This window comes from Cinclus cinclus, chromosome 4, assembly GCF_963662255.1.
Source record: "Cinclus cinclus chromosome 4, bCinCin1.1, whole genome shotgun sequence".
Lineage (NCBI taxonomy): Eukaryota > Metazoa > Chordata > Aves > Passeriformes > Cinclidae > Cinclus > Cinclus cinclus.
In genome coordinates this window covers 60,395,072-60,683,429 of record NC_085049.1, presented here as the reverse complement: position 1 = coordinate 60,683,429, position 288,358 = coordinate 60,395,072, and the positions used below count along the sequence as shown (strand labels likewise).

The following is a 288,358-nucleotide window of genomic DNA, read 5'->3' as shown; positions in this document are numbered from 1 at the left end:
AACCTCACCCAGGGAGACAGAAGGACCAAATACAACCAAACCTGCTCCTGGCAGGCACATCAGCCAGGCTGACCTGCTGTGTCTGCCATGCAAGGAGGCAGAGACTCACAGTGCCTACTGCTTTAAGTGGATGGTACCACTCTCTTCTTGCAGTGACAGATCCTGCTGTTCTGCTGCTCTGGGCAGCCTGACTCCCAAGGGAATGTCCTGCTCATCCCCTGCCTGCAGCCAGCCCACCTGGGTGCATGTCAGACCACACACATTCTTCAGATTTGTCAGCAAACCACACGGCTCTGTGTCTTGTCCACAGCACTTACTTCTCCTGTATCTATTTTTCAAAAAAACAATGTAGTTGTCTGATTGGCAGCTGTCAGACGGGTAGAAGGAGGAAGAGGCAAATGAGATAAAATACCTTTTACATCATAGGAAATTCATACCCAGACATTTTAAAACTATTCGTGCATCCTTACGCTTCATTTAATTCTTTATCTCCCCCATACCATCTCAGTTTCTTAAGTTAGAGCTGTTTCTGCAAATGATAGGCTAATTCAAAATTATTGTGTATTAATGAGGTTGATGGTGACTCTACAGGACCACTGACTCTGATAAGGTACTTGTCTGTTATTTTAGGTTTATCTTGACTTTTCAGCACTACATTTCCTTCCTCCAGATGCACTAATTTTGCATTGTTCTAACTAATGCTTACTCTAAGATGACACACCTTCATATCTGTTGTCGGTGCTTTAAGTACTCCTTCATGCTCCCTTAACTTCTGGTGCCTTCTTGTGATGCAGAGATAATCCCCTGTGACAAACAGCAATGAAAGACACAAAGGAATCCACAACCAAATGCTTACTCCAGATTTTTTTTTTTATGCAAGCACTTGTAAGTATCTGAGGACCTCAGAAATAGTCTCTGCACCTTGCATTAATTTTCCTGCCCAACTCCACACCCACTTAATTTCTCCATGTTTAAATATACCTTGTATGATTATTTTCCTCTCACAATAATTCTAATTGTATAATTCACCTCTCAACCCCTAACCAGTGCTCAAACACAGCTTTAAGAGTTTTCATAAATCACAGTCTAGAGTATCCTGCAGTGCAATGACAGAGCTAAGTATGAAAAAAAGCTTTTCAGAGAACTCATGTCTGAGAATGAGTCCATCCTGCCACAACACAACCCCCAGAAGCATTTTTAAGGTCAAATGTCAACACCACAAACCTCACTGGACTGAAGAGCCTACTCTGAGGATTCCCAGCTGGAAGTAATGAAAACTAAAGGTTCCCAAGGGTCTCAGAGCTGAGGGCTGAATGGGGAAAAGCCTACCAGGAGAGAAAAGGGCAGGAAAACAGTAGATGTTCAGCCACTTACTCTGCAAAAGAAAACTGTTGTCTGCGAAATTCCTTTCAACTGGAGCACAACGACAGCTGGAGGAGACCTCAATGAGCAAACAACATATCACACACCCCTGAGGTCCCAGCTCTGCTCAGGAGCACCAGAGGCAGCGCACAGCCAGTGACATGAGACAGGTTGGCCAAAAAGATAGGAGCAGAATGTTAGGGTCTTGGACAAGTGAAGTGAGAAATACAGAGAGATATGTCACAGCAGCAAAGTCAGGAATAAGACGGGGGACCAGAGATGAGGAATGACAAGAGTCGTGGAGTGCTTTACGGATGGGGTTAATTCCAACATTCATTTATTTTAAAAGCTTTTTTTATTTCCTTTTGATGACGGGATGCAATTACATGCCAAAATTAATATCCTAAGACAAGACGCAACAGATGGATACCAACCAGGAGGGCAATAAGAAGAGACAATGAAGAAATTCTGGTCAGTCTGACAGATTGTGAACTCAGCAGCCTCCGACCCACCCATATCCATTCATAGGCACATCAAACTTTGTCCTTCAGACTTTTTTACTATTTCATAGAGAATTTAATTTCTTGTCTTTTTCCTCATCAGCATTTTTACTATGTATTTACTCCAAATCTGTAAAGGACCAATTGTCCAAAGTCTCGTGACTGCCAGGAAAGAGGAAGGAAGTTTTGTAGATGAACTGAGGGATAGGTCAGAAAACTAGCTCAGAATTCCGAAATAGCTGTGCTCCTGTATCCACAGCAGCCTACACATGGCACGCCAGCAGTGTGGTCTGACCTGCAAATGAATGGGGAATCCACGTGGCATCTAACACATCCACAGCGGGTTTGAAGCTATAAATTTTCAGGTTCCAGCCTGACACCATGCTGGGACTTACCAGAGGAAAAAAAGCACAAGCAATTCTTCCATCCTGGTGATTCATTCTTCTGTGTCTCAGACATCACAGAGATGAAGCCAAGCGTACCTTTTCAAGCATTGTTTCCCTCAATTAAATAGAAACCTAGGCACCCACAGCAATGTCTGCTATCCTTTACAAAAGAGCTAACCACAGAGAATGCAAGTTTTCATCCTGGTAACATCTCTGAGGCCAATGCCAAGTATGTGATGGGTTTAACTGGAGAGCATGAGGGACTTCATGTCTAAAAAATAGAAATCACTTAACTGAGTTGAAGTCATTATCTTTATGGAAAGTAATGCAAGCTGATAATTTTGGTAAGGATGACAAATTCACTTCTTCCAGCATAATTCATCCTAGAGAGCCTGAGTGCACTTTCTGGATGCCAAATAGCAGCTACTATTAATTTTTCGCAAATGTCTTGACAAGCAGTTAAAGTTATCACAGCTCTTAGGCTGTGGTAACTAAGAGTATGAAATAACCCAAATATGTGGTAGCATCAGTAACTTGCAAAGAGGGCAATACCCTCAGAAGATAAAAGAGTGATGCACCTCCACTTGAAACAGCACTCTGCCTTCAAGCTTTTAATGTGAAACTCAGGCACTAATAAAGCCATCCACCCATTTTGCTTCAAATTTTGGTCGGACCAGGATATCAAGAATGACATAACAGAAACTGAACTAGAAACAGAGGGGCAAAAAAACCTAGAGGAATAAAGAGACTGTGGCATAAAGAGAAATTATAACAATTGTATTTGCTTAGTTTCAAGAGGCAATAAATAAGTGAAGGCAGCAATAGATAAATACCAAAGGAAGTTGAAGGCAAAACTATTGCCTTGTACAGGAAATGGAAGGGGATTCTATTACGATAGAGGCAGGTGCACTGAAATGTTTTCCACATGGCATCTAAATAATTCGTGGAACTTCTTGTTCAAAGATGTCATTCAGGTTAAGCATTTAGCAAAATATAGAACAAGATTCATGCATCTTGTAATGGATGGGATTTTTTAGGAGCTTTGTGTGTATTGCAGGGTATAAAAGCCAGATTCTAAGTGGCAGGGATTAAGCAGAAATATCCCTCCAGGAAGGTTATCCTTGAACAATGTCTTTTGGGATGCTCCTATTTCCCCTGAATTGCTACACACAAACCAGAGGTAGCCTACTTCACCCTGATCTCATCTACAGGATAATTCCAGAGAAAATATTATCATAACCGAATGGAGGAATTGCATGCTATTTAATCCAAGCCTATTGGAAATGCCTGGCAGCATCTCAGGCTGCACTGTTAGGAGATCAATTATTACACCAATAAAAGGAATTAAAAGCTTTGTCAGAAAACCATCAGAAGTGTGACTGCCCTAAAACACACACAGGTCAAATTCTCTGTTGCTGCTCAGTTGGAAGAGGGCCCTCCCCCCATCCCTGCCCCAGTTCCATGCTGCAGAAGGAGGGAAGCAGATTACAAAGAACAATTCCTTGCAGTACCCCAGGTGAAAGTAGCACTTTCCCCCAGTTCCAGATACTGTTAGTCAAAAAGTTCCTCCCGGGCTGATTTGCATTGACCTGCAGAGACGCATATGTGAATGCAGTTAAGTGTTGACCTCAATGTCACACAATAAGAGTAGCAGTCACAGCACAATGGCTTAAGGCTGTTGCACAGTTTATTGAGCACAGAGAGGCTCTGCTTGCCTGGTGGGAGCCAGGCTGGCAGCACTACAGTTGTTCAGGAGCCCTTGGCCCTGCAGCAGCTGGGAGAGCAGAGCTAAGAGTGACAGAGATCACTTTGAAGATAGGCACCAGGCTTTTCTCATCAGTGTGAGAAAATGAGATCGCGCCTGGCTATGGGGGAAGAGAGGGAGGGAATGGAGTTTTTTTCATGAGTTGGATCCTGAAGTTTTAATTAGTGGAAAAGGAACATACATTCTCCGGATGAGGCTACTACCTCCAAATATAAGGTAGTTTGCCTTTAGGATGCAATTTACAGTACTTCTGCAGTCTCCAGTAGAAAAACTCAGTGGCACACTAGCCCCTAATTCCAGATAACTGTGCTAGAGGACTTGCACAAGCCTCTTCTGCACCTCATAAGTCAGCACAGATCATCTCAGTGGCTGCAAATTGCCTAACTCAACTCCTGATATAAGTCTGCAGTGTTTCACTGGACTTGTTCCTCCCCCTCCTTGCCTGCCTCTCTCACACATGCATGCTCACACTGAGGAGAACAAGTTTCCACCTCTGAGTGAAAGGTGACATCTCTTCAGGAGGGTTGTTCAGCAAGCAGGCAATTTAATCTAGGCTTTTCAGAGTTCTCCTGATGTCCAGTGGCTTGACTTGGCTACCCACGGCTCTGTAGCGCTTCTAAATCCTTTGTCCTGTAGGGATTTGATGTTTGTTCTCTCTGAGACTGGGAAAGAGAAAACCTTTTTTTAGTGTGTATCAGGGGCTGCCTTAGGAGACTAAAAAAATGCAAGGTCATCAGTTCACACCAAGCTGTATCATTGTGAAAATGCTAACAAGCCTGTGATAAGAAGGGAACTCTCACTTTATACAAATTATTGGATCACATAAGGGCCATCAAGTCCATCAACTTTGCACTATGTCACAGACAGGATCCCAAAGTCATCTACTGAATCACCCATACCTCTCCACTAAAGCTAGATCAGGCCCAGATCTGCTTGCCTTGCAATATCATGCCATCATCAAATTGATTAACTATTCAATTGTCTCAGCAGCCTGGCAGGGCAAGTAATGACTATTATTGCTATTCAATGCAGGAGAGAAATTGTGGCTGAGAAATCACTTAGCTTACAATCAAGACAGTGATCTGAGAACAGCCTGGCTCCAGGTGTCCTCCTAACCCCTACAGCTTTCACTTAGCAACAAGAGGAAGACTCAATCCATGTCATAATGAAATTTATACAAACTATCCGCCAGAGTGAAATTTCATAAAGGACCACGATAATTCTTTTACCCATTTATGTACAAACTGACAGCGTTTCAGTAATCAGATGGGGGTGGTGTCTGTCCAGAAAGCAAGCAATCCAAATCCTCTGCAGCTCTCAACGTGAGGCAGGAGCATCAGGTTGACCCCAAGTCTGCAGCAAGTTCTCCTCTCTAGCTGCTCCTTGGCTGGCCTTGGACACACAGCAACATTCATATTCTGTCCTGCAACCACCTAGAAAGGAGCTCACTGCCAGCTCCCCAAAGAGACTGCATGTCCATCTTGCTCCCAAAAAATAAGAAGGCATAAGTTTATCTGAACCTCCTGGGAACAGGTTTTTAAGATCCCCAGGTGCATATGCACATGAACACACACACACACTAAAGCTTACTGCTTTTAGTAATACCAATACCAAAAAGATCACAAATCCCCTCTCAAGCTGTATTTGCTCTTTTCCTTTTGTAAGCCTGATTTTCTTTCCTTCCAAGCTGACTCTTTCCTCTCCCTCACAAGGGAAGCTGCCTCCTTCCTCAGCTTGGGAAAAAGGAATTCATTGTTTCCTTCTGGATTTCCACTGCTTGCTGTCTTTCACCATCCAGTCCAGCACACAAATCACAGCCCCACTCATTCAGAAGAAGGTAGTTTCTTCCAGAGGTTTCTGCAATGAGCCAGGAACACAGAGACGAGAGATCCTGCATGAGGGGAGTGTTTACATCATAATTGTCTGTATTCTATGATTGCTTAAAGTAGAGCAGCTCCTGCTCCCCAGATGGATCGGCAGAGATGATATCCATTGTGTCTTTTAGACTGTGGTTGTGTCAAAGTCTGACAATAGCATGAAGATTCTTTTGTTTTTAGAGGCAAAAAGAGCTCTATAGTGCTCCATAGCTTGATATTACAGGGATCAGCACACCAGGAGAGCAAGATGTGAGTCTAACCTAGGGGAACTGACTTCTGATCGTGACATCTTTTGGAAGCATGACACCAGAAGAGATGTCCCTCTGGTCTAACCAAGCACAGACAATCTTTTTTTTTTAAGAGTCTGGGAAAACCAGCCAGACTGTGGTGCTGCTACAGCTAAAGTGCTTAAGAAGAGAAGGCTGAAGGAAAGGTGACATCTGGAAAATGCAGCAGAACTGCATAGCACTTCCTGTATCCTTCTTCTCCCCTTCTTTCACCACTTCCTCTGTTCTGCTCCAGAGACTCAGACACCCTCAGAGAGCTGTTGAAAATTTGGTTCCAAAATGGAGGTTTAAAAGGAAGGATTTTGGCAAAGTTGAAGTTTCAGTACTTGATAATTTGAAATTAATTCTAACTGAAAAACACTCCCTGGATTTTCTTTAACTGCACAGCAACAGCTTTCATCAGTTTCCACTGCCTGCAGAGTAAATATAGCACTTCTCAGGCCAAGCCAATTTTCCAAGTAAACATTATTGAGCAACTAAACAACACCACTCTTAATGGAAAGAACTGATGAAAATGTGTGGGAAAAGTATTCTTAAAATGTTACACCAACATTTTCAAAATTTCCCCTTAAAAACACACACACACACACACACACACACACACAAACAATAAGACTTACAAATGACCATATACATTTGGATAAAACTCAAAAAATGAAAATAAAATGTTCCATGACCACCAGAGGGCTTTGCATATATGTGAGAAATGACCAGCTGAAACTGACTCCTTAATTCATGCCAAAATGACTGTGTATGCTAAATACCAGGCAAGTCACCCCACTCATTGCATTTCCTCCCATGCAACTAAACAAGCAAACAAAAATATGAAAAAAACTGTTCTCAGTGGTGTTCCTTGGAGAAAATGCCTACGAATACATCCTGATACTATGGCTGCTGTCTCCATGCCTTCACAGTCAGGACAAGCCACCTCATCTTCAAAGACTGAATATAAGAAAGCAGGAGACATTTTAGAAAACATGAAGAGGTAGAGGGTAGAGCAGGGAGGAAATAAAGCAAAAAAAAAAAGAGAAAAGAGAATGCTTCCTTGGGAGAGCATCGTTCACACAACATGCACAGAGTTTGGCAACACTTGTCAAGGGTGCTGTATGCAGACACACCCATTCAGCAGCTGGCTGGGGGGAGATTGTTATGATGGACACTCTGAATCTGGGAGAAGACAGAAGTCATAGAGTCACGGAATCATCTGGGTCAGGAAAAAAAAAAAATCAAGATCTTTCCCCAGCACAGCAGCATTTAGATGCCATGTCGGATGCCAGCAGCAATAATCTCCATGCATAGCATACAGTTCTACTGGAAACAGTGGAATTGGTCTCGTTTCAACAGGACCATCAGGAATAGCTCTTTTCCAGATCCAGGGGACACCTGTGCTTTGCTGAAGAGTGATGTTGCTTGGTCTGGTTTGGAGTAGCTTTTACTTGACTCTTGCATCTTCCAAGGATACAAATTTACCCCCTGAAAAGCCCAAGGGAATGTGTAACTAAATCAACTAATCTGAAGAAAGAAAGAGTCATGCAGTAGTACACCTTGCTTGGGAACCATGAGGGGATCAATGTGATGCTCCTAAGGGATTATGTCTTTTACCTCTCAGTGATTTTTGTGGTGATTCTGACACTCACTTAGAGAAGTGGCATCTAATCTTTAAACTTCTGACAACTGAGGTCTCAGGGTGAAACTCAGCCACATGCCGAACAGCAAATATCCTTACTGATGCACATCCTACCAGCCACTATGACTGAGGATGGTGAAAAGGCCAGTAACCAGGAGCCTCTACATTATCTGCTTAGTGAATGCTTAATGCTGTGTTTCCTCCCAACTTTTCCAACCAGAGCCATGCCCCTGCATCCGCTGGTAAGTGCCAAAATGTGGAAAAGACACAGAGAAAGGGGAGTAGTTTGCATTATCATATTACCTTAGGCACACATATCTTTTCTGAATCTGATTTGTATCTAAACTACCATTGCTGACCCTTAGATGTCCAGCAGTCCAAAGAAGGTGAGATTGGTTTCCATTTCATAGCCACCATTCATGAGAGTTGACTCCATTCTGTCTCATTTACTGCCAGCTGTAGTACATTCATCTAGAGATCTTGCCAGAACCAGCACTGGGCAAGGTTAAGGTACACACACTGCTACAAGTCTATAACCTGTGGGGCTACATGAATCAGCTGCACTGAGGAGTCTCCCAGTTTGATCTGCTTCAAAACCAGTGTCTACCTACACTTCCAAGAAAGGAATCGAAGACCCCACAAGGCAATAAACCCAGGAGGCATCTTGCATAGATAGCCAGCAGACTTCTATTAGAATGATTCTAGCATAAAATGTTTCCCAGTTTGTCTTGCTGATAAAGGTAGTTCTTAAAATTGGACATGACGAAAGATGCCATCACAAAAAAAAGAGCTACCTAGGATGCCCAAGGGGAGCACAATCAGTGTGTGTGAACACAGCATGTGTCACAGTGTATAAGCAAACAACAGCATTACACTCATGAGCAACTTCTCACTGAGAAGCCAAGCAATATCTCCTGAAGAAGCCAAGCTCCAGTAATGCACACTCAAGGGACATGGAGACTCCAGGGTATGGAGCATACTGATGACTGCATTTGCCAGAGAGGACATTTTTGAAAATGTCCAAATGACATAAATATTTCATTTCCTTTTTCAAATTTGAACAAGACCTGTGAGGTAACATTCATCACATTAATATTAGAACTCTGGTAATTAGGCATCTGGGCAAAACTACGTATTTGGGTTCCCTCTATAGCAAAAAAGGGAAGAAACAGAAACATTCAGAGGGCAATTCAGTGGGCCTGATCACAAAACAAACAAGAAGAGGGCAATACTACTCACCCAGTGCTCACTGAGATGGAGGTATTTCTCATTACAGCATGACCTCACTAGATCATGCTGATGGTTTATGTTTCTCTCCCTGACTGCAAAAGGACCTCTGATGACAAACTGTGCTTAAATGTTTAACTTTTCCCTGAGTGAAGTTGAACAAGATGAATCCACCTTCCCTTTCTATCAGTGTGTTAAAATATCTAGCTATAAAAGAAACAGAAGCAGCTATTTTAGAAAAGAGATTTCAAGGGATTCTAAGAAAAATCCTCCCTTTAGTGGTTTTGAAAATGAAATGAGAATAATAGATATTTCAACTGTTCTGGCATGAAAAGGTGCTAACAGTATGGCACTTTTAAAGAACTGTGAGATGACAAGACTGATTTTCCAGAAGTAATTATTCAGGTTCATTTTGAAAATTCCCTGAAGAAGAAAAATCAGAAATACTGGTTTTCATTCCCACTTGCCAGGAAAGGTTAAGAAGAGCCCATCAACTTTAGTAAAGCTGGAGCTTCTAAGCCCCAGAAAACTAAAAACCTACAGCCATCACTATCACAGCACAAAGGAAACTCTTCAGGAGGAATTATTTTGAAAATCCACTGTTGAACTGGGCTGTTTGTTTGCATAGGAGACATGGCAGACACCTTGTAACAAGCAGGAAGAGCTAATGCTAACTAATTTACCCTAAGGAGGTGAAAGTAGTGGTCAGCAGGCTGAATTCAACCATGGAGGTCTCCAGGAAATCTCCAGGTGTTGGAGATGCCACAACAAACACTAGTGGAACAGAAGCAGGCATAGGATAACCATATGTGTGAGCAGAATTAGTTTGCAGCTCCTGAGTACTCCTGGGTGCACCTATCCATCTCCCATAAAATTTTTAGGAAATTCTTGCCTTGACTTCATTTTGTAAGAAAAAAAAAAAAAAAGTTGGGCTTGCTGGAAACAGCAGATCTATAATTATGGTAACTAGAAGCAGGAAGAGCTTAAAGAATGGCTGCTTGAAAGACTAAGTGAAAAATGCCTCTCAGCAACAAGCAAGATTTACCCTGTCAGGAAAGGAAGAAACCTGTCCCTCTGGATGCTTTCCCTGCAGCCAAGGTCACACAGAAAGGGGTTAAAGAGAAGCAGTCGTTCTGTATGTCAGGTACTGCCTCGGGGACATGGCTGGGAGCTGGAGAGCAGAGGACAGGTGAAGGGGACAGCAGCGCAGTGCTCCTCTATTGCCACGTGTCCTGACTCCCAAAAACCCGACCTGAGATCTGGGCTGGGCTGCCCTCATGCTCCTGACAGCGAGGCAGCCACAGAGGCACCTAAAGGCAGAGCTTCAGCTGGTGCTGAACTCCAGCCCCTGACAGCACCATCTCCTGTGTGCTAAGATTTGGCTCTCTCCTCAGAGGGATCTACCCAGACTGAGCATAACAAAATGCCAGGAAAAAAGTCTTCCAACATCTCATATTATTGTAAGGAGAAAGAGACTGGTTATAGCTTCCTTTAGTTAGTGCTGGATTTTCTTGTGGATGACGTAAGTTTTTAATGAGAAACGGCTTCTTGCATGACAGTTCGTATCTTACTGTTCTACAATGCATCCATGTGGATCCACTGTGCCACACATCTCCAGTCTATACCTGCATTCCCTTCTGCCCTTGCACAGGCATCAAGGCAAAGAAATGTGCCAGAAAGATGGGGTCTCCTCCTTATGCCTTTTCAAAGGAACATCTGACCTGAAGAGCCAAAGGCTGTTTCTCTTAAACATCCCTCTTCCTAGCAGCACCCAGCACCTCTCCCATGTCATTGCTCAGTCCACCCTAGAACACAGAACAGCTGAGTGTCCTTCAGAGGGGACACAAAGGATGTGTGAAAACATCTTCCTGGCTTCCACTGTTCAGCACCAGAGCTTTCTGCCTGTGCCAAAGAGCCAGTACTCCTCACTTCCATCTCTTCCACGTACTTCCTAGAGAGAAACTCCACATGCTACTGATATTGCATAGAAAGAAAAGTCAGAGGGACAGCACACTCAGGCAAACTCAGGCGCAGCTTCACTCTTCTAACAGACAATGAGTAAAGCCACTGCAGAGCAGCCAGTGTGGCCAAGATAGGTGTTTCACAGCACAGTCCCCATATCACAGGTCTTGCAGCAGCACCCAGCTGGCTGGGACAGTGTCTCCAGCCCCTGCCAGTGGAGGTGACAACAGGTAGGAAACCACAACAGACTGACGTGTCCCCGCTCTGTCCCCATTCTCTCAACCCTGAAATCCAACCTGGTGCATCCTGGGGAAAGCCCCATCTGTTTCTCATTCCAGACCATGTCATATCATAATTATTCCTAATTATGCCTCATTTAGCTTGATAGGTACCAGACTGAGAAGGATGGACTAGTGAGAGAGAGCATCTTGGCTGGCCGCAGAGGTGAAGAGCAGCCCGGGGCAGTGTTGAAGTAGGAATGGCCAAAGGGACAGGAGCAGCAGTGAAGGGACGAAGGGATGGGAGCTGAGGGAACCGTGTCCCATGTCCCAGGAGTAGACCCTGCTGAGCTCCTGCCATCCCTGAGTCACACCAGGGCACCACTGAGCCCCAGGGGCCAGCAGATCCGGCTGGATAAAACAGTTGGATCACAGAGTCACAGAGTATGCTGTGTTGGAAGGGACCCACAAGGGTCTTTGAGTTCAGCTCCTGACCTGTACAGTACCATCCCCAAGAGTCACACCCTGTGCCTGAGAGCATTGTCCAGGCACTCCCTGAGCTCTGTCAGGCTTGGTGCTGTGACCACTGCCCTGGGGAGCATCTTCCAGTGCCCAGCCACCCTCTGGGTGAAGAACCTTTTCCTAATATCCAACCTAAACTTCCACTTCACACAACTTCACACAACTTCACACAACTTCAGGCCATTCCCTTGTGTCCTGTCACTGTCACAGAGAAGAGATCAGTGCCTGCCCCTACTCCTGCCCTCACAAGAAGCTGTAACTGCAGTGAGGTCTTTCCTCAGTCTCCTCCATGCTGAACAGGACAAGTGACCTCAGCCACTCCTCGTACACCTTCCTCTCAAGGCCCATCACCATCTTCATTGTCCTTGTTTGGATGCTCTCTTAATATCTCTTTTATTGTAGTGCTCAAAGCTGCCCCCAGCACTGGAGGTGAGGCTGCCCCAGAGCAGAGCAGAGCAGAGCAGAGCAGGACAATCCCTCCCTTCCCTGGCTGTCAGTGCTGTTCCTGATGCACCCCAGGACAGGGCTGGCCCTCCTGGTCCTCCATTGCTGGCTTGTGTTCAACTTGCCATCAAGCAGGACCTCCAGGTCCCTTTCCATGGTACTGCTTTCCAGTGTCTCATTCCTCAGCCTGTATATACTCTACCAACAGGGTTCCCCCTTCCCTGGGACACCAGTCCTGCACTGCAGAGAGTATTTGCAACTGGTCACTACGGAATTGACACTACAAAAAAAAAAAGTTACTCAAACACTGGTGACAGTCACAACATGTTGAGGCTCACATGTTCCTCCAACTCCACTGAAGTTCTATAGAAGTGTTTTTTAACAGGTGCTCTTGTCATCCTGCAGGAAAGCTCTGCTTCCTTTTTTTCCACACAGCAAGATAACCTGCGAACACCTGGACATGGGCAGCACCCTCAGCGATGCACCAGAAGACATGCTGAGTGCCTGGCAGCTGATCCTCCATGACAGGAACTGGGAATGGCATGTCTCCACCACAGACCCTGGCCACTCTGTTCCCCTCTATGCATCAGCCATAGGTCAAGGCCAACATGTCACCTGCTGATATGTGGATCTAGCAACAAGTGAAGCTCAGGAAGGTACAAAAATGTCAGGTATGTTGACCAACAGAGGTTGGTTTTCAAAGGATGCTCACTGTTCCACACGTCTCTGTGGCCCACGCTTCAGCAGTCAGTGAAGAGGCAAAGGAAACAGTTTAACAATAGCATCACTGTGACCTAGGCAAAGAGACGTTTTCACAAAACATGTTAGGTCAGGAGGGAGTGAACCAGCACAGGGGCAAAACATGAAGAAATGGCATCCTCACATGCACTGCTCACTTTCTGAAAAAGAAAAACCCACAACTTTTTTGCTTGGGTCTGAGCTCCTGCAGCTAACACGGCTGTTGGGTGAGCCGGGGCTCCACCGTAGCCAGCTGCAAGCTGCATCTCTGGGGTGATGCAGGCATTGCATCTGCAAAGCTGCTGGTCTTCCCCTCTGCCTGTTTGCCTTCCTCAGGAACCACCTCTCAAAAAGCCCACCAGGGCAACAGGCTTTATTGTGCCTGTCCTTCCAGCTTACGGCTGTTGTGCTGCACAGGGATGGGGTCAAATTCCACAGGGAGAGGGAGGCAAAGCCACCTGCAGTGTAATCAAGTGAATGCTGTGGGAAGAAGCCAGGCAGCAAAGGAAGGATGATTTACTGACACGAGCTAAGCCAATATAAACACTTACGATACAGGTGCCTGTGCTCAGATATTGCCTGACTTAATTCAATTGTTTTGTAAACCGATTTAGTTAAATCTGTATAAAACTGGTGTTTAAACAAGCCAAAACAGTGGTTAAAATGCTGTTAATAAAACATATCACCATAAAACAAATATCTATTATGAAGGCTTCCTTTTTGCTAACAGGACACATCCCTTTCTCACTCTATTTCTTTTTCTCTCTGTCCTTTTCTTTAGAGGTTGTACATTCTGCTGTGCCACGACTGTCTCTTTCTCTCTGTACTGTACAAAAATAGGGTTTTCTCCATTCAAAAGTCTGCAAGTCCATCTCTAGCGTTTCTTACTATTGTGTAAAATAGAGCTGGGGAGACATTTATTTATTTTTATATAACCTTCAATGAGATTCAACCCAGAGCAATATTTTAAAGCAGATTTTAAGCAAAGTAGTTTATTCTGGATCCAGCCTGACTTTTCATTCTTTCCAAACTGAACTATGTTGCAGTTTGGAGTTATTTAATCACTCTGAAAAGAAGTTCCCATTTTTCTTGTTTTCAGCAAGGTCACTTTTTTAAGCAATGTTAGTAATTTGGGGGGTTTTTTGCATTTTTAGGTCCTATTCCAAAATCGCCCAAATCAAAATTTATCTGTGTCCAAAATTACTTTCAAAATACCAATATGTTCTCTCAAACTTGACCCAAATGCCCAATTAGTTTGGTCTCCTTCACCAAAACCCTTCATTTTAAAAACAAATGCATGACAGAGTTATGGAAAAATGGGAAGGCAAAATTACAGTATCCCTAGTAGAAAGTCAACAACAATAAGATTAGAATAACTCAACTTTTCCCTAGACACATCTCTTTTTGTGGTCTTTGATTCACTCCGAAGAGAAATTCTGGCAAGTGATTCTAGGACCCAGGTGTTTGCATACCTGCATGATGCACTGGAGCAATTGTTCCTTTGGGGAGGCAGGTGAGGGGTGGCTGGAGGAGCCACACTAAGCAGCAGGAATTGCCACTGATGAAAATGAAGAAAAAAGGGTCACACTTGAAAAAAAAGGCAGCGGGGGGACAAGGGACAGCAAATGTCTGTATCAGGTGGGCAGCTCTGAAGGAGTTAGGAGGGATATACAGAAGCAAGGTGAGCTGGGGCTAGTCTGTGGAAATGATGGGAGGCAGCCTCTGGACAGGTAGGGAAGCAGGAACCAGTTAATCTCTGACACAACAGTGTGAGAGCTATGGGCTCTGGAATGAAAGGAGCTAGAATGCTGAGTTGGGCTCAGTGGCTGGAAAATGCACCCCTAAGTGGAACTCTAGCTGGGTGGGCATCCACTGTCTGCTACTACTGCAGTCAAACTGCACCCAGAGGCAGCCACCCTCTTGCCCAGAGAGCAGCCTGGTTTCCTACCCCGTGCCACGCAGCTCTGCTGATTTATACCCTAGAAGCTGGGCAGCCATGGAGAACAGCCACACAGCATGTCAGTGCCTCAGAGGAGCACATGCAAACCCCCACGGTCTCACATTGCTGCTGTCTGAAGAGCCCAGACTCTCCCCTGAGGAAAATGGTGTGCATGGAAAATCTCAGGGGAGAGCTTGTCACCCACGCTCTCCCATCTGTCCCAAATTCTTGTTCTTCATCAGTCCCGTAGCCCCTTTCCATGCAAGACAAAGCTGCAGACTGGTTGGGATGCCAGCACAGGGGTTGGCTGCTAAAAGCTGTTTTAAGAAGGGAACTCTGCTCCAAAGGACACATTAAGAGTAAGCCCTGCGTGGATTTGGCAGGGATCATAATCCACAACCACCCAGCCTGGTGACGTCGCTGGAGGCCTCAAGAGTAGACAGTCCAAGCCAGAATTTGTGATTGTTTACCTTGACATCCATTTGGATACACTCCAAGTGTAAACAAGGGATTTAGATGCCCAGATTATTTGCCCTCATGGCAGCCGTGCACAAATACAACTACTAGGAAGCTTAGAGATATTCCATCTGCTTAAATTGCTCCCTTTCCCTGCCAGCTCTGATAACCATGATGATGGGGATTTAAGCCCCAGTGCTACAAACTGTGACTGGCACCAGTGTGATGATTATCTTTCCCATGGGACCACCCTCCCAGTTGTGTGCAGTCCATCTCTGCACATCTCATCACTGCAGTGGTCTCGTCTCTGCTTGTAGGGCCCCCCTCCTCACCCCCCATCAACAGGACCCAACAGCTCCTGTGCAAGCCACTAGGTAAGACTGTCACAGAAAGATGGCTCTTGGCTCCTTATTCGGCTGTTTAAGCAAATAGAGGTGGTAAAGATCATGAGAAAAAACAGCAGACACCAGAAAGAATTAGAGGAATTGTAGATCTTAGTTGTCTTCGCACAATTGCTAAGTTCTTATGCTAGTTTTATTCATACTTCAAAATGTCACCTCTTTGGGCTGTGGCCAAAAATATTAAGTCCCAGCCTGCAGTGGAAAAATAGAGGCTTCAACTAAAACTATCTTTACTAAGCTTGAACTAAGCCATTTGTTATCAGTAATTGCTACAAAATATCAGGCACTGTTCAGCCCCGCATCTTTGGAAGGCAATGCTAGAAGTAATTATGAGTTTAGAGTGCAGTTACATAATAGTTTAATCTCAAGCACTTTCCTTGGTGGTAGACAATTCTGTTGTTACACTGTGGACTCAACAATAGTGTATTTTAGCACACTGTATCATTTGGACCTGGAGTGTAAAGTCTTCCACTACTTGGAGTGCTCAATGTTGTGGCTCTGCTCCGCAGAAGGAATGACCTCCCAAAGTACCCCCTTGACTTGTGAACATTTTCCATGGATACTGGGGGAATTCCACCAATTCTGAATCCATTAGAACCTTTTTCTAGCACAAGTTAGGGGCCTCCTAAACAAATAAAGAGACAGCTCAACCTGACTCCTATTTGAGAGCACAGATAAGGAAGCAGAAGAGACTAAACTCCCTGGGAGGAAGTCACACTGTTTTTCAATCTTAAGCTTTTTTTTAAGTGCACATAATCTTCCCCTCTGACCCTTCTCCTGGAGCGGGGCAATTGCAGTAGATGATGGGAAGTTAGTGATGGTGGTTGATGACTGATTTTAGAGCATGTGCACCCAAACCACCAAAGAGGAGCAATGTGGTCCATAGGAAACCCCTCCTTTTACTTTTCTCTTTCTGCAGCAGGCCCAACACTCATTAAGATTGGTTGCTGATTATCTGCGCTCTCATCGTCCCACCTTAGTATCTCAGCTGTGAAATTGCAGCTCTCTTCTTATTCCTGGCAATCAAATGCAGTAAACCTGGGCATTCTCTCATGCTTTTGCATCTCCTAGCTTATCCTTTTGGAGGATCAGAGGATGCCTTCAGAGCTGTCCAAACCCCTGCTACATTCAAATAAATTGCCTTCTTCTTTTTCTTTTGTTTTTAATCATCTAGAAAACACTGTTCGTCTTCTAGAACTGTGTTAGGGGTTGGTTTTTTTTTTTCTTTTTTTTCCCTCTCTGTGTAGAATTTTTTTCCCATTGACATGCTAAGATAGCTACTGATAGGGGGAGGCTCCCTGTTCATTTTCGGAGTTTCTCTCACAGGTTGGAGGTGGGGAGGAGAGGGAACACCGTGAGATCAGGGGCAGGTAAAGGAGAGCTGGGGGCAGTTGCTCCATCTCTTGCTCGTTTTGGCTCTCAGAGAAGGACGGCCACTGGAAAACCTCGCCTGCCATCCCAACACCAGGAGCTGCCTCTTCAGCTGTTGGACCCTGCACCCCTGCTAGGACGCTCTCCTGCCTTATCCTGCCATCACCAAGCATCCTGGTTGGAGCACCAGGACCAGCACTGCCCCGAGGACCTGTGAGCAGAGGCTCTCCTCCACCCTTCCCATCGAGACAAAGCCTCCAGCACCCCCAGCGCTCCTGCAGCCCCGCGGGATCACCGCATCTCTGCTGCTGGCACTGACTGCCAATGGGATGGGAGCTGCACCACAGGGAAAGGTGTTCACAGCCAAAAGAACTGCTGCTGGGTTCCTGTTCTGTTTGCTGGTAATTTCATAGTTGATGTTGTTTTGTTTGCCTTGTTATATATATATATATACTAGTAAAGAACTGTTATTCCTATCCCCCTATCTTTGCCTGAGAGCCCCTTAATTCCAAAATTATACCAATTCAGAGGAAGGGGTTTATTAGCTCCATTTCAAGGGAAGGCCCTGCTCTTCCCTAGCACACACCTGTCTTTTCAAACCAGGACAAACTGACAGTTCTTCCCACACACTCAGAAGCAACAAAACACAAACAGACTACATGCTTTGTAGTCAGCTTTAGCACGTAAGGCAGAGCTACCCAAAGCTGTCCTTCTGGAGGGTAAGAATGGAGGGAAGCTGTGACTCAGGAGTGTGCTCATAATAATTTTATCTGAAATGCACCCCACAAATTCTGAGGGGATCTAACATTATGGCCACCAACATAAGACCTTTTGCTGGGCTTTTCAAAAGGTTTTCACAGGCTACGAGTCACCTGTGGACTGCAAGGGAGGAGTTGCAGTGGGACATACCTTGTTTAGAGTGAACTGTAGGACATGAAAGGAAACAGGCAGCTGCACAGCATAGTGAGGAGCATGTCCTCAGAACCTGACTGCTCCTAGATCTCTTCTTTCATCTGTTATGCAATTCAACAACCAAGACTCCAATACCCAAGTGCAACCCAGTGCTATGCAATGAAGCAAGCAGGCTATGGTTGTAGGTTTCACGGCAGAGACTGCAGGGCATTGAATCTACAAAGACAAAAATCATTGCTGTGAAAGCACATTTCATCACTTTCTTCCCATGAGTGGAAAAGCTTACACCTCCTTCCTTCTCACCCCCAATACCCCAAAAGACATTCAACTGCATTGTGTAACAGGCAAAAACTTAATCTGCAAGACAGGTCCACAGCAGCAGGACTTCTCCCTTGCCCTTGGGGAGAGCTTTTGGGCACAGACAAAGGAACTTCGTATCACACAAAGCAAATTGATGATTCGGAGTTAGATTGTCACAGAAAGCCATTCCATTACAGAGACAATGAATAAGAAGGTAGGATGGCAAAGAGTCAGTTTAAATGGAAGAACAATTTTGTGAGTTGTTTTTTGTTTGGGTTTTGAAGAATAAGAGCATTGCACCTCCAGCATATGATGCACAGTAAATGCCGAAGGGCCAAGCAGAGCAAAAAAAGGGAAAAGGCCCCGAAAACCTTCAACACATTATTAAAATACAAAAAGGAAAGGGTTTTGTTTCCATGGCAACATATCCTATGGTACTTCTGCTGGAGCAATCTACCAGAGAAAGAGAACTTTCCCTGTTAAGTATTCCAGTGAAGCGAAAGATAATTACAGAGACCCCTTTCCTCAGCTGGGTGCATTTCTAAATTTTTTACTTGATGTGTGTAAATACTCAGATGTTACAGAGTTCCTGGAAATGGATATCTCCATAGATGATGGAATGAGCTCCAAGGAAAGTGTAGGTACCTGTTGCAGGCCAAATGTGTGTGAAGGTTTGGGTGCATTGTGGTTTTTTTATTTGCTGTATGAATATGGCCTGAGGTGTCAACAGAAACTTAAGGGTTAAAATAGCTCTTGACTGCAGATTTTGGAATAAGAAGTTGCAGTTTTTTGTCCAAGACGAGAGGACTTTGTTTCCAGCTGCCACCTCCTATTTCTCACATACATGCATGTCCAAGCTGAGGTGCTCCATGGCAGCTGTTTTACCACAGCAGCATGGCATTAAAGAGTTTAAGAGGAAAAACAAGGAATATGAAACAGGAGAGGGAATTGAAGAGATGCAGAAAATACTGATATGAGAAGAACTGAAACAGGACTCCAAACACAGCTTTCATCCTTGTGCAAAGAGCATCATTGGATCATCACTTTCTAAAAATGATGAGCTGTAATACTAAAACTATCTGTCTGTGGTATGGTGATGCTCAGGGGCACAAAGAGAGGCAGTTATACATTTTTGTAATACAAGTGGGTAAGAGAAAGATTTAGGCTTCTGTATTTTGCAGAGGGGAGGCAAGAATGAATTACAAAAGGTTAAAATACCTTGTCTAAAGTTGAAATGAATGTTTGTGATAGAAGTGGTTGAACCTGCAGCTCCTGACCTCCATCCAGATGTCTGATGACACAACTATCTCCAGAGTAATATCTCCAGGTGTTCAGTTGAGTTCTGCAGATGCAGCTCAGCCACTGAGACCAAACATAATTGTACGGATGGAATAAATACAGTCAGCACAACAGCTCCATGGTCATGGGAACATGACAGATGCTCCTCTGCCCACCATGGTTTCAGCAAAGACATTTTCTTCCTCAGCTAGAAGCAGCACTAACTAAACAATTAAAAAAAAAAAAAAAGAAACCAAGCAAAAACAAACAAACAAAAAAACGCCCAAACCTCTAAAAACCAAAAAAAACCCCACATCCAACCCACAAATAAATAAACAAACCCCTTAACCCAGCATCTTCAGCCATAATAGCTTATTACACAGTGGAAGCAGGAGGGCATTTACTAGCTGGAAGGAAGATATTTAGGGCAGTTACATCTAACCTGTCCTGTATTTTAAGGACCAGACTATGAAAGGACATGCTGAGGAAAACTTCTATTGGTTGGGTCTGTCTGGTGTCTTTCCTCCTCACTTTGACTAACTTTTGGGAAGAGAAATATGGGGTGGAGACTGAAGTGTGCCAATAGCTAGAGAAAACAAGTACCCATGCTCTCAGATTCAATGCCAGGAGCAGCAACAGGGGAGCAGGTTACAAAACTGTGCCCCAGGTGAGCAATCTTAGCACCCCTGGATCCTGAAGGGAAAAAATGTACCTAATTGTTGGCCTGGACAGCAGTAGCCTTTCTTCACTCCAGGGAAAGAGCTGGCAACAAATGCCAATCACAGCCTGAAGGTGGCAAAGCCATCACAGAAAGCAGACCAATGGCCATAAACAACATCCTCCCATCACTCTCTTCAGTTTTACCTTGCAGTTTTTTCCCTCCTCAGTGCTTCAGACTGGCCTCCAGCCCTTCTTTCATCCCACCTAATCCAATGCCACTGACAGTGACAACCATAACTGCTGAACTCATGTTGCATTTTGTCCATCGTGCTTTCGTGCTCTGCTCCAATCTTCATGGTTTTCTCTTGTACACTCTTGGGACACACAGGATTTATAGATCTACATCTGTGCATCCATGAGGCTCCTCTAGACTCATGTCACTACAGTCATTAAGGATAACATCACAATAACGAAGAGGTAGATTTCTTTCCTTGATCAGGCTTCAGAAAATCAGGGTGGCCATTTCAGAAGAAGGGAGTTGGATTTTGAGCCAAGCACGTCTTTTTTACTCCTCTTCCTTTTAGTACTATTCGTACAGAGAAAAACCTTCAGAGTTTTTTCTACAGGACTTCTATGCGGGTCTGCAGAGCTGCCAGAAGGTGGTCCTGGAGAAGCATTTTCAGCTGCCCTTGGAAGGCTACAGGAGGGCTACAGTGTCAGAGGGACACTCACAACAAGTCAGAGTGCACATCTCTAGACATACAGACTTGACAAGTGTGACGGGATTGAATATCCTACAAGCTGCAGAAAGAGCCTGTAAGTGATCAGACCTCCATGCTTAGGTATGGTTATCACATCCTCCTGAGCTCAAATTAGGGAGTTCACAGGTTGGAGTTCAACATGTAGGACTCTGGAGGGGCAAAACAGCAGCTGGAAAGGTCTGAGGAGAGATGGAGCACAGCTCCCCTGTGAACAACATGGAGTCTCTCCCAGCCCAGCACTGAGGGCACCCCAGCTGGCTGGCTTCAAGACAACATGACACTGTAATTCTCATCTATCCAGTATTAAATTATCCCTTTCCACTGCTCCCTTTCCCTGCAAAACTTTGAGAAGCATAAAGACCATCTGAATATCTGGTGGCTTTATGTAGCTCATAGGCTTCTCTGAATACAGAACTGGTCCTCTAGGTCCATCTCATGCTAGACGTGCCCCTTGCACTGGAGAAGCATCAGGAGTGGGAGTCAGTGTGCAGCCTTGCACACAGCCTGCCCTAGGGGAAGCAGGTTTCATCAGCTCCTCTTTGCTAGAGGAGCTGCACCCAGCCCTTAATCATCTCTCCCAGTACAAGCTGGTAAGTGGGCAGTGAGCTCAGTGCCTTCTTCCTACTGTGAGGACACCCCATCCACAGCTGTGAACCTAGGTAAAGTGCCAGCAAATTATGGAGGCGAGGGAGAAAATCATTCCTACAGTTCCATTTGCAAGATAAATTATAGCATCTGCTGCTGAATTCAAACGAGAGAAATGCTGCAGACTTTCAAACCTGCTGCTCTTGCTGTACGGTTGTCACCATTTTGTGGTTGTTCTGGGAGCTTCTGTGAAAGGGAAACACATTAACAGACCTCAGACAGCGATTAGCAGATGTTTGTCTGGATTGCAATAGAGATCATGACTTGTGTTTTTGCCCACAGCCTCAGAAAAATGGTCAAGGTCTGAAATAAGATGACAGAGATGGTAGATCTGCTCTCACCTCGCAGTGCTGAATGATCTGCAGTCAGGTGGAAGAAGCAAAACAGCAAACCATAGTCTCTCCAGTCTCCCATTAGCCAGCATAGGAGAAATGGTACTAATGTGCCAAGGAAAAGTGACTCAAAAAGTGACTCAAATATGTTTTGCCTGTGTCATATCCTCAAGCTGGGAAATCCTCTTTGTGTACCTGCCATGCATTGCTGGAATGCACCAGGCATTTAAATCCCTTAAGTCACAAAATCTTTGTCAATATTTTGATGTGGGCTGAGATGAGGCTATGACTTGCCTACACGTGGCTGATGGAGGCACAGACTAGCATATCTCCTTTGCAGTCTATGTCTGTCTCTCGCTCTTTCTCCTTGTATCCTCCTTTCCAGTAGCACAGCTGCTAGCTCACTGTGAAACCTGAGTTTCTCACCTACAAATGGACACCCATTCCTACTGGAAAAAAAGTAGGTAACAAGATGCTAATCCCCTTCATAGGGATAATAACTCCCAGGGTATGTGCCTGATGGACTGGTCAGCTGGTGTCTCTCAGAAGATAGACAAGTGGAGAATCGATCCAGCCCTCCACCGTAAATACACTTTCAGGCACTTCTGCTCTGGCTTGGATATCTCTAAGAGTAGTATGAATTGTACTCTGAAGTTCCCCATGTCTGTGTCTTGGCTACTGGAGTTACAGAAGACTTGTCCCCCCCTTCCCTCAGCAAATGATTGGATTAACCTCTCTGATGCACAGGGATGATACAAGAACTGCCATGTGGGTTGAGGCAAGTTGTGATAAGTCGTGGTTCATCCCAGGCTTTCAGCTGTGCCTGAGCCATTCTGGCAGAGCTGCCCATTGCTGGCCCTCTCATGGTCAGTGTCTCCTGCCAGGAAGGAGCAGAGAGACAGCTGCCAGCGATACCATGCTGCAGGGCACTCCTCGTGGTGATCCTGCTGCCACTGGCCTTCCCTCCAAGAGCCCATCTGCTCATCTTCCTCCCTCCCTCTCATTTTACGCAAAGCAGCTCATTAGCCCGATTAGCAGCCAAGCACCATTTCTGATTGTTCATCAGTGATTCCTTTGTTGCCCTCCATCACTCCTGTTGAGCCTCATTAGTGCTGCTAGGAAGCAGAGAAGCTGTTGGGATATTTATAGGAAGGGTGGGGTGTTCTTTAGGCTTTACTGCTGTCTGATACCCCTTCTCCACTCTCTACCTCTTCCCTTACCCCAGCCCTCCGTTAAAAGCCTTCTTTTAATATGGAGCTTATCCAGGGGGTACACAGACTGGAAAGGACTAGTCTGATAGTTTGGAGTCAGAGAAATGAGAAAGACAAGCTGGAGGTATGCAGAGGCTCAGCTCTGGTTCAGGAGTGTACAAACCTACACAGAACAAGGTACCTGCACCAGAAGGTTCAGCCTGTGCCCCTGTGCACACACACATCAGGTGGGGTATCTGTAGCAGCCCACAGGTGAATCCAAAGGGATCATCATGTGCACACAGCATTCTTGGGGAGGTATATGCCCCAGCTACAAGCAGAGCTTGGGCATGCAGCACCAGTGTCAGGGGTTGGGTGTGAATGTTTTACAATGCAGGACACCCACTTCTCTGCCTGTAAGCTGATGGAGAGCTGTAACATGCTCCCAACAGCTCCAGAGGGAGCAACTGCCTTGGTTACTTATAAAAATATTCTTTCATGCAGCACTTAATTATGGAGGCAACTAGACAAAGGCTAATCATTCATTCTGATATGGGGAGAATAATCATTCTGACAGCAAGAGATACTTGGCTTCTTTGGGAGGAGAACAGAGTGTGAAGAGGAGGAGGAGGAGGCTGAAGGAAAACTACAGGACAAAAAAAGGAGGAACAAAATCCTAAATCAGTTACCCAGTACAGACATCTTTATGACTTCATAAATGGAATATGCTTAGTGTCGGCAATCTTTCCCAGCATCACGAGGCCACCTCTCCCTAGTCCAAGCCTGAGGCCCTGATCATGCCAGAAGTCAAACCGGGTGAGATTTTAATATTACTTCTCATCTCAAGATTGCATCTTCCTTCCAAAGGGTCCTGAAGTGTTTTTATATCCTTTCCAGGCACGTAATTCATGTCTTGTGGCACTGAAATAGAGTACGTTCTAGAGAAGGATGAGCCATCTCCATCACGGTGCAGGAATTTTGGACAGAAAGCAGTGACAGCTTCTGTGTCCCACTTAAACCATGGGGTGTGCATGTGTGTGAGGAGGGGGATTTCAAAGCAGCAGAATGCAATTGCAGAGAATGGAAGCTGGCCAGGAGCTCTAGCCAAATCCTCAGCTAATACGTAGGTTAGCACTGGGGAGCTGTAAGAAATAGCACTGGTGATCCAGTGTGACAATCCTCCCTCTGCCTTCCTGGTGGGTCATGTCTCCGCACGGGGTCTGACCACTGTGTGGCTGGGCATGGCTCTTGAAAGGTTGAAAGCTGTGGTCCTGACATGGGTAGTCAGTCCTGATCAATCACCAAAAAATATGGTATTAATCCAAGTGTCTTGGACAAAATCCAGGTTTGGGAAATGGCATCATAAACTTCTACATTCCCCCTTTTGGGTTTCAAGCAAGCCAAATGACTTTTCCCTTCAGAGCAGTGCCTTGCTGGGAACAGAGTGCCTTGCTCTGTTCCATCCTACTACTCCCACAGTCCCTTATCTGCTCCGTGCCCAGAGCTGGCATGGGTGAAATGGATCCCCTGTTCAAGACAGTGTACCTATCAGGCTGTGCTATCCCAGTGCTGTTCTGCACTGTGGCTGGTGAAACGCTGCCCTGCACTGCGAGGAGTCTTCCTTACTCCCCACCAGGGGTGCTGCTAGCTGACAGACATGAGACAGGGTTGACTTTCTCTCTCTGGGAAACGCTGCTCTGCTTTGTCCAGACCTCACAGGAAATCAGCATCCTCGACACATTACGAGCGAGAGCCACGTGAGGATTAAACAGAGCTCTCTATCCCATAAATCTGACAGGAACTGACCCTTTCCTTCCTTAGCCAGCAGACTGCTGCAGCAAAGCCCAAAGCTGCTGGGGAGCATCTGCACTCCTACACAAACAGAGCTGTTTCTCTGGCTCCCTTAGTAGCAGGAACAGAGCTCTCCCTGCCCTCTGCAGCTGCAGGCCATCATGCATACAGTATTAAGTTTGTATCTCCTCTGCCTTCCTCAGTGTTCTATCTCTCCACTTCCAGCTAATTTGACTGCTCTGGTTATGAAGAATCATGGTGTCTAGGCTCCAGGAGTAATACTTAGCATGATATTACCATTTCCACATCCCAGGGCTGTGCAAACATTAACTAACGCTAAGTCTAATTAGCTGCAACTCACTGGAAAGTAGGTAAGCTTCATATTAACCCCGTTTTTATAGCTGGTGACACTAAGACTCAAGAAGGCTCAAGTTACTTGTCTCTGCTGTAGAGGTGAGTTCAGCTAAAGTGCCAGGATAAAAATGGGCAAATATGTTTTCCAGGCTGTTTCAGTACTCTGAGGGCTATTCTGGCCTCCCAGACAGCATGCATCTGACCCAGACATACCTCAGGAACTGAGCACAGGTTGCCTCAGTGCTACCATGCCACAAGCTTGTGTGCTATGCTCAACCAGCTGGGAATGCCTCCCCTGTGTGGCTGGGAATCCCTGGGACCCTCACATACTGCCATCTCCCCTAGAGCACCCAAGTGGCAAATGCAATGCCACCCAGGCCAAAGGAGGGTCTCTGAAGCCATAGTCATGCAGCACAGTGCAGCAGAGACTTCCCCTTTCTCCCATTTTCCCACCTGAAAGCTGTTGAGTGAAATGGCAGAAGATTGCACTGACAGTGCTAAAAGCTGTATTATGAGTGGAAAATGATGCTCTGAAGTCCTCCCATGGTCCAGTTACCAAATGCTTCCAGTTTCTAAATGCTACATTTTTTCTAAACATAGTATGGCTCTTGTGAAGGGACATTTTATTTTTAGATATTGTGTTCTTCTCCACTAAAATCCAAAGTTATTTAGAATTAGCATTTCACACTCAGGAAAAGAGTCAGGGAAGTCCTTTCTTCTTCCTCCATTCTTGCTCCTCTGCCTCATAGCAGACCTTTCAGAGAGGTCATCAGGAATACTGCCTGACAGACACACTGCAAGATTGATTTAGGAGAGGTTCCCCATGAGACAGCTGCTAACTCCTGCAATTAGTTGGCCTCAAAATTCCCCCAAGCCACTTCCCTGGTTCACCACACCCTGCTGCTGTAGCTTCCTGCCCGGAGGGGGCTGCATATTCCTTGAGCATGCATCCACTCATGTTTCCTTCAGTGCATTGCTTGGAGGGGAGCCTGAGCTTTGAGCTGAGCTGTCCCCGTATTTGCAGCATAGGGAGTTAGGGTCTCTCTCTTACACACACCCTGTGAAAGTTTCCCTGATTAGTGTTGCATTTATAAAGACAGAAGGGTTGGGAAAATATCACAGTTAAAGTGATTGGTGAAAATACCTTTGTCCAATGCAAGGAATGGGTGGGAAAAGGGGTCAAGGATAGCGCTGGCTGATGGTGTTGATTCCTGAGTGGAACAGAATGCCACTGTACAGTCCTCTTCCTTTGTACCGTTTTTGGTACCATATAAAATCCAGACTCATGCAGCTCTGGGAAATGGTAGGCAGTTTTGGTCCCTGTTTCCCAGGAGAGCAGCATGGAGTCAGAGAAGGCATGGGAAAGAGCAACACAGCACAGTGGGAGGAGAGGGCAAAGTGGCTGTGTTGTTGCTTTGAGAGGGCAATATTAGGAATGATTACAGACTTCGCAGGTCTGGTAGGTAATGTGACAACAGTTCTGCTCACCAAATGCCATGGTGCTGGTGGGGTACACAGTGAAGGCACTGCTGAGAGCAGTGGAGCTCCCATGCTATTCCAAAACACCCACCATAGGGCACTGAGAGCTGAGTTATGGGGACCACTGTTCTGACTCGGTGGGTCATGACATTTTCTCATTTTCTGCCACACCTATATCATGCACACTGGGTGTGCTTTCACACCAAGCCCAGGTGTTATGGAGACATACCACACAAATGAACACCTGCAGGTGTCCAGTCCCAGTAAACCACCCTCCACCTCCAACCCAGACACCTAGCTGTACACAGTGGGCAGGCAGCAGAACAGGCAGCACTGTTCTAGCACTGGCTCCTTTACACAGCCACCAAACTGCTCCAGTGTTAGCTATAGTTGTAGCCTCACACAGCAGGACTTCTTTTTGAAGCCAAGAGGGCTGTGGCTGAGCAGGAGGAATAAAGAAGCCATCTTACATTCAAGTGGTGTCCCTCCACTCTCTCTGGGAAAATGGGGTGGGGGGAAGGTGCATAGGGACTTCAGATACTGTTGTTACCCAGGCACCTGGAGGTGTCTAAGGACAGAAGGAAGAATGAAATCGCAGTCACTTCCTATGTCCCTGGGAAGATGAGATTTTGGGTCCAGCCAGTAGCCACAAACCACCAGTCAACTGAGATGAAGGCTTTGCTTGTTGCTACTGCACCAGCCCAACCCTTCTTTCCTCACTAAATATATTCAATAAGCAGTGCTCAATCTGACAGATGTCTTGCTGCTCACACATGAGTTAGAACCAGAGTTTACAGGGAAATGAAGACAAAGAAGGATTTTTATAATCTACAGTTTCTCTCCATTCATCTTCTTAATATTCCCTGCACACCTTTGCCTCAGGACTACAGCCCTGCATCAGGACTTGTTCATTCAACATAGTATGTATAGTCTTTGATGGCAGAAGACATCATATGTAGAAACAGGTGGTAGAGAAAGAAAGAAGCAGAGGAGGAGAGAAAATTATCCCTCCTTCAGTTACATTCTTTATGGAGAGGAAAGCAGTGTCAAACTGAAGAGCTTTAAGAATTAATTCAACCACAGGCTTTGGAGCACATACACCTACCTTCACAAAGCTGCATATGAATATTCCATATTTCTTTTGCAGAGCATCTTTTAGGGTTTAGCTCACACTGACTCCTTTGCTAGGAACTGGAATACTCAAATCTCAACTAATGCAGCAGAGTTGAATAAGTGACCTTATCAGGGGAGATGATTTTACTCTAAACCCCTGATTTCATTCACACTTATTCTTTCATGTCCACATCTTTTCAGGCATCAACAGGTGGGTGCCAGTGCGCTCCAGCTGGGATTCCTTCCGAAGACAGGAGTGCAGGTAACGTGATGGAATGTGTCACCACATCTCTAGAGTTCGTCTCAGGTAGGTGGCCAGGCTGGGTTTGGATCTGTCTTTTGTTCACTTTAAGGATCCACAGGATTGTGATCTCTTGTCTCCTCACCCCGTTCCACCTTTCAGAATTATTAGGAAATATTCTCTTTAGTTGCCTTACCTGGGTATCTTGAATGGTTTGAGGCTTGTCCTTTATCTTACCTCTTAATGGCATCAGTCTGTCTTCTGTATCATCCCCAGTCTGGGTGTTTTGAGAAGCTGCAAGATGTAGTGTGATCTTGATGATCTTCTACCTTAGGTGTGATCAACAGCTGTCATCCCCATTCTTCTGCAATGTCCTCTGGTGCTGTTCATGCCAATCCATTCAACTCTCAATGTTTCTGTTAGATCTCTATGGTATCTCTGGTTGAGGCACAGTCACTGCCCACACACCTTCCATCACTGTGCCTGGAAGATTCTATCATAGAAGACAAACATTTTAAATGCATGGCATATTTAGCTGAAGTAAATCTACTTCACTCATTGGTGATTCTTGTGTCTGTAAGAAGTATGTTCTGACTGCACAGTAACCTGCTACAGAGTTCATCAACATGACTCTGGTGGATGTGTAGAAAACCTGTCCCTTGTATGGCCAGTGTCAAATCTGGATAACAGACCAGAGTAATTAGGAAGAGGTGGAGGGAGGAAGGGGGGGAAGCATAAATCCATGTTTGGTCAAGTGAAAAAAAAAATCTGACAGGTTGATTTTTTTTCCTGTTTGAACAGCTGGGCTGAGCCCTGGAAGAGTGAGACAACTTGCTTGTGAAGCTGGGAAAGGTTTCTGGTGAGTTCAGTTTCCCAGAACTGCATAATTTTCGTTATTTGCCACTCAGGTCCCCTGGGCTTAATCAGAGCTCCGTTCCCCAGAGTAGTATCCCAGCAGGCATCCAGTAGCTTCTCATTACAGATAAATTCAGGATTGTGTTGTGAGGGACTAAACGAGGTGCATATTTACTGATGTACTTGAGTGCCCAGGAGTTTCTGAAGATATCAGTATGACCCTGGCAGGCACCTACATACTGCTGTAAATCTTCTCCCAAGGTCTAACCCTGCACACAGTGGGAGCCGAGAGCAGGAATTAGATCACCACAGCTTCTTTCCATCCCTGGACCCTATCCAATAGCTGGACCTGTGCTGGCAGCCATGGCAGTGCAGAGGTGAGACCACTGACTTCAGGAAAGATGGATTTATTCCTCCACTCCTTAGGCCAGGTGCCTAGCAGACCAGGATATCTGAGACAAATTCACTTGCATTGGATTTGGGTCCTTAAGTAGAGTCTCACATTGATGTCTGCACCAGCTCCCCAGAGCTGCCATGTGCTGCACACAGCTCCTCTCCCTCAACACAGAGCTTCCTGTACTCATCACCCAGCACTTCCCAGCAGAATCAGGTCTGGACTGAAACTAGTGGTGGTTGTATGCAAGAGATTTTTAGAAAAATGTGCTATCAAGTGGGAACGTGATGGCTTACCACTTGCAAATGATATTGCTTGTATTTTAGCAGAGAAAAACTCAGTGTTTGTGGCAATGCTTCAAAATTGCATATAATGTTGGTGGATTTGTGTTTAGTCTATTATTATTATTATTATTGTTATTTTTTCTGGTTTTTTTTTTCAGATGGCATTACAGTTAAGGCTACAGTGTCTATAAGACTGTGAGGTGAAATAAGTCAGGTCACTGCCTGAGCAAGATCTAAATGATCCCCTGAGTTTCTTCCAACCTGAATCTACAGGTTTGCCCCCAAAACATAGTGGCTGTTTTCAGTTTTAGAAGAATTATTCTGAATACTGAATATTGAATATACTAAATATACTGAATACGGAATTTATCACATGTATGAGAGAGTGATTTCTTTCTTTCTTTCTTTCTTTCTTTGCAGAAGCAGGCTCTAAAAAAAAAATTAAAGCATCTTATCCAAAATAACATTTAACCTGGAAGACATGTAGGGGAACACGCATGATAAAGAGTTTAGATTCATTCACAAACAGAAATAAACCAAAATCAGCAGCACCCAGGAACTTAAAGCAGTTTTGAGGCTTTTTATAGATTTGAGAACAAGTTAACTCCCTTGTAATCACTAGAATGATAGGAGATGGCTGAAATGGATCAAATACAATGCAGCTCTTTTGTAGGCAGTGAGCTTTTATCACTCCACCTACTCTTTCTGTTCACCAGCACTTAGAGGAAATACATGGATTTTCTCTAGATAAGGAAAAGGGGTAACATTAGTAAACAGAGGATATGAATAAAAAGGCTGAAAGAATTAAATTTACAGCTAAGATCTTGTGGGAAGTATGGCAATGCAGAATGGATCTTATTCTGACCCTCCTAACCTCAGTGAGGAGCTTTGGGCAGGTGTTCTGTTCTGTATAGGAGTAAAACAGAGCAGCTGTGACATTGAGGTTACTGCCTGGTCATCACAGTCAGTCACAAAAGCATTGCTCAGTTTAGAGTCTTCAGGATGCTTCACCAAACTGTTACAAACTTATGACCCAGGTTATGCCACCATTGTCATGTGGCATTAGAAGAGGTTAGAGCATAAGTGCTGTCATTGTTGTGGATTTACGCATTTCATTGTAATTTTTAAACAAAATTCCCAGGTGATCCTGGAAGGCAGCATCTTTGCTTCCTCAGAAAAGGCCTGAAAGGGGTTCAGACAACTAGCAGGAAAATGAGTAAGCTCAGCAAATATCTTGATCATGTAAGCAGGACACATCAAAGGTACCTGAAGCTCTGCAACTTTGTGATCTGCATCCTATCTTGAGCTATGATTGTCTCCAGAGATGTAGAGAAAGATGGGAATGGAATAAAATTCAGAAGACAAGAGTAAAGCCTTTCTAAATCCTGACAACTCAGAAACATTGAATATAAGCCTGACACGAGATAAATATAACAGAAACAGACTGAATTCCCTCCCATTTGGTAAGACAATAGAATATATAGCTAAATATTCATATTTCAAAGCTATTTCCTCTCTTCAGAAATGCTCCTATTTATCTACAGATGTGCTTATCAAGCTTCTAACATAGTCTACTAAATAGGGTTCAAACATTTCAGTGGTGAAGGTAAGACTAGAGATAAAATGAGCCTTGGATCTTGACTGGATACCTTGCCAAAGATCCAGAAGGCTAGACATTATTTCAACACTTTAAAATCAGAATATTGCATGCAGACACAGCTGCTTTCAGTCACCCCACCTTGATTACAAGTCCCACCTTGGTTACAGAATATGTCACCCAGTTATGGAGAGATGGTACTTTTTTGGCATAGCTTTATATCCACACAGATTAATCCCAAATTTGTGTTGCAAATGGTGTCTCCAACCCTGAAATAATGATGGGTAGAATGACAGCAGCACTACACAGACTGTCAGGGTGTTGTGCATTCTAGGACAAGGAGATTCTGGACATTAGAAAGGGGCAAACTCTTCCTGGAATAACAGACACTGTGGGCTCTTCAATATCCACTCAGAGCAGAGCAGCTCTGCTTTTACACTTCACTTGGTAGGCAGAATACATAACCCGAAAATGGAAGCTGAAAGCAGCTGAGATTCCAGGAAGAATATTTTCCAAAACTATATGCAGCCTGCTATGCTAACCATGCACTTGCTCAGCCTGAACTTGCAATTTAAATATGTTGAAATGGGCTAAGAAGTGGGACAGGGAAAGAAACCAGGAAAGCTTTTCCAGCTAGTTTTTCCCATCTTTGGACAGCACTCAGCACTGAAGAACTCTAATCTGGACTGTTAGACTTGGTTCCCCAGGCCCTTGACCATTACTATTCTGGTAAAAATCCCAAACAGCATAGCAATAGCCAAGTGCTACTGCAAAGAAGAGGTTAGATAAGCAGCATGTAAAGTCACCTGGAACTTGTCAGAGGAACCAGAATTTACTTCTATAACACTGAAAAAAACCATGAGGGTCTCTGTTCACATCTTTTCCAGAACTGCAGTGGCCCACGCCCAGGTGATTCACTATGTGCCCACCTTAGGGTGGCTACCCACTTAATTTTCCTCAAAATGTCCACATCCACATTGATTAGGACAGATCTCCCTCTGTTACATACACAAAAACAAGTCAGAAATGCACGTCTCTGTGCCAGGGACACTGAAAGTTTCAAAAGATTAGGGGAACAGATGTGTACAGAGAGGAAGGCTGGGAAAGAGAATTTGAGCAAAATATTTGTAGAATGTATATGATTGGTTTTGGGTGGTGAAAAGGATGAAAAGGGACTCCCTTATGGGGATCTGTTGTCATCTCAAGGTGTGTAGTGTATGCCAAGGCTGGGATAGAGTGAGGCTTATTGCAGCTCACACGTGCTTAATGATCAGCTGTGGAGAAAAATTAATGGCACAACAAGGGGATTCTCCTCTGCCTGTGGATTTTGTGAGCTCCAAACCTATCTGAAAAATGAAAAGAATAAAACTAAAAGAGATTGGCTATCAAAGCTGAGCAGGGTGAGGTTTTTGACTCACATAAAGTATTAACTCCAGGTTTGCACAGCAGCCTGTTGAACTTTTTGGGAGTATCACTGGGCAAGGAGAGAAAATTCTGTTCTGGAAATGGTTTAATATTGGAGGTGGGATATCCAATTTGGAACAAGCCCTCAATTTTCAGAAGGAAGATAAGTCTCTTATCTTCAAGCAAGCCAGCCAGTAGGCTTCCAATAGACCAAGAAAGCTATCTCAGTACAAGTGAAAGGTGATTTGCTGCTCAGGTGGGCACAAGAAGAGAAAGGGATATCTCCCAAAGAGGCCAGGAACCAGACAAACTGTATGCCCAACCTGGCAGGCAGCCTCCATAAGAACACCCATTAAGATCAGAACTGCTCCGTGGTCCTCCAAACCGAAAGATTATGAGGGCAGAGAAAACAGCCTGACACAGCAGGACTTTTTTGAGTAGTAAGGACCTACTGAGTAAGGAAGCCTCATAACCCAGCCCACTGAAATTTTCTGAGGACTGGCTGGGGCACAAGAAGCCCAATCTGTGTCTAGGAAAAATCAAATGTTCTCTCTGACACAACAAGGTGGCTCAATCCCATTTCAAATGGCTCAAGCAACTGAGAATTCTTGGTTGTCCCTTTACATGACCCATTTTCAAAAGGTGGCCAAGGGGTTCTGCCAGTGCTATAAACTGCAGTAAAATTTAAAGTAAAATTTGAGGCTACCCTCAGCCTCTCCATGGCCATGAGCATTCTGTAAAATCCTAGATAGATTAAATTAGATAGACTGTATGAAGAACAAGTTAATTTTTGGTGTAACCCAGGCTGGTACCTCTCATTGCTTAATTAACCAGTAAGTCACCACAAGTGGCAGACCTTGCCCCTTACAATAATTGTTATACATGGGGAAAAGTTGCCTTGAGGGGCTACCAGAGAGCACACAGAAGTACTAGCACAGCCCCTCTCCCTCTTGATGTTGCACATGCCTGGGTAGTGGACAAGACAATGAGTTAAAGACCTCTTCTGTGAGCACAGCCCATGCAAGAAGAAGGCTTGCAGACACTGCCAAATGAGGCTGGAAGCATTTCTCCATCACAGCAGTAGGGACACTGGTGCTGCAAAGAGCATGCCAAGGGGAGCACAGCACTGGCCCAGCATTTCTCTCTCCCCACCTTTCTCATCTGGGCCAGCCATGGTGCTGGGCTCCTTTGGCACAGCTGAAGGCTGCAGTTCTGTTTTGGGTCACAGGTAGGGTTCTAACAGCTGTAAAGCCTGGAGCTCCAGGGATACTGCTGCAGCAAAAGACATGCCAAGGGGAGCACAGCACTGCAACTAGCACCGCTCCCTCCCCACCTTCCTCATCTGGGCTACTCAGTGTTGGTGACCACAGCCTCAGTCGTGGCTGCCAGTGACTTTCAGATAAGAAAACTGGGGATGTTTAGCCTGGAGAAAAGTAAGCTCACGGAAGACCTTATCACTCTACAACTATCTGAAAGGAGGTTGCAGCCAGGTGGGGGTCAGTCTTTCTTCCCAAGTAACAAGCAATAAGACAAGAGGAAACGTCCTGAACTTGTGACAAAGGACATTTAGATCGGATTTTTTTTTCATTGTTATATTAGGAGAAATTTCTTCACCAACAGAGTTGTCAAGCACTGTAATAGCTTGCCTAGAAAAGTAGTGGAGGCACAACCCTGGAGGCATTTATAAAACATGTGGATGAGGCACTTCAACTAGTTTAATGGTGGACTTGGTAGTACTGAGTTAACAGTTGGACTTTATCTAAATGGTCCTTTTCAATCTAAATTATTCTATGATTCCTAATAGCTTCTCCCCATGTGGCAAGGCAGACCAGCCCCCCTTTCTGCTTTTTCAGGGGCTTTTAACACCTAATTAATTAGTACTCAAGGCAGAGTTCTATGTAAATTTTTATTTAAATCCCAATCAGTGCTCTCATTTCCTTGCAGAATTATTTTTACCATAGCATCAGCACTCAGGTGGGCAAGGAACAAAACTACCTGGGGAGCAGAACCCTATGTGCCCAGCCTGACAAGGAGACTGGGAACACCAGGACCATGGCAGAAGCTGCCAGATGGAACAGAGACATTCCCAGCATGCAAGCCAGTGTGGAAGGGAAGGAGTAGGAACAGTTATGGTTTCAGGGCACTGATAAAACCTGGCAAGAAGCAAGCACTGACTGTGGAGCTGACCATAAAGTGCTGTCTCCTGAGGACTTAGCACCCCTCCAATGGGGAATGGCCTAACACACAGGGATGCTGATGTTACAGCCACCAGAGGGATGCTGAGAGCAAATCTAAAAATCCATCTCAGTCTAGGGATAGTGTTGTTAGACTATTTGCAAAAGCAGGGAATGTCACAGCAGACACTTCAGTGAAGCCTGAACATTATTGCTGGAGCTGCCAGGTATGGGACGGAGCCTTCTGGGATCAGTCCCTCTGCTACTAAGGTTTGATGGAGATCCAAGGATCAAGGATCTTGAGGATCAAAGTGTTGCCACTTCTCTCTAGTCTGCAGAGAAAGCAAAGATTCTTTAGCATCTCCTACTAGGCCATTAGAGACAAGATGCTTCGGATCACAAGGAGGAACCAGTCACTAACCTATGACATAACCACACAGAAGAGGTAGGAGAATCTAGCAAGGAAGTCCCAGGTTGCTTCAGATTGGGAAAGTGAGCTCATCCAGGTGATCCAGAAACAGAAAATGAGTTAATGCAGTAGGATACCTTGTTCTGTGGCACAGGACAGCTGCTTCTTCTTCATGACTGCTGTTTCAATTTCCCTGGGAGTTCTTCCTCTTCATGCTGCTTACATTCCCCTTTTCCCTGAGGCAGCCATGGTTCACTGAGGTCAGAAAATAGTAAAAACCTGGTCCACAGTGCAGTCTGTGGAGTTCAGATTTTCAGCTACCATGTATGACCCTCCACAGGGGAGACAGCTTTAGAATGTCTTTTTATCTCATCTTGTTCTGATTTTTAAGCAGCAACCAGGAGACTGAGTCAATGCAAGTGGCTGTGCCTCGTGCTGGATAGATTCATGTTGTTAATCCTCTCTGCCAATCCTTCAACAGCTCTCACTGTGCTACTCAACTCTTCAGAAATCTATCGATTTGCTGAAAGATACCTCATCTTTGGTTTCTATCTCACGAATCCCTCTCCTATCTTCAGCCTGGATAATTATAGTTTATTTCTTAGGGGAGATTGAAGGAAAGGATTTGCACTGGAGTCATGGTTAGCGTCTACTACCTAGAAAAACAAGGATCCTGCCACTCATGGAAAAAATGCTCAAAGGAAATATATACTCTCTTACTGGGAGAAACAAAAAGCATGCCCCCTACCAATTTCTAAATATCCACGGACTGGGGAAAGTCACTCATCTCCATCACCACTGGAATCATTAGAGGGAAGAGGCTACAATATCAGAGCATGAACTTCATGTTAATGCCATCAACCATCAGTATTTAAGACTTGGAAAATCCAGAGCAAGTCTCTCATAGACTCCCTTACAGTCTTGGTCCATGCACACAGAGTGTGTGTGCAACAGCTTTGGGGACACTGGAAGAATTCCAACATGATATTAGTCAACGTCTAATACTGCTTCATAACCAATTAGGTTTATTAATTTTCCCTGCCACCCAGAGTATTTTGTGTGATGGCAGACAGATGTTCACCAAGTGTTTGCAGACTGGCTTAGCTCATACTTTTGATAACCTGAACATGCAGAGCAGATGTGTTAACAGATTTTGACATGATGCCATTAGTTTTACCACTGATGGCAGGGAGGGATGGGGGGAAGAAAGAGAAGAATAAATAAATAAATGTTAAAATAGAGAGAAGAAGAAATCCTAATTTATAGGCTTCCTTCTTTCCCCCCAGAACATGCAGTCCAGGCTCTGGCAGACAGTGCTCCCATCTGTGCCATTCCTAGGGTAAGGGAGCAGATTCCTCATCTGGCTCCATCCTGCCAAAATCTCCTCTTTCCCTCTCCACCTTTACCCCTTCCTTTGAAGTGTGATTGCATAGATTTCCATCAGGCTTCATAAACACACACACATACCTTGAGACCAGAGCAAGGAGGGTACTCAAGCTACAGAGGCGGGGGAAGGCATCGCAAAAGGCAGATAGTGGGTAATACAGAGACAGCCCCTTCTCTCTTCCTTCCAATGAGTCAAAACGATGACTCTCTTGTGTAAAACATATGCTGCTTGTACATTTGCATAAAATGAGGCAGCAGGATCTAGGACCATTCATTAAGAGGCTGAATTCAAACCTTCTTCTTAATCTCAAGCTTACTCTCTACTCATAATTAGGCCTCTAGTCAGTCATTGAAGCTTTGTCTGTGTGCCTTTCCTTACCCTTAAGAGAAGATTAAACCTTCTGCCTAAGAAGTTGTAAAGAACTGATTCTACATCCATAAAACCCTGTGCTTTATACCAGTGAAGAAATAAACAAATAGTTACATCTGAGCAAGATGCAAAACAGACAGAGCGAGCCTTCGAAAATATGACAGAGAAAACCCACATCAAAAGATTCCTTCACCTTTCTCACTGGAAGATAACACCAGAGGCAAAACAGGGAAACAGAAGAGAGTGACAAGCCACCACCTTTGCCAACAGACACCATTGCCATGCTGGAGATGAGTCCAGGACACTGGTGACAGCTGCCCTTTTCCCAGAGAAGCTCAACAAATGCAGCACCCTGGCACAAATTTGCAGCCTTTTTATAACATCTGGTAATACATTTTACAAATTAAACTCATGAGACCTATGGAGACATTACTGGCTTAAACACAACTCCCTTGGGATAAAGTATGACCTCTTCTGCAGGAATATTGTGTATAAAACTGCAGCATCTCTGCGTATGTGTCATTTGACCACATGTTCATCACACCAATCAATGTTTCCCTAAGCCCATATGCCATCAGATTTCAAATCCATCCTTTTACAGTAACGAGCATTTTGATGGAAACCAGAAGATATCCACTGAAGAGGACAGAGATATTAACACCATGTCATGGCTCAGCAAGTACTGCTGTTCCCACTTGCCAGGCACACATATTTGCCTCCCCTCCAACACAGTGGGACAGAAATCATCCCCACCAAAATATCCTTTTCCTCCATGGAAAACTTCACCATAACCAAACCCAGTACTGGGGTATTGGGTGAGCCTTTGTGAAAGCTTTTTCTTTGCCTTTCATGAGAATGTTGTCTGGACCATTTTCCCCCTTTCTGGGGAGTTAAGTTCCCTCATTTATCAAGGGATCATTATTCCCAGCTTGTACAGTTTTGCACAGGCTTTCATGAAAACAGGACGGCAATTTAAGGTGCATCTGATTTATACATTATCAGAGAGGAAGCCACTTAGTCAGGAAAATTATGTAAGCCTGCGTGTGTCTAAATACTCCATCTCCATTATACAGAAGTGGCAGGCAGTGTCCTTCCCGGCGAGAGTTCCAGCCGCTCTGGGATTAGCACAGTTTGCCTTTGTAAAACGTTATCAGCGCAGCGAGGCGAAAGCAAAGACCTCATGGCTCCAGCCCCTCTGCCAGGCATCAGGCAGCTCAGTTTGTCTGTTTTAACTTATTCCAGTAGTAATCCTAAAATCAGGGCAACAATTACTTAAGGCAGAGTTCTTTCAGATGCAGGGGAGACTTGCATAGAAAGAGCCCGCATTCCTATAGGCCATGAATTCCAAACCTTCCCTTGTCTAGCATAAATTATATGAAATCACCAGTGTTAGAAGATATAGTGTAGGGGAGCAGAAGATTATTCAGAAGAGTATGGCTGATTGCTGATTTATTACCATCTAGCTTCATGGTGTCAGTCAAGTGAGAGTGTCAGGGGAAGGAAGCAGAAGGCCACAGCCTTGCTGTCTACCCTTCATTCAGCCAACTTTGAGGCTTAGTGTTCACAGAAAGAACTATGCTCCTCAAGAATTGTCCCTGTAGAGATTATAAAGACAGGGACTACAGAGGGCCTTGAGAGTTTTCTTTATTCATGGAAGCAGGCTGATCTGAAGAAGAGGAGTCTTTGTACAAGCCTTTGGAAACATGGTGCATCACAGCTACTGTGGATGAGAGCTCTTGGCTCTCATCCTCCCCTAATATATTGCACTGGATCAGTTTGTCTGGCACAGCACAGACAAACTCCTGCCTCTTGGCTCCATATACCCTGTTATTTCCCTTTCATTCTGCCCCTGGCAGAGACATCACTACAGAGAAAGAGAACAAATTATTTGTTCCTGTACTGGCAAGGATCTGGAGGGAAAAGTGGTGGCAAACAATTGCATCTTCCCAGATGACTAGTCAGAATTCCCTTTCCTAGTCAGGAGTACAAACCCCTCTGTCATCTCAAGGATGGCGTGGGATGTACTCTGCCACTGCATTGTTCCCTCCAGGATGTGCCACTCTAAGATCACCAAGGCACCCTTACAGGGCTGGAAGATTGCCCACAGGGCAATTAAGACTTCTTTGATGGCAACTTGAGAGTAATCCAACTTGAAGATTGCAGAATAGGTAGCTTCCCAGGAAGCACCCCAACATAGTCAACTACTTGTGCAACAGACTGTGAAAAAATTAGAACAAAACCTTCAGAGAGCAATGAAGCTCCAGTGGCCACCTTTTGTCTATACAACAACAGGAAGGCAAGTGGCCACCATTCTGCCAGGCAAAACCTATTTTGTCTACTCATGAAAGCACAAAAAAAAGCAGAGCATCTTGTTCTGCATACTGTGCTGAATAAACAACACTTTTTTTTTTTCCCCCCCACAGGTAAAGTTAGGTCTTAATTCATCTTGTTTATGTGACCTGGTGGTTCTGGGGTCAAACATTAGCCCCACTTGCAATTCACCTGCAATCTGGGTTTCAGTTCACCTGGAACTCAGTGCTCAAAGGGTGCAGTGGCAGCAGGCTGCCTGGGTGGCTCTGTAAGTGTCTGTAGCAATGCTGCTTTTACACAGAACATGCCAGAGACGGTAGCAGGCCAGAGGTACTGAAGTATTAATCTTCTGGCAGTGTTTCCCTTGCATGGTGCTTGGAAGGAGACAGAAGAGTCTCTGCTGTGATACTTCTCCCCAGGTGTAATATCTTACAATAAAAACCATCAGCAATTCACCCACACAGAAAGCTGTAACTCTGTTCAAACAACCCTTTATGTTACCCTCCTATACCATAGGAGAAGAAACACATCTCCTTCCAACCCTTTCATGATTACAGACACATCTGCACTGCAACATACAGGTCCAACATGCAGGAACATCCCTACAAATTAAAACTAACCTAGATTTAAAACTAGGTTATGTGGGTGACTGTCTAACCCCAACAGTGAGTCCTCCAGTCAAAGGCCACCAGGTCACCTCAGCTGGGATCTGTGGTAACATCTGTGCCAACTCTGATATGGGCACACAGAAAATTGTCTTACCAGTTGAGTGACACAGATTGTTACTGCATCTCAGCTAGGGTGCTCTCCCCAGCCCAGCTGCAGATGCTTTGTGTGAATGTGTTGTAGTTCACTGTAGGCCTACCTGGATGTGCTGCTTTCTGTTATGATATGATTGGCATTAACACATCATTCCTTGTTTAGCATCTTAATTATAAGCCCTGGTGCTAACTGCTGATTTACAAGGAGTCTTGGAGGGCTTGACCAGGAAAACCCACTTTTCTTGTGCTAGGCTATTGCAGAGGACATGTATTCATCCTTACCTGATTCTGGGCCATAATGGCATCTGCCCCAAGTCAGGAAACAGATGTCCAGAAGATACTCAACAAAGGCTACAATCAAGAGCTGCACAAGTAGACATCACCCTGTCAACCAGCTGGGCTCAAGTGGCATTTGGAATCTACAACCTCCAGTTTAGGGCTCGGTGTCAATATCATTAGCTCTAAGAAGCTTCTACAGATGTTTGCTTTATCAATTAGTTGTTCTCTGATAGGATTGTTCCATAGTTTTTTTTCCATCTTTTTACCAATGAGATCCTTACCTGTGCCGGGAAGGTAAAGACCTTCTGAGTTGACAGCTGGTAACCTCAGGAGTTAACTTTCTTCAGGGAAAACAAGAAATGTGTAACAGGAAGATTCCATAAACCTTAAAATAGCCAATATTTATAATTATGAAAATTGTAGGTTTCACAGTGATTACACACAACTTTGAAAAGTGATCAGGAGTCACCTAAAGAAGATTAAATCTACCCATTAGGACACAGTCAAACCATACTTATTTAAAAGCTTTTGCAGCCAAGAGATGTTCATCTCGTAACCTCCTCCAAACCATACTGCTCTTTCAGGCTCCAGTGCATTGGGAGATTTACTGCACTTTTGAATTTAACCTATACTAAATCAGCAAAGCACACCCCCCAGCCCTGGCATCTAGCAGTCTCTGGCTATCTGCTATGGTTCACATCTGATTTGGCAAGAGGAAGGAGTCACATGTCTGCTCTTCAGATAAGTCCAGGTTTTCCAAGGGGATCCAGCAGGTTTTTGAAATAAATATTGCCCAGAGCCTCATCAATTGCACTAAGCACAAAACTGATAAACCCCAGAATTCAAAGCTCACAAAAAACCTGCACCTGAGGACTATCAGTATTTTTTTTTTCTCTTGAGTTATTTGGGCTGCAGCAGGAACTTATTAGTTGATCTTTTAATAGGTGACATTTCTGGGAGCATTTGCTCCAATTTGAGAGGTAATTTGTATCAGCTGTTCTGGTTCCTGTTCGTGACTCTTTTCCCCTCCCCTGCAGTGGGCACCTGAGCTGGCAGCTTTTATATGTGTGCTCTGAGATAACATGAGAGTGAAAAGGGTCACTTTTATTCAGGATGAGAAAAGTGTTTAACACCACGGGATCCTGATAATGTCTGTACTTGTGTCTTTACCAATGTAAAGAGCCAGAGCTGAACACACCTGCAGAAAGGGGTGCTGAATTGCATCTCCCTTTTCGTTTGAAGACAGAGAGAATGTTTTAAACTTTCAAAAGTTAAATTGTGAATGCCCTACAACGATATTCATTCAGATGGCCTACATCATTTTCTCCTTGTACCATTTACCTAATGGATTGCATTTAACAATTTGGATAGCTGTAAGTCCTGCTTCTCCCAGTGCTTGCAGTAAACGCAATCTGAAATTTGAAAACCCAGGTTAACTTTGGGCATTCAGCAAGAAGACCTTGCGGGCTTGGTTATGCCAAGTGAACATCTTTTCCAGAAGTTTAAAAATTCACATATAGATACAAAATACGATTGAAGGAGTTGCTACATTCAGATGTTCCCTACATCCCCTCCCTTGTGCTGAGCTGCTGCCCAAGACCCAACCCCAACTGCTTTCCTGTGGGGTTCCCATTGGACCCCACATAGCCTCAAGGGTCAGAGTGACCTACTTCACCCTCTCAGCTGAGCATCTGTTGGTAATCTCTCTCAGGCCTGAAGAGACTTCTCATAGCATGAATCAGACTGGAGCCCATGGCTAAACTGCACCTATGGAAATCACAGATTTTCCATATGAGAGTTGTAGGACCCACTCAAATCAGGGAGCATAATGTTCTCAAAGAACTCAAGAGTGAGACTGGTGCAGCTCTGTCCTGAGCAAGTCTCACAGGTCTGACCTCAATATTCTCTGCTCAGGAGAGCAGCCCAGATCTTCCTGTAGATGTCAGAGTGACCTTATAGCACTGAGGCAGTTCCTGTATGCAGGAGCAGCTCCTTGTGATGTTTGGTCCCACATTCATCTGCTTGCCCTGGCTTCAGCTGTGAGGGAAACAGCACTGCATTGTCAGGCTCCATTTGGAAGGAAAAAACAGCAGTAATGGCCCATGACTTAGAGATTTGGGCAAAACAAGAGCTAGGCTCCTGCTTGCTCTGTCAAGCAGTCTGTCTTGCCCAAGATTATTTTCATGCCAAACATTTGTTTAAATCTATTTAAAGTAAATCTGGAAGTCAGGAAGATATTGTGCTAGTGAAATGCCCTTTTTTGAGGTAAGGATGTGGATTCAGTGTTTGCACTCAGATTTGTAGTGAAGCCATAGCAGGTTTTTGGCATCTAAGAGATATATGGATTTCCTGTGTATAGGATCACTGGATGAATCACTGCAGTCAGTAGAGATGACCCATACATCACCTGCATATCCCAGCAGTATTCACACTTAAGAAAATCCTAGCACTCCTTTGAATTTAACACTTTCTCCCTTTAGGTCTTTAAGCTGGGTCAGCTCAGCTTTTGTTACCAGTACAGCCAGGCCATAGCATGTCCACGTGCTAAATAGCCACACGCTCCCCTGATTTCCCACGTGCAAGTTTTGCCACTCACGATAAGGCCTGGGCACTCAGATACAGCAGGAGCAGGCTCACCCAAACAAATCTGTATGCCCCTGAAGTTAAACCACAGCTACTCCCATAGGCACTCAAAGGCTGCACCTGGGCACACTTTTATGGGTAGAGCTCAGTAAAGACTTAGAAATTACCATGTTGCAGAGCTCACATCAGAGCAGCATCATTGGCACTCACTAGCACAGCTCTGTTAATATAAACCACCTTAGATGAGTACTCCCCAACAACCCAAGATGTGTTTCCCCCACGCAGGAGCAGGCTAGGCAGCCAGCACACATACACTTACAGCAGCAGATCAGAGGGCTTGGGAAGAGCAGCCAGTAGTCACCAATAACAGTTTCTCTCTAGCCATCAAATACCCAGCAGCAGCCTCCCTCTCTTCTCTGCTTCCCAAACCCTGAGCAACAGAGCAGTCTCCTGGTGCCAAACACAGCTCCAGAGGCAGCAGTTACCCCCAGGGCATGGGGATGTAGGAGACTGCAGTAATTAAAAAGAAAAACAAAAACAAAACAGAACAAGACCATTTCAGAAGGGCGTTAGTTGAAGGGTCCCCTACTACTTCCCTTTACACCTGCCACCTCTCTGAGGTGGTTAATACCCCCACCCACCCTATTTCTGCAAAGAAACTCCCAGGGAGAACCGCATAAAGGGAGAAACAATGAGGCTTTGTCTGTGAATATAACTGTGAATCAGTTATATCTTTCATGGCCTGAAAAGGGCTGGAAGAACTTTAGATAATCATGTGATTCTAATGCCTTTCGCCAGCAGGACAAATGTCTTCTGTGGTTGTTGCTGTGATGATAAAGAATCCCAGAAGGGGTTTTGAATACTCTGTGGGCTGTACAGTTGGTATTGAAAAGTTAACAGCATTAAGTGTGATGGATTATTTGAGTATGAAATATTCTTAGTCATAGCCAGAAGAAGAGCTGAGCAAACATTTGCCATGAAAAAATATAAGGGTTTGGTGGTTTATTGTTTTTTCTTTCCCTTCCCCTATCTCAATGAAATTTGCCTGTTTGGCAGCCAGGAATAGTTTTTTTATCAGAGTTTAGATGTGAGGTGAGAGGCTGTGTGTGTGTGTGTGTGTGTGTGTGTGTGTGTGTGTGTGTGTGTGTCTGCATGAAGAAAAGAAACATGAGGAAGAGCTGCCTGCAGCATAGCTAAGCTCTACTATTAGCTGTCACCTTGGTTTGCTCCAGTGATGCAGAGCCCTGAAGTTGGGTCCATTCCCAGACACCTGGATCCAATTCTGAGGTCTGCCACAGACCTCCTGAGAGACCTTACCAGAGACAAGCATATCCACTAAGCATGCTAAGCCTGTGTTCAAGCACTTGTTCAAAGCAAGTGGTGGGGAAAGAGGCTGCAGCGCATGGGCTCAGTGAGAAAAACTTGCTCCTGAGTTATCTCAGTTGTGGATTTACTCGGGGGCAGGGGAGCTTTGCCCACCCCAGCCCAGCTGCTAAGTGTCCATGTGCACCCAGGAATGTTTGCAGGTTGTGTTGATGCTCTGTGGAGGGCAGAACTGCCTCTACCTGTGTCTGCTGCTGGGAATTGCTAAAGCAAATCTGTAGCCTAGAAGGTTAAATGTACAGCCCACAGTAAAATTTGCCAAATCAGGTGTCCGTAACTGGTAAGTTATGCAGGCAATGTACCAGAGATACTTTAAAACCTGCCTTTTGCATGGACACAAACATTTCAAAAAATAGACCTATGGGTAAAAGTGGAGATTGGAACACCTTTGCCAGGGGATGTTATAGTGTTCTGAAAATTGCTGTGTGCACCACACCAAGAATGGGACAGGCAGATAGTGTTGCATGCTTTGTTAGGTCATTTATCAATCAAGTGAAGTGCACCAAAATGTACATCATGAGTCCATTTTGTGGAGAAAATCCATGTTTTCTTCAAAGATCTGTTTTCCTTCCTCATTGTTGTTTCTGTAAAAGTTAGGATGCAGACTAGCTAATTTTGTCCTGTCAGTGGCTGTTCAGCTCTCCCACCTCCAGCTAATTTGTGGGGGTTTTTTGCACAATTCACTGTGTATAAGTGTCTCTTTGTTCTTGTGCAAGGTGATCTCATTCTTATGCAAATGGAACATCTTGAGGCAGAACGATATCTTTCTTCAATTAATTTAGAAATTAAATTTGTCACCATAAATCAATATTTTCTACTTGTGTCCAACTTCAAGACATATAGACTAAAGGCTTTTCATCTGTTTAACATCTCTGATGATGCAGAGCCAGCATGGTGCTCTGAGCCACACAGCTCTGTGCCTGGGAGAGAATTGCTATGCAGAACACCGCTATCTAATATCATCATAATACAGCCTCACATAAACTCCTGTATCACATAACACTCTTGTGTCACATAACACTCTTGTATCTTCACCACAGTCCACTGTGGGACAAAACACATGTATTTGCCTGCTCATTGCAGCCAGCAGCCTCTCCTGTCTTGTCTGGAGACCCTGTCTGCAGTGGGTAAGAGCTGCAGCAGGCTGGAATGCCCTCAAGTAGCTTAAACCTGGAATGCTTCTCCCAGAACTGCACAAAGGGAGTAATTAAAAGGCCTGGTTCAGACAAGTAATTTCTGGGCTGGCAGAATCTGGACATTAAGATAAAGGAAGATCTGCTGAGCTCGACAAATCTGTTCTTACTGACCATGTTTTTTCACTGTCATCCTGAAATGAGAAGAGAGATTCCTCTCTGGATCTGGCACGGGAAAGGAAAATCACTCATTTTCCCTGCTTATACTGGGAGAGTCCAACTGTGGCTATCATGAGCAAAAAATAATGTCTTCTCTTGGTTCTGTTTTAGAAAATCATGTTTAATTTTCTGAACTGGTTAATTTATTCAGTGAAGCTTAAAAAATAGAACCACACTTAAAAAACAACAAACAAACAAGCATCCCAGCAGCAAGACACGTGGGTGACAGAGCCTTCCCCTCCTGCAGACCACCAGGGTGGGAGAACAGCAATCTTCACTCCCTGTGACACACCCAGCCCCTTTCCAATACTTGGGCACCTTGCAAAGGGGCTGGGTTTGTCAGTCAGGGTTTCCACATGGAGCAGGAGTGCCTCTTAGGTGCTGGGCTCTGATGGGAACAGGAGAATAGACACTCTGCAGGCACAAGGGAGCTGTTAGGGGTGCACATTAGTTTCTAGTAGAGATCACAGCTATGCATGGCCCCTGACAGCCGTGTTCTTGTTATTGGGACTGTGCCCCCACCCTGTCCTTTTTGACTTCTTTAAGTATCAGGTCATGCAAATAGCAGTGAGTGAAGGAAGGCATCCTGGCCTGGGCATATCTATCTAATCCAGACTGAGACAGAGTGTCTCTTCACTGGAGACAGGCCCAGAGCAAGGCAGGATTACTAAAGATTTTAGTATGCTCTTTCACCCAAGGGATGTTATTGCTAGGAGCTGTGCATTTCCTATTGCAAGATCCTAAAGTTTTGTTTTTTTTTTTTAATCACATCTCATGAAGTTTCCATCACCCACCCCTCTGTGTGAAGATGAAAAGTGTTATTGTCCCCATTTCAGAGCTGGAGAAACTCAGGCATGAAGGGCTAAGCTTAAAACAACCTTTCTAAATGGATTCAGGAGGCTTTGGCACAGTCCTGCAAAGAACCTGGCTCTGGCTTTACAATTTTAGCCTTAAGACCACTTCTTCCTCTCCTCTACAGAGCCCTGACAGTCCTATGAGAAATCTTATGTAAATACAGGTTGTAGCTGTTGATATAAATCACTGTAAATCAGTAGTTGAGATCAAAAGCATAAAACTGTGGCTTCTTTCCTAATGAATGTGCATTTCATACACCTGACGTTGCTGAGAATCGCAGCTCCCTGCAAGCCTGCTTCCATCCCTTGTTCTCAGTGTAACCAGAGGCAGCGCTGGCCCTGCATCCTCTGCATCCAGCCATGCAAGCTGTGCTCTGCCTTGCAGCAGAGAAATATCCTTTAAATAGCTGCTCCTTCTCATTCAGCTATCTCAGATGCATAATGGAGAAAAGGGTTTTACTGTATTGCATCCACCCAACCACTCATCAAAAGCTGATCTCAGCCCTACTGCAGGATGAAATCCTTAGCTCACACCCCTCCACCCCTTCCACTGGTTCATCTCCCTTTGCATCAGTCCTATGTCCTGCAGGGTCACACCACAGGGCTGCTCAGGCCCTGTCAGCATGGGCAGGGAGGGACAGAGGCAAACCAGGGTTAGCCACCTTGGAGGCCAAAGCACACAGTCCAGTGTTGCCACAAAGGGAAGTCTCCCCAAACCTGGAGGCACTCTGGATCGGGGCCCACCATCAGATACATCAGTGACCAGCAACTGCAACAACAGAAGTCAAAGCGGTTGCTGGTAGTCACCATCAGATTTCTTAATGTTACCAATGGGTGAGTGGGTGATCCCAGGGAGCATTCAGCATTTCCCATCATGGCACAGTGGGGCTATGCAGGTCCTGCAGCTGCTGCTGCTCCTCTCACCTCTGTAGTGCTCCGGCATGGAGTACTGCTTGCTGGGGCAGCCAGCATCCTCATGAAGCAATACCTCATTCATATTGCACGGCCATCTCTTGGGCTCAGAAAGGGGATTGTCTCCAACCAGCTGTACTGATATTTCAGTCCAGAAACCTTGGCAGCACTTGACTGAAAGGGTGAGTAGCTGGTGCGAAACCTTCCTGAACCTGAGCCAAATTCAGAGCCTGCTCCTCAAGGAGGGGCAAGGAGGGGCAGAGCAGAAGGCACACGTCATACACAGCTTGTGAGAAAATACAGCACAGGTCCCAGGCAGCTGGGTTGCCATGGCTGAATAAGATAAATCTGGACGATGGTGTGTGGTGAGAATAAATGCATCGGTAGCCAGCAGAATAGGAAAGCTGTCCAGGTAGATCTCTTCTCCTGTTTCAGGCTGCGCTACATGGCTTTGCTCCATTGACTTGCAGATCAGAAATCTTTGATTTTTGAAGCTGATTATATGGCTAAGAGATGACAGGGAAGAGAAGAGCAGTAGCTCTCAGCCCCCAGTAACCTATCTAGGGAGTGAATGAAAGTGACAAAAACCTGCCAGCACACTGCCTACACATGAAGAAATTCTGTTTTCAGTCCCCCGGGGGAGACTTCTCCTGAAAATCCCTTGCCTGAGTGAAAAAAAAAAAAAAAATCACTCCATGTGTGTGTCTGTATGTGATTTTTCCGCTTGACTTAGACCTATACAAACAACGACACCATGACAGTCATCACATTTGTGTCAAAGGAATGGGACATCCTTGCAGCTCTGGGCTGTGACAGACTGGTACCTGGGATGACCCTGGTGCGGGGTGGTACAGCTTTAATTGCTAACTGCAGAAACAGGCAGCATGGAGGCAGAGGTGCAAAGGAAATGCAGGAGGGGGCCATGCGTGGGATCTCCCCATCCCGCACACCTCCTATCCCTGCCTCTTTTCCTAGACTGAGAGAGAGGAGTGGAAAATGCAACGGGAGGAGGACGGCATGAATTTCTCCTGGAGACACACTCCCCCTTGCAGCACCAGGTGCAATTTACATATGAATGCTGCGGTGTTCTTCAGAAGCAGGAATTAAGAGAACAAAAGAGTGCAGGAAGTAAGGGTAAGGGAAAAAAGACAAGACAGAAACTGGAGGTGGTGACAGGCACCCAGAGGTAAGGTTACGACTCAGTTATTCAGCGTTGTCCCTGCTGACACGCACTCCAGGGGTATAATTTAAGAAAGAGTTACCTTCCTACGCTTAGTCCCCATCCTGCCTGGCCCCTGATCTGTTCTGCCCTGATTTCTGATACACTCGTGCAGCATCCAGACCATCTTTATAGGGTGGACACAGTAGGCTGAGCTTTTCCAGCCCAAGGAGAACCTCTCTTAGTGCTGCAGCCCTCCCTCCTCTGTCTTGCATGTTTTTGGGTTTTTTTTTGCATGTGACTGACAGACACATGTACACTCTGTGATGAAAAAAATCAAAGGGATTTGGAGAAATAAATTTAAATGGTGCCTATACAGTGAGAATGTCCAAGGTCAAGGTTGGCAAGCACGCAGACTAAGGTCCAAAATCCCAGTGAGGCACACACAGATCACAATACATGAAGTCAGAATCCTATTTGATAGAAAATAAAAGAACATGATTGTGCAAGTGTACATATTTGGTTAAAGAGTTCCTTAAAAGTAGTTAGTGGTAAAACAGAATTTCTACTTTAATAGAAAATCCTATCTTTATTCAATCTCTTGTTAATTTAGTCAACATCCTCAAATTGCTCAACTCTCAATTTCAGTAAGTAGGAACTACATGTCCAGGAATTCTTCTGACAAAGGGGTCCCTCAAAATCCAGAATATTATCCAATCATAATTTTAAGACTGCTGCAGCCAGAATGATTTAATAAATATAGGAGTGGCAGGGAAAGAAAGTGCGAGAGCATGTATGAAAGACAGATAGCTTCACTTTCTCACACAGGGAGTGAGGACAACTATTCCTGTCCTTAAGTTTTGTGGCAAGTGGAGCTGAGTTTCCTGCTGCTGGGTTTGGACCAGCTTGCCTTCTTGTCATTCTCCTTTGCTTCTCCTCTCTTTCTGTTTTGCTATGTGCAGGCCTTGTATTTTTATGGAAAGCTTACATTGCTTCTTATGGAGTCTTTTTAGATTTGTATGCATCAACAAGGAGGTTAAGAGCTTTGCCCAGGGCATTACTGGCAGAAAATAAAAGGCTGCTGTTATTTCTGGGCTGAGTCAGATGCAGTGGTAAATAGATTTTTCTCCTGGGGACACAGAGGAGGTGTCAGGGAGTCATTACCTTGAAATCCCAGCCAGAGCAGGTTCACCAAGTGCTAACAGCTCTTCCAAACTCTCTCTGTGTACTGGGAATTGTCCAGAGAAGGTAATTGTATTATCAAGCCTGGAAGGAGAATTGCATGATGATGCATTTATATCCCATGCCCATAAGAGATACTGAAATACCTGGGTTTCAAAGAGAGAATGTCCAGTTGATTCAGAAGCATTTGAGGTTGACTACAGATCAAGCCCATGTGCTCTTTATTGCTCACATGTGCTCTTTATTGCCTTCCCTGCTCACCCTTGGCTGTGGCTGGGCAAACCCTGGTGTTAAATCCTTGCACCATCGGGTCAGACTTTCTGGTGTAGACAACACAGCTGTGAGCCAGTGATCCTAGACAAAAGATGGGAGCTCAGGGATGCACTTGGCCCTGGGCTCCTTCTGTGTTTGGGTGAGCTACGGCTCATGCAAGGTGTCTCTTCAGGGTGATGCAAAGTCTAAGGCTGTAGAACCAGGAGGCTTCAGAACCAAAGAAAGCATGGGGAGAGGGGAGGGGGAAGGCAAAAAATTATCAGCTGGAAACTTTATTTTCAGTTATGAAACCATTTTGCGTGTTAGTACTCCATCCGTGGTCATTTTCATAAGGTTGCTAGGACATGAGTTCAGTTGTGAGTGTGTCTGCAGAACCAGCAATGTTTAAATGAGTCCTAAAGGAGATATACAGACTCTCTGTAGTCAGGATTTACATGAGGAACTTGATTCCAGGAATCACACACATCCAACAAGAGAACAAAGACCTCTAATGTGACCTACCTATCCAGTCTATTCAATGCAAATGCAGAATGAAATTAATTACAACAATTAGAAATTGAAATTAATACGCCAGTGTTTCTCAAGAAATAGAACATGGTAATGTCTCAATTACTTAAACATTGCAAAACCATGTTTTCAGTTTTCAGTTTCTCTTACTTCTTTTTAATTTAATTTTCCAGTTTTGGTCTTTTTAATAGCTTTTAAATAAATTCTGATGATGTCAGCATGTATAATCTTCACGTGGTAAATAATGTGAATAAAGTAGCGAAGAAGAACCTCTAAAAAAAAATATTTTCAAATGCAAGTCCAGCAATTTCTGACTTTTTTCCCCCCATATTTAAGTTTTCTTATCTCACATTCTCCAAAAAGGAATTTTACAAGATTCATTTAAGTTTTATCCAAAACAACAAAGAAGCAATTCCCCACAACCGTTGGAATGAAGAAGTTTTCAGTGTGACATTTCTGCCTAGCCTTGCTCACTGCAGTGTCTTCTGAATGAGCGACGGGCCGCAAATTATCTCTGGAAATCACCCGCCAAGTCATTTCGGACGAAGTGTGCGAGGAAACCAGGGTGTGCTCTCGAGCAGCCCAGAGTCACCTCTGCCGTGCGCGGTCTGAGCATCGCTGCACGGGCACACAGCTGCGGGATGCAGCCTGCCTTGGGAGGGACGGGAAGGCTCTGACGGCCGGAGTGCAGCAATCACAGCCACACATCCCCCAGTCTTCCCACCAGTCGGAGCAATAGGTTTCCAAGAAAGTCACCGAGTCCATTGCAGTCAATTAATCAGAGCGAGTCGCGCAGCCCGGCTGCTGTCACAAGCCATTGGGAAGAGTTTCTGTAATCCTGCCTTTGAACTCCGCGGTTATTGCCGTTTACAATGGGTTTATTAGAGGCTTAATTGAATCGGTGCTGCTCGCACCGCTCATTGCTAACGCGATGGCCATTAGCGGCAGCTAATGAGGGAATCCAGAGGATTACTGCCTCAATTATCAGGCTGGGTTGGGACCGGAGGAGCAGCCCACAGCGAGCTGCCGTGAATTCAGCTGCCAAGTGTGACACAGCGAGCGTGCGGGAAGCCCATGTGCTCGGTGGCTCCGACATCCCGGAGAAGCAGCCGGTGCCTCATCCCCGTGTGCTGAGCCTCAGCCACCCTGCCTGTCATCCTCATCCTGCCTGTCATCCTCATCCTGCCTGTCATCCTCATCCTTCGGCGGATGTGCCGGACAGGGAAGGACCAGCGCACCCCGCTGCCACCAGAGGAAGAAACACCTGCATAGAGGGAAGCCACCAAGAAAAAGTATTCAAAGACGTGGGAAAAGAAGTCAAATGACCATATTCTTTCAAAAATAGACTTACTGTTTGCTAGAAATGGGTGGTGGGGCCTTGTTTTCAACAACCGGAGTCAGGAAAGAATATTGCATGTGACACAGCACCATGTGCACCGCAGTGTGCAGATCCTTGAGCATACTTCAGACAGGCGAGCATCTCCATCTTCGGAGAAAAGGAGGAACCCTCCCCTAGGAGAGACGGGCTGTGTTGGGAGGAGAGAGAGGGAGGGATGCAGTAATGATGTCCCACATTAGGAGAAGGATAAGACGTGCAGCCGGGACCTCACAGCAGGAAGGAGACATCAGTCACAAGCTGCCTCGCTGAGCATCAGCGCTCTCCAATCCCCCAAGGGGAGCAGGGGGCCTGACCCTGCCTGGCTGTGAACAAGTGCTGGGGATGCAGCACGGGTCGGCTGGTCTGTGCCTGCCAGGACCACGGGATGCTGGCTGCCCATCTGCTGCCTTGCTACACTGCCAAAAGAAAACAGGGAGAGATTTTTTTTTTCCGATTTTTTTTTTCTCCCTCTCCCATCTCCCTTCCCCACAGCTCATTTTTCTTCTGTGCTTCAGATTAGAGGGTGGTCATGAGCATAGTTAATTATGTTTCTGCGGAGGTGAATATGGGGCTTTTGGGTTACAGCAGGCGCTCTTGTGACTGAGGCAGCTCCCTTGCTGCTCCTCCACGCTGATGTGCAGCCCAAAGAAACCCTGCACATGGACCTGCTGTGGAGCTGGAGGCAGGCTACAGAGTGCCTGTGCTCCAGCCGATGATCTCTCATGCCATGGGAGGGCTGTGAGAGGAAAGGAAGGGAAGAAGGGATTATTGAGGGGAAAAGCAAGGAGGTGATCATGAGGTGGGAAGAAGATGACACTAGAGGGATAAAGCGTTCCTTTTGGGGAGCCCTACAAAAACTAAGAAACTGGTGGTCCTTTTTGCATTAGGCATTTTCAAATGCTGTGACAGTTAGATTTTTTTTTTTTAATTATGATGGGGGAAGTCAAGCTCTTCTTCTCCAGCACCACAGACTCATTCCTTTCTCCTTCCCTGGTTTGCAGTTGTAGCAGGAGACCTCTTTTTGAAAGGTTGCCTGAGTGGGAGAGATTTTAACACACAAACACATCCACTCCATGTTCCTGAGCTGGAGTAATACAGTAATTGGGACTGCCAAACAGCTTCTGGCTGGAAGACAAAAAGGCAGTGAAGAGGATGACCAACCAAGCAACCAACCAACCAACCACCAATAAAAGGACCACCTTCAAACAACTGTGCCAGTGAACGGAAGACCTGAGCAAAAAGATGGGGGAGTGAATTTCCAGACGATCTCTTGTTTCTTCATACAATCCTGAGGCATCGCAACTCAAAGGGAGGAAATTGTGATTTCTGCTCTGAGGGGTGCCAAAGCTAAGCAAACCCTGAGAGGCAGGAGGGCAAAAGCAGGGACTACGGAAAAGAGGAGCTTGCTGGCAGCGGAAAGAACAAGAAATTATCAGATCTGGATCAAAATGACACTGGGAGAAAGGGGAAAAAAACCTCTTTCTGAGGTGGAGTAGGCTAATCATTAGCTCTCCCGAGCGGTGGAGGGGGAGGGAGTCTGCCAAAGGAACCGGTGGGACGATTACTTGGGGACCTGAGGAGCTAACAAGAACAGTTATTTCCATTTCAAATGGAAAGGCGAGAGAAGATCAAACACATTTCACAGTAATGATCCGGAGCCTTTCCCTGAACACTGAGCCACACAAACGCTCAGGGTAATTGAAACCACATGTAGCTAAGATGGAGAAGCTGAAATCTGCTCAAGGGGACTTGGAGGGGGGGTGGTAAAACACCCACAAAGCAAACAAAGATAAAATCCCAACCTGCAACAAACAAACAGCTCTGCACTGGGCTCCCCACCCTCCAATTTGCTTACCACATGTGATCCATATGCATCGAGTATTCTGCCAAATGACACCACCCTCCTCTTCCTGCAGCTCCCCAGAATCCATAGACCCTTTGCCAGTCCCATGGGTGACTGAGCTAGTGAAAAAAATTAAAAACTGGTAGTAAATAAATATTTGTTTTGAACCAGAGTTTCAGATAATTATGGAATAGGAATGTCAGTAGAGCACAAGATGGGCTTGAGATTTTTTGCTTATTCATCCATTTTCTAAAAAGACAAAGATGACTTCTGTTTAGAAGTAGTGGGGAATACTGATCCACTTCTCACTGCTTCTCAGTCCCTGATCTCCTGCTGAGACTGCATTTTGCTATTAAGTGGTAGTTTGTTATGGTCCCATTCTTCCTACCTGGAAACCAGACTGAGGTCCACCAGCCTGTTTCAGAGGGAGACATCTGTTGTCACTGTCATCATTGTCCTGGGGTTAAAAAACCTGTCAGTTCCAAGGTCTTAAACACGGCTTACCCTCGCAGCCCCAGATTTATGAATGGCCATCTAAGAGCAAATATGAGTCCCCATCCCATCCTAGTAATCCAAACACCCTAAGACAAGGGAGAAGTGTTTCTATGTTGTAAAATGTATGAAAGTCACTAAGCTTAACGTAAAGCTTAGTGTGTTTATTTATTCAGTTAATCTTTATTTAGTAAAAAATGAGTGCCCCAGGTTAGAAACAATGGAAAAGAGCATCCACAATGGTATCCGGCACCCAGATATTCTAAGCCCATCCTCCTCTTCCTCCTCCTGCACAGTCACCTTTTCCCAAGCTACGGCAGAAAACCAGGATTTTTCACTCCAGCAGCAAAGCCAGGAGCCCCTTTATAGAGAGGGATAAAACCAGTCTGCAGAGTATTGGGTCTTTTCTCCTGTTGGAGGCAGAAGCCATCATTCTTCCTGCTGTACCCATCACTTAACTTATGCGCAGCAGTAAGAAGAAGAGGAAAAGCAGTTTCTAAGGTAACCGTGCACCCAGCGCTTTGGGCTGTGCAGAAGACAGCCAGCTGCTGCAAACAGCTGGGAGGCACTGGGTAGCCTACAGGTGAGTGCTGTCCCTGGCAAGAAGCCCCACACAACACTGGGAAAGCATGATGTCACACTGAACCGGCTGAAGGAAAGGCCCTGTGTAGGCCATGCTCAAGTAACCCCACCCTGTGGGGACAAGGAGATGGGTCACTGAGTTAGCCGGGCTCCCTGCATGCAGCTGCAAGGAAACCCTCTTGGAGCACACCAGTGTGGAGGCTCACTGAACATCTCACAGTGTTTCTGCCCTCCTCCAACCAGGTTCTGAAGGCTGTTCATCATCCCTGCTGCCTGTCTCCTTCCCCACAGTCCCACATAGAATATTTGCCTCCCAAGAGGTACTTTAAACCCTTGTAGCCTGTTCTTTGCAATGCCGATCAGCAGCATCGGCAGTCCTGGCTGGAAGAGTCTCCTTTAAAGCATCTGCAGCATACAGACATGTGAGTGTATGTGTGCAGGCTGGACCCAGGTATGAATCCTCTGTGTGTGTGTGTGTGTGTGTCTGCATTCAGGGTAGATAGAGGTACACAACACACACACAGGCTCTGTGGCAGTGACTGAAAGCCCAGACACTTATTTCTGAGCCCATTTTGTAAAATACAGGCAGCAGAGCCTCTGCCTGTGCAGCACATGGGAGCACCTCAGCGGGCTGGCAGCCCCACCTTGTGCTGCAGGCAGCACCAACGCAGTCTTGCCTGATATTGAAACCATTACTCTTCACCATTCCCTCACCCTGTGCTGCCTCTTCATCCCCCAAGAAACTTGGAGCTAAAATTATATATCCGAATAATTATTCTGTGGCTTGAAAACAATCTTTCTCCCTCACCACCCTTTTCTTTGACATGTGTGTTTAATATCAAATTATTTATAACCCAGCCTCACGGTCAAGCTTTTAATAAAAGAGCTGCCAGAGACTTTTAAAAGCATCGCGTTCACTCGACTAGCCACATTATGCTGAGTAAGGGCTGCAAGGCTTTAGCAGAAGGAGCCTTGCTGCTGAAAATCCCCCCAGTCCATGTGTGCACGTGTTTTACTCACTCACAGTTTCCTGTTTTCTCCATGTCATTTGTTCTGTCTCCCTTTCTCCCTTCACCTATCAAGATCTGCAGTCTCTGCCCAGCTATCATGAAATACTGTCCATACAGATGTCTACAAATAAAAGAATTATTAAGAAGGGATTCTTCAGTGCCACATGGATTTTTCCTTCCCTAGGATTGCACATAACCCAAGATAGGTCAAAAATGAAGGAATGGATCCTACAAACCTCCCTTCTTCCTTCCTCAGCTTTATCTGCTTCTTTTCATTTCACTAACCTTTTCCCTCTCTAAGAGTATATATGCACATACACATATTCCTTTCCCCCTTCAGCATGAAATATTGATGAATTCTGCTCCCCTAAATGAAGGTTTGTTACAGAGAAGCCTGCAGTTCATCTTCAGCAGGAGAAATGCAAATGTGTTGAAATCCTAGGAGGGATAGGACAGCAAAATACAAGGGCTGCTGCAGCAGCTGCCAGATCATGTTTGATTCTGTGCACGGGCACAGACAGTAGCAGGGCAGGAAAGCTGCCCTGAGCCGTGTCGACCCTCCTGGTTCCCCAAGCAAGAGGCAAAAACATGCTGCCCAAGTAGGGAGCTTATTTTCATGGAATTTATGCCTTGAATTATAGGGGAGGGCCAAGCTACTGTTAGCACAGATGTAAATCTGCGGCTAGTGAAGCTAAAAGGGAGTTATTCCAGATTTACACTCCCATCAGGGGGGTTTAGACGTGTAGTTTTCCCCAGTGCCTTCTGCTATCCCAGGCATCGCTGCACATGTCCAGCTTTCTTGGGTTCTGGCAGGAATAAAGCATGCATAACAATTTGGTAATCAGTCCCCTCCGGGTCTGATGTAAAAGACTTGCCCCAGGGGATCTGAGCTCTTGGAAGAAGAAAACCAACAACAACCCATAACATTTAGGGAGATGTGCTTTTCTTTGCATCCTCCGAGGAACAAAGCAATGATGCCTGTTACTCTGTGTATGTAATTGGACTCTGAGTGCTAAGTGAGGAACATCAAAGAGGTGAGGATTGCTAACAGACCTCCAAGTGAAGCTGTGGCTCTTCCTGAGCGTTCGGCATTCAGGTAGGAGGAGATGGAGATAGAAGGCCTGGAACATCATTGCACACAGGGGTTCCAAACTACAGCCCTTTCCCAAAAGGGCTACTGACCCCTTTTTAAATGCTCTATCAACTCCTGCATCTGAGAAGGCAATCTATATTCTCCAATAGGGGCAGAATGGTCAGGGTCAGGCAAGATGACAGTGAGGAAAGGCACAAGTGAGAAGGGGTCAGGTGCCAAAGAGTATTTTCTCAGTCTTCCAGGTCACTGAAACATCCTGTTTTCCCCCGGTCATAAAGTCATAGGATGGTTTGTGTTGGAAGGGTTGGCTTGAAGATCATCTAGTTGCAATCCCCTGCTATAAGTAAGGATGCATTTCACTGACCAGGTTGCTCAAAGTTCCATCCAGCTTGGCCCTGAACACCTCCAGGGATGTGAAACATGGAGGTATGAAAGCCTTTCCTGCTCCAGAGAGGAGCATAATAAGAATTTCCTAAGCTCTAATGCTTGAAATTAGTGCTGCACTGGCACCTCTAAACCTCACAGTCATCTACACTACCTTCATTTTGAAGTGATTAAAGACCTTGGAAAATCCCCTTTGAAAGTCTCAGCCAGAAGCCAAACCCAGTGAAGCCAAACACCAGCAACAGCAGCCAACCTGATGCTTGCCTGATGCTTGCTGCATGCCTCAAGCGACCCTACCAAACTCACTGCCACACTACCTGCCACAGCTTCTCTGCTGGCCTCACAGACCCTTGCTGAAGCCAGACATACTGGGAGATTTATGAGGGCTCTCATGAGCTCTTCTCAGCATCACACATGCCCTGGTCACAGTCAGCCCAGGGACAGAACCATAAATCCCATTTCACAGATGAGAGGAGTGATGCACAGAGAGGGGGACTATTTCACAGTCAAATCTGCCATCCAGATCCCTACTCTACCTTGGTTCCCCAGCCCTTCCCAAATCCTTTTGAGCAGCTCAGACCCTTTACAATGTGCTGCTCCCACACTATGAATTGTGGCGATGGTGATGGAGGGTGCCCATTGCTCCCCCTCCTCCTCTGTGTACTGGCAGCTGAATGTGTTATTTTTGTCCCCAGTTCAGAGGCAGTTTCGTGCATCTCACTGTGTGGCTTATCTTCTGCAATTAGCACTTTCCACCATATCTGATAGGAGAGAAGGGCTCAGCTGCCCCTGATTAATTGCCAAGTATTTGCTTTCTTTTCCACTTCTGTGGCCTGGAATTAATTAGTTTATCCCTCTTATTCTTTCATGGGCCAGAGTGTTCTCCATTTTTTGTGCAATTATATATAATAGCAACGCTTGAAGTCCCCTGGGGAACAGTTGAGAGAGGCTCTCAATGGGGAGGAAAGGAGCCTGAAAGCAAGGAGATTACTAAAGGTCATATGTCCTACAGCTTCCCTGCGGTCTTAAAATATATATTATCCTCTGACTCCAGCACAAATTCCTTCCCTGCACCACCTACCTCGCTGCCTTCTCCAGGTTTTTCAGTTAGTTAATGTCTGAACAGCAGGAAAAACTTGCAGACCTAAATCCCAAGTGTGAACAAGAGATGTAAAAGGATGTCCCCCCCTTGGCTGGACACCTTCAGGTGTTGCAGAAAACAGACCTCGTAGCCCAGCAGGGACAATCTCACAATGCTTGCCTGGCCACTGTGTGGTACATGGCAATAAGAACACTGGCTCTAGTTTGAAGGAGATGCTGCAGTTTAGACACAGCAGCTAAACAGTCTCACAGTCTCTGGCTGAGGAGGATAAATCCTGTGGCTCACTCAAAAGCCAACCAACAGCACACTGCTGACCTGGGGGAAAGGAGGGCAAAAAAATGTCCCTGAGCAAGAAGACCATGTCCATTTCCTCCCTTGCAATGGCACCCAGTCTTGTTTTCCTGAACAGTAAATTAGGAGTACATGAGTACGAAAGCTCTGTTACTGAAAGCAAACCTTGATCCTTTGGCCAAAAGGGGAAGACTGGTTTTTGATAATTTTCAATTGAGTATCCCCAAGACAGGTCTTGTCTCGACACTGCAGCCCTTGGGAAACAGTATGTGGGGCAGTGCTCTACCTGGCACAAGGAAAAACCAAGGCATCTGGGAAGGGGTGAAGCAGCAGAACTTCATCCAGAATGGTTAGCTCTAGATCCATCTAAGGTCTTATTTACTGAAGCTTTTAGACCCATAGTTGTTATATTCCTTCTTATCTTGTTCATATCCATTATTAGGCAATGTGGTGTTTACAGTCTGCTCCATTTGAATCACTTCACTTACAGCATTTCTTTTTAAGCTGGTGTCAGATGGCTGCGTTTGACCCAACACAGCCTGAGTTTCAGGGGGCTTTTTGGGTGTTAAGATTCTCGTGCATTAAAATTTCCGTGCTATCTCACTTGAAGATAAGGAGCCATGATGCAGCCAAGATGCTGCCCCCAGTTCTCAGGCTGTCAGGATGACTGTGGTCTCATCCAGCACAGGGAGGGACCGAGGGAGGCATTTTAAGATGGCCAAAAATTAGGCAAGCACTTGTTTTCCCACCACAATACCTGCAGAGCTAAAGTTGTTCAGCTTTGAGTCAGAGAACAGACAGCAGGTTGGCTCTCATAGGTGCAAAAGAGAAGGGCTGATCAGGCAAGACAGTGTGCCTAAGACCCGGGTACCCTGTTTTTTGTATTGACATTTCTTTCTGCCAACTCCCCTGCCTCTTGTCTCTACCTTCATTTGGCTGTCTTAATTATTAGCAGTGATGAGTTACAATCCTTTTGGGCAGACTGGAGGTAATAAACCTGTGGAAGGTGAAGCCTGTGCATTGCCTGAGCTGCAAATCAAGAAGTGGCTGAGGACTGCAGCCGGGTGACACGGCATCTCCCGCAGCTCTCCTCCCCTCCCTTTCTCTCCTTTTCCCTCTCCTGACTTACGGCTCTGCCAGTTCTGCACCATGGACCCCTCTGAACTTGCTGTGCAGGCACAGTGTGAACGGAGCACAGACACGCCTGGCAATCTGTAACTGCACGGAGGTACCTGCGTGTGTCAGGGAGGGGGAAAAGGGTCAGGGGCTGGCCTCACACAGGGTATGGAGCTGGGAAACGCAAGCATGCTAGGTATATTGCACACACGCTTACACCCCTATAATCTGAATCATGGTCTGCACCCTTCAGTATATACTGCATGCTCCAGAGAGCATCTGCTGAACAAAAGGCATTAACATACAAAAAGGGGGGAGCTTGCTTTAAAGCAGCAGTATATATCCATCCAGAGTGTGTGCTGCAGTCAGTGAGTTGTTTCAGGTGAAATGGTTGTGTTTTTCTCCTTGGGAAGGAGCCTCAGTGAGCACTGCTGGGCTCTCCCTCAATTCAGCATGGTGTTGGGGGCAGCAGCCATTTCCTTGCTCTCAGATTAAAAAGGACAAAACAAAATATCCACAGCTGTTTCTAATCCATTTGTTTCTGGAGAAGACAAAGTGGGATTTTTTTTTTTTGGTTGTTTGGTTGTTTAGTTGGTTTTTGTTTGTTTGTTTGTTTGTTTGTTTTTGTCTTACTCTAGAGGGAGTTTTTCTAATGCTGTGAGGCAGAGCTGGAGAAGATGAGTCTGTTTGGGGAGAGCAAGTTTTGCCAGTCATCTGTTGAGGGGTCCAATACAGCCTCTGTTCCACAGGGACCTAGGGGTTGCAGTCTCCAGCATCAGGCACAGAAGAGACCCTTTTGCTCCCTACATGAATTCCCATTTCTACATAAAGATCTTAGATTTGCATTCTGGTTCTGTTCCTTCAAAACCTGCATCCCCCAGCCATGCTCTGCTGGTGTAAAATGGTCAACCTGCTTTTACTTGGGCAGTGCAACAGCCATTTCACACCTCCCAAACCTCTAAAACTCTTTCCTTCATAATTAGGGGTGTAACTGACCTCATATGAAGATCTCTTAAATGGCAGGAATGCAAAACCGAGGAGGCTCTTCATCCTCCCCCAGCTCTCCCCCACCCACCACAGCACCTGCAATGTGATTCATGCACACGTACCAAGCAACATTCTTTGCTTTACCTTACAGTAATCCACAGCTTTACTAAGGTGGCACTCACAGAAGTGACTTAAAAGCAAACTCATAAACGTCTCTCTTAATTACTTGGTAAAACATTTAATTTTCCATCTTTGTTTCACAGTTGTGAGTAACAGCAGACAGGGAAGATATGCAACATGCTGGCTTTGAACGACATGGGGAGCCAAGAGCCTGCTCGTGACAGCTCATTCAGGTTCGCAGAAGCAGAGCACAGAGGCACATGCATTCCTGCCCGCCCTGCTCTGAAATGGCATTTGCAATTGTTGAGTGCCTGTACAAACCAAGTGTTTTACAGAAGCAAACATTTTTTCAGCCTCATTTAAATGCAAAGCTGCCATCATTACACACATAAAGTAAAGCATGCAATAGCCTCACAAGACCCTCAGTGGTGACAGAGATCATTCCCTGACTTCCTAACAGCAAAGTCCTGCAATTTCAGGGTCAAACACTGATCAAAAAAGAAGGCTAGAATCTCATTAGGACCTAGTTTGTTGCTACACACTGTCTACCTCAGGTTTGCCCTACTGGCTTCTGTACGAAGTGCTGCTTTTGCTTACTTCTATACATCTTCACTGGGTTTCCAGACATTATTAAGCATCTGACACAATCCATCCCAGAGGTAGCAGCATTTAGTTGTGGCTGAATGATTGCTGAATGTATGTAGTCTGCAAAACAGTGAGTGATTCTTCAAAATGTCAGTCATCTTCATTAACATAAATATGTTTCATTTAAGTCACTCTAAAATCATTGAGTCATTTATTGATGTCTCAGTAATTTATGAGCTCTGTATCTTTGGTGGAAAGCTACCAGTGTGACTGGTTGCAGGAAGAAATAGGCACAGTACAGAGATAGATCTCTGTCTAACTGAAGTTCAACTATTTCTTCCCTGGGTCAAAGAGTGAAACAGACTGGGGTGATAATGTTTGTGAGTCTTTCACCTGCAGTTCACACAGTTAGTGACAAAATGCCACTGTATAGCCCAGTGAGAAATGGTCATCTCATGTTCCTGTTGGTGCTATGACTTACCATGGGCATTCAAAAGCTGAAGTCAATTCCCCTTTTTGGCAACTTTAGCCCAGAAAGCAAAGGACTCACTAGAATAGAGAATGAGCTTCCTTCCTGTTCCAAGAAATGGTCAGCCAGGAGAGGGGAACATGACCTTTGCTGTGCTGCAGCTGGAGCTTTTATCTGGAGGGGTGATGAAAGGGAAATGTGAGTCTCCCAGGGTGTCAGTCAAGCACTCTCATCAGTCTAATTTCAGACAGAAATGTTATCAGGCAAGAGAACTGAGTGGGTTCAGATGAGCTCTGGAGAGGCATCCAGATAATCTGCTGATAAGAGAAATCAAAATTGCCAGCATATGCCAGCATATCACAGTTCAGAGAGAAGAGGAGCTCTACATCCTCAACACCACTTCAACAGCACTCAGTTCAGTGGAGGGATGGAGGATTTGCAAGAACATAGGTCCAGATTCAGCATCTCTCACACTGGCCTCCTTCTGCCACATGTTTCATATCCTCTCTATTCAGAAATGCCCAGCAAGTGTGACTGTGAAGCCAGAGAGAAGGGTGGAGAAGTCATGGCCTGTACCAGAGTCAGCCTAGTTAAGTGTGATGCTGTGCGTGCACACAGCCACTCCAGCTCTGGCCAGTCTCCACTCAGACAGGAGGAGAAGGAGAGCAGGACAGGTAGGATGCCAAGCGCCCACACTGACATTTCTCACTTCCCCATAATCTCACATCTGTCACTTCACTTCTGGGACAGAGGCAGCTTTAAAAAGAGGTTTTATCAAGCCCACCAAAGGGGGAAAGGACCCCAAAGTGTAAATAAACTTGTGTGCCTTAATTTCCTTATCCACCCCCTATTTGTTCCCTTCCCCTTCTGTTTCTATCACATTTTCTTCTCTCCTACCTTTCTTACTTTCCCTCTCATCCCTTTCTGCCTCTTCCAGTTTTCTTCCTCATGTTTTCTCCTTGGAATTCCTGTAGGGATCCTGCTGTGTTCACAGGCCCACAAAAACATCTGGTTCATTTAGACTCTACTTTTAAACAGGTGTCAGCAGTGTTTCAGTGACCAGTGTGGCATCACTGCTTTGCCACCAGACTTCTCTGTGCCACACGACATCTTCCACACAGCCCATAGGGGCTGGTAGCACCATCCAGGGCCCTGGAACAGAAGGAGGAGATGGCCCTGTCCTCACTGTAGAATTGCATCACAGCTGGGGATGATGCATTTTAGAAAGTATCCATTGACACAGGTGGTCCTTCCCTTCAGAACTGTGCCTGTGTGGATGACCCATGTGTAGGCTATAGATGCTCATGTGCTGCTCAGTCTTGTAACTGGAAGCCATCAGGAGCCCTGACTTAACATAGAGGGGTTTATATCCCAACATTAAAAGACCTTGCTCCTCCTTCCTCACACCTGAATGTCACCTCTTGGGATGCAAAACCAAGGCTTGAGCCTGGAATTTGTCAATTCTGTATTTGTTGACTTGTCGCCCAAGAATGTTAATGATCTTCCTGCATGGCCCACAGCCTTCAGAGGTAAAATAGTTCATGTGGAACATTAGGACTACCATTGATTTACTTTTACTGCTTCCAGGCAGTAACTTTCTCTTGGTTTTAAACACTTAATTGTATTTTCCAAAGGGTTTTTATCTACCTATGTTACATGCCAGTGGGATGCTGATGCTGTAGCTGGATGGGCTCACGCACAGGTGGAAAGACAGGTGGGCTGGTAAATATCAATGGGGCCTTTTAGACAGGCTGTGGAGTAGGCCATGTGACAGCAACAATCAGTACAGGTTTCAATGCAATTAAGGCATGCAGCAAAATGGGTCCAGGTGACTGCAGCAGATCGCTTTGCAGAAGTCCAGTTGCCAGTAGAGCCATCCATGGATTTTGAATGAATGCTTCTTTGCAAGATACCTGTCCTGCTTACCCTAGTGGAAACTCAGTTACATCTGGTGGCACTGGAGCAACAGCCCAGCAAGACTGGCTATATCAAGCTTCTCTGGCCAGTGGAAAAGCCGTGCAGATGCACTTCCATGATGATGATAACTGAGATGTTTTATCTCCCATCTGTCATGAGCTATTAGCATCCACACAATTAGTTATTACAGCCCAGTGATCAGCAGTAACAGAAGATGCTGCGGTATCTCTACTGCACATTAATATCTGCCCTTAGTCAAATAAAGCAACCCCTCTGTGTGAAAATAATATATGATGTATCACACTGCCAGATGAGTTTTCACAGGAATCCAAAAAGCAGAAATGCAGGCACAGCGCACACACACAGAGGCCAGCACAGGAGCACTAAATTGTTAAAGACACGTCTAAACTTGTCACATGGGACACTTCTCTGAATCCAGGCATTATTGCTTTCTGAATATCTTCCCTCCTCACAAGATGTACTGAAACTCTTCCTCACTGAGCACAATAAAGGAGTCAGAGCTGAAATTTGAAAGCTGGGGCAGTTGTGTCAAGGCAAAAGGCAGTAAGTCTACACCAGGTCAAAAGGCCAGAACCATCTTAGGATAGCTGGAAGAGGGTATCTCTAGGCCATTGTCCGGATGGGAATCCAGGCTAATCCCTGCTGACTGCTACCACAGCTGTTTGGTACTTGGAACATTTTGTTTAAATTTTTTATTTGCTCTTAGTGTAATTTTTAAATTACCCCTTCGAATCCCTTGTAACAGGTTCCACCAAGACTCCTCAGTTTTCTTGAAACATTTAGGATTCCACCCTCAGCTCATAGGGTGAAAACAATGTCTGTCAGAGCTGCCTTGGCTTCAGGAGGAGGTTGGAGTCTGCAGTCAAGTCTCATGCCATGCCCAGTACCCAGCAGCAGGGTCTTTAGCAAAGATGCCACTTGCAAAGATGAAGTGCCTGGCCACAGGTCTGTAACTTCTTCCCTTCTTCTGCCAATGTGTTTAGAGGTGGAGAGGAGAGAAACCCCTGCCACTCATGTTAACAGTGACTCAATGTGTTATTTCTGGCAGTTATTCCACAAGATTTCTTTTTCTGCATTAAAATTCAAGAGCCCAGGAAGGCAGCTCAGGGCTAGACTGCAGGATGCTAAATCCTGTGACTCAGAGAAATACACAAATGTATAACAAAACATAGATGAAAAAATAAAACAAGGCTACACTATTTTTATTGTGAAAAACTTTCAAGGGTCCAGAATATTATTCAAAAACAGAAACACAATAACCCAAATCTCCAAGGACTATGCAGTCTTATGCCACACTGATGTATCTTCCCAGGTCTGGCCTTTCAAGCTGCCTGCCTGTGACCATCTCTGCTACATTGCATGCGTGTCCTGACACAGAGGATGGGCACCCATGTCCCTCCCCTGGGGCTGGACTGTACCCCAGGGACTCAGCTGCCTGTGCCCCTGGAGAGGAGAGGGTGCTGAGGATGGGGAGCCCCTCTCTAAGTCACAGCCCTGCCCCAGGGTGGGTCAGATGAGGGGACACAGCCTTTTACTTTTCTGTTTGCTTTTTTCTCAGCTACTTTCCAGGTGAGCCAATCACTCCCTGAAAAGCCACAGAGGGTGCAAAGCTCACATCATTCCAAGCCTGGGGTGTGGTGGAAGGCACTAGGGCCAGCGTTGCACTTGGTTCAAGGTATGAGATGAGCCCCTGATGGCCAGCAAGGCCATTGTGGAGCACAGTGTATGTACTTCCTATGAGATTCCTGGGCATGCAAGGCACTATAGAAATGGAAGGCACCCTTGGTACTATTTCTGCACAGCCTGGTCACTCCATCCCTTCTTTGGAACTTGCAAAGGAAATATCCCTCTGTGACTTTTAATGACCCCTCTACACTGGCAGCCACCTCGAAGAGCTTAGGCTGTAAATTTGTTTGACCCTCTAACCCCCAGGCAGTCCATCACATTCCCCATTCCTCTCCCAGCTGCCCTTAGCACATGCCAACACATCCCTGGAGGTCCCCTTGGATGTCTCCTGCCTCTGACATGGAGATGTCTTCTGTTTTCCAGCTTTCCTGCCTCTGTCTGCTCCTCCTAGGCACCACAAACTGGCTTCCACAAGGCCTCCCCAGTGCCTGGGAGGGGTGGCTGGTTTTGGGAAAAGTACACAGATGGATGGCTGTGAGGACAAGTGTTCAAAGAGACAGAAAGAAAACAAAGTTCCTGGGAGAGGCATGTTACAAGAAGGGAACCCTTCCCACACATTTGTGGAAGGTCAGAGGTGCCAGTAAGTTGGAGAAAATCTTGAAGTAGTGGCAATGGTTTGCTGTTGTTGCCCAGGCACTTTACACAGACAAACCAGGTCCACTGCACAGGACGTCATGTGTAGGAGAAAGCATTGGTGTAGAGCAAGAGTATGCACATGAAGAGTGAGACTTCAGATCTGGATTTGGGGCTCAGCCTCAATGCTTTGATGCTTTGATGAAATGTGGCTCCTGGCTGCCAGCTCTTATGCTTGCTTGTTCTTGTGCCTGAGTTTTTCTCCCTCCCACTCTCTTCTGCTTTTCTGTTCAAGTAACAGCTTCACTGTGGCTTGGCCAGGGCTGGAGCTCCAGCTGAGACCACAGGGCCAAGGAGCAGAGAGCACAGAGGTGGAGACAGGTGGTGGCTCCACATGGTAGAGAAGGGACTTTGTGGTGGGGGGGCAAGAGTAGGGAAAAGGAAAAGCTGGAGGGAAGGAGAGGATGAAGAGTAGAAGTGGAACAAGTTGAATGAGAAATCAGAGGAGAAAGAGACCTGGCCATTCAGCTGGGCACCACACACTTGGCACACTGCAAGTGGCTCCTCTGTGTCTGAAATGTTTTGGTTAATGCTTAGGGAATAAAATATGTGGAAGCCTTTTTTTTTTTTTCTTTTTTTTTCTTTTTTTTTTTTTGTTAATAACAGTCATCTATTTATAGGCTGTAAATTATACACCATGAACATTACTCAGAGACAAGACATTATTTAGCTGCCAACAGGGAAAAGGGAAGGAAAGGGGGGAAAAAGCAGACAGAGAGAAGAGAGAGAGAGGGAGAAAGGCACACAGAGAGAAAGCAAGGAAGTTGTGACCTTCTGCCCCCCACCCCCCAAAACCCCATGAATCTGAAGCAAAGTGCTTGTCATGTGCAACAGGGATCACACTGAAAAGACCAGAATCATGAAGAGCCAACTGCAGAAACCCAATTATTCTTGTTCTTTCCTGTCATAGAGGAAACATGTGGGACCATTTCTGAATGAGTTGGATGATTTTCTAGTGCTTCTTTTGAGAGCCAGAATAAAGCACCATGAAAAATTTTGCACAGTAGCTGATGGCCTGTGGAATCTGACACCCTCCTTTCTGTTGCAGACACAAGTGTATGGGCCACTTTCCAGATTTTCCTGGACCCTTGACAGCAATTTGAGCGCTTCAGAAAAACACTTTACCATCCCCCCTCTCTTTTCAGCCCCTTTTGGTTTCCCCCCAAACCCTCTCCCTCCTCTTGCAATCACATGTGCACACATTCATCTGCCAGAGTTAGAAACCAGATCACGCTGTCTCCCTTTGCAGTCAATAGAAACAGGGAGAGAAGGTAATTTGCCTACTTGATCTCCTCATTAATTGAGATGGCCCTACAATATTTAATTCAGTATCGTATCTAAGTATCTATCACTAGATGAGACAAGTTTAGGCTTTATGAGAAACCCAACAAATTGTTTCCATCAAAGTTGCTGTGTACAGGATGAAAACATTCAGAAGTAATCCCAGACCATGGCAGAATAAGAATGATTTATTTTTAATGTAACAGCTGATGCAGTTTTAATGCAACTTTTGCATTAATACTTGGACTTCAGAAAGCATCACAGCAGATCTAACACAACTTCCTCCTTTTCTAAAGCTTACTGACCTTTTTCTTTGGCTCCCTATGCTACATCACTTAATTGTTCCTTTCTTTCCCCTTCCTCATTTCTTGTCTAGATTTCATACTATTTTTATAACTTCATTCTTTTTGATTTTATACACTGGAAAAAGAATAAGAATAATGATTTTGACCCAGTGTGCCTATAGGATTAAAAGAACTTTTTAATCTCTCAGGTTTCCCAATATTTATCCTATATGATCAAAAGCAAAATCTGTAATGCGAAACCCACTCATTTTACAGCCCCACCATAGAAAGAACCATATGTGCATCCTGCTGGTACTACAAACATACCCTTAGGCAGCAGCCCACTGCAAAGCATCTGTGACATCTACTTAGGGATGTCACAGTCCAGGTATGGGCCATAATCAGACACTACTCCCTACTCAGCCTTGAACACATGAGCACATGTGGAGGCATGCAACACTGAGATCCAAACTCAATTCACCTCTTTCCTATGGTACTTAGTAATTGAGGGCACCTGGCAAAACACATTATACAGCCAGGGCTCCCCTGTGTTTCAGTGAGGTCACCATGGAGAACTAGAAAAGGATAAAAATTTGTTTGACAGCCTGCTGAATTATGAAGAGTTGAGCAATGGGTGGCCGAGTAATTGGTGGGGTGCAGCTTGGCATTGTTTCAAACCACATGCTGCTCACAAGCAAGGAGAAATTTAGGTCAGTAATCTTCAGGGTAGAGCAAAAGTGAGACCGTGAATTTGGATCTGAGCTTGCAGAGCAAAAACTTCTGCTAAGCTGCTGGTTTGGGGGGATGGTACATGTGTGAGATGGTGCTATGTTCAGTGCTGTGAAATGAAACCTGTGAGCTCCCTGGAAGCTCCAGCAAATGGGAGCAACAACATTACAGTGCTTGGCACTGAGAGTTGCCATTGCAAGCCATTCCGCTTTAAGAGGCACAGGAAAAACATTCTAGATGAATCCAAGGGTAGCTCTCATGCAGTCTAGTGCAGAGATAGCTAAGCAGACACTTAGAAAAATCTTACATCATACAGAGTCCCTTAAATGCGTTCAGAGGTATTGCCTTTTGCCCTGGGGATATAATGTGATGTAGACCACTCACCTGAGACAGGTCACTGAATTGCCTTTTCATCCCAGCAGTGGGTCTTTCCCCAGCTAGAAGACTTCCATGATGGCAATGATGTGTGGGCAGGGAACCTGCAAAGCAAATGCTGCTGCCAAATAAACTGCAACTCAGATCTCCAGAGTTTCTAGTTTGGCCTGGAGGACAAGTCAACCAGCAGAATGTATCAGCATAGATACTCCTCATCTGAGCCCCAGGGAGCATCTTTACCTCAGCACAATGCACCCTTACCCCTCAAGCTCTGATCTTGCCAGAGCTCAAACACAAGCAATCTGAAAGAATATCCCACAGTTTCTGATGAATTAGTATGTGCTGCCTTCTCTCCAAATCAGCACTAAAGCTAAATCTGTCTGCACCACATTAAAGAGCTATGCTCCCCTCCTGAACCCTGACGTGTGAAACCTCACCTCATTTCTATCCCCTGAAGCTCAGAACTGATCCTGGACCAGGACTCCCAGCAAGCCAACTGGCATCCTGTACCCTTGTCAGGGTCTCACAGCCAACCTGTATTTTCACTGGTGCAGCAGATCAGAACCGAGCAGTCTCCTGATCTGAGCCTTGCAGGGCATAGCAGTCTAGTCTCCAGAGCTACCGACTGTAGCCTCTGCTCTCATGCCCTTTCCATGCCAGAAATACCTCTGTGTGTCTCTGTGCCACACAGACAAGCCATAGCTGCCATTCCAATGGCCCATACCTGCCAGGAAGACCCAGAAGGGCTCAAGTTCTGCCAAATCACATCTGCTTCTTTGTCCTGGTTTCCCTCAGCTCATCTATGACTTCAATTAACTGAAATCATGACAGCAATTCCAGTCCTACGTGGGCAGGGCAGATCCCTTCAATGTTTTTTCTTTTTTCTTTTTTTTTTAATGAGTATTATTTCAGGGTGTAGGTGGAGGGGATGGTGCTTAAGTGAAAAAGACTGAATCTGTAGCATAAAATCTCATCTCAGCCTAAAAGAAGAAGCTGGCAGATTGATGGAAAGCATCACCATAATGTGAAAGAACAAATAGGGTGAAGATGCTGCCAGATGGGAAAGTGAATCCTCCCTGGTGCTATGAGTATAGATATCGTCGGTGGTGCATGTACCACTGGCACATTCTGCAAGGAAACTTTAATCGTAGCTGCAGCTATCACGGAATTATGCCATGGTCTATAAGAAGCAGCAAAATATTGTACCCAAATGATCTGGGGGCTGGAAAATCCTTTGCTTGCCTCACTCAGCAGATCCCAGATTAACACCTCTGTCCTTACACCAGTGACTTTAGCAGCATGATGAGTAAAGGGAACTGGAGGGATATTTCTTCCTTGTGGACCCCATTTCCCCCTCTCTGGAGCTGGAACCTTCTTGCAGTGAGACAACTGGGAGCAGTGGCTCTTTGAAGAAGGCAAGGTGGTTTCTACGTGGGTGAGATTGTTGTTGTAAGGGCTCCAAAAAAGAAGAAAAATCTCCTGTAACTAAGCAGGGATCTGAAGGCCATTGTCAGGGGAAAAGCAGAAGAATTTCCATAAAAGGAAGAATTATTCTGCCTGCAGCCAAACCACCTGGACTCTAATCTTGTCAGATCTCACAAGAGTAGCAGGACTGGTCAGCAAGGGGAGACAGGGTGTTGCAATGATGCAGGGAAGAAGGGACGGAACTTCTTATCCTGTGCAGACAGTAAATACATTATCCCTGTAGATTTTAATTTTTCTATTTCATGACCAAAAGAAGAAGAGTCTTTTATGATCCAGAGGGTGAAGTGTGCATCACATGACGTCTAAACTAGATGATTTTCTCATCTAATTCCAATAGGAGCATTTAGATTACGCTGCATTACTTTTCATCTTTCTACTTTCTTTCATCATTCACCTAAGCTGCTCTAACTGGCTGTGAGCCCCAGAACTGTTTGAATAACTGTGCATGAAAAAATTTTCTTCTGTTGTAAGCAACATAAGGCCCCTTGGAAACAGTGATCCTTTGCCTGATCAGCAAGAGGGGTCCCAGGACATTAAAGCAGAAATGGACATGACAGAGGAGAAGGGACTTAGAGAACAGGGTCTCTGTCCATCAGTCCAATGCCAGAGCCAACATGGGTCACTGTGGGCTGCAAGGAAAAAGAGGCATCCCCAGATCTCAGCCCCTTTTTCTGCATTACCTAGGAGTTACCTCAGGCAGCTTGTCTCCTTGCTTTGTCTCTGAGCCATGCCCAGCATAGATGGCAAAGCTGCAGGGGCTGACACAGCAGAGGCACCCTCCAGTGTCCTTGAAGTCCCTGGGACAGAGCTAACCTCTGGGTTAAGTGCACCCACAGCAACTTCCCCTTGGCTACACTAAGCTGGTGTTGAAGTGTCTCCACATGATGGCTGTTTGAATTCACTGTAAGACAAGTAGGAGGAAAAGAATAGATCAGGGGAAGGAAATAACCAACTCTTGTCCTGCTGCTCTTTGGCCAGTAAAGTGATAAAGCAGAAAAGAGTGAGGAAGCTTTTCCCCTGCTGTATTAAGAAGTTGAAAATTGAAGAGCAAATCAAGAGTATATTTGAAGATAGCACAAGTCCTCGATAAAGCCTCTTTGAAACTTGATGAAAAATTTCAGCGTGCATTAGGAAAGTTGGGATTTGCTAAAGGATAAATCCATCAGACAGGACAAAATGAGGAGAAGAGACAGACACAGGTGGTTTGTTTGGGCTCCCTGGAGTGGGGTAGGGGTGCAGAATGAGTGTTAACCTCTGTGGACCTGTCGGTCAGGGATGGAGCACTAGCATGGAGGTCAAGTATGCAAGGTCTTCAGTCTCTGCCAAGCCCCCTGTGTCCTTTGAGGAGACAGCCCCAGCATGTTGGCACTGCAGATGCAGAATGTTCTGGGGCAATAATGAGCTCGGCATGGTCCCCTTCTTGCCTTGCTCTCTGCCCACTTCCCTGCCACAGGGACAAGCTGTGGACAGCACAGGCAAGCAGCACACTTGATGGCTCCCTGCCTCATCAGGAAAGCAGGATAGCATGAGCTGCTCTGGGCTACAAAAATCCAGAGTAGTAGTAGTTTCAGATGTGGTGATGAGGTCTTTGGAGGAAATATAAATGCAGTCGTTAATCTCACTCTTGGTTTTCTCCAGTGTCTCCTACAGGAGGGCAAGCAGAAGCACTCTGCCTAGCTTTCCAAATCTGCATGAATGCTATCTCCCCAAATAGGAAAAGGTATGGCCTAAATCTGCTACCTGCTCTTCAAAGATTTCTCTTACCCCCTTTGCATTTCCAACAAATTAATTCCCTTGGAACAGGCCTGTAATTAAGAAACTGTAGAGGGAACTTTGTCATCTAGTAAATACAGATGATGGTGTCTGGAGACAGAAATTCTTTCAATGAAGATTAATAAAGCAGAGTTGCTGTCCTAGTCTGTCTGGCAGTGGGGAGAACAAGGTTTGAACATGGGAGAGAAGGGTCAATGCTCCCCCCACTCTGCACATCTGGCACCATCCACCCAGAAAACATTGCTCATGGATGCTTCAGAGGATACAAATGGTTTCTCTGTTCTCAGGCTTTTAGGCAGAGCTGTCACTAAGACTGTTCCTGCAGCAGCAGGGAAAAAGGGCAAAGAAAACATGCTTATTCTTGATCAGAAAGAACCACATCTATTTGCCTCATGTGCATTTGCTTCCCAGAGGGGACATGGACAGGAACTGATGTTTGCAGTCCACACAGTGCTTAGTGGGAAGGCAGGTCCAAGAGAGGCAATAGGACACAGCTATGCCTCTTCCTGGCAGATCATCCTGGAAACAGATGTTTTGCCTTAGGAGTTTGTGCTCTTCAGTGCCCACCAGGCAGCAGCAACCTGACTGCAAAGGCCTGAGTCAGTGAAACGAGCAGGGAGGAATAAAGAGAAAAAGCAATGCTTTACATGTTGAATGGAAAACGAAAATATCCCACATGAGGACCAAAATGCCCACAGAGGTCACAGCACGTAAAGTAAAGGAATGAGAGAAGAGATTATCCAAAACACATCCCAGAAACTGTGTGAAAGCAGCAAGAAAAAAGGCTGAGGAAAGACATGCTAAGTATCCAGCACTAGAATCAATTAAATGTAGCTAAAGAAGGAAAAGGTCAAGAAAAGGCAGGCAAGACAACAACAGATCCTGGTGTCAGGTGAGATTTGGAGAGAGTGCTCATGCTTTCACCAGGAGACTTACATGCACGGCTCCTGCTAAAGGGCAGATTTGGACAGGAGTACATCACCACAAACAGGGGGCCTCTTCTGCCTCCATCTTTCACAGCCACATATGAACTGTTCCCATGGATTTAGTATGAACCATACCAGATTCTTTTTATCAATTCAGCCAGCAGGACTGGCAAAGATGAGTAAAAAACCAAGTGTTTTTCACAGTGATCCCTTACCCATCACCACTCACTGGAAAGTGGCATGGGCTTTGTGGCTCCCAGCAGCAGATTTTAAACAGAGAGGGGAAGGGTTAGGCACACAGGCCAGGTCTGATCATCCAGCTCTTCCTGCAGGCACTGAATAACAGGAGCACACAGCTCTTGGGAACAATCTTAGAAAGATTGTTGATTGAAAGACGTTCCTGCTTATGCATAGCTACTTGTTCTTTTAACATCAGGAACAATACCTGCACTTGTTGTAACAAGTTTGGCTTTTGGGTCATTTAATGACAGAATTCCAGAAAGCTGGATCACCTGGCTGGGAAGGCATGGGCACTTCAGGAAACACCAAGTCTCATCCGTGATACAAATGGCTTCAAGTAAGCTCTCAGCCCAAAGTGGTGACTGGAATGCTGCTGACATTCCCAGGAAGGAAAGAAATAAAGAAAGGTATTACGAGAAGGTAAAGAAATCCTTTGATGCTCAGTTTATTGGGAAGCGTAATGTGATATAGGAGAGATTTAGCCAGCATTATCAAGTTCTGGAGGAGACTGTCAAGTCCTTTAGAAAAGTGGTGCAGAGCTGTTCAGGACATTTTCTAACAGGAAGCATCATTACAGGTCTAAGAGACAGGGAATACTGGGCTACTCCTTCCAGCTTGAACACACACTGACCTTGGCAAAAACCAAAAAAAGCTGCAGGATGAGAAAAGAAACAGGAAGATTTGGAGGATAGGATGCGCAGAGGAGGAAGAAGCAGATAGGTTGACTGAGTCCCAGGAGAGTGAAAAGGACCAGACACAAGGGAAAAAAAAAAAAGAAAACCAATCCACCTCCAGGGACAAAGAACAGAAAACATTCCGACTATCTCCCTGAATTCATGCCCTGTATTTTCATGTACTAAACAAGATTTCAGGAGATCAAAAGAAAGCAGGGCCTCTGTTTGACTAGCAAGGAAATAATTAAGAGAAGCTGTATTTGGTACCAAAAGCCCCTGAGGTGTGCAGAAGCAGGGTCACCCCTCACACCACAGAAACATTAAGACATAGGACTTCAGATGTTATGATGAAACCTTAAAGGCAATTGCAATTTGAAGTGCCAGGAGGTCCCAGAGACAAGCAAAAACCCCTAGAGCCACAACCCCTGGCTGGCCTAGTCTGCCATAAAACTCTCAACAGGGAAAGGAAAAAGTGAATTTTTTCCCTGACAAATGTTCGTTTGTGGTGAGCATTTCCACGCTCCATACCACTTGCAGCTTGACAGGGGATATTTTGCCCACAAAGCTTTCCTTAGGAGGCTAAGGCTCTCATTTGAAAATGGGAGCAACAGAAGTGGCAGAAGATGCACTTCTGATGTGGGGAAGGAGCCAGATGCCCAGGTGTGATTAATGCCATATAATTTTTGGTGTCTAAGCACAGATGAAAGCATAACATAGAAAATGGAGCTAGAATTGCTTGCAGTCAGAGGAGAGACGGTTACTTTTACATTGTGATTCTTTGATCTTTTTGAGATAGGTACATAAAGATGAGATAAATCATGCCCTTCCTTTCCCACAGATATAAGGGGAGCCTGGCACTGTGCAAGGCAGTTTTTGTAAAAGGGAGAAACTTGCTCCCCACAGCTAGAGAGCTTCTAAAGGCTTCAGTTACCCACGTAAATGCACAAGTGACTTGGCAATAAAAAACAGTGAGGACACCAGTGACACAAACCCTGTGCTAAAACCTATATATCTGAGAAGATGCTGTGGTTGCTGCAGGTGCAGGACCACTGCCAGCCCAGGGGAAGACCATGGGGCTGCCTTGGGCTTCACTCAAGAGATCAAGACTTTGCTCAAAAGCCCAAGTGTCCTCCTCCCAAGGCCCAGCATGGCCCCAGCAAAAGGAGACAGCTATTAAAAGCAGAGGATCACCACCCAACCCCCTATAGACAAAGCCCCAGATTCTCAGAACCACCACAACCCTCAGTGGAAGAGGCAAGAAACAATCAGCTGTCATTTTGTTTACAAGACAAGTGTTTGTCTATCCCATCACTTAAGGCAGCCTCCATGCCAAGTGGAAGCTAACACTCTGCTCTGCCCAGCCCCATTTTCTCATTTCTCTGCTTTTCTGGGTCTACTAGCCTTGGTCCAGGAAGGTCATGGCTGCCTCTGTAGCTGGGAATGTGACAGCCATGTGCCCAACAGCACGGCCTGAAGGGCAATTACAGTGAATACTTGCCTTTTCTCTGGTTGGTTGGTTGGTTGGTAGCTAAGTGTGGAATAGGGCTGTTGTGCCACAAACCATGCTCAAGAAGTACTTCACAGAAAAACTAAGAACACACTCATAACACACTTGGTTGTGAAGGGACCCAAAGAGGTCTTTGGTTAACAAGCACCGCAAGTGAACAGTGACAGTGACAGCTCAGGAGCCCTTGCCCTCCTCTACATAATGAATGAATTTTGTTGGTTTCCAGGGAGGACTATTCGTGTCTTGACGTTCAGAATGTAATCCTGTTTGGGGAGAGGTACAGAGCAGCCTTCTGCCCCTGGTGCTTCAGCATTGATGTCTGAGGGAAGCCAGACTGCTCCACCTCTGGCATCTCCTCAGACATTGCCAACAGGAGCAGAGTTAGCTCCAATTTCAGAAGGCCATTAGTTTTGTATGTGCACAAGCACATGCGCTGACCATGTGAAAATGAGCTTACAGAACTGGAAAACAATAATTTCCCTGTTTGCATAACCTTCTTTTTCATCTTCTATGCAGACATAAGAGCCTGGACAGTGGCCACAAGCAAGAGAATTAAGTCATAATCTGGAAAGCTCCAGAGGTTTATTGGCGTTGAAGGAATATTTTACAGCTAGGCAAAGGGGGTATGTGCAATCTTGTCTCTCAGAAGGAGAGATACAAGCTGGGTTTCTTTGCATAAAGACATCCATGTGGATTCTCCACAGACGGCACACATTGGACAATTCTGGCCTTCACTAGTTCTATCAATAAACTTCAGTTTCAGTTTTGTTCCCCAGGGCCTTAGAGTGTAGGACATACACAGTGTGTGTACAGGAGAAGTTCAGGATGAATCAGAGGGAGCAGTGGAGGAGCAGAGCTGGAAGAGAGTTGAGCCTATCTGAGCTCACAATAGCAAGAGGATTTGGTTGGAACCGATTGTGGGATACCCAAGAGAGAGAAATGGAATTGCTGTGCTCCATGAAGAGCCTGTGCATGGAAAGACTGGACAAAGAGTTGCATAATGGACCTGAGAGTCAGAGCTCCTCACAGCTCCTCTCATGCCAAGTGTTCCAGCATTGGAGACATAGCAGCACGAGGCTGCAAAAGCACAGCACTGAGATCTGCAACCATCCAGAAAAGCAGAGAAACCAGACCGTCATAGGGACTGGCCATTTTGGGACCACTGAAAGTTCCTTTTCAAGAGGTTGCCCACTCAACACTAACAGGAACAGACGCACTCCAAAACAACAAAAACCCGGATGCACACAGTGAAATGAGGAGCCTTACAGGAGTGAAGAGCAAGGGGACTGAAGGACTGTGACAATGGCCAGGCACAGAGGGCAGTGCATGTGCCACAAGGGTCTGGCAACCCAGAATCTTCCACCTCTTCCCTTCTTCTTGCACAAACCTGACAACAACACATCTTCTTTCCTCTGCCCCAAAGGTTGTGATGTACTATTGTTCTGGCCTCAAAAACATATGGCAAGAACTCCATTTGTGTGGGTCCTGGTCAGACTTTGACATGCTCTGGTAAAAGTTTTACTCTGGAAATATGGTTTTGTTTTATTTTTCTGTTTTTTGGGATGGTATGAAACTGCAAAATGGGAGGAAAGAGTGGAAAAACATGTTCAGCAAGAACAGTACAAGAACCGCATGTGTGTCCCAGGAGCACTACAGGAGAAGAAAGCAAAACATGATGCATCATCTATTCCATCAAGATCCAACAGATTGTCCCTCCAGTGCCAGCACCGAACATAAAATCCACTTTTCCTCCAAAAAGCAACCTAATTGATGCACAGGAGTGTGAGCACATTACCACTGGGGAAGTGCAGTGGGTCTGTGTGTGTACAGGCAGGTAGGTGGTCCTCTGGAAGTGGGGGCAAGAGGTGGTGGGCAATGGGCAGGGATCAGTGTCCTCCAGCAGGGCACTGGAGGGCAGCAGGGGTCAGGGGGGTTGGCACAGGGGCTGTAAAGTGAGGCATCTGCAAGGCACTGCACAGCTCACTGAGCACTCAAGTTTCTGAGTGCTCAACAGCCAAAGCACTTGATGGGAGCTGTTATTTAAACAATCCAGTTGTTAATAAGTGGAACATTTTAGTCCTAATTGATGAGGTACCACAAGCCTGCAAGCCTCCCAGAGCTCTTCAATTATAGATACTGCCCCAGAACTGCTGGGAATGACTGAGCTGGTTCATGAGCTGCCACAGAGCTGCTCATGTCCATCACTTCTTACAGCTCTGACAGTGCCCTGGCTTGTCAGTGCTGCCATGTTTGGACCTTCTTTTATATGTTCTGCGGAGACAGGTTCACCTACAGCCAGTCAGAGGCTCTGAACAATGAAGAACAAGGGCTTTTTGTGCAGCTGTTCGCACCAATTCTGTACTCCATCCACTGCAGGCTTCCACCTGCAGTAGCCAAATTACTGTCAAGTGTTTCCAGTTTTTTTCCTATATCTCCCACAACTTCATTAATCTTTTCCCATGTGTGGAGTGCTGGACAAGCCCAGAGATGTTTTGTTTCCACACCCAAGCTGAGCCAGGTCAGCATGACCAGAGCCCAGGTACTTACTGCTTTAACCAGGCTAAGAAATTTTTTTCTCCCTTGATTTTTCTCTCTGCTGCAAGATATCATCACTGTAAATTACCTTCCTGTGCATAGCCATGAATAAAAAGCATGCAGACAGGGACCAGTGAGAGGTGTCCTTTCCACACTGATGAGTCAGCACACATTTAGGTATGGGAATTCATCTAAGAGGCACCAATATCTTCTGAAGGCGCTGAAATCCTCTGGTTCACTATTTGGTAAACCTCTGGCTCTGCCAAATTAAGCATTCAGAATGTTAAGGTCCCTTCCAACCCAAAACATTCTGTGATTCTGTGAAAACAGCTAAAGGATAACTCCCCTTTGGATACCAAAAGAAAAGAAAAAACAAAACAACAAAACAAGATTGTTAGCCTGGATACAGCTGCTGGACTCAAAGGCAGGAGGCTGGAAGCTAAGGCAAGGGGCAACACAGCAGCCAATTGCTTTTCCATACAAATATTTAACATGCCCAAGTCCCATCCATGGATTTATCCAATTGGGATAAATCAACAAGATGACAAACTTGATTTATCAAGTTTATCAAGTTTATCAAGTTGATAAATCAACTTGATGATAAACAACAAGCTCCTCATGAATCTGTTTGCTAGCAGAAACACAGTGTCAAAAAATTCTCCCTGAAGCCCCAAATCCCTGCACATTCTCAGAGAGTCTACAGTGCAAGCAAAGTCTCAAGGGTGGAAATCATCTCATGGTTTTAAATCCATGACGTGGACCCTCCTTTTTCTTCATAAGGAATTAAGTTTCCATTCTTCTGGTACAGCTGTGTGCCTTTGCTTTCAGATCTTTCATTTCTAACACATGAAGCTAAAAGAAAGATTAGAGGGAAGAGGGAATTCTGAGGTGGTAAAACACTCTGCGCTGCTTCTCCACAGGGTCTATTCATTTCTCTTGCCAGTGTCTTGCAAGGGCTTCAGCTGTCTGCTCCTGAAGCCACCTGGAATTAATAAGCATTGTGGGGGAGAAAAGGCTACTTATTCATGCTTTGTTATGCATTTCTAGACTCAAAGGTAAGCCACACTCTGGGTAGGAGCCACAATGCCTCTTCCAGGGCAATCTCCATGTGTATGAGCTGCCCAAGTGGCCAGACCCCCCAAGGTAAAGGCAGTTAAAGGCATGCTGGCAAAGAGATGTCCTGCAAGCCACTGCCTGGAGAGGGCTGAGCTCTGCAGGTCACAGCTGCTGCATGTGTGTAAGGCAGAGGGATCCTGAATGCTGGTGGTCACCTCTGCTCCTGCTCCTCAGAGCTGATGAGACAAGCTCACCTCTGAGATATTCAAAGGGCACACGGGCACACACATGACCCTTTCTCTGCTAGTGTCAGACCTTTTTCTCCACAGCCACAACTGGTTTACCTCCTCCTGTCTGTTCAGAATTCTTGAGTAAAGCTTTTTTCTCTCCTGCAGACCCTTTCCTCCTGGATTTGAGCTCTCTTCCCTGATTTTCAAGCTTTTCTTTTTGTGAGAACTGTTCAGGATAACTATTCTGCAATGGGCAGTGGGGGTGTCAGTGGCTTCAACAGAGTTAATCAATCACTAACAGTATTCAGGGCAGACTGTAAAAATACTTTTGCACATTTTCATGCCAGGGCCTTCCTATTGCTTCCATATGCAAGGAATATGCCATAACATGCTCTTATTGGCATAGTGGGAGATCATACTGAATGAAATCCATACACCCCCTCCCATCCTCTGAGGTTTACATCTTGGATCTTGCTGTACTGTTAACCAATTTCCCTCATATCTGTACGCCAAGGGAATACCAGACTGGAAAACACAGTGATACATCTCCTCCTATAAACAGGTTTCCTTCTGCATAATGTCCATCAAGTTTGGCTTCTCCGCACCTGCTTCTTCTTAATTATGAACCAGCCTTCATTAAGCAAACTATTTTGAAAAATAAAAAAAGGAAAACAACCCACAACATGGAAGCCCTGTGTAACATGTTTTGTTTTTAAGGAGGAAGCCTTCGAGGCAGTTTTGAAGCAGTTGTGCCAGAAGAATGTGCTGCTGAAGCTCTTTGCCCTTGGGCTGTCCCCTTAACAAACGTCCAAAGAATGCAGGAAAATTTGCATTGGGGCTCAGAGAGGAGACTGTGCAGAAAGCCTTGGGTGCTGCAGCAGGAAGGAGGCTAGGGTCGAAGTTACAGATCTGCCTTACATGGCTCTTCCACAGCTTCGTCTCTTGAATGTTTGCCTCATACCTACTGCTGAGGTGTCATTGTACAGCAGCAGCAGAATAAAATGGATAAAGTTAAGTCCAGCTCTCCAGACTGGGTGGGTGAGGGGGGCCTACAAAAACCACTAGAGCATACCTGTAAAAGCATGACTGCTAGAGGCCAGGAGGATGTCCATCCTCAAACCCTTTTGTTCCAAGAACTCAGTTGATGAAGACAGACAGTGCAGGCACTGGTGGCAGCAGAAGGCTGGTGGCATACAGTAGGGTGGCTAGGGAAGCCCCGGCACTGTGGTGTTTGGGTAAAGACTCCAGAAGTGTCTGACCACTATATACACTTTGCTTTTCAGCCCCTACACAGATGGTACATCCTGCCCAGGATTTTCACTGTTCACCTTGCCAGCATTCCCCTTCCTGCCAAGAGACCACACATTTTTTCTCCTTCTTAACGCATAAGCTCTCTTTTTTTGTTGTGTATGGGATGGGGGTTTGCCCCGTTTTTGCTTTCTTCACCACCACAGCAAAAACTCCTTCCTGCAAGTAGCACTGATCTGCTCAGCAGGACCAGGCAACCATGGTATGAAGAGAACCTGAATTTTAAGTGGACTTCATGTTCCTGCAAACAGTCCAGCCGTAATAAGAGACTCTGCAGCCCCTCATCCACCTCCACCAACACTGAACCCATGCTGTCACATGCCAACATTATTTATAATAATACAAGGAGCCAGGTCACCTAAGGACTTGGTCTTTTTGAGGCTGCATTTGTTCTCCCACTGTTCAGAGGATCAGTGGTCCCAGTGGCCCAAGCCTCTGGCACTTGCTCACAGTGCTGCTGACACAGAGCACAGCAGCCGTGTCCCAAACTTGTTCACACCACAGCAGTGTGCAAAGCTGCAGACAGCAGAGCTGCCCTTCCTTGACGCTTTGCAGCTGTGTAATCATCTACCAGCAGAGATCTGTGTCATGTCGCAGCTATAGCAGCCTTTTTGGCAAGCAGATAATTAGATCCTGCATTCTCCATCTCTGGGTCCTGCAGCCAGCTGAAGATACAACCCACAAACTGCCCTGAGCACCTACAGGATGGGGGTCCAAGTGGGTACTGAAGGTCTCTGAAGTTGGCAAGGTCACTTGTGGCTGTGCTTTTGGATGGTTTGAGCTGTGTGAGGGTGGTGATTTGGCAGCAGTAATAAAAGTGTGTCAGCTGGATGCAGAGCCAGGTCAGAGCCTGTGAGGCACTGAAGAAAAAAGAGAAAGAATTGAAGTGTGCACGTGGGGAATTCCAGATTCTCATGAGGTATAAGGAGGAAAGAGAGAAGGTATAGAGGCTGTGTGTCCAGGGGTAAGTCCAGGTCTCAAATAGCCAGTCATTCACTGTGCTCCACAAGCCACACAGCAGAGCTTTATTTTGACCTAGAAAGAGTGTGGTGAGTGACTCCCCATGCACAGGCAACTTTTGGGAGAGGGAGAGGTAGGTCACTGTCTTCTGTCCCATCACAAACATTAATTTCCCTGAGAAAAGTTAGACACAGAGATTTATAATGATCCAGTGCCTTGAAAATTTGCAATTGTGTTTCGGGTGACTGAAGCTTGAGATATTCAGCAGGCATGTCAGTGATAGGAGACCTTGGACTGTAACATAAAATCAAAGAAATCAGAGTTCAGCAAGAGATATGTGAAGCTGCCAAAAGATGAAATTGATCTCTGTTCTTGCAAATGGAGTTTACACATTTGTATTCCCAATTCCCACCACACAACAGGAACTATTTCAGTATGTGCAGACTGTGACACAGAGGAGCTCTCATCATTGCAGTGCCACACGGAGGACAGGTCACATAAAGTTCTCTTCCTGAGAAAGTTAGGGATCACAGTGTCTTTGTGCTACTGAGCAGAGGACACCACATATTACAGCTTACTGCAGCCCTGTAGCTCATGGAAGCCATTCTGGAGGGCTTGCATTTGATCCTTGCAGGGTTCATCATGACGGCAAAGTTGTCCCATTTTGAGTTTCAGTTTGTGTCATGGAGACATCATGTACAACTGCATGGACAGAGGTGAGATCTGGCAGGTTGAGAGGCAGTGGAGTGCAATACAGGTCTTGCCTAAAAATGCACAGGTACTGAAGAACGCTGCAAGCTAGATATCAGGTGTGCATGTTGGCCGGATTGCCATTCAGCAGTGAGTGCAAACAGCAAGGCAAAAGCTGTTAGAGGATTTTCTGCTCTGGATGAGAATGCCACTTGGGAAAGGTGCCTTGTTTCTGCCACAAACCAGCTAGCAGACACTACATCATTGATGATCCCATTATAGAATGTAGTAGGCAAATAAAACAGTATTAGACAAACCTGAAGTATTTTTAAATTTTAAAAAGTGGACTATCTGAAATATAATTAATGCTCAAAAATAGCAGAAGGCCACTTGACCTCCTGACCTTGGAATCACCATGGGAGCTTGTAATGGCAGCAAGGACTGTGCTTCTGATGGGCAGAATCAGATGTCTGCCAGGCCTGAGCTTGCTTGCTTTTTAACATTAAATCCCACCCGAGATGTGTCTGTATCAGTGGCCACAACATCACAGCACTCGTGAAAAATAAATGTTTTAACACTCTAGCTGACAACTGCTTAAGGTTACTTATTGCCCAGACTGAAGCACAAGCTAACACTGCAGGAACAAATACACACCTAATTAAAAAAGCTGTGGTAAATAGGGCAGGGACACAGCAGTGGCTAGACTGCTTGCACTAAAGCAGAGACAGCCTCAGCACAGCAGAACAGTGTCCTGGCACAATGGCTCTGCATCATGCATGGTAGAAAACCACTGGAGAGAAATGTTGTTCTCAGCAGAAAGAAATGTAAAATGAGTTAACTAAATGTCTCTGAAGGACAAAGCCCTGATGATGATTTAAATAGCTGTTTTGAAACCAGCCTTTACCACAAACTGGTTTGTGATTGACAGAAAGAAAGGAACAAAAGAAGCAAAGGAAATATGACAGATCAAGCCAAGCATATCTACATCACAGCAAGCACTTCTTTTGATAAAAATAATTTTCTGAAATGGCCTCCCAGGGGGTCCATGGAGCAAAGCTAAGCCTAACATCTTTGCCTTTACAAAGACAAATTATAGAAGTAGAGTCTGTAGTAGGCAGCCTCACCTGGGTGTAGTTTACAGAATGAGTTGCCAGTGAAGACCTTACTGCTTGGCTTGGGATGTTACACAGAGAAAGAGAGCTCCCTTTGGCACTCACCAAAAGGATTTTGCCTGTATTTTCTTAAAATTCCTTCTTTCTTTTTTTTTTTCTCATCAACAGAACTTTATGCATTTTTCTCTGCTGCATGCCAAGATAAGACTGTTTAATTGAGCATAAACAAACAAATGAATAAAATTATTTTAAAATAACTGCTGTGAAAAAAAGCAGTTAAAAATCCTGGAAAGACGTTAGTAATGGGAAAAAGAAAACCCTGCTAAAATGCAGGATTTTAAATAATGTGTAAATAGTACTTACACAAGGTCTTTCTGCTTTGTTGCAGCTGAGTTGTTGCAACTGAACTCCTCATACAAGGACAGTCTAAGGATGCTGTGGCATGGAGAAGAGAAGGCTTAGGGCCATCTTGTCATTGTGCACAAATGGCTGAAAGGGGAGTGCAGAGAAGCTGGAGCCCAGCTCTTCTCGGTGGTAAGCATTGACCAGAGTCAATGGGCACAAACTGAAATTGGAACACAGGCAGTTTCCTCTGAACACCAGGAGACACTTCTTCACCGTGATGGCAACTGAGCATTGGCAAGGGTTTCTCAGACCGGCTGCAGCATCTTCATCCGTGAAGGTACTCAAAAGCCATCTGGGTATGGTCCAGAACAACTGGCTCGAGGTGGTCCTTGGCAATGCTTGATCAGTGTGGCCAGACAAAATGACCTCTGAGGCCCCTTCCTACCTCAGATGTTCTGTGCTTCTGTGGACCTAACTGCCAAGAGGAAAAGCCTTGGAGACGTAACAGAAAATGCCAAAGATTACTTTCTGAAGATTGACGGTCCAAGGTGTTAGCTAGTTAGAGAAGGGGCTGTTGGAAAGATTTTCAATCTATAGCATGAACAAAATTCCTAAAGACAAATTGGCAAAGGATCCGTGATGTTCCTAGAGGTTACAGATTGCCCATAGTCCAGGCATTGCTCGGACTGAATGAAACAGGAAAAAGTTATTCTCATTTCTACGAAGCAATCTTTGCACAGCAAGGAATGAGGGTTAAGAGAAAAAAAAGTTGTGGGGGTTTTGTACCAAATTTTGGGTGCATTCCTAATAAGCAGTGATTCACTTTTGTTTTCCTCTTCGATGTGTCATTCCAAGCACACCATCAATGCAGAGTCAAATAGGATAAATGAGAAATCCATACAAATGACAAGAGTGCTGCATAGATGAAGTCCTATTGGATTCAAGTGATTTGTCTTAGCACCGAACAAAATATCTGACAGCACATTATGAGATTCACCATTTCAGAGATTCTTGAACAGGAATTCTGCCATCGTCTAAAAAGTTTTTTGGATCCAAGGTTAATTAATACTGAAGTTGCTACAAAATAAACCTATGTGCCAGAAGACACAGAAGACCTCTGTAAAAAAGAGGGTCAAACTGTTACTCGCTGGAGAAATGAGAAAGAATTAGATGTGTCATAACCACTAAATGAGACCATGTGGTAAAAGTTACCATGACATGTTTGTATAAAGACAAATTACATCAACAGAATTTGAAATAGAAGGGTGTGCATGAGTCTAGTTTAAAACACAGCCTGCCACTGATGAAGTCACAGCATGATCGAAGGTCCAAGGGCAGGGCAAATAGATGTTGAAAGAAATTAAAAAGGCTGACTGGTAAAACAGCTCTGCCACCCACATCCAGGCTGCATGTCTGAGATGTCCTTCAGAGTATGTATCCCCTGAGAGAAACAGAAGATTCCACCTCATTTTCCAGGACTCATACAATGTCAGTAATGCTGCTCTGTGTCCGCAGAACTAAGTCAGTCCTTCATGGTATGAAATGAGGTTCTCCACCTACTGAAAACAAGCCAGTGGCCAAAGTGCCCAGAAAGCACAAGTTTGGTAAACCAGGAATGGTTTGCTGGTCAGAATAATGCCCTTTTCCCACTGTCTGACTTTTGTTGGCTAGACTGAAATTATCTCTAGTAGTATTTTTGATTACAGGCTTGATATGCTCTTAGGTGTTTTAATAAAATAACAGAATGTCACATTAACAAATAGGAACCAGAATGTGTATTACTGAGGAGTCACTTATACACCCATATTACAGTGTGAAAACAGAAAATCACTCTTTTCCTTGTGTTTGAAAGCAGCAAGGTTGAAAGGCTTGTATGTCTCAAGGTCCCTTTGCATCCCTTCTATAGGATTAAGAAAAGCCACAACTTCTCCCCCTGTCAGTTCTGCCTCCTGCACATCCATAGCCCCTTCACTTCTGCAGCTGAGTGACTGATCACCTGTGGACGTGGCAGATACAACTGGTCATCAGGCTGGGTCTGTTTGCACTGTCCCTGCTGCGGTTCTCCTTGAGCAGACAAACAAACCTGCTTCCCCATCCTTGCAGCCACAAGGACACAGGAGAGCATGGAACTGGCTCATGCTCCTTCTGTGTCTGTCACAAGAAAAACAGTGCCAGGGGGCTTCATGCCATGTGTCAGTTCCCTTTGGAATATTCTTCTCTTCCAGTGTTTCCATTCAGGACCCCTCAGCATTTAACAAAGCAAAGCAGCTGAAGTAAGAACAGTACAGGAACGCAAGCAAAATGCCTAAATCCATCCAAATAGGAAAAGCAGGTCTAACGCTTGCCAGCTGGCCACATATATACCCTGCCAGGAGGATAGATCCCATTTTACTCCCAAGAGCAAGGAATTCCCATGCAGAGCTGCCTCTAGCTGCTAACCCGCTCCGTGAGTTTGCTTTTGTTTTGGGATTAATTTCCAAGCGTGCCCATGTGGTTTTGTATGGCTGTTTGTTTCTAAAAACATTTAGCCTACCCTTTTGAGTTCTTCTTCTCTTCCACTGGAAGATAAAAGCCTCACAAGGGACTGAGTCCCCACTGAAGTACTTACAAATGTGATGTAGGTGGCTAAAACATATTAGTTCATTTCAAGAAGCTCATACTTTGTACTGTGGCACGCCTTTGGAGACGACCTCAGCACCTGCTAGCTGCTGCACAAACACAGATGAGAGCTCGTCCCTCTTGTACGAGTCCTGCACACCTGACAGGGTGAAAAGCTGCTGGCACAGCAGGACTGACAGAGGAGCCATAGCCCATCAGCTGGGGAAGAGGCAGGAGAACCAACATAGGGACCCAGAGTGGACATCCCTCCCTCAAGCCTTGCATCTTTGCCCTGACAGCTGCTCTGCTTTCCTGACCATTCAGCAGTAGGATAATCTGTGGTTATGGCATATCCACTGCCTAGCCCCTCTCAAGGACTTGTTTAACTCTCACAGAAAGAGAAGTCTGAGCCTAGAGGAAGGTGGAGGGGAGAAGGAGCAGATACACGCCTCTGCTCCAGCTACCTTTTCTTCCTCTTCATGACTGACACAACCATGGTGTTGGGTGGTCCAGCACCAAAGGGTACCTACAGCATCACCTTGTTAATGTCAGCAGTGACAGAATCACATCACAGACATCAGCTGCCTCCACTCAAGGATTTATGGTGAAGAAGCAATAACACAGGTGCCATTCGTGTTTCATGCAGCTACCAAGAGTCAGCATGCTTTAGGTGGCTGCTTTAGACTCATCCTCCTCATCTCAATGCCCTTGAATAATCCCTCAGAGAGGAAATTTTCCTTCTTCTGCAGTTTGTCTTTACTGTGGCCTAAGACACACCAACAGGAGAGGTAGTAGTTTTTCTTCCCTACCTGAGATTTACCCTATCTGTAATTGGATAATCCTCTAATGTCTTCCTCTCCCTACTAGAGATTAATTTATGGTTTTGATTTTGCTCTTGGGAAATTTCAACCAAGTTCTGGTAGAGGCACAACACTCCTACATTAATGTCCAATCTCTAAATTTACTATTCCTTGTGCTGTACTGCGACTGGCTTTGGTCTGGGCAGGTGGGAATTGATTAATTTGGTCCTCTCTGAGGGATATTTTGAGCCATGAGAACTCTAGCCAGCTGGACTGTGGAAAACAGCTGCCAGTCTCTCTAAGGGCATTGCCCAGGAGCCTTGCTGTTAATAAATACCTGCCTGGCTTTCCACAAAATCTGTTACATTATATATATTTGATGCATGCAAAAAGAACAAATCCGGGGGACTGATTAATTGCAGGGTGAGAAATGTGAGCGCCTTTAATCCATAAAAAGGAAAAACATGTAGACTTTATGACTTCCTCTCTTGCACCAGGCTGACTTGGAGTGTCTGTTGGCCCGTTCTTGATCATTCATCATGCACCTGCTTATTACCTACACTTCAGTCTCCACTACCCCTTGTCTCACCATGCATCAGCTCCTTGCTCATCCTCTGACAGCTCCCCAGCCCCTCTTGCTTTGGATCATTTGAATTGCCCTTCACTGGACCGCTATGATTTCTGCACTCCTCATTAATTACACTGCTCCTTTCTTCCCTCCTATGTTTATTCTTCTGTTGGTATCAGCACACCTCGGCTTGTTTTACAACCACCTGGCAACACATGGTGACAGGGTGTTGAAACAGCTTAGTTGGTGAGGGCTGAATAGCCGTCAAAATGCCATGTTAGTTACACAGGCACTGCTGACTGAGGAATTGGCTCAGACATTCAGTCCCCTAGTACAGCACACATTCACATTGCCTTCTGACTGAGCTGAGGGAGGGGAGAGTCCTGCCTAGCCACAAACACCCACAAACATCTGTGCAGGTGTGAGCAGAGCAGCAGAAACATTGGGCAGGTGAAGAGAAAAGCTACGGCCTCTTTCCCTATGTGATGTGCAGAGAGAAGGAGACAGGGCTTGGGAGAGGTGCTTGAAGTTGTTTGTTCCCAGCACCAGCAGTGCCATCACTATGAAACTTGTTCTCAACACTGTCCACAGGCTAAGGAAGCCAGCCATGGACACTATTTCTGCACTCTACAGCCACACTGAATAACCCTCCCTTGCACATCTGCCCAGTGGTGGGATCTGCTGTGCCATTGATAACACCCTCTGCAAACTGAATATCAAATCTAAGTACCTGCTGGGCTTCCAAAAGGGCCAGTGGCAATTCTCAGCTCAAACTCATATCCTATGCAGGGGGTCATACATGCAGAAACCATTTTCCTCAGCACTGACATACAACCACCTCCCACAGCCATTGCTATCCAGGTACTGAGGTTGTCACAACCTAGCATCAGAGGTGAAAAGGAGGATGTGCAGAAGGACACATCTAAGTGCTTTGGGAGAGCACCCTGACAGCTCAAGCAAGCACCGCTTTCTGGGCATGTCTCATTTGTAGTCAAACAAAGCATCTCCTCACTCGAAAATATTTAACACTATCATTCACACAGCAAATACGTTCATGTAAACAGTTCCAGTGTTGGCTGCATTAACTGCACAGCACATTGGTGAACAGAATGGAGCAGAGCACCTTTGCCATGTCCCAGCTGCTCTGTTCCTCCACTCTTAGGAGTGGGTTAAAGCAGGCAGTTCCCCATAGCAGGGTTCAGCCCTTCAGGCACTAAACCAAGAATTTTTGGTAATTTTGGGACAGTAATTTTCCTCCACATTGTTAACTAAAGAATATTTCTGCAAAGAATAGGTATCATCTCACAGAGTAATCTTTTTCTGATTGCATCTCCCGAGCTCAGACATATCCAAATGCATATGCAGTGCTGACTGTATGTCTGATTACTGAATAAAGAGCAGCATTCAGATAGCTGGTGCAAGGAACACTATGCAGTAATAAGCAGTCAGTCTTTGGGAGATTTGGATGGTTCAGGGTGTTTTCAATACATGGATGCTCAATCTTTTTTTTTTGTTTTCTTGGCAGGATATCATTGCATGTAGCCTCATATAGCACATCGCATGATCACGCAATAACTTAAGCAAAGTGAATTGCAGCTTTTGTTGGCAGAACAACACAAAAGATAAAAAGAGGGCTATAAATATGCATGCATACATATATATAAAGGAGACACAAAATATTTAAGAAGTCACAAGAGAAGAAAAATAAGTTGGTGGTTTGAAGCTGTAGCTGGGAAAAGATGAAAAAAAATCCATCCACAGTCATTCAAAATTACAGGTAGAATTTTTAGATAAGAAGAAATTAATTATGCAAGCTGGAACTTGGCCAGGATACTGTCTTTTTCTATACTACACAACATTATCATGTTTGAACATGCTTGTAGCAAACTGAGTCACAGGACACAAAGCTGAGCACAACTTTCCTCTGAGAGCAGGAACAAGCCAGCACAGCCCCCTCCGGGTCACTCTGGTCTTATTGTCATGGGACATTATGCTTTTGTATGCAATTTTTCTAGGGCCTTGCTAAATCAGTCAGGATCCAATCTCTGACTGAACACAGCGTTCAAGAAAAAGGCATCGGTGTCCTTCATGCTCTTGTAGCCATTTGTGCTAATGTTACACCAGCTGAGAATAGGGCTCACCAGGATTTAAATACAGAAAACACGCCTGTGCAGCTAACACCTCAGAGCAATTCACAGGGACCTGTAAGCTCTCTACCTGTACAGTGCTTCATTTACAGCTCATGTACCAGAAAATGGGGGGACAAGAGCAGAAACACAACGTTATAGCTGACTGACAACATCCTTCTTCTTATCCCTGACTCCTCACTGAAAGCAGTGAGTACTTCTTACACCAATCAATCTTTCTGCAGGATCCTAGTTTGCCTCTCCCAATGAGGCTTTATCCTATGCAAGGCACTGCAGTGATGACTTTCGCTTTAGGGTCTTCTAATAAGCCTTCCTAATTTGAGAATAATGAAGACTGAAGGGTTCACATCCCTCAGGCCAGTCAAGAAAGAGGGCAGCCCAGGATAGTAGAGGTTGGGTAGGACACTAATATATTTTAATTGCTTGCTAAACTCCTGCTTGTTTGTCTGGTACAGAAAGGGGCCCTCTTTGCTCTATTAATTTCACTGCTGGCACATGATGGAGTGATTTTATTCTCCCCAGGAGGCTGTGGCAGCTGGCACAGGACCTTTACTGGAGCAACCATATTTCTGCTACCTCGGGATTAATGCTGAGTGGAGACAGACAGGAAGATGGAAGGCAGTGCACACACCACCAGAGGTGGTGGGAAGCCTGCCCACTCCTGGTCGGTTGAGTTTGTCTGCCAGCCTTTTCTGAGGGACAGCCACAAGACGTGTGCACCCAGCAGAGGAGAGTTGGTCCCCAAGGCAAGAGCAGGAGCAAAGGTCCTTCTCAACTACAGCTGCACAGTCAGTGCTGTGGAGAGTGTCAGGGATTATGTCCTGAGGGATGGCAAAGTCCTTGTATTCTGGGACAATGTGGGGCCCCTTGCTGTACTGAAGAGAATGTTGGCCATTGCAATCATAAGTACCTTTGATTTCAGCTACATTTTTTCCCCAAAGACATACATTATTTTCTGACTCTTTCTGCTGCTTATTGATCTGCCATTGAGTACAGGCTGCCAAGACATGCCTCAGACAATAGAGTTCATTACAGTTCATTGTGGTCCCATTTTACATCACTCAACCCTCCCTTCCTCTGTGCCTGACATTTTCAGCTACCCTGAAGCAAAGAACTTGGCCCGGAGGGAATTCCAATCCCACCTCTGTCCTCAGGGCCTGTCATTCAGTGCAACTCACCTGTAAGGGAGGTATTTACCCCCCAGTCTTGTCTGCCAACTTGAATTAAGCACAAGCAGTGGGCTTTGGTTGATCTGTCCTTATTTGTCTTCTACTGAAGATGTCCATGGGTCCAAACTCGCGGCAGATGTTTCCCAGACAATGAGTTCAGTGGGAGATTTCTCTGAGCCATAAGAGAGGATGTAATCCTTTTGGAGAGGATGTAAATAAATACTTTTCTATAGTCCTTTCACTGGACGGAGTCTGGATGACAGCAAGAACCCAAGCATGCAGCCGAAGTTTGAACCCCTAAAGCCTAGGTGAGCCCCTAAACAGACACACACACATGAACACACATATGCACATACACACACTCAAATGCCAATTATCTGAACCATTGTAAAATAAATGCTCTTCCAAAGGCAGTCATGCTTCCTACAAGGGCCTTGGGCCAGTACAGGCTATGTTTGAGAAATGCTTACTGCTTGGAGGAAAGAGTCTTGGACATATCCTCTGCTAGACACTGGTTAGGGTGTCCCTGTTAGGGAGATGTTAGGGAGTGCCCTCACCTATGTGGTGAGGGCAGCAGATCCTGGATGGAGCAGTGAATAGCTCTTTTCCATCACTGCATTCCTGTGCTGCGCTTAAAAGCTTTTATGCAAACCTTGGCACTTCAAAGAACCAAACAGGGGTCAGTAAGTGCTGGTGACACCAGGACAAACCTATACTTGTCAAACTTGAGTATCATAAGGCCAGTGATAACATGATTATTTCCCTACGCATTTTGACCCACTTTTCCATACCTAGTCCCAGGTCACGAGGTGGCTGAGGTGAAAGTAAGAAGAAAAGCTATGGAGGAAAGTTAATCAATCTCTTCCCAGTTTCACCACATTGTTGTCCATCTGGGAGCTTCAGAGAGGAAATCTGATTTTCCAGTTGCTATCCCATTCACTGATAGCATCTCCAGACCTCTTAAAAATAATTCACTTCAGCTAAAGCACTGTACCTTGAGCCATTTAAAAAGTTGGATTTTTTTTCAGTGAAATTTACAGAAGTAAAAAAACCCTGAGAAATACTTTTCTACTGTTCAAATACTTCTTCAATCCCTTTTGATGATTATTTTTACTTTTCTCTCACACACTCCATTTATTTTTCTGTTTGGATTACTTGTAGTCTATTAGGAGTTTTCAAGTGTAGAGCTTGGCCAAAAGGTGAGTATTTTCAAACCCAAAATTAAATTGGCAAACATTTCTATATTCAAAACGGAACCTGCCAATTAAAAATTTCAGTAATGAGAAAAGGAATAAATGCTTAGAATGGTATTGAAAATGTATAAAATCTTTCTGTTTTGAACAGATAAAAGCTCAAAATACTGAAACTTTCAAACCCTTCATTTCCCCAGCATCTCCAGCCAAGACTTAGTTCTGGCTAGCAAGTGAAATCTAGTGAAATGCCTGCCTGTCTCTGGCACATGAACCCAGGCAAAGAGCTAAAGTTTGAATAAATTACATGATATTTCAGCTAAGTATTGGAAGTTAATCAATTTTGATGTCAGTATCCTGCATTTGAGTGGGAATTAATGCAGCTCCATTCCAGACCTGGAAAAGAGAATTTTGTTTTCTTAACAAAATATATCAGGTGCTGGCAGAATTGGCCCAAAAAACACATTTCATTTTTGCATTAAGCCACTGTAAAAAAAAAAAAAAAGTAATTATTACCCATCAAAATGGTGTTGGTGAAACTCAGAAATATAAGGGTGAGTACCTTACATTAGCACATGGTTTGAGACTGAAAACCAAAACTCCAATACTCACCTTTTTTTTTTGCCTTCTGGTATCATGAGGGTTACTTGTGCACGGGTGGACTTTGAGACTGGGAAGAGCCACCGTCACAAGGCTATCCACACAAGCAGCAGCTGAGTCATTTCAATACAGCAAGCCCAGTGACTTACTGGGGGAAGGGAATGGGGCAGGTATATGGAGGGGTGCAGCTGGGGCAGTGGAGGCCTGGAGCTGCACCCCTCATTGGGTCTCAGATAATGCTCCACTTCCTTTGGTGATGAACAGCAGTGCAGACATGGGTAATGACTCATTTGTCTGTCCAACTTCATGTAAAAACTGAGTATTGAGCCTTTCAGTCTCTCCTGTGCTATTATTGACTTATCTCTCATCATTAGTACTTAAAATCTATTTTCAGGATTTTCAATAAGCATGGGCTTGTGTATATATAATCCTATTTACCTTTATGTTTACTAGCTGGATATTTTCTTTCCCTGATTGACAGTTCTGCTCGCCTTATGAATTATTTTCATTTACTAACATTTAATTTGTGTCAGCTGCTGTAAGTTTCTTGGCTGAACACTGCATTTCCTGTTCTGAATCTGACTTGGTGCATCTGAGTGTTTCTGTTATGTTCCACAATTATAATTGCACCCCACAGGTAGTCTAGCATCCTCTGACTAGCTCAGCTAGTCCATTTTCTTTATTTTTAGCTTCCCTAAAAATAACTGACTGCCCTCTCACCAGTAAAGGTGATGCATGGCTCTGTATTTCCAAAACATGTCAGTTCTTAGCATTTCTTTATAAATAACCTCTTGAGCTTTTTCCATTATTTGGACCAGGGTAACCTCTGCAAAGATCTACACCTTCCCTCAACTTTCCTGTAGTCCTGGGGGTTGTGGTTAATGGCTGGTGCTGAGATAAGGTGACATCATTGAAGACTTTCTTACCATCTTTGCCACCCCTGTCTTTGCCACTCCTCTACAGCCTCAATCTGGGCTTTGTTTTACATAAACACTGTGCCAAAGCCTCATCACTTGCTGGCTGACAGGAGGGCTTCAAGACATCTCCAAGGTCTTACAGGTTGGTTAGCAGTGGTATCAGCAACTCTGTGGTGGCTTTCATCATGCAACCCCCAGACATATTTTCAGGCAGTATAAAGGGAGATTCAACCCATTGAGACAATCTCCTATTCCTGTCTGGGCCTCAGTATTTGTGTTTCATGAGTATGGTCATGTTCCTTCATCCACTCACTCTCATCATCGAACCCCTAGAGTGTAGCCTCAGCCTCAGTGAACATCAGGGCAAGAGCACCTCTCATGTAATGTTGTTGTCCTAATTTCAACCCATCCCCATTTCAGGCTTTAAAAACATCACTCACACAGCAAAATTCCCAGGCATTCTTCAAGTTAAGAACAAAATGAAGAAGACAACAAAGAAAATATTCTGATTATGGGTTCCAATTTTTTTCAACCCTGATACTCTGTGGTACATTTCTTTATTTTTGAATATAAAGTGACAGAAATAATTTGTTGTTAGAAAAGAGAAAGTATCTTTGACTATTTACAGGTTTTGTACATCACAAAGGTTTTAATATTTTTGTTGATTTTTCTTCTTTTTTTTTTTTCTCCACATCCTTTAAACAATGCTGAACTGGAAATCTCAACAGTTCACAAAAACCCTCTTCCCCAAAAAACAAACCCAAATGAGAAACAAGAGAAATCAAAGGGGAAAAATAATTAACTCCTTTCATAGTTCTCCAGGAAATCAATTTGCTTAAATACATATGTTTTTATATTTATAGATAGTATTTTTCAAGTTCAAACACCCAAAATTCAAGAGAGAAAGGGGAAAAAAAAAAAAACAAAAAACAAGTGTCTTCCCCACCCCCCGCTTCCAGAATCTGTTGATCCCTGTTTGTCCAAAATCAGAAAGAGTTATTTACAGAAAGAAGAACCGGAGGAGGGTGAGGGTGTAGGAAAGAGGAGGAGGAGGAGGTTGTGACGGGTGGAGAAAAGATAGTAGGATTAGGGCCTCGGAGAGGTGAGGCAAGCCTGAGTTCGACCGTGCTTTCCCTTAGGAAGACACTACACAGGGGAAGTGTCCCCAGTGTCCCCTTGCCCCCATGTTCAGTGCAAGGGTGCTGCCTTTCTGCATCCTGTCTCAGCCCCACACCAAGCGCTCCGTGTACATCGCTGCCCTTCTCCCCACACCCTCCCTTGGTCTTCCCAAGCCAGACAGCCCTGGACATCTCCAGCCAAAGGTGTGACAAGGAGCAGAGGGAGTGCCTCGAGGGTCTCTACTGCACCCAGCTGAGCCCCTTCACACAGATCCATGACTGGCAGCGATGGTTGCTGCCCCTTTCCCTTCCACTGGCTCACCTGTTTCACTCCCAGTTTCAAGTCACTGTGTCCTCAACTAAGCTGTGTGTCACAGGAGCCTGACTCCAGGCCCATGGGTTCCATTACATGAAATTCATCCTGCTGCCAGCTAACCTTGGCACTCTCTTCTTCTGTTTCATGACTGAAAGATATTGGCAAGCAACAGATGCTATGGAAAGACTTCACAGAAAATCCACCTCTGATTCCCATTCTTCCTTCCATCCTTACAATATCCTGACTTTGGCTGCAACCTGCTGGAAAAGTTCTGCCAGATAAGTCAAATTTTACACTACAGGAAATGAAGTTTATGTTGCAGATGTGAGCCTGCAATTTCCACATGATTTGTGTGTATTATAATGCATTAATCAGGAAACACTATGTAAATGTGTGTAAATGCAGACCATGATCTTAAATCAGTTTTGCATAATGCAAGTAAACAAATTAATCTCCCAATGTGCTCGTAAATGTTAATAAAAACTTGACATTAACCGTTAAGTTAATGTCACTAGATGATAATGTTACTGGATGAGAAAGCGGTGTTATATGTCACGTGTCCTTTAAATGCAAATTAGTAAAATTTACATGTCCAAGAAACGCATGTTCTTGAGAACTCAAATTGCTGTTCGCTGCAAGTCATGTAAGCTCTACTTTATCCGTCAGCAATTTCTTTTTAAAACACTGCCTCCTCCCCGGAGAGAGTAAACCATCCAAAATTAAATGTAAGGAACCCTTGAATATTTGAAGAGCGCCAGTGACTGTGTAAGTAGGAGTATGCATAATTTAAAGGGGTTCTGGCAAGACAGACCTTACCTTTTGGAGCAATTAATTAGGCTGGAAATTGAACTAAGCTGACCTGTAACCCTAGGAACGCTTTGAAACAAAAGACTTTTGAAAACAAAAGGAAGCTGGGTCAACCTCCGTCCAGTTTTGCATGCTTGTTTGCACTTCAAACCATCCTTCAAGGTTTGAAAGCAATGCCCAAGAAGAATTTGGCCAGAAAGTTCAGTCACTATTCAAACAGACCAGGATGTCTTGGATGAAATTCATCAAGAGTTGCCAAGCTGAATGAGTGCTTTGCATGATACAAAGAGGTTCTTGATGAAGCTTCTCCAATGTGACAGTCTGAGGTGTTACTGCACACTGGTGGAACCAAAAAGAGGGAATTATTTTCTATACAATATTTTGACAGTCTCCCTGTAAATGCTGAAAGTTTGTAGCAGCCTGACAAAAGCAGCAAAGGGATGCTCAAGACTACATGTGAGGAGCACAGTAAGACCTTGATATGCAAGTTTCCAAAGAAGGGAAATAAACTGTATTTTGAATCCTAGAAGAGCTTCAGCTGAGAGAAATTAGGTCAGCTGGCAGCAGAAGCTGAGCCCCGTGCACTGCACACATCCTCAGAGAGCATTTACAGTCCAGCACCTCTCTGGATTAGGTCCATACATGCACTTTCCCATGCTACCTATAAAAGTAGAGCTAATTGAAAATGCACAGAGAAATCCCAATTTGTGGTTCAGGTTCTCTTTGTCCAAGGCTGGGATAAGTTACAGCATCCTCAAGGCTTTGCCCAATTGAACAAGTGAAATGAAGCTGGAAAACAAGAACGCTGCCAGAATAGCAAGATTTCTCACCAAACTTACCTGAAGGAGAAGTTGATTGCCCTGGACATGCTGTCATCCCTTCATGATTTCCAGACGTATAAGAAGAAGAAAATATTTTTCCAGGTATTAAAGTGGCAACTCTGGGGTCTTGTGGCCTGCTCCTGAGTGGATCACAGATTCACCTCCTCACTGTTCACCTGCCTGTGTAGGAAAACCTAATCCCTTTAGATCATGTGGAGATTCTCAGTTGGGTGTTATGTGCACCATGCTGCAAAGTGTGTATCTCTTTCAAATCTTGAAAAGAAAACAAAAACAAAACAAAACAAAAAAAAATAAAAGCAAAAACAAACAAACAAACAAAACCTGAAAACAACAGGCTGAGACCCTGACTGGCCCTTCATGGTGAGGTCTGTCAACATCCCAAATCATGTCTCCCAGCACAAACTTCCTGCACTACTTCTGACTGCATCCCAGGATGTTACTACACTGCTTTCTCTAAACAGCAGCTATGAACATAATACCTTTCCAAATGAAAATGCCAGATGTCCTTTTCCTCTGCTCCTAGTCTTTACCCCATTCATACAAGACATACTAAGTCACCTGGCTTATCACGTCTGGATGCTTCAATTATTTCCCCTATAAAACATATGTCTCATTTAACCTCAAGAAAATTAGATGCAAATGCATGCAAGATTTCAGGATATTTGCATAATATATGTAAACTATGGCATCTGTCAATTTACTTGTTAATGTAAATGCTAATATTAACGTATTTCAGTTTAACATCAAAATTGCAAACTCTTTGAAGTAAGGATTGTGTCAGAGTGAAGCATCAAACGGACAAATCTTGTCTGAAAACAGGACCTAAATGGTTTTGATCTCTTTTATGTCAGGGTTTCACCCTGCTGGCACAGCATTTCACTTTACTTGCTGCTTCCCAAATTAATGACTGGTACTCATATGGTCCAACTCCACAGCAATAGTGTTGTTAGAAGAGGTGGAGTCATTTTGATCAACGCAAAATTACTCCCGAAGCCACCAGTCACTTGTTGCATTCGATGTTCATCCCCAAGCATAACTTGCTGATGAAATCCTGGCCCACATGCTACCTACTTCCCCCTCAGTGACAGGTGCTACTGAGGAGGGAACTTTTGCATCTTCTCAAGGGTTCTTCATATCCTCAGGGCATCCTTCAGGATGGAGAATGGTAGTTGAGATTAATATCACAATATTTTAAACTCAAGAGAACTCAATTAATTTACCTCAGTATTAAATACTCCAGCCCCTTCAAGAAGAGATTTTTAAAAATAATAAACATTTCTAGCTTTTGTAGTGGAAATTTCTAAAGGCATCTGAGCATCTAAGTGCTCTTGGCTTTCAATAAGATGGGTTTTGATTTAATAAATTTCTTGTGTGCTTCTAAAAATACTTCCTTACATGATGCGAACATGGCGAAAGCATTAACTGTTTCTTTCTTCCCAACATGCAGTGCTGATGGCTCACATCTGGGGGTGCCTGGGGTGCTCTAGGTCCACGATGTGTAGTAAGGGGACTTGAACAGAGGCAAGCAAGTGCTAAGTGATTGAGACTCTGGACTCAGGGCTCATCTTTTGAGACCAAGGTGGCAGAGAAATTTACCCTGCCCTCTGTGGCAGGAACTATTCTATTCCCTCAAAATAACCCATGTAGATACATGCCCAGAGGCTGTGTTTGAACACCAGTCAAAGATCTGTGTTACTCTACCACTGCAAAACAATACTCTACCTGGAGAGGCATCAATCAGAGTTTCCAAGTGAGGAAAGAACCTTCCCTTTCTCCTTTCCAGGAAATTTTCCCTCGGGAGCTGGGGAAATAGAGAAGGAAGAAACCAATTCCTTATTTTCTGCTTTGATGCAAGGCTACACAGCAGCCTTGAAGGAGTGGCAAGCACACGGTGTAAGTCACTTGGCATTGCGGTGCGTGTCCACTGCCCAAGGACAAGCACTTACCCAAAGCTCCACCCTGCTGCAGCTGGCAGGCCTTGCTGTCTTGCCTCCTCAGCAAGGATAACTAATCAAAGAGCCACAGAGACAGGTCCAAAGCGTCATGCTTCTCCAGTTTTAATCTAATGCCTCGGATAAGCCCTTACTCCCTGCATGTAAAACAGGGAAGGTCAGCAGGGACAGCAAACTCAGCTGCCACTGCAGCACAGCGAGAGCCCTGAAGTGGCTTGAGGAGGAAGAACATCTGAACAGTTAGTTCCTAAGCAATGTGAAGCTGCAAAGCTAGAATAAGAGGCTGCTTCATTACATCTAGCTCTTTCTGATTCCAAATAGGATGCTTTTACCTGTATCTTAGCACAGCAAGGTTCAGCCTCCAAAGCTGAAATAGGAGCATCTGTTTGCAGGAGAAGACCAGAGCCTGTGGAAGTGCCTTCATTACATGGAAAAGTCCTTACGTGTGAAAGGCCTAAGAGAAGCCCTGAAATTGTTTGCTTCAATAAGTAAAGAACATCAGCTAATCTCCACCAGATATGGGAAATACCCCTTTGCAGATGCTTTCTCTGTAATTACAATTCTAGTCCCTTGTTCAAATGTCAAAAAGACACATTGAATAGCTGTTTTTTCACTGACGTAATCTTGGCTTCCTGGTGGTCACACAAAACATCTATGAGGGCAAACAAACCCAGCAGTGGACATTAACAAAGACAGAGATGTTTCAGAGTATCCAAGGCTTGTGTGCTCCAGATCCCCAGACCCCTGCCTTTGCTGTATGTATGTACTGGAAGGAGTTCTGTCCTCCCTTTGGCATGGTTGAATGTCTACCTGAGGGACCTGATATCTGAGCAGTTTGGTGCAGAGACAAGGTGAGCAGAATGAAAGCTGCTTCACTTTGTCATCAGACCCTGTGGGTCTAAGGGAAGATGAGCCTGCTGCTTCACTCCAGGGAAGGGAAGGTGAGCAAGCACAGAGGCTGGAGTAGAATGGCCCTTGGCTGAATTTCCAGCAAAGCACATTGCCACAGCCCTGGTTCCAGAGTCTGAGACATTATATTTGGAAATCTAAATCTTCAGAGCATTCGCCAAGCTTCTGCTTTAACTCTGTTCCTCTTTACGGGTCTGCAGTAACAAATACAGAGCTAGTGCCAAATGGTCACAGGTGGAAAATACCATCTTCTTTCTTTGTAAGGAAGCAACTGGAATCTTCAAGGTATGGGAACAAAGTAAGATAAACAATACTCCTAAGCTGCGTATGACTTCTCTGCCCTCATAAATCACTGAAGGACACAAAGCAGTCTCCCATAAAGGAGCAAGGGCCCTTTTTCTTAATATTCAAGGGCAGGAGGTTACAAGAGCAAAAAGGATGGGACTAGCAGACACTATAAGTGGGAAGAATGGTAAATAGTCAGATACTCACTGGAGGAACAGCCTAGATTTGTAACCATTAATGAGAAAACCTTCATAAAGCAGACAAGTCTCTTCTTCCCTGTAGGAGTCAAAAAGCAATCACAGACAGTGGAGATAGTGCGTAGGGATTGGCAACAGGGAGAGACAGTCAGGCTAACTAGGACCCACAGAGGCCAAGAAGATGCTTCAGGATTTGGTCTTTTTTATGCTAACAGGACTCTCTCCCTCTTTTTTCCACCAAGAGGAAATGTTCCCTTTCATACCTGGCTCAGAATTCAAGAACCCAGCAGTCTAGCTGGTCTACACCACCATTGCCTCCAGGTCCTCCTCGTCTGCTTCACCCAAGTCTACATTGACTTGAGCACAAGACAGGATTATTATCCAGGATTTTTTTTTTTCTGCACACTGCTGGAGGTGTGGCCTAGGCTGATACTGAGACTTGACCATTCTTCAGACTTCTCAGTCAATGCGGAACACAATTTATTTAATAGCTTATTTTAAGCTATACGGTACACTATTTGCCTCTTCCCTTCCAGCCTACAGTGTAGAAGACACCCAGAACAAAAAAGGACAGGAGCAACAGGGAAAGTCCCCAGCTAGGTGGTGGGGCAGCGTTTTAATGATTGTGTGGGGGATGGGAGCACGAGGGAGTGAAGCTGAAATTCATTTGCAGGAGATCTGATTAACTCAGGCATGTGGAATACCTTCAAGGCAGAATGAACAGAGCAACCTCCCAACTTTCCATGACCATTCCAGAAACCAGTATGTCCTGTCTTCCAGGTGAGAAGGAGTCACAGCATGTGCTGAGGAACCACCTTGATCCACAGCAGGGTGGGGTGAGTGCAAGCACTTCCTCAAAGGCAATGTAGTGATCCAGCACCTGGAATGAGAGTCCCCAGTGGAGATAAAGAGCACTGATACCTCACCACCTTCAGGGGAGCAGAGAAATACAGCCATCATTTCTAAGAGGGTCTGGAATGCTGAGATGACATACTGTTTCATCTGGAATTTGGAGAGGCAGTCTGCTTCCTTCAATAAACCTGGGGAAGGAGTAAATTTATTTTAAGGAGTGAAGAATGGCATCAATATATCCCTCAAAAGGACACTACCTTATTCTCTTGGTCAGTAGGAAACGTGAAGAACCCCTGGTTTAACACCTACGATTCACATTAGAAAAAAAAAGCATAATTTTTTCAGTCCTTCGTTAATGTCTTACCTCCTTTGTACCTGCCTCCCACTACTGATACCTCAACTACTCAACAATCATAAATCAAGAAGAAAAAATCATGATGAATGCAACACTCAAAAGCAATTCATGGCCATTTTCAACTTGCCTTTTGGATTTTTAAGTCCTTGGGATTCATTCTGTTCTTATTTTCAAGGTTTTCTTTGCAGCAATCAGAGATAAAAAAAATCTTTTTTTATATAAAATGAGTTGTGTTTTTTACTTTTTTTTTTTTACATAATCACAAGATTCCAGTTACCAAGACTGAATACCAAGACTGAAGAAAAACATTATGTATTGTGAATCTCACAGTAAAAGCCATGACTGCAATATCCTTCTCTCATACACCACTGCTTCTCTCTTCCTTCTTATCCCTAAGTAACTAAACAAAAACAGCCTTTGCACAGCTTTTATTCTTGATCATTTTATTTTGGTGGTTTTCATGCTACATAAAAATTATTTTTTATATCAAAAAATTATTCACAATATTTCCAAAATAGTTCAAGTTTTTTTTTTCCTTTTTGTGGTTTTTAAATATTTTTAATGTATTTTTATTTCTTTTTTTTCTTTTTTTTACTGCAGCTAGGGTTACAAAACATCCCATTTCCTCTCGCCACCACCAATTCACTGTCAGTTCCCTTTTACATTTGCATATGTAAAAAAAAAAAAAGAGAAAAATAACAAAACTTTTTATATCATTTACTTGAGAAATAAAAAGTCATTTGGCACTCATGTCTCTGTGGCTCTGATTTTCACCAGTGAAGTGGCTGGAGGTGGGCGGGTGTGTGTGTGCACACACATATGCATGCATAAAGGGTATGAACAAGAGGCAAAATTTAGGCAAAGATGGTCTCAGAAGCAGATAGGATGTATCTGCTGTGTAAAACAGGGTGGCCAGGTTCACCACAAAGTACCAACAGCTCAAGAGAAGAGGAGGTAGCAGTGTTGGGCAGTAGAAGACTTAGACTAGAGGCGAGTATTTATTTTTCTTTTGGTTGATAGACTGAGCTTATCAAAGGTGCTCTCCAAAGTAAATGTACATTAGTTAGAAAGCAAATACAGCTGAAGTTGACCTGTGCCAGGTCTAGAGACGCTACCTGCCCCAACCCTAGCAGACACAACAGTCCTCCACTGCTGTCCTCAGCCACTTCCAAGTGCCAAAGGATGAAGGTGCTGGGTTTTCCCTTAGGTGTCATGATACTGAGAGCTGGCCAGCTGCCCATGCACCACCTTTAATTCCTACTTAATGGTCTGTGAGACTCTGCTCAGCCTTGAATGATGTTGTCCAAGTTGAGAGTCATTCCTACCCACTTGTAAATAGGTCAGGAGAGACAAGGCTGAACACCTCTGGCCCATTCATTGTCCCTGTTGCAGACCTACATGCCTGGTTCCTGCTCCAGTGTGGGAAGGACTGTGCAGGGGTCAGTGAACCATCTTCTCCTGCCTGCCCTCCAGCCTGATCCACAACCCACACATGCTAGAGGATGATCTGCTGTGGATGAACATTCACTTTGGGTCAGGCCCCTCTGCTACAGGGGTCTTGTCCCAAGAATGGCCATGGAAACTGCCAATTCCATCCTCACCTGGACAATGGTGAGGCATGGCTTCAGAAGGGCAGGACCCAAGGGTCAGACAGGCTCCCTGCCTTGCAGCAGCCTTTGGTGCAATGGCCAAAGCTTACTGGAGAAACATTTTAACATTTTTAAGGGAAAAAAAAGAGAAAAAAAAAAACTTAAAGGAAGGAAAGAGATGGAGTACCAAAAAAAAAAAAAAAAAAAAACCAAACCCCCACAACTACAACAAAAATCTCCAAAGCCCACTTGTGCAACAATTAAATATTTTGTCGTCTGTGACTCCGCAGGGAAGTCAGTGAAAAGCTACTTCCTGAAAGGCTGCTGCCTCCACTATATACCAGCCCTCACCTCCAATTACAGATGGTGCTTTGGTCACTGGCAAAGAGACATTTCAAGATAGCCCTGCCATTCAGGAAAAACAGGTACAAAGGAAAGACCCCAAATACAGCTGAACCATACAAACAATAACCGTACAGAACTGAGGTCTCGGAAAGTTGTATTGCTGAAAACACCTCCCTGCACCCACTAAAAGGACTGTATAAACAAACAAACAAACAAACAAACAAACAAACCAAATAAATCAACAGGTAAACAATAAAACTTCCCCCCCCCCCCCATGTTAGAAATTTTGAAAATGCAAAGCTAAAAAGAGCATTTTGCTGTGTTTCTGACCACAGGTCAGAGACAGCCTGCTCCAAAAATAGGAAAAGCAACCAGACAGGCAAAGAGGCCTCCAAAGCTAGCAGCTTTCTGTGGTAACCTCCACACTGACTGCTGCCCAGTGGGAAGGTCATTTCCTACAGCACCTCTTGAAGGCTCCAGCTTGTTAGGAGCTTTTAGGTGTATATCATGTCGATAATAGCAATAATATCTAAAATACACACACGCACGTGTACAAGCATTCACACACATATATCTTCTCTTCCATAAAAGACAAACCTGGCAGAGCACAGGATACAATTCGATGGAGAGGAAAGAGCAGCTGGACATGGAATAAAGCAGAGGAGGCGGATGGAAGTGGTCTGATAGAATGAGTCATTGGAGACCACAGATTATTCTCTTACATTTCATATATATAAAGGAAAAGAAACCATCAAAGAGGCCCAGTGACACCAGCACTAAAGAGCTGGTTAAGCAGACTTAAGATAAGCTAAATGATGAGAGCCCTAGCCCCTAGTTGCTCCTTCCTTGTCTTCATGGTATCTCTTCATTGGGGTCCTGATTGTCTTTTCTGGCTGCTGACAGAGGACAGCAATGTCTTGTTCAGCAGTGTGGCCAGTTAAAGTGCTGTGCTCGCTGGCACTGTAGGGCACTCCCAGCAGGTCATTCATTCTCTCTGGTGCTAGCAGTGTTGTGATCTCTCCTGGAAATTAATGGGATGGAGAATGGCTGCATAAAGTTGACTCCCTTCTACTCTCCCTTTTCATCGTTCCTTCCGGAGAAATGGAACCCCTCCAGAGTGTGGGATTTGCAAGCTCCCTACTCAGGTCCAAGCAGCAAAAATGATGTTTTTCCAAGTAGTAGGATGGGAGACCAATCTACCTCAGCTCAGCTTTTTCCTGTGTCTATCTGACACAAGAGCAAGAAAGGATAGGCTATTGCTTTTGTGCAAGTGGAATTTCAATGCTGGCACTGCCCTAGGAGGCAGTGAAATGAATAGCAAGGGAGTCTCTTGTTACAGTCACAGATCAGATTGACCAGATCTCTCCCAAAAGACCTTACCAGTCAGTGTGTGATTGTCTTCCTGCTCCACCTACCAGTTAAGGCCAAAGTAGGTAATGAGTGTGGCACAATGCTTTGGAAATGTGGCACAGTGGATGGAGCACAGAATTGAATGAAAAAATGGAATGGGTTTCTGGTGCTGTAGTCAAACCCTCTACAGGAGTCTGCATCCCAGCTTCATCAGTGATTCAGAGCTGGTCCCCCAGAATCCAAAAAAGCTGTCATGCCAGGGTGTACCAGGAAGGAACAAGAGTGTTGCCAATTTACCTGTAGTTACCCATCACCTGGCTTTAGCAGCATACAGCTCCCATCACTTTTGTCTCAGCTCAAACACATGCATACAAACACCTAAGCACACACACCGTGGCACCTCACATACAGATGTGTGCAGGCTGCATAAATACACATACCAACATGAACCCACCCTTGCCCCCCACAAGTAGACACATGCAAGAAATACAGACAAGTAGCAACAGGCATGCAACATACACATGGTGATCCCAAGCAGAGGGAACCCCTCTAAGCTATGTTCAAGCACGGTAGGCTCCTGGGAGATGAATCCTGGCAAAATACACTGCAGGAAGAGGCCCATACAAGGGAGAGAATCCAAAAAAGTCATTCCAGACATCTAAACCCCCATTCCGAAAACAACTTGAATTTCACAGGAGTTTAGCTGCCTGTGAAGATGGGTCTGGCTCCAAGGCCTGGAAGGAAAGCAGAGGGAGAAAGTACAAAACTTTAATCTTATCCCCTTGACTGATTTTTGTCTGTTCAGGAACAGGTATAACCTTTTTCTGGTTGACATGGGACTTACCAGCCAGGGCCCAGGGGCCTAGAGAGAAGTGTCATGTAATGGATGCATTGCCTCTGGACACCCAGAAAATATTGCCATTATGCTGTACTTTTGGCACATCGAATAAGCAAAGGAAACACAGCAAGGGGCCATGTGATGTTCAGGAAGGTAACTCACTATTTGGCCATAAATTAATCTATGAGATGTACTCCCAAGAAGATAGATACCTACCTGCATCATTGCAGTAGCACTGAATGGGCCAGCATTTCAACTCCACTTATGTTTTGAGTTCTGCCAGGAGTCACTCAAATGTACAAACATACATCTCCTCCCAGACTTACAGGTACTTGTAGCCATGTATTCACAGGTACACAGACCTCCGTGGACCATGCTGGGAGAGTTATGCTAACATCAGAGCAAGGGTACATCAGAAACCTGACCATCCTCCTCACACCTGTGAGCAGAGATTCATTCCCAGGTGGTGGTTTTTCTCACCCAGAAATCAGAAACACAGGCCTGAAATGGAATGGCAATTTAAGCAAGAGTTAGCTGCAGCTAGGAGAATGCTGCTCTGAATAACCTCTGGCCACACTGACCCTTCGCATTGCTCCCTGTATTGCCCATGTACTTCCATACACACAGAGACTGACTGGCCCTTTCTCACTATGGCCAGCAGACCCTTGCATCTTCCAGGATAAGTAGCCAGTGCCAGGGACATTGAGGATGGGGGGCTGATGAACATTCATTAAGGAACAATGCCAACTGTCGAAAAGGGAAGGAAGAAGATGTCTTGGCATCTGCCTAAAGCCTCTACCAGTCTCACATTGGCTCTCTCCATGCTTATTCACTATCCTATCACTCTCTTGCTGCTATGACATCAGACCACAAACCCTAGCAGATAATGCCAAGTACCAGCTTATACTGACTTGTTAGAATGGACCAAAGACTGCTGGGCAATCACTCCCAGGTCTGCAACACAGCAGAACTTCACATAGGTCTTTAGAAGCCTCTAAGCAATAAAGGAAGTGCCCTGTGCTTTTAAAAGATAGCATACTTCTCTCCAGCAGCCTTGCTTTATTCACACAGAGTAAAAGCAAAGAAACTCTACTGATTCTGATATAGGTCAGCCTGAAGTGGATAAAAACTGTCTCTGTCCCTGCTATAAATTTATCAGTCAGCCATCAAGGAAAGAAATTATGTTCTTTCTCTGGGCTTTCTTGGAAAATATAATTCCACTGCTCCCTTGCATGGGCAAATTCGCCATACTGATGATTTCTTACTTCTTGAGTGTGCAAGAGCAGAACACTACCTCAGTGAACATGACAGAGAAGTGAAAAACAGCTACAAAATATCATCTTCTAAAAATCTGGTCATGGCTAGAATTTTCTGGGAGAGAAGTAGTGGATGCCTGCCTTCACTCATCTTCTACACAGCATTGCACAGGCTGGTGAAAACAACAAAGCAACAAGAGAGTAGCAAGAGAAGGAAAGTGGGCAAACAGCCAACATAAGTAATTCTGAGGGAAGAGGCATCAAGATGAAATTGAAGAAATGGTGAAAGTTGGGAAAGTAGATAAGAGGCCAGGGAGATGAAGCAGTAAGCTGCTGGAGAGATCATAACATCTGAAAATGAGGTTCTGCTAAGAGAAAGGACAAAGAGCAGAGGAAATAAAGCAGTCAAGAATAGCACAGAGGGTCTGCGACCATGCCACCTCCCCTTTCACTGGTACTGGAAAGACCACAAAGAGAGGAAGAAGGAAGAATTGGCCAGGAGAGGAAGGCCCACAGGGAGATCCCTGTAATCCACAGTAACAAATGTGCCCTGCTGACATCCCAGGGAGAAGACAATGGGAACCAGGGAAGAGGAAGTAATCAAAGAGCAAAGCACATAGAGAAGGAAACAGCCTTGTGCCTCACAGAAACAGTCCCTAGCAATCAACACAGCTTTTATTACAGGAAATTATTAACACCCTCTGCTACCCACCACCCCTTACCAGTCCCAAACCTCCCCTCTCTGGGGACCCTTTCTTGGCACACACATATAACATCCAGATAAACTTTCTGAACCAGCAAAAGCAACCACTGAAACAACTTCAAACACCACAGACCAATAAAACCACAATTTAGAAGTTAACTTTCCCAACCCCCCCCCATGCCATTATTTAATAAGGAAATACTGTACAGATATAAAACCCACCCTTTTCCCAACCTGAATATAATTGCTTGAGCTAGATTCTGTACATATATACACACGTATTTACATAGTAATGCTGCAGTCAAGAAAGCAGATGATGTAAAAGTCACAAAGTGAATACATAAATTAAATAACTACCAGCAATATATCAGGAAAGGTCACGCTGTTCCTACTTGGCAAAAATGTGTTGTGGGACAGAGTTATTAAGTGTACTGTCGTGTGTGTGTGTGTGTGTACATACACGCACCCAAACCCCACAGCTTCTTGCTGTCTCAGGTTTGTTCATGTATGACTCACTTCCCCAGTTCATGTATGTCTCGTGTATGTGTGCGTGCCCAGAGGAACACCTGTCCCAGAGCATGGAATTATTTTCTGACCTGTTGGAGTGTACACCAGTGCTTGCTGTGAACCTTTAATGGCAGGAAGCCAGCAGGTTACGAGATCTGAACTACTAACACATCTCAGAGATCCTTCTTTACCTCAGCACTTCGGGGACTGTACCCTTGACATTGGCAGACATGAGTCCTGCTCTCTGCAATATGGTTTCACTGCCTTTTTCTATACACAAGCAAGTTAATGCTGTGTCAGTTCTGTTGTCAGCAATGGCAGAAGGGTGCCAGAATTCACTCAAATGGCATGGTTAGGAGAGGAATTTTGGGAATCTCAAGAAAAAGAGAAAAAAACTGAAAGCCAATTGCAAAGTGGTTTTCATTGTTGCTGCTCTAGTGGCGGACACCCAGGTTTGTCTGCAGTCAGCCCCAGGGAGGTCCAGAGGGCCCATGATGAAGATGAAGCAATAGTATTTATATTGCCAGTGAGACACTCAGCACCCCAGTTTGCCTTTGATGGGGGAGGAGAGAGGAAGCCACAGGGAAGTGTAGGTAAATGCAGCGAGGGTCTATGGCTTGGAAATCTATTTGGCTGCAAATTGAAAATAAGCCCTTGTGGGGACGACAATCAGGTCCCACTAGTTACTATCTCAATGTAACTACCTGCAGCATCCAGCAGCATGGTAGGTGTGTTCCAGGTGGACACGCCAGGTGTGTTCAGCAGCAGGGAAGCACTTATGGGAAAGAGTGGGTGCAGATGGGGATTGTGGGTTGGAGTCTGTCCCCATTTGTTGCCAGAAATTTGGTTCCTTTCTTGCACACAGCTCCCAGGGGCTCCTGTGGTGGCCAGGCCTATGCCACAGAAAGGAAGCATAATTGGACCCCTTTGCCAGCTTGGATTGAGAAGAAAGGGTGAAGTGCAATTCCACAGAGCAGGGGCACAGAGGGTCAGCACAAAGTCCTTCCATCAACACTCCTGATCTTTATCTGCTTCCATTTTCCCTTTCTTTTTGGCAACCAAAAATGCGTGGGGAAGTGCAACCTCCCACCCTTCTCTATGAGAAGGGCTCATCAAAGGTTGCTTGACTAGAGTGGAGGATGTGCGAAAGGCCTAAGTCTGATCATTGGCTGTGTTCCCAGGCTTGCTTCCATCTGTTGATAAGCAATGGAAGTGGGAGGATACGCCATATTTGATAGAAAGCTCTAAAGCAAAGACTTGCCTATGAAGATCCCTGAGGTATCTCTGATCACTTCAACCTATCACCATCATCATATTCTTTATCTCCCCCTCTCTCTTTTGCTGGCGATTTTGCTGTGTGCAACAGCCTGATCTGAATGTACAAAAGGGCACGATTTAAGATGGATACTAGTGTCTTCTCAGAGCAACGAGCTCGACATCAGCAGACATTGCTGAAGAAGAGGCCCATCCAGGCAACTCTTAACCCCTCCATCAAATCCTTTGCAACATCACAAAGGAACCTTCCTCCCCATATATGCTAGAAATTGAAGTATCAGTTCCCTACAGGCAAAGCTCGTACTTTGATATTGCTGAGCATTTTGAACCCATGGGGGTTCTCACCTGGAGAGTTCTGACAATGCATGCTGGATTTCAGAGAGAATGGGATTTTTTGTTGTTGCTGTTGTTGAGGCAGGGATGGTGTGCTTCATTGTCTCAACTGACAACAAGTTCTGACTGCAGCTTTTCTTGCCTACTTAGGATGTGACATTTTAAGTTCTAATACTGCCCTCACTGGGAGGCGTGATGGGAGACAGAGAGCTACTACACCAGCCTGTGTTGTGTTACACTACCATAAAAAGCCAGTGTGACTACTCCAACAAGGTTCATGATGTGGAGATCCATGGCTGCAAAGTTCTACCTGCCAGTTGTTTTCCACTGTGTATGGCACATTTCTGATATTTTTTGCATATTTCCTCCATCTCCTTCATAGACATCCTCCTTCAGCTGAGTACATACATTCCAGTACCATTTCAGAAGAACATGGCTCATGAAAACACCACTCAGAGAACCATGCCTCTGGCTAGAAGTGAGGAAGTAAATGTCAGAAACATTGCCAAAGGAGCCTAATCTTTCCTGGGAGACTGTCTGCAAATGTTCAGTAGAGGTCACCAACTGCAGAGGACACAATGGTTTTTGCTCAGTATTCCTTGTGTGCAGAAAACTTCAGAGAGAGGAAATGTTCCCAGCCACTGCCCAAGAAAATACTGGTGTTTCTACAGCAGAGAGAGAGAAATGGTAAGGCAGGGGATGTGGAGTTTTGTCAGGCTCTGGTATGAAATCCCATTCTTTTCTGGACAGGTAATAAACAGCACATGGGTGGTTTTCTAGTATAGACAAAACCTGCTGCTAATATTACCTGTTTGATTCACTTGAATACTTACAATGAAAATACACCAAATCTAAAATTCTAAATATATAATCAGAGTTTAATAACATCATTGATTTATTTTCTTGATTATGAATTACACCCTCCCCCCTCCCATCCCTTCCCCTTCATCTCTGTCCCAAAACTTGTTGACCTGTCAGAACTAAAATAAACAAAGCAACCAGAAAAGATCACTTATAGGAGAAAGGAGTAACCTGATGGACACGTGGCCTAATATATTATGGGAGAAGGCAAAATACCAGACTCCTGTGGTTAGACCAGTGGTTCAGTCCAGAATTTTCAGTTCTTCTTTTCTGGTTGCCCTAGAGCATTCATTTGAGTGGTTTGTGGCACAGTTAATATTTGCAGAGCACTCAGAGTGTTAACAGTGCTACAACAGTAAGAATACTAGATAATGATTTTGGCAAACTATCATTTGCCGATCAGTGGAACAAGGAACAGACCAGTTCGGAGAAAATACGAACCAACTTTCAACCCGGAACACAAAAATCAGAACCTTTAAGAAGAGATTTGAAAAAAGTTCCATTAACTTCTTTTTGGTTTGTTTTCAGCTTAATTTCCCTGCAGAGCCACCCTCCAGGTTTCCTCGTTCCAGGTGGGGAGGGACGGAAAAGTACCAAGATAACCACCAAAGAGATTAGCTGCCCTCGTCAGCTGTCAAGCTTCCCAACCCCAAGCCCTTAGGAAATACCAGAAATTATCACGAGCTTTCCCAGGTCCAAGATTTCTAAACCAAAGTACCATTGGAGAAGTCTCTTAATGTCAAAGTGATGGTCCAACCTGAGTGGCCAACTTGATGGTTCACCCCACCACTATCAAGACAGTGTAGTGCCTTGAGGCCCAAACTCCACAGAGAGATGCTGGTACAGAGAGTTTATATGCAAAAAGGAATTGGGGGTGTTCCCATCAAAACATGAAACCCTGCTGGCAAGGCTTGAAGTGACGTTCCGGCGTCTTCCATTCATGAAGATAAAGGCGACAGGGCAATACAAGGGACCTCAGGGGAACACAATACACATGGGTTTTTCTCTCTCTCTCTCTCTCTCTCTCTCCTTTTTTTTTTTTCTCCTCATTCATACGGCCTCGACCTGCGTAAACCGCTTCCAAAAATGCAGCCTGAAAAGTCATAGAAAACAAACAGAACGGAAACAAACTTCCCCTCCCTCCCACCCCACGACCTGAATATTCACGAGAAGAGAAACACCAATTTATACAAAAACGCAATAAAAAAGAAATATTTACAAATGAAAGGAACGCCTTCTTGGTGGCTGCTATCAGAAATGTCTGACAAGCTGCCATGTGTTCTGGATTGCAGATCGCTCTGTTAATTTGTTTGGTTTCTTTTTTTTTCCTCTTTTCTTTCCCTTTTTGTCCTTGTAATGAGAGAAGAGGGAAAGAGTAAGAAGTTCCCTTACCCCAAAGACTAGGGGTGGCATCACAAAGACTCTTCCCCTCTTTCCTCCTTAATTTCGTCAATGAAATATAAGAAAATACTCCCCTTACCAACCCTGCCCACCCTCTCCTCACACACTTTGACTTTACAGGTAAATCCCACCCTCCCCCCTGCCTCATCTTAAAAAATAAATAAAATAAATAGGTAAATAAATAAAAGGCCTTCTGTTGGCTTAAAAAGAGAACAATAAGATAAAATCAACCATGGTGTGGAGAGGAATGTGAGAGAGGTGGCTTTCAGCTCCAAGAAACGTGGCTTACAAAGAGGGGCTGCCATCTCCCTTCGGAGTCAATCCTCAATCCTTTTGGAAGTGTCCCTATGCTCTCAGCACAGGACTTTCTCAACACTTCACATGGTGAGCTATGGTGATTGAGACACTGGGACAAACCCAGGATAAGCCATAGAGACTTTGCCATATCTCTCAGGATTGGAGAGGTTGGTCCACACCCCACCTCAGGAAACAGATGACATATGAGAGGTGTTCAGCTTCTCACTCCTACCATTGCTCCTTTTCCTTTAGTTTAACTCGAATCCAAAATGATACAACGGAAAGAAAAAAAACCACTCTTATTGATACTAAGTGCACCAGGAAAGCTGTCACTACAACTGCAGGGATGGGAAACCCTAGGCTATTCCAGCTTTACACCTGTGCTAGTATCTCTCTCTTTCACACAGAGGCACACGCAACATGTACACGCACGTCTCAGCTTTGCACACCTCCAGTCTTCAGCACAAGTTTCTGTGCTCTCTGGCATTTATTCAAGCACATCCTTTCCCAGGAAGACAAGCTGTGTACTTCCACTGTACATTCAATAGTAAATATACATATGTATTTCCCATGGGTGCATACACCCTCCTCCCATTTCCACATGTGCAAGGAGGCATTGAAACAGTCCACCAGCACCATTGCCACCACACGCACCCTTCTATGGCATTTCTTTTTTCTTTTCCAGCACTGGCAGAGAGCACCCTATTCTTTTTGTTTCAACCTGCTGGCCAAACATAGAGAGAGCAAAGGATTAAGCTCCTTCTTTCTCTCCCATCCTTGCTGAAAGGACATGCCAAAATGGGTTTGGTGTCCCCTGAAATGACAGTGCCAAAGTCCCCACCTTTCCCTGCTATTAAGCTGTGTTCTACTGTATTTGTTCTCCAGACACCTCATAGGATAGTGGGTCTATTTTGCTTCCTTCACAGACATTTCAAGTATAAAGTTATCATATATACTCACATATAGGCAAACCCATACTATATACTGCTCCCACCTTTAAAGAATGTCAGAACTAGAGAGCAGCTCACAGCTAACAAATAAACCCTCTTTCTGTTTCTTTACCTGTTCATCTTTCCTCAAACCCTTCTTATTTCAGTGCAAACCAACATCTTTCATCTGAGTTTGGGAAACCAACCCTGGAGTCAGGGAGGCTGTTGATCAGCTTCCTGAAACTCAGACTTCACTTATTTTCTCTCTCTCCCACTGGTCTGCCATAGATTCAATGGCTGTAATAGCCATAGTGAAACTACTACCCTGACCTGCAGAGAAATCTTCTCTCCCTCCCTCCACAACCCCCAGCAGACAATTCAAAATTTTAGCGTAAAATTTCTCAGCATATACGCAAATATATATATATATATATATATTTCAGCCCTAAACCCCCATAGTCTTCACAAAATAATGTAACAAGAACCTCAATATAGCTAACATGTAAGTGCATCAAGTTAGTCTTGTTATTCTCCCTTCACTTTCTCCACATCAAACACTACTCTTTTCTAGGCAGTTTTAGGAAGAGTTGCCTGAGCAAGCATGTTTTCCTGCATGTCCATTACACTGCTGCTGCTGCCTCCTCCTGCCACACACACACATAGACGTGTGCACACATGCCTTTTCCTGCTGGGAGCCAGCAGAAGTGAACACTAAAGTCACTGCTGCTCCTCCTTAGCCCACCCCTTCCCTGCCTTTTTCTCTGCTTCCTGAAACCATGAGCAAGGATATCCAACTCTGACATCACTGTAAAGTGCAATGGCCAGGAATGGAGGAGAATGGGAGGAGCGAGAACATGGAAAAAGAGATAAAACGGGAGGCTTGGGAAAAGAGGAGGAAGAGGGGAAACCAAAGAGGTGGCACTTGTCACCAGTGCTGCTCTACTCACAACTCCAGTATCCCACGAACTAAGGATGACTCAGGAGAGTAGCTGATGGGATTGATCCCACCCCACCCTCCCATGCTCCACCTACATCCCCAGTCCCTCCCCGCGCTCTTCCCCTCTCACTCAAACATCAGACTCAATACTGGAGAGTTTCTCATAAACATGCCCGTTGCTGGAGCCATTGAAAGCCCTGGGGTTTTTGTTGTTAGGCACACAGGGGTTGGACTGGTTCCCTATACAGATGTCCTTCTGGAAACGGGCTGGCACAGCCCCATGAAGGGCTGAGACCACCGGCTTGTTGGTGGTGACAATGGCTCGGAAGTCTGGCCTGGCTTTGGGCCCTCCTGCCACCACAGGCTGCCTGAAGAAATAAGATTTGCTGCCGTGGAGCAAGCATTGGTCATCCCCAAAAGTGGGGATGAAAGGGTTTTGGGTGACCCGGTCGGGGTAGAGTGACTTGCTGAGCATGTAGCCCCCACTGCTGCCGGGGTTGTTGTGGTGATGGTAGCTGGTGGCGGGCACTGAGGACTTGTTGTTGGCAAAGGTGGTCTCACTGGCTGGCATCTCAAACATGTGGGCGTAGGGGCTCCCCTCCAAAAAGCGGCCCTTGTCCTTGAGGCTGACGCTGCGGGGGGCCAGGGCTGAGTCATCCTTCTGCAGGTCCACAAAGGTGTCATAGGAGTGCTGCCGGCGGAGTTTGTTGCGGTTCTTCTTCTGCACCTTAGAGGCAGAATTGGAAGGGCTCTGAGGATATTTGGAGGAGGAGGTGGCACTGGTGGCCACGGGCACAGGGGCAGACGGCTGGTCCAGCTCTTGGAGTGAGTTGTCCTCACTGATGTCATACAGGTTGCCTGCTTTCTTGCAAGCCTCACAGCGGATGCAGGCCTGGCGGGTGGAGTTCTGCCCCACTGTTGATGGCGTGTAGTTGTGCAGCTTAGAAGGGCAACTGCGGCAGAAATTAGCCCCAGTCCGGTCTTCCCAGTCTAGATTGGTCAGGTTCTTCTCCCATGGCGCTGGAACCCCACTCACAACGCCATGCTTGTGCTCATTGCTTCCACCAAACTCGCCGGAGCCATGCTTGTGATGGGCCCTGTTAGTGCAGGATCCACCCCCTCCTCCTCCCGTGTCGCGCTTAAACTCATCTCCCCGTTCTTTGTAGATATCCGTCAGGTCCACGTGTTCCCAGTGTGGTGAGTTCTCCTTGGGCCGAAACTGGTCAAGGTAGAAGTCCCGTAGCCCTTCCTTGTCCCTGAAGTAGCGCTTGTGGTCAGGTGAGCGGGGTGGGCGCCGGCGGTAGGCCAGCTCTATCTCATCAAATTCCCTCCGGGACTTGGCAGAGGCTGGGCGCTTCTTCAGGCTGTCCTTGTACTGCTGCTTCCTCCTCTTGGCTGCATTGCCCTCAATGTTGCCGTAGGTGACCGTGTGAGTGGAAATGTCAGAGACATCTGAGCGGATCAGGTCGTCGTGGGTCCCACTGCCCCCGTAACGGTCACCCTTGAAGGAGAATTTGCCATAAAGGTCACCCAGCTGGCTGTGCTTGGCAGGGGGTAACCCCAGGTCCAAGGGCTTCTTCCCGATGGAGCGCGACTGGGCATTGAAAGGCGGGTTGTCACAGTCATAGAGCCCATCAATGGAGCTGGTGCTGCCAATGCTATGGGGGCGGTGGTGGTGGTGGTAGTGGTCCTGATACACATTGCTGTCCTTCAGCTGGAGATTGCCAAAGGTCCTTTCCACCTCACTAATATAGTCACTAAAGAGGTTCTCCTCACATGGGGGGTTATTATAGGATTTACAGTCTGAGTGGGTGAAGCTGCGGCGGTGCTCAGAGATATCATAGACGGATGACTCGCGGCGGATGAAGTCCAGGGCACTCTGTGGTGAGCCATTGACCCCTGACAGGTTGGCCATGTTCTTGGCTGTCCGAAGCAGGCGGAGGATGTTGGAATGGGTGTTGTTCATAGTTGCTGTGGGGGAGTTCATTGCTGACTGACGTTCTTCAATGGCCACGCCATGGATGCAGCTGTAGATGCCCTGAAATGAGGGAAAGCACGGAGGTGAGTGGTCCTGAAAAGAATACACACAAAGAATACACACAAAGAATACACACAAAGAATACACACAAAGAATACAGAGGGGGATCTGGACTGGAAAGCATCAAGAGTGTGTTCCTGTAGGATAGCAGGGCCTATCAACCTTCCATCGTGAATCAAATCAAATGAAATCAGATATCCTCTACCAACCCCTGCTGTTCTGACCCTTTCTTGACCCTCACATTTTTCTTTTTCCTCCATTCCTCTTCCTCTGCTTTGTTTCAAGTTTTATCTCCAGGATGTAGGAATGCCTGCATGCATTCTGTAAGTGTTGGTCAAATCTAGTAGGCATAATACAGAATTGCAAATGGGGACAATAATATCCTTGTGAATAAAAGAATCAAGGCAAATGATTCTGTGTGGATGAGAGGATGAAAGTCTATTTTGGCCGTTGAAAATCATCTGGGCATCAGTGAATCAATGACACAGGAGCTAACTCAAAAAGGAACAGCTTCACTTGTCACAAACTTAGCTCCATTTATCACCAGTACAGATCAGAAAAGGAAACAGAGAAAGAGCAGAACTCTTGAACAGGTATTTAGGTATTTTGCATCTAGTTGACTGAGGTACAATAGAATTTTTAATTGCAGTCTGTTAAATTTAACAGTGATAACAGGCTCCAAACTGACATCCCTGAAAGCAGAAGTCCTCTATTCAGCCTCAAATCAGACAACAGAAGGGCCCAATTCCTCCACATTCTCCACAAGCTCATTTCACCCATGACTGTTTGCAGGGGCTATCCTGAGGAACAGAACTAAATGGGCTCCTTTGTTCCCTGACCTGCCTGATGATTACTGTCAATTGTGAAATGGACACCATCACATCATGTTATCATGGTTACTCAGCAGCTAGCTGAAGATTAAGACTTTTCAGACCAACCTGGCCCAGTTCTAACAGATAACCAAAGAATGAAAGAATCTGTTCTTAGCCAAGGGTCACCAAACACAAGGGAACATCTCACCTCCTGACTAAACCACATTAGAAACTAACAATGTAGAAGAGAAGCTATGCCCTTGCATTCAAAAGGCTTTGTCATTTCACTTCAATACGTTATGCAGCAATTATATACTTCTTGTACAATCAAAGTAAATTCTGCTACATCAGATGCTGAGCTAAAAAAAATGCCAAAATTTGACCTCACTTCAGAATGAATCAGGAGAAAGGACCAGTGGCTTGAAAGCAGGAAAATAAAGCTCCAAATGGGATACTGCTAGCAAGACTAATAGTAGAAGATGACTCAGAAATGGCTAGAATCTTCTTTAAATGTAAATGTTGTACCCTAAGGCAGATTTGCATAAAGCAATTGCTGAGTTTATGTGGTCATCCTCCGTGGAAGGATTTCTGCATAGTTCAGGGCATGGCTTTCATTTAAGGACTTCTGACTGTCAATGAAGGCACATTTGTAGTTAAGAAAAGGTCAGCTGAAAAGCTTTAATTTAGAGGACAATGTGAAACTCCCGAATTTCTAATCATATTATCCATCATTACTTGATTATATTTGGGGAGGGGGTGTCCCCAAATTTGGCTTCCTCACAACTTGCTTTGGAGGAGCAAGCAGTAACAATTAACTTGCCTTTTCCTGTGTTTTCACTTCCATGTGAAATTTCCATTTCCTTAACCATAATCCAGCAGAGACCAGAGATGTCACAGAAAAAACTTAACATTTTTGCAACAGTTCAAAGATAACACTGTGCAGATTGCCACCTGTCTATTAGACAGTCTTGGTGGATATTCCCATCTCCAGTACCTAGAATTGTCTAAATAAAGCCTCTGTTTGTCCCCAGCAGTTAATGGCACTCACCCTGCTGATGGAGAAGACCACACCAGGCTTGCCAGAGCAGACGCCCATGAAGCAGTGGCGGAATTGCCAGTAGAAGAGATGCTCACAGATGAAGGTGATAAGACTGAGGGCCATGGCTGCTCCCAACATGTAGAAGACACCTGCCATATTATCTATATCCAGCTGGCTGCTCATAACCTCATTCTTCTCATTGTGACAAATGCCAGTGAGCCAGAGAGCTTCCAGCTCCTCCATCTCCCCTAGAATGACAGACAGGAGCAAAGAAACAGGTTAGATAATCCTGCAATGGCTGAAGAGCTCAAACTGGGGCAGACTGAAAGCAAGAAGCTGATCTAATGTAATTTCCAGTCTCTGTGTTCTTTTTCCACATCTACAACATCCATAAAACACCCTGACTGCCCTTCTGATGGGGGCAAGTGCCATTTGTCACAGGAAAGTCAACAGGATTTTGCCACAACCTGATATTGGCCATAAGAAGCTGTACCACAGGACACAGCTATGACACCTGCTGGATGTCTATACTGAGATCCTGAAACAGTCATCCACCAGATGACTGAAGACCTGGCCTCACAAACTTCTACTTTCATTAAGTCAATGAAGGGAAAAATTAGTGACTGATAGTGGTAGACAAAAATTAATCACTTCTAGATGCACTTCTAGATATTGCATGTTTCCAACTCAGAATCAAAATATTGATTGTTTTCAATCAATTTTTTCTCCCCATCATATCCATAGCTCATTAAAACCAGGTGCAATGTTCCAAAAAATATTTGAGTATTTTTACTTTTTATATTTCCCTTCAATTTTGTCCAAATTCAACAATTCCAAGGGCTTTGACCAATCAAAAATTTTACTGATTTGTTTCAGCTAGGAGCAAATGTTCTGTACTCTAATTTCATACACCACTTACTACCATTATGGTACTTTCATGAGGGGTGAGAGAGAGGTAAACACTCACACACACGCACGTATTGAGACATTCAGAACAAACCAATTTTGCAGGATGACAAATTGTTTCTTGTAGTTAGGAAAGTTAGTTTTTCAGATTTTCAATCTCCAGTGCAGTGGCAGGGGAAAAAAAATGCAGTGCCATAACAGAGTCTTTGAAGCTTTGTGAAGAACTTATGTCCTCCTCTGAAATAATACATACTAGGCTTTTTAAGAAACAGAACAACCTGTCAGGTGGCCAAGTATGTCCAAGTTACGTTCCTTCCATAGTTGTAATACCATATGTTACTTTCAGATTTGGGGGGGGAGGGGGGGGAGGGAAGAATACTTATAAATAAAATAACCTGTGAATTTTATTTTTTCATAAAAAAGGACACAGGAAAATGTAATGTAAAATGGAAAGACAGGAAAATACTTCCTAAGAAGGAATTTCTTTGCCCATGAACAAGTTTTGTTAATACTAGCAATTTCTCTGTAAATTAAGAGGTGAACTATGTAACTATAATGTTCTTATAAAAAACTCATTCCAAAATATGCTTCTAAGTCTTAAGTTCTTCCTTGGATTTTGTTGTTGTTGTTTTTGTTGTTGTTTTGGTGGTTTTTTAGGGTTTTTTTTGGGGGGAGGGGGTTGGTGTGTTTATTTGGTTTTGTTTTTTGTAGGTTTTGGAAAATCAGATCTAGCTCGTTCATCCAGAAATATTTATCCTTTAATTCTGTAAACTCTGCATTGATTGATCCTGTCTAGAGCTACAAACCATGGAATAACCACAGACAGTCCAGTATAATTAGTGAGTTTGGTCATGGTAAAATCTCAAAGCTAGTGAAAAATTCACACTAGAAATCTTGTTTTTACAAGACAGTCTTCACATAAAATATTTTTCAAACACACATCTGAGCTTGTTCTATGAAGACTTTAGTGCTTTTGGCATTGCTTTTGATGATACCGCTACCCTGCATCAACAACATGAAAGAAGTGACATCCTCACATTTTGGTGCGTTACATCTAAAAATCTCCATTAATAATTCCATGTTCTCAGCTCACATCTGATGCACCAGAGCTAGAAACCCATTTCTTACATGCAAAACTTGGTATTTCTTAGAAAAATTACAGGACTTCTTTTTCTTGTCACTTACCATCTCCAAAAAGCTGTAGAATTGCAAGATCAACCTGGCGCTTCCAGCCTGAGTCCTTTTGGATGGCAATGCCATAGCCAGTGGAGGCAAACACTTTCCCACTCCCAATCGTCACCAGCTTGCAGCCTTCATCTCTGCCAGCCATGTAGTTTAGGACTGCTGCATCATAAATGAAAGCATCCAACTTCCTGCACAGATGCAAGAAACAAGAGGGCATAGTACAGAAAACATAAAATCCCTCTGAAATCAAAGGTGTTTTTTAAGGTAGCTAAGGAAGAAGTTAACCTCTTTCAGATGGACTGCAATTTGTTATGTAGAGTCATAGAAAGGTTTGGGTTGGAAAGGATCTCAAAGACCATATAGTTCCAACCCCTATGACATGGGCAGGAACAACTTCCACTAGACCAGGCTGCTCAGAGCACTATCCAGCCTGGCCTCAAACACCCCCAGGGATGGGTCATCCACAACTCCATTGCTTCACAGTAAAGTGCCTCACCACCACCATGCAAAAGAATTGTTTTTCCTAATATCTATTCTAACTAATCTATCAGACTGAAACCGTTCTCCCCTGTCCTGTCACTACATGCATTTATAAAAAGTTTCTCTCCAGCTCTCTTGTAGGTTACCTTCAGGAAGATCACAATTAGGTCACTCAAAAGGCTTCTCCTCTGAACAATCCCAGTTCTCTCAGCCTTTCCTTGTAGGAGAGGTGCTCTATCACCAATCATCTTGGTGGCCTCCTCTGGACATGCTCTTACAGGTCCATGTCCTTCCTGTGCTGGGGACCCCAGAGCTGGATGCAGCACTGCAGGTGGGGTCTCAGCAGAGCAGAGCAGAGGGGCAGAATCCCCTCCCTGGCCCTGCTGCCCACCCTGCTTTGGATTCAGCCCAGGACACAGTTGGCTTTGTGGGCTGAGTGCACATTGCTGGGTCGTGTCCAGCCTCTTGCCCACCTGCACTCCCATGTCCTTCTCAACAGGGCTGCTCTTGATCCCTTCACCGCCCAGCCTATGTTGATACCTGGAATTGCCTTGATCCCAGTGAGATCTGAGATACCCAGACCTTGCATTTGGTCTTGTTAAATCTCATTAAATTCCCATATGCCCGCTTCTCTAGCCTGTCCAGATCCCTCTGGATGGTATCCCATCCTTCAGGTGTCATCTTCACCTTTGCCATAGTTTAATAAAATCTAAGCCTAAAGCTGTCTTGCAAGTGAATCTGGGTTATAAATGAGGATAGTGTATTTCTTTCTATTTGGTAATCATAATTTGTGACCTTAAAAGAAAATTTAAGAAATTTAATTAAAATTTAATTTAAATTTAATTAAATTAAAGAAAATTTGGAACTCAAACATACTGCAAGATAAAGATGAATGAGGAAGTAGTCAAGGGGATCTATATCCTTAAGAATAGCTCATATTTCTGTACTGCCTGTCATCTCAAAAGAATCTAAAATGCCTTATAAAATGTATCAATATTAGATAGAAAAGCAGAATTGAAGTAAGGAAAATATTTTCTCCAATTCAAAAGCTGGCATGACTTGTTGAGAAAAGCATTGTTTTTTTTTTTAAATCAAATATAGTCAGGATATTATGTTTATTTCCTCAGTACTGTGAAAAGTACTACCAGATCTTTACCAATGTCAACTGCCCATGACAGCTGCTTTATGGTTTACTATGCTGAACTGGTCTTTGTTAAAGAATGTCCAGCTGAAAATCACAACAAATATTCTGTTTCAACACAGAGAAATCCCCATTATGGACATAGAGAGTACAACAGCCATATGAGAGCCTTTTCACACTGCAACAAATTGATTTAGATGTGGGGGGCAGTCTCAGGAGGCTGCATCTTCCACAAACCCTAAGACAGCTGATGGGTAAATCCTCCCACTAGATCTGACATGAAGCATTTTCTGACAAATGACCTAAGACCTTCCAGTTGCAAATTCTCTCTCACGTACTATGTTTACAATACACCTCCTGCACATATATTTACAGTAGGTGATTATCTCACTTCAAGTGCTTATCTGTGAGGAAGTATGTCCAAGGGTGAATAAGGAGCAAGGATGACATCTATCACAGGTGATGAGCTCTATTGCATCCATATATTTCCAGGACAGTGCATATTTATTTCCTGAATGATGACCACCCTGGCAAATGTGCCTTCCCAGGATGATATCCAACAACAGTACAACCATTTGCAATGGCTGTGGGCCTCTGAACCTGGCAAACAGGTTTAGGAATATTCAGTCAATCTAGTAATTAAATTGGCTAAAGCATCTTAATTTGTGCTTTGGAAGGAACTTTCTCATAAGAGTGCAACATGAGGATAAGCAAAAATGGTTTTTGTTCACTGGGGCTGGGCTATGACAACCAAAATGGTCAATTCTGAAAGGAGGTCTTTAATTACAAAGGCTTGCAAAATGTCATTTTGAGTTAGGTCCTTTGCAGATTCACTGTTATTAAAATAGGATGAGCTATTCAAGCATGCTTTTTGCTAACAATTTTTCCCACGTCTCCAAAATTACCCAAGGAAACGCTTACATATTTTTATACTTCCATATTATTCAAATAATGTTTTGTTTAGCCCTTGATACTAAAATATTACAGAGAGTAGACTACTTCCAAACTATTTGCTTCAAACTTACCTTCCATTACATTATATTAGCTGGTGATACACTGGGGTGGGATTAGTCTGACAGCTTCCTGATTAACATAATCTTTTACACACAGAAGGAGGGAAAACAAAGGAATTTCCAGATGACACTATAAATGCCCTGAAAAAACTTTGTCCACAGAGACCTGTGAGCTTTTCTTCCGTATGTGTAAAAACTCATCAGAGTGAAACATCTTGATGAAGCAAGGTCTTTTGAAACAGTACACACATGGATTATGTACACAGGGATACAGCAAAAAACCCGGCAAAAAGAACCACAGAGTTACTCTCCTGTTCTACTGTGCTATGTGTGGCCCTGCTATACTTTTAACCATGGAATGATAACAGAGGCTCATTTTTCAAACCTTACAAAGTAAATTTTCCAGACAAACATGCAAAAAATCAGGCTTCTGTGGTGAGTAAGCATGTAAGAAAGCCTCACCCAGTCTTCAGTGAGAACAGTGCATCGTCCACCCCCCTCTGATTGAACTTCACCATGTAGCTGTGCATTTCAGGGTAGTTGTTGCGAATGTTCCTTTCCGTGCTGCCGTTGGGAACTGTCCCGAAGCGGAAAGGGGGTGAGAAGTCATTTGGTTTCTGGAACTGAAGAGACAGAAAAAAGGAATATTTGTCACAGTCTTTCAGATTGAAGGAGTCATTTGGTTGGGAGAACATTGAAAGGTTGATCTGATTTTATTTTACTATCATGTAAAAAACATAATTGAGAAGATATTGTATTTCACTGTGTTCGAACACTAATATCTCCTGTTAATGCCCAAGAAAAAAGAAGTAAATCTCAGCAAGGTGGGGTTTTGTCTCTACTCTGGTTTAAGTGCATGAAGTGGTCAGTAATCAGAGAATAAACAAGAGGTTAGATAAAAGGACAAAGGGAAGGGAAAATATAACAGTGGTGCTGGAACACAGTCAAGAAATGGTTTCCAATAAAGTCTATGTGCTGTGCTTTTTATCCACAAACTCTCACTGAATGCCTAAGAAGTATCTTTTTCAGCTCTGTGAATGCCTTTACACTTCCTGGTTCTGACAGAAGTAGAAAAGTAATTAATGAGGAGAGATGCCTCCCAGCACACCTCACACCCACTTCACCAAACAAATGATCAGCTTTCAAACTTTTGGGCAAATGTCCCAGATGAAATGCTGTTAGTGGCTGCAAGTTACTAGTAACATTTGATGCCCAGAACAGAGCTGGCAGAACACTCCAAAGCTTTTGCTGCTCACAAGAAATACATTCATCATAACATTCCCCACAGCTGCAAGCCTGTGAGATTTTATATGCCACTTGCTTAACTCAAGTCATAATCAATGCTCCCTGGGATTTTATGAGGAGTAAAATTTAGACTGTCAATTATCAAGACTGTTTAAAACCCCGAGAACCAAGCAGATGAGAAGGAGCACAGAACTATAACCAGTGAATAAGCAATAAAGAAAAAGATGCAAAGGTAGGTTAAATGGAAGGAAGCCTCCTCCTCTCTGGATATATCAAGCAGTAGCTTGACTGGTGTTATTTTTTGACTCCCAGCTGGGACTGTGTATTTCTATGATCCTGCGAAGCACGCTGACAACATGCTAGTGGTCAGACCAAAACCATTTAACAGCAGGAGTGCACCTGGTACATGAATATGTGCAGTCATGCACTGCCACCTTCTACAGGGCTGCAATCCACAGATAGTTCTAGCTTAAAACACACGCAGATGAGTCTTGTTCTTGAGCTCTGTGTAAAGCCATTTTGAAACTTGGTCAACTCAACTGAGGAGGCCTGAGCCCCTAACGCAGTGTATCTCACTCACAACATCTCAGCCATGAGGACAGCTAGAACCTGGGTCTGTGGATGGGTGAACACACTGTTCACAAGTTTCTGTGTACCAGTCAACTCATCTCTCCATCTCTTGGATGGCAAGACGGGTTAACTTGTATGTGCATGTCAGTGTGTGAGAGAGAAGACGTATCCTATTGCTTTAAGCCAGTAAGAAACATTGGGGTTGTTTTTCTGAACTCAGGCTAGTGCATCACCAACAAAACAGAAGTTTCACATAGCATAAAACAGACAGTAAGGTGTCTGTTAGAACTTTGTCATACCCTCTAGGGAGGAAGACAAACTCACAGCTATCAAAGACTGTAATGAAAGCAAACTTTGATGGGAGAAAAATCACCACAGCATGCTAAAATTATTCTTTTTTACTAAGCTGATTAAAGCAGCAGCCTAGGGGACCCATCACAAGGAGGGCACTGCCATACCAGACACAAAAAAACCCACAGTCCCCCCCCGACATGCTAAACCAGGAGACTGCAGTGCAGGCAACTTGCTTTCCCAGAGGCTGCAGAACCCCACCTCAAAGTCACACAGGACATTCCCATTCCCATTCCCACAGAGCCCTCTGACAGAGTACAGTCAACAGGAGAAGCATGGGGCAGACCTGACCAACATTTGTGTGACAATCAGTTTTGGCATGTCCATTTTATATCTCCACCCTCCATTCCCAGTGACACAATCTCTACTTTTATCTGCTTCCATCGTGATGACTACAAACTGGAGTAACAAGGATTACAAAGTCAGGAATTCCCCTGTGATAAGGAAAATAATCCCAACTCTGAATTTTCTTATGCTCCCACTCTGTTCCAGAGCCCATAATAGCAGCCGCAGGTGAAAGGCTTCAGATTTAATTTTTAATCTCCTGGGCAATCAATAAATAAATGAAAACATTTCTCTTGTAAGAAATTACTGTTTCTGGCAACTGGAAAAGCACATTTCTAGAGAAAGAAGTCAGGTTGATGACTTGTACAAATTCACATACCACTCATTCACTCACGAATCCTTACCTCCTGCTCATTCCTTAGTCAGAACAGATCTTCAGACCCAAATTACTCTCCACACACCAACATGCACACACACTTCAGCAATAGCTTGGTGAACAGCAAGACGGGAGACAGTATGAAAGGATCTATATAGGGCCCAACCCAGGCAATTTTAGCTTGAATGTCCAAGAGGAGCACAGAGCCTTAACTAACCTTACTTAATGTTTACAAAGCTGAAAGTAACTGATGTCCAGCTGACTCCACAGTCAATGCAGCCAGAGATAAGCATCTCCATATTTTAGAAGCAATAGCAGCACATGCCTGCAGCTTTCTGGTAGGAGACAGCAGTTCAAAAATCCTCATTAGTGTTTCTTGGCAGTAAGTGGGCACAGCTCAGTCCAGGGTCCAGTGAACTCTCCAGAGTCAAAAACTATTGCATCATTCTGAACTAACTTCTGTCCCACACAGCTCATACTGAGGGAACAAGAAGACATGTGAGCCTTCCCAGAAAGTTCATGGGACAGATGGGGAAGGAGTGTGCCCTCTCCTGCCAACAGTAGAGGAATGTGTGGAGGAACTGGAGATGATCCATAAGGAGGAAAGTTAATTGACAGATTGTCAAAGAGTTCAGTAAGAAAAGCTACTTGTTTGATTTCTCCCAGGGGTTGGGACCGTGGGCCTGGATCATAAGTGTCATCCCCAGGGAAGCAGGGCTCTTTGGCAGATGGGTCTATAAGGAGTCTCAGACACGAGGGAGGAGCTGATGCACAATGCAGGGGGCATTCCATGGAGGAAGCCTGTGCAGAGGTAATCTCAAGGCCGCAGTGAACACTGACAAAGGAATCAACCACAGATATAGACAGAAAAGATCAGAATGTGGACTAATGAGAGAACTGCCCCATTATTTCATGCAAATATTTCTCCTGTCAGATCCCTAAGTCACAGCTACTCCAGGCATCTGCAGAGTCCTATGAGGTTCTGGGGAAAAAAAGAAAAAAAAAATAGAAAAAAAAAAAAGCAAAAAAAAAAGCTGTGGTAATAGGGGAAGATAAGCAACTACTTCAGTTGCTGAGAAAATCCAGCTGTACAGGGTCCCCACTTGTAGGATCCCCACGTTATACTTGCCTGGGGCAGGAGACCCGTCCTGCTGCCCAGCTCTACCTACCTCAAGGGGTGCCTGTGAGGGACCCAGCAGGGCTCAGCTGCAGTCCTGCACCCAGAGAGCCCCAGGCAGAGATGTATCCCACTTGCATCCTCCCTCTCCTTCACTGCAGAACCTCTGTTGTGAGATGCTCCCCTTTTAAGCACCCAAGATGTTGCGCACATCCTCTCACCCATGAAAGAGGTCCCACTTGCTTTATATCAGTTGTGAAGGTGGATGCTAGAGATGGGGGCAGAAAGCACACACCGAGGATGCCTGAAGGGCTGGGACATGACATATCTGCGTTTAGAGCCCAGTGGCTGCCTGCCTCCTCAACCCCTCACTCCACAAACTGAAATCAAGCAGCATTAAGTGCAAAGCAGACCCCGGCTTTGGGAAAGCAAGCTGTCAGAGTCAGAGAGCAGAAATCTTCCTTCTCTGGAGAGCAATAAGCACACAGGCTGGGAGCTGTTAGCGCACTCAGGGGGGAGAGCTCCTTTGTCACTCCCCTCCCCATCTCGCCATGAGAGCTGTTGACAGCAGCAGTGAAAGCGGGTTTAAGGGACCCGGCTGGCAGAGCTGTTTCATTAGCAATTTGGAGCCGTGCCGTGCAGAAAGCAGCATTGTTCTCAGATGTTCGGATATCAATCTGCATAATGAAACAGGTGATAGGAGCTCTTCCCATTCATGCAGAAGCAATTGGAGGGGATTTAGAGATGAGGGGAAGGGGTTATGTCTAATTGGCCACAATTAATTTGATGAGATTTTTTTTCAATATATTGTCTATCACCGAATGGATCCTACAGAAAAGCACATCTGCACTTATTTATCTGCCTGATGTAGGCCCTGTTTACACTGTAAAGTGTTTGCCAATAGCATTGAAAGCAGTTTCCCAAACTCAGCAAGCTCTTGCAACAAAAAGGCTCTTTTTTATCAGCCGATTTACTTTTACACTGCTTAAAAAACCCTCAAATCAATCTACTGCTGAATAACACAATGAGCTGGCAGGACTTGGTGCAGGGGTGGGTGCGTGGGTGTAGTGCTTCACCCTTACACAGCTTCTCTGGGAGGGCTCCTTACGTTTTGTACGGCTCAGATGACCAGTTTAAGTTTTCTACCACAGGAAGCTCCATAGCTCTGACCCATCAAACTAAGAGCCACGAATGCAGCTCCTCTGCTAGCTGCAAGTCCAGAAGAGCTTAAGCCCATGTTAGATACTTTGAGGTCACTTAATTTACCCAAAAGTAAGTGCCAAGCTGAAATGCCTAGGGAATTTCACCCAGGGGATAGGTTTCTCATAGCCCCTGTGTCAAATCTGCCCACTACCTGAGGGTGGTTTAGACACTGCAGTACACCTGAAATAGCTCTAGACATCTACATTGGCCTAAATGAATCTAGCCACAGGGCCATTCAGCCCTCAGGACATCTCCCACCAAAAGTACAGGGAGCCAACCACTATGGGTAGCAACAATCCCAAAGTGCCCACCTCCCTAATGTATAATCTCTTTGCATTGCCCAAACATCCTTGATTGTCTCCTCTTGTTTTGGATCAGCTGCATGTCACTGCAGTCAGCTTGCACCTTTCTTCATTGCCTAAAAATCCAACCAGGCTGTTTGCACAAGAGCTTCCTTCAGAACCTTAAAAATTGAAGAGTGGGTCAGTAGTTTTCAGATCAAACTCTGAGATAGCTCTATGCCTGTACTTAAGTCCTGATAGGCTACACATATCTACAGCAGCATGTCTTGCCCTAGCGGCTTTCTTTGTCCTCTGTTTCAGTGAGGAAATTAGTTCCTTGACAGCTAATAGAAGACTCTCAGAGAGAAAAAGCTTGTTTTTTTCTTCTCCCCAAAATACATAATTTTTGTCCCCAAGCTGCACCATGAACAATGCCACAGAATCACAAACCTGGGCTTGACCCTGAGAAGATGTCTCTTCCACCTCTGTCTCTCTGGTGAGTCTCTCCTGGACACCACCATTCCTGACAGCTCTTAATCCAGCCCACTTTGGAAGGTGGGTGGTGCTGGAGACTCCTCCATTCCCTGGAAGATGTCTGCCAGAGCTTTACTACTGCAGTTCTTCCAGGTATCTGAACTAAAACCTTCCAGCTGCAAATACAACTGCAATATTTTCTGTTGTTTTGTCCATGGGCAGGGAAATCCAAATAGTTTCTTCTTCTCTGAAGGTGCATTTTTGAAGACCACTGTGCTGCTGCTTCTCCTTGTTCTTTGTAAGGCAACACAAACAACCCTAGTGAGAGTTCATGCATATTACTACTCTTCTCAGGGCCTCTCTGTATTGTATCATGTTTTGTCTATCCTTCATTTTCAGCTTGCAAGTTCTTCAAAGCTGCAACTCTGTCCTGATCTGCATTCAGGTAGTGATCAGTTTGTTTCTGTTTTTCAGAATGTCAATCATCACTGCCAGCACCATCTTCAGGGCTTTCACTGTATTCTTTTCTTTATGTAGCTTGGATTGTGCACATAGGCATATCCACAAATCCATGCCCCCAGTCACCTGTTCTGGTAGAGGAGGCGCTCTACAAATTTCGAGCACAGAACTGTTGGTGGCATAGTGCTGTAGGCACTTTAAAATCTACAAAATTGCGTCCCAGCTAGGAGTGTGCCAGATGTGTGAGTCCAACAGCATAGGCAGAAAATCATACTGCAAACCTTAATCTTAGCACTGGTAGAAGTCTGTGAGGAGAGCAGACTAAAGTGACTGTGCTGCTCATCCTGTATTATTAATGACTCTCTTGTACAGATACTTCTCTAAATTCATTCCTAAAGCATTCCTCTCCCCTCTGCACAGCCATGTAGTTTTGACATTACAGATATTCTTTATTTCCAAGGTGGAACTCTCAGCCATTTCTAAGTGACTTAAGTTTTCAGATCATCCTTCTACCCTAGCTCTTTTTAGTTCCCTCCTGCATTTCCTCACAATAAAATTCTGTGCCTCCTCAGCAGTGGCTGGGAGTCCTCACAGCTCTGAATCCAGTTGTCACATCACCTCTTCCTGAAACCCTAGTTTCTTGTCTTCACTAGTCAAACAATACATGTCTTGATTTATAAACCAAAAAAGGAAGCTACAAAATGGGGGATCGAGCAGCACCAAATCAAATATTTCCAGTATCCAGTTTTGGGAGGGCATAAAATTACCTTGTGCTCCCTCAGACTTTGACTTTGTCGTTTATCTTATTATTCATTACCGAGTGATGTTTCAAATTCTCTGTCTTGCTTTGCATAGCGCTTTCACCCATGAATTGTTCTAGATAAGTCCAAGAAAGGAGTTATCAGTAAGAGCAGCTGACTGCAGTGAAGTTGGCAAAGAATTCGATTAAAGTCCCTTTTAAAGGAAGATGTAGTGGGGGTCAGACCCACAAACAAGAAAAAAAGATCTGTGAATGTCTGTTGATGAAATATGGACATGTGCAGGTCAGGAAAGGGAACAGAGCAACCTAGTGACAATGCAGAGGTGAGGGGGGGGGGCAGGTGAAAGCAAAAGAAAAGAGTTCAAATATAGCAACTTTAAAAATAGTTGTCCTTGCAAAATAACTGAGATGAAAGCAGAGATCCAACTGGTGGAAGAAGCCTCCATCACATGCGGTTATTGCCAGAGCAGTGCACACAGTAGGATTGTGCAGCCTCTTTGCAGGCTGGATTGCTACGTACAGACTTGCTCTGTGCTGCTTCTGCACGGAGCAGGAGGCTGAAAACCTTGGGCAGTGCAGCATCACTCCAAACAGGCAGCATGCTGGGGATCCCACATCTTCCATAACCACACCTACTTGTGCCTGCTGCCACCACACTGCCTTTTGGTGACCCAAGCATTACAGCCACACCAGGTGTGAGGGGCACTTCAAGATCCCAGCATCACATACAGACAGAGTCCACCTTCCACCAGCACACCAGACTCCACCTTCCACCAGCACACCAGGAGTCTTCTGGGTGGGCCGAGTGCGTGAACATTCTACAGGCTCTGTGCACTTTCTCCACCCAGCAGATAATATTAAAGCCTTAAATATTCCTCAGGACACGTTCAGCAGTACATAGGCTTCAAGTCTCTCTTAGATGTCCCTCAAGCTTGACCAGAAATCTGTAGTGGAATCACTGAGTTTCACCAGCCTGAGCCAAAAGCTGTTTGCACAGCTCAAGTGTTGATATTACAATAATAGAACACCACAGTCTTATCTGTTGCAATGAAGGGCTCTATGTGTACCATAGCTATGATACACTCAACTTTTGGTTCCATGCATGTAGAGGATGGAGATCACCTGTTTATCCAGCCTCAAATCGTGCCATGTATTTAATTCTTGAAACTCAGCTTCCTTGGAAGCTAAACACAGTGGGACAAAAGATATCCACTGAATAATCCCAGGCAAACACAAAAGAGAAATTCGTGAGGCGGAAAGATGCCACTTACTACACTCATGTTAATATCATTAGGAATGTAGATGTTCATTCAGAGGGAGAAAATTAACTGATTAAAAAGACCTTGAGAGGAGAGGTGACAGCTAAGTACAGGGGAATTTGAAATCTGCTTTGTTTGCACATGAGACAGCTGGTTAACAAATTATGAAACACTCTGAGAAATTCAGAGGATGTCGTTTGGTAGGGGAGCAATTCCATTTTTCACCCATTTTCACTAACAAAGGAAGGTCAGATCCTCCTGTCTTCTGAGTACTAACAGTAGCCAGCCTACTATTATGCAGGTACTATCCACTGGGCAGCAGGGTGAAACCCTGCACAAGTCTGGCAAACCTCCAAAAGACTTTACAGGGGTCAGAATTTTCATCCAAGCAATTTTAAAAGCCTAGTAATCACATTAGGGCAATTTCTTAAGCACGTCTCTAGGGCAGGGAGGCAAAGCATAAAAGCAGGGCACTTCAGACAGGGCAGCACCTTCCCAGAGCTGGGAGATAACACCTTCCTTTAACCTTCTGATGAAAGCTGCCTCCTACCTGCAAGTCAAAGACAGAGAAATGAAAGCTGTATCACTCCCATGCAAGTCCTGGGGCACTGAGCTACGCCTGAAGTAAACAAGTCTACTGGGCCACAGAGATTTTGGGGAAGTCTGACCTTGACTAAGCAAAGGCCTGGGAGAAGCAGGGCTTCTTTCCATGCAGTGAAGTAAAAATGCCTGGAAAGATACAACCTGCCAAATATTTATCAAGTATATGTACATATAACTCCAAATGTCACGGTGACTAGGCATCAGGAATGAAAGTGTGGGGGTACAGCTGTTGCATATTTTTTTTTTTAATCCTGTAGGTCTCATGCTCCCATCCCTTTCCCACCAGTAATTAAGCTCTGATCATTCCATTGAAAGAGACCAGCTCTCATCTCTCAGGCTGCCAAATTCTGGTGGCAGGCCCACTGTCTTTTATTTGACTGCAAAGTGCCAAGTACATTTATGGGCACCATATAAATAATAAATATTCTTTGTTTCCCTCTCTGCTGACGTATACTTATGTTAGAAGCAAGACAATCCTTTGCTTTCCTCTCACCCTCTCCCCCTTAAATAACTCTCCAAAGAGCTTTTTCCAGACTGCCAAGCAATTAGCACAGAAGCAACCAAATTTAACTCCTACCTCCAAAGAGGGATAGCTCCAAGAGCTGGTGAAAATGAAGATGAAAAGAAAGAGTCAGTGGTGTCCAAGGCCTGCAAAAGGCCAGGGCACTGTGGAGGGGGAATGCAAAAGCTGCAAGCTAAGGACTACACCACGGCCCCATCACCAAAGTCCTTCATCCAGTGACTCTCATCTGTACCTCCAAAAAAGCCCAGGGATTTGCATTTCTTCCTTTCCAGCAAGGATGAATTAAGCCTACAGCCTGAGTATCCCCTCCCTTTGTATCTTACCTGTTTACGTTCCCTACTAAAGTACATTTTAGCTGTCAACAATCCTGAATAGTCCCGTTAGAGGTTTTTATTGTCATTAAATCATAGAATGGGGTGGAAGAGACCTTAAAAATCATCTATTTCCAATACTCATGCTGTGGGCAGGGACACCTTTCACTAGACCAGTTGCTTGGAGCCCCCCATCCAACCTGACCTTAAACAGTTCCAGGGATGAGGCATCCACAGCTTCTCTGGGCACTTCTTCCAGCATATCACCACCATCACAGCAAAGACTTTCTTTCCTAATACCTAATTGAAACCAGTTCTCTTTCAGTTTGAAGCCCTTACCCCTTGTCCTGTCATTACGTGCTCTTGTTAAAAATCTCTATCTTTCTTGTATGCTCCCTTCAGGTACTGGAAGGCCACAACTAAGTCACCCTAAAGTTTCCCCTTTCCAGGCTGAACAATCCCGATTCTCTCAGCCCTTCCTTATAGGAGAGGTGGTCCATCCCTTTAATCATTTTGGTGGCTTTCTCTGGACTCATTCTAGCAGGTCCATGTTATTTTTCTTCAGAAGACAACACCCCAGAGCTGGATGCAGCACTGCAGGTGGGGTCTCAGCAGAGCAGAGCAGAGGGGCAGAATCCCCTCCCTGGCCCTGCTGCCCACCCTGCTTTGGATTCAGCCCAGGACACAGTTGGCTTTCTGGGCTGAGTGCACATTGCTGGGTCGTGTCCAGCCCCTTGTCCACCTGCACTCCCAAGTCCTTCTTGGCAAGGCTGCTCTTGATCCCTTCAAGCCCCAGTCTTTTTTGATCACTGGGAAGTCCTTCCAGATGAACAGCAAAAGAGAGAATCCTGAGAGGCCATGTGAAGGCTAAAGCACACTGCAGCCTCCTTGCTGCTCCACACTGTACAGTGCTGAGCTGAACAAAAAGAGGGAGAATGACAAAGAAGTTAGGACTGAAGCAGGGGGCAAACAAGACATATTTGAAAACCCACTGACTTTAAACATTTATAGTCTTAAAAACTACTGAATCTCATTTTAGCACACAGCCACAGAGGTTTGTTCCAAAGATCTCAAAAAGCATAAAAATTATCCCAATGCAAAGACTGCAGAATGTCTAAACCTATGATAAACACATCCATCTTCAACGGCAAATATTTATCTGAGATTATATTTATGTATACAATAAATGCAAGTCACAAATCAGAAAGATCTATTACTAACATATGATATGCTGTAGCTATTTTATAGCTATTTATTAATAAGAAAATTTTAGCATAATATGTAATTACATATAGTACACATGCATTATGTGTGTTTATACATAATATATAGCTATACTATATAGTATTTTAAAATGCTATACTAAATTTCATACAATAATATATTTCATACTATAGCACTTGATGATTTACAAAGAGATGCAGAGAAATAATCAGATTTTATGACATAAAATTTCAGACTAACAGAGCTCTGTGTTTTTTACACTTCACTGTGTACCAGTGTTTCTTGTATTTAGCACTAGTTGATATCACTGTTATTGATAAAGGTCATATTTAAGCAAAAGGCACAGTTCAACTCACTTACAGGAAGATGGACCCCAAGGAAAAGGGAACCATGAAAACAAATTCAACTCTACCCCAATGGCATAAGGTCTAGTGATTCAAGAACCTCTTTATTTTGGGGACAACCTATTTAGTTTTTATTTTTCAATTAAACAAAACTTGATTTTTGTCCTCTTTATTTTTTTTGTCAAGTAAGGTGCATCAGATTTATGCATTTTGGAAAAGGTTATGATTTATCACAAGAGGACGGGATTGGAAGTGGCACGGTCTTTCTTCTGTCTGCCTAACTCATATCTCCACAAAGGTGTTCTGACTATAAAAATCATACTGTTGCTGAAAGATTGTGGACTTTCTGCCTTTGGACACCACCACATAAAACTTCCTTTGTATCCTGCCAGAATGTGTGGAACTGACCACAAACGTCAGTTAAGGCTAAATGTTTAATCCTGTGGAAGATTTGTACTGCCTCCAAGCCGCCCAGTTAGACAATCTTCCCCTTAGAGAGCTCACGAGGCACAAAACTGACCCTCACTTTTAGCCCTCTTGAAAAACATCTAGCTGAAGGTAACTTCTCTGCATTTTCCCTGCACTTCTCCAGAACAGGTATTTGTTGTGCAAAAGCTGCAAGCTCAGGGAAGCATTCAACTTCAATCATGTGAGTAATAGCCCATTGACTTTAATGTCATCGCTCATGAGCACAAAGTTAAGCACACGCTTAAGTGGTTCTGCATATCTGGGATCCTTGTATAATTTCGATTTAATGTGCTGCAAAGTACAATGTGGGAAATAATTCATTTTTCAGTTTCACAGCCAAGCATCTATTACTGCCAGAAAAGAGCAGATCCTTTTTTTTCTGTAGGTTTTTCAGTGAGGCTTTTGTTCTGTATAGATTTGAAATGTTCCATTCACCTCAGATCTACCTATGCTGTTTTGTCTTCCAATTATCTCTGTCTGTCCCCTTCTTTAGTTACAGAAAAAAATATTTTTTCCACTTCCCCCCCCCCCTTAAATGTAGGTCAATTTTAGAAATAGTACATTTTAAAAATGACAAAATACATGTCAGAAAGTATTCATTAGGAAGTATGCTAAAATGAGCTATTTTGGAAAATATCAGGAATTCCTTCTGACTTACACTCTCCTCAAGCTTTTTGTTCAGTAAAAATACTGGCCAGTTTCAACTTCAAAATCTATCTTTCAAAAGGAGAAACAAATTCATATCTACTGAAAAATTAACTGACCTATGCTGCATTTGTCTCAACGTTTCATTAACGCATTAAAAAGCAAATAAATCAAATATATGTGAAATTTCAGCAATCTATGTTGATTTGCAGGCACGCAGAAATCTATTTCTCTCTTTTTCATGTCAATTACAAAATTACTATTTTGATACTTTATTAGTTTCTTTGGCATTTCCAACTAATTTATAGGAAAGGATACTATTTTTATTATTATTATTATTAACCTACTGCCTTCTAAATAATTTTATTTAAATGGCCTGCTGTCTGTCCACAGTTGCTTTTATTCTATTACTACTGTATATAAATGGCAATTACGTATAGCTATTAGATTACTTCACACATTAGTTCATTTTATATAATCTTTCCTGTATGTATTGCCTTCGTTAGACTGAAATACCGCAGGCGCTTGTTTCTCTAATGTGTCTGAAGCACTCCCGCTAATGGAAATTGGGTTATATCTTCTGATTGCACTCGGATAAAATCCAGACCCAGGAGTTGACTGCAGTATTCTGTGACAGGCCCTCTTACCACTGGGGTCAGGGCAACATCAGCCCCCCGCACGGATCCTGGATGGATGCAGCCCAGCAGCACATGCAAAGATGCTCCAGCTGGGCTTGCTGGGAGCTGACACGGCCAGAGTGGCACTGCCCCTGCCAGGAACACCTCCAGCCCCTCCACTGCACAAGGTGGACTGGTGAAGGCAGAAGGTGCTGCTTCAGCACCTGCACAGGAGGGAGGTGGTTCAGCATGCTACAAGCACAGGGAGCTGGAAAGGAGATGCTGTCAAGAGCAGGACTTTTCCTGCAGAACTCATGAGGCCAGTGCTGCTCTCAGGCAGGAGCTGGTTTCTCCTCCCTCAAACTGCCTATGGCTGCCCCAGAGTCCAGAGTAAAGCTTGATGTATGATTTAGCAGCTCCCGAGGTTAACATGGGGGAACTAACAGCCATCATGAGGTAGGTTCCTGCATCAGCTCTGGCACCTGTTCTGAGCCAGCTATGCTCAAAGGGTGGCATTCAACAAGATGAGCATCACCTGAGACAGAGAGAGAGTGGCAGAGGTCCCTAAGTTCAGACAGGGGGCCTCCAGACACCCTCAGTTCAACCTGGTACCCTGGGACAGAGGCATCCACACCAGCCCAGCTCAGGCAGGCATGTTCCAGCACCCACAGAAGCACAGTAGGGCTAGGATGTTAGTCACTGTCTTGCATGCTATTAGGAAGTAAATGCCAGGGCACGGCCAAGACGTCATCCAAGTCCTGAGACATCTGGAGCATTTCAGCCTGCTTTTCTGGGGAAGTGGCACGCTGGCAGCTGTAGGTACTTCTTGGAGTGGTTCTCCCCAGGCAAGACCTAAGGAAGAGGGTACAAGGAGACCCTCAGGGTAGCTGTTACAGAGTGTAGCCAGCTTGACCTTGACGAGTGCCCCCCCAGCCATGCACAGCAGTGGATTTTGTGAGTGCATCTGGCATTTTGGCTGCTCTACAGTGTCAGTGGGACAATTTCCCCAGGTACTGTTGTACTACAGAGACATTTACAAGCAGATCTGGGCCTAGGCAAGTAGGAACAATAATATCCTTTTGTTACTGTCACTTTGCCTGTTGGCTTGGATTACATCCTCTGCTGAGTCCTTGTGCTGGACACAGCTACCCTTACCAGCTGATGGAGATCTGCCTGACTTTTGCTGTGGACACCAGATCATACACTGGGGATAAAAGAGATTGGAAGTGACAGTCTTTCCTCTTGGAAAACAGTCTTTCCCAGCTGGCCTTGAACAGTGACTGCCTCTTTTGAAAGTCTGAACTGGCTTTAAGGAGGCAAGAGAAGTGAGGTGGAACACTGCACACCTCCATGTGCCCTGGATGTGGCTGTGTCCTTCACCCTGGCCAAGCAGTGCATTGAGAGGGTGAGTGAGTTGCAAGCAGTGCACAGGCTTTGGAAAAGGGAAAAGATGATATTCAGAAGAGTGAATTCCTCCCAGACCAGGGGATCTTGAAGCAGTGTGACAAATGTCTAGATGACTGGTCCCAAATCCTACAGGGCCCTTTGCATATTCAGAGAGTAAAATCTATGAGCCCAGTAGATCAAGCTCATTCACTCAGTTATTTTGGATGGAGTTAGTCCCACTTGCCTTTATTGCCCAAAGGCAGCTCTTGGCCTTCAGTTTCACCAGCCAATTTTCATTTGATTCCAGATGCTCTGGTAGATCGTAATCTTACCCAAATATTGTACTTGCACAAGCAGCTACATTTGAGACATACTACAACTCTCTGACTATGTACTATGGCCTTTCTCTTCCCCACAGAAAAAAGCACATATGCTTTAGTGTAGCAAAAGTAAATACAGGTATGCTGGCAGAGAAAAGTAGAAGAAAATGGCCTCGGTCCAATATACACAGGTGGCCCTATGGTGAAATCAACTAAAACAGACTCAGAAATTTGCATCCAAAGGCTCTGTGAAGCTCCAGGAGTCGCTGCTTTCAAATGGTATTTCATGCACATATCTCTGCAGGTATGAAGAATATCTCAAAAAAGTGAGAATGAAAGCATGTTCTCTCCATGAGCCTAGGCACAGCCTCAAACAATAGATCACAAACAAATGGGTACAAACTATCCCATTTAGCTCAGACAGTGAAAACCTAATGATGACAGACTAATGTTACCTCTGATAGGGCTGGCTGGTTTTGATCAGTATCTTTCAATCTGAAAGAGCTCACAGCTTCTAAGGAGTCTCTGCAACAATATCTACCTGACAGAAAAGCATTCTCCCCTCCACCCCATTATCAACACAGCACATTGCAAATTAAGAGACAGTGTGAAACAAATTGAGGTCAAAATTAAAACAAATAACAGGAGTACTTCTGCATGGATTGTATTATTCTCTGCCATGTTTCATTCCAGGAAAAAACCAAAACACAACGAATAACAAAATTAGTAAGAAAATCTCCTATGATTAATCCATCACAAAAATTCCAGCCTGCTGAACAGGACGCTGTATACACAGGAGACCTGGCCACAAATTATTTCTAGACTGTCACGAGGGACACAAGAGACAGTAACTATAACCAGCCCAGCAGCTACTACTGACACTTGCAGTCCTCCTCTGGCTGCTATTCCCAATAGCAATGTGTGCAACCCATTGCTATTTGGCTGCCCTGCAATGGCATGACCTCTTAAACAGCCTCAGTGACTGAGTAACAAGCTCAGCATGGGCAATTGAGCCTCACAATACTCAATTCCTTGTGAGTAGCCTCACCACAAAACAAAAATAAAGCAATGTGCAAAGCATTACACCCTCACGAGCCAGACAGTGCTACCCTGCATGTATCAGCAATCTTCCTAAAATCCTCAAGTGTTCAGAGTCCAGCAAAAGCAAATGCTCTGCATGGACAAAATGCTGCGCAGGTAAACAAAGCACTGAAATGCGGTCTGAGCAGAAAATTATTTCCTGTGTTAAGCCTCCAAACACCTTGAAAAAATGACAGTATAACTTCAAACGCAAGCAATAATAAATCATTCAAGCCACATTGATTTACCCCCATGGACAGAACTTTTTTCTCAGAATAAATTAACAGATCATATTTGCTAGCCTTATGGCTAGCATTCCTACCCAAGACAAATTATTTAAACCTGAAAACCCAGATTACAGCCATTATACATATCGTCTCCAAAATTCCATTAGTTTGTTTCTTGCTGACAGTCAAACTGTGGTTTGGGATCATGCAAGCAAGCACAGTTCAGTTCAGATCTGTTTATAATTCATTCCTGAAGTGCTTAACACATGTAAAAGTGCAACTAAATACTAATGAAAAACAGTTGTGCTATTTATACTGGGGTCTAAAGCTATGATGTGACTCTGAAAACACCTGCCCACTTTCCTTGTGAAAAGAAAGAAGAGAGGGTGGAGCAGCCTGTTCTGTGGAAAAGGCTGCTTTGAGGGTTTGGGAGGATGCATTACCTTTTTGTCGCTCAAGCCAGACACCTGGTCCACGTATTCCTCTTGGATCATGAAGGCAGCCAGATTGGCAGTGTAGCTGGCCAGAAAGATGACAGCGAAGAAGGCCCACACCGACACCATGATCTTGCTAGTGGTACCCTTGGGATTCTGTACTGGCACAGAGTTGTTGAACACCAGCCCCCACAGCAGCCAGATAGCTTTGCCAATGGTGAAAGAGGGACCTCCTGGTTCTAGAGTGATTGAGAAACATGATCCCACAGTGAACATCTGAGAGTAAGTGGTCTGCATTTCCACTCTCATACACATCTTGACATCAGAGTTAAGAGCAGAATCTATTCCCACTTGTGAGGTGAATATCTGCAGCTGCACTCCCCGAAGTTAATGCTACCACACCTCAGCAAAGTGCAACCTGAAAAATTATTTTTTAAAAATGTCCTCAGATTTCCATATTTTTTCAGTCTCAGGGATTTCCACAGAAACCTTACATGAGCCTTTTTTTAATTTGATTGAAGTATCTAGAAGCCCAAGCATTTAATTTTGGTTGAAGTGTTGTCCCCAGAAACAGAATTTGCTCAGAAGCATTCTATCCTCATTTCCAGCTGTTCAAGGGTGATGTCCTCAAACTCCTAGCACATACCTCTGTAAAACATGGCTCTCATTGTACTTGTACAAGGAAGAGCACCATCTGAAATAACATGGCTCTACAAATACTTCTACGAGAGTGTTTCATTATTCAGTCTGTTGAACATCCATGAACCAGAGAACACAGCTCCCTCTCCCCATATTTTGTGTCTAAGGTACATGATGGTGTAATATATTTGGTCCACTTTAGGAAAATCTGCAGGTCTGCCCTAGATAGTCCAGGAGCGGTGTTTTAAAAGTTCCTATTTTCCCCTTACTCACTTTTCAGTGTGGAAGTTCACTCATACCCCAGAAGCCATGTGTGAGGATGAAGCACTAGATCTGAGAACTTGTGAAATGGCACCTGTCACCCAGCAATCTCATAACCCCAGCACATGCTGGTTCCTTTAGTGGGAACCTAACCCACTAAGAATTTCCTCAACTTGAGCACAAGAAGAGCTGAGAGGGAGAATGCAGATGTGATCACTCTTTGGATACTGAGAAGATGAATGGTACAGTTCAAGCATCTGTCATTCCTCCAGTGGTGCCAACCTGATCTGCATCCCATGTTTTATCTCCTCAGGCAGGCTGATTGGATCCTAGTGCTGCTGCCTGTAGTTGACTCTAGCCAAACAGCAAAAGGGAAGAAAGTTTTGTCATGCTTCTCCAAACTTCTGAGCAGTGAATTGCATAGATCATCTGGAAATACTAACCATGTTACCCTAGATACAACTGAACAATGCAAGGGGCTCATTTTTCACCCAGGAAACTGCACACCAGGTATCAAGCAGAATCATCATCAGGAAACTGGTGCCTTTAAATTCCAGGGAGATAAAATTCCTAAGAGAAACATGTTTTGGCAGTCTTTGTCTTTTTATATGCTGGAGTGTTATTTTTATATCACTCTCTACCTAGTGTGCCCTAAGATATACAGGTGAAAGGCCTGAAAAACATCAGTGGGAACTGTAAGGTGGAAGGAAATCTTGAGAAGTTCCCTTCTAAAAGCCTTCCTCTTTCCACTGATCACTGCACGTGCTTCCACAATTACTTTGTCCGACACAAAATTGTAATGGCAGATTCCAATCCAAAAGTCTTGATGTTCGTAAAGAGAAAATGCAGGTGTTTGAGGCGTACTGTCAGGGGCATACTGTCATAGTTCAAATGCAGCCAAAGTAACATTAGCCAGGGCTCTCATTACCAAAATCAGCATTGCAGTCTCTGCAGCAGATTTCTGTATCTTCATATTTCAATTCTCAGGGATAGTATCTGTCTGATCATGCCATACTCTTCATAATTACTCAGAAATAATGATACTTGTAGCTGCAGTTTGGCTAATTTAATAACTGTACAACTGTACACTTTTACTAAAAACTGCTTTCAGTTCCACATCTATATTAATACCTCCTAAGAGATTCAGGTTTCTCAGTACCTGTGCCCACAGATCCACGGGGTTATGATCAGATGCCATAAAGGCCTTCCACAGCTCCATGTTAAGAGACAAGTTCTCCACTTCCCCATGTATGTGGTTCTGCCTGCATTCTCATTAACATTTTTTATTTTCATTCCTCTCTAATTTGATGGCATAAATTTACTCAAAACACTAGACTTGGGAGCAAATGAGTGCATTTCCCAGTAACTGTCTCTCTCCTTCTGTTCTCTATGAACCAATAAATCCAGAAAGGTTTGAAGGGCTGATTCACCAGCGGGTGAAGATATGCATATGACAGAAGACTCAACTTGCTAATTGTTTTCAGGTCAATAAGAGAAAAAAGGCTGTATCTTAGGAAGGACAGACAGCCTTTCTTTAATTCATCTGTCTGCCTTCTGAAGATCAAACCACAGAGATGGATCACTTGGTTGTTCCCAACTTTCATGCTGCCCTTGGAAAATAATTCTTCACCCACTTCCAAGAAAATGAGTTTCCCATTCTCTCAGTTGGTCTTAGAAAGCCAGAAAGGCAAATAGGGCAAGGACCTGACCAGGTGACAGATGTGAATTCTGGAGGACGTAGCACTATGCTGGGAGGCCAGCAGAGTGCCTTGCTCTCCAGGAAGATGTAGCACTGAAGAATGGATTGACAGTGCTGAGCCCTGTGATTGTCTCAGAGAGTGCAGCATCATAGGCCCTGCCAGCACTGGCTACCAGGGCCCATTTTCCCTCAATGAGAAACAAGCTGGAGCTGGTATGTGCTTTAGACATGAAAGGCAACACAGCTCCGCCTCTCATGCCAAGAAAATTATCCATTACACACATCTGCTCTCTTCAGAGCCTTTTTTCTGCCTCCATCCCTGTCCTCTTTAGTCCAAATGCAGAGCTCAGAGTGGGCTAGATCCACATCACGTTCAAGGGAAAGGAACGCCCCAACAAACAAACAGAGATTGGAAACCAGAGGGTGTCATAGCAAGAAGCAGCTCCCCTTACCTCTGCCATCAGCAAGGCACCGATTGTAGCCCACAGGGCTGAAGTACTCAAAGACAAAGACAGCCACCGCAGAGATGATAAGCAGCATCACAAACATCATCACCCATACATCAGCGCTGAAAGGCTCTGGAGAGGAAAAGAAAACCATGGTGAAAGACCTGATAACACCTCACACCTCCTTTGCTCTCTAGAGAAGCCCAGTGTGGGGAAAACTGGGTTGGCGAAAAGCAGAAGTTAACACAAAGTCTTCAACCTGATTCTGAAAAACTTCTGTAAGTGGGAAAACTGCAGTTTCTGTCTCTGTAACGACTGCATTCCATCGTACTGTTACATTTGTGACACATGGCTCCATCTGGAACCACACACATCCATTGTGGCATGCATTGATAAAATAAAACGCATTGATAAAAGATTGTTCCCAGGAAGTTCTCCAGCACCATCTGGAGAGAGTGGGGAAAATCAGGCAGAACTGGCAGGGTTTCAGACGACCATCCAACTTTCAAGATGCTATCGAGCCAAAGAGCTTCTCCAAATTTCTAAGGTTCAGCCATAATGACAGTAGATTTTTTAGTATTCCATCCCTCTAGCAATGGGAACACTGGCTCATTCTAGAAATGTTAGTGTTCATGTTCTGCAAGTATTTGATCTCTGCCAGGTTTTCTCCTTCTCCCAGCCTGAACAGAAAAAGATAGGACTGAACCAGATCAAAGAAATAAAGAACTTCGCTCCAGAGTATAGCCAATATTGCAACTTCAGTTAAATTGCAGTTTAAAATTTTGGAGATAACTTTAACAATGCTTTCACATACCACAGCAATATTGGTGGACTTGCTAAGGGAAAAAACTCCTGAAGAGTTAGTAGTCATGAAACTCACATTTTAAAAGGTCTGGAAAAATTTCATTACCCATATAAAAGTATTTCTGTTTGTGAATGTTCTCAGGACTCTGGCAGAAAGCAGACAGTAATTATATAACTCATATACTGTGTTTGCAGCATCATAAAGCATTTTATAAAGCCAAATAGTAGACACTAGGAAGACATGAATGTCTCGGGGAAATGCAGTATCATTTCCGTATTCTCTGATCACCCTCCATTGCTGAAGGATACTAGAAATGCCTTTATTGCTGACACAGTGTCAGCACAGAACCAATGGTTCAACTGTTCTTGAAAAGGTCTGTTAGTTCTCTAACTTATTCTAGGTGTCAAGGGAGGGTCAAATTAACAATATCTTTACAAATATTGCCTCTCAATGTGCAACTATTTATTGCCAGTTGCTATCACCAAGTGTTATGCTTTCCCAGCTCTAAGGTTTGAATCCATTTTCTTCTGGCCTTCACTCCTTGAACATACCATTAGTTGAGTCACTGGGAAACCACGCGCTGAGATGTATGCGACAACTCTGAGTGATCCCAATTTCTCTAGGATTAGGCATATAATTGCTGAAAAATGCCTTGGCTTGGAACTCATAGGCAATGCCTATTTGCACCTGTATTTGCCTGGATTTTGCATGCCTGGGATTCAGTTCTAAAACATGGCAGTATATTTTTATACCCCTGTCCCACAGGTACTCCCAAAAAAGAGTTTTCAGGCTAAGAATCTCAGGCAACCTTCACCTAATTTTTTTATGACCACTGGTTGAAGTTTTAATTTTAGATTGAAACAGTACCTAAGAAGGCAGAAGGTGAGACAGTTCCATTGCTACGTGACACCATGACACTGATTCCCGTCTCGATGAAGGGCACAGAGAAATCCACCACTTCTGAACGTTCCTCATTAATGGTGAGGGATCCCACAGCCATATAGGCCCGTTTGGTGACAACCTGCAAGAAGTAAAGAAAAAGATCACACTCAGACACGAGGCAGCCCTCAAGCACCACAGTGAAGCCCCTTCTCATCTTCCTGCCTTTCAACACAATCTTTTTACTCCTGTAATCCCATTCCCTATATTGTTTGTAACATCTCTCCTTTCTAATCTTTCATCAGGACACCTTATTCTTTCAGAAAACCTATAGACATTAATCTTCCCCTCAAAGCTGGTATGTGTACAAAAAATAAATCCACAGAGGTCTTAGGATAAACACATCATCCACGGAGAAGACGTCTTATCTCATTTTTCTGTCCTTGCTTTATCCTCCCTCTAACACTGCAAAGCCTTATTTCATTCTTTATTCACCTTATATACAACCTAAGCATAATCTAGGTTGCAGCAACCGTGGTGAATGGATATCAGCCTCTTTCTAAGACTGTGTAGGCCAAATTTGTGAGACCATAGAGAATAATAATTAATGGTCAGACAAGAAAGGTTGTCATGGTCAGAGTGTCAGAGCAGATTAATTCACTCAGTGCCAAGAAAGAACGTAGGCCAGTCATTTCTAGAATCACCTCTGTCCCTGGCTCAGAAGTGGACCCAATAATGATGGGAGGCTAGATCTGACCCACATCACCCAGCCCAGGGCTGAAGCCCACCATGCCCTCCCTTCGCTGCTGACCTCTCCAATCATTCCATTCCATGTCCCATTGATCTTTTTTCCATGCTTGCCATTAGTCACCAAGTAGAGGTCATAGGTGAACTTGACAGACTTTGAGATTTTCTTGAGGATGTCTATGCAGAACCCCTTGCAACATTTCTTCATGTAATCTGGCTCCTCATCAGTTTTGTTCCTGAACCATCACAATAATAACGGGTTAAAAGACTTGGAGAAACTCCTATAATTCCCCTATGTTGTCAGTTTGCAATCCCCCTCCCATTATATAACATGGACAATTTATATTGTGCTATCTGTGCTGGAGGGTGAAGGGACACACTACAATGATTTGCCCAAAGGGGCCCATCATGAATGGACATGGGACAGACTCGGCATATGGAGGTGATTTTCTAAAAAGGATTATAGATTATGATGGTATTGGCCCAACAGACACTTTACATTCTGCTGAGAACAAAGATCCCAAGATGAGCAGAAAAATACAGGGGTGCATACTCAGTCACTATGCGTTTTTGACAAGGCACCGTGTTTCTCATGCAGGTGCCACTTAGGGGGTCCACATTCTCCACAATGACAAATGGTGCCTCTTCCAAGGTCACGATACTCAGGTGATCGTCCTCACGTTCCTCAGAGTCAGGATACAGCTCAAAGCGCGGCCATACGTAATACTTCATCTGCAACTTTTTTTCTTTCCATTTCCCCACCTGAGGAGACACAAACCACAGAAGATAGACTTTAATTGTCCCATCCCTTTGCACCAACCAGAGCTACTGCAGGACTGGCTAAGAGGACCATTCTGGAGTACCCAAACTCATGACTCATATCAGATGGGGACTTTTCTGGGGAGAAGGCTCTGAGTAAGTGGGTTCAAACAAGGGGAAAGTGCGCAGCAAGGAAGAGCTGTCTCATCTCTGCAATGATCACACTTTCTGGGAGAGTGAGTGGATAACCACAGGAATACTGTAACTATGGTCAAACAGACTTATGTCCTTCAACTTTTTCAGCCAAACAGCAGGAACACAATTACTTGATTACACACCTTAGCTGGAAACAAGGAATTGTTTTAAGTTTCTGATGCGTGAAAATTAATACCAAAGAGTATCTATGATGTTTTTTAAATCTTGCTATTTTTCCATAATTCTCATAACTTCAAAAAATTTCTATTTCAGTTTTAGAACACTTAATTTTTCATTTCCTAAGTGAATAGAGATAATATCTTCAGCAGTCAAAAAAGGGGGTGGGACTCAATTATCTTATATCTACTGCTTAGAATGAAAGCTGTTTAGAAGCCACTGCAGTCCTTAAAGAGACAATACATGCAAGCTCACTCACTGCCCAGGCAGACCACTTCTTGCAAGAAAAAACAAACAAAAAACATCCAGGAAAAGAGAAAACTTGAACATCAACTGTACTTTCAACTATCAAAGTCTCGCCTTTGTTCTCAATTCCCCCTCCCACCATCACAGTTGACAGTAATTAGCACCTTGGCTGGCAACCAAAGCTGAGAGGGTGAAGAAGCTAACTGGGCTTTAGAAGAAGCTTTCCTGCGTGATCCTCAAAGCAAGTCCTCCAGGCCAGGACTGAGACATGCTGACTTGATGGCAGAGGCAGTGTGGGTGTGTGGGAAGCTTGCCTGACTGCACTTAGCAGTGTACCTGCTTGGTGGGTAAACAGAAAAGCTTAATTCCACTCCAGTCTAACACCCCTCCCACCACCCCCAAATTTCAGTCATTTATTTATTTAAATGACAGAATGGGAGGGAGAAACACTTATCAAAGGCTCATTAGGTGTCAGTGGTTAATCTGTGAAACTCAAAGCCCAGCTGGGGTTTGGCATTTGAGAGTACCCAGAATTCACATAAAACACTTGTCACCTTCAAAACAAACAAACACTTCATCTGGCCATGAAAGAAAAATCCACTCTGAGGGCTTGTGTGGGGAGAAGAAAAGCAGAAGAAATCACCCAGAGACAGCAGTTTCCACATCCATCCTCTATCCCTGTGCAGGGTGAACACAACACCCCAGTGAGCACAAGGCAGGAGGGTTGTAAAAAGATGGGTGGAGTGACTGGACAGCTGGTCTTACCTTTCCAAAGACAAAGAATGCCAAGAAGAGCTTGCCCCTAGTCTTCCCTCCACCATGGAGATGGTCTGTACTCATGCTTCTAAGCCTGCATGTGGAAAGTTAATTTCTAAGGGAATAAAGAGCATAGACACACTTGCTTATCCCGGGTGTGCTCAGTCCTGGACTTTCCACTCATTCAGCAAGCAGGACAATTTATCATCATCTGAGCCAGAGATTTCTGCAGTGCTACTTTAGTTCTCAAGTAACTGAGCTCAAATCCCCAAAAGTAGTAACTGCCACACGAGGCTCAGCAGGGACCAGTGATTAAGATGCTGCACAGAACAGCCCAGTTTTCATCTCAGTAACATTAACTTATCATAGAAATAAGTGGCTGATGAAAGAGACATCTCACAGAATCTCAGCAGCACTTAGATATCTTGGTAACAGGCATAATATAACCCCTTAAGTGATAAATTAGATAAGATAGGCACACCCAACCCATAATTACCCAGAAGTTCTCTGGGACAGAAAGGGGAGTTCATGAGGCTGTGTGCCAGGCACATCTCATAGTGTTGTACTACACAGAAACATTATGAAATTAAGATAACACTGACAGCATTGCCACAGCCTTCTGTGCACTACATCACCCTACCTGCAAATACAGTAGTACACATCCATTTCTTATTATCCAAATAAAATCATTCTAAGTTGTCCAAAGAGGAAGAAAAACAGGATGTAAGTAAAATGTTCTGACCAAAATTTCCAAATCAACTATGGATTGTCTCAAAAATATGCACAAATATTACATTTTATTGATAACCTGCACAATCAGACATGCCATATAACCCCATACATGTGTAGATATGAATAAGAAAAGTCAGAAAATCATAGTGAATTAAAAGAGGGCAGACATCTTTACATGCTTATGCATGTAAAGGTCAAACGTATATGCACATAGTTTAAAGAAGGATGGGCTTAAGCAACAGGTGGACAGTAAGAAACACCAAGTGTGCACAGGAGGGAGACAATGTAAGATAAAGAATATACAAATGTGTATCGTATGCTAGATAATCTGCCATGAGAGGGAAGGAGCAATTCACTGTAGGGACAGAAGTTAGCAGAATTAAATGTCACAGATTTATCCAGGTAAAGATGCCTATGCCTGAGGAATATAACCTACCAAGCAGTGCAGAGCAAAGCAAGGCATTTCTGAAGTCTCAGGGTACTTTGTATTAACAGCCTATGAACTGCTATTAATTGGGTTTCAATGAGTGCTTGCCTCAGCAAAAAGAGGAAGAATAAACTATCCCAGGCATCCTTCATTTCGGTCACCCTGCAGTTTCAAGACCCGTTGGGTGTTCTCCAATCAGTCTAGTCATCCCAACTGCCACTAGGATCCCTGAAGGGTCACAGAATCAGTAAAAGTAAAGATACAAGGGATATATAAAAACTCCTTTCTAATAATATTCTCCAATCCCTATGTAATGTTACTTTATATCAGGACACAGCCCCCAAGAAACAGAATTTCACCTTAACTGCTCCTTGCTCTATCTGATCTTGTCAAGGAAGTAAAGTCACTTTGGTTTGCGGATGAATTTGGAGGTATTGAGGGAGGGGAATAGCTAACTTTTACCTTAAATATACGATCCTATTTTGGATAACAGGATTGGGAGTAGAAGGCCAACACATTTGCAAAGAAAGAAAGGGAGAATTATTGTAAAACAGAAAGTTGATCACAGATGCTATTTGTTTGTCTAAGCATATAAGTTATCCCATGCAGACAAAAGGCAAGACTGCCTATGCAAGGGGAAAACAAGTGGGAGCCTTCTGAAAGCCTTCCAACCAGCTGGCAAATTGCCTTAACCGCGGTATAATGCGGCCAGAATAAAAGAGTTCTGCAGTATGTTAATGCGCATCTTTGATGAAAGGTGCATCACATTAGTTCCTTGAAACTAATTCTTAACAGAGGCATTTCTCTCCTCCCAAGGGAAGCTAAGACTTGTAACAGCCATTTGTGGCAGATGTTTCTCTAACCTGTCCTTACATTGACAAAGAGTCCAGGGTCTCCGCAAGCAATCTATTCCACTGCTTAGCCATCCTTCCCACTAAAAAGTGAGGTTTTTCTCCTGATGTTTAACCTAAGTTTCTTGCTGCAATTTATACCAGGAGAGTGTATTTCCTTATTCTCCTACATGTGCTCTTTTCAGTGTTATCAGGTCAGTAAGATATTTTTAACAGAGAGGAGCTGATAGTCTCAGTCAGTGGCTTTCTTATAAGCTACACAGGGAAAAAGCAGCCACCCGTTCAAATGACCAGCATCCAGTCTCACCATTTACAAAATCCTTACCCAGATGGTTAGTATGGACAAGCTACTCCCATGAATTTACAAAATCATCTGTTCCAACAAAGGCAGAAGTAAATCCCTGAGTTCCTCCTAATATGACAGGGCAGGACTTCAAAACACAAAAGCATCTGGAGAGACCTAAAACTAGTGTCAACAGACAGAAAATTTAAACGTCCTAGAAATTTGGTTTTCAACGGCTAAGCAAGAAAATAGAGTTCTGAATTAAACCAGAAATGTTCAGATACCTTTCTTAGGCAAGATACTCAGCAGCATTGCACTGGTATTTGAGGTGAAGGTTCAGGAGAGAGCCTGAACCTTCTGGTGCTTTTCAACAGGCTGGAGGAAAACTAGCTAGGCAAAGTCTCCTGATAGTTATTATTTTATTCAGGCTCCTATTTGCACCAAGTGGTGCCTTGCACCACTCTCCTTTCATTTCAAATCTTATCTCAACTCCTGCTCTCCCCGCCCCCACCATAGAAAAAATGCAAAAGGAACAAAAGGGATTTGGTTTCATTTGCAGAATTAAAAAAAAGACCATTCCAAACTCACTTAGGACTTGAACTGCTTTCTGCATTTTCCCAAAAGCTCAGTGTTTCCTCCCTTATTATTGGTTCTTTTATTTCTTTTTCCCCAGGAGCTGAGGAGTTTATTCATTCCAGTGGGGAAGCACTAAAGCAACAACAGAGAGCATGAATTAGGAGGCAGAAATTCCCTATTCTACCAAGAATCTCTGTAACCCGATCTGCACCCTTGTGGCTCCACGTTGTGTAAAACTGAGATAACAGCATGTTTTTACATCTGGGGTGCACTGGGTAGATAAACACAGAAAGGGCCATGAGGCTCACAGATGCTGTGGAAGTGAGGAGACACATACACGTGTGTCTAGAGCTAGACAAGGAAACATATACAGCATGTATCTATGAATTATATAATGTGAAATGCATTAATGTGTATAAATGAATAAATGTGAAAACTTCATGTCTTTAATATTTGGGAAAATCTTACATAACTTTTACACCTGATTTAAATACATGAGAAATGGAAGATCAAATATAGAAAAGGTAAAGGTAGGGTGTTGGACAAGGGGCAGAAAATAGGACTGTTATTGGTAAAATAGCTGATGGAGAAGCATACCTAACCCCTCTGGGAAGCAGGACAAGTCCAAGGAGAAATAAGATTCTTGTCAGTAGAATTGGTACAGATCCTGAATGAGGACATGGGAAAACCAGAACAACTAGGCAGGACCTGAAAAGGACTACTCTAGAAGCACCATAGAAATAGCAGTTATAACTGGGGCGCTGCCAGTGGAAGGAGTTATTACTCAGGGTACATAAAATAAAGCTAGACCTAGGGGATGCTGTTGTAACCTTAATGCTGCAGTGGACTGTGAAGAAATAAATCATGCATAAATAAGTAGAATCATTTTGGATTGAAATAGGTTTTGGAAGGTTAGTGCAAGATATTCCACAAGGACCGAACCACAAAGATCTTCTGTAGCTCCATAGGCTTGGCTTTCAGTCTGGATAGAGATGTCATTACTGTTTCTAAAGAGAAATTTTATCAGGAACTAAGTTATTATGGGAGTCTTTAGCTTCGCAGAGATTAGATGGAGAACAAATGCAAATTTTCACAGCAGGACCCAATGTTTCTTTTTCTAGATCTGATAGTTGATATATTTCTTTACCCCAAAATTACTCAACAGGTAATAGGTCGTGATGTTTTACACTCAGTTTGGCAAAGCAGCAAGGAACCTTACAGAAAAGCTAGTTATCAGAAATAACCTTGGATTGAGCGATTAGGGGAACAGAGAGCCTGTCTTCAAGAAGGAGATTAAAAAGCTTGTCTAACCTAGATAAATGAAAGCCAAGAGGGGATATGACTGCTCTGTATAAATAAAGGGGGGACAGATACACAAGGGAGAAAAGGAAGTGATTTTTAAACAGGAAAAACAATGCCAGTAAAAGAACAACTGATTGTAAGGAAATTTGCCTTGAAAATAAGATAGATTTTAACCATCAGAGAGGGAAGTTCTGAAACCGCTGCCCAAAAGTAGCTCTGAAAACAACTAAAATGGGGTCAAGAAGAAGCACAACTGGTTTGTATAGGGGTATATGATTTTGCTGTCTAGAGCAGAGGGATGGGACCAGATGAGCCTTTCCAGTCCAATGACTATAAGTAAGCAGAAGCAAGAGGAGGAATTCCACTGTGAAAAGCCTTTTACCCTAAATTTTTCAGTCTGCAAATGTCAAAACTCAGCCTTAATCATCGTATCGCTGTCCCCCAGCTAACCCACAAGAACACAAAGACTCATGCAAATGATACCTCCAACTCCTTTGCTCCTAATTCCCTCATTCAGCAGCTACACCTTCTCTAGTGCCCTGAGAATAAAACATTCCTCTTAGCCTTCACCCAAGCTAGTTACGTAATGACTCTCACACTTACAGTGCTGACATCACACCCACAACCAAATGTATAATTCCTGGGATGCTACAGGTCTGTATCCTCACATAGGCTGGTCTACAGCAGGTGGAAAAGAGATGCCACAAAGAGCAAAAATCCCCTGTTTACAGACACTTTAGGGTGATTAATTAGCCCCATCAGCCAAAGCAGATAAGAAATGGTTGTGAATGCTCCACATGCAAAATTAATTAACACAAAAACAACACTCCTTCTTGAACCTCAAGTTCACCTTCCACAACCACCTGGGGAGGGATGCTTTCTTGACTGCACCTGCAGAAGCAGGAATTGCTTCTAATAGCCTTTCAATTAAAAATGTAGGCTGCAGGAGATGGTGTGATTTTCTCCCCTCTATATTTATACAGCACCTTGCATATGCCAGAAGGAGAGAGGCTGAGCTTAGAATACAGACAGGGTGAGGTACTTGCTCCTGCTTTACAACTCATTCTGGGAATAAAAGCTCTTTGCAGAAACACGGCCTTCCATCTCACTGAGGTCTGGCATTTACACAACTCTTGCCATTTTTGCTGAAACATTTCTTCCTGGTGCATTTATATGCCTTTTGCAGTTGCTAAGGTCCACTCCCCTGCCATGATTAGCCAGAGAAGGTTAATGAGGTATACTTTGAGCACTTCTGACTTCTGCAAAGTCAGTGAACTATGGGGCTCCACTGGTGTCACAAAAAGGTCAGAGCTGTGAGAATGTCAAAGAGTTTGCCTTGCTAAATCATTCCTCCAAACCAGAAGGCACCAAGAATTCAATATAGGTATAAAGCTAGCCCCTCTGGGAGATGATGGTGCTCTTGATGGTAGCATTAACTTGGTACCCCAGAAAGTGGTTCATCCAGGCAAGGCTGGCTCAAGCTGGAGCAGCAGGTACACCAGGGGGACATGGTTATTCAAGGACCTCAGTGCTACCTGATGTATACATAACTGTGATTTATGGAAATGCAGACTGCAATCATCACAGGCATAAATAGGAGACATGAGGAGAGAGGAAGCTGTTAATGGTAGCGGGGGCTATGTTCTGAGTAGGTTGGAGAATGTAACTCTAAGCTTCTAGCAGGGGCAAATCAGGTGTTAGGATTTGGAAAGAAGAATTAGAGCAAAATTTATATCTTAACAAATACTGAAAACTGACTATCATCCAACACAACCCACCTTCAGCTAACAGGCAGTGACAGCACCTGACTCAGACTCTTACTTAATAGTGTTTCATACTTAGAGCTATCATGCCCTTCTGAAATGATTGTGTGAGGACATGGGAGCTTAACAAATGTCCCAAATTCCAGAAAGATCAGTCTTTTCTGATTCTGGTCTGGTAAATAAAATCTAAAGTCGGGGAGCTTATACTGTCTCTGTCACTGTTCATCTACGGTGAAAGAAGGTTTCACCTTGAGCATCTCTAGTGCTCTTCTTTGCAGAACTGTGAGGCAGGGGAAAATGTAGCAGGGATACTGGTAAAATTGTACATTTTGTGTCCTGGGCAGCTCAGGAGTCACAAAGGTTTTAAAGAAAATGTATTTTTGTGTGCACGTATAGGCATCTAAATGGTTTATGTAAGCATTTTGCAGTCTCTAGGAGTGCATCCGCATTGTGCAGGTGTGTGTCTGCATCTAGTACGTGTCCATGCATGTAATGCCCTATCTAATGATTTTTCCCCTTGGCTTTCCCTGTTGAGTTCTGGATTTGAGTTTCATTTTGCTGAGCTTTCATTTCTTCTACTCAGACTTTTTTTTTCCCCCCTAAAGCATGTTACACAGAGGGAGGGATGCTTGCCAATTCACTCTGCAGTCTGGGAGACAGAGCTTTGGCTGCTGAGTGGGTCCGGTACAGTGGTGTACAAAACCCCGACACGTGCACAGGGACACCTACTCTTTACACTGACTTAATATCTCTCCCAGAATCTCTTGGGATCTGAAGCTGAAGGAATGTTCAAAAATGCAGATGCAGAAGAAGGCCAAAGCCATTTCCTTGTGTGAGAAAAGCTGAATGTTGCAGCCAGCCCCAGCAGGGTGAGGAGAGAAGAAAAAAAAGAGAGAGGAAGTGAGTTACCTAAATCTCAGTTTTCTGTGCTGTGCAAGCAAGACTGAAGGCACTGCTTGGAAAGCATCTCTGAGAATATCAAAGACAGCTCCTTCACCTTTCGGTGGGGGGTGTCACAGTGGGTGAAGCACCTCCCCTGCCCTCTGCCTGGCAGCCCCACATTGTCCCTGTGCAGAGGTGCACTCCTGCCAGGAGCAGCACTGGCACAGCTGCACACACACCCCTCTGGCAGAGAGACAGGGTACTCAGCTCTCACTGCTGGAAAGGGGAGGATCAAACCTCTTCCAGAGGATTTACTGCATGTATTGGGAGTCAGATTCCAGAGAAACCAGTTACAAAGCCACAAGTCCCCATTTCTTTCTTCTCCCACCACTGACAGGACTGGGCTGCTAATTGCAAACGCTGTCCTCATCTGCAGAACACCCTTTGTCTGGATCCTGGGTATCGATTTCACACTGGCATAGCCACAGCCAGCCCCACTACCTCCAAATCTTCAGTGTGCCTGTCTGCAGCCCTCCTCAACCTGGCACATGGCAGGGAGCCTTGTGCAGTGCACCAGGGCCGTCCCAAGGGACAGCCAACTGAAACTCTGTTCCAAGTTGTCACCAGATCTCCAAAATGAGTTGAAACAACAGGTCTGTTCTGCATCCTGGTTCTCTGCCATGTCTCTCTTCTTGGCTTTGCAAAGAGACAGGATGGGAAGCAAAACTGTGGGATAGGAGCAACCAGGGACACCCTGGTTGCCTTCCCTCTATCCCATGCTTGGTTAAAGGGGCTGCTCAGTGCATTCTTGCACCTTTTCTTATCCACAGTCTCCCTTATCTGCCTCTATGTAGAAAGCATGTAAATATCCTCATGCCCTGATTCAGTTTCTCCCCCTTCTTCCTTTTATTCACTCAGGTGCTTCCCAATAAACACAGAGGACAGAGAGTGGGGATGGGGAAAGCAGCAGACAGCAGACTGCCTCCATCCCACCTGTGTAAGCAGACATGGATGGTGGTCCCTCATGCCCGGGCTCATCAGCACCCCACCTCCCACCCACAGTCCTGCCTCCTGTCACTGCTGTGCACCATGGACACAGTCCTCACTGCACAGACCTGTGTCCTAACCCCTGCCTCCATCATGTGTTTAGTTTGGTGCCCCTGTGCCAGGACCAAAGGAGCAAGACCAGTGCAAGCAGTCACGAAACCTGCAGGGACGGGGGAGTAAATTGCAGTGTGATTTCCCCTTATCCCAGCTTCCATTGACTTAGATATGGACTGGCTTGTCTGCATCTCAGCTGTGTCCACCTCCATCCTGAAATGAACTGCTGGTCCAAGTCACAGTAGTGTGAGCACTGTATACATCTCCACTGTCAGTGGGACTTACCAGGGCACTTCTTTCTGCCTGTGAAGCTGCAGATCAACCTCTCATACACCAGAGACTGCCAGGCCAGATAGGGCTTCCCAAGAGCTAGTGTGGGCTGTACTCCCCAGCTGGAGACTCCCACCTAAGAAGCTCAAGCTTCAGACTTTCTAATGGATGAGAACTCCAAAAAGAGAACCCGTGAGTTTCAGGACCCCCACTGCTATAGCCAAGTGCTGGGCTTTGCTTGAAAACCACAATGTTCTGCCAAGTTTGGGTGGAGCGTTAGACAAGACCTGCCAGCTCTACCTACACCTTACAGAGAAGACCCAACCAGGATGGAGCCCACCAGCAGGACAGCTGGTTCATGGCACACATGTGCATTACTGCCACGCTGGCTGTAGACAGCAAGTTCTCTGTGAGCATCAAGGAGTGATTCTTCCAAAGACTTTTTCTCCTTTTCCATGCCATACACAGGTACTCACACACAGAGGTACCCCCCAGCAGCAGTTATCTTAAGCCCATCTGAGCTTGGAGTCCAAGCAGAATTGCCAGGGGCCCAGCTGAGGCCATCTGGGCTGCAAGGCATCTCTGTACAAAAGGAGCACAATCAGACAGTGAGTATGGAGGGAGCGAGAGGTAACCTCGAAATCAGTGATTTGGAAAGGAGAGAGAAAGCTATGGATTTGCCAACCCCAGCTAGCAAAGAAGAGTTAAGCCAAGAACTGTTTTCTTGGTCGCATGGCCTTAAAGAAATCAGAGTCCTCCCTTCTCTCAGACCTGATGGACCTCAGATGCACCTATCTGTGTGTGTCATTTTTGGGCATAAACATGTCAACACTAAACAGATCTTGTGCCCTTTCTGTGGCCTAAAAGTAGGAGAACAGGCATGACAGTGGCAGTCTTGGAGACATAAGATGAAGCTAAGGCCCTCAGCAGGTTGCAGGATATCTTTGATGATGACATGCAAGTCCACACATGGAATGATTTCTGTCAGTCTAGAACTAGGTAAATGACTTTGTGTATTTAAATGTGTGTGTACTGCATAGCTACCTCTGTTAAAAGGGGATAAGGAGTAAGCCTGTAATTAAGTTCTCAGACATTCTCCATTACAAGAGTGTTCAGACCAGTTCCCTGAGAAAAACCAACATCTCCATGTTTTGCAACAGGCATTTCATAGTCAGCAGGGCAAAATCCCGGAGTCTAAGGACATGATTTTTACTTTGGCCCATCAATTTTCATCCTGTCTTAGCTGCATTATAAACTGTTGAATAATCACAATTTCTTTTCTGTCACTTTCTTGCAGAAATCCTGGTAGACAGTCCAAACAGCATCTGAGCATAAATGTTTTAAGAGCTAAACCCAACACCTCAGTAAATCAGCGGCAGTTCCCCACCAGCACAATACCTCAGCTTAGGCAGAGCAAGAGAAAGGCAAAGGTCCAATCAGGCTGCATACAAAATGTGGACAAATCATCCAGGTTCTCTTCTATCTGCTTAAATGTGCCTCAGTGTGAAAAGGTCACCTGCACTGCACTGCTCAGGATGCAGAAGAAAGGAAAACCACCCTAAGTTTTCATGAATGTCTATAAAACAAATGCAGGTTAGTCACTGGATTGAACAGTCAGACTCAGTGCTGAAAGCTCAGCATGCATGAGAATGAACAATTTATTTTACTGAACAGATTTTGGGGTTTCCTCTTAAGAAACAAATTAAAACACAGCACATATAAAAAACCCACCACCAAATCATAAAACAAACTACATTAAGAGTAATTTATTTAGGCTGAAGTATTAGAAAATGGCAGGTTTACAGTTTGCTTTTCAGCCTTTCTTCCATCCCACTTGTGCGTGGACATTTCAATTCAAATTTTAATTAATGAAAGCATGCAGCTCTCACCATGGAGTCCCTCCCTCAACCTTTGTACTTCAAAGAAACTTGAAGCAGAATTAAGGTGGCCTGGGAAACAAGACTGGCATTTCCTAGCTTGACTTCACAAGTTAAAAACTGAACCACTGTTCTTTTATTTTTTGTATGTAATTGCTTCTACGGCTCAAATGTGCACGAGCTATTGCAAAACCAATAAATGGGCCAAGAAAGTATCAGTAGAGAAAGATGGAGGAAGATGGAGAAAGAGCTATCTACGAATCTCCAAGCACTGGCAGAGGAGAGAGGAATCAAGAAACAGCAACAGACAGCAAAAAAATCAACCAATGTAGAGATTACACAATCCTGTTTTATGATGAAAAAAGCAGCACTGACCTTGCCAAGGGGTTGAATGAGGCAAAGAAAACCAAAGCCAAATTGGAAAAGGTGCACTGGAGAGAGGTGGAAGAGGGTGAAGCTGGCAGGTCCCTCACTGTCATGATGCCCAGAAGGTGAGACGGAAGGAAGGCACTAATCAGGCAGATGATGCTGCAGACAGGGCTCTCGTGTAGCAACAATATGCTCATAAGAGACAGCTGAGGGCTGTACTGCATGGAAGGTGAGGACAGGACCAAGCTGGCCTGCGTAACCTCAGAGCACAAGCACCATGGCAGGGGTGGATGCAATGGGGAAGGTTACAGTCCAGATGCCACGTAGCCATGCTAGCCCAGCAAAGCCAAGGTGAGAGCCAAGGCAGCTTGCCAGGCTCACACAGCTGCTCTGCACCAGGCTGTGCTGATGCACCCCTGTGCATCATACCGCTCTGCACCGTATGGATTTACCATCACAAGCATATGCCAGCACAGGCAGCACATAGCTGTGTTTCACAGGGCAAACTTGCCCTAAGCAGCTGTGCAGCAGCTGTGCAGCAGCTGTGCAGAGAGCAGACACTTTCTCCTCAGATGCCCAGGAGTTAAGGGACCCAAGTACTGGCTGTTATCTTGCCCTGTGGTTACTCTGTAACCTTAAGCAAGCCACCAAAGCTTCCCGAAGCTCAGCTCTGTTAAAGGCTCTGAATAATCAGCCCCTCGTTGCAAGGGGCATGAACAAGGACCTGACAGCTGAGAGCAATGACAAGGGTCAGTACAGTAAGGAGATATCTCAGCTCACCCACTCCAGAGGAGCTGCACAGCTCAGGGCTGCACCTACACCACCTTCACACCCCACATCAGAAGAAAGAGCTCTGCTACAGAAGGGTGGTGGTTAGATCAGAGCAGCCGTGCATGACGGCAGTCAGCAGTGGGAATCGTGCTGATTAATGACAGAGCAGCCGTACTGCAAGTCAGGCATGTGGATCAGAGGCTGTAAATGGAACAGCAGGATTTTATATGGTGCTTGCTAAGGACTAGTTTTGACGCAGGAGATTAACCAAAGCTCAAGAGAATGTTCTTTGGTTTTCTCCACCTGCTCTGGAAGCTGAAGCGACACAAGTGACCAGGCAGCTCTCTTCCTTCGCTCTCTGAAAATACCTTTCCTGGAAAAGGGAGCACAGTGATGCTCAGGCTGATGCAGTGGCACTCAGCCCTGCCCCTTCCAGCCTCCAGTAAGCAGATGCATCTCATCTCCCACACACAGCATAAAGCTCAATCAGCTGAGGCCCCTGGCCACAGCTCTTCCTCATGGCTCTGAAGCAGCCACTGTGCCATGCAGGATCCTACACAGTAGTTCTCCACAAACAGAGGTGAGATGTGGGTGGGAGAGAGTGAAGGAGGCTGCAGCCTCCTCGGATGGCAGCACTGCTTCTCCTGTCCTGCACCACTCAGAGCCCACCTCCAAGGATGGTCCCCAGCTGTGGCTGACGGCTGTTGGCTCACCAATGCAGTGATGTCTTCCACTCTTCTCAGAGAGGAGCCTCTGAGACCAGGGAAGGAGAAACAGCCTTGGAGAAAGACTGACCAGCAGTCCTCAGGGACAAGACAGGCACTGTGGTGGGACAGAGCCCCACAGACAGCCCAAGGAACATACAACTGCAAATTTTCCTCAGTGTCAACTTTATAGGCCTGGCTGCTTTACTGCTGTGCCAAGAATATCCAGTAAGCCAGGCCCTTACCCTTTTTCGCAACAGAAAAGATCGTGCTTACGACTGAACATTAATCCCTTCCAGTCTGCTGATTATTTCACCAGGCAACCTGAACGTTCCATTAATATCGTCTTTTGTGAAGCTAAATATATACACTAACCACATATACAAATACATATAAATACATCTCTATCTAGCAGAGAATCCAATTAAGTGAATATGTTACGCCTTAGCAATTAATGAACTCAACAAGCTGAGCTGCCTCTTGCATATGATTAAAGTTCAAGCAGTATCAATCATAACAAAACAGCAAAAAATATTCCAGATTTTCCTACATGCTATCTACAAAGAAATTGTTAACACTTAAATCAATGGGCAAATTCAAGTGTGTTTGCAAACCTCAGGAAACTCATATTTTTGATGATATACAGCCTGCCCTTCAACTCAAGGTAGCCTGTTCTTGAATACAGCATCTCGGGCCATCCCTGCTGCCTTATATATCTTTCTGTAGCATTTTCTGGATTCCAGGTCTGTAAAAAAATGCTTGTGTCCTATGGGTCAAAAGAGAGCAAATTCCATGACTGAACAGATCAGACTGACTCTAATCACTTGACTTATGCAAACGCTTTCCTTCTCTTTGTGTTCAGTTGCCAGCTTTCTGTTTGTGTTTACACGTAAGTGTGTGTTTGTGTGCACAGGTGTGAGCTTGTTCTTTCACACATTAATCTTTTTCCAGGACAAGCCTGTTTGTGCAGTTCCTGCATCTCAGCAACAGACAACACTGAACCCTCTGAGCACTGCTCATTCCCTCCTTCTCTCACAATACCCCTCCTCTGCATTCATAAAACAATCCCTAGGGGAAAGTTCTACATAAATAAATATTTAAGTAGCCACTAAACCACAGATGCAGAAAAGCATGTGAGGGACTTGTCTGCAGTATTCAGGGCACAAAGGAGAAAGAACAGAGGCATGGCTTGGAGGGTTGGGAGCAGACAAGTGATGAAGGCTTGAACTGGAAAACCAAATATCCCCTTCTCTTCCCCACCCAGCCAGCACAGTGGGTTGGTTTTCACCCTGAGACCAGAACTGATATAATACACATCTGTGTCAGTACTGCTGCATAAAACCAAAAGCCAAGAATGTGCCATACTGGGAAGTTGATGAAGGAAAGAGCCTTCAACTGAACCATCACAGACGCAGCTAAATAATCTTACTACTAATACTGAGTCCTTTTTGGTTTAGCTTCTCCGTTGTTCTACTAGTTTGTTGTCACACTGCACAAAGAGGCCTCGAATGCCCAGGAGAAGGTTGGAGGCTCATTTCTGAGGACTGGTTGGGTCTGTCACAGAGTGAGGCCAGGTAGGAGACCCAGACCTGTTTGCTCCTCTGCCCTCTGAACTGGGTACCAGGAGGCTCCTTTGAGAGTTCCTTCCAGGCTCACCATCTACATCCACACAGAATTATTTGTGCCTATGCCCATAGCACTACAGATTTCACAAGTATCTCTGAGATGTCAAAGAATAATTTTTGGATCTTTTCCTCAAAATGGATATTGTAGAGAACAGGGCATACATTTCGCCACTTATGTCACCCATATAAGACAAAAGTTTGAAGGGTAACAGACACGGAAAATATGCCATACCCTAGGAAACCGCATACTATTTGTATGGTTCCCAACACAGCCAGGAGAGCCAAAAAAGCTCTCAGAAAATCAGTCAAGAGAGAGTTTCTTGCAGAGCACCCTCTAGCAAAAAACATAGAGCCCACAGCAGGCACCAGCAGATTTGAAGGATCACTTGTATGATAAGAGGAGGGCATTTTTTGTGCACTGGCACACTGTTGGAGTGTGACATTTTGGAGAGATTTGGAAAACTTTCCTTCAGGAGTTATGTCCCAGATTTTTCCCAGAGAGCAGAAAAGGTCAAGGAAGGCTCCTCTTCAGGTTCACTAGTAGTATTTTCTCCTCCAAACAAGATTCTGGCTGCTATCTGAGTTATGGTAAGAAGCAAGGCATCAGCAAGAGCTTTAGACCCAAAATTAATGCAATCAGCCAAAGTCACTTCTTCTCTCTGTTTCAGCAATTTCTGCAGCTTTTCTTTCTGCCTCAGCACGATGGGTTTTTATAACTTTTTTTACCGTGCTCTACATCAGTGTTCTTTAGGAAAGGAAAACACTTTGGGTTAAACACTCATATTGATAGTAACAAAATAAAGTACCCAATCTGTATAATCAAAAACCTAGCCTTTGGACATATGCAAAACAGGGTGTTCAAGAGGAATAGGAGAGGATGTGTTTCTTTACCTGAACTCTGTGCAATAAGTATGCAGAAATGTACCTCCTTCCACTGGCAACCTTCTTCCATTACAGGGAGAAGCCCCATCCCTCATCAACCTGAAGAGTGAGAAGAGCCAGCAGTATCCACCAGAGCAGTAGATGGAGGTGCCCTGTCAGTGTGGTGCATACCACCGAACGTGAGAATTCATCCCATTCCTTCCATCCATTCCCACTTTTCTATAAGCAGAATGGAAAATGACACCTCCAAGGTGTCAATCCAGTCATCCAGATGTCAAATCATAACTGCATTTGCGCACTAGGGATCCCTTGGGACTTTCCACAGCCATCACGGCTGATGATTCCCCAAAGTGGCTGCTGCATTGTCAGGTCTCTTGCAGTTCGCTTTCTGTGTGGCATCCGGCCCTTTCCACCCATCACCTCCCTGTCTGTGATTACTCCTGCCTGTCAGCACTGCAGTAAATATGCGTATATTCCCGTGTGTCTCGTTTTTGACTTTACAGAACCCTCACCCAAAAAATGCAGACTTTGAAAACAGAACAGACGCTAATATAGAGAACAAACACGAATTTTTGAAGGTTCATGGGCTCCATTCACTATCCATGCATTTGCCTATACATAAGAACTTTTGTCTGCTTTCTGCAGGAGGTTATTGCACTTCTGCAATTGCGCCATTGTAAAGCTGTTGTCAGAGGTGCCTGTAATCTTACAGATTAGGAAAAATCAGGTCTCATAATAACTGAACAAGATATCTCAAAAAAACAGAAGTCCAATGACATACAGCAAGCAAGGACTGAGTGAAGGAGAGCTCCACACTCAAGCTTCTGGATACAAAAAAGCAAACCCTCCTTCTGGACAGACTGTTTTTTGGAGGTGAACACAGCCAGGCTCCTGACCCCGTTTTGTCTTCAAAGATGCAGGTCTGAGGTTTGGGATTAGGACCTAGGTCTGTTGACCCTCACTGACATTAATGGCTCCGCTCCCTTCGATACTCTACCATGTTTTCACTTTGGCTGTGGCATATGCCTCTCAGTCCCCCACCCCTGCACATCCATTCTTAAAGGCTGTTCTAGAAATTATTTGCCTGATACAATTTTTACCCTTTCTTTTCAGTCTTCCTTTGCCTCCCTTCTCAGTCATATAAAGTGCCTCTTTTCAAAGGCACTTTATACCTCTAACCCCTCAGTCAGTAACAAGATGTGAATGCTGACCTGTTCCACTTTCTTCAGGAGCTTTTCAGAGACCCACAGAGTTTTCTTCAGTTTTGGTCTTCTTGAGGGAACTTCACTGTGTGAAGTTCTGTCATTGCTTTTTATCTTACCCCACCGTAAGTCTCACTCTTGCCCAGAAAGCTGCAGATAATTTGCAACAGTCAGACTGCTAATATGTTAAGCTTATAGTCCACAAAACTTAAAATTCTCACCTATTTACAATTCATATTTCCGTAGCAGGTCAATCCAAAAATATTCACTGCCATCAGTGGATAAAATATGTCATCTCTTTACTGACTTTCCCCAAAGTATGCTGAGCAAGAAAATCCAGGATATTTACTACTGTTCTTAACTTGCCTGCATTCACTGTGCACAGGCTCTCCCATCTGTCTGTGTGACCATGTTTTCTCAGCTTATATTTTCCCGGTAAGTATTTAGTGGCTACAGCCATCATGTAGGTCTCTCTGTGCAGCTCGCAGCACAACAGGGCACTGGTTATTGGCAGGCTTTTTCAGTGAATAGAGTAAAACAGATAATCAAAATAACCATAAACTTGTTCTGCACAGTTCATAAATCAAACTAACCAGGGCTGGTCTTTTGCATGACAGAGAATGATAGTTGCACTGCAGCCCGAGAGCTATTCATTACAGTGTCTGTTTCCCTAATTATCCCTACATTTTCACACATTTACTAACAGCCGGTTAGAAGGGTTTTGCACTGATGAACGGCTGCCACATCTCATCCCAAGAAAGCACAGTTACATCTCTACAGAGAGCAAAGCAACATCTGTGAACAGAGTTCATTCACACAGAGCTCAGAGACCCCCCAGGCTCAGGGAAAATAAGTGACCTGCAATCACTGATTTGCCTTTGCCTGACCACAAGAAGTCCATATCTGGGACATCTGTCTTGAATTGATGTAAGTAATTTATATGTATTTAATGGCACTTGAAAAAACAGCAGAAACTCCAGAAGCGAGTGCCTATTTTTTTCCATTCATACCTCAAAAGCTTTTCTCCCCATCCCCCATCTCTCCTTCCCCCTATCCCAGCATGAAACACACCCTTTGAAACTCTAGCTACTCACTCCATGCATGTGACAGACTCTGATTAAACTCACAGATAATATAACCTTGCAAGGCAGAGTCAAACTTGCAGCAGTACAAGCTGTTCTCATCATTGGCTCCCAAAAATAGTTTGTTGCCAATAAGAGTCTATCAGTTCAGGCTTTGCCAGCCTGCACTTCTACTGCCCTCCCCACCTGAGGGGCTGCTGACACGACTTGTCCCCTCCAGAGTGGTTCCAAGTCTCTAAATACCACCAGGAGTTGTGCCTTGGTTGCTGAAAATACCTCTAGTTTATAAGATTACAGCAGGTTTCCAGGGGTCCTCCCTGTCTTTGCTTCCTTGTGTAAGGGAGATACGAGAGTCCTGGCCTGCAGTAGCTATGAGACAGCCTTTATGGACTTGGTGTACATCTTCCACAAACACCTAAGACCTAGTGGCAATGATGATCCTGGGACAGCTGTTTCAGCTTTGTCTCAACAACGCCTGCTGCAAGGACTCGGCACAACCATCTCCAAAGAGCAAGGAGAGGAAGTGTGAGATTGCAGACAAGCAGATCTGAAGGCATTCAGGAGGATACAACACAGAGCAGAAAAGAAAGGACAGGACAGAAACAAATAGAAGAGGGGTTCTGAATACGCAAGGGTGGAGGGCAGCACGGACAAGAAGCCAAACCAAGCCTGTGAATGGGTCATTTTGGGGAAAGAAAGCAGTCTGTTATGTCTTACACCTGTTCATTTTGGTACCTACTTTGCAAAAATTTTCTCCTGAGGTCAAGCAGCGGACCTACTCTGAAGTCAATGGAATTGCAGTGCTTATGCCAGAGGTGAACTTGGCTCCCAAAGGACTTTTCTATGCCATGATTTAGATAATGAGCCTTCAAACTTATGTTGCGGCTATAGCATGAGTGGAGGAGAAAAAGGGCCAAAAAAGGCTGCAATAGAATAGCCATCTGTCATATTCTAGTCTAGAGCTCAGCTATGGCATAAAAAAAGGGCAAGAAATACTGGAAGATAATGAACATCCCTGGAGGAAATCCTACCCCCATCTAACAGTACAGATGTGTTAATACAGACCTCTTTATGAAAACTGCATCCCAGAATATTTTGTGAAGTTAAATACAAGGCAGAAAATGGCATGCAGCATAAAGAATAGCTGGTGCACTGAGCAATCAAGAGGCAGTGCAAATGGCCATATAATTTTGCCTTTTAAAAGCAACTTCATAAAAGCTCATTCATCCATAAAAATGCTGCATTTCTGTTTTCTGTCTTCCTAGGAGCTTTCTTGCCTGGCCCTTTATCTTCAGCTACAGACTTTAGGTCTTCTCAAAAGACTAAGAGCACCTGTCTTTCCATGCCCCAATATTGCCTCCACATTTCAAGGTTGTTTTATATAGCTCTTAAGTATTGCCAGATAGGGCTAGTCAAAGAGTTCACAGGGCCTCAGACTCATAATACATATTAAAAGTAATGCAGATGATAACTGTCTATGAATATTACATCACCACCACCACCACTACCCCCCAAAAAAGAAAAGGATGTCAAGGCAGTATGTGGTGAATACATTTGAAATTTAAAAAGTGGAAATTAATGGAATACAGTTTCAGGTATGGAAGACTAAATTTGTTTCCCAGTTCCTTTGAGAAGACAGAACTTGGCACTCTGGCATCCAGTGAAATCTAGACATCATTTTATATGCCATGACATTAAGCCTTCAAACTCTCTTCAGCTTTGATGTCTGCAGGAGCTATTCAGGCAGCAAGTTACAAACACCACTCATTATGCTATAATACAGGTATTTAATTTCCTCATTGCACCCAAGATCTCCCACTCTCTCCACGTGTATGTTTAATTTATCTACTTGCAGTGTGCAATATCTCTTTTCAACACTTTGAGAGACTGACCTCCTGAAGGTGTTTTTGCAGTGCCTAATACAAGACACCATAATAATGACATTAAATATAAGAAAGTTGATATATGAAAATCCTAGGGAATTACAGCAACCCAGAAGACATACAAGAAGTCCAGAAGAGTGGAAGTTGAGGCAATTAAATAACTGTGAATATATACTGGGGATAGATAGGAAGACAGACAGACAGACATACACACAGAAGATAGAGATGAAAGAAAAAAACAAAGATAAGGCCAAGTAAGGCAATAAAGACCAAAGCCTGGCTTAAAGAAAAAAATAGAAGAGACAATATGCAGCCTTTATCCTTCTTCCATGGTCACAGATGCCGTGCAGAAGATGAACTGCCAACCTTCCAACCTCACCTTGAAGACATCAGCTGGCACACAGCACAGACAGAGTGACTGCAACAGCTCTTTGGCCCAAGCAGACCCTTGGCCTAGATGCACCCACTTGTTTCCAATAGGAGAGATTCCTCATGAGCCCTGCTCCCTTGCCCCCCTTCTTTCCTGTGACAGTCCCCAGCGCCACTGTGTTGACCATGGTCCAAAGGAGCTGTTCCAACACACGGGAACCACCTGAACCTCTAACAATACAAGCCACATCACAGAAATGCTTCCTCCAATGGGGACGAGGTAAAAGTGCCGACGCTGTCACTGATAATGTCACTTAGTGCTGCCAAAGGGATTGCTGCAAATGGGGAAGTTCTCAGATTCAGAGTCCATTGCCTGTTGTGCAGTCTCTTTTCTCCTCAGTTCTCCAAATTACAACTAAACAATGACAATTCATTAAATCATTGTTCACATGACTTATTTTCTACATCCCTGATTACTTCTGCTGCTTCCCCCAGTGTCATTCTAGTTTTTGTCCAGACCTTTTGTGAAGTGCTGTCCATAGAACTGCAGAGAGATTTTAAGCCTTACCATCACCCAGCAAAGCACAGAGATTACATCACATGCCTTGCAGGCTAAACTCCTATTTATATGTCCAAGTACAGCATTTGCCTCTTTCTCAACAATACACAACCACGTTCAGCTTGTGATCCTCTTTTATCCTTTCCCCCAATCCTTTCCTGCAGAGCTGTGATCTAGTTGATCTTTTTCTGCACTGTATTTATGTAGTCTATTGTTCCTGCCAAGGTACAATAGTTTGCACTTGTCTCTATTGAATTACATCACGCTTTTTCAGTGTACCTCCACTTTGTCAAGAGCACTATGAATTTTAACCCTGTTCTCCAACAAATTCACAGTCCCCATAGCTTTCTGTCATCTTCAAATTTAATACACGAATTCTATATCCACCACCAAGGCTATTAAGGAAGACATTGAAATGAACTGAGTACAGGACAGACCCTCACAGAATTCTAGTCTCTTCTCCCTTCCCTTTTAACATTCTTACTCATTTTGCATGCATTTGTTATTCACTCTCCTCAAGACCTTGTTCCTCTAGATTGCTAGCAAAGTATGATAAAATAGATGTAAAAACCTTACTGGAGTCCAAGTAGATGACACCTTAAGTTTCACCTCTGCCCAAAACGTCTGCTATCCTGTTAGAGAAAGATACATGATTGGTCTGACATGACTTGTTCTTAACAAATCCTGGTGGACTTCTACAAGTCTCCATGTCATTGTTCAGGTGCTGACAAAGAGTTTAGTTGATAATTCATTTCATATGCTTTCTTAGAATCAGGGTTAAGCAACAGTGATGCCATAAATCTACAATTCCCAAGCTCCTTTCCCTTCTGCTCCATCTGATCTTTTTTAAAGACAGGCATTGATGTCTCTCCAATATCTGGCAAATATCACCTGGGTCAGCTTTACATGTACAGATTCAATGCAGTGCCTTCAGCGAATGCCCTTTCTGCAAATTTGCTTTGAAAATGGGGCAGGTTGGGTGCATAATGTGTTGCTGCAACAGGAGAAAGGAGGTTGTTATAAATCAGTTTATTCAGTGTATCTATGACCCCATCTGCAGCACCTCAGCTATTTCAGTCCTTCCTGCCACTCCACACTCGGTTTTGTCCATATGCCTCTGTATGGTTCAGCAGCATCCTCAGCTACTCTGTTCTGCTTTCCCTATCCAACCTGTGTGCTCAGCAGGGACTGATGTTAAGCTGATGGTTTGCACCTTCCCTGATATGACAGTTCTCACCCACTGTCCTGGTTTCAGCTGGGATAGACTTAATTTTCCTGCTATTAGCTGATACAGTGCTGTGGTTTTGATTAATATGGGAATACTGTTGATAACACACTGATGTTTTAGTTGCTGCTAAGAAGTGCTTAGTTGAAGTTGAGGACTTTCAGTTTCCCATGCTCTGCCAGCAAGCAGGTGCACAAAAAGATTGAGGAGAGTATGGCCAGGACAGCTGACCTGAACAAGCCGGAAGGATATTTCATACCATAGGATGTCATGTCTGATATATAAACTGGGAGGAGTCATTTGGCAGTCATCAGTTGCTGCTCAGGGATGGGTTGGGCATTGGTCAGCAGGCATTGAGAAATTGTATTGTGCATCACTTGCTTCTCTTGCTGTTTATTCCTCTCTTTTTTATATTCCTTCTTATTACTTTTATTATTATATTTTATTTCAATTATTAAACTGCTTTAATATCAATATATCAGTCTTACCTTTTTCTGATTCTCTTCCTCATCCCACTGGCAGAGGTTAGCAAGGGACTGCTTGGGACATAGTTGTTGGCTGGCATTAAACCACAACACTCACTCTTCCTCCTTCTTCTCTATCTCTTCTGAGACATTTCAACCCTGACTTCCTGCTCTCTCCTGCACCCACAGCTGCGTCAGTGCATCTTTCACCTCAATAAAAGCAGCTAACCCTGGGCAGGCAGCAAGCTGTGAAATGTTTTAGTGTGAAAACCCAAGCTATGGAAACCCAGAAGATCCAAGGTCTGCTATACTTGTTCCAGTTACACCAGAGGACAGGCTAGACAGAGTGATAGGGAATAACCCACTGGAGGAAAAGGCAACCAAACTGTGCTCTGGTGTGACAAGTGGAAGTCAACAGCAGGCACAAGTTCTATGCTGGAAGAAATGAAGTAGTTGAGACAACTGGAGACAGGAAGTTTCTCTATAATTACTGAGAGATCAATTAACCAGTGTACTAGGGAAACAGTGCTGTTCCAGCAATGAGCTGTGATGGGCAAAATAGCTTTTTCATGTACTAAATACCATGTGCACTCTTCAGTGCAAACAAGGACTCAGGCTCTCATCAATTATTGAGCTTGCTTGAAAAGGCATTTAGGAGAACTGCACAAGAAACCAGTCTGCAGTTCTACCTCTGTCCCAACTGGGCTGCTCTTAGCGACCCAGCCAGTGAGAAGGAAAGAGAAAGGTGGAGGTGGAGGGGCAGAGAAGAAAATAAGGAGATAGAGAGAAGTGGGAAGAGCCTTCCCCTTGCCAAAGGAAATTATGCATGGTGCAGAAAAGTCTCCTTGATGCCCCCATAGCGTCACCCATGTAGTATAACCCTTTCCTTCCAGAGCAATTCCTGTTTCCCTCAGAATGCAGCCCATACCCTCTGAGGCCAGCTCCAGGACTGCAGAGAAGGCCTTGGACTGAAGTCAGATAAAGCCAAGGACCCATACACTATTACCACATCCTGACCACTGCAGTGCCCCAGATCTCAATGGACTTTACAACTTTAGAAAGAGCTGTCATCAGTTATGGCATAGCTCAGTGAACTGTGACACATCTGATGCTCTTTTGTGTCAATGGCTGTTTAGGGAAAAGCACAGACAGCCCTTACCCCGAATGAGCTGCCAACATCTCAACTGCCGCCCCATCTATCAAAACACATTTTCACATGGGGATGTGATAGAAGACTCTCTCCTAAGAGCACAAGGCCATGCATCCACTGCACCACCATGAATGTTGGCTATAGCCAGCATTTAACCTTCACCATTGTTTTGTATATGCAGTACAAGTCTCCAGAAAATAGTGTGTCTAGGTGCAGTTCTCTCAGGAGGTCCACAGCTGATGTGCTTTCAAAAGAGAAAATTAGAAGAAATCTCAAGGAACAGCTGCAATCTCAAGGAACATTCACTCACAGTCACTCAGAACGTTTCTATTTGTGAACTAGATTTCCTTGGATGTGAAACATCACTCAAACCACATAGCAAGCATGAAGCTAAAATTTGACCAACTGCAGAACTATACTAGCACTAAAACGTGTGTCATTATTAAAAAGAGATATTTTTTTTTCTTCACAGTAATAGAATTTGAAAACTGTTCAAATTCAAAATGCTTTCTTTCCAATAATTTTTTTACAGTTTTGAAATTTCAAAGAAATGTTTGGTCAGGCACATACTGAATAAGAATATTTTGGATCGCCATGATCCCAAAATGGCAGAACTTTGTCAACTAGGAGATGGTAGAAGACTAGATACAATTATAGAAGGCCACACCAGAATCAAATTGCTTATAATCCATAAAATAAAGACTTATGTATTGAACCTGGAGTCTTTAAAAAGTGCCTATAAATTTGTTCAAATTTATTTCTATTGGTGTCTTTCACTTAGGATCACACATATATGCTTTTGGGACCTAGGAAACGCTTCTCCACAAACTAGAGCATGAGGTTATGGAACTTGCTGTCACAGCACAACAATAGGGAACATGACTTGATGGTGAACAAAGGACTGAGCATTCCCATGTTTAGAAAACACTCCCAAAGTTGCAATGGCAATGATTAGAAAGAAGCAAAGAACCTTGCATTTATAGGAGTGGTAAAAACTCTTGTGGTCAATCAAGAGAGAAAGAAGCTATAGTGGCTTTAGGCCCTGCACACACACATAACAAGGCAGCGGTCCACACACACTGCAAGGAGTGATATCTCTTATCTGACACACAGGACCACACACAGGACCAGTACACTTCCATACCTGCTAAGCCAATCTAACCACGTACAGATCTGCAACTTTCAGCAGGCATCAAACAGCACTTGCCTGTGCCCCTCAAAGAGTAACATGCAAAGTTTTGTCTGCCCTACAGCACCTCACAGAAGCATCTTCTCCTGGAAACACTGCAATATTTCAAGACGATAGTCAAGATTCACACCCAGTACCAACCACTGTCTGCTCCCAGCTATGGTGAGGTTTGTTTCTAGGTTTACAGCTGGTGTATTGGGTGCAGAAGCAGACAAAAGCCAGAAGCTAACCTGGATGATAAGTGTCAAGCAGAACACAACATTGCTGTATCAGACTTTCACACCTGGCATTTTGATTGCTTAAGATCTGTCCCAGACTGCAACCAAAACAAGATAATAAAGAAGATTAAAAAAAAAATCATCCCAAAACTAAAACTTTAGGCTATTTTCCCTGAAGACATAACACTGATGGGGAGTCTAGCTCATTCAATTATATTTAAGCCATTCCACAAGTAAATCTACCTCTGCTCAATATCCTGGCCTATGGGAAACTCTGAAAGAACACAGCTTTGAACACAGAATTATGTCAGAAACATGCTTTTCCCTAGAACGGTTTTATTTCTTTTCCTGGGCTCCAGAGGACCACACAGTTAAAATATCCAAGGGACAAGACCTTATATATGAAGTTCAAATCATTGTACACTTGAATTAGTCCACTGGCATTTGTAACAGTTCTCAGCATCTGTGGAGAGGAAGTTGATGAAGTTGATGGAGATGGAAGTTCTCCATCCTGTGGAGGAGCCTGGAAGATGCAAGTCACTCAGCTCACAGGACAGCAGAAATAGTCTTGCCTTGCTACTGCAAAAATGAGACATTATGTCTTGAGCCACTCTGAAGTCTCCCGCATCATTTGTTGCCCACATTAAAACACTGTCTGCTGTGGAGATGTTACACTTCTAACCACAGGCAGAAAAACCTGTAGCATAGAGCAGAGGTTTCATAGCAGCTGCTGAAAGAAACCCCACTATTTCTGATTACCAGCGAAAGTCCCTTGATCTGTCGTCACCATGAAGTTAAGTGGCAGAGGCGTTGAACTGAAGGAGATGTTTAGGATTTAAAATGTTCTTTCAAAAAGTACTTCTCTCTACCACCTCTTTCTCTTGCAACAGTTTAATTTCAGCTGCCATTTCTCAAAATACATCTTCCTCAGCAGCCTGAGGAATTGGCTCCTGTGTTCAGGGGAGGGAGGGAAAATTGTCATAAAGACAGTTCTACCTCTCCTCCCTTGGCTTCTCTTGGGGAGTTTGTGGATATATTTAAGGATTAATTAGTTTATACCACATGCCATCCATCACAGGCTGCAGGGGTACTACAAGAAGGACCTAGAACAATCAAGCACCACCCTTTCAGAGGCAACTGCACCTTACAGTGTTGCATTAAAACTACTGCTGTAAAAAAGGTAATAAGAAAAGAACATTTGCCCACAGCCACAGGCCAGAAGATCATTGGTACTCAGGATGCCTTCAGGACAGAGAACTGCAAGATGTCAAAATTTTCAATTTCTCAAGTTAAACTAATTTGTCGGGAATGGCAATACAGAGGAAATTCTCATTCTGGGACAATAAATATTGAACCAATTCATCCCAGAAATATGCCCCTTTGTAAACTATTTTGTCAAAAGACTATGGATGGAAATCAAAGCAAATAACATTGTATCTTCTTTAGGGGGATTTAGAAAAGACATAATCACAGACAGTTTAAGTGAACTGCACCAAAACCCTTTGAGGGTTTCCTCTGAATGTGGCAAACTGCAAGAGGTAAGGGACATCACTGTGAGCTTTGGTCTGAACTCTTCTTTCATAGCCATGGCCACACAACTACAAGCAGTCTAAATGACTGTAACATAAACAGGAAGAAAAGTATTGCCTCCACAGCATGAGGATCCCCTTTCAAAAGTGCTGATGAAAAAAGTCTCTTTAGGTCAGTCTATCCACAAGCCAGAAGATTTCTCTTTCTGCAGATGCACCAACAGAAAAAGGAAACTTCACCTTAAGCAGTGTTGGAGTACAAGGGCTTGAGGAGCTCACCAGGCTGCTGGGCTGCTCCCTCCTTATTAACCAAGTCCCATTTCCTGGGACTTCTTCTGGCAGGCTGACCACAACCCATCAGTCATCTTGCAAAGGAAATTAGCTGAGATATTGTTCTAACCCAGGCAAAGGCCATTTTGTTTAATTGATTCCTCTTCTTTTGAATTCTTGATTACCAAAGGAGTGAACTTCCACTTTGATATGTCACTTTGTACATTTCACAGTTCCCTACTATCCTGCATCTCCTCCAGTCGAAGTGTGTTGCCCTTTTCCCCTGCCTCCCTCCCAATCTTTAGCAATCCCGGGATTCACTTTGTGCAAGAGAGAGACCCTGTGAGAACACTTTCTGCAGAAGAGAAGCCAGAAAAGAAAGGACAAGTAGTTTATTAGCCAACAAGGATGCTCCAGGCACCACAGATGTAAGATTTGCCAAACCTCATAAGATCATTAGGTTTATTTATTTCCCATTCTGTATTGTGTATTATTTCAATCTCTCCAAGTGCAATAGCAATAAAATTGAAAAACATCCATGGACACACTTCCAATTAACACAAGGTCAGAAAAATTATATTAGAGACCTCCACAGTCCATAAAGAAGAAAAACATCTCAGAAATAGCCTCAGCAAGCAGGGAGGCAGTGCAACTTGTCATAAAGGTCAGCAACCTTTTGCATGTATTTTATCAAGAGCAGAGAGTAAAGCATCAGTGTCTAACATTCTGTGTGAATACCACACCACCTGTAAGCTACATGCACAAACCTGATTTCAATCCAGACTGAAAGATAAACCCATAAAATACTGAGGATGCAAAGCCACAGAGGGCTTTGAAGAACAGATTCAGTACCTTCAGTTGCACCAGAAACACAAAACAAGGTAGATCCACCCCTGAAAAAGAGATATACTGTAGGGTCAGTGTATGAGCACTATTCAATAAAATATCTCTAACCTCACTATGACTTTGGCACAGGTTCCTACACACCCAGTAGCAAGAGAGATAATAACTGCAGTAAGAAGGGAACAAAACACAAGTAAAATCAAAACAAAGATGTTTTTAAACAGTTGTGCTATTTCTTGTCCACATGTCCAACACAAAATAGATGGGACGTGCTGGTACTGGGAGATCAGCCATCCAGTCTCATTTAATGGGCAAATTGGAACACTGTCTAGTGCTTTTCTGAGTTCTTGTGGCCTCTTCCAGTGAAGTCTGAGCCTAGAAAAATGCCAAAAGGAGATGCTGCTCACACTCACATGGTGGTCTTATCCCCCAGACAACCATCCTTGTAGTGATAAGCAATTACCTCAAACTACCCCGAAGGTGAAGTGAACAGAATGGAGGTCTTAATTAAAAGTTTGTGTCTGACTCAGGAACTGGATCATAGTAATTTCAGCCTTCACAGCTTCCCTGTTCCCAAACCTATGCTGAAACAAATTAAGAAAATCATAGATTTTTCAGATCTATTTCTGCACAGGCAACTCAGAAACTACCTTCACCTGCAAGGAAACCCTCTGACAGGCAGGCAGATAAAGGGAGAGGTATCTACTTTGGAAGATAAGTGTTTACAGTATCTCTTAGAGCTTCTCACAGAAGGCTGGTAACCTGTCTCCTTCTCTTTCTATAGAGGCCATGGTGATGTCAGAAAATGCTTGAAGTCAGTTCCAGTTTCCAGCACTGTCAGTGCTATGCTGCAGGTAGATAGTTGACTGGCCATGTGGCAGTCAGTATTCAATTCACTGCTCTGCAAAGTGCTGCAGAAATAGATGACCAGTAACTGCAACATTTCAAACAGAAATAACCTTGGCTTAGTCTCTTCCCCAAGATACACGTTTGTAATCAAGGATGCAGTCAATTTTCTTTCAACACAGATCTCATGAGAGTCATTTATTTTAAACCTTCCCACCTCTTCCCCCTTTTCTTGGCTGTCTTCCTTTTCTGACTTTGCTGAGCTTTCCACCACAATCCTGTCCAGCACTGTCTGGAGTAACAATGTTGGGAGAACATGAAAAGACTTCCTAAGCATGTTCATCTCACTTGGAGTACCAGGGAAGAACTGCTGTCCCAACCTACCAGCAGGCAGAGATTGCGTTTGTGCCCCAGAGAGAGGGGCTGGGTCAGGAACTGCAGTACCATTTTTACAGCATCAATATAGCTCAGAATAGTCTGGTTTGCAGCAACAGAAGTGGGAGAGAGCAGAAGTCAGCAAGGAAAAGACACACACTTTGCGTGTCACTATAGTGGATGGTGTCTGCGGTCTGTGAGAGAGGCCTTTCAAGTACAGAACACCTCTTTTTTGCTTTAATTTTTAGGAACCACCTTGCAAAGTTGTGATGCTGACTTAAGTATTTATCATCCATTCTTATATCTCCTTCCAATAATTTCTGTATACTTCCTGCCACACAGCTGTGCCCATGTTCACCATACCCTTCACAAGCCCTCCACAGAGTTCACAGCTTCAGATTTGTCCAGCGTCACAGAACAGCTTGAGTTGGAAGAGACCTTGAAGATCCTTCAGTCCCAAAACCCTGCCATGGGCAGGGACATTTTTCACTAGATCAGGGCTCTCAAAGTTCCATCCAACTGTCCTTTAACACTTTCAGGATCTCAGCCTTGAACTGATTTCCATCCCTAGCTTTTTTCTCAGAAACCAAGGTTTGGTTATTCCATCAGCATCTGCACAGCTTTGCATTTATCACTGCAGAACTTTCTGGAGCAGAGAGAGATGATAATTTCCTCTGAAGGAGGTACAGTGGCTAAAAGTATGTTCTTTTTTTAATACCAGAATCATCTGGTTCATGTTTCTGGCTTCCTGAAGCACACAAAAATATCCATTTGAATAGAAATGAGAGGAGGTCCCTGACTCCTGCTGCTAAAAATTTAAAAATCGTAGTCAAAAATCTGAGCTAAAAACCAAAAAAATATGTGCCCGTTGGTAGCCATAAAAGACTCAAGAGGGTAATTTTTCAGTTTTTCAGACTTCTCAAAAAAGTTAGGCTGTCTCAATGAAAATAAGCACTTCAAATTTTAAAAAAATAATAAAATAATGCTAATTCTCCACCAAAAAAACTTTCAGAAGTTTTTCTGCAAGTTAATTCAATACAAGTTGCTTTAAACCAGAGTAACTCAAATACATATGTTTGCATATGTAGGCCTCTTTCTCAGTGCCTACATTTAAGTGTTGTAACAAATCAGCATCAACAGCTCTTCAGGTTACATATCCCTGCAACATAGCCCCAGTGAACAGGATAGACAAACCAGTGCTCCTTCCAGGATAACAGCCACTCTTCCATAATATGAGTATCTTCATTATATCCCTTTTGGTGCATTTCTTTACATAAAATTATACTTCACAGTTTGCCTTCGCAGGATAATTTACCAGTAGAAGCCATACTAATTGAGAAGTCCTCAGCTTGAAGTCTCTGCCTGACTTTTATCATCCCTTTAGAAAACCTCCACTGTCTTTCACTTCAGCTTTGCACATCTGTACTTGTCTCAGGGACAGAAAGAAACTGAGATGGGACAGAGCACCCAGCACAAGAGCAGAAACTACATAACATCCCAAGGGCTTGAGACATGTGCTTCATCTTCACCTTGCATCCTTTTTTATCCACTTTGACCCTGGATGCATAGTCAGATAGCAGCCTCCCATAACATCCTTCTCCTGCTGCTGGCTCTACAGAAAGGTTCAACAGTCCCCAGGGCTCTCCTCTCCTGGGTGCATCCATTCTGAAGCCAGAACCAACATTTAATATACCCAGATTCTGGTTTTTTCCCACTGCTCCCCACTTCTGCTCTCCATGGTTCTCACTGTGCCCTTCACATGTACAACTCTCCTAAACCGTCTTCTGACCATCCCACAGCTCCACCTGTTTGACCCTTGAGCCTCTTCTGAAGTCTCCCCTGCAACAGTACCCTCTTGGCTGCAGCAGCCCTCAGGGAATGTGAACACTTCTTGGGGGGTAGGTCATGACAGCATCTGTGCTGCCAGGAGCAGTCTTCACTGTGGACACACACAGCTCATCCAGGACCTCTGGAATGCAGAGCCAGCAGAGGGACAGCAATTGTGAGGCAGAGAGGAGACACTGCCAGGGCCCACACTCATCCTACTTGAGCCTGTTTGAGGTTGGTCTTTTCAGGTTCTCTCTCTCTCTGTACCAGAGGAAGCAAAGGTGCTTTTGAGCAGGGTTGACTTCTAGGCAGTTTGAATTGCTGCCTGCAGGAGTCAGTCTCATGGCTGGTCACAGGTCCAATTTCATAAATTTTGCCTCCCTTTTTCCTGGGATCCCAAGCTCTGAGCCTGCTCAGAAGCAGTGGTGTCAAGCATCACCCAGGTACCAGTAGGGCTTTGTGCTAAGCTCCCCCTGTCCTGTGAGACTGTGCTTGGAGGTCCTGTTTTCCTCAGCTGCCTTCATCATCCACATCCTCTACCTACTCCTGCGGGCACTGCACAAAAAAGGTAAAGGTCCCCTTTCTGGAGCAGGACTTGGAAACGCCTAATCTTTTGTTCACATTTTCTTTATTTCAGACGCCAACTAAAATCACAGGGAACTTTTTCCTCCCTTACCTACCCCTTTCACTGCCCTCTGTCAGAACTATTCAGCTCTCTGAAGCATTACCAGATACACTATGTAGGAAAGATACGGCAGAAGAAATTAAATAGTATTGTTAGGTATCTATAATTACCCCAAGTCAAGTTTTTTCCACAGTGCAGCAAATTGAAATCTCTCACAGCACTCTCTTTGGAAAGCAGATGTTGACCATGTCAGCTGTGTGCTAAGAATGCATTTTCATGAGTTGCATTTCTTGGAATTTGCGAAGTGATGGTGGTGGCAGAGGGGGATGATCCTGGAAAATTCCACCCGTGCAGGCACAAAGCAGGCAGTGCAGAGACCTGCCAGCCTCCTCAGGGTATCAGGGGCTTCGCAGTCCTCTCTCTCTGTCGTGGCACTGACTGGGCCTGCTCCTGACAAGCAAAGAAAATTTCTTCTACATTCCTGCCCATAGGAAGGCAGGCAGGGCTGCTGGGGGAAGAGCACACCTGGGAGAGGTAGGGTTTCTCCTTAGGAGGGATGGGGGGGATTTGTGCTGCTCTCCCTCTAGAGCAACCCAATGACGTACATGGAACAATGAAAATAAAAAATCTGGTGGGTGTCTCTGCTGTCAGTTCCTCTCCATTTCCTTCCCATGTGGTCTGTCCTGTCCCACAGTCAACAGCTACAGCAACCAGGCTCCCAGCACGTCCATCAGACTAGTGTTCTGTATCTTCTAATAGAACCCCCTCTTTCCCAGTATTACATTTAAATGCACTTTTGCTCTACCCCCTGCCTCCCCATTACTCTTTAATTACATTCACTTGGATTGTCTTAAAAAAGTCACTCCTTTTCTTATTGAATATTCCTTTCAAACACTTGCAGAAAATTATCATGCTCCCTATCTAGCAAAACTCTATATTTAGGGAAAATCTACCCTCTGGAATCAGGCAAGGGTCCAGTGAGACACAGGTGAGCCAGAGAAAACAGGTTTTAGCTAAAGTTCAAGTAACATTACAAATCCTGGGAATTCTTCAGTGTTTATTTGAGACAGGGGACTTCTTAATGGAGAAAGTTCTTAGTGCCGATTTCACTAGACTGTACTCTTTTAATCTTTATTTATAAGACAGTGTCTCCATTAGTCCCAGGCTGGAGCAAGGTGTCTGGGCAATGAGCAGGAAAATGTATACACGTACAGAATTTATTCTGGACCTAAATAGGAGACAGAGCATGGATAGAACAAGTGTTCAAATAGAGACACAGAGACCCTATGGGTCTGTTCCTCAGCCTTTCCAAAAACCAAGACCTCAAACAGCAGTAACCAGTAAGAAAAGGAACTGGGCATGAACCTGGTGGAAACTACAAATGCAGGCTGATCTATACACACAGGACAAGCTCAAGGAAAGCAGCTGTCCACAGGTAGTCCCTGTCAAAGGTGAAAAAAGCTACAGAAATGAGATGCTGCCATAATCCCAGCAGTCTTTACAAAGCAAACATAATTTAATGCAGCAATACAAAGAATTCTGGCCTCGGTGAAAATGAGCATACATCTAAGAACAAAAGCAAATAGTTCCCACTTTTAAAAAAGAACAAAAGTAAAGCACTCGCTGAAAGAAGTGACCTGAGCAATGCTGAATTCTTAAAGCACCCAGATGATGCTTAGAGCAAACAGTTAACTCTCCAGCAGCAGACTGCAGAATGGGCTCTTTCTGTTATTTCCAGATCTCCCAGCTTGGGTGGTGAGACTGTTGTAAGACACTGTTTAGACTGGAAAACTTGCAGTACCTCTCTGCTGTCCAGGGCTGCACCCAATATAAGTTGATTTGCCTGCAAAGACTATTTCCTCTCAAAAACCACATGATTACATAAACCAGGATGGATCTAAGGGGAGAACAAAAAGATGTGCAACACCTGTTAGCACTGACATTTCACTCTGCAGTTTCTTCAGTCACATAAGGGCCCACACTTCATGATCCACCACTGACCAAAATGTATTCTGATGAAGTTATGCAAAAAAAGATTTTTCAAAGCAAGATATGAACAATACAGGAAAAAAAAAAGTGATTTTTTTTAAAAAAAATATTTAAAGATGTTACTTCAATCTAAACCCAGGTATATCTTCTACCTAAACACAGGTTTTTTGCTTTTTAGAATTTTTCAGTGATCAAATTCAGTCATTCAACACATGCAAAAAAATCACGTTCTTTACCAGACATGAACAATAGAAGTGATGGAAATTTGGATCGAAACACAAATCTGCAGAGACACTTCATGTATTCACTAGCAACAAAGTGTCCATTTAAAAAATAAACTATAAAATCCCAGTCCCAAAGGCTTGACCTTTCTCAAGAGAGGTTACAGAGACCGCAGTTTAAGCCTCCATTCTGAGTCAGTCTGCAGTGATTTAAATACAGTTTTCCCAATGCCTAGTAGTCTGTCCTCACTGTTGGCCTAACGAGGCTCTGGGTTCTGGGGAAGATGCTGACATTTTCTGCTCCACATCACGTTTGTGAATAGTACCCAGACTCCACATGAATAATACCATGTGAGTCTACATGAAAACACCAAGATGTCAGTTTTCATTTACAGCAATAAAACTTCCAAAGTAAATCCTCCATATCTGGTCAAAATTAATCAATATTTTCATTGATCCTGACCTATGCTTTTTCACAGAGTAATTTGTTCTTCCCACCACATTTCTGAGGCTTGGGCATTCTCATCTGGAAAGGGAAGGACACAGGCCTTATCACTCCTCTTATTTAATGATCCATGTCATTTTCCCCACAAATAGACTTGGTGGACAAAGTTGGCCAGAATCTAATTAAAAATTCTTGCCTCCTTCTGTTTGAGACCCCTGTTCCTTACCTTACATGGTTGTGCAGCTCTGTTTTGCATCATTAAACAGCCTAACCCCATTCCACCACATGAGCAACTGAATGTCACCCATAGTGAAATGCTGCCTCTATGTTAATTTTGCTAAGTGCTTAGAATCCTTCTCGAAGGAAGGAACAATAGAAATGTAAGTTATTATCATGTATGGGAACTGAGGAAAAAAACCTAAGGGAAACAAGCACCAGAAGCTGCCACACAAAATGCAGACCAAGTTGAAAGCTTAACGGGGAACAAGAAAATGGCTGTCAAACAGCCCTTCAGGACTGGCATGGTGGGAGACATTGCAGCATGCAGCTAGCCCAGCAGAGGGAAATTAAACAAGACTGTCAAACTGCTGACTCAGCAGAAGACAGCACAATTCCCAGCACATTTAGAATTAAACCCAGGTCAGTAAATGCCAGGTCTTTTCACAAGAAAAAAAGGACAGAGGATGGTTTCTGGAAAGAAAATCAGACACCACTGCAAAGGCAAGGAAAGAGTCAGAGCTGGGATCTAACGTTAAAGGCAATCTGAAAAAATTACGGACTCGAGGCAAACAGTTCAGGCACAGGGAAAACAAACGATGCTGAACATATTGTATGCTCAAATCGATGACACTGAGCGCATGCCAGAGCTCATGAGCAGCCAGAGTAACTCAAACACAGAGTAGCTCCGGTGATAATCACACCTTTAACACTGAAATACCTTTGAAAAACAGCAGAGAAGTTCACATGTAACAGAGCAGAGAAGACCACAAGGGAAAAGACCGTCCCGATCTAGTAAAAAATACCATCAAGATGCAGTTCATCATCAAGCCAAGTCAACCACATACAAGCAGGGTTTGAGCACAAAACAAGGAGAACAAGCACAGGAATACTGTGGGCCAGAGCCTACACCAGAGGAGGGACAAAAACCAAGCCAAAGGCACAACAAGCAAAAAAAAAAAAAAAATCTGAACCGTTTCATATTAGGAAAACGTTATTACAAATTAATTCAAAAGCAAATGTGGCCAGACTTCTACTTCAGGAAAATCAAACTGCCAAAAATCTTACCAAAACAAATGGAGGAGGGGAAGGAAGAGAAGGAAAAACACGAAAGAAAGAAAAACATAGCATCTTATGAATATGTAGCACTTCCCTTCTCTCAAGCCCATGGAAGGAAAACAGAGCCTCCAGTTAATAACATTCAGATAATGTAAAAATAGAAAAAGCAAAGAATTCACAGGCCAAGCAAAGATGTCGTTGACATGAGACAGTTTCAAGCAAATGAAACTGAACAGATGAAAACACAGCCTTAGGCACTTGGGGCATGTTCACTCACTGTGAGTCTCCTTCAGCTGAAGCTCTGCTAGTCCTCCAGACTCAGTTTGGTTGGCTGCTAGCTTCCTGTGCCCTCATCTCTTCATGCATTTCAAATTTTAAAGCTACCTAAATTCCCATGCTTTTTTCAGTTGCCTTTTCATGGCATAGTCTGGCCACTAAAAGCAACAGCAAATAAACAACTTCTTCCAGTGGCACCTGTGTGGTTCCTCACTGGTAGACTCCCTGAAGTGATTTCCAGTAGATGACTGGGCACAAAGCAGGGGACAGTGAAAGTGGCTATGTTGTGTACCTATCCAGCACTGAAGGATACATAACCTGTTCAAGTCACTCCTGACTGGAGTACCAATGAAGTAATTACTCTTGGGCTGATGAATACCCACAGAATCACAGAATCTTAGAATATCCTCAGTTGGGAGGGACCCACGAGGATCACTGAAGCCCAGCTTGTGGCCCTGGACAGGACCATCCCAAGAATCACACTATGTACCTGAGAGCATTGTCCAAACACTTCTTGAACTATGACAGCCTTGGTGCTGTGACCACTTCCCTGGGGGGCCTGTTCCAGTGCCCAACCACCCATCAGGTAAAGAACCTCTTCCTAATGTATAGCTTAAACCTCTCCTGGCACAGCTCCATGCCATTTCCTGGCATCCTGTCACTGGCCACAGAGAAAAGAGATCAGTGTCTGCCTAGCCACTTCCCCTTGTGAGGAAGAGTTGGGCTTGATGATCCTTGTAAGTCCCTTCCAATTCAGATTGTTCTGTGATGCCATGAATTCTGTGAGAGCGCTATGAGGTCTCTGCTCAGTCTCCTCTTCTCCAGGCTGAACAAGCCAAGGGACCTCAGGCACTTGTACGGGGAATCTGGGGAAAAAGCCAGTCTTGTGTTCGGATTGAAATTAGGGACAAAATCAAATCACCCTCCCTCGTCTGGGAGTTTTTTTGGGGGTTTGGGGTTTTTGAGGATGTTATGAACTGATCAAGGAGGAAGATAAGATGGATCTTTGATACTGTGCTGTGATAGGAATATGTAATTACTGTACCCATACCTGAAAGCTCATCTTCCCATAGCAAATCAGCTATCTCCTGCACTAAGATATAGATGTTTATTTTCAACATGCTGAGATGAAACATTCCCACAATCAATGAAGTGCTCATGATTAAAGGAAAACAGATACACAGCAGCATCTGACATGCCACAGAAATCTCCAAGCTGCTGGCAAGCAGGACAGGTTCCAAACAGAAGCAATGTGGTTCTAGAACAAGAACATCACTCCTGTACTGGGAATTTGTGCTGCACTGCAAGATGTAGCCTTCCCAGATGTTTTTTGGTTCCTGTAAAGTTGGGAATATCCCCTCAGATATTAAGAAGACTGGAAATTTTCCAGCAGCACTGGGTATTTTTGAGCTGTCGCACCTTCTTCTCAGGTCTCCTAGACCTTTACTGCTTTTCCCTGTCTGCCCTTCACACTCTCAATGAGGCTCCCATAAGTCTGCACAAAGCCAGTTATAATTCTCCACTGCCTAGCAAAGCCTTCCCAAGAGTTAGGCAGTTGGTGTGTAAAGCCTGCTGCCTACCATGCTGACTAATGTTGTCTGATTGTTCCCTACTACTCCCCCGTTGGTCCATCTGTACCCATCTGCTACCTTTTGTCTTTTAATTAAAGTGTAACCACTTTGGGATAAGAGCCACCCTTTTTGGTTAGTGTTCATTCAGCTCCCTGCAGAGTCCCAAGTCTATAACTGGGTGCTGGGGACAGCAATGATGACATGCGAGAGGTGACTGCACATACACATGGCACATACAGAGGCACCTCTCACTGTGTGGCATAAGCAACTCAGCTGAGAGAAAGCTCCAGACAAGAGATCTCATCCAGAATACAACAGAGGTGAGGGCAGTCTTCTCTTGTGGCTGGATGTTATCACATTAATACACTGAGCACAATCCTCCGGGATCCCCTGTCCAAGGAGTGAGGTTGGCAACCCCAGTAAAGGTCAGATGGCTGCTATCACCCTCATCAGCTACACCAGCACAGAAATGGTAGGAGTCATTCTAACTACAGCCTGGGCTTAATAAAGATCTCCAGATATCCCAATATCTGATTTGCATAAGAGGACAAGGTCTCTCCAAGAAGCTGTCATTGTTTCAATGTAAGAATTCCCTCCAGTAGCAAAGGAGTAGGGTCTGGTGGAGAAGAGCCAGAATATTTTTCTGCAGGCTCATGAATCATACAAATGCACTCCAAAATTCAAGCAAAGTCAGGAACTGCTTCAGCAAGAGGCAAAGAGAGCAGACAGTTTCTGATGACATAACACAGAGCAGTTAGGAAGAGACACCCAGTATGTTCTCTTTGGTCAGAGCCATATTAACTTATTACTGCAGGATTCAGTAATCCAGCAGAGTCACAGTTTGACCAGCATGTCGGCAAGATTTATATAGAAGGCTTCTTCAGAAAGATTGTTCCATTTATCCTCTGATAAGGAAGGCTTTGTGTAGCACTTGAATCTGCCCTTCTTCTTAGGAGTCAGTGTAAGATTAGCATGGCCATAATTAGTCACAAATACATGCAGTTAGATCCTGGAACTGTGAGATGCCAGGCCAAATCCTGGCAGTGGGTGCAGCATAGGTGCACAAATAAAGCCATCTGGTTGTCTCATTGAATCAGGGTCATAAACAGACCCATCAGATGTGACCTAGATCAGGTATCTAAGGGACACTCACTTGGGAGTGAGATATCCATAAAACATGGATTCTCTGATGCAAGTCTGCTGTCTAATGAGAAGTAAGGCATTTAGGAAATAATGGTCTCTTAGAGACATGTCCAGAAAGAACACTTTAAAAATAAGGGGGGGAATGCACATACAGACTCCCATTCTAATTTCAGTTATATGTGCTTGAATCCAGAGCAGTCCCTCTGCCCTAAGACAGGCTGTATCCTTCTAAAAACTGGTTCTGTGGGAACAGACTCAGTCACTTACTCTGAGTAGGTTTAAACAAACTTCTATGCCATTTCTCCCCAGGGACAATGAGTCATAAATCTCCATGTACACAGCAAAATTAGCAAAACAAGACCAATTGGCAAAAACAATCCAATCTTGTCTCACTGTAAAAGGAGTCGATGGAATAAAAAAATAATTTCATCCATGGACATATAGACAAGATGCCAGAACTCCACACACAGAGCAGAACCTGACCCAAGGCAGTAACTTCTACCCCATCGAGGCAAGCATACATGTGCATGTGATCAAAAAGATTTGTCTAGGTGGGCACCAGGCAACATGAGGAAGAAACTGTCCCAAAAAACCTAGTCATCTTTCCAAAGGCAAGGGAGGCCCTTCAGAGAAGACTTGGATTTGTACAGCTGCAGTTTTTACCTCACAACCCTACATTCTTGTTCCTCTCCTACTTTTAAAAAGCCTTCTTTAAGGAGGCTTTTATTCTCTAAGAAAGTGAAATTAAAAAAAAAAAAGAAATCTAAGTCCTTCCTTCTGCTAAGCCATATAACAGATAGGATAACATGATTCATATTGATTCTTCACAGAGTTGTCGGTACCGCATGGACTGTTACTAAAAGCCAAGAATACTGATCGGCATTTTCAGTCCTCTTCCTCCTCTCCCCTGTTATGTCTGCCACTGGGACATTGAAGAACACAAAGAGATGACAGCGAATATTTCTTTTAATGCACACTAAGACTTGAGATCAGACCTGAAGGCTGCATCACCATCAAATGCTACAGCATCTTCATATCTCTGTGGTGTTCATCAGCTCCCCTAAGGTGCAGACTTCAGGAGGTGACTATGCCTCCCTAAGAGCTTTTGTTTGTAGCCATGCACAATAGCCTTCACATGCCAACTTCCTCCTCGTACAAAAGGTTCATGGTAGAAGCTTGAAGAAATTATGTCCTCAATGGATCAGGCTTGAAGTTTCTGCTGATCAGGTTGTCCGTAACCCACTGTGTCTCTCCTATGAAATAAGCTGCTTTTTGTGAGACACTCTTCAGGTTTGTTTGCTCATCTAATCACAGAAATGTAGGCTGGCAGAGAACCACAAGAGATCACTTACTGCATCCACCAGCTCGGAGGCAGGACAAGATAGATTGAGATCCTGCACTGTTGGATATTTTTCTCTATGTCCTCCAGCAAATGAACCTCTACCAGCAAATGAGCCTCACCATGTCTCACCATGCCAATAATTAGACAGCTTCCTACATATCTAACTGAAATATTTCTGCTTGAAAATTTAGCAAGACAACTTCTTTCTCCCTACTGGGGCATGGAAAGCAGTTGACCAGTATGTCCTTTTTTCAACGATCATTTAGGCATCCAGAATTTATCTTGTTACCTTTCCTCAGTTTTTAGATAAGGTTAATCTTCATTTTTCATTTTTCTCTTCTAAACCCTTCTTTACTTTCTGTTATCTCCTTCCCATATCCCAGGGGAACCCTTCCCAGGCATGGATAGGCATAACAGTGCTCTGTCTCAACCTGGAGACAGGGTCACAGAAGTTCACAAACTCATCTTATGCAGACTCTGATGGAGGCTGAACACATCTCTGGAAAGCCCACATGGCAGAGAGTAGTGGCACTATTCTCCATCCTATTGCAGCATTATCAAGTCCTGGAAGCCTACAGTCACTGAGGCAGATGACAGGATGTCACAGCAAATGGCCCCATTCCCAGGGAGCACTAATGTGTGCAATGGTGTAAGGGTACAGGCTAGGAGCAGCCTGCCTGTGAATTTGTAATCGTGGTCACACCAATGGCTAGAGGAAGCAGAACAGACCCTGCTGGAGTTGAAGAGTTCAAAAGTGAAATCCTGATAATTATAGCACCAGAAGCAGGCAAACATTTTATCTGCTGGGCGGGGTGAAGGTTGATAGGGGCAGGGATTGGTACACGCAGCAAGGAGAACAAATCTTTCAATTTAAGTTTTCCATCTGTCCTCTAAAAAAGCTTCTAGTGGCACCCTGACCAAAACCATCACCTGGTGCTTTGCTTTTCCAGACAGGAAGAGGAGTGAAAGGGCCATGCTTGGTAAGAGATGGAGTGAGCTTGTGCATCAAAGGGCTCTGTTGAGGTGGCACAAGAAGTTGGTGTCATGAGCCTCATGGAAGGGTGCTCTGAATCCCCAGAGGCACACCTAAGAGACGAGGCTGAGCATAAGCTAGTGATAGAAGTGATGCAAAACTCACTAGTAACTAAAGTAGAGAAAAAATCTGAAAAAGCACCTCAAAGTCCCTAACATTTGTGTCACCCCTGGGTTCACTGGGGGAAGTGAGAAAGCAGGTGGCAGGATCTGGGAGCTAATGGGACAGGCCTGCTGGAGGGGAGCTAGTGGGATAGGACTCAGTAGAGAAGGAGGACGTGAGCAAGAGCTGGAGATAGCAGCACTTGCTAACTCTCACAAAGGGATCATGAACCCAGAATTAAGTCTTTATCATACATGGGATCATAGTAGAGCAGAAGAGAAAGGCAAATAATGAAGAAAAATACTGGTTGAAAACTCTTCCCACACAAAATGTCACAACACACTGACAAAGTAGTACCTGTCAGTGTAGTACTGACCCTCAGGCTCACCTTGCAAAACCTCTGGCCCCCACTCATCACTGCCCTGAGGCATGCCCCTTCATGGGGCATAACAGTAGACATCCTTCACCACCTCCACCTGGACCTCGATGATAAATACAACAGGGGCATCTGGGCACCCAAAACACACCTAGGCTGTCTGACCAGTGAAGCAAAGAGCTTTACTAACCAGCTGGTGAAAACGTAGTGAGGAAAGGCATGCAGTGTTCCACCCCCAAGGAGCAGCATACAGAGAAGTGAATGAAAGTCAGCACATTTACTTATCATGATGAATCATTACTCCTGGTCAAGACAAGCAGGACAGCTCAAGTTACTGCCCCCTTGTAGAAAGTGGTTTTTCTTCTTCTTTCATGATTGTCAGCCCTCCAAGGCTTCAGTTTGTCTGAAGCACTCATGAGAAGATTTATCATCATCAGAGTCTGGGGGCAGATGCAACTCCTCTGGGAAATTAATTCCTGTTCTGAAATAACTGGTGAAGTTGTGAAGATATTTATTCCCAAATTGGGGGGGAAAAAAATCAAAATCGCAAAAGATTTCACAGACCTGAAATTCTGAAGCAGTTCAGTCACTGTCTGGATCTTTGCTGCTCAGAAAATGGAAGACTTCACACCTATTTTAAAACATCTTTTTATATATCTCTACTCCATGTGAGACATACCCTCAAAATCCATTTGCCATCTTTCAAGAATCAAATGCACCAAGCTGTACAGAGCTGCAAACTGTGTTACTAAACCCAGAGGAGACTAACAGATGATCAGAAAACATGACCTACCAAGAAGGACTGAGCAAATTCTTGTTTAACCTACACCACAGATGACTGGGAGACAACATGATAGAAGACTCCAAAGCCACATAGGGACAATAAGGAGTGGTGGAGAATAAACAATTCCCTATATCCATTAGGGAGTCACAAAGCATAGGTGGGCTTAAATTGCAGCCAGGGAAATCTAGGTTAGACATTAGAAAAACTCTACAGGGTAAGGAGAAAGAAACTGTAGAAGAGATTGACTTGGGATTGCAGGGGATTTCTAGCATTGAAGGTCTCTCAGAACAGGTGAGACAAACATCTGTCAGGAATAATTTCAGTCTAGTTAAACCCTCTATTGGGGTACAGGGAGGCACTAGATGACCTCTTGATGTTCCTTCCAGGCATAGCATCTGATTATGGATAAAAGTATGTAGTTAAAGACTGAGCTACAGTGAAAGCAACTGGACCAAATCAGTGCCTCCTACATTAGCCTTTCATCTCACGTCTCCTACTGCCTGTTTGCCTAAAAGTTGCCAGGATGAAGCACCTTGCTATTTACACAAAATTAGTGGGAATTTGGACAATGTTCCAAAGGCACTTATAAAGGTATTGAGATAATGTGCTAAAAATATTAATAATTTCTTGTAGTGTGGCATTGCCTGGAAGCTGTTGTTAAGGGCCAACAGTTTGTGTTGCCTGACTCTCTGCAAACATGGAACAAAACTATGATTTTGTTGCAAAGATCTGTTTCACATTTATATTTTTATGTTTGCATTTCTGCTGAAGGGAAAAAAAATTAAGAAAACGAGCATGAGGTTCCAGGTATGAAAGGTTTTGGTCTGTGATCAGAACATGTTGGGGATTACTTCAGTGTCTTCCAGGAAGAACCTGCCAGCATAAAACTCAACCAGGTCAGAGGCTGATTCTAATAAACTGATCCTCTCTAAGGAAGACACCTGCTTCAAGATAAAACATTTGTGTCCAGGAAGCACTACATGTTTTTCTTACTGCTAATATCATAGTCCATCATAGCCTCATTTCGGTCTGGCCCCAGCTCCTATGAAATGTAGGACTGTTTTGGTTTAATGGATGCCAAGTAGTCCCCACAGACAGCAAGGCTCAAGCATGTCACAGGTCAAATCCCAACACTCCTAATCACCAGGATCCCTTCTATTAATTGTTTGGTTCATCTGAGAGACCACAAATACACTCTCAGAGACTGAACAACCACTTGTTACCACTGACAGAAGCCACCAAGCCTTCACTGAAGGTGCAACATGTGAAGCATGTGACAAGCAAGATAAAAACAGGAATGTATTTAGCTGTGCCTCCCCAGAGACTGCAAAGCATTCCAGCAACAGATTCCCACAGCCAGCCCTGCTAATAACCCCTAGGAGGATTCATGCTGCTACTGCTTCATTTTCCTTCTCTGACAATGGAGTTTTCCCCCGTGAAAACAAATTTGGTGCCAGCTTAGAATAAATCCTCCTGGACTTTTCCTGGCAAGCTTTAATGAATTTGAGTGACGGACCAAGCCTGATGTGAGGTCTCTACAGCCTGAGCTTTGCATGTCCACAGCCTGTGCACTATCTAGATAGCCTGCCTTCAGCTATGTCCAAGAGTTGTCCATGCCATGCCCTTTGTTTCCTCACACTCCTGGCCCACTGAGACCGCTTCTGATTCTCCCAGACCACACACCCTCATCTGGTCTGAATAGTGCCAAGACCATGAGGTAGATAGGTCCTCCTGGAAACCAGGCACAAACTGGGGCCTTTCACCTTCTTCTGAAATCCCTGCAACTTCTGGAAGACCCTAGTGCCTGCCAGGCACTAATGTGATTGCTCTTCTGTCTCATTCACAAGTTGTTCCTGCAGCTCTCTTCTGAATACACTTCTCCTGACAGCTCCCCATTTCATTCTTATTTCCCCGTTAACTTCTTCCTTGCTTTCACCAAGCAGATCACTTGCAAGTCCATGCAGGGAATAAGCAAGCAAGGAGAGAAAGTTTTCTGTGCACAGTGGGACAATGGGGCATTTTTCTAATATGTTGCAGCAGACCTCTTATTAGGGGTAGAAATGAGCCAAGACAGACTCTCACTCAACACCCTCAAAAAGGTCCCAGTTTATTCTTCTTCATAGATTAGCCATCCTGACTCTGCCTACAGCAAGCTCCTGCTGTAGGTTCTAACTGCAGACTCTGAATGCTGGCTATTTCCTGGACTGGACTATGACTGGACCATGACTGCAAGCATTGGTTTGCAGACTCTGAATGCAGGCCTTTACCTAGCTCAACTATGATTGCAGGCTCCAACAGCAGGCTCTAGCTCCACCAGACTCAGACTGACCTCATAGCATCTTTTACTGCAGCAGCTCCCTTTCTTGTCTCATTCTTCTTTGTATCTCTCTGGATCCTTCCTCAGACCTCCTCTTCCTCCTCAAGGTCCTCTTTCTCCAAGATCCTCCAGAGCAGCCAACCCACCCCTTTTATCACACTTATCTTTTTTAGTCCCAGCTGTGACCTATTAAGGGCAAGGCTAATCTTTGGTAATTAGTACAGCTGTGACATATCAGGGGTGAGGTTGCCTGTAATTTCATCTACACCTACACTAAGCCATACACACAATCACATCCAGACTAACTTCTGCTTCATATCTATCAAATGTTCTGATGAATGCTCCTTCCTTTGCTCTAACTTCTCAAACCCATACCTTTCTTTATCTCATCTTTGTAGCCCTTAATTACCCACTCTACTTCAACTGAAACCCTTTGGGGGTTGTTTATTCGCTTGCTCTGAGCCTGGACTACTGACATTTATGTAGGAGGTGAAATGAACCAAAACTTCCTTATAACTCAGAAATTCACACCATTTCTAAAATGGTGCTTTGCATTGCATGAAATTTTTTCCAAAATATGCAAATTTGGATCTTTGACCAACTCAATATGATCTCACGTTCACATCCAACTTAATGCACTATCCCATTGTAGGGGACACTGGCCAGATATATCAAGCACAGTTAATACTGACATAAATTACTAACTGTGGGTGTAGCTCAGTCATAGTCAGCGCACAGAATTTCAATGCCACCAAGCCATACAGAGAAATATTTTGTGTCTCAGTCATTGAAACTCATGTCACAGAGGAGGTATCTTCTCTGAGAGGCTGGAAAGCTTACGTTCAGAGGTTACACAAAGGAAGCTGATGAATTTTTTATGCATGCTAATGGAAGACTGTAATGGCATCCTGCATGGAAAAGACAGCAGCCTGGGCATTGGAGATACCAGTGGTCTGGTATACAAGAAGCAGATTGCCAGCCCTTGATAAGAAGTACAGAAAGGTGGGGAGGATTATTTGCCAAGAGCCTTCCCCCTTCTTCTTTCCCGACACAGTTAAGAGAATTACCAAACATATCCTACCCTCTCCCATTTCCTCTCCTTGGTCAAAAGGATGATGACCAGCTTGGGATGCATCTGGTATCCGTCCTCACTGAATGACAAATTCCTGCCTTCAAAGGTGACATTGATCAGGTACCTGCAGGAGAGAGAAGAGAGCAAAGAGAACATTAGTGCTTGGAAACCAAACCCAAAACAAGACCCTGCTTCCACTCTTCAGCTCATATCAGGAGGTTAGGAGCACAGTGCAAACAACGGAAAATCTAAGAGGAAGGGAGTTAGAAAAACAATGGACAATTAGTCCAGAAATTGGGACAATCAGGCAAGACAGGGCAATCAATTGTCCTCATTTTATGACTGGGACAGGGAAGTCATGTTCTGTGTTTGTTCTCAATGAATTCCTAAAAGCACATCTAAGAGTCACATATATGCCCACAGTCCCTGGTTTTCCTCTGCCTCAAAGGGCAGAGGGATCCATAGCAATCAGCTGTGTAAACACACTCCACAGCCTACACTTCACTCACTCTCCAAAGGGGATTTTGCATGCCATTTGAGGACAGTGATGGGTGACAGGTGAAGCAGTGGAGACAGCCTCCCCCCAGCCCAAATATCGAGGCAATGTCTAGGGAAGCAGTGGACAGCAGAGGAAGAAGCAGCACACCTTCCAGAAGCTCTATCCCTGTCAGAGCCAGCACAACTCATGGGGCCCAGAGTGATCCTGTGAAGGAGCTTAGGAATAGGGATAAGGATATTGAAAGAGCCCAGTGAAAGTCCTTTTTCCTAGGGACAGAGTCAAGCTTTACACCCAGTAAAATCAAACTAAAGGGTCATCAGCCCTGCAGCCAACATCAGTGACTGTCTGGAAAGGCCCCAGAAGGCACTCCCTGTTGGGGCATTTCATGTCAGCTGCACAAATGGACAGTTAAACAGTCCAGGCTTCAATCTCATTTGTCCTAAAGCCTCCTTACTCAGCTCTGGCAATAGGGAAGACCTTTTGAAGACCTTTAAGTGGACTGAGATTACAGCTACACTCATTTCAAGGCCTTGCTGCATTGTGAGAGCGTGTTAAAGGGGTGTTGCTGTAAATAAGAGTCAGGTCTATTGTTTTGCTAACTGTCAGACCATCCAGAAATACACTGTAGGAAAGAGGAGGTAAATACACATTTCACAGTTCAGTGGTTTATATGACATCGCAGTGGCACTCTGACAGTTTGCCCTGTTCATATATTTCACTTCAATTCACATTCCTGTTGCATGAAGTAGATTTTACCTTTGTAAATCTGCTCTGGCACCAGTAGCGTCACATCACCGTGAGAGGCACAGGTGACCAAGCTGCCTGCAGGGCTAGCCCCTGGACTCTGCACTCCCCTACTTTGCACAGTTCTATAAATTACACAAGCAACATTTCTATTACAGACATGAGAGGTTCTTCTGCTCTATTACACCATGACATCAGGAAACATTTCCTAATATTCAGCTTCAATTTGTCCCTTATGAACTCAATTTGAACCAATTTCAAAAAAATAAATTAGAGAAAAAAAAAAAATCTGTTCTTTCAGTGGGTCCACGCTTTCCAACTATCTGCACAAAAAGACCTCCCTGCTAATCTAATGAATGCATTTTATCAGGGAAACTTCCTCAAACAAATAAAAAAGCAGGTCATGATGCTAGTTTCTTCCTTTTCATACTTTCTTGTCCTAACTCCGTTAATCAACCAAACTCATCTACTAACTCCCCACTGCCAAGTGCAATCAGCAATTATGTTTATTTCTAAAGGAAATTCCACACTTGCTCCACATTGTGACCTTCAAGGGACATGTTCAGTGTTGGAAATACAGCCATAAGGGAGCCCAGCATGAAACATCTGCAACAGGACCATTTTCAAAGGCAGGCTATTGGTTATTTTCCAAAAACCAAAGCTATTTGGAACCCAAACATTGAGCGAACCCCAAAAAAGAGCCTCTGCCTGGAAAATCTTAGCCACACAATTGTTTGAAATGCCATAAAAAGTCCCATGTCAGGACCACACATGCCCTCTTTCTGGCTTTTTTTTTCCCAGCTGTGTGAATTGTTGTGGTACTGGGGAATGCCAGGCATGGACCATTGCCAGGTATGTGCACCCTACAAGACCTAGCTAAGGCTCTGGTGGTGGGAGGGATCTTCCAGTGGACCATGACTACAACTTCATGTCTTCCCTGCACTGGCCACCAGAGTAAAGGTAAAGAAAGGCTCTAAGAAGAAGATGAGGATGCCATTAGCCTGATGGGAGTTGCAGCTTTATATGTCAGTAATGAGTAAGCAATGCCAACATCTAATTAAACAAACACCAATATGAAACTGTTCTCAACCCTCTTTCTCCTCACACCCAAGAACAATTCCACTACAGGAATCTCCCATGCATATCCTGACAAGAAGAGTTCACAGAAATCAGCAACAGATATGAGACAAGAGGGTGTCGTTTATGCTCATTTTCACTGGAAAGATTAGAACCTCTAATAATAATCAAGGTGGAATCATCAACTACTCTGATCCTTGGAGCTGCCTTGAGATTTACACTTAAAGCAGCACTAAAACCCCTTGCTTCACACCTTAATGACTGAAATTATTCCCCAAATTTGGCAATATAACTCTTCAGAGTGTTTTCTCTCCAACTCATTAGCAATATATTTACAAAAGTTTGCAGGAGAAGTGCAGAAGAAGTGGCATCCCCCCACAGCTTTCCCTGCTCTCCTGTACCTATCCTACCAGCTAGCACAGGGATGCAGGGGGAGAGCAGCTCACAGGGAGCTGCAGGGCTTGCTCGGGTGCACTGAGCCTATGTGACGAAGCATCAGGGCTTGAAGGACTCCCAGGCAGGCCGAGTCAGCAGCATGCTGCAAGGCAGCCGCACTCGAGTGGCTCTGCCCTCCATCATTACTGCAGCAGCAGTCGTCCTCTTGGGCAGCACCGCTGCCCTGGGACACCAGCACCGCTGCTGCCTGCTCTGGCCAGGGAGATTTGGTTCCTCCCTACAGCCTACACACACTCCAGTCTCCCAGCAGGCAAGCAAGGGGATGAGAGACTCCCTGACATGTCTGAACTGTGCCACCAGCTGTAACAGGGGCACAACATGAGGGCAAGCAGGTTGTGCATGCAGGTGATGTAAACCAGGAGGAAACTGTGCCTGTAACAATATTAATATCTGCATGTTTGGGACTTTAAGATGGAGACAGAGAAAGGGGGCATGGTGGGGGCTGACACAGGTCATTTAATTTCATTTAATTTGCTAGAAACTCCTTTCAGCAATGTATTTGGCCTATGTGGCAATTTCTGCAGCTACTTGATGCAAGCACAGAGGGTTGAGCCCTTCACCAGACCAGTGGCAATGCAGTGGACACAATGCTCAGACTCGGATGGTTGAGAGCAAAAAAGACACAGCCTATAGAAACAGGCTGACATCACGAGTCCTGTGGTATGAACAAGCAGGCAGGAACAAAGGGACATGCCCTTGGGCACAAAGCAAATTAGACCCCGGGGGACCTAAGTCCCCATCCTGAGCTCTGAGGTAACATCACCCATCCTAGATGTAAGGCTGTCAGCCTTGCAAGTTAAAGGAGAGTATTTCAAAGGCTGGTTGGCATGTCAAATAGAGCATTAATACCATATCAGATGGCCAATTTAGGACCAGCAGAGAGATGATGGCATTTTAAATGGTTTCAGTGATGGAGAAAGCCTGGAGAGACAGATGTGGTGGGTGCAGGGGCTTGAGAGAACACAAAAAGGGTGCTAGCCAAATTTTTTTCTGTCCCAGAGACAGGTGTGAAGGATATGCATTTGAAATCAGCACTAGCCACTCCTACTTGTGCCTCTAATGCCTTGCTCAGAATCAGCTCCCTAGCCTGCTGACTGGAGGAGCAAATTTGGACATTGCATCGGTTCACTCCGTCATATTCCCTGCCTCACATGTGTGCAGCACTCACACAAACACACACCCTCCCCTGTGTCCTGTCAGTGCTTGTTATGCTTCAGTGAGACAAGCACTGTGTCTGAAATGGCGTGATTATCCTTACATCGATCGCTTCCCTGAATAAGACAGACCATATAAATAAAACAGCCTCTCTACAGTCAGCACTGGGGAGTCATCTCAACAGCCCAGCACACGAGGGAAAAACAGGGTGTAGGTGGAGGGTGGGGAAAGAAAAGCTTTGCAGGGTAAAAGGCAGGTGGAATGTGATGAAGGATAAAGGGATGGGGATGCAGACCACCATCATCCTGTCTAGAATCTCACTGTAATGGGAAACACTGAGGCTAGTCATACCAGCAGTGAGATGAAAGCAGTGAAAGGCCTTTACCCTACAGAATCTGCATGGTGAATCTTTTTTTTTCTCTCTAGAGACAGTGCTGAAAATTCACCAGTATGAGCTATCAGGGAACAGACCCACTTCATGCCCAGGAAGGAGCAAAAAACCAAAAGCATGTTACTGCATTTTAGTAGAAGTGCCCACAGCTCCTAAGCATGTTCCCCCTCTCAGCACCAGCAAGACCAACCCAGCGTAGCCTGATCCAAACAACTGGAGCAGAGTACATCAATCCAGCCCTGCAGCTGGATGGGTCATGAGAGCCCATCTCTCACACCTGCTCCTGAACAAGGATGGACAGACAAAAGGATGAGTGGACTCAAAGGACAGGGAAAAGGGAGTCTAGGACCAGTATATTTATCTATAAATGAGAATTCTGACCTTCAAGGGGCTAGTGATTGACTGATAAAAGACTTAACCAGCACTAACTATGCTGTTAATGCCTTCGTCTGACAGAGATAGTGTTGATTTTTTAAATGAGGTAAATGCAATTGATCCTTTTGCTTCTGACTTATACCTCCATTCTCCAAACCCGTGGGAAGTTTAAGAATACAGATATTATTTCTTTATGCCCTTGTTCAAAATTCTGTGACTGCCTCTGCCTCAGAGCACAGGCAACTCACACACAAGAGCCATCCTGTGCATGCGTGAGGTCTCTTGAGGTAAGACAGGCTCCACAGGATATCAAACCCAACTGCTCACCCCAAAAAAAGGCAAAAATAGGCTCTGGCTGGGCCTTTGATCAAATTTCACCGTGGAATTTGTTCTGAATATCCTGATCCCAGCTGAGAATTTCAGAGGTTCTCCCATTGCTCACTGCCCTGCACTGTCCCTTACGTTGCTGTGCTGTCAGTGGCTTATGGAGCTGTGAAAGGCATGCACATCTGGCTGTATCTGTGTAACATCTGTCTGGTGTCTGGTACAATTTAGAGCAAAAAGGATTCCATGCAAAGGGCATGAGTGCAGCTGATTTTATGTAACAAGAGGCTATTATGAACAACAAAACCAAAAGAAGTTAGAAAAAAAAATATAGAAAAAACATTGACTAGGAAAATTAAATCTTAAGGGAACAGTATCTCGCTCTTCTGCATTTGTTTCTTTCTCTTTCACTGTCAGTGGTACCACTGAATATGGGGAGATGCACCATAAGAAAAAAAGAGTAGAAGAGAGTGCTACCAAATTCCAAATTATACAGGTATTCTGCACCAGAAGATCTGCACAGACTACAGCCTAAATTACTTCTAGGAATCAATCTGACCAGTTGCCTTAGAGAAATGCCCAGAGCTCAAGATTGTTTTCATTAAGCAAAAAGATTTGGAGATCATCTAGATTAGGAAATATCCCTCAGGCTAAAAGATAACAGAGATGTATGAGATTAATTTAGTTTGTCTCTGCTGTCCACACCTTTTTAGAAGACAAAAGGGCAGCTACTGGGCTGCAATAAATCAGTGATGTTCATCTGACTTCAATGGACTGATACTGGTCAATCCACTGAGACTGGCCCCTCACCTCTAGGAAGATGAATTTTTCTGGTGTTTAATCCTGAGCTCTGAAATAGCCATTGCTGGTGGAAGACAAATTTCTACTGAACTGTCCTTGCTGTTTCTCCAACATATTTAGCAAAGTTGCTTTGAAAACAATGTGTTTGTATGCCGAGACTTCCAAGGGAAAGCTCCTACATACAGTGGAAGGATGAATCTTTTCCATCAACCCCTCTCTTAATCTTAAAAAAAAAAAGGTTCTTCCACTTTGTTTCCCATTCCTTCTATTTATCTACCACAAATTTGTCATTTCAGAAAGACTCTGAGATGACAGTTCCTGGGGACTGAGGATATAGCTATCCTTGGAGGATGCAGGGAGCCACAGCAATGGCAGGGCTGCTTTCCTACACGCATTGCTTGATCCTAATGAGACAGGACCATTCCTTAGAATGAGAAGCAAAGCTCTCTTTCCACAGTGTGTGCAGCCCCCAGACTCCCTCCTGAGAATGTAAGGGGAAATTAATCATTGCACCATGGGGTTTTGCCTCACAGACAGGTATCCATCAGGAAGCAGACAGGGTGGGGGAGTTATTGTGCAGGATTACTGAATTACCCCTCAAAAGGGAACATGGGGTCAGCTCCAACCTTGCAGTAATGACATCTAGGTGGAAGGCTGCTTGTCCAGCTGCTTCAGTGAGCTTCAGAGTTTTCACAATAATTTTTTTCCTCCATGCACATAATGTCATCCAGGACCTGATCTCCCATTTGCTTTTCATCCTATGCAGTCACTGCCTTCTGTACTAATGGGGAAAGAGGTTCAGACCTAGTGGCATTTAACACTCCCTCTGCCAGGGTGCTGCTGACAGTACCAAAGCCAGACTGAATATGACTTGTAGGATACACAAATATACAATAGGGTGAGGTAACCTGTTCCTGAGAAAAAGAGCAAGTTAAATCTTCATTTTGCCCTGTGTGCTATGCTGGTCACAACAATATCTTGAAATTTCAACCAAAGACAATGTTTTCTCACAGACATCTTGACTAACCTGTTTTCACAAATGCCAGAGCCTTGAAAAATCATCTGGCAAAACCACTTTTTAAATGTGGCCACAACATTTTCTCATTAAGAGGTCAACATTTTGTTAGAAAGAAAAAGAAACATAAGATCTGAAAACTGCAGTGATTTTGGACAGAGGATGAAGCTTCTGGTACCATCATGCTCCCACAGAATCTGGTCTGTTGTGTCACACCTTCTGCCCTTTCTTCTGTGAACAATATTCCCAATTTAAACACATCTATGATGTGCCACATGGAAAGAATCCTACAGAGAACAGCATCGCCTCAACGGGGGAAGGAATATCACTGAAGATATAGTACAAGTTTTGTGAAGGAGAAATAGGAATACAAAATTCCCATGCTCCTAATCATAAGAGACAGCATATAGGATTTCCATGTCAAAATATTCCCTTTTAAACTCAAAATACTTGATTTACAAACTCTGATTTCTTCTAAATTTATCTCTCTTTTTTTTTTTCTTTTCTTCTCTTTCTTTCTGGGAAAATGACACAGTCCTAAGTAGCTAGGGAATATACCTCTACATCTTCTGGCCCCACTGGAAATAAAACAGAAATAAGGAAAAGCATTCTAAGAGCACAGTCTGTTAAATCTGGCAATATCTATAAATGTCATAGGAAATCAGTCTATTCTCAGAAAGGCTTTTTTAGCCAGAAAAGCTTTGATAAAAACAAATATACTTCTGAACTGACTCACCAAACCTTTAAGTAACAGAAAATAGCTAATAGAAAATTAGCTTTAAGGTCAAAATTGTTACAGTTACTGGATAAAATAAAACTAAATGTTCAGTTCAAAATTGGATCAAGCTGGAAAGCTTTACAGATTTATTAAATTCCTGCCAATTACTTTTTTAAAGTATTACGGTTTTTATTGCTACACCTTTACATCCTTCCTTATTCATTAGGTACAGATAACATACCGCTTTTCTGCAAAGCAAAAATAGTTTTCAAGTTATTTCTTCCATATGAAAGGACTAAAAATCAGCTTACATGGGGCAGTAAAAGCATGGAAAATTACATTTGTCAGAACAGCTGACAGTGGGTCATAATTATGTCTAAGCACCAACTAGCAGGTCACTGATGAAAGCCATAGCACTAGAATAAGGCAAATACTGAAAGGTTAGGAGATGTCCCTCAGATCTGTTAATTGTCTTAAGGCATAGTCATGCAATCATCGATAGGAGAAGCAGTCACAGAACAGAAGTCAAATGAGGCTCCTCAGTGATTTTTCACCCAGGATGATGTCTTTCAAGCTCTGTCAATTTGAAGAGCTCTAAAAATATATTCCGGTTGAACTACTGTCCCTATGCAGTGAATTTAATCCCACTGACAGCAGCCTTATTTTTCTTAATAATTTTTGTGCATCCCCTTGAAATCTCTCACATGGCTGTGGACCACAGCTTAAAAAAACTGGCCGAGCAGATGTGCATGTCAACGACCTCATTGTTCTTCTGAAGGTGGCTGGTGTGGAGCCAGCCATCAGGGCATCTCGCTATTTACCAGGAGCTCATGCCAATTTCTGTCCTGAGAGTCAAAACCAGCAAACAGGTGAACGCATCAGTTTTCCTACAGAGCTTTCAGAACATTTTTGCTTGTGGAAAACCACTCAAATCTGCCACAAAGGTCCATCTCACTGACAGAAGCCAGGCAAGGCTAAACCAGTTGGAGACTGAAATTAATCCTTTTATTATATTCTCAGAAAGAGCAAACTAGCTCAACTTTTTTGACCTAAGGAGAAGCCACTACTGATTTTGGGGTTATTCAAGTTTATCAAGTGCTGAAGGCATTCACACATTTGTAAGGGGCAATGAATTCACAGTGTTGGCAGGAGCAGAGTCATGCCTGCAAGGAGACTCACTCCAAAAAGTGTGACTGGATTTTCTTGGGTCTGTAGCAGTTTGGCCAAGCTGGCACCCTACCACTTTCTTCCCTATAGGATGTCCAAGGGGGAATCAATTAAAAAAATAAACGAATATAATCATTCCTGTCTGTAACTGGGAAGGGAGGGTCTGGAGGTTGCTCTTCCTTTGCCAGAGGAGCCAGTCTCCCTGTGCCGCTGTTCCCTCTTCTTTCTCCCTCTTTCTCTCCCTCTGTGGGTTGATGTTTCCATGGAAACGTGTTCTTTAGTGCCGCTGAAATTACATTGCATTTAAAGTATTAACCCTTCCTTGGGCTGAGGAAAGTCTCAGAACTCTTAGGTCCTGAGAAGGCCTCCCAGCTAGCATTTGTCTGACAAGGGGCACAGGATGCATCACCAATGGGATAGTGTCTAAATTAAGATTTCTTAATTCCTTTTTTCTCTTCTACATGAAACCCTTAGCACATTTCTTTCCACACTACATGCAAAGAGGGAAAATGCTGCAGTAGCAAATAAAATGAAGAGTAAGATAGAAACAAGAAAGCCACAAGCTGGCACATGTGATGAACAGAGCTTTGGTTAATACCAGAGCTCAAACCCTTGTAGTCACGAACTGATCAGCATCTTCATTACAAAGTACCATAATCACAGACCTCACCATTCCTCCTCGAGCCTGCCTCCTCTTCCTCTTCACAATCCTGTCCTGTAATTAGTCATCCTTGTCCTCACTTGTAGTTAGCACTCCATCAACACTTGGTACAATTAGTAGCCTCCTCACCATCAGCACCCGTGTGGCTGCTTCTCCACCCAATCTGCCACGTCTGCCATCCTTCCCTTTGGCTCTCTGCTGGCACCAGCACCTCCAACACAGCCATTGCAGCCTTCACTGCAGCCACTGCTGCCTTCACTGCAGCCAGCTCAGTTTCCCAGCTGGTACTTCTTCAGCTCTGACTGGGACAACAAGGCTCTGAAAGTCAAGATGTCCCCCTTTGGGTGCTCCCTGGACCCCAGGCCCCAGGTCAAAAATGACCCTGCAAATTCTCAGCCCCCAGCTTTTGCTTATACCCACCCCAGTCATAGCAATAACACTTCTGTGCTCTTCCTGCACTGACATAATCTCTTTTTCAAACACTGGAAAACCATGAGAGCTAGATACCAAGAAGTTCCTTCCAGTTTATCACATGGGTTGCTACACTCAGGCATGCCTCCTTTCTGCCCCAAAGTCCCATGTCCTGACAGTTTGCAAACTGCTTCTGCTAATTCCACCTGTATAGCTGCAGAGTCCACCTTCCCTTGCACCATCTATTTCAGGTTTCCCAACACACACTTTAAGCCATCTCACCATTCTCAACTCTTGCCCCAAAAGCCAGGGTGTGAAAAATTCTGCTTTGAGCTGGGTGCATATGTAGTGCCATGAGGATGGATCAGTGTGGGAGGAAGATGCTATTCTGAAATGAATGATAAATATGGATAATAAACCCAACCTAAGTCTTTTATGCCTGTCTCTAGTGGGTTCCCAATATGGGAGATAGAAATATCATGGGTACATTTTGAACACGGCTGGGAACACTGCCAAAGTCCTACTCAGAGTTCACACATTTACATCATTCATATCATATCCGACTTGTGCCTTGTATTATTAACTTTGTAGAGTGTTTTGTGATGTAGTTTGTACCCCAGGCTCTGTTAAATCAACTTACGTGCCTCTCTCTTCCTTTTGGTAAAAGAGAGAGAGAGATCTGGGGCTACACAAGGTCTTGCTAAGCACAAGGAGGGTGACTCGTTTGCTGATATGATCAGTGCACTCCTACATTCTCATATAGTATTCTGGAAAATCTTTTGGGATCCATCCCTGAGGCCCAACAGGTGCAAAAAGAATAGAAATATTTGCATTCTGGTGAATAATTCAACTCCTAGACCAGATTGGTAGTGACTGAATAATTTTTCCAACTGCTGCTAAGTGTTCAGAAGCCTCTGTGAAGCACAGAGATGGGGTCCACCTGATAGGTGCCCAACACGCCACTGCAACTTCTCAGGCTTCTTCCTCAGCAGTGTTGGAAAAGAGGCTGAAGATGGAAGTAGACAAACAACCTAGGGCATGGAACTGAAGAAATTATGTTTGTCTATAACAGAGTAAAGGCATATTGCCAGGCTTTTAGCAAGTGTTGCTGAGAGATCAAGCTTTTTTTCCCTTTCTGTGCAGCAGACCACATTCTGTGGCTGTTGGAAATCCATCACCTTCCAGGGATTAATCCAAAAGAAGAGGCTCTAAAATGAGCTAGCACCATGACTTTATAGTTGTGTAAATCAATAGTTGTTCTAACAGTCTGAAAAGACTCAGTGTTACACTCCATCCCCTACTCCACATGTCCAGGCTAGACTACATGAATGTTATGGCATCTGAGGTCAGGTGAGCAGCAAGTGACACAGACAGTGGGGAGGGGTAACCATGATGAGTAGATAAGGAGACTCCAACAGGCCACCTGAATATAGCCATTTATACAAAAATGAAACAGAGTGTGCATCCTCAGTGCTTCCTAAAGCAAGAAAAGAGTCAACTTCAGCCCATGTTGCTTCATCTCCAGTGAAATAAATATGCCATTTTATTCTAGAGTTGCATTTGATCTTGAATTACTTCTCTGTTTCTTCTCTGAGAAAAGGTCACTTTAAAGAAGCCTCAGGCATGATACTAACATTGCATCCAATAAAAGACTCTCAGGAGGTCTGAAATAAGTACAAGGTCCAAATTTGGGATATTATCTCAACCTTATTCCTTCTCCCTCCTGAAAGGCAGAGTGGGAAATCTGACAAGAATATTTCTTTGCTCAGGAGACTTACAGGACTCCTTGGTCCTAGAAATACTGTGAAAATAGTTTTCCAGCAAGCATCTGAGCATTCCAGGCCACAGTGTCCACTGTTGGAAATCTGAACACAGAACAGATGAAAACAAGTGTCCTGGGAGTGAACATTTCCATGAAAAGTGCCTCAGAGGGTCAAGCTCCATATCTATTACCATACCACAACTCCCTCCAGTTCAATCAGCTCTCGGAAATTTAACTATTTTCACCTTTAATTGGTACTAAAGCTAACAAACCAAAACATAACCCTCAAATCTCATACACAAGTCCTGACAGATGTGGACATACCTGAAAGCTTGGGAATTAGCATGAGTACCAGGTGGAATAATGAGGGCTCTAGTTCAGGTCTCATTCAGTACCTTTGGGTGCATCATTCCCACAGCTCTTGCTATGCACATATTGTGGCAGCGTTATCAGTTGTGTGGACCCTCTTCTGTTGGCAGCAGTCACTAAAATCACTTCAGAAAAAGCAGTCTCAAGAGGAGGCACCTTTCAGAAATCTCTCACTCCTTTTTCTCCAACATGTCTTGGGTGTTTATACATCACTGGTTCAGACTCCAGATGCCAAACGACACAGTCCCTTCAAAATACTGGTCATAAACTCCAATGTCACATAAGCACTTCTCAAAGCCATACCCATACCCTGATGGGGTACCCATTAGCTGGAGTTCCCATCCAGAGCTTCATACCACCCTCTGTCCAGAAGGATCTCCAGTTCCAAGATAAAGATCTCCCTCTTGCCGAGGCACAAGGTTTCAAAGAGGCAGATACAACCTTCCCTACCCACACATTAAACCGAAAAGCAAACTTTTAGCATGGAAAAAAAAAAAAAAAAACCAAAACAAAAAACTAAAAACCCAAACCCCAACGGGTGTGGGGGGATCTGAAATTCTTTGTGGATTATGCCTTTTCCATGGCAACAGGCTTGAGAAACAGGAGGGCTGGGGAGGGGGGTGAGGAGGAGAGGGAGGGAATGGGAGGCAGAGTGCTGAGGAGGGAGCAAGAAGCACTGGTACATTGCCATGGAAACCCTCTTCCATCGGCAGTCAACTGCCAAAGTCAGTCAGGATTCTAGAAATGGACTTGGAGTGGGGCCTGGGAGGTGCTGGGAGTCACCTTGCCAGCCCTGAGGCTACCTCAACCCCAAGAACCCAGTCCCACTCATTTCCCCCTTTCCCAACAGCCTTCACACTGCTTCTGCCCTTGCCTCCAGCAGACAGAACCAAATTTGGCCCAGCTGAAGAGTGGGAGGAAATACAAATCAGCAAATGAAACAACCAGAGCAGGCAGAAAGCAGTGAGGCAAAGAGGGATAATTTTTCCAATAGCCCTTGATTTTCTTTCCACCTTTCTGGATCGATTTGGACCACGCAGATGTATTTGTTTTCACACCCCAGATGGTTGTGCAAAGAGGATGTCACTCCTAATCACAGAAATCGAGATGGAAATGTTACTTCCCTGCAAACTTAGTTACCGAGGAAAGAAAAAGGGCTGTTGTTGGGTTCACATTTGTACAAGGCCCCCTTCAACTGCATCTGTCCCATCCAGTATTGCACATGTCCCACTCTACCTCTAAAACACAACAGATGTCACAATATTGTGGCCAAGCAAAAATTAGAGGGGATTCTGTTAATGGAAATGAAATATACAGTGAAAATACGTTAATTCTGCCTTCTAACCCTCATCTGCAACACTTGGGAGGCAGGCAATTCAGTGAAATTAACCACCATTCACACCCTTTTGCACACTGTATTTTATCAGAAGCCTTTTGGTGCCATAAGAAATGGTCAAAGACAGAGTTTGGAGAAAGAGCTTTAAAAGGTCTGGCAGATTCTACGAACCCTTACTAGTATTTATAGTTGTACCCCTAGCATGGTAAGGGATGGATGAGTCGTTTCAGGCTGCAGACGGCTGCAGACGGCAGGAAGGAATTGACTCCTACTCCAACCACACAACTGGCTAAGCAAATTGTGGAGGAAGATTCCCTTCTCCTGAAGCATCTGTTATCACCCATCTGATTGCACAATGAATCAGTAGTATGAGGACAGGCTGCTGTGAAGGTGGGGGAAGAGGGAAAGAGAGATTGCAAATCAGGCAGTTATAAAGCAAGGAGATGCCAGCTTCCACCTCATCACAGAAAAGGACACGGACCAAACGGAAAGGGCCTGGTTTGTATGCTTTTAATTTATGTGTTTGGATCACTACTGATAGTATAGCACCAATGAAGTAGCTTAACTTTTGTTGCAGCAGCAGCTTGGTTTTCCCACGTATATTCCAGAGCTGGGGATCCCAAAGTGCTCTGTACTCTGATCATGCATCTCTCTAAATTATCTGCACTGATAAAATAAAGCGATCAAGCTGCAGGCAATGCTCAAACAGAAGAAAAAAGTCCTTGACCCCATGCTCTGAGCCCAACCACAGCTCTTCTGGACCACCAAGTGATTCAGCTGCACTGCTCTGCTTTATTACTGAGATTGGAGCCCAAGCCCAGGCCTCTAGACCACTTCTAAGATTATCTAGTCACATTATATGGGATAAAGAAAATGAGTATGGACTGTAGCAGAATTTTTCCCAACTTTCCTGATGAGGGAACAACAGCTGACTGACTCTTCTGAGTTTCATAACTTCCCATGTATCTGATACAAATATACCATAATAATGCCTTCATAAACACAGCATCTAGCTGAAAATTTGTGAGAAATCACTAATGGGTCAGACTCTTACTTCAACTGTTGTTGGGACATAAAATCAGACAACATTTTGGAGGAACAAAAAGGATATTATAAAAACGATCTTTTATGGGCTTAAACAGTAAATGAGTCAATGCAGAAAAGAGTCAGCATATGGGATTATTTTTTTCACATGGACTTTGGTTGTGAAACAACCAATAAATCAAATCCAACTCAGTGCTGATTTCCAGATATGACAAGATCTGACAAGAAGCTCAACATGACCTGGCAATGTGCATTTCCAGCACAGAAAGCCAACCATATCCTGGGTGACATCAAAAGCAGTGCGGCCAGAAGGGTGAGGGAGTTGGTTTTCCCCGTCTGCTCTGCCCTGGTGAGATCCCACCTGCAGTGCTGCATCCACCTCTGGGGTTCCAGCACAAGGAGAGCATAGATCTGTTGGAGCAAGTCCAGAGGAGAGCCACAAAGTGATCAGAGGGGAAGAGTACGACTCTTATGAAGACAGTCTGAGTTTGGGTTGTTCAGACTGGGGAAGAGAAGGCTCCAGTGAGACCTCATAGCACCTTCCAGTACCTAAAGGGGCTACAAGAGAGCTGGAGAGGGACTTTTTACAAGGGCATGGAGTGAGAGTACAAGGGGAAATGGCTTCAAGCAGAAAGAGAGTAGGTTCAGATTAGATATAAGGAAGAAATTCTTCACTGTGAGGGAGGTGAAGTACTGTAACAGGTTGTCCAGAGAAGTTGTAAGATGCTCCATCCCTAAGAGTGTTCAAGGCCAGGCTGGACGGGGCTTTGAGAACCTGGTCTAATGGAAGGTGTCCCTGCTCATAGCAGGTGGGTTAAAACAAGGTAATTTTCTAGCTCCTTTTCAATACAAACCATTCTATGATTCTGTATTGACAAGTTCCTGGCAAGTCTGTTTTTTTGGGGGCAAATTTCAAGCAGGTGATCTCACAAGGGGAATTTATTTTCAGGCTGGGCCCCTTTGAAATCTTGAAGTAAGGTGTTGAGAGTGCTTCTCCAGGCCAATATAAGGGATGCTATTGGGGAAAGGTAGTAGGCCAAGATGAGTTCGAGTTCAAGTTTGGGTCATTTTTATGAGATGTGGTCTGATTTGGAGCCTAGACAAAGTACCATACCCTAAGGGCAGGAGAAAGGCATGGGGGCTCCTACTGGATGAGAAAACACTGATCCCTACTCAAAGGGCAGCAAAGCTGCATCTTAACCTCAGAGAAAGGTGAAGAGAGGACAGTGCACAGCCCAGAGCCCACTATGCATATAACAACTAATCATGCACCAATAAAAGGAACCAACGTCAAGTATTTTCCTTCTGAAATCACTGTTGTGATTACTCTTCAGGAATACTTTGCAACACTGGATGCACAAGTCAAAAGGGGACAGATTTATTTCTTGTGGCACAAAGTCTGGTTTCAGAGACCTTTCACATCTGAGTTCAGCAGGGGCTCCCAGCCAGCCCACTCCCAGTTATTTACCAATAAAATAAGTCAGTAGCAGTACCAAACAGGAGTCTTCTCCTGGAACCCAGACTCCTATTGCCTACTTCTGCCTGGCACTGCATTTTTTTTATCCCTGTATCCCTTGCACCTGCACCTGCCTCTGGAGAAATGGATAGGCTATTAAAAAAAATAAAATGGACTTGTATCACTTACAAGAGCTTTGCCGGCCCATCTATGAAATTGCTCTGTGTCTCTTGAAGGCGTGCGCAAGAGATGTTCTCTCCCCCCTCCCTCATCCTCCACTGATGGATTGGGTCTGTCAGCTTGTCAGCTCTCATTGGGCACTGTTTGACATCAGTCCACATTGGGGCAGTGAAAATCTGTTTGCAGTCAGCTCTTCCAATAGCTCCTGTGAAAGAGGGGAGGCTGACCCACTCCAAAACATGCTGCCTCAGCTGGCATCCAAACAGCCACATATGATAATGGTGATGGAAAACAGCTTGAGAGAGGGTGGCAAAGCCACAGGTTTCTTTGGGGTCTATTGGTCAGGTCAAGGAGAGCACTGAGAGCTGAGGTAGGGCCCTCATGACTCCTAAATCCCATTGCTCAAACATCACCACCAAGACCAGCAGCCAGTGACTGAAAAAGAGGAATTTTACACAGCTGAGGTTGTGCAGGGACGCAGCTCAGTGGAGTGGGCCCTGGAATAATGTTCTGAGCATCCCTGGCCTCTCAACTTGCAAATGTCATCTGTCAATCCCAGACTCAGTCCTTCCGGAGCAGTTCTGACAGGGGTAGCTGAGAAGGGACATCAGAGGCAAGCTAGGCTTGCAGAGCCTCCAGAGGGTCAATTGCCATGGTACATCAAGTAGCCAGTCATTCAAAATAGAGTTTCTTAACCCTGCTTTCTTCGTGTCTAAAAAAAATCAAACTGTTTGATATATCTGAAAATCCTTCTCGGAGTCTTTTCAGAAAGCCAGAATCAAGGTTCTTGTGGTTAATCACAGGGTCTTGGAATGAGAACATGAAATCCTTAGGAGCAATGAAGCTGCCATCAATGCCCCCTTCAATTCATTTTATTTTGACATGGGAAAGGTCTTTTGAGAAATATGAGTTTCTATGAGGAAGCTGAGGTGCTATCATGGGCAGTTCAGAGACTATGAAGACCTAGGGCAGTCTACAGAGATTTGACAATGGAGCCATTTTGACAGGAAAAAAAAGGGAACTGTACGCTAAATTCACATATAGATCCAGTTTAAGCTTTGCAGTTCCACTTCCAGCTGAAAGCCCTCATTTAGCTCTCTGAAACTGTAAAGGCTTTGGCCCCATTTGCTATTGCAGCCCTTGATTGGCAAAACACTTCTACGGAGGAAAAATTGCCATTTTTTGCTCTCCTGCAAAGTAAGATTTGTTTAGGTCATGAAAGAAGAAACACTTGCTTGGATTTCTGTGCCTAGGCAACAATATTCCAGATACAGTCCAGTCCCACCATGCCATGTACTGTGAGACAAGCAAATAAAAACACACCTCAGGATGAAAATATCACTACAGCAAACAGGATTCTAAGAGTCACAGAGAAATTCAGGTTACAAAGGGCCTCTGCTGGTGATCTAGGACAGTCCTCTACACAAGAGGGTCAGATTATGTAATATTTTTCCATTCATTTTTCAATGAAGCAAACAAACATCAAACTATGATCATTAGTTTACTTGTCACTTATTGTTTCATGTCGCAGTCACCCACTCTAACACACCCAAATGACACATACACAGTTTTTTAGCTCCTTCTTCAAAAATATAATCAATAGGTCTTTTCAGTTGCTCTAACAAATAGCAGAATAAAAAAACAACTAAAAAAAACTACTAAAGCATCTTGTAGTTAGGTATGATGGGTAAAGAGTGGGCAGAAGGTTCAAGCAAGAGAGGAGAGAGTTAAGTGCAAAAAAGTGTGACTGTAGAATGGTTGGATGGAGAGGTGGAATGTTATGGCATGGGCAACCTTTGGATCTGTGATAGAAGTATAGCAAAATATTAAAAACTTCACAAGCAAGGATTCGTTTTTCTGAGATTTTGCCACCTCCCTGCTGGGGTCCCTGTATGGATCACTGTATGGTCTCTGCATGGTCCCCTGCTGGACCACTGTATCTGCTCTCCCACCATTTCAGTCAAGAGGCAGCCCTAGGTGCAGACAGAAGGGCCCATGGCAGAAGCAGCTCATGTGCACACCTGTAAGAGTGAAGGAAAGGTGATGACATTGAAGAGGGAGCTGACATTGCTTTCCCCACACCAAGACACATGGTAGAAAACAGAGGATGAAGGACTCAGAGTGAGTGCTAAGCACAGGGCCAGGCTGAGTCATTTAAGGATGAGCCTTTCTCCACCTCGGTGCCCTGCCCTGTGCATCGGTTTCATTGTTAGTGATGACAATGATGACTGAGGATTCCCAGGCTGGAACAGAGATATAAGAGCATCTGCAATTTCCTCCTACCACTGTCCAAATGAGCTTCCTGTCTCTGCAGAATTGACACATGAGCTTTTATTGCTCCCATCAAGCCCTGTGTAATAGCTGGAGTTAGTCCTATTCAGAAAGCTGGCTAATCCATTATGGTCTCTTTTTAAACTATTTGCCATAATATTCCAGCTATTTCCATATTTTAATTAGACACTGTATTTTTAAGTCTCCTCCTTTTAGTCTTTTGCCTTTCACGTATTTTACCTCAGGAAATACTATTTGTTCTTTGAATACTGAGGAAGGTATGGTAGGGTCAAGCAAGGAAGTCCCAAGAAATTAGTACTGAGATGGAAGAAATACCAACAAACTCTCAAATATAAAAGCAGAGGCAGCTGAAGGACTGGGAAATACATATGAAAGAAACACTGCCTTGTGAGCACCCTGCAAAGGTACCACCATGGAGTGGGGGGCACATGGGTGAGAGAAAGGATATACCTCTTGGTGTGTGCTCAGGTCAGTGCCACTTGACGGGGACACATTTTCCCATGGCAGCCCCAAGCAAAGCTTAGCAGGGGTGCATCCTTGCCAATTTCCTTTAATAACAGGGTCCTCTTAGCCATGATTTTTTTTGTGAGATTCTTCTAGCGTTGTTAGTATGGCAGTTGATTACCTGAAGAAATTTATTATAAACTACAAACAAAGAGGGTTTGCTTTTTACTCCTATCTCCCAGTCATTGCTGATGACATGGAGTAAAAGGAGCAGAAGTGGGGTGGGAGAGGGCTGTGAGCCCCCATGCATGATGCAGGGTAGCTGAGATAGGACTGGCTCTTCAGGGGTGTGCAGCATGCCTGAACAACCAGTTTGATATTTCAGATGAGAGCTTTAGGCAACAGTAAGCCTTGCAGCAAAGGGCTCAGCACTCACTTAAGACTAAAAACAGAGCACTTCTTATTAAGGAGGCTGATGTAAAGCCCAGAGCAGGGGGAGGGGTGAGGGAATGATGCAGGAAGGACATGTGATATTCATTCAGTAAAAGAAAACCAATGGCTAAAGAATGCACAAGGTTAATATCAATCATTTTTCCTGTCCTAGAGCCTTTTGGTGCACAGAAGCTAATTTAGGTAGGGTGTTTTCTTCACATACACACAGCAGAAACACACACCACACACCCCACCAGCCTCCCACAGTTTGAAAGAGGAGTAGATATCCAAACCATAGCCTAAAGGGAAGAGCTCTGCAGGGAGAAGTGCTTCACGGGTCCTAGCCCAGAAATCATCAACCTCTCCAACTCCAGGGACGAGGGCAGATTTCTTGATGCCAGCCATTTCCAGCCCCTGAGCAAGCACACAGCCTCTCACTGCAAACTGAAGAGCAGCCACCATTCCTGTAGGAAGCACATGCAGGGTGGGAACACCCACATCTTCCCCGTATCTATCTCTCTTCATTACTCCCTGTCTAAGCTTCCAGCTTTCCCACCCTTGGTACTAGTGGCTCTCCCACTACAACCTCTGTGATTTAAGGGACTGAGGGTGGCAAAGCCTTTAGCTCCCATGGTCCAGCACAGCACCCTCACCCACAGCAAGGGTCAAAAGGAGAATTCTCTCCAGGTGAGGAGAGGACCCTAATCCCCAGAGTCTCCTCTATGTAGCTCTTGGTCTGGTCACTGCCAGTCCTTTGGCTCCAGCATGTATGCTCAGAGCTATCCCTGCCGCTTTCAGACTAGCTTATACCTTGGTTTCCAGGTGCTTCTCATCATAAATTGGCTAGCCCTGCCTTCTCCTCTCCCCAAGGAAGAGTGCAGCCTCTTTGCATAGTCATACATAGCCCAGAATCTAGGATCACTGCTAACCATATCTGAAAGGAAGAACCAGTGGGGGAAACCAGAATGTTCATTTTAGCTTCAAGTGACAGCCAGGGAGAGCTAACGAAGACAAAGCAGAAAGGGTGGCAAAGTAAGACAGATGGACAGACAAGAAAGATGGCACAAAATTTATATTTTCTATTACCCAGATGTAAATTGATTTGTTGCCCTGCAGCAACTTACAATAGCTGAAAACTGGTCTGCAAAGCCCAAGAGGGAATTAGGATGCTGTAATGTCCCAGAGAGCTGAAAAGGTGGATTCAATGCTGAGCTGTTGTTGCTCACTGGGAGTCCTTCTAGATTCACAGCCCAATCAAAATACTGGCCTCAGTATTTTCTTCAGACCATGACCAGACAGACAGGAGAAGTCTGCTCCACTGACCACCTTCCTACCCCCAACTGCCTCAGCCACGTGCATAACAAACTAATAATTCAATCATGCATCTTCACCACACTTTCACTGCAGCCCACAAACACACCCACCTGCTGCCAGAATAGGCACCCCCCACCACTGCCAGAGTCAGTCAGGCATGTTTTTCTCCCACTCGTGCAGTCCCACTCAGCTACATCCACACCCAGACTCTGTCTGCCTTTAACAATTATCTCCAGCTCTAGGAAGGAGCACTGCAGATTTCCATCCCAGCCTTCCCTCTAAGTGCTTATTCATTGCTTCACAGAACATGCCCTGAGCTGGAATGAAATTTTGCCCTTTGCATATCCTTACTTATTTATACTTGCTGCCCATGCTGGTTGCCTAAGGGATGGGAAGGAGGTAGGAGGGTATTAACAAGCTCTTTAACATGATACCTCTTAGAAATAGAGTAACTACTGCTATCTGCATCACCATCTCTCGCTTGAGTGAAAATCAGGCAATGGACTCTACTGCTGACTGTTTTTCTATGCCCACATGGTACTATAAGACAGACTAGGAATTTGGGCTCAGCTGCTGATCCATCAATTCTAAAAGTTAGCGCTCACCCACGAGGCTCGAATTTTACAAGGTGTGAGATGGCAAGTGTTTCCAGACACTTTTCAGATGCTCTTCAGAGACAGAACCTTTTAGAATTCATGTCCATTATTCTACATCATTATTCACAGTCTTTTGGATGCATATATCCTCTGCTCTATTCACTGCCTTCTTCTAGTCAGTCTCCAAGACTTTCCTCTTCTCTCCAGAAAAGCCCACTAGTTAAGCCCAGTAGTTAAAGCACTGGGTCCTCAAATCCTAAATGCCTGACTTCAGATAAGGATGTCAAGCAAAGTCTCACTGGGAAGGTGCCTTAAATTTGAAGATGTCATATATACTGATATAGAAGAAATCCTCTAAATCCCTTTTTCAGAAGTAATTTTATAAAATAAAAAATGCTCTTCATGGGCAGAACGCTCAGACCTTCAACCACACACACTCCCAGCCAGTGATCTGGATCTTCTGGGGGGGCACAGGCACAAGTGTCAGAGGAAGAATGTTTTTACCAAGTTGGAGAAGATGTGAAGAGGGATTTAAGGGAAGCAGAGTCTATCAGAGGGGTCACGGTCACTTGCTGGGAGGACAGCTTGCTGGCATGGGACAGGCCATGGAACCACTTACCTATGAAAAGATATTTCCACCAAGCCCAGGCAGCACCCCCAGGATCCTGGACAGAGAAGCCCCTACCCCACAGTGCCACCAGGCTCAATCCTCCCCAGGGAGCTGGGGGTGTCTAGCCTAGAGAAAAGGAGGCTGGGGGGGATCTGATTGTTCTGGAAGGAGGTAATTGACAGGCAAGTGTCAGACTCTTCTCCCAGGTAACAAGAGATAGAACAAGAGGAAATGGCTTCAAGCTGAGCCAGCAAACAGGCTGCCCAGAGAAGTGGGGGTGTCACCATCCCTGGACATAGATGGAGATGTGGCACCTAGGGTCACAGTTTAGTGGTGGACCTGACAGTTTAGGCTAATGATTTGACTTAGTGATTTTAGAGGGCTTTTCCAGCCTTAGTAGTTATGAGTCTTTGAAGCCTGAATCTGTAGCATCTAGCAGTGTCACAGCAGGCTATAGCACCAGCCCCAACTTGGCTAATGATAGATGTAATTGTACAGGTAATGAAATACATCTGGCCTCCCTAGAGCAGCTGTTCTTTGAGGTCACAGAAGTACCAAGTAGGACTTCTTCCCTAATACAAGCATTTTGTGTGCACAGATAACACCAGTCATTGGGACCAAATCAGTTTTTCTCCCTCAAGCTCTCCCATTCTTCACTACTGATAATGTAGCCAAGGCTACTTGGGAATGTGAGCAGAAAAAAAAAAAAAAGTGCTCCAATTTTTTTCCCATGAATGCTGGTTCATGACTATCATTCTGAGGAACTAGAACTACATCCTTTCTCACCCAGATCACAAAGTTCCCTTCTCTGCTGCCAAAACCAAGAGCCAGACCTTATCTTAGCTATGCAGGTAAATCCCTGTGACTCCATTTAGTTTTCCTCTGCTGCCCAGTTCTTCTGTGGCACTCTTCAACAATTGATATTAAAGATTTCTACCATGATAAGTAAGGGTAGAGCTTTGTATTAGGTCTGGCTGAGATGGAATTCATTTTCCCACAGCAGCCCTCACTGTGCTGTGCTTTGTATTGGTACTTAGAAAGAAGTTAGTAACACATCAGAGTTTTGGCTACTGCTGAGCAGTGCTGGCACAGCATCCTACCTGAGACTGAAACTGTGACTCCAATTCTTATGATTGTAAAAACTAAATGTTCATACCACACCACTACACACGTCTTAATTAATCCACTGATTGTTCCCATCCTCTCCCAGATTAAGATACCCTCTCCTAAAAACATTAGCTTATTAACCCCAGTCACTCATTCTAAAGCAGTCCCAGAACAGATAATTGCCTACCCCCTAAATGCCAAGGTATTCATAATGTTCTGATTTACCAAGAGGCATTGCAAAGTCTCTCTGAAGTATTTGAGTGGAGGAATAACACACAAGCTCTTTCAGAAGCATCATTAAAACCAGACAAACCTTTCAATCCATTTAGTGAAGTGCCTGGAGGCTGTCTTTTCAGAAGGGAAACAGAAGTAAATACAGCACACTGAAATTGAATACATGCAGTGCCACAGGCACCAGCCCTCTTGCACATCATTTGCTATGCTGGTGTTTTTTCCTGTTTCCTCTTTTTCTTCAATTTATATTCAGCACATTCCAGACTCATGTGAGGAGGAATCATAATAACCCTGGAGATTTTTATTTATCCCTTGAAAACTATAAAGTGGGCATCAGCCAGGCAAGTTACCTCCACAGTCTACTGAATGTCAGCCAGGAAGTATCACTTACCTGCCATGAGAAGGCAGTTCATAATTCAGCCCCACTCAAACCCCCACCCCTTCTGCTGGACAATTCACGAGAACTATCTGAGAATGGCCTCAGGAGAGGAATAATATCAGCACAGAACCAGATGGAGATACCTTGTTCATCTCACAAGTCCCACACCATTGCTGTTAAGTGGCCATGATAGGATGAGAGAAAACAGCCTCAGGTTATGCCAGGGAAGGTTTAGAGTGGATATAAGGAAAAAATCCCACACTGTAATGGTTGTCAAACACTGGAACAGGCTGCCCAGAGAATGGTATAGCCATTCCCCCTGGAAGTACTTAAAAGATGTGTAGATGGGGCACTAAGGATATGGTTTACTGGTGGACTTGGCAGTGCTAGGTTAAGGACTAGACTCTATGATCTCTGAGGAATTTTCCGACCTAAATGATAATTTGATGATAATTAAACATGAATGTTTAGCTAAGGCTAGTGGAGAGGTTCAAGGCTGCACCACCTACTCTGAAATCTCTTTCCAGAACACAGTATGCCTATCATGGAGTCCAAAGAAACAGTATTTTTCACTATGTTTTCTCCAAGAAGAGACCAAGGGAGAATGCATCAAGCATCGGAAGATGTTGGCCAAATCTTTGCCAAACCTCTCCCAGAACCCTGACCCCAAACTTGCCTCTTCCAGTCTGCCACACTCTCTAGCTCTCAGCCAGAGCTCTCATCTGGAGCCTGTAACCTCAACATGCCACTTGGCTCCTAGAAATATTTTACAAAAAAATTGATAAAAACAGTATCTCTGACACTGCTTTCTTCCCACTAAGATTTCTCATGTTTGGGGATGATTCATGACCTGCATGAGTTAATCTGTTTTGGTGAAGGTAGGACTGCAAAATACAGCCCTGTAGCTGAACACCCATGGCTGCAGCAAGGAGGGAGGGAGAGAAGGAGAAGAAAGAAAAGGACAGCCTGTGAAGGATTGGATTTTGTTCCACTCTTGTACTTGTTTTTTCTAACTGTTTGCATGGTTGGTTTTAGTTCCGTGCTGGGGACTGGCACCGATTTTCTTTCATTGTGTGACATGCATTTTTAAATGAACATTAAAGGTGCTGAAAGCCTGGGGTAGGCACTTTTTCTTTTTTTTTTTTAATTTTTTAAAATTTTTTTTAGAAGCATCATTTTTGATTCAAACTGAAATAAAACAATTAGTTAATCTACCTGCTGACTGACACCCAGGTCTAAGACCCTACAAGAACATATTCAGCCAGTAAGCAGATCTACCTTGACTTCCTAAAAGTGTTCCAGGAAGCCCACAGACAGAGGAAAGATTGGCATTGCTGGAGCTGGTATCACCAGCTCTTCAAGCTGTCCTCTTGATCGCAAGGTAAAGCCTTCCTTATAAATTCCTCTAGTTATGCCAAATTTTATCTTTAAGAGTGACATTTTCCATATCAGATGTTCATGTCATGTCTGATATTTGACGAAGATTGAAGTAAAATGGTCCATTCTTTTCCAGAAACAGACAGGAGGAAAAAAAGCTATTTTACCAACATTAAGAAAAAGATAGTGACCTTTATAAAAAGCTCCTGTAGTTCTCTGCTTTCAAGGGACATGAATTTTGATGAGAGAGGAAGGCAAACATTCATTTCACGCTGATTTTTCCCATATTTGTGAAAACCTAGACAGGTCCTAGGACTTTGGAAAAACTGCAATTTACAGTTGTCCAAGAAAAATTATCAGAGCTTTTAAAAAAAACCCATCCTTTTTAAATTCGTCTCCTGACTGGGCCTTCTGCAGTCTAAGGCTCATGTAAGGGCTATGAGTGGACAGGGGAAAAAGAAGAAGGAGGGAGCCATCTCTTGGGTTTGCATTTCCCATGATTGTGCCTGCTCCCTGCACACAGAGATTGCTGGAAAAGGAGGCTGGCTAATTCCAAAGCAGTAGGAAAGAGCCAGGAAGTTCATCAGGGTACACTGACCCGGGACACTGTGAGAAGTAAGGGGATAAAATGCTGCATGGGAGAAAAGAACAGGAAGGTGTGACACATGGGCTATTTGGACAAAGAGACTCTGACTTGTTGGAGCTGAGGGGAGGGGAGGGGAGGAGAAGACAGGTTGGACAAGGAGTCAGAATGGAGACTAGTGGAAATGGATGAAAATAAGTGACACCATCCCGCAGTGGAGGCTTAATTTTTCTAGATGGAGGTTCTGGAGTTTAGATTATTTGTCTCTAAGATAGATTCTAACTTTGCTAGGTGAGAACCAGACTGGGACAAGAAGGCAGAAGGGCAGAACAGGCAAGGCAAGCTGGTAGAGTCAAGACAAGAGGTCAGCAGCGGGAGAGAAAAGATAACAAGTTTGTGACTACTGAACCACGCAGCTTGGCAGTGTTGGCTTATTCATCACACAAAGTCAAACAGTGCAAAAGAGGGAAAACCTCAGCATTATAGTTATTCAAACAATTTGAATGCATCCCATTTTGCATAATGACTAAAAATCAGTCCTGAATCAACAATTTTTCTTGCAGGACTCTGATCTTGTTGAATGCACTAGACAGATTAATTTGGGAATCAAACTTAGCTGTTTGGAAAGTGAGCAGTAATCAAGTGAGAGGTTGAGAATGGCTAGGACAAACAGGAAAATCATATTGCTAAGCCAGCTGAAAGGTGTACTGCAAGGCTGGATTTATCCCAACCTCTGCACAAGGCCATGGTGGCACAAATAGAACAGAATATTCCATTCCATTCCATTCGAAAGGGACCTACAACAATTATCTAGTTCAAATGCCTCCTAAACACTGACAGGCTTGGAGCATTGACCACCTCTCTGAGAAGCCTGTTCCACTGTTTGACCAACCTCCCAGTGAAGAAAACCTTCCTAACATTCAGTGTAAACCTCACATGGCACAGCTTCAAACCATTCACACGCATCCTACTACTGGACATAAGGGAGAAGAGATCAGTAAAATCTCTTAAACCAGAGTTTTTACAAGTAGTCTCTAAATCTGTGAACCCCATTTTCTACATGCTTAACAAAAGCTGGACAAATCCTCTGGTCCCTTTTTTTGGTCTGGTGGTAATTCCAAACAAAAATAAGTACTGTATTGGGAGCCAAATTTTTGTCAAATCAGTAAGTATAAAGTTTTTACCTTGTTGAAAAAAAAATATATATTATATATATATATATAACATATATACATTCAGCCTGTCTTTGTCTTCTTTTGAATCAAAACATTTTCTAACATCCTTTTTACAAATGAAAGGAAGATACATACTGAATTTAAAAACTAATTGGAATTTGAAATCCAGTGTTTTGTCTCAAATATACTGAAAGAAATAATTCAAATTAAAATTAAAAAAGGGAAATGGTTTGGAGACTGTTTTGCTTTTCTCCTGGGTTCAAGATGATTTCTGCAAAACAAACAATTATATGGCATATAAACAAACAGCCCATATAACTTGTATGTCACCAAATTTTAATTTCTACATTAATAAAAAATCAATGAAAAACAGTGCTCAGTCCTAGGTAAGACTTGGCAGGGGGCAATTGAAGAATTGCTGAGTTGAAGACAAAGAGAAATTTGCTTTGAACACTGAAAGCATTCTGTAATGATCAGTACTTTGAATAATGAGATTCTAGGTGTCTCAGATGGGCCATGAAAAATTAATAGACATTTTTGACCTTAATCTTGCTGCACCTCAATTCCCCGCCTATACAATGGATTTACATAAAGTAGCTTGTGTCCTCTCATCTCGTAGGAGTAGGGTGAAAATCCGTGAGCTTCATGATGTACTGAGATCCTGACCTAAAGTGCCACAGATAACACCTTGAGACAAAGAATCCTCAATTCTCAGCAGCCTGTGAAAGCAGACACAATACAAAGCTTAAAGATACACATTAAACAAGGCAAAGGAAACAAAATACTGAATCACTGCTCAGCCAGGCAACGTCACCCATCCTGCATACAGAAGCAGGCAGGGGTCCTGTCTTGAAAGATAGTACTGAAACCACTGCTCTATAATGCACAGACACAAGGATGCCAAATTAAGATTGCAGCCTTAATTCTGGAATTTTCTTCTGTTTGAAGTGCTTGCCTTTGCAACCTAAATAATATTCTTCTGACACAGTTGTATGTACGTAATGTATGAAAGGCTCTTGGCTCGGGAGCCTTGGACTTCACAGAACATTGCAGCAGTCCCCCTGAGTTTTCCTCCCCAGTTATTCTGCTTCCAGCTCACACCGATTTTGCAGCACTGTGTCAGAGCTCTCTTTGCCTGTCTCTCTCCTTTACCACATGCCCTTCCTCAGAACTGCTTCCTCACCTCCTGCCACCCACCCTGCCAGCTTCCCAGCACCAGCTTTCATTGCTGCATTGGTAATTATTTGCTTGGGCAATCACGATCCTAGGACTACGAGCACAGACAGAGGTCTCACTTCATTAGGTATAAAACAGCAAATACAGTAGCTAGAGGTTTCCTAACTTCTGAGTAAAGCTGCAATAGTGTTGGCATTCTGCATCCTTCCCAGGTCTGGTCCGTGATGCAGAGCTGCCTGACTCCATTTCTTCTTTCTTTGCAACCTTCCACCCAGTAACTGTAGTGGTGGGTGGCAGAAAGGAAAATTTTGACTCATCACACCTGTCTCTAATGGCAGTTGTCATGCTCCTTATAACCCCAGGTTCCCTAACATTTTCACTGCTGTATAACTTCTGGAGTTATTATATTCTTTATTCATACCTCTTTACCTGAACAGCAGCTTAAGCATTCTCTACTTCTCGCCTGAAAACTTTTCTTGGAGTAAAACTCCCTTCAGAGAATTTCTGGTATGGTTTTGTTCATCCTGCAAAATATACCCAAAGCCTTATGCAAAGACCATGCATGAACAAGTTTGCATGAAATGAAACAAAGAGACCACATCAGGGTGGCTGTAGGACCTGGTGTTTAAAAAAATTCTGTGCAGAGGGAAAGAAACTTAGAAATTGCCAGAAAGGAGCTACTTGGAAAAAAGAGTTCAGAGCTTCCTTAGTTTTTGAGGGTTGTTTTTTCTTTTTTTTTTTTACTAATATTAAGCTTCAGAAGTTGAAAATGTCAAAACAATAGACAAAGACCAATCCAGTCCAAACTGTGGATAATCCTCTTCTCCCCAGCATCCTGATACCTGTCAGTGCAAAATTCTCCTTTGCTAACACCCCTTGTCGTATCAAGTTATTACTGACTCACTCCTTTTTCTTATTCTCTCCCTGTTCTCTCTTTCTCCTAGCTCACTCTTATGGGTCTCCCTGGTGAACAGTGAGCTGCAAGAACCTTTCCTGGGCTAGAAATTAACATATTAATGAAGAACGAGCCTTGAAGAAGGGTTGAGAGATGGGGAGAAAACAGAGAGAGGAGGCAGACAGAACAAAATAACAAAGAGAAGATATAATGAAAAAGGGACACAGAGCCAAAGCACAAAGGGAGCAAAAAACATGCCTTTCTTGGGAACTTGTGCTACTTCAAACACTTCCATGGGAAGAAAAGATGAAAGGGAGGAAAGAAAGGGGGTAGGAAAAATGGGTGGTTCTTCTGTTTTAAGCTAAGATTTAATATTTCTATAGAAAATAATTACCTATTGAGGGAAGGATAAGAAGATGGAAGATGAGAGTGATGGAAGGACACAGAGACACACAAGGGGGGCATGACTGATAACAAAGCAGTGGGTTCATCCCTGGCTGTTTGCAAAACACTGTGAGCATGGAATCATGGAAACCCCAGTGCAATAGGCTTTGCCTATGGACTATTGCTTCTGCAGCAATCTCCTGCTCTCTCCTTCCGCAATGCAAACCTGCAAGCCTGCCCCAAAATTATGCTGAAAAAGAAGGATAAAATGTCAGTTAGCAAGGACTACTGTTTATCTGGCAAGCTCACAAGCATCCCACTCCCAGCCCCTCAAAGTGCTCTCTCAGGCAAACAATGGGAAACCCATCAGGATCACTGGACTGGGGAGGAAGTAAAAAAATTGTTAGCTCAAACATCTAAGTACTTGTTCCATCCTCTCTGCTCCTCTGTTTGAATACCCACCATTTACATCCTTCTTTAGAAGCACTGCAGAAGAACAGATTCTGAATTATGCAGAAGAGTACATTCTAAATTTCCTCTTGCACCCACTGGTCAGAACAAGCCCCCTGTTCCCATGCCTGCTGACAAGAAAAAAGGAAGGGAAAAAAGGGATTCCTGGCCTGAAGAAGGAACATAAAGAAATAGCATTTTTAGTGATAAAATGCATAGCAGACATTGCAAAACCAAGGCATAAGGACTTCATTAGGAGAACAAGCTTTTTGACATAGGTCTACATCAGTAAAGGTGTGAGTATTTACCAGAGAGCCATCCTTACAGAACAGACCTCGCTCACTTCGTCCACATCTTTCATAGTCCCACCAGCATGTGCCACTACACAAAAACTTGTTCCACAGCTCCCAAGACAGCTCCTTGACACCTCACCAGACTACTGCAATACTGAGAACTTCCTCAATACCCTGAGTATTGGCTGGGGCCCGTGGTCTTGTACAGCAGCCTCACAGAGGTGTAGTAATTATGTAAATAGGCACAGGCACAACAGTGTTTGTCTCCTTGACCAGCCCAACACCTCCTTTCTTCTATAATGGTGAGGGGAGTGGACCACAGCCATCTCTAGATGACACCCCTAGGTGCTGCCACACAGCTTTCTTTGATACTTAAAGAAACTTTCAGCATGAATCTCTGTCACAAATATGACAAATTTATATGACTGCTTTCCTCTGACTTCTCAGACACCAAGAGGATATTTAGGGATTTCCTGGCATAGCAGTTCCCACTGCTCAGCTTCAGCAGAATGGCCACAGCCAAAATCACAGCATCCAGGCAACTACCTAGTTTTAGGTACTACTGCTGCTCTGACCTTTGGCATCTGAAAAGGCAAGGCAATCTCCAAACCACGCAGAGCAATGAAAGTCAGCGTCACCCACAGCCCTCTCACTTAGAGAACCAGCTGCATGTCCTTCACACTGAGTGCTCTAAAACCAAGCCTAGCGATGCTTTATATTTCCCCAAGTGGTCCTCCATCTGCACCACATCCCCACACTCCCTTTCTGTCAGTGCCCTTCTCTGGGGACCTGCTTCCACACTGACAACTGCCGGCTCCAAAGAACGTCTCTGAGCTGCCGCAGCTGAGTGCCAAGAGGCAGAACCCCTTCTGCAGGCTTTGTGAGGATCCAGAAGAGGGTGACAAAAAGGGAGGAAACCAGCAGCAATGTAAACCAGCTCTACAGTGCAAGTTGGTGGATGCCTGTCACTTAGGCAGATCTCCTCTCCGGCTAATCCCACCCCTGAATGCCTACATACCCTCCATTCTGGCTTACACAGTACTCCCAGTGCCATCCACTGTTGGGAGCACCATGCTTTTCTCATTTGGCTCCCTCACTCTGCCAAACTTCCTTGTTAAGCAATTTCATGGAACTATAATAAACTATTCCAAATCAATTTCACAGCACTGCTAAGCTTGTGCCTTCATCAATTCAAACTTGAGCCTTCAATTTAAAACTGTTTAGAGAAAAAAAAAACACAAATCAGTAAAATAAGTAAATTTCTCACTCTAGACAGTCAAACTGGAGCCCTTTCCAGAACAATCATCTTTCCACAGCCACCAGAGAAACTGTGGTTTGGTGCCACCTCCAAGGCACTTGGAGTACCTCTCCTGTGAGGAAAGGCTGAGAGAATTTGGATTGTTCAATATGTAAAAGAGAAGCCTTTGGGGTGACCTAATGGTGGCCTTCCAGTACCTGAAGGGAATTTACAAGAAAGATGAAGCAAGACTATTTACATGAGCATGTACTGACAGGACACAGAGAAATGGGTTCAAACAGAGTAGATTTAGATTACATATTAGGAAACAACAAATACGTACTGTTGCCAAGAGAAGCTGTAGATGCCCCACCCCATGGGTGTTCAAAGCCAGGTCTCATGGGACTCTGAACAATCTTGTGTAGCTGAAAATATCCTCTCCTATGGCAGGGAGCTTGGAACTAGATGATCTTCAAGTTCCCCTTCCAACTCAAACCATTCTGTGATTCATCTCACATTTGCAAAAAGCAAGAACTTCTCCATCTCAAGGCTACATTAAAACCAAAATGGATCTGCAAGTTAAGCCCCCCAGTGTCTCAGCTACATGCCTGCAAGGAAAGGAAAAGGAAACTGAGACAAGGGCAGCAAAGCAGGCAGAACTCTGAAATAATGGTTCTGCTGCACTTCTGAATCTGGGCAAGTCAAATGCTAGAAAGCCCAATATCCCACATTGCCCTGCAAAACAGCTTTTTGACGTGAGTACACACTAGGCATACTGAAGAGCAATTGCTAGATGTTCAGATTTATTCAGAGGCTGTAAGCATCTGTATTTTGCACCTCAAAATCTTCACAGTCCCTTGGTGATGCTGAAGAGTATTTTGTCATGGCTTAAGTACCAGCTCTTGTAGGCTCTCACCATGCCATGTGTCACCACTCAGATGCAGAAGGACAACATCAGCATCTTTGTGAAGAAGGTGGAAAGCATTGCTTGCAGCAATCTGTTTGAGGTGCCTCATATCACTCACAGGACCTAATCTGTCAGTGACATATTATTTTAAAAGGGAAGAAAGCAATGAAAAGTATCCTTTTGAGAGGACCATCTGTTATATATGACATATATTACCCATGTGGCTAAATCCTCTCAGAGCTTCATTGTAGTCAACCCTTTTGCTCTCCATCCAGTTTTAGTCATCACTTGTCTGTAACCAGTCTGTAACCACAGCAGCCTTGTTGGACATCTCCCCCTGCCCAGGGCTGTCTCCAGGGAAAATAAGCAGATAATTAATGTAAAATCTACATAAAATCAGCTCAAAACATGTCATCCTCTTGGGATGAAGGAGGTCACTGAAACTAGATAACATTTGCTCTTGAAGTCTGCATAATGGAAAAGTTGCTAACCTCTCTTGTGAAACCATTTCTGTAGCTGCTGGCTGCCTGCTTCACAGAGGCATAAGAGAGGCATGTGTGGCACTGCCGCTAATATCTTGTGCTCATTAAACACCCCCAATGTCTTGGCGAAAATCCACCTCTAGTAAATTAATTCTGCCAGCTGAAATTCCTCGTGCAGCTCCAGTGAGGTGCAGTACTCATCTCCACTTCGCATTATATTCTATTAAACAGCTACTCTATTTCACCCCAGAGATGGCTGAATATTTTGGTGAATTAAGCCATCCCCTTCTACTTTGTACAGTGCTTTGGGACTGCAGATAAAGGATGCCACAGCCTGTCATAAATAAATGTAAGATGCTGACACTGCTACTGGAGGTAGTCCTCTTGCTGAAAAATTATTTCATTTGTGACACTAATAATACAGGGAAGAACACTGGGCAAGACACTGAAAACTCATTTCCATCTTGTTTTAATGCAGCTTCAAAAACCAAGTAAAAAAGTCTGCATCGAGTCAGCATTTGTGCATTTTCAACCACTGCCAGGCTACAGAGAGTCACAGGTTTTTAGTTCATTGTAGTCCAGCCTTCCACCATGACCACACCATCAAGAGGGTGAACTCTTCATCTTCTGTCTCGCCAGATCCTTACCAGAGACCAACACTGAGTTCACCAAAGCTGTTTTTCCATCATTTTTCTTGGTACATTATAGCAAAGGGGAGGCCAAATCACCTTACCATCTTTTTTCAATCCAGACAGGTGTAGAGACCTGTTTGGTGTGATATAACAAGATCAGAAATCTCTCCACAGGGGCAGAAAACAGCTTTCTTTGTATGAAGATGGCTGGCAGCATTCAGTCTGACTGATCATTTCAAGGGCAACTACGGCTGGATTCTAATATTCATTTTATATTAAGGTGCTTGCAGGCTTGAGCAGGGACATTTTTACTACTTAAATCAGGAGAGAACATGCTGCAGAAATGATCGAGCAGGGTGTACTGAACAAGTTGACAAGTCTCTGCTATTTCTGTTTTCTTTGTTATTATTTCACACACATTCAAACATTTTAAACACCACATTTCTAGATTATATTCCATTCAAATACTTCAAGAAATATAGTGCACAGTGAATGTACCAAAAAATTTACACTAAGACAGTATAGATCACCCTCAAATACTTATATTCAATTCAAAATCACATTTTCTAGCCTTAGCAAAGCAGGAATCCCTTGTCTAACACTGCAAACCAGTTTCTGAAGTTTGACATGAAGCTAACTTTGAGTTATTTGTCCACACCAACAGAAATCCCACTGCTGGCTAATTATTTGAAAGCAGAACAAATTCATTCATTTCACACTCTCTTAACTCAAAATTGGATGAACAGAGATTTTTTTTTTTTTGCTCAGATTAAAAAAAAATGTTCACCTTTGGACTGCGAATGAAAATAAAATTCACAAAGTAAAACAAAATGTACTTTTAAAATTATCGTTACTTGAAAATAGGCCAGTGGAGAGGTCCATACAGGTCTGCGGAGGGAGGTCCGGACTCTGCACAGGTAACAGGTATTTAAAACCTGTTATACCTGTGCAATATGTGGTATGGTTCCCTTCAGATAAGTAATCAGCTGCCCCACAGATATGCAGATTCACATTTTCCCGAAATGTGGATACGAGACTCAAGTAACCCTTGAAGCAATGATTTTGACAGGAATTTCATCAGCAGTATCTAGTCAGGAGTGCTCTAAGCCTCAATTCAGAAAAGGACTTAACCACGCACAATCTCTTGGACAAAGCATAGATGGCAAAAGCCACTGAACAGCAGGTGCTCAGCAGGGGAGCAGGCAGCTGTTTGACAGGGCTCAGCTCCATCACACTAGGATGTAGGACAGAAGGGGGGAAAGAACACCCCATTGAAAGTTAAACCACAGGAACAGTGGTAAAACTGCAGAACATAAAAAAAAAAAATCTCATGCCAGACACGTCAGGGTTAATATCTCCACTATTTTCCTAAAAAGGTCACCTGACTTAATCTTTTCCCCCTTTTTTTAGTGAATTTCTGACAACACAAAGGCTGTCATGGTCCCCCCTCTCCCACCCTCCCTTTCCAGGAGGGAGCACTAGGTGCAAGCAGCGCTGGTGTCTCGTCAAACTGAATCGTGGACCCAAATTGCATCAAAGGAAAGAAAAAGCTGCTCCAGAGTTGCATAGGGAACCATAGCAACGCAGCAGTTCCTATTTTTAAGAACTTGGAAAATAGTAAGAATGTTAAGTCTGAGGGGAAGAGAGAGCGGGGGGTGGGAAAAGAAATTACGTTTCTAACAGAAAGGAAAAAAAAAAAGGCACACGTTCCTGATAGGTGCCAGTGATGAAACTACACATGGCCCTATGGTCAGCCATCAGTGCGCAGGTGTGCAAGTCAGAAAATATCCATTGCCCCATCAAGCCAGTTCTTGAAGGAAAAAGGGTATTTCTCACCATCCCTCCACCACTCTGCTAAAGCAGGCTTTCCAATTCCCTGAGGTGCTTTCAAGCCCACAGCACCCTAAATGCATTTTGTGATCAGAGCAGAATCAGCAAACAGCATAGCTAGTGCTGAACTGTAGCCCGAACAGGGTTTGTGGTTTCAAAGCTCCACCACAGAGGGAGGATTTTGACTCACTTTCCATGAGGAGTGGAGAGAGTCTGAAGGCAAACATTCAAACATATCGTCACCAGCAAGTGAAGTTGCCACGGTACTAGCACTAATTGGACTTGGCTGCAGAGCAGAATATGTCTCAGAGGGCTGGAAGCAGAACACGGACATTTTCCCATCTGGAAACTGATGGTGCATACCAAAATTCATTCCCAGCTGGTGGATTTTGGAGGAGTTAATGAAAGGGTTTGTCCTTTAATCAAAAGATAAAGCTTGCCAAAAACCCATCACTTCACTTGAACCCTTCTATTAGCTGAGATGGTTAGAGCAAGGTGCTAGTATCAGCAAGGTTGCAGGTTCAATCCATGTACAGGCCATTCACTTAAGAGTTGGACTTGATGATCCTTGTGGATCCCTTCCAACTCAGAATATTTTGTAATTCTGTGATCCCATTTTAATTGCTAAGAGGCTGAAATACCCAACTGTTCACACAGAGCAAGTACCTCCTCTCCCCCTCTGACAAAGCCCAGTTATGCAGGACTAAGGCATCCTGTGGTGCCTGCTGAGGAACAAACATTTTTGCTGTGCCATCATAAACTTCCACTGAGAAGCCAGGAATCTCCAGTATCCTACCAGCTTGATATTAGTTTGATATTTGACCTTCCATTGCAGGACAGCTATGCTCCCCACTCCCCAAGCAGGACTGCTTAAGAGCCAGGCAGAACAGGACAGCCAGACACAGACTGCTCTTCTGCATCAAGCACCCTTAGCAGTCTACCTGTATGGGCAAGGTTTGGATCAAGAACATGATACAAACTACCCTCAGCATTCCTCTCCAGTGACAGAAAAAAAAAAAAAAAAAAAAAAAGAGTCAGAGGAAGCCAGCACTTCCTCCAAGATGTAGTGGCACACAACTGTTCACCTCCTGACCAGGCAACACAAATAACAGTAGCCCCAAGCCAACAAACCCAGCACCTTTCACCAGCACTGCACCACTGCAATGCACACAGTGCAAATGAAACACAACAGGAGATGCAAGACAGGGACAGAAAAAGGTGATGGCAGCACTCACAGAGATGATGTACAACAAAGGATGCAGGGGGGTAGAGAGACCCTGACAGAGGCAGGAGGCACAGGCTAGCCCCAGCCTCCAGCTGCTGCTGGAGCAGTGACAGGAACAAGCAGATTTCAGCAGTAGGGATGTCTAATCTGTCAGCAACGCTCATGCCACACGCTGCCACTCTGCACCAGCCTGACGGCAGCGGGACACACCAACCAGTGGGAACACAACGAGATGCTAACTAGACACTGGCCTAAAGGCTCCTAAAGGTCAAAAGTTACGTGTGCTCCCACACCCTCCGAGTTTCTGAAAAGGGCAATTTCTGCATCCTTGGGAACATGCCACATATACCTTCTCTCACCACCTCCCCAGCATTAAGAAGCAAGACCTGGCACTCTGCCTTCCACAACTGGAGCACCACAGGATTCAAGGGCTGGAGCAGGGCTTCCCAGCCAGCTGCCAAGCAGGTAGATGTAGCCCTGCCAAACTGAGTGAGACAGGCTCTCAGTATGAGCGTAACTTGACAAACTTGTGAGTGGAGAAAGAGCAGTGCAAATGGTCCATTGTCCATTCCTGCCCTCAACTCCCCTACTGCACTGTGTGAAGGTCCCTCAACAGAGTGGCTCCATGAAAACACCTGCAAATGACATATGATGACCCCTGTGTCTGGTGTGGAAGGCAATGACTTCCATTATTAGAGAGGAGAGGGCAGGAGGGTGGGTAGAGAGAGACCAAAAAACAAGGAAAGGTGTTGCTTGGGTAATGTCCTTGGCACAGATCTGGGGAAAACAGGTCCAGGGTGCTACGGGTATGGCGCTGCTCACAGGTATCAGGGTGACACAATACCCTGAAGGGGCACTCTACTTTTTAGGGATATGGACAGAGGTCTTGAGTTTCCGTGGAAGTGATTTGTTTGTACAACTCAATTGCAAGAACTTTCTCTGCTCACTGTTCAGGCACCTAAGCTCCAGCAATTCCTAGTTTCTGTTAGGGAAATGCAGTCATGTGAGAACACACCTTGCCCTGGTTGTTCCAGGGAAAACAGTTTCCAAGTACTCATCAAAGGTTCTTCTGCATTTCTTATCTGTTTGGCGAGATGAAAACTACAGATGAATGTTACTTCCCCCAGAGTGGAAGTATCATGTCCAAATAATGCACTGAGCAAGCTTGCCAGCTGTTTTCCTATTTGAAGAATCTGAGGTACAAAATTGAACCTAACTTTGTTTCCCTCTAAAAGTATTTCTTTGCAAAGGTGGTATAATTCCACATTTGTATTTTAATTCCAAAGCAAATGCTCCGCTGCACTTTTTATTAAAATGAAATCTGCTGTGTGCAGCCTGGTGTTAAATGAGAGACTATTAAAGCAAATCAGGAAAGAACTCATTAGAAACCCTACAACAACAAACTAGTAGTTATGGCCCAGCATTCACAAGCAGCCATGACAACAAGGAGAAAGAACCCAGGTCTCACTGAAGGCTACAATAAAACCACAGCTTATGTAGCCCAAAGACTGTGAATATCCATACAAAACCGCTGAGCTTCCATTTCTCAAATATGTGCCAGAAATTATATTCATTTCTCGTGACTCATCTCTGAATTCCACTCCTAAGAATACTCCTGTCATTTAGTTATTTCTTCCCATTTCTAAAATGTAATGAGAAGCACCAATCCAGAGCTCAAGGAAATCTGTCCCATCAATTAAAATAACGAAATAAGCAGAAGGCTGCCTATAAACACATCCACCACTGCCCACTCACTCCTCAGCAGCCATGGTGAAGGGAAAAATGGTTTGCAGGATGCCTGGAAGCCTAGCAACTCTCCTAGTAAGGGCCAAGAGATAAGAACTCCTCATCTGAACATTTCCCTCCTAACCTTTGAGATCTCCTCACCCAGTAGAAAAGAGCAGAGCATACAGTGGTATTGCTGGGTGCCCAGAAGGCCAGATACTGGGACAACTATAAACTTGGTAGACCGAAATATTCAGATCAGATTTTTTTCTGGGACAATGAAGGAATACATGAATAGGCAATTACTACAAATAGAACAAAGAATTAAAGACTGTAATTGAACTGGGAAACAGCATTTGGATATTTGGACTCCAAATTACCACCTAAGCCTATTATCAGCATAAATTGAGATAAATCCCTCACTAGAGGAAAAATTCCTCAAAAATGATTTGAAAAGATAACCTAACAAACCTTGTAGAACAAAACTCTCTCAAAGTATCATTTTACTACTCTTCAGTGGAGTTATCTCATCAGCAAGTTCACTTTTTGGACAAAATCCAAAATATTCAATGGTCGTGACCACACTTCTGCAGTTCCAGTCTAACACAAAAGAGAACCAGTTTCAAAACAGACAGAAACAGTTGCTATGAGACCATTAGCAATACAAGGAGATGCAGACCAAACACCTACATTGTCAAGAAATGGCATTTAGATAACAGTCTGTCTTGTTTCTTTTTGTGCTTGCAGCCATATTTCAAATAAAACTTTGTTTGCACAAGTTCTTGCAAAAATGAACAAGTGTCAGTGTAAAAAGGAGGAAAGATAGGGAGAATTGGAACAACATTCTTTTCATTTTGTCTTTACTCCATTATATACCCAGATCAACCGCTGACACCATGTTGAGCAAGATCATTTGATTTTAGCTGCATTCAGAGCAACTGCCCCTTTAGAAAGACGAGGAAAAAAAGTGAGAAATGGTCAGAGTTCAAAGGATGATCTTGGGAAATGACTAATTCACAGTCAGTGTATATTGTGCCCCAGCTGAACTAAATTACACTTTTTTTTTTTTAGTTGGATGTGTCACTCTCCAAAGAGCAAAATGGGAAAATTCCTTTATTGCATTGCCTCCCCAGCTATGGATTTCAAGTAAATTGGACCACTTTGGATTAGCTTCAAGAGCTTCTGAAACAGTAGCTACATGATGATGCTTTATCTGAGGTCACATACACTTTGTCTCCCTAGACATCAACCCCACGTACATGCATTTCTTCATTCTGTGTAGGCATGTGGAAGGTGAACTGTAAGTTGCAGATGGCTGAATATAGTATTGCTTGGTCCAGAGCAAGGCTAAAGTCAGCTTTCCAGAACCTGTAGTCCAGTCCAAAATGACCAAACTATGTTCCAGACATGCAGCTATTGCTGCTACCTAGTGTGCACAGTGCACAAGTACCACCAGTAGGTGGAAGGGGTTACAGAAAGTATGAAGTAGCCAGGTCTGCAGGATCTGTAATATCCCAGACAGGCAAAGCATATCATGAGAGGTTTTAAGTTTAGCACATAGCAAATTCCAGCAAATTCAATGGAAGTTGAAGGTATGAACATAGATAACAGCTATTATTCTCTGTGGGTTTTGGCTCGTTGAGGTGAGCACACATCTTCATGACTGCCTCATTCCTCATCTTGTGCTTCTCCTTTACCTCTCCTCCCCCACAGGTGTGAGGTTGAGTTTGAAGCCATCCAATTTCTATTGAACCCTTGGATTTGTAGAAGCAATGCCTTATTTCACCCACCACTAGGTTTTCAACTTCAAAAGGTACCTGAAAGTAATTTGACTTAAATAAAAAACTAAGAACCCAACCCACTGAAGTCAGACTTTCTAACCATCTCACTTGAAAATAAAGAGAGAGGGTGGAAACATAGCTGGGTGTGGAGAAAAAGAGGAAAGGTAAGAATCCCCTCACAGGCCAGCACCATGTGAAGCAAAGCAAACATTTGCACCACACTCACAAGTCACTACAAAAGTATAATTATTTCTGAGTTAGCTCAGGTGCCTGCAGCAATCTACAAAGTGGCAGAACAGAGCTTGGCACAGATTAATTTGACTGTGCTTCTCAGTGAGACTGATACCAGTACCCAAACTAAGCTGGGTGTAGCTACACACATTGGCACTCATTCCTGTAAGTGCTGTACCCAAAGTAGACAATGGAGCAGAAATACCATGATCCGGGCCATGACGGTGAAAAGAAAGCTAGGATGTTCAAAAGTGACAAGAACTGCTTTCTTGTGGGGTGCCCAGGCTTTGGGGGATATCTACATGGCACAACAGTGCTGTCATATCTACATTCAAGAGTCTCTGAGCTGACAAATTCTAAACGATGCAAAAAGGTGCTATGCAGAGAGATTATGTTGGCTCCTTGAAGCAGCATAGCTATATGGGTGTGATGTTATGCATAGGTTAACAGAGTGTCAACAGAACTCATTAGCAGAAGGTCTCTGCAGAATGCTGCATCACATAGCGGGGAACGTTTTGTTTTCTAGATAACTGCTGAAAAGACAATAGAGCTCCCCCCAAAATCCCTCTTCATTTGGAAAGGTAGAACAAAAGCCTGCCTTGATGTTACTTCTCATTATTTTGTATACACTAAATATATTTTCCCTGCTTAATCATTTCAGTGATGACTCAAAAGGGCTGCAGAAAAAACCCTTACTCCTAAGCCTAGCTGGGAAGAAAAGAGATTAAAGCTTTGGGCACCTTTGGTAGTTTCAAGGCTTGCATAGAGGAAAAAAAAACAGTATGGGGAAGAAGAAGAAAAAGCAATAAGACATGGTAATATCCAATGGATCATAGAGACAAAGAACTAATAGCAATATGGATAATATATTGGGCCAAAGAATAAAGTTCTCTTACAGTCCCCCATGTTGAGGCAAAGCAAAAATCTTCCTTGTACCTTAGTCCCTCTATCTGCCTGGTAAAGTTGACAGTGAGGGGTCACAGCATGCAGACCAATCCATCACATTTGCACTGCTCAGTGATTCAACATGACAAATGAACAAGGACACTGAGCTCTGTGTGGCCTGATGGCTACTGCCTGGATTTTCCTTTTCTCACCACAAAGGATCAAACATATCCAAGGATTTTATATGCAAAACATTGGACAATGACAGCTGAGCAGGTCAGGGGGCATCTGGATTCCATGTCTAATTATCTGGGTTGCTTTGCTACTCACTAAAACTCCATCTGGGACAAAAAGGAACATTTAGTAATCAGAGTGCTGTTCTAGAGGTTGTTCCACCACAAGCTTTCTCTATTCCTTTAAATAGATGTCTTAGTGCTGTTTCTTAGGAAATTTTGAATTTGGATAAAAAGATGATGTCTATTCAAACAGGTTTTCCCTATGTTCCCTTTCCAATTTAGAAAAACTTTCTGTTCTAATCAAGGTACTAAGCTTTCTGCATAAGGTACTCAAGAGAGAATGGTACCCAAAACACCTAGCAGATGATGGCCAGTGAAGTGCCAAAGAGCAGTGTGACACCACAAGCTCTGAGGTAAATCAGATTCTTCAGACATCCAAGGTCTTTAAAGGCTTTGAGTATGAAGCAGGATCTGAGCAGAGTTGATGGCTCTAACTCTTTTTGCACCTCTAGTTCTCCACATCTCTTTGCACTTCTCTCTATTCTGTAATTCAGGGCTAATGAACAGCAGAAGGACACTTGGTGTTCAGACAACCAATATGAAACTATTCCAGGTAGGTTATACAACCATCACCTATAAAGGACACCTGTTCACATAGTGCTAGTGCCTGGAACAGCAGCTGGTGCTTTCTAGACTTCAACACAAACATTCCCATTGCTTGCTGCAAGAACCCACCTGAGAGCTGCAGACCCAGTCATGCAAAGACACCCCAAAAAGCTCAGAGCTGTTATGAAAGCAAAAATTTGTGCATTGAGGGGCACACTCAAATTGTTGCACTGTGCCTTCATTATTCCTTTTCCTCATGCTGACTTGCCCTCTGTGCTGTATGAAGGCTTTCTGAGGGGGTGACAACACTGGCACTCGTGATGCACAGCAATGGGGGTCCCACCCTCAGTTCTCCTCCCCATGCCCAGGTTCTGGCCAACACCATCAGCTGTCCCAAAGCACCACATGCCCTAGCAGAAATATCCTAGTGTCAGAGGTCATTTTTGACCACCCTCTTGTACAGCTGGCCCAGCTCTTTCCCTTACCTGTTGAGCATGTTGGACTGGTAAATCCTTTTCTCCTGGGTGTTGTAACAGCTGCTCTTGGGCTCAGGGATGAAGCTGTGTTCAGACAGCATATCAGAAGCAGCCGTGGTGATTATGGCTATTCCATCCCTTACTCTGGCAGGAAGACCGTAGTCCCATTCATCATATGAGACAGAGATGAGCCCGGTGGGGAACTCAGATGGCACTGTGTCTGTGTCCCCTGCCACCAGGCTGGGCACGATCCACGTGTAACCATAGCCTGTCAGACCCACTGAGTTGGCCACCTCAAAAATGTAGGTGGCCTCTTCCTTTGTGCAGTAGAGGAGGATAACAGGGCTTTGGAGCTTCTTGAGCTGGTTCTGGATCTTTGAGTCCCCATCATCCAGGGACATGTCCAACAGAAGGACCTCCTCCAGTTCCCAACCCACAAAGCTGTGCTCAATGGTGCTGCGGATCTTGTTCACAAAGTCCTGGTACCCAGGGAAGTAAGTAGTGACAATGGAGAAGATGTACCAGTCGTATTCTTCCATGATGTTGAGCATGACAGAAGCTTGCTGTTCTATTGATGGGCCAAACTGGAAGAACATGGATGACTCATCCTAGAATAGGAAGTCAAAGAGAGGAAAAGAGAAAAAAAGAAAACAAGGATAGGTCAAATAAATGGCATTCCTAGTCAATCCATTGAACATAAAGAGGTAGGCACACAGTCAAAATCTTACTTCATATCTTGGCCAGAGCTTAAAGATTTTTAACTTTTTAAAATTTAAGTGAAGTAAGTGAGAAGGAACTGAAATTCTTTTTATGACCAGATGTCCTTACTTTATTTTTAAAGGCAGGTTGCCAAAATTACTTAAAGGTTTCAACTGTTAGGCCTGATTCTAGCAGACAGAGAGGACAGAAAAACAGAGTATGTTCAAAACATTTCCATGAAATCAAGAGCTTTAATCACAGGATTATCATAAATTTATATAGCATAAAAACAGGATACACAGCAGTTTCGATACTGATTTTTGGGACAGTCATTTTGATACTGAGTTTGGGACAGTCACTCCGGTTTGAGTATCCAGACCAAAGTAAAAATAGAGTAGGCAAAATCACTGGATACAAATAGCTCTGACAATCTCTACTGCTAGCTCCTCTCAAAGCAAGCAGCAGCACAGAGTTCTGTATGGTTCTCAGTACAACTGTGAAGGCTCAATCTCAGAATAAAATAAAATACATTAAAATAAAACAAATTTCTAAACTATGATGAGGTTTGTTGACACCATGTTTTAGAGAAATGTCAGCTCAGTATTTCTCTTGGTATTGCTCTCGTATCCTTCTACCATACTACGTTCATCTTTGCAGAAATCAGAACTTGTACCACTTTACAACCTCAAAGACTCCAAGGGAGCTTTATACAGATCTCAGTTCTCCAATAGCATAGTGTAAATCATTTTTGTCCTGGGACTTCACCAGATACCAGGCTTTCAATTCATGACAGATCCAGAAAAATGCAAATCCCTGCTTTTGCCCAATTCACAAAGGAAAGGAATGGAAAAAAGTATTTGCCAATACAGTCCCTTAGGGATTCATCTTCTATCTTTTAAAATCATTTGCAAACTCCTGCTGACTTCTGTAGATAGGATTAGATCATAAAAAAACGCAAGCACAAATTAAAAAGAAAAAAAAGAAGAAAAACCAAGAATTAAATTACATCTGTCTGTATAGAGATTCCCATTATAATAAGAAAGTTCTCCAAATCCAAACACCACTTTAAGGAATGAGAACAGCCCCACCTTCTTTTAATAAGCCTGGAAAACTGGACCAGAGATAGAAAAAGATGTACTCAGGAGTCTGAGACCTGGGAAAACTAATTGTGCCTCAAGATATTACTTCAAGATAGTAACATTTAGAACAGCTCTCTACCAAATTAAGTCTCCTACAACCTGGCAGGTAAAGCTGTTTTTCGGCAGGGATGTAGTTCATCAATCATCCATTCATCCTTTAGTCATGGTTTTGATTACCTATAGCCACTTCCTATATTGACAAAATATGCTATAGCTCAGCAACTCCAAAAAGGAAAAAAGGAAAAAAAAAAAACAAACAACCCCTGCAGTAAAGGTCTGATCCCATACCCAGCCTATCTCTTTCCTGAGCTCCTTATGGGTCACATCCTATACAAAAGAGTCCTTGCTCCCAGATCCCCATGCCTCTCTTAGGAGGTTTGGTGATTAAACTGTTCACTTCCTCACTTCCTCCATACAGCTCACCACCTACATGTGAAGGTTCTCTTAGGGCTGCTCTTAGCTTAGTGGAAAAATAAATGTATTCAAAAAGAAAAAATGAAAAGATGACAGAAACAAACTGAAGACCAGTTTAAAAAAAAAAAACAAAAAACAAAACCAACAACAAAAAAAAAAAAAAAAAAAAAAAAAAGCAGGAGCAGCAACTGGAGGTGCTCAATACATGGAAAACATCTTATATTTTTTATCACTGGAATTCACTCCCTTCTCTCTGAACTGTGCTCAGGAAAAGAACTTACTCTTCAAATAAAAAGATACTTTGTCTCTGAAGCTTATGCAGAAAATTAGAAAAGACAGAGGAAAAATTAAACTATTGTCACAGCATCTGCCAGAATCTGAAAAACTCCTGAACAAGCATCTCCAACACCCTTCATTGTACTGTGCCTTTGAAAGCCACTTGTAGCAAACTGAATGCTAGAGTGCGAAGACTTGTGCAACATGAAAAGGCAAGACAGCTACACCAATGACTAGTATTTATTTTTATATTAAGTTTAACAAGACCATTTCTACACTTAGGCATAAGAGCCTGTGAATTGACTGCAATTTTTCACCATTTCCAGCAGAGAGTCCAAGATCTGAAGGGTCTGGTTATTGAATTGCAGGAACATTTGACACACAGCATCTGGAAGTCTTGTCTGGTTGTTTCTTCAGTGACAAACAGGGGACAAAAGATGGTAAATCCACTACTATTTCAAGGCTACATACACACAGTCTCAGGAGTTAGTGGGCATGATAGCAAGGTGCAGGAGGTAATGCCATCCCAGTGATTTAAACAGGGTCAAGCTAAAATGCCTGCTGACAGTTTGTTCCACATGAGTGCACCACCTAACTGTCGAAGGGAATTCAGCCCCAAAAGACTCAGGGAGAAAATTCAGAGCTCCTCACTAACAAGGGTGTATCAGAACATCAAAAATCAATACACCAAATAGATAGCTTTACCACAACCCAGCGAAACAATCCCACTACACTGAGAAATGGAAGCACCCCACTTTAAATCAAACACCACAGGCCACTTGTCTGTGAATGCAATAATTGCTCTAGAGCAACTGTTGGCATTTCTATTACAGAAGCAGCAAGAAGGGGCAACTTATATTCAAAATGAGAGCATTAAGGAGGTGCAAGCCAGTCCAGATTTTGGTTTGCCAAAATGTCTCTTGGCACTTAATCACCCCAGTAGCCAAATGTTCTTCATTCCCTAAGCAACTCAGCACTCAGAGAGGAGTGAAGAAGGAAGGACAGTCAATAGTAGAGAAGAAAGTGTCCCTCTCATAATAAATCATGAGAATTGCTGATAGAGTTGGATGGAAATCTCAGTCACTGCCTTTTTGAGTGGACAAAAAGCAAACTAAGAAAAATGTCCAAAATCTACAATTTTCTTCCAAATCTTGTTTTTGGGCATGTGTGATGAAAAGTTGAGGAAAAAAGAGAAGGAGCTGAACTGATACGAAACAGTGGGGCTATCAGAGTATGAATTTGACCTCACTGTAGTGTCACAGTGAAAGTTTTTAAATTAGGAGATAGATCAAAGGTGGATTTACCATTTTTACACATGTATACCCTATAGAATCATTATTGTTTTATTACAGTCTAAAACCAAAAAAAGAGTATTTTACCCTTCCAGACACTGTGAGCTTTTTACAGAACATTATAAGTTCCTATTTTTCTCCTAAAGAAATTTCATACTTTCCACCTTCTTTTTTTACCTTGAAACAGCCAAAACACAGTTCAGCATTGCCACTGGGAGACGAAGTTAAGTCTGGGATAGGCATAGGTCAAGTTTTAATCAGAAGTCCCTTACACTGCACATCATCCACATAAAGTAAAACCCCCTGGCTAGAGGAAAAAGCTTCTTTTTCTCCTGCAGCCCCTTCACCTGCAAGCTCAAGCTTTCCATCGCTACCTGCTGCAAGAGACAGCAAGATGCTGCAGGGTGTCCCTCACACAGTCTGAAAGAGCAGAGGCTCCACTACAGGATCTCAAAGCTTCCAGAGATCCCAGTACTCCCCCACTGTCACCTACAAGGTCAGGGATCTGTAGTTTGCAGAGCTGAGCTGGAGGTGGAGCTGATCAATTGACACAGCACTACTCCCCAGCTGACAGATGGCTTCCCACAGAAAATCTGCTCCAAGTTTGCAGATGCTGGGACAAGTATTGCCTCCTCCTCCTGCACGTTTAACCCTTCAAATAAGAAGGCTGGATTCCACACGGTAAAGGTACAGAACACACTCACCATGAAGACTCTTCTTGGAGACTGGTGGCTAGTGAGTTCCTAGGTGGATGGAAGAGGGTTTGCAGAGGTAGGACAAGGTTTAGAGAACAACCAAGTGATATCACCAGTGCTTCTAACTTCTTCAGACCAGGCCAGGTCTGACCCACACCTCACTGAAGATGTGAGTCCTTATCAAGGCTGCAGGTGACTCTCCCAAGAGCCCTCCTCCAGCTGCACCATTTGAAACCAATCACTGCCATTTAATGAGCCATTTACCTCAGATGTGGCAGGAGAGGTCTCCAGGGAGCTTTTCTCACAAGTTAGTTCCTAACAGGCACTCTAGATTCCCCAGGCAAACAAATACAATTATTGCCTTACAAACAGCATCTTACAATCCAGAGCAAAACTGCTTCTTGGCAGGGGGCAGACTGGGGAATCATCCACAAAGCAGGGAATGAAAGATCCCCAAAAACAGTTGCAGTGGTCCACTCATGGTGAGGAACTGGCCAGCCTTCCACTGAGCCATGGTGTTGAATGGTGACTTGGCAAGTGAGGAGATCAGCATGCTATGTTTCCTCTGTGCAGCCTACCTGAATGTAATCTGGTTCTGTGCTCCCCGCTGTGGTGGCTGGTCCACAAACACATTTTTGCCACAGGTGGCAAGCTCCTTTAGCTTCAGTCAAAGTGCCAGACCCCACAAAGGCAAAGTGTGTCAAGTTGTGCACAAGGAATCTGAGGAAGGAGCAAGTTCAGAGCACCTGTTTGCTTCCAGGATTTTGAGAAATACACCATGTCATTGCAAATGCCCTACTCTTCTGTGTCCACACAGGTGCAGGACAAATGCAATTTGTGCTGCCAAGCTAGTAGCCCCCTTTTTATTAGGCTTTTGGGAACATCTGTATATTTAACCCCATTTGCTGCTTCATTAGGCTTCCTGCACAGCCATAATTTAACAACTGGGTTCTGCCCTTCCTTTCCAGCTCGCAGAAGGGATCCTATCAGGTCCTAATGACTCAGGCCACTGTCACTTTCCAAAGCCCTCTTATTTTCCTGATCTAGAAGAAAAGCTCTTTATGAATCTTTAGCACAGTCTTGATTTGCAAAATTACTCTATGACCAACAGCCAGATCACACAGCACTGCCTCTTGTTTAGATTTCAGTCCTGTTTAACACACAATTTGCAGGGGTGGGGGAGAAAGGGGGAAAGGAGTGAGCAAGAACCAAATAATTTCTGGGAAAACACAGGTTTTCATTTCCCTGCCTATGTATTTCTATCCTTCAAAACTGAGACACCACTGTGTACCTATTTTTCACAGTCCTGGTGGGATACTTGATTCACTGGGAGTTTTACTGCTCATGGTAGAAAATGCCACAACAGTTCAATGTCTAATAATTAAGTTTCATATATGTCTGAGTCCCGTTTGTTATAACATATCTGACAGGAAATCAGGATCTTTGTTGCTTAAGTGTTCATTTACTTCTGCTTATCCTACCACAAATCCATTACTGCCTCAGGCTAGCCTACAGTCAGGATCCTCTGTCTATTTGGTTTTTGCTCTTTAAATTTAATTTTTTTATTTAGTTTTCAACAACTCAATACAATAAAACTCTGGCTTTTATATTACGTGCTGTATCATGCTGTGTTAGTCCTTTCTTGAATGCTTGCAGTAGGGACTATGCTGAACATGGGGAGACTACAGACCTAATATTATGTTCTCCTGGTGGAATTGGCATCTGAAACAGAATATCTGCATCTCACACACATGTACACACTCAGATTACTACAAATACATTCACAGCAAAACCTATTTAACATAAAGTTGGAGCACATTGGAATATGTCATTTCCTAATGACTCTGCCTAGTTTATACTATTTAATAGGATTTCAAAACTTTCCTGTTTTACTGAAATTGGTTCCCTGGGTTACTAATTATTTTCACTTGTATGGCAGATGACCTCCTGCAATCCTTTTCCCATGTTCTGATTCACTGATGAGTGGACCATTCTTAGTGAAAATCCTCCAAGCTGCCTTGGAAATGTGGCATCAGAGGGAAGTTCAAATTTGTTAGATGAACAAATGTGGTTTATATAACCATATCATTTATCAGTTCCCTCCCTTGTTCTTGTAATAATTACTGAACACACTAGACTTATTTGACAGAAGGATACATAGCTCAGAGTTGATGGTTACAACTGGTTACAAAATTGGTGGATGAGTGATAGCTAGAGACCCAGTTCAACGTTGCCACTGATAAAAAGGCAGACAGATACACTGTGATAAATTAATTAGGAGAATAGTTGTTGACCCTCCAGGTCTTCTCTGGAAGCCACAATCCCTGATGGCTAGTAATTGCAATGAAGAATCGAGAATTGTTGGCACAGTTCAATTATTGCCTTGGTAAATGATAACAAATATACCAAATTCACATTATAATGACATTACTACACATATAAGTTTCATCATATACACAGATCCCAGTCATGGATTGGACATGAATCTTTCTGTAGCAGGGGCAACAGATCTGCTGCAGAGCCCTAACCCAGGGGCAACAGTCCAAGTGCTCCAGCACCAAGAAGTTTCTGAGAGCTGCAACAAAAAGGCCTCCAATTAAAGATGACTCAAGGGCTGAAAACAGCTAAGTGATTTCCACTTTTGGGTCTGCAGAAATAATTTGTTCAAAGACTTTGCAACAGAGGAAACACAAGATAACCTAGATTCTGTAATCTTGATCTTGGTATTGTTTCACTCTATATCACATGCAGCTAATTAAAAAGATGAAAGAGGCAAACACCAAGGCCAGTGTCTGATACACACAACTTCGAGAAATTCAGTTGTTTGGCTAAGGAGAGGGTGTAAAATTTGTGAATTTCATAAACAATGACTGGTAAAAGCAGGTTAATAAATGATGGTATGTTGTACCAGCTTCTTAGAGCATCATACATGGATGCCAGCATTTTTCCACAGAGGAGAAATGGCAGTTAGCAAGCTGCCAGGACAAACAGTTTACCCACCAGGTCTGTTACATTTCCATTTTCACCTCCGTAGGTGTGTATTTCCTTGTTTGACAAAAGTACATGGACAGATTAGAGCACTGGCCATGCTGAGTAGATTCCACCCACCAGGTGACGTTATAGCATGCAGGCAGTTTGGACAGCCCAGGACCAGTTTCCCTGTCCCAACTTAGAGAAGCCCACTAGGCTGGCTTAATATCTTGACATTGCCAGCCCAAAACAAATCAAAGTCAGACTGCCCCATTACTCATCTATCTGATTACATCATGGTGTTTTCCTGGCTCTTCTTTTCTGGCTGTCTTACCCTCCAGACTAAGGACTGAATTTTGACTGTAAGCTGAATGGGATGTCATTGGTATAGCCTTATTAATCAATAGCAGCCATAAAACTATCCAGCACTTTTTAAAAAGTCCAGTCACAGTATTTGGCAAAATGTCATTGAATAAATTTCTTAAATCAACTATCTTGGGTGAAATACTATCTCTTCTTACTGTTTCTAAATTAACTGCTCTCTCATTTCATCAAGTATACCTTTGGTCTGTTGTTATGAGCAAACCTTCATATGAGCTGAACCTCCAAAGGTTCACAGAGTCAATTTAGATAAGTCCTGGAAGTTCAGCATTGCATCCAATGCCCTCTGATCCTCTTAGGAGCTTAAGATCTCTTCTCACTATGATCCAGCTGTGGACAGGTCAGGAGGTGTTAAGTGCCTCTATTCTTCTTCTCTGATAAAGTAGTGACACCCCCTTTCTCTCAAATTCTGCCTGGCTTATTTAATAATTAACCTTCTGTAGGCTAAGCTGTTAGATGTTTTATCTGCCCTAACAGATGACACCTGCAGTCCTGATGAGGCTAAGGTCTAGTCAGCCTTTATGGACCGAGTGGAGTTGGCTCTACCTATACTCCAGGATAGACAGACAGCAGCTGAAGTAAGGCAGTCAGTTTAAAGTAATACTGTAACAGGATTTAATCTTTTCTAGTAGACTGGTATTATAAACCAGTTTAGATAATTTTTAACACATTATGTAGTTTTCATATTATTTGGATCAGAGTTGGCTTGCCTCAGAGTACAAATGAGTGAGCAGCTGCATGCAAAGTCTGTGTAGATGTGCCCTCTGCTTTCCTTAAGGCAAGGAGCAATAAAAGGCTTCAGCCTCATCCATCCTGGACAGCAGCAAACGGGCAATTCTGTTACTCGAAGGAAAAACAAAATGCTCACTTAAAACAGGAAAGCTCTTCAGCAAATGTACAAAACCAAGAGCCGAGATCTGACTAGATTGCACAGACTCCAGATTTCCCATTACCTCATACCTGCCTGCCTCTTCTCTAAGAGAGTCATAACTGATATTCTGAATATATCCCAAAGGAAAAAGAAATTTTAAAATAAATTAAAAAAAAAAGAAAAAGAAAAAAGAAAGAGAGAGACAGAGGTGGAAACCACTGCCCCACGGCCGTGGTCCCAGTTCGGCGGTGAAGTTTCCTTGACAACAGCGCGCACCGAATGCCGCAAACTCCGGACCGCGGGCATCCCGCCGAGAGGCAGCGCACCGCCAGCGCTGTGGCACGGCACGGCACGGAATGGCACGGCACGGGGGGCACGGTACAGGGGGCACAGCACATCACGGCCCGGCACGGCACGGGAGGCACGGCCTTTCAGCGCAGGAGCTGCGAAGACTGGGGCTGTGCGTCACGACCCAAGTCACAGCGCGGGGCTCATCCCCCGGCAGCCTGCTGGGACTGCAGAGATGCTCGGGATGGGAGAGGGACAGAGGGGCCGTTCGGAAAGAAGGGAGCCCACCTTTTCTCCTCCTGAGCTTGCGAGTAAGCAGTCAGCCATTTCACACTCACAGCTTTCTGAGACCCTGAGTACCCACGATTCTCTCCACCGCACCCTCCAGATCAGATTCCATCACTTTGGAAAGGAGGTGCTGCTCGCTCAGAGTACAGCTCCTTCTTGCCTTGAAATCTCCCAAACCCAACTCGCCTCAGTTCACTTCAACATGTGTTTTACAGCAAGGGCTGGGACAGGACGAGTGTCAAATCGTTGCTCTGTATACCAGGCAAGAAGGCAGCTCTGTGTGCTTTTAAGAGAAATTTTACCCCTGCCTTATACGTTCAGAACAGGATGAAATAATCTGGGCATAAAATGAATAAACAGTATGCTGTTCCATTTTTGTTTGGACATGCTGCTGGCAAGCAGCTGTCTCATTAGCACAGAATGTGTACGTCTGCACCAGGCAACAGGAGGCACAGAAACCATGCACTGGCCCTCAGGCATCTGTTCATCAGCACTGTGTGGAAGCTCCAGCTCGTGTCCAGTAGACTTGCCAAATCAGGAGAGCTAACTAGTTCAAATCCCAGCCTGCACCATCCTGTTGACCCTTATTTTGATATTAGGTCTAGCTGGGGACTCTCCAAGTCTGAGGAAAAGATGGATCCCTGACCCATTGGACCAGGCCTCTGGACAAGTTCCCTGCTTTGGAAAGTTCCTGTATCACTGAACTGTGTTGTGAGAGTCCTTGGCTGAAATACTAAGGATTTCAATATGATTAAAGACCTGATGCCCATTAGAGCTGGCTTTGGACATAGTTACTTCTTGTGTTCCAGGATGAATGAAAACTGCACCTACCTTCTCTCCACCCAGCTCTCCTTCCTAACCAACCAGTGAGGAGTGCCCCTGTTGGGGAGCTGCTGTCATGTCTGTCTTGCTTATCGAATTGATTCACAAAGTTTTAAATGATTATTGATTCTCCTCATCCCCACTGGAAACTCTGAGACCAATGGAGTTATTTGCACAGATTTTAGACAGGAAAGAAGTTCCCTTCTCAAATCTTCTTGAGCTCCCATCTATTAAGTCTCAAAAACTCAATAGAAAGTTTTCTACAGCTTTACAGATAAAAACACTCACAAATACATGTAGTCTCCTGCATGCACATATGCCCATCCAAACATATGTGGCATCTTCTGCCAAATCCACAGCTGCTGCATTTTTTTTCTATTATTTTTGTTTGGGATCATAGCTCTTCCATTCCTTTTCTTTGCCCTGATGATTAATAGCTGTTTTTCACAGCTCTTGTTGTTATGAGACTGAGGCAGAAATTATGGCAAACTCTCTATTGACAGAACAGCCATTTCTGAACTCAGAGGAATTGGAAGTTGTTCTTGGTAAAAGACTGGAGACCACAGGAGACCTGTAGAGCTAGAGCCTGAAATCTTCCCCACAGTTCCTGAAGTACTTAATATTCACAGTTGCAACAGTGATTGGTGCTGCAAGGACCATTCTATCCACTTCCATGATCTAAGCACGTGAACATTTACACTCCTCAGGATTTGATGAAGAGGATCTGAAAATGGGAATTGGTCTGCCTGACTTTGCAATAAGGGTGATACAAGTTTCAGTTTTGTGTATTTTTTTTGCTTGGACAATGAAAGTCAAGAAGCCCATTTCCAGTCAGCTTCACTCTGTGCCGAAGCACATAATTGAATTCAGGTTCTTTCTATACTTACCTGCACATTAATATATATCTATATATTCAAAATGCCCTTGACATAACTTGAAAGCAGCAGCATAATAAATAAGATACATTTTGTACTTGAATTCAAATTTTTCTATCTATATTAGGCTTTGTACTTTTTTAAACCAAACCCAAGGCTGAGACTGAACTGCCATATCTTTTTCAAGATCACACACGCACATGAGACACTGAGATTTCTGTCAAGGATCAACACAGCAAAGAAAAGGAATGATAGAGCAGCAAAAGAATTTGCCTCTGCTGGTCATTAAAAATAACAGTAAAAGCATCTAAGAGAATAAAAGCCAGAGTGAGATGTGTTAGGTATGGAAATAACTCTTTGACTGATTCAAAGGCAAAGCTCATGTGTCTTGTTTTCTGGCATCTCCTGTCTGTCCTCTTTCTTAACCACACACTCCAGCATGATGGGGGGGTGGAAAGTAGATGGAAGCATCAGCAGGGGCCACAGCAAGCAGGGGAAAAATGAGCTATTCATTTTGAGCACCACCTGGCCAGGGCCTGTGACAAAAGATGAACAAATGACCATACGAGGGGAGAAAACAAAGGGTCATGTCCAGCACTGCACTGGCTGCAAGGAAAGAACCATGGGCTGTAGTGTTTTGTCTTAACTTCCTCTTTGTATCACTCCAAGCCACTTTCTGTCTTCCTGCACTCCTGGTTTCTCACTGCATGCAGGTGTGTGTGTGTATAGACATACACATGTTCATGTGCACAAAGGCAATTCCAGGCAGGATGTCTCAAGACAGGCAAAGCGTCTCATCTCCAGTATGAGATGAGCTACACTCCACTGCAGGCTGGCAGCACCCAAAGTGGATTAGCATTTGACAATGATCCCTATGAAATCAGGTGGTGGTGCAGCCCAGACTTACTGAAGAGCAGTGTCTGCATCACCATACATGAATTCAGAGCTAATTAAGCCTCTGGTTAGTGTTCTCAGAGAGAAGCCAGCGTTTACACAGGCTGCTTCACTACACAGCCCTGGTCACAGCCCAGAGGAAGACAGATGCCTTCAAACCCTGGGTGAAACCTTGGGTGAAAACACCCAAGACATACTTTTAACAGACTTAAATCTTTGTGACAATACAGTCCTTCAGGACTCACCTTCCACAGAGGCAAGTAGTCATGTAACTAATATACATCAAGAAGATCTGTGTTAAAAAATAAAAACAAAAATACCTTTTTCTTTAGGTAGGTCATAAGAGGGAATATTTCTGGGTAGGGTTTAGCCACAGGAAGGTTTATTTCAGGGTGCAGCTAAGCAATCCCGAAAGCTGATACAAAGACATCACTCTGGTCATCTAGTTTCAAGATAATTTTTTTGCCAGTAGGAAGGGAGTTTTTTTCTCTTTTTCATATAAAACTTCTGAATATTTCCTCGTGAGAAGTACTGAGATGAAAAAAAAATTTCCTTCAAGAGTGGTGGCTAGTGCAAGGAGCTCAACATTTTCATTACCTCAGTGCCTTCAGGATGTGTACATCCCTACACTAGGCATTTGTCTGCACTGCGTAGGAGCCTGCAGCAGTAGCTGTACACCCTCTATCTCAGAGGACATTCTCCTCTTCTGTGTGCTAAGAGTAGAAGGAGCAGGGTTGAAGAACAATGTATGTTTATTATCTTGGTGTCGGTGCTCTTCAAGGCATGCAGCCTTGCAGACTGGGCAAGCTCAGTGAACGAAGCACACTGCATGGAAAACATCAACCTAGTGTTGTACAGCTCATTTGGTGTCCAGCTGCTCTCGTTATGTCACCCAGCAGTTTCTAAGGGCTGACAGTAGATCTCTGTGCTTTTGCTCCTCAGGCTAAACCCAGTAACTTCATAGTGTTATCATAGTTTCTAAATGGAAGTGAAAATATGGTCAGGCTTCCTGTGCATTCTGCACTAGACTATGGATGAACCTCTCTATTCATCAGTGGAAAAACATGGACTTTCCATGTATCCCTCACTGGCCTGCCTACAGAATCTCTCTTTATACTGTAACTCCAGGATATCCAAGGAAGAAAAAGCAAGCAACATTTTTACATATTTGTATGTTTTACAATGTCCATATTCTATTCCTATATAAAGGTCTAAGGATCCTAAATCATGGGTTGTGCGTTCCCCTTCAGTTATCTTTGGGGGGGGAGGGGGGAGGAGGCAGGGGGGCTTTGCACAGCCCATTGGTTATTTGTGCGTTTCATTGCTATACATCAATTTTTGGGTCCCCAGAAGATTTTCATTTCCCTCCATAAGCACCAGCACGTCTGTTTCAAGAGAGATTAATTATACAAGGTCTCCCAGTGTAGGACTCAGTCCTTCTCAGGGCAGTTTGCTTCCTTACACAAAGTCAGTTGTGAATCTTGGACTTGGACAAAGGAAGTCCTCAGTTCTCTGGGAACCCTGACAGCAGTATTTTAACAGGGCACAGTGATGCTGTGAAAGTTTACAGTCTAAACTTGAACAGCATTTCAGACAGAAGCGTCAGGAGGACTTTAAGCAGGCTGGTCATAATCCTTCCTGCTGGGATATGGACATATCACCATAGATGGTGAATCTTGGTAGGGGATTTTTCAGGACTGCAAGTGGGCGACACCTTTCATCCTACAGCTTGCACCAAACCACTTCCTCAGAGTTTATCAGTTATCTTGCAGTCTTTATGGATTCAGAAGGCAGATTATTGCCTCTTGAGGTGTCAAGAGCTTTTGCTACAGCTTCTAGGTTTCCCTGAAATGCTCTCCTCTAGATATTGATTGAGCTAGGTACTACAACTGAAAAGATTTTCATTTAGCAAATTTTTCTTCTCAACTGATGCTCACAGTGCAGAGGGAATAAATTCAGTGAGATCTCTCTGCTCACACATTTTTGCATAAGCTTGTTTTAAGTGCACTATGCAATTCCTTTAATTCCCCAGCAACAGCCTCCTCACATTTTCAGACTTCTCAGAACCATGTCTATATTGTATAATGCCACACCCCTACCTCAGAAATGCCAGAGCTAACCTGAATAACCTAGAAAGACAGTAAGGTACAGCAACAACTTGCAGAAGTACTGCCTTGGGTCCTTGAAGCTGCAAAGTGGTTTCAGTATGGTCCCTAAACAAAATTTGTGATGATACAATTGTACCATTCTTGGAGCTCGCCTGTTGGGTGCTATCTAAGGTGCCATGTATGTATGTACACATGATGCCATGTAGCGATGACCTTCTCAAGACTCACTCCCTTCTTGCAGTGTCTAGACACCCCAACATCTCAGAGCGCTTCCCACCACAGCTGCCACGGAAGACTTACCCTTGCTGCCTGCTCCTCAGGCTCCCTTTGCCCCCACCACCTCAACGGAGGTGTTTTCCACTCCCGGGACCCAGGGAACAACTTTTAACCTTTTCTCCTTGGACCATTCTGCACCCTCAGACCCACAGGCTCCCTCCACACCAGCTCCCCTCCCACCCACTTGGCACAGGACAGTCTCAACCACGCTGGGACTGGGGCAGCGGGAGGTGAGGCCAAAAGGACAGCAGACGGTGGGTTCACGTCCACACGCATCCCGATTAAGGATTCCAGCTTTGTTTCCATGGCAACGTGCAGAGCCACGGCATCACGGTCCCTTCCCGCAGCAGCCGCGCTGCGCTCCGTGCTCTACCCCGCTAAATCCTCCTGCCGCTGCCCTCCACGGCCAGGGCTGCCAGCAGTGACCCTCTGTGCACCTTCGCAAGCCCGATAGATTAGGGCTCACACATTTCCCACCCACCATGTGCCAGCCAGAAAGAGGCAAATAAAGATGCGCCAACTAATAGCGGTGACAGAAATAATACCTCCCGTCACAGCTGAGCTGTAAACCCCTTAGAACAGCATTACAGGGAACTGCGTTTTCTTTCCTAGAAGCTGGCAAGCATAAGCAATGGTGTGCGGTACAGGGAATTAAAATAAGGTCTTTTTTTCTATGTGCAGGTAGCACACAGCCAAACAGCCTGCACTCCCCTGGATCTCCTGCCAAATGCTATTCACAAAGCACACCCAACTCCACCTTTCAGAACAGGTTGTCCCACAGAGCCCACCTTCCCGTGGGACAGCACTAACACTCTTTCCAAACAAGGATATCAACCAGGCTGCTCTGCTTGGCCCACACGGTAGGAAAGGAGAACACCAGAGAACAGCTGGGACACTGGGCCTGGGAGCTTGCACCCTCCTCAGCTCCTCCCCAGGGAGAAGCATGTTAGACATGGCCAGATGTTTCTTCAGGACTTCTGCAGTCAGAAAATCTGCTTTCCAGTTTAGAACTGCATCACAAGCAGGACTGTTCAAGATTTCTTTGCCATTTTTACTATGTCTTAAGGGTTGTCTGCTGAGAAACAGTTGGGAAAATTAATCCAAATTAACTTAAATTGTGAGTTTAGCATGAATTCATTAAATCACATTAGCCTTGAATGGACACAGTTCTTCCAAATTAAAGCAACCCTTAGAAGAAAATTGAACTAAAGTGAATTAAGGTCCTTTTAAATCTGAAGAACAGAGTGCCTGTACATGGGGTTTGATATAATTAAGAAACAGCAGTCTGGGAGGGATGTCCCAGCCACAGTTTCCCAGAGAATCTTTCCATAGTACTCTTTTCAGGAACCAATAATGCTCTCATGGTAGGGAAGTTAAGTTTCTCACTTTCCCATGTGATTTGAAAGTTGCTGTACTGATGACTTCCTGCTGAAGCCCTTTCCTAGCCAGTCAATACCTTTACCAGTAGCTCTTTACCTTGAAGAGCACTATTGCTGCCAGGGTATTTTCACCTCACTCTTGTTTTAATGGAGGGAAGACATTTCTGTTTTCTAAGACTGCATTTTGCCAGGTTAGGTAAGCTACACTGTCTTACTCTCCTCTTGTAAAATGTGTTCTTCCCTCTCTCTACCAAACAGATACTTTTCTGGCTCTGCTTTGCTTTAATTGGAATAACTGGAATTATACACAGAATTATACACAGAGGAAATTACAGTAGAGAGTTTTACAATGATACTGACACTTTCCTGCCTTGGCAGGGAATATCCTGCCTGGTGCCTAGGAATATAATTGCTTTTTATGCTGATGTCTCATATTGAAGACTCAGTTATCACATCAGTAAATAATACTCCCACTCTTCTCTTTTTTCATTTGCTTATAACTGATAATCCTATTGTTTCTAGGATCAATTAGTAGGAGTAACAAAGAATCTTTCCATGCAGACTAGCAGACTGTGCAAAGTCATCCAGACCATTTAGAAAAAAACAGAAATATGTTAGTTGGACTCTCAAAAAAAATTCAGCTTTGCAAGTCCTTAAGATTTAGTACAAGCTCTACCCACACCAGGGCTCCAAAACAACCACTGGAGTCACATGTCTACATGCATGGTCCCAGATTTCACAAGACATTGCCACAGACTGGCACATTTCAGCCTACATCTACATTGTGGTCCTCAAGAATGTCCAGTTCTTCATGTTTGTTCCCTGTTACACTCTGTGGTGATTACACTGCACTACTTACTCCCACGTGTGCACAAATGTCCTTATGGACGTGATCTCTCACATTTCTACACCATAAATCAGAGCCAAACATTTGGAAACATTCACAATTCTGTCATCTAGAAAGTTTCAGTTTAGCCACACTACATATCCTTTCTGAGATGGAAAGAGGGAGCTAGGGAGACAGGTTAGAAGCAGGTAATTAATGGAAGTGAGAAAATCAGGTCTCCCATTCAGACAAACACTACCCAGTGAAGGACACAAGCACATTTACAGCAAGTGTCACGTGAATACAGCCAGCTGAAAAAGAAACAGTCTTCATACAATAAACGTCCAAGCTTTCCTTTTACCACAGGAAATCATTGCACTGATGAGCAGAAAGAGGCAAAGAGGAAAATTATTAGGTTATGATTCAACATTCCATTATTGCCATTCAAGATGATGTTTACCGACGACTAGGTTACTTTGCAGTAAAATATGACTTTTGTCCTGGTAATTTAGGCCCTTTTAAAATATTAATTCACTTTTTTAATGCAAAATCACTTAAGCCTAGCTTGTCTGTGTTTGTTTGCTGTCAGTGCTCCCATATAAGAGTTTTATCTGCATATTCATTTATGGAAATTTGCAAAAACTTGTAGAAGTGTACATCTACCACGTTCATGTGCAAGTATTCAAGACAGAAGTGCTCGTGTGCTCATTCAACAAGGGAATAGAAACAATACCAAATAGATCTCTGACCAACCATAATTAAGTAAAGCAGCCTGTATCAATCCATAGAGTAAATATTTTCCAAGGAGTTCACTAAATAAATTCAAATAAATTTGAGGAAATTGTGATCTGCACAATTGATATTCCATGATCAGAAAAAGCAGCTAAATTCACTGAATAAATTATATGTTGTGAATTAGTCCCCCAGCTCAGCAATTACTATGGCTGGATTATTAGAATTGTTGGATAATTCAGCATCAAAAATACTACTTTATTTTCTGGGTACTGTTCAACATCAATTAAAAGACAATTTTTTTTTTGTTTTGTTTTCTTTCTTTGGGGTATTTTTGTGGTTTTAGGCCAGTGTTATTTGGTTTGGTTAGGATTTGATTTGGTTTATTGCTGTATTTTACAGAGGAGGAAAATAAAGAAACAACCCTTCTGGTGTCAGTGTGTGTCAAAGCTCCCGGTGTGCACCAGCTCAGTAGACTGGAGGAAATACAACCCACATCCCTGAACAGCCAGCTAGATCCTCCTTCCAGAAACAGCAGAACTAGTTAGGACATGATCCCTCACACACATCCCTGGTCCCTCTGTATGAGAAGATCTCTGTGTTTGAGATGCAGGAAGAGTGGGGATCCTGTTAGCTTAAAGCAACAGGCAACAGATCCTGTTTGAAAGTGTCTCACTACATTTAATGGACGGGTGAGCACTAGATTTGCTCTTTTAGAACAGGTCCTTTGGGAAAATCCATTATTAATTGTGAGCTCCTCTGTAGTGTCCCTGAACTATGATGCTCAGCAAACACTGCTCCAGTCTGAGGGGTAAATCAGTTAATTCATCAACTAGAAATTCTATTGATATCAGTCTGTTACCACGAAATCATTTGAGAAGCAAGCTGCAGAGTGTCCCCCTGAAACACCTCCTTCAGCACCAACACACGCAGCTGTTGCAGGAACAGCAAACGCTGCTGCAGGAAGGCAAAGGGTTTAGGAAGTCTGAGCTGCCCACTGTCTCCTGGGGGACTTTTCCTGGAACAGGGCTGAGACACTGGCCTAAGCCAGGGAAAGTGGGAGGGCAGCTGCAGGGCAGCCTTCTCTTGTGATATGCCTGGAATGATAACTAAAAAAATAATTTTGTGCTGAAAAAAATCATCATTTTTGGCACCTTGCACCAGCGTCAGAACTATTCTGGTTAAAACGAACGAGGCAATTTCCTGATAACTTCACTAAGCCCTCCCGGTTCTGATGCAAAGCCACGGGTTAGTGCTCGTCCATTGCTCCCTTCCCCAGGTGCTGTGCTGCTGCCACACGCGAGATTAACAAGGAGGTTATATTTAAACTTCCAAGAGGAGCTGCTGTGCGATTATGGGTCTATTTAAAATCCTCCGGGCAGCTGCAGTACATAATAACAAGTCAGCGGGAGGGAGGGAGGGAGGGGGAGAGAGAGAGTGGAAGGAGAAGAGGGAAAGGGAGGGGGGTCAGGAAAACATCACGGATTGTCCCTGAAAAATCGATGGCCAGAAGATGGCAGGGGGTGCAGCCGAGTTAAAGATGCCTCCCGCGGGGAGTGAAAGGAGAAGGGACACGCCAGAGAGGTGGGGACAGCGGCAGGGGGATTGGAGACACCGGCATGGAAAGCTGCCAGAGCCGAAACCTCAGCGCCTCGGGCAAGGACGTCATTCCCTTAAAGCCACTCCGCTGGCTCTGGAGGGCTCTGTCACAAGCCTCTGGGTGCCCGTCCAGGCTTCCTCAGATCGCAGGCGTTTGAGTGAGTAAATAGCTATTATTAGACTTCTGCCTGCCCACGTACACACCTCAGCCTTAGGCCAGCACAAAACTGCCCCCAACAAATACACCACTTTTACCTACTCCGAAGGGCTTTACCCAGTCCTGAGTTCTGCCACATCAATTGGAAATGTGCGCCCCTGCCAAAATTGTAACTAAAGGAGGAGGGCTTCCTCACGACACCACAGCAGGAACTCAGCTCTTCCTGCCTTACCATAAATCACTTTTTTTGGGATTTCTTCCCCAACCCTCTATCCACTCGCTATCCACTGACTCCACTATCTTCTGTGATCAGGGAATGGACAAAATGGGCTGAGGCCCCCAGGTGATCACTGACACAGCTTCTCGGCTTGCAGTGATCCCAGAGCTCAGTGACATCACGTCCGTGAGGTTCCACAGGTGGGCGTGGGGCAGGTGAGACGGCAGCAGCAGAGGCCGGACAGATGAGTGAGAACCATGCACAGCACCAGCCCCAAGCTGAGGAAAGGGACCCTTGGCACCCCATATCACTGAAGGATGATGACTAATTCATTCTTCATTGCAGGGGTGAGGCCTTTGAGCCACAGGTGTGTTTCAGGTAAGTTCCACACCATCACACAGTTTCATGTCTAATGATTTCCCTTTGGTGGTATCGCAGCTTCCTGCCTGCCTGCCTGTCTTCTAACCAGCTGAATTTCTATGTCCTTTCAAAGACATACTGCAATCCAGCCAAGATGACTACATTTCAGTGCTGACTAGAGCCTTTGCAATGCAGTCTATAAAACACTTTGGGAGATTTCCAGAGGAAAGATGTTCAAGAAACATCACTCATAGCAGTCCACACACATCAACTGACACTGTCCTATGTGACCCTTTCCTTCTCTTCTTTCTTCCCCATCCTCCCATCCCTACACAAGCATTTTCAGTACTGGAGGTTGATGGTATCAGGCAGGGAAAGAGTGTCTCTCCGCAACGAGATTTGCCTCAATTTCCATCAGCAACACAGAAGAAGGGAAAAAAATGTCCAAATTAAGCTGCTTGATTACTGAAATTAATCTTGTCACTTAGCATCCCTGCTCCACAGAATGGGGCCTTTGATTAGCCTCCTTGTTTCAGAATATTACAAGCAGACGTTTATTAAGCAGAAGGCAATTACTCTGCAGGGGGAGAGGGGCAGCTGATTCCAAAGAGAAGGCTGCTCTCTGGGTAAGAGATGCCCACAGCTTTGCCCACATCCTTGGCAAGTGAGCGGATGCTGCTCTGACAACATGGCCAGGGCCCCCAAAGATTCTCCAAGATCCTCTCCCCAGCATATGACTAAGGACCATCCTGTTATTACTGTCATAGGCTTGGTATTTATAAGGCTGACAGCTCTTGCAGCAAGTTATCACTTGTTATTACCATCATCCTGAGAGCACTCAAAGGTTGTGAGGTGCTATGCCCCTGTCTGGCTCCTACAGCATGCTAAGGACACACAGAAGGATGGAGAGCATACCCCAAGGCAGCCAATGAAGCAGTGGACCTGCACTTGGGACCTTCAACACCCACACTTCCCTCCCTGCTTCCTCTCCGTGTCCATGCAGCATCGCCAACCACACAGCTGTGACTCTGCATGACCGTGCTGTCACAGGCAGCTTTGTGCTTTTCTACTCTGTAGGGCACACTCTCAGAAGCCAGAGCCTCACGGCAGGCGTGGGCTGCTCTTGCTGGCCTGACACAGTGTGCTGTACTGGCTGGGATAGCAGAAGGGAGAGCTCAGAGAGAAAAGCTTGGAGTGACCCACAGATGCTCTTGCAGCTCCCTGGGAATTTAAGATTGATACACCTTAACACAGACTCCTAGGAGGTGACATTCAGGAGCTCCAAGGTCCAAAACTGGCACTGCTGATACAGAAGTGGGGTGAAAGAGGGTAGAAGGTTGCCTCTTGTGGCTTGTTCTGACTCTGCCTCCACCAACCAAAAGGTTTTCTGACAGTTAGTGACATAGGGATATACTCAGCAGCATTCCAGGCAAATTACTGACAAATTTTAAGAAGGCTAAACTGATTGCTGTGTTTCAAGCTACACTGGTCAAAGTCAGCCAGCACTAAAAAGTTGTAAAAACAAAGATCAACCTTTATGCTATCTTCCTTTCCCCTTCTGTGCAAGGGATATGTCTGGTATTGCAGACCTAACGATCCCAGTATTACTATTAAAATTGCTATATTGCAGCTTCCCTGAACTGAATCACAGTGCCAGTGCTCCAGCCTGCAGGAGAAACACAGATCAGACGGAACAACAGGGTGAGGCCTGTATAAGCTTTGCATAATTTTTTTTTTTAACAGGCTGTTGATCTGAAGGGTAGCAAAATTTGGCAGTCACCTAACCAGAGGCACAGGGAACCAAAGCGATTCAGAGAAGCTAATGGGAATAAGCCAAGAGTGGAAGAGAACTTTTCTTGGTTTGGGTCTTCCTTAGCCCTCTGCATCCCCACTCTGCAATACACTCAGAATCACAGAATCAATTAGGTTGGAAAAGACCTCTGAGATCACCAGGTTCAATCTATGAAACACCACCTCATCAACCAGACCATGGCACTGTCACATCCAGTCTTTCCTTAAGCTCGTTCAGGGATTCCACCACCTCCCTGAGCAGCCCATTCCAATGGCCAATCACCATTTCTGCTTAAAAATTCCTCCTAATGTCCAACCTAAACCTCCCCACCACAGCTTGAGACTATGGCCTCTCATCCTGTAACTGGGTGCTTGGGAGAAGAGGCCAACCCCCATCTGGCTACAGCCTCCTTTCAGGCTATTGTAGAGAGTGATAAGGTCCTCCCTGAGCCTCTTTTTCTCTGGGCTAAACAACCCCAGTTCCCTCAACCATGCTGCACAAGGACTTGCCCTCTTCCCCCTTCACGTGTTTCACTGCCCTTCTCTGTGAAAAGTCATTCCTGAATTGAAGAACTGGACACAGCACTTGAGGTTCAGCCTCACCATGTACAGGGGAGGAATCACTTCCCTTGTCCTGTTGGCCATACTAATCTTGATACAAGCCAGGATGCCGTTCTTGGCCACTGAGGCACATGCTGGCTCATGTTCAACCTGCTGTTGACCAACACCCCCAGGTCCTTTTCCGCTGGGCTGCTTTCCATCCATTCTGCCTCCAGACTGCAGCGTTGCCTGGGGCTTCCAAACTGCATTCAGCAGCCTACATATAGCAGCAGATCAAAGATTCTAGAGTTGGTCAAATTTACTTGAACCTCAAAAACTATTCTGAAGGGCCCAGATGGAGGTGGGGGGGACAAGTGTATAACAAGCTCTAATTTTAGCTGATTTGTACTTGCTCGTCCTTTCCTCCCCCAGGGCAGCAGGTAGGGTGTACAGACTAAATGAGAAACCGCGCTCTAATGAGGCATCTACAGGTTTGGTGGGGTTTTGTTTGTGGGTTTGCTGTTTCCTGGGTACCAGGGCTGTGTGAAGCATTGAAATTCCACCCTGAGCAGCAGCGAGCAGCAGAACCTGGTTTCCATAGCAGTGCCATGGAAACAGCACTCTGCGAATCTGTGCCTCCAGGCCCCTCTGCGGCTGAAGCATCTCACTGCTCCTCCCCAGCATCCACCTCCACACCACAAGCCCCCAGACCTCCCTGTGTGCCTCTGGTCATTACAGGGTGTGGTACACAGGAAAACCAGGACTCCCTGTTTGGCCTCTTACTGAATCATAATGTGCAAAAGTATCCTTTGAAGAAAAATACTAAAAGCATGATTCTTTCCCCCTCTCCCATGTACAAAAGTAGAAAAAGCTACTGTTAAAATTCAAGTTGAATTGCACCAGTAAAATTTCACCTGGAAATATAATAAGGTGAAAACACAGTAATCTCAGGCAATAGGTTCTTTTATCTTCCTTTGTCTGCCAGGAGCACCAGCTTCCAAAAGTGAAGGATTTAATTAACTGTTAGAATGTAGAGCAGGCTTCCCTTAATCTTCTCCTCTGGCTGTGGGTTTTCTTTTTGCTTCCCATCCCATGATTTATACTAAAAGCTGTTCATGGCTAGGGCTCCATAAAATGGATGGATAAGTCAAACAATGGATGTATGCAAGACACGTGTTATTTCCTCCCTGTATCCACTGAGTGCCTGAGGAAGTGCACACTACAATGCACATGCTGCTGGTATTTGAGCATCTCAAAGAGATACACCCTATGAGTATTAGAAGCCATCTCCACTGGCTGGAAGATCACAGGTCCACCTAGCATCTTGATAAAGTCAGTCCTTAACAGGCTTGGTAATCATGAGGAGTTTGAGTTGTAGTGCTTAGACACTCTATCCCAGGAATGGGACAGGAAAACAAAATTAATTTCAGAGGGACACCACCAGAGAAGCAAGGGAGAGTCAGGATCAAACTGACAGGCAACAAAATGCAAAAATTTCTTCTTACTAACCTCCATCATGGGTCCTGGGGGAAGGGTCATATTCAGAGCAGGAGAGAAATCTAGTCTTTCTGCTCTACCAACGCCCTTGTTTCGGGTATAGCTACAGAAAAAGACACTGCATTACCAGGATAGGCCAGAAAATTTTGTTCCAAGGGGATTGGAAATCACCCACAGCCAATGATACAGAGATCCTTTATTTACTGTAAAAAATGCTAGTTGCCATCTGATATGCATGGAGCAAAGTAAGCCCTCAGATGGGAAAAAGATCAGTTGTAACTGGCTTAGGTCAGAGACCATCAAGGGCACAGACCCTCACCTCTTCCTTTCCCAAGCAAATATCAGAATAACAGGAATCAACAAATATCAACATAATACCAAATTTTGCATATTTATAACCTGTCCACTGCCTACTCAAACAAGTACATTGAGTTACTCTCTGAGGCCACCTGTGCTACCACATGAACCAGCTCTTCTCCATATGCAGAGCAGTGTTGAGTCTATCGGTCACATCGTGACCAGGGTCACATCTCTCACCTGCTGTGGCTGTAACTCACCTGAAGCCTTGCTGAGCAAAATGACTGATTTGCAGCACTCCCATGCAGAACGTGAAGATTGCCTGTCTTCCATCACATGTGTGCACCTGACCTGACAGGCTCCTACAACAGACTATTTTCCTCTGCTGCCAAGCTCAGCCCTAGCTCTTCTTCTCCAGTGCATGTGTGGATAAAATCATTTAATGAAGAAAGGAAGCTTCTCCGACTGCAAATGCTTTGAGATTTTTGGTTTGCCTTACTTTTCCCTTCATGTAACTAACCACAAATCCCAAGTCACTTTGACCCCAGTTTTGACTCCAGTTTTCCCTTGAAAAAAAGCCTGCAGGAGGTATCTCACCCTGTTGATGTCATGCTGTGATTTAAAAGAGATCAAACTAAAACCCACATCCCTTTCACTCTGCTCTTTATTATTTTAATGAGGTTTTCAACCCATCTGTTAAATCATGGATGAAGAAAACTAGCAGTTACATGTCAAAATCCATGCAAGATACTTAAAATTCATGCCTACTAAGCTGGCCTGTAGTCAGATGTTACTAAGTAAGTCAGGTATACAGTGTCTGGAAAAACAAATTTGGTATGCATGATCACCTACTTAGCTGGAGTGTCTTCTAATAAGGTTAACTTGAGGAAGTGAGAATAATAGCTTAGGACAAGTACATACTGAATTGTTTTATTTTTGTGTTGGTTGTTTTGCTGCTTTTTCTAGGCAACAAGGGGACAATTTCCCTTGTACCACTAACTCTTTCACTTGACATGGCCTACATTTTACATTTTTTGTATGTGTGCGAAAAGCTTTGACAGCCTCTTCAATATCACCGCTCTTCTGAGTTCAGGGTAAAACCTCTCTGGCCCCTCTCAAGTTCCTTTTAAATCCCTAAATTACCTTCACATAATCTTCAATTTCTCATCTTGCATTCACTGGACATCTTGCACAGAAGTGCTCTCAAGACCGGGGCTGTTGGAACTAAATGAGGCACTGAAATCTCTTACAAAGTTGTGGTACATTTTCCTTGTCTCTGGGGCAGTATTGGCAACCCTGTGATCTACCTGCATTAACAAATCTTCACAGTATGTAATTTACACTTCATTGGTACTGGTTCCTCACAAAGATCTGATGACAGCTTTATGGAGTTTAAATGCAGCTCAAAATTTCCACTATCTAAATGTTCATGCCCACTGTCTCAAAATTATTCCCTTTACAGTAGCAGGAACTGATCTATTTTTAAACATTTATTTACTCTTTAAGATCATATGTGTCCAACTTTACTTCACTTAATCACCTGATAATTTCCTGAGGAATAAAATCTTTTATTTACTCTTTACTTACAATCAAAAGGGAATTTTCTAGGGTTATGAATCATGAGCTGACTTGACTCCTACTACTCTACCCTATAGCTAAGCAGTTTCCCTCACCCCAGGAAAAATATCCTCAAATGGTTCCTTGAAGAGAAGGGTTGGCTGGTTTTCATCCTTAAAATTACGGACCATTCCTTCTTAAGTTTGTTGGGCTTTTACCCGTACTTTCAAATCAGCCACTTCCCTTAAAAAGACCAACCATCCCATACATCATAAACTTCCCTGCTTTATCACTTCCTTCCATTATTCTTACTTCTAAGGCTAATGTCGTTTTTTCTGGCATCAGACTAACATACTCCTGTGCAAGTGCACTTCAAGAAGTATCCCGTTTCCTTTGATGCCAACAACAAAATAATCTGCTATTGCAAAAGTGTTCTTTGCAGGTACAAAGAAATGCCCAGTTTTAATGATGATGAGGGCATCTTCATTACTATATTGGGACTGCCTTTGCAAAGAAAGCACAGCACTGCAGTTCTTACAGCCTTTTCTCAAATGTCGGCACTGTCTTGGTTATTGCTGTTAGCTGCAACATCAGTAGTTCTCTGTGTCATTTTTGGTGGACGCTGACTTTGAAAAGGGAAGGTAGCCAAATAGCCTTTTGCAGATTTCTTCTTCTGCAGCATATCAGCTTCCTTACCAAACCCAGGCCATCAATGGACTCAATGGTTTCTTCCCATCAGGAAATTCAGAATATTTTTCCAATGGGTACCATAGAAAATCTTGTGCTTATATTCTCTCTCTAGTCACACTTAATGGGTTTTGTTGCCTCCTAGCACCTTCCAGTCTTCCATCAGGGACTGGTTTAACATCTCAGAATTGCCAGATAAGGAGGACTTCATCCTTTCCACTTTCATAAGCCCTCCTGAGTTTTTTGTCTTTTTTCATTCTGGTGGAAAACCACAGGATTAATTTTCACTAATTCCAGGACCACTGAATTTATGCACTCCCATTCCAAATGAAAGCTCATATGGACAAAAACCCCTGAGAAAAGCCCATGCTTCCAGCTACCCACACTTCTCATTTTGCTTGCAGGTTTAGAATCAGTTACCATGCATGTGTTCCCTTGAATCACCTGTACTTCCAAAGAGATTGAACTGTGGCAAGGCTTTTGTCTACTCTATTCTTCTACTCAACATGTTTTCTCATTTTTTCTCCTGGTGCTATGTATTTTCAAGTATTCAATCAGAGTCAAGGAGCCAGCTTCATCCAGCATCCATTCACAGGTTGCTTCATAGGAGTAAGGGAAGCATCTTTATAACACAACAGCTGGCTACAGCTGTGTCATGCCAAAGTATCCTGGAGAATGTGTCCTCTGTGCAAGGGCTTGCTCAGGCAGCTCAGAAATGACTAGGCAAACACCCGCTAAGAAGAAGGACGCATTGCAAATCAACATTACCCTTATGTGTGGGAATTGACCACATGCAGTCTGGTTTAGAATACATTTCTGGTGATGGACAAACCTTTCTTGGAATGGTCTGGTGATCACTCCATTTTTCAAGGGTTTCTGATCATGCAGAAACAAAAAGAGATCTTATTGGGGAGTGACTGGCCATCCTCATTACAAACTGGAGGCAGATTTTGTCACCCCCACATAGTTTCAGGATGGACTCCCTCTAACAGGCATGAATGGCTCAGTGATTTTATCAGCCATGCTCCTCACAGAGTTTTCACTTCTGCACAACAATAATCCCTGGATATTATCTATAGCAGCATATTTTGGATTGGCATTGCTTTGCAGGATGACCAGTAAGATCTGGTCAAAGGTCACCCTGCTCACAAATTTCAGATTAGTCCAATTAGAGAAGGTAAATTATAAGCATACTGGATAATCATCATACAGAGTCTGAGCAAGGCACCTCTCCTACCTACCGTGCTACCCACCGGGGCTTGGAGAGAAGAACACAGACCTATGTGGGGAAAGGCTCTGACTCTTTCATAGGTGTGGTTTAGATATACTAAGTCCTCAACAGCAGCATGTTGTAGAAAAGTCAAAAAACTCCTTTTATTTTTTTTTTACCAAGGGGTAAAAAAAAAATATATTTGGAGACATATTTACAGGCATAAGTGTGCAGACATGACATCTTGGACCTGCACAAGCTCCCACTTAGTGCAACAGAATAGGATGTTATGCAAGAAGTCAGCACTGAGCACAGCCCCTCTCCACATAACGTGTATGTCCTCAGAATGGAAACCTCTTGTTTCTCAGCCTGTCCTGCCCCCCCATCCCATCTGCCTTCCCCAGATTTCTGACAGCTTTGGCTCAATGTCCCCTCACCGTTCCTAGTAAACACAGCCTTTCATCTCCTCAGTATTGCTGTTACAGACTGCACCACCCTGCTCTTACAGGTCCCCATGCCACAACTCCCTTCTCTCCCCCTACAAACCCCACAGGCCACGATAGCCTCTCAGAAGAGGGGACATGTCCTCAGCAAGTGGGTGCAATGGAGGTAGAGATAGCTCAGATGAGTCCCACACCACAGAGAGGACTCCAAGAGGAGAAGAAGCACCAAAGGAATAATATATAAAAAATTTCTTGCCTCTCTCCTCCATCCTCTATGCTTTCTGTAAGGAGGTAGCTCTTCTCATTTGCCCCATCCCACCCTATACCCTGCACCTAAATATGTCTTCAGGATGGGGAAGCATCTGTGCAGTGGGTGGTGATGCGGGGGTGCAGCCAATAAGGCTGCAGCCTAAAAGGACTGAAAGAGAGATTTGATAGCAATAGGACCTGCATGCTTTGTGCTTTTGCTGATAAGAAAGGCACCAGAGCAGCTTGAGGGGCATTCTGGAAGTGGATTTTGTCTGAAGGAGTGTATCAGGGTCTGAATGAGATGGAGTTCATTTCTGCCTTAGCAGCCCTCACAGTGCTGTGCTTTGCATTGGTAGCTGGAAGGGTGCTCATAATTGTCTATCTTGAGCTGGCAAGAGCACAGAATTGCTGTTGTGTTTGGAGTCAGAGAGCAGAAAGTTCTCCCACTAACATGTATGAAAAATCAAATATTTGAGAAAACTTACAGAAGATAAATAGTTGAAAAACTCCAGTTTGGGAGATGGCATTTTTAGCCTGTCACTTACTCAGCTGGCAGGCAAGGGATCTGGAAGAGCTGCACAGACTCTCTGCAGACCAACCTGCCTACCTCATTTCCATCCACAATAGTGACAGCCCTGACACATTCACAGTGGACTTTCCATATTGTAGAATCAACATTTTCCAGCAGAAAATTGTTCCACTGGAAAACTTTCCAGGTAGTTCTACTACACATTTAGAAATGTTTTGCATATACAAGTATGTTGGGCACATATTAATATGCTATTCACATTCTATAATCTCCAGATATTTTAAGTGTCTGTCTCTAAAGAAAAGGTAGAATATGACCCTTAAAATGCCAATCACAGTTAAAATGACAAATTATCAGCACAAGCTTTTGCAAGAGAAGCTCATAGGTGGACTCTAATTTTCATTCTTGCTCTGATCATATGGCTGACTGCAAAGCAGCTTCTGACATGCTTGTGAAGAGCCTCACTGAAATCCATAAGGATCTGCTGACAAGGTGTAGACACAGGCATTATATCAGCACACAGAACCCAAGTGTGCCAACCCTGTATGTTTTCTGTCACACAGAAAAGTGTGGATATTGCACATGCATACTGGTATTTGAGCCCTCTTCAACCCCATGAGCTCTCTCCTGTGGGACTCCATGGCTGGAAAAATTAAAAATTTGTTTCCTTCAATGCTGCATTTCTGCTTTTCTTAGAGGCAGCTACAATTCTTTCTCTGTGATCTGAAATAGCAGCAATAATTATATTTCCTACTTTGTTCACTGTAGTTGACTGTTTTGGCAGTCATCCTGTAGCAGTAATCCACACAAAGAGTCATCTTGCATTCTTCAATCCAATTTAAAGGGAATTGTTTCTCAAGGAAAGCAAGAGGGTGAAAATGTTCCCCTCTGGTAAAAATTCCAAGTACTTTGGTATTACATGGGAGAATTTTACCTGCCTGTCTTACTCATTGTTGCATTTTACAAGCACTAATTTAAATTCTTTGCACTTCTAGGAAGGCTTGAGATTTCCTTCATGTGTTTTTTTCCTTAGTCCTCCTGTACTTCTCCCAGACACTCAGAGAAAGAACTCCAGTTCCCCCTTTCCAGACAATGCTCAGAGCACCAAATGCTCTTGTTTTGTTCTTGTTTTTTTTTTTTTTTCCTGGGGCTATTTGTCCATTCTAGAATAGGGGAAAGGATGCCATAGAAATTAAGGCAAGGGTGCATTAGGAGGCAAGGGAATAATTATTCATTCTTGCCATCAGCTCATTCATTTGGTTCTATTTACACCAGTTGCCCCAAAGTTTTCCTTCTAATTTTTCATTTAAATATCCAGAAGCCTTTAATAATGGCATTTACATGTATAATGTGGCATTATTACTGTTAAATAAAGCCTTTGAACTCTCCTCCACTCTGCAAGCCCCCTACCATTTCAGAACAAATTATTTTCACAATAACCTCTGCCAGATACACACAGACAACACACCGCTACTATTTTACTAATTTTGGATACCTTTGTCCTGTTTCCCATTCATTTTCAATCCTAATATTCTATAATCTATAGGAGTGGCACAAGAGTGAAATTCAGTCAAGGAAGACAAAACAAGATGACTAGAGATTCAGCCTTTAAATCAAACAGGATTTATCAGACAGGACAAGCACCTGAAATAATAGAATAGAAAGAAAGAATGAAAGAAAAGTTTCAGGATATCTTAGAACAAATAGAAGAAGACAGTACTGAAAGTTTAGGAAGCAGAACTGTTGTTTGGGAAGCGTCCTGCCTCCCATTCCAGCATATCTTATGTTTTCAGCCAGCTTACACCACCAAAACCTGCACATCATCTGAGGAAGATTCAGATACATCTGTTGCAATTACAGGAACTCTTAGGAGCTTTGGTTTTTTTTTCTTTTTTTTTTAATTGTTGTTTTAATGGGCTTTTCCATCTCCCAGGCATGCAATGATTCAGGTGTCAGTTGTTGCTACAAGACCTCTGCTGCATCCATCCCTGTGACCCAGCTTCTGCTCTGCTCAGCATGCCAAACTCACTCCAAGCCCTATACCACACTTTGTTCCCTGCTCCTGGGGCCTGTTTGAGCATCCCAGTGCAGCTGGGCAGGCGGGCTGATGGAAACCCCAGGGCACTCCTGCAGCAGTTACTCCACATGCTGCATCTTGGTATGGTAACTTGATATGGTAACTGCTCCCAGGCACTAAAAACCTACCTGCTCAGCATTGCAGCCCAAAATCTTGCTGTGTGCTTCCTAGAGGAATGCAGGAAAGGGACAAAAACCTAATAGATCAATGCCAAAGCAAACTGACATCAGAGGGGGAAAAAAAGAGTCACAAAGAGTTTTTGTACCACAGAGGCAATCCTAGAAATTTTCTGCATTGTACACTCATGTATCATCTCTGGGGCATCTTAATGTCACTTCATGGCATCCCACTGAAACATTGGCTTGGACGGGGCTTGAAGGATCCCCTCACAACAAGGCCATCACCAGCAGTAGATCTGCTTAGCTGTAGCTGACCTCAAGGCCCTTGTTCCAGCACTATACTTACCTTGCTGTTGAAATTTTTTTCCTGCTGTCCAAGGACCTACCATGGCTTTCCATGACACTATCTGGAACTACCAAGCACAGATTAGTTTCATCATCTTCACAACCACCCTTCAATCAGGGATGGACACCTGCATCTCTGACCCACACCTCAAGGGCAGAGCCAAAAACAATCCCTCAGGACAGCACAGGGCATGCTGTGTCTGTGTTCAGGCCAGCTCAGTTAGACACTGCAAGTAATTCCTATGGCCTGTAGATCTTCTCATTTCCTGTGGAGAGTCTTTATGAAATAACTTCCCACAGAGAGATGCAGAAGAGGCAAAAAAATGTATGAGGATGGAGGACACAACTGGAAAATCCTCCTGATATTCAACTAAATAAATTACTGTTCTCCTGAAGAAATGTCAGGGGCTGGATAGAGAAGGTGAAGAAGGAATAACTGTTAGGCTACTTTCTCTTTCTTGTCAAAAAATGAAGGGATACCAAAATGAGAATACCAAGGAGCAAGTTTCCAACAAAAAACTTATTCACCCTATGAGCAGTTAAATGATGAAACTCCTCTATCTCTTGAATGCTAAAAATGTGCCTGGGTCCACAAATGACAAGAACTTGCATGTTGGTTAGGGTATGGAAGATAAACCCATCAAGCGCTACTAAATGTGAAGACAAGCTGACTATCTCAGGGACTTCCAAGTCATAACTCATGGGATGTCTGGAGAATATTCTGAGGAAGCATCTCTAAGTGATCCTCTATCAATTGCTGCTGGATGCAAAATCCTGGACTAAATTACCTTTTGATATAAACGAGTCCACACATCATTACAAAAAAGTTTCTAAAATAACATTTAACATTACTGGACAACTTTTAAGTCTACTGGGACAGTGCAGCAAAGTTCCTACCACTATCAGTCAAACCAATATACAAGCTCACCCATCTCTTTTCATTTAAACACTGCATCATTAAACAGAAAGAAGGCTTTTGGCTTCCTGGAGAAAAGGCAGGACATTACTGTTGTCCCACAGCAGCCAAAGATGCAGAGCACCTGGGTTTGAGCCCAAGGACTTCAGCCATGGAACATCACTCTGCTTTGCTCTTCACTTCACAGCCAGCTGCCCCCAGCTTCAAAGCATCTTTTATGAAAAACAGCAATGCTGTACCATGGCTAGGATAGAACATGCTCTAAGGCCAATCATTTTCTCAACAAAAATTTATACCTTCATCTCTTCTCGAAATACTCAATTATTTTTCTGTCCTCCCCTGATTTTCTACCCTCTGCTATGCATAAAACTCCCAAAATAATCTACAGGGTTAAAAACTGGTCTTGGGATAGTATCTTATTTGGACAGGGAAAGAATGAGCAAGGAAATCTCATCTCATCACCTTTTCATTTCTACCCTGATGGGTAGAAAATGCTGGATTGTACTGCTCTGCCACATATCATCTTACACTGCAAGGATGACAGTCCTCAGGGACAGCGGATCAGCTCCCAGCTCCTGACAATACTCAGCCACCTGGACCTGCCCAATAAGGACATGCCTCAATTTCTGCAAGTTTCTAGTGCTGCCAGTGCCAACTCTTTTCCCACTCCCTTGGGTCAGTTGTGTAGCCCAGGGAAGACAGTTTGGCTGGGGGCATCCATGTGTCAGACTAATCCCAGCTGCCACAGGGGCCCTGGGAGTCTGTCAGCAGCCAGAATAAATTGAGGTGGGTCTGACTCATGCCAAATCCAAAGTCAGCAAGGGGAATATACAGGTGCAGAAGTGTACAAAGCAAATTGCCTGCTTCAGCACACTGACACATACCAGGTACAGCTCAGTGTATCCAGGGGACAAGATCCAGCCCTTGCAATTCCCCAATGAGAAAAATTACTCCTGTGGCCCTCCAGCTGCAGGTGCCTGTCCTATGGAAAATGGGACCTTGGGGAGACAAGGTGGTCCTGCAGACCTGTGCATGCTATCACATTTGCATTGACCCCAGGTTGATTACACTAGCTTTTCTAGTCCTAAGATGTATTTTAAGCTAAGCAGCCCTCACCTCAGCACCCAGCTCCAGACAGCCCTGGCAGCAGCCAGGCAGAGATGAGACAATGCTGTACTAAGCAGGGAATGAGCACACCACAGTCACACGCTGCTGTCCCCTGCTAACCTCACCACCTTTACGCCTTCCTACCCCTCCTCGCCCTGATCCTGATTCTGCAGCAGGTTCATTGTGGAGCACAAAGTTGGTCCACGCCAAGCTGGCACAGGCTTCAGAGGAATTAATTTGGATGGGTAAAATCTGATCCCTTTCAGGGAGCGTGCGAAAGAAGAGGCAGCACTCAGCACTTTAGACATCAAGGGAGAGTAAGAGAAAAAGAGATGAGAGAAAGCCTCACATAGAAAAGGCAGCAGGAAAAATGTCCTAATTTGGAGAGACAGGGCTCATTGCCATGGCAACACAGAATCGCCCCAGAGCGGCCAGATAGACTTTATATGTGGTGTTAAATGATTCAACCATTAAGAGAAAATACCAAGGGGAAAAAAAATAATGGGGATGTGGAAGGGAAAATATTTGGCAACAAAGAGCTTTCCTCTGGGGGTACTCTGGAAACAGAAGTGAACCTTTTGAGTCTTAAGTTGTATTTTTTTTGCCCCCATCCTTAGGTGCAGACACATTTTTGTGCATTTGCTTGTTTGGGGAGAATGAGTCACTCCTTACTGGCTGCATTGCCTTCCCTCCCCAGCCTGGTGCTCATCAGCAGTGGGGCCAGATCCTGCCTACTGGGCAAGAGAGGGAGGAAAGGCAACTGGAACCCCTGTTCCTTTCTTTCAAGTCCCCTATCAAAACCTCCTAGGACAAGGCAGAAACAGGGAATGCATGGCAAATCACAGGACACTGCAGGGTGGCAGCACATTTCACCAGAGAAGCAGCAACATGATACAGGGTTGCAGTGACCACTAGGAGCCCCAGCCCTTGAAAAAGCACATATGGGATGTTTGTAAGAGAGCTGGGGATGCTGAGCACATCTGGCCATGGGCTAAGCGAGAGAAGCAGCAGGAGTGATATGCTCACTATAAGTTACACAGTGCACATACTGCTGACTGAGAGAGGAAGATGAATCCCTGCAGTTGTTAATTAATTATCTGATCTCACCCTGAGTCCTTTCTATCTGCTTTAGTCTATGAATTACTTTGGATATCACATCAAATTTCCTCATCCCACACCCTCACCTCCTTCCACTGTCACACTTGGGATATCCTCCCTCCGCACTGCTGCCCTTTGTCAAACACACCCATTCAGCAGATCCTCCCATCTCTTTTCTTACCCCCGGCACAGTTCTGTTATATTTTCTCAGGCTTTATGGGAGGTCTCACCTAGCATGCAGAGGCTATATCCCACAGGGTCTAGTACATTGAGGTGGACCAGTATGAAGAAGAGAAAGACCAAGTGAGTGGCAAGGAAAATATTTTATTTTCTGGAATTTACCTCCTTGCAATAGTGGATGAATTCCTAGAGGACCATCCCCTACAGATTCCTAAGTGCAAAGCAATAAATTGATTGTCAAGGCAAGATCCTCATCATTCACGTCTAACCTATTCACATCACCTCATTTCCCTATCCAATTTATTCATCAAATGCAGCAAAACATTTGGCCAAAATGATTGAGAGCAGAGAATGATGCAGTGTGGAGGACAGGACATGCTTCTGCACAAGCATGGTTACACAGAGACACAGCCACATGTCTTCCACATGCTGTTACCCATTCCTATACTAAACCATTTCTTCCTGGCCACAGAAACCTAAACAAGCCAGGCAAGATAATCCTCTCCTTAATATTTTAGTCTAGACTACACAAGAGAGGGATAATGGAAAAACTAAACTCACTCCACTATTACAAAAAAAAAAAAAAAAAAAAAAAAAAAAAAAAAAGGCCTCCAATGTACGATTCAAGAGATTTGTGTACTGTGTTGCAGCAAAACAGCATGAGCTGCTGGCTGGCTACTGGCTCTTTGGCAGCACAAAATGCTTCCCCACAGCTTGTACTGTGTATTACTGAGCATTATTGCAGGCACACCTCAAGACATAGAGCAACAGACTGCTGGACCAGTACAGTGACCAGTGAGTGACATTGTCAGACAAAAATGTGTTCCTAAACACAGCAAGAAACCAATACCACTCACAACCTCTCCTTTCTCCTCCCACTGGTCAGTAACACAGCATGTTTTTTGCCATCCTCTGGTGAGAAAGCTGCCAGCCACAGCTAAAGTTTATAGCAATTAAGCATTTGAAACTTCAAATCCACATGCGCACATAAAATCTTCCAAGGGTGCTCAGACAAGGGCAGAGGGACCAAACAGAGAGAATGGCTGGGATAATTCCTGGTGAAGATGTGCCCCGCGGTCTTACAGCAGGACATAGAGACAGCAAAGGTTAATGGCAGCATGGATCATTGGGGGAAAATGGACCATGGGCACCAGCACGACCTGGTGAGGTTTCCAGCTATTCCCTAAATGAAGCTGTTCCACCATCTGCAGGCGAGCACACTTCGGCATTAAACATTTTGCATGAAGGCCTATTTAATGGAGCACAAAGTGACTTATTAAATCCAAATTAAAGAACCAATTGACTATCAAAAAAAATTAAATCTCTGGGTAGGTAATGGCTGTGTCAAACATTTGGATGTGCCCAGAACACATCAAAACTAACCTCACAGTTATACAACAAAATAGAAGCAGGCCACATGGGTTTAAGGAGTCTCTCAGATGACCAAAACTAACAGAAAGAGATGACTGACTGCTTCATCCTCTGTCCAGTTCCACCTTACCTCCCTCCACTTCAGCAGTGCTTTCCCCTGCAGACATGCACATACTCCAAAACTTCTGTCAGCCCCATTACAGATAATTTCAATGGCCAGACTGCAGCTGCAGAGAGAGCCATAGAGGACTAACTGTCCAGAGGTACAGCCGAAGTTTGCTAGGCACTTCTCTGCTTTGCATTTCATCTCATTATAACTTTCAGATCTCCCCAACCCTCCCCTTCCCAGGATTTCAGCCCATTCAGGCACACTCCCTCATTTAGATCAAGGCATCCATCCTCCTTATTTTCACCACCAGGCTGGCTCCTCCTCAGCCCACCCAAGGCACCCAGGGTTAGAGTATGCCTCTATCTTCAGTGCCAGGTGATGAACTCAAACCACCACTGTTTGCTGTAGGCTTGCCACAAGGCTAAGAATAAAGCTAGACAGAAAGCTCAGCCAGTCAAAAGGCAGAAAAAAGTGGGGCAGAAAACAGATGTCTGCTTGACAGTTACTAAGAGAAAAATGGCACAATTCACATTTCAAGTGCAAGTTTTAAGACTGCATTGAAAATACCATTAAAGGCACAAGTTTCTCTCTTCTACAGAGGATACTAACAGAATAATCCAATTACTGCTGCTGTCATCAGGCTAATTTCTTGTCTCAAGACATCTGTTGTGGGACAGAAATATTAAAATCTCTGAGCCTCACGCCCATGTTCCCCTTCAAAAGCTCACAGATAGGAGCATGCGATGCTGAGCAAGTGAGTGCTTCCTGACCGTGCCTTCTTTGCTGCTGCAGCCCCATGTGAGTCACACAGCACACACGTGTGTGCCCCCTTCAAGTGTGAGCCGTGTCCAGCCCCGAGAGACAGCATCCTCCCAGTGCACTGAGCGGGATGTGCCGGGGTGAATCAATCCCAGGGATTCATGGTGGGAGCACAGGGCAGCAGAGGCTTGTGTGTGCGTATATGTATGTGTGTGTATGTGTATATGTATCTATATGTGTGTGTGTGGGTCACTTGTGCCCAAATCATGGCTCCCAAGATGCTCTGGCGCACGGCTGCGCTCACCTTCTGCGTGTGCTTTTTTAGCTTGTTTCCTTTAGGAAACAAGACTCTTGCAAACCTGGGGGGTGTGTGTTTGTGTGTAGGTGAGTCAGGCTTCCCAGTAACTCTTGAACCCGCTGCCCAATTTCCACTCGATTTGACAAACAGGCAGGGGACTCGAGGAGAGTTAAATTCTTACAGTCCTGTACAAAATACAGCCTGCAACGGCATGCACTCCCAAAGCCTTTGTCTGACCCCACAGCAGTGTGTATGATTCACCCACTCACAAAGGCCCCCTAGGCAATCAAATAGACTTCATCCTGACCTGGCAGCATGCCTGCGGTGGACAGTCCCTATACAGATGCCTCGGGCCACCACAGTACAGCTCTCTCATATACTGTGCCAGCCAGTGACTATAAAATGCACAGCGGAAAGTGGGATAAAAACAATAGGAGAGCTGAGGAGAATGGTATATTTGTAGGGAGGAAGTATAGACAGGTCCTGAAAAATTGAAGCTGCTGTGGGTGTGCACACTTACTTGGACTGGTCATCTTCTAGTTGATACAAGACAGTGGGTGAAGAAATGAGACTCTTTTAATGCCCCTGGTCTTCATCACTGGGGGAAGGACGAGTCCAGCTCTTCTGAAATATCTTCATCCAGCTCAGGTTCTCATCTCTGCAGACACACTGGTGTCTACTATGGATTAAGCTTATGGATAAAACTCACATTACAGCCTTAGTATATGATTCAGTTAAAGAGTCAATTAACTGTGAGATGTAAATCCAGTGAAAACAGGATTCATTCATTTGGGAGCTGACAAAATTACTTGTTCCATTGCCCTTCCGCTCACTGTCTTCCCAACAAGCTGTTCCAATGTTAGGTCATAAAATTCACTTTCAAGTGTGTCAAATTAGGGGAAAAAATAAATAAAAGCCCCTAGCGTGCATTTGCAAAAGCAATGAGGGAGGGACTCTGAGTGTCCATTCAGAGACACAACATGAAAGACTCAGCTTTCAGAAGAAGACGCCCAGCATTTTCTCAAATGTCGGCTGCCTTAAGCTGTCTCGTGTTGGATATTGGGAAAAAAAAGAATGAAAGACCTATATTCACTGTTCACACTTAAAACACTCTAGCCTACTTCTTTGATTGCCATCACTTCCTGGGAGGTGGGCAGAGCCCATTCAGATACCAGGTGTCCTGTGCCTTGCAGCTTGGCAGGCAGTGCCTTGTGGAAAAGGCGCTCCACTCCACCAGCCTCGATGCCACCTGTTCCCAACCCTCCCGCCGCCCACCCAGCCCTGCTGTGTCGAGGAACAGCCTGAACCTGGCCCACAGCCCAGGCCATGAAGGAGCCCAAACAGAGCCAGGCAATTTGGAGACATGGAAAGCAGGCACTTCTGAGAGATGCTCTCCCCACACACTGCTTATCTGACAAATACCCCATTATCCAACAAGAACCTCTCCCTCCACTTCCCAAGCAACTGTCCCCTTTGTTAAGAATTCACTGACCCCTCCTTTTTATCTACAGTGCTATCAGAAAATAATCCTTTTCATTACATTTCTCCTGAGCTCACGAGGTGGTCTATGGGTTTTTTTTCCAACTGTCTCTGGTAGATAACTCTAAGGTGTTGGTAACCATCTGCTCAGTGCATGCCCTGAAGGAAAGCATGTACTCTCCTTGCTCAAACTCCTTCCATACCGCACCAGAAACAGGACATTCCCTGCTCTTCACAAGTCTTTGTGAACTGGAAGTGATGGAAACACTTCATTTCCAATGGCAGGAGTCTCAAAGAAGCCATCCCCTTCAGAGGGAAAGCTCATTTACTTAAAGAGGGTCAGACCTACAGGTGGCCACCTGCTAGAAAGAACATTTCTGACAATGGTGATTTTATCTCACACCAACCCCATGCAGTATGCGTGAACCCTACCTTCTGATCTGGCAGACTTAAATAGAAGCTAAGAAAACAAAACCGTGCCAGACCTCTGACCTTTGATAAATGTGAAGAGCTGGTTAGTGCAGCACACCAAATATTGAATCTTCAGCTTGAGTAGATTTGTGTTAGAGGTAGCCCCTGTCAGCTGTGAGCCATGAGCCATCACTGCACACCATTTCCTTGGGGGCAGCTCTGCCCCAGCTGAGGTGACACCACACACTGCCCCTGGCCAAGCCCCTGAGAGATCAGCAGCCTCATCCCTTAGCCCAGGGGGAGTAACCATCAACATGGAGGGCTCTAACAAATCATTCCCCAAGCTTCACCTCCCTTTACCCACTCATCCATGACATGGATGCTAGTCTGCATGTTCAGCTGTGGTGAGAGGATCAGTAGCTTGTCAAGCTGGTGATGTGGAGAACAGTATTAACTGAGTAATTAAATCATTTCTGTAATTACTCTCACACAGCTATAAATAATGTAAGCCCACACATTCTCTCTGGAAGCCACAATAGCAAGAGAAGAAAGAGTGAGGGATGCCAATTAGAAAGAAGAAATAATAATAATAACAACAATAATAATACTTAACATTTATACAGCACTCTGCATTTTCAAAACACAGTGCAAGCAAGAATTAAGAAATGGGTAGAGTGACAGACAGGAGGGGGTGAAAGGAAGGGAAGCAGGAGAAGGGAGAAGATAGGGATAGAGCAGGATTTCAGATCCAGCAGGGCTGGTGACTTGGTTAGTGCTCAGCCCAGCCCCGTGGCAGGGCCATTGGCTCTTCACTGCACACCTCAGTACTGCTGCAGGAGCCAGGGGGGCAAGGACACAGCTCTAACTCTGCAGAAAGTGAGCCAAAGTGGGAGCGAGGACAAAGTGCTGCACTGCAGGAGCTCACATGGAGGGGCTGGCAGCTCCATCATGGAGCTGGTCCCCCCAGCACAGAAGCCTGACAGCGGCTATGCTGGCCCCAAGCCAGGCAGCTGGTGGAGGCTGTGAGCCTTGTCCCCTCCTCGCAGGAGCTTTTCGCTTTTCCCCCTCTCCACGAGGCCTGGAGCTCTGGAACAAGGTGTGCTGGCTGAAGGAGTGCCCAGCCAAGCCAGCCCCAGGCACGCTTTGGAAGAACCCCTGGCCTTGCCCTAGCAGGGAGCGCTGATGCCAGTGTCCCAGCCACCCTGCAGAGTCATTTCTGACTTCCTCTGGCTCAGGGCAGAATGGGAAGGGAATATTTCTGCCCAACTGGAGGGATGCAGCACACTCAAGGAAAGCATCACTGCCCAATCCCACTGCCCTGAGCCCAGCTCTGGTCTTCTCAACTACACAGTTTCCATCTGACAGGTTTTCCACTCCCATTTCACACTCCTCATTTGCTCGGCAGTTCTGCCCCCCCCCCCCATGTTCCCTGGCTCTTGCTTCTGCAGGCAGAAAGGAAGCATAACCTAGACAGGTTTCTCTTTTCCTCTGCATTTTCCCATCCATCATCTCCCTGCTTCCCACTTTTATCCAGTCCCCCTTTCCATCTACTTGTATCAGGATCTCTTCCATAAATTCACCCTCTGTACTAGCTCCTCAGAATACCCTGCATGCTCCTCACCCCACTCCCATTTCTGCCCAGATTCCCTGCTGCACAGCACATTCCTGTTGGCTGGATCCCACAGGAGACCTCCAGCTCCAGCACAGCCTATGCAGCCCCCAGGGCCAGGTGCAGCATTGAAGCACAGTTTGCAAGGACAAGTTCTTTGCAAGAGACATAGCAAATATCTAAAAGGACTCCAGGCACATCTGCAGTTTCTTACACATATAACAAGGCCAAACTTGGTGCAGCCTATGCAGTGGTATCAAAAGTACACATCTGGTTAGAAGTCCTTCCCTGCAAGACACCTCTGCTCCAGACCTATGTCCTTGCTCTGAGAACATGTGGTGCTCAGGCAGAACCTTTGGAAGAAAAGGTGACAGCACTTGCAATATAGATGAATCATATATCATCCTGTGCCGCATTTTCAGAGAGAGATGTTTTATTTTCCAAATAAATTAGCAAAATAAATCAATCAGCTTGAGGCACACACCTGGCATAGGAAACTTTGCTCAAACAGTCATAGTCGGGCAAAATTACAGGAAACCCCCAAGAGAATTTTATAATGGGGAGCGCTGACCAAGCTTACCATAGATGGTGCTATCCAGCCCTGCATAAAATGAGTTCTCCAGGATGATGCAGCTATTCAGCCACTACATCTAATGGGGGTTAAAGCTACTCCTCCTGAAGTCCAGATTTTCATCTCAAGCATTGTATTTACTTCACTTAGAAAAATCCAGTAATTGTTTCCTAGTAATTAGGTCACCTTTGCCTTTTGTAGAGCTCAAATTTTACAAAAACATTATTACAGTCTTCTTGTAAAGGGCAAATTGCTGTAGACAGCAGTTCAGTAAGTGTCTTAAAGTCATGTTTTATAGCAGAGCTGCAATGGTCTATTAGAACTGCTGGATTCTGTTGGCACCTTTTAGACCTGCTCTCCTCATTGCATGTACTTGCCTCCTTTACTTTTTTGTCTACTCACCCTTAGACTCTCCACATCCTTCATTGCTGTCTTCACCCTTTCTCTGAAACCTACATCTATTGTTATTATCAGGAGCCTCACAGATACACAGCTAAAAGCTATTGCCAAGCACAGAGAAAAATTGCTTCGACAAAGCCTTTAAAGTATTTTCTTTCCTCGTTCTCAGAACTTACTCTTTTTTCCCCATAATTTTCTCCCCATGTTCCTAGGCCCAGGAGTAGTTTTCCTATCTGTCTTTCATCTTTATCCTTTTTCTCCTCTGCTTCATCTGTATAACATATTCTCCAGCACTTAGTTCAGTTGTATTTGAAAATAGCTGAAGAAACATGTTTTTTTATATTCTTCCCTAAGAAGTCTGGAGTACTTCCTAAGAAAAGTCAGTGTCTGAGCCTTTTTCATGATACACATATATATTACTTGATATTATCACCATTTAATATATCATAATGTATCATTTAATATATTTCCCTAACTTTATCCTGTCATTCCTATTTCTGCTTCTGGCTACACTAAGCATTTTTTTTTCTCTCTAATCTTAGTCTACCTCTATTCACTGAGTATATAAATCACACCCTGACTCATTGTTCAACCAATCTACAGTACACACATACAGCTGTTTCACTCTGTCTTCATATATCAGCTCTTCCAGACCATTAACAGAGTCACAGACTACAATTATGTCTTCTTCTTTACCCTTTTTTTTCCAGCCTCCGTATATGTAATTCCCTTAGCTTCCTTCATAATCCATCCCCTCCAAACTTGACTAATGAGGCAAATAAAAGGCAAAGAGAGTAAGAGATTCCCTGGAAAGAATTGTTACTCTCTGTCCTGCAGTTACTAGGGAATGACATGTAGATCTAAAGCAGCAGCATCGGGCAATTTCACACTCAGTGTTTTCAATTTCATTTTGAGGCCAGTTTAGGGTAGGGACAAATTTGAGTGTAATTAATTTAGAGTTTGTGAGACAAGTTACTGCTTGGGGTTGTAATAAAGGACTGCCTGTCCAGATTGAAGAAACTAATCTCCTTGTCCAGCTGGGGATGGCATAAATTGATTTAAGACCTTTTTGTTTTTTTGTTTCTGTTTTGAAGAAAGGGGTTGTGATAAAGATTATAAGCAACTGTTGGTCAGAGGTTATCAAGCTTCCAGGTTTTCTTTAGGCAAGTGCTTAGAGATTTGGAGATGTACCTAAATATCATTAGTGTGAAAATCAAGGTTAAAATCCTATCAAGAAAGACATTTTTCACAGAACCCAGGTCTAAGCTGGGTGAAATTTAACATTTGCCTCACAGAGACTTCAACAGTTCTATTTCCAGTGGCAACATCACATTTAAGCAAGGGTAGTGACAGGGTTAATTTACCTTTTCTTTACCTCAGGTGAGTCACAGAAGTTGCGTGCAGAGCTAGGGAAGGAAAGGTCTTCTGTCCCTCAAAAGAAAACATCACTACAACAAAAGAAAACTAACGCTCTGTACTCCTGGAGGAAAAATCCTATGACCCAAAACAAAACGGCTTATAAATAGCTGCAGAATGCTGATGTAAAGAAATCAGAGTTCACTTCTGCTTGACATTTGTTGCCTGAGACAACTTCTGCTAAAAGGAAGGCACCCACACCTCTGTGGCCATCCTCTCCCTTAGCACTGCCCCCGCCCACAAGTGTCCCAGGGCACCTTAGCAGGGCTTGAGTCTCACCAGGGTACCAGGTTTTCTCCCTCCCAATTCTGTGACGCCCACACTCAGGTAACACTTTCGAGCATCGTGCGTCCCAGGCTCATGGCAAAGATGAAATACATCCAGCATAAATTATTAGGAGGAAAAAGTGATAGGGTTATTTCATGGAAAGTTGCACTTCTGTAAGAACTTTGTTATCTTAAAAAGAGGCTTTCTTGTTGCTTTTAAGTGATAAACCAAAAGGAAAGGAATCGACTCCACATATTTTTCCTGTGACTCTTGAAAACAAGTGAAGGCCTTGAAATGAAGTTCCTCCCAATAAAATTGGAGATGAAGTAGAGGAAAGCCTATTTTTTTTTAAAGTAAACTACTATTTTAATAGAATAATTAATAGAAGAAATTATACATTTCTTTGAAAAAATCATATTTTCATTGGAATAATACTGATGAGAGTACTTGAGCTCTTGTTTAGAAAATGAGAGTTCACATTTAAGGATTTCATGGCCCTAGGGAGAGGTTAAACCTCTTAAAAGTTCATTTCCAGGTTTCCTAATATCTAAGGGTTTTTAAGTGCTGCAATTTATTTGTAAAGTAATAATAGTTCTTTGGAAATTTTCAGGTGTTAAGCTTTCAAAAACATGCTGCCCATACTTCCTTTCCTTACATGAATAAAAGAAAATGTTATTTTGTATGGTTTGATTAGACACAGATGTAAACATAAATTACAGAGCCTCCTGGCTTTTTATTACATGTGTATACAAGGGAAAAACAACACTGGCATACAATACTGCCTTTTGTTGTCTACGTCTCTGTGACTTACCTTTTATTCTTCTTCCCCAACCTTTGCAGCAGACTTGTAATTTGAGGACACATGATATTTAGTTTGTTATTTGTGAGCTACAGAGAGCATTATTTTGGCAGCAAAAGGAAACAAAGTACCAAAAGCAAAAGAAGCGTATTAATCATGTCCTCAATAAAATTATTAAAAGCTTGGAAGTAAAATGCTGATTTCTTTTTTATTTTATTTTGTTAAATCAAACTCATCTTTGCTAATCACTAGATTAGTTTAAGAAACATTTAAACTATTACTATCATCAAATGCATCTTCAGAGAAATGAAAACACTTTGTGAAATTACATGAACTGCATATAAATTTATTTTGGAGGAAAAAAGGATTAGAAATCTTTCAATGTTTGCAGATCAAAATGTACCTTTTCCCTACCTTCTAAGCAGCATTTTGTTTGGAATTTACTTTACTTCAATTTGTATAATCCATTCAAAGGAAACTTTAAGCCTTTTATTAATTTTTTTTTAACTGAATTTCCTTCATCATGCAAGGGCTTGAAAAACTTCAGATGTCATCCCTAATGGAAATGAAACAGATTTACACCCAAAAAAAATGAGGTTTTCATTCCCTATGCATCCCTATTACTTAACCTTTGAAAACCTGAGAGTGAAAGTGCTTTCCTTTTAATTACAGATGTTCTGCTTTTAGCAGCACTGTCCCAGTGTCTTTGACTTTGTCCTGGTTTCAGTGTCTATCTAGGTGCTCAGCTTATCCAACTAGTTTTGGCTTCCCTGCACCTGCAGCATCACTTTGCTGCACTCTGGCCAGCAGCTATCCTCCTTCCCTGGTGCTTTACCCTCACTGTCCAACTTTGGACTTGCTTTCCACCAAAATACCAAAGAAATGACTGCAGCAGCAGCATGGCCCAAACACGGGGTGATCACAACAACCTTTGGCATTGAAGGAGAGAGACAACGTATCCTGGGAATTTAACAGAAAACAAAAATAAAGGGGACAGGGATTTATGGAGTGGGGATAAAAAGGCAGAAAAAACACTGCAGCTTTGGTATAAATGGAAAAAAAAAACAACAAGGTAGTGGAGAAAGTAAGAGAAAAACCATCTCTGTGCTGTGTGGGGGGGGGAAAAAAAAAGTAAGGAGAATCTGGCCTAGAACAGATTTTAAATTTCAGGTTAGTTTTATGCAGCTTTTATCCAAATTGTATTACTGGCACAGCCGAGTAATAGATCACTCTTTCCTACTGTTTTATTTCCATCAGCATGCTGATGCATACTGCGTGTATCCCTGCGTGGGCAAGCCCTGGAGAAAACAGAAAGGGATGCAGAGACACAGAAGACTGATTTTCACCAGGGAAAACATAACCATCTTCTTCTCCCAGCAGTTTTTCCCTCTTTTGCCTGTACACCATTGCGTTACTTTAAAGCTGCACAGGACAAGAAGCTCTGGCAAAATAACATGATTGTGAAGAAGTAATGAGAAACAATTCCAGCAAGAATGATGGCCAGAAGCTCTGCTATAAGAGAACCCAAATCATTTTCTGTTCTTACCTTTTCTGCATTCATTATCACCAAGTTGCTTTTTTCTGCTATTTCAAACCAAATAAATAGTCTGTCATTACAAAATGGACCAATCAGCCAAATGATGTGGTCATTTTTTAGGCAAGCTAAATCTTAGGAAGCTAAATCTTCTCCACTACAGTAAGTTTTGTAAATCAGAATAACAACTCTCCCTTCCCTTGAGATACCTATAACTGCACATTCATAAATGCCATTTCCTTTTTATTTTGTGACTGCTCCCTTACCTCCTAGTTCTGGGCAGAACTGATTTTAGGTAATATGGAAACAATAATGAAGAAAAGCCTAGTCCAGATTTCCAGTTTCAGGTCTGCAACCCAAGATACTGGTTTGTGTGGTTATCTGAACTGAAGCTTGGTTTGCAAGTCTCGAAGGTTTATTTTCACCATCAGTCTCCTAACACAGGGCATCCTCACACAATTTAATTTCTGCTTTCAAAACAACTGGGGAAAAACAAGACATTATTTTAAATGCTGAAAAGCCAGCAGATACGCTCTCTGGTCAAAAGTGCATTGCAGTCCTGTAGACAATACAAACTAATGTCTGAAATCAGGGGACGCAAAGCTGTTCAAAGTCAGGTCATTGCAGCAACATCAGGCAAACTGAAGGGACCAGCAAGCTTCCACAAGAAAAGGTTTCAGACCACAGAAACCTAACACAGGTGGTGGTGCACATTCCTCTCCAGCTATTTTGGATTAAACAGAGATCAGCAGTGATGAATGCTAATTCCTTTCTGATCACAGTTCCTGGTGAGATGATGTCATTGCCTAGTCCTTTTCAAGGAATCAGCACCAAAATAAGGTGCTTTCTTGCATGGCCGAAACAGAGTGAGCACTCTTCTACCCTGCCCCAGAGTTACAGCCTTGCTCCTCTGAGAGGAACAAATATGGGGTCTTGTTGGACCCCCTTAGCCATCACTCCCAGGCCACCCAGCCCCAACAAAAGCACTGGTGCACTTCACTGCATTTGGAGTCACTGCTGGCATGCTCATCTTACCAAACTCAAGGGACTGAACTGGCTATGACAGAACTCTCACTTGGCAAAGTGGCCTCTCCAGAGCTCGAGTGAGGCACATCCCGTGTCTCTGCTTCACTGCTTTCCTGGAACTCAACCCAGATCACACTGTGCACACAGATCACCTGGTCACATTCTTCTTATGCCAGATTAGACAGAAATTAAATGTAATACTCTGTAACAGGTAAGCAGGTGGAGTTACAGACACAAGCCCCAAGGAGTAAAACAGCTAAAACATGTAAATTCCAGGATACTTATTTTTCAGAGGAAAAAGGCAAAACACAGGGAAAACAAACTATATAAACATTATTTACAAAATCTAATCAAATATTAAAGAATGTGAGTTTGAACAAAATCAGGAAAAAGAGATGTTACACTTCCAGCAACATACCTCCACCTGCTGTGTCACACCTAGGCCAGGACTCATGGCATTTAATTTGAGGCATCATGAACACATTGAGGTACAGCCTTCTTCAGGAAACAGCAGGGAGACAGGACTGTCCCATGAGCATTTCACTGCACCCTGAATTGGGTGGGGTAAATTGTTCTCAGGTGGTGCCTCCATTACCACTGATGTCTAGACCTCCAGCTGGTGGGTAGCAAACTTCTATATGAATATTAACTGAGATAAAGACAGCTTATAGTGCACATTATACAATATTTCTGTCTTTATATACAGGACAAAAGAAAATTCGGGCTTGAAATATTTTTTTTTTCCCTTTTGCCTGCCCTTTTGTGTCTCAGTTTACCAGTTGCATGGTACATTACTAAGCCCTTTTTACAAATGACCCACATTTCCTAACAGAACACTTACTACACCCTCACTGAAGGTGAAACAGAATCTCACATGCTACTCCAGGAAAGGTGGCTTGACTGGGGAGTTTTTTTGCATTAAAGTCCAGCAAAGAGGGGCTTATCTCTCACACCTAGGCATCAATGGTTTCTAGCATCCCTTAGGTTTGCATTGGCACTACTGATCACAAACACACAGGGAGCATAATGAAGCTGTAAGTGCAGATCTGAACCTGTGAAATGCTGAGCCAGTTCAATCACAGCTGACTGCTGTGGGCGTTGAGGGGATGCTGAAAGAAGTAATCCATGCTTGCAGGACCAAACCTCAACCACAAAACTCATCTGCAAAGACCATGACTAAGAGTCACTGAAAGTAAAGCCTCTGTCAGGGCCCTCTACGGAAAATAAATTGCTTAAGGACTTACCAGGCTATTTAGTATTTTCAGTAGAATTTCAGTGTATTTGCTCTCTACCATATTTTAATTCAATTCATCAAATAACTATTATCCATTAAAGATTACACACCTGTGGATCAGAAGTTGTAAAGGTCAGCCTTTTCAAATTATTTTTCAAAGAAACCTTGGCCTTTCTTAAAACTGCGGACCTTTGTACATAACCTGCAAACCTCCTGTCTGCAAAACTACCGTGAAAAAAAAAAAATCTGGTAAAACAGAAGCCTCCATTCATAAGGTTTCCACCTCTGAGCTCCCTGTGGGCTGCCTGCCTGCCAGAATGCTCTTTAGAAGCAAGCCAGTGGGGTACACAGGGCAGTGGCAGGAGATGCTGCCTTCCCAAGGAGAGACTAGGGACAGGTAGAAAGAAAAATCTTTTCAAAAGTTCAATAGGCCAAATTTCTCTTTGAATTGCAGCTGCGTAAATCTGATCTAATCCTGCCAAAGGCAATGGGGTTGTGCTGGATTTACACTGCAGGAACCCGAAATCAGAATTTGGCTTGCCATGTTCAAAGTCACAAGGACCTTTTCCCAGTGCTTAAGAGGTCTTCTGACAGTAACTCTTACATTTGTTCAAAGATGCAAAATGCCACCCTGAGTGTGAAGTGCAGCACTTGAGCACTGCTTCCAACCCTCTTTTGCACAGGCATAGATATAACCATGAAATACAGCAGGCAGGAGAGCATCAAGATGCAGCATTGCTGCCTGCTTGGCTTCCAATGCAGGAAAGCTTCACTGTGGGTGGAATGGGGCAGTGTGACTTCAGCACATGTGCAACTATTCCAGGAGTGAGGAAAAAAAGGCCTGTGATTATTCAGTGACTATTTCAGTTTAAACCCCCATAGGAGAAAATAACACTGTATACTAACTGTGTGTTATTTGGCAACTGAACAGTTGGTCTAAGAGTGAGAAGATAACTTGTTAGCACCTTCGATAGCCTGCACTGGATTATTTACTGGCAAGGCAGATAAAAGAGAATGTGCCTGGATTTCTCAGCTCACTGGATCCCTTTCTGAGGAAAAGCTGCCTTAGTGGCCAGGTCAGTTCTCACCCTTCATTCAATTAGGCCTGATTCTCCCTAGTTAAATATCTCAGAGTCACTTAAGAGCCAGCTGTAAAAGAAAAAGGCCGTCAGCTTGTGTCCCTGTTTACTTCTTTGGGATGCACAAAGAATAGTCAAGAGGCTCAATAAAAGCCTTAGCCTTGACTGTCTGGCTTCAAGCCTGCAGGGAAAGGGACAGGCAGCTTCTCTCACATGTTCCCCACCAGCCAACAGTAGCCCCAAAGCCACTGTTAGCCACAGAATGGGGCCAAATGCACGTTCAGGTGTGAATAGCTGCATGTCCTGCTCCTGAAAGGTGGAAGACTTGTATCAGGTCCACCTACACCCCATAGAGGCTCTACTAAGAGTTATTAGCTAGCCAAAGATGCTACTCCCTTCTCTGCACCTTGCCCTGTTCAAAAGCAGTAGCCAGGTGTTGTTGGTGCAGTAATTCTTTAAAGACTGGCTAGGGCCTGGGAAAACTATGAAATGTCTGCAACATGAAGGAATAAAGTAGTGTAGTGGGAAAAAAAGATTCAGCTGGACTGGTTCAGACTGGTTAGTCACTTTAGCTAACACCTATTTAACTTCAGGAGCTAATGAACACTTTATAGAGAGGATGGCTTTATTAAAGATTCAATTATATTCCAATTAAGATGTAAGAGCTGCATTAAGCATCCCTGAAAATACCACAATGTCCTCCAGCTAGATGCAAGAAAAAAACCCAGTCTATGATTCCTGGCTCTTCTAAGGTAAAACACAGCCAAAAATAAAACCTTAAAAATTTTACAGTTGTCAGGGGCTCTTTACCCTTCTTAAGGAAGAAGAAAAGGGCTGATTCTTTTGTTGGTCTTTTCTACCTGCTTCTTTCCCGCCTCAGTTTTTCTCTGTTGCAGGTAATTCCACATGATTAATAGGCTCTTCTCAGTAGTGCTACACACAGTTAGCTCTTTTAATCTGTCTTTGAATCTGAAGCTGTCTAATCCCCCAAGATTCAGCCCCACGAGGCACCACCTGAGGATCACAGAATAAGATACTTCTCTTTGTTTTAAGTTTGGGTCCACAGGTCTGCAATAGAAGGAAGCTCATTTAAATTTACCTTATCTGCCATGATCATAGAGGAGCCTCCATGGATGCCCAGGATGGGAGTGAGGGTCTGGGCAGAGATGAAGTCCAGGATCTGGGCAATGGCTTCCTGGTCTGTGTCATCAGCGAATACCACCCCTTGAATCTTCCGGTCAGACATGAGGTCACAGATGCGGGTGATGATGCTCTTGGGATCTGTCTCATTCATGGCCACCAGCTCCACCCGAGGCACCACTGAGAGGTGGTGGAAGTCATCTTTCTCGTGGGCATCTTTGATGGCCACTTCGTCTGAGGTCCCCACCAGGATGACTGCAATGCCAATGCTCGGGTGGCTTTTCTGGGCATGGGCCCCGCTCCCTGTTGCTGCGAGGACTGCCAGCACCAGCCAAAACCTTGGAGAGTAGCACTCCACCCTGGGCCTCATCTTCAGCTCTTACACTCCCTGAGTGAGGAAGAAAAAAGGGGGAAAGTAAAACAAGGTGATTAATTGACAAGTCAATCATGCACTCATCCTTCAAGGTAGATCCATTGATCTTGCTCAGCTATTAGCTCCCCTCCCAGTAATCCTTCTAGTCTGATGCCTATTCCTTTGGCTCTGTTAAAGTTGGGGGATCAGACCACTCCAGCCCCTACTTCAGAGTCTGCCATCACATAAGAGAACAGCTGTCAGCAGAAGATGGGATAATGTCATCTCTCAGGTCCCGTGTCACTCTGAGACCCAAGTCAAAAGTGATAGAGTATTATCCTTTGACAGCTGACCAGCTGTCTTTGTGAAATTAATTGCTTATGTCAAGCCCACAGCTAAGAGATCACCCTCAACACAAAGGAATGGCTGGTGCTTGTGATCAGTTTAGACTTGTGCTGGAGGTATAGGCAGGAAGACTGAGAAGACCAGGCAGATAAGGACTCTCCTTTCTCAGCACAGTCCCCCCAGAATGAAGTGAGGAGAAATGGGCAAGGTCATCGGATGTATAGGTGCATGTGTGCCCATTGCATACAACCTTCATACCACCACCAGGATACACACACAGCTCCAGTGTGTAGTACAGTCAGCCATATACTTTCCACCCATAAAGGATACTTTCAAAAAAAAACAAACAAACAAAAAAAGCAAAAACAGGAATACAAAATTCTCCAGCGGTCATGGCCAAAACTGGATCAGGATCCTCCAAGTCCATATGACAGCTGTGTTTGCACAGAAGTAGAAATGCCAACAGAGCTTACAGTGGTTCACCCTCAGCTACTACAGCCAGGCATGTTACATCAATCTTCTCCCTGAGCATGTCCACTTTATTTTGTTATCACAACAGTAGAAATGAAAAAACATGATGAGGTCATCTCTTTAGCCCCTGCCTGAGTGGGAGAGTTCCCTGTGGGACTGTTCCTCTCTTTCTTTATTCAGTCATGCTTTAATAATAGTTCACATTTCCACAGCACTTTTCATCCTCAAGTCACTTTACAAACACTAGTGAACTAATTCCTACAGCACCCATGCAGTGTAAATATCAGAGACAACACAGCAGTGTCCCCCCATCTGCCCACCACACACACTGCTTGGTGTGCCCACCCAGGGCCACATGGATGTCCCAAGGAGAATTCAGGCATTCCAAACTAAAGAAGACTTTCCCTCAACAGAACAGGTCTTTCTCAGCTACTCATGCCCATAAATCTGTTCTTCAGCAGCCAGGCACCCTTGAAATAAATACACCAGCCCTGCACATCTTTGTGCTACGCCTCTGGTCTTGGGTGTCCAAGAATAGGACCCTTCCATACTGTTCATTGCTACACATGCCTCTATCAAAGTAATAGCAAGTCAGAGCAGCAGGGACAATGCTGGCAAAACTATGTGAAAGCAAGAAGTCCAAAAACAACCCCAGCTGACACCAGCCATCCACAGGTAAAAGGCCCAAGAAGCCCCATCTTGCCCTGCCCAGAAAAATACACAAGCTCAACACCTGCTCCCTCATTGTCACACTAAGCAGAGAGGATGTATCCTGCATTGAGATTACTGGATAAATAAGCAGATAATAAAATAGATAATAAATATGCACCGGAGAAACTAAATCCACTTAAGAAGCTGAAAGGGCTGCGGGTGTGAAGCACCAATCGATTCTAAACTCTCTGAAGGATTCGCTTTCTGAGAGATGTTCACAGGGAGAACCAAGAGACTTTAAGAGTTTGGCAAAATGAACAGTTAACTTCATTCCAGTATGACTGTTATCCTCCAATTACGAGTCACTAAATTAGATTCCTTCACAGTGAAATGCAGTCCCCATTTCTGCAATGCTTTATTAACTTTAATGCACTCTATACACTCTCTGTCTCTCACTCTCTTGCTCACTCACTTAAATGCTATATTTGTTCTCTTAAAATATGTCTGCTGCGGTCCCTCTGCATCGACTCATACAGTATATTACACTTGGTTAGGCAATGGCTAGTTGTGATGCCCAGGGAGGGGAGTGTAGGTTTTTGCCAGCCCCTTTCCCACCAGGAATAATCTACAGGGCCTTCCAGCCCAGGGCTCAGATAGCATTCAAGCAGGAGATATACAGGCAGTCATGGCAGCTGTCAGCCTTCACGCCCAAGCACATGCTTTTCCCAGTGGGAAAAATGGCAGCCAAGAAAACCACTCCCTACTCTTCACCTGCATCAAAGCCAAAAAATCTCTAGCATCTACCTCTAAGCAGGAGAAGATAGCTCAGACCCTAAACAGCACATAGGTGCCAATCTGTTGGGTCTCTGTGCCCCACTTGGGCAGACTTTTTTCCATTCAACAAAAGTTGGACTTATCTGCACAGCGCCAGATCCTCAGGCTTTGGCCAGATATGCAGGGAGCAGCCAGGGCTAGGAAGAAACTAATTCAAAAAGAGAAGGTTGTCTGTGGCTCAGTAGCCAACCTGCCATCTCCAGTTTGGATCCTCAGCCATTAGCCCTCTCTGGATCAGATAGAGCAATGCTAAGGTAGCCTGTGTTGTACCTAAGCCAAGACATCTCTCTCCATCTCTCATTCACACATAAAACATCTGTAATGTTCACAATGTCTTTCAGGTGTTCCTTGGGCAGTCTGTGTGCCAGACAGCAGTACTGGGAATAGCAGGTACCAGGTCCAGGCTGGGCTCCCTCATAGGATGGGAGCTGGGGACGTGGTAAGGCAGGAGAACATCAATAAACCACACCCAACCCAGAGCTGAGTGTGGTTTTCACCATTCAGCTCCCACAAGGCAGCATAGGGGTGAGCTGCTCAGACTAAATCAGGGATGCTCATGGTATTACAATCCCTTCCCTCCTTGGGGCTGACTTGTGTACACATCTGCATGTGCTAGCTGTTAGAGAAAGGGACAGGCATCCCAACACCAACTTCACCTCACATTCCTCCTCTGCTTTGGCTCACCACAGGGCCCTTTTGAATGTGTGCTAGCAGAGACAAGGCAGGCGTGAACCAACACAGACTTATTATCAGGTTAAGTGGACCCCAGCACTATTGTGAAAATGCATTTCTGCCAACAGAGCAATAAGTTTTGTCCATAATTTCTACAGTGTTCAAGTGCAAACATTCAAGGCACTCAATCAAGAAAGCACCGGAGGCAGCACACGGACCTTCTAAGCATGTCCCTATTTCCAGTGAAAAAGTGGGATGGAGAAATTCACATGAAGAAATTCATAAGCACCTCACAAGGCTACAGCTGTAAAACAAGGCATTTACCCTTTGTCATTTCAAGAAATTTTGATAATTTCACAGTGTAAGTTCATCAGTCAAGAATTATTATAAAAGCATGCAAGTATATTTTATTACCAAATATTTTGCATGAGCAGGATTTTCCTTTAGAGGTATCATGGGGCAACACAGTGTTTGAAGTACTTCCTGTGATGATGACACTCCAAAACAATTTAGTAAATCCCAAACTCCAGACTGCTACGTAAAATCCTTTACACTTTACTGCACACTATTATATTGTCTCTGACTCCCTAGAAAATAATATATGGTAGGGCCATTAGATGAAGTGGCTTTACAGACATATCTATATTTAGGTATAAACATGTCAGTAAAATCATTATACCTCTATAATCTTATTTTACTTACCAATAAAATATATCCACCACTGTAGAGGAATGCAGCATGTACTTACTGCAGAGCAATGTTACACAATCACTTTCAAAATGGGAAGTGAAAGCTAACATCTCCAATTGAAAATGCAAGAGGAATGTAGGTAGTCAGACAGTAATTATTCCAATTGGAATTTAGCCAGGACCAAAGGTTAGATTGCTTAAAAATATCATGAGAACCTTACTTGACACTGCACTTTTACATGGCTCAGACCTAAGATAAGTATTAATAGAAAATTATTGGGCTGCACAGGCAAAATACAGCTCAGCATTAAGCGATATTTCCGGATGATATTTCAAAATACAGAAAGTACACAAATAGGTCACTGTGCATTCAACCAGGCTAACTGTAAACAGACTACTACTCCAGCAGTGTATAGCAAAGCCAGGCCATCTTCAGGTAAAGAAACTGAGGCACAACAAGGGCTGCTCACAGGTTTTTGGTGATATTTCTGTTGTGTGCTGACACTGGTACCTTCTCCTGCTGCAATCATGCCTTCTAGGTAGCCTTGCACAGTACCCTCTAGGAAGGGTGTTTGCAGGCTTCAATCTCCAATCTCCAAGCTCAGAGCAGCAAGAGGAAAGGAAGTCATGTGATACTGCCATTCCAGACAAAAAGCTGTCTTGAAGGCAGCTTTCCTAATTAAGAGGAAGACAATGCTTCAGACAGGTTGCTGAACAATGCTCCTAGCCACCAACAAAGGGAACTTCACAGAGATATCAGCTCCATATGGGAGAATGAAAAGCCTACCTCCAGCCTCCCCCTCCTATGCTTCATTGGAAGGCCACAAGGAACCTCCTATCCCAGTGGTTTTTGGGCTCTGCTCACTGAGAGACCTGATGCTCTAAGCACCACTTAGACTTCAAGGCACAGAATCTGAATTCAACAGCTAATTTTGTATCTGTACCAACTACAATGCTAATTCCCAACCCTACTCTCATCACTAGCCCAATTCCAGGCCTCACCATTAACACCACCCTCAGTCCCTTCACTACCTAAAGACAGATGTCCTGCCAGACCCAGTGTGAGACATCAGCATTGCCCTTTGGCATTTGCTCACCTTTGACAGCATCTTCATTTACACTGCCTTCATTCCTCTGACAGTTTGAGCAGTATGAGATAATGAACACAAAAGCAAGCCTTATGTTTCAGGATCCAGCTGGAGGTAGGAAGAAATCCATCTCACCTGTGAAATAACTTAAAACCCTCAAAGGTGCTTCAGGCCAAGTGTCCAACATGCCACCAGAGAACAAGTGCGCTAGAAGAAGCTGTAGGGAAGTCAGCATTGCGCTAGATGGCTACTGGGCTGTCACACAAGGAAATACAAGTATTCCCAGATTGAAGAAGAATGCTATTTCTGCATTTACCAGTGACTGAAGACTGGTGACATTTTGGTCTTTTTGTCTACTACCTGCCTTTTGGGCAAACTGGAAGAGCTAAGAAGACCCATGGGGGAAAAAAAAAAAAAAAAAAGGCAGGCAATACTGGAACCTCATCAACTTTTACACCTCTGAAGAGGCATTGCTCTTCTTTTAACACTTCTGTAACTATTATCCTACCACACCTTCAGCCCAGGCTATTTGTGCATTGACAACCCTTGTGCTGCTGTTTCCTGTATTACTGCTTACCACACAGGTGACATAAGTGCCCATAAATCTTCTTCTGGCTCACAGCCCTGTTGTTCCAGGAATTTTGTCAACAGACACAAAGAAGAGGAGGATGGATCTGGGGCATGATAGATGTGTCTTGAAAGGGCCTGCACTCTTCAGGTGCTGATAAACAGAATGAATGATGTTGCAGGAAATTCTCCATACGTTCAGAGCAGAAAGATGGCAGAGACC

The 288,358-nt window shown here is 44.2% G+C and overlaps 1 protein-coding gene across 1 annotated transcript; it reads right to left on the bottom strand.

The window, feature by feature from the left end:
- Nucleotides 1–114,158: 114,158 nt before the first annotated feature.
- On the bottom strand, nt 114,159–282,836 carry GRIN2B (glutamate ionotropic receptor NMDA type subunit 2B). Its single transcript, XM_062492275.1, has 12 exons — nt 282,426–282,836; nt 232,775–233,373; nt 190,840–190,954; nt 145,234–145,442; nt 144,745–144,916; nt 143,922–144,075; nt 142,256–142,381; nt 139,214–139,443; nt 123,105–123,265; nt 120,009–120,196; nt 117,927–118,165; nt 114,159–116,066 (listed from the first exon to the last, which is right to left on the bottom strand). The coding sequence occupies exons 1-12, from the start codon at nt 282,834–282,836 to the stop codon at nt 114,159–114,161; spliced, it is 4,512 nt and encodes a 1,503-aa protein (XP_062348259.1).
- Nucleotides 282,837–288,358: the final 5,522 nt, after the last annotated feature.

Coding starts and splice junctions, on each gene's coding strand:
- GRIN2B (XM_062492275.1), bottom strand. CDS start 282,836: ATGAGGCCCAGGGTGGAGTGCTACTCTCCAAGGTTTTGGCTGGTGCTG. Junction 144,917..145,233: donor CAAAAACGCATAGTGACTGA/GTATGCACCCCT, acceptor GTGATGGTTCAG/GAACAAAACTGATGAGGAGC. Junction 118,166..120,008: donor TCTACAGCTTTTTGGAGATG/GTAAGTGACAAG, acceptor CTGTCATTCTAG/GGGAGATGGAGGAGCTGGAA.